This window comes from Centruroides vittatus, unplaced genomic scaffold, assembly GCF_030686945.1.
Source record: "Centruroides vittatus isolate TY-2023 unplaced genomic scaffold, ASM3068694v2 contig_1012, whole genome shotgun sequence".
In the NCBI taxonomy this organism is placed as follows: domain Eukaryota; kingdom Metazoa; phylum Arthropoda; class Arachnida; order Scorpiones; family Buthidae; genus Centruroides; species Centruroides vittatus.
In genome coordinates, this window is record NW_027120659.1 from 789,636 (window position 1) to 1,077,993 (window position 288,358).

At 30.0% G+C, this 288,358-nt stretch overlaps 9 protein-coding genes and 2 long non-coding RNA genes across 21 annotated transcripts in view; 6 read left to right on the plus strand and 5 right to left on the minus strand.

Annotated features, from left to right (window-relative positions):
* Positions 1-5,958: 5,958 nt before the first annotated feature.
* Positions 5,959-23,185, minus strand: Gmppb (GDP-mannose pyrophosphorylase B). The gene is made up of 8 exons (XM_067283677.1): positions 23,066-23,185; positions 22,867-22,997; positions 18,501-18,581; positions 18,235-18,426; positions 9,862-10,017; positions 7,072-7,278; positions 6,818-7,000; positions 5,959-6,336 (listed from the first exon to the last, which is right to left on the minus strand). Exons 2-8 carry the CDS (start codon positions 22,993-22,995, stop codon positions 6,205-6,207), a joined length of 1,080 nt encoding a protein of 359 aa, XP_067139778.1. The 5' UTR covers positions 22,996-22,997; positions 23,066-23,185; the 3' UTR covers positions 5,959-6,204.
* LOC136986253 (uncharacterized) lies at positions 14,110-185,662 on the plus strand. Its single transcript, XM_067283781.1, has 2 exons — positions 14,110-15,154; positions 185,405-185,662. The coding sequence occupies exons 1-2, from the start codon at positions 14,199-14,201 to the stop codon at positions 185,499-185,501; spliced, it is 1,053 nt and encodes a 350-aa protein (XP_067139882.1). The 5' UTR covers positions 14,110-14,198; the 3' UTR covers positions 185,502-185,662.
* LOC136983033 (uncharacterized) lies at positions 33,772-44,118 on the minus strand. Its single transcript, XR_010881972.1, has 2 exons — positions 43,993-44,118; positions 33,772-34,118 (listed from the first exon to the last, which is right to left on the minus strand). It is a non-coding gene; the product is annotated as an uncharacterized lncRNA (long non-coding RNA).
* LOC136986721 (uncharacterized) lies at positions 41,002-42,250 on the plus strand. Its single transcript, XM_067284348.1, has 5 exons — positions 41,002-41,183; positions 41,257-41,373; positions 41,456-41,616; positions 41,723-42,071; positions 42,173-42,250. Exons 1-5 carry the CDS (start codon positions 41,013-41,015, stop codon positions 42,248-42,250), a joined length of 876 nt encoding a protein of 291 aa, XP_067140449.1. The 5' UTR covers positions 41,002-41,012.
* On the minus strand, positions 47,793-52,177 carry LOC136983083 (uncharacterized). The gene is made up of 7 exons (XM_067279750.1): positions 52,078-52,177; positions 50,482-50,602; positions 49,401-49,534; positions 49,230-49,323; positions 48,957-49,141; positions 48,752-48,869; positions 47,793-48,665 (listed from the first exon to the last, which is right to left on the minus strand). The coding sequence occupies exons 1-7, from the start codon at positions 52,124-52,126 to the stop codon at positions 48,449-48,451; spliced, it is 918 nt and encodes a 305-aa protein (XP_067135851.1). The 5' UTR covers positions 52,127-52,177; the 3' UTR covers positions 47,793-48,448.
* Positions 60,832-68,778, plus strand: LOC136983169 (uncharacterized). Of its 2 annotated transcripts, XR_010881993.1 has the most exons (4): positions 60,832-60,934; positions 61,222-61,329; positions 68,127-68,251; positions 68,352-68,778. It is a non-coding gene; the product is annotated as an uncharacterized lncRNA (long non-coding RNA). The 2 variants fall into 2 exon arrangements; XR_010881999.1 differs by lacking the exon at positions 61,222-61,329.
* On the minus strand, positions 84,965-93,275 carry LOC136984276 (alpha-glucosidase-like). 2 transcript variants are annotated; one of them, XM_067281305.1, is made up of 10 exons: positions 92,764-93,275; positions 89,650-89,829; positions 86,883-87,025; positions 86,677-86,802; positions 86,484-86,606; positions 86,256-86,371; positions 85,983-86,178; positions 85,740-85,913; positions 85,547-85,669; positions 84,965-85,444 (listed from the first exon to the last, which is right to left on the minus strand). In XM_067281305.1, the coding sequence occupies exons 1-10, from the start codon at positions 93,191-93,193 to the stop codon at positions 85,076-85,078; spliced, it is 1,980 nt and encodes a 659-aa protein (XP_067137406.1). In that variant the 5' UTR covers positions 93,194-93,275; the 3' UTR covers positions 84,965-85,075. The 2 variants fall into 2 exon arrangements, with proteins under 2 accessions (XP_067137406.1, XP_067137333.1); XM_067281232.1 differs by having other exon boundaries at positions 86,484-86,602; positions 86,673-86,802.
* On the minus strand, positions 98,801-105,366 carry cold (coiled). The gene is made up of 4 exons (XM_067279971.1): positions 105,207-105,366; positions 102,347-102,466; positions 102,026-102,204; positions 98,801-99,374 (listed from the first exon to the last, which is right to left on the minus strand). Exons 1-4 carry the CDS (start codon positions 105,250-105,252, stop codon positions 99,294-99,296), a joined length of 426 nt encoding a protein of 141 aa, XP_067136072.1. The 5' UTR covers positions 105,253-105,366; the 3' UTR covers positions 98,801-99,293.
* Positions 115,800-145,645, plus strand: Tip60 (Histone acetyltransferase Tip60). 4 transcript variants are annotated; one of them, XM_067283501.1, is made up of 15 exons: positions 115,800-116,014; positions 126,422-126,479; positions 129,789-129,857; positions 129,943-130,082; positions 130,211-130,255; positions 130,346-130,387; positions 138,649-138,690; positions 139,800-139,883; positions 140,423-140,569; positions 141,787-141,873; positions 142,243-142,332; positions 142,853-142,993; positions 143,072-143,165; positions 143,249-143,411; positions 144,667-145,645. In XM_067283501.1, the coding sequence occupies exons 1-15, from the start codon at positions 115,946-115,948 to the stop codon at positions 144,881-144,883; spliced, it is 1,488 nt and encodes a 495-aa protein (XP_067139602.1). In that variant the 5' UTR covers positions 115,800-115,945; the 3' UTR covers positions 144,884-145,645. The 4 variants fall into 4 exon arrangements, with proteins under 4 accessions (XP_067139602.1, XP_067139673.1, XP_067139458.1 ...); XM_067283572.1 differs by having other exon boundaries at positions 141,790-141,873; XM_067283357.1 differs by having other exon boundaries at positions 115,801-116,014; positions 126,422-126,494.
* Positions 153,274-167,144, plus strand: LOC136985110 (uncharacterized). 2 transcript variants are annotated; one of them, XM_067282344.1, is made up of 2 exons: positions 153,274-153,406; positions 163,705-167,144. In XM_067282344.1, the coding sequence occupies exon 2, from the start codon at positions 163,741-163,743 to the stop codon at positions 166,882-166,884; it is 3,144 nt and encodes a 1,047-aa protein (XP_067138445.1). In that variant the 5' UTR covers positions 153,274-153,406; positions 163,705-163,740; the 3' UTR covers positions 166,885-167,144. The 2 variants fall into 2 exon arrangements, with proteins under 2 accessions (XP_067138445.1, XP_067138520.1); XM_067282419.1 differs by lacking the exon at positions 153,274-153,406 and adding an exon at positions 159,871-159,975.
* A 7,116-nt stretch (positions 185,663-192,778) lies between the features above and the next one.
* The window catches only part of LOC136984409 (supervillin-like), a 119,681-nt gene continuing 24,101 nt past the window's right edge, over positions 192,779-288,358 (plus strand). The window contains exons 1-14 of one of the 5 annotated variants that reach the window (XM_067281490.1): positions 192,779-192,982; positions 193,074-193,106; positions 202,430-203,151; positions 209,317-209,369; positions 214,283-214,431; positions 216,657-216,816; positions 229,609-229,751; positions 248,384-250,149; positions 261,795-261,959; positions 269,673-270,628; positions 270,729-271,176; positions 283,109-283,315; positions 285,667-285,787; positions 287,339-287,546. In XM_067281490.1, the coding sequence (XP_067137591.1) occupies positions 202,463-203,151; positions 209,317-209,369; positions 214,283-214,431; positions 216,657-216,816; positions 229,609-229,751; positions 248,384-250,149; positions 261,795-261,959; positions 269,673-270,628; positions 270,729-271,176; positions 283,109-283,315; positions 285,667-285,787; positions 287,339-287,546 (5,065 nt within the window). In that variant the 5' untranslated portion in view covers positions 192,779-192,982; positions 193,074-193,106; positions 202,430-202,462. Of the gene's footprint in view, positions 192,983-193,073; positions 193,107-193,136; positions 193,303-194,477; positions 194,994-202,429; positions 203,152-209,316; positions 209,370-214,282; positions 214,432-216,656; positions 216,817-229,608; positions 229,752-248,383; positions 250,150-261,794; positions 261,960-269,672; positions 270,629-270,728; positions 271,177-283,108; positions 283,316-285,666; positions 285,788-287,338; positions 287,547-288,358 lie in introns of those variants that run through there. The other 4 variants (XM_067281416.1, XM_067281650.1, XM_067281570.1 and 1 more) reach the window with 4 other exon arrangements.

Genomic DNA, 288,358 nt, shown 5'->3' on the forward strand with positions numbered 1-288,358 from the left:
CGGTAGAGGTGGATTTGGTGCTGTTGTAGCGAAACAGCTAAGAATCTGCATAAAATCCAGCTGCAATTAACAAACACACGAAGGAATAATCAGACAGAGGTTTCAGTGTAATAACGAAAGTTTAATTAATAAGCAAATAACCTTCTCTCTTCTTCAATGTAATCACCGTCTTGCTGGAAAAGGCATTGCATCCTGAACACCATGTTCTCTATGGCCGAACGTAACATGTCCGCAGAAATGTTCATCACAGTTCGAGAAATGTTATCCTTCAAAGTCATCAAGTTTGGGACACTACCAAGATAGACCTTGGACTTTAAGTAACCCCACAGAAAAAAGTAACATGGGGTTAGATCCGGAGTGCGAGGCGGCCATGCGAGTGGAAAAAAGCGACTGATGACCCTTTTTTCTGTGAAGTGCTGGTAGCTTTTTCGCTACAACAGCGCCAAATCCTCCTCTACCAGCGAATTTAGGTACTACTTTTTTCTTCACGGAATCTCTTTTCCATGTCATCCTTAGTCACTCTCCCAAATTTGGCAACAGTCTGGCTGTTAGATTGCTCTACAGATGTTTCTGAGTACCGTCAATTTAAAAGCAACACCCTGTATATATATTTTCCTCTATTTATTTTGTTTGTTTATCTATATTTTGTCCGTTTGGGCATTTTCCGTTAATTTTTATATTTATTCCGAACACATTTTATGTTCTATATTTAATGTTCTATTTTTTTTTGTAACCGAGGAAGATCGTTAAAAACGATTGAAAACGTTATTATTTTATTAAATTTTGCTGGATTGATAAAGGTGTAGTTTATTTAACTTATTCTACTTCCAGTACATAGTTTTATATACTTATAAATAACTACAGACTAATATGTAGAGCCTATATATGAAAACTGGTAAGACTGATAGCCACTTAGCCACTGATTATCCGTCCTTACATTATTATAATATATTAATATAAATTAATCAGTAGAATTGCCTTTGCTATTATTTAACTTAAAGATTACATTATAATTATAATCTAACTAAACATTTAAAGTTAATTATCTCTATCTCAAGTGTTAAACCGAACCAAAGTTAAGTTTACTACCTAAATGTGTAAGAAGTTTTACTGATTTATAGTGACCAGTCTAAATAATAAAAGCTTCTTAAGTATTTTTTAAAAATGTTTTATTTCATTGAAAAAACATAAGGATAGATAGATAGACAGATGATACTATTCCACCAAAAATACATCCACGCTGGATCCAGCTGGATTCAAAACACTGCTGGATTGCAATCCCTAGCCTCAACGTTATTAGAGGAATGTATGTACAGAGTGGTGTAATCAATCAGGGTAACCATTCAAAACCTCAAAAAAAATTTTTTCCCCCAGTTCATTTTTAACTCTTTACAAGAAGCCTTTAGGATCTTATAATTCACACACGATTAAAAAATAAACAATACTAAACAGTCCATTTCAGTTCTAATTTCTGTAAAACTTCATTGAAAAGCGTCTAGTGTAAAATTACTGTTATTAATTAATCTCCTATTTAATGGATCTGGATTCAGTGGACTTGTACAGATTTTTGGTTAATTTAAAATTTTGTCAACATGTCTTCATTATTTTCTGTAATTAATCCTAAAAAATTAATACAAAAGTCGAACAATGAATAGCTTTAACTAGAGTACCTAGATATCAGAGTAGCGACACACGAGTCATCGCCGCCATGTTCTGTCGAATGTCATGACGTGGTCTATGGGTTTACATTAAGAAATGACAATTTTTTTTAGTTTAATAAAGCATTTTATTCGTAAAAATGCTCTATTAAACTAAAAAAAATCGCCATTTCTTAATGTAAACCCATAGACCACGTGATGACATTCGACAGAACATGGCGGCAATGACTCGTGTATCGCTACTCTGATATCTAGGTACTCTAGCTTTAACAAATGACAGTCTTATACCCCGTTCGCACAGAGCTCTTCAATCTAGATTATGACCAAGGTTGGCGACTATGCCTTGGGGCGACCTCCCTTGACAGATTCAATCTCGACTGAAACGAGGTTCAATCGTGATTGAGTCAAGAGAGTTCTTGAAACTAGATCCAGTGATAAGAGAGATCCCACAATCCCACGCACGCAAGAAAATACAAGATGGAGGGGGAACACGTGTTGGGCTATCAACAGAGAAATAAAAAAGATACTGTATTTGGAGAGATGATGACATCTGTCTATTATTAGATAAATGTCAAGAAAAAGTACTGTATTTATTTCTAACCAAAACTTCCATTTTGTTTGTTGTTTTGTTGGTGTTCGTGACTTACCGCATAGTTATGTCAGTTTTATCATCACGTGTAATAGCCAGGTTGTTCTCAAGCAGACTGGCTGTGCAAACAGCATGACGTTCACAATCCAGATTGTAGGTAAATCAAGATCGAAATGAGTCGTGGATTGTGTGCAAACGTAGTATTAAGCAAAAACCAAGCTAATGAATAAATGTTGCATATCTTTACTTGGACAAAAGTGTCAATAAAAGTTGTGAAAAATAATTATTTTTTATTTTTGTCTTAAGAGGTAATAGAACTTAATTGGGCTACAATTTTCAAATTGCAGACCTATAAATTCCCACTGTATATCTGTCCTTCATTAATCTCGAGAACAGAGTTAGATGAAAATCCAGAACAGGTATGAAAATCTTAGGGCAAGAGGCCCAAATTAACTATATATGAACTTCCAGTCTAGACTGGAAGTTCATATATAGTTAATTGCATATATTGAAATCACATGACTTCCAGTCTAGACTGGAAGTCATGTGATTTCAATTCAAAAATTTTTTCCTGAACAGAGTTACATAGATGACCCTGTTGTTATCAGGAAAAGTATGAGATACAGGAGCAAGACACTACTAATTTGAGATTGAGAGCATATATTTTAAATTAAATAAATTAAAAATATAATTTAAAAATTTATTTTTTTTTAAATTTATATTACATCACGTTTTCTATTATTTATGAATTAGCGGTCACATAAGGTGGGAATTTTATTGAATTCGGATTAAAACTTTTATCTGTTCAACTCTGCTCCCCCAAGATTAAATTTTGAGTGCACTACTGCATTTCCTGATAAAACAGGCAATGCAGCAGCGCACCTGGATAAGCAAATGAATAGCAAAATCTGTTACAAATGTAATTGTCATTGACTTGCTTATTCAGGTGTATTAAAGCTACATTACCAGGAAACATGCCCATTGACACAACTTGGTTGCTTGGCAGTCCTGCTTTCGGCAGGACTTGCCAAGTAGTAATCTTGCTTCAAACAAAAATTTCTGAGTGTCTTTTGTTTCTAAATTTTTTCATAAAATGTCAGAAAAATGTTATGGTGAATGGAAAAAGAAAGCATAATTTAAAAGAAAGAATAAATATATATTTTTTTCATTTGTTAAAGCAACAAAACATTTAAAATTAATTATACCTCTAGGTTGGCTAGCTAGAGATGCTATAGATAGAACTCAACGTTCAGTTTGCCATTCAGAATTGAAAGCATACAGAAGTGAGCACTCAGAATTGTGAGCATATACAGAAGTAAAAAGAAAATCACTTCTATATATGCTCACAATTCTGAGTGCTCTCTCTGTATGGTCTCAATTCTCAATTCTAAATGCTCTTCTGTAATTCTGCGGCACAAAACTTCATCAAGAAAATGTAAGTAAGGTTATGCCACCTAAGGAGGAATGTTCACAAAGTGTTTTAATTGGGTATGGAATTGGTAAAGTTACTATTACCAGAAATTGATTTAAAATTACCATTATTTACTAATTGATTGATTCAGAACTGGCTCAATGAAGAGTGGCAACATGATGTTCCAACATTGTGCTGGGACACACTTGTTTGCAATGCTCTTCTCAAGATACTTTCTGATCAGACTGAATTGTTGCATTATTTAGGCACGCTTCATTCAATATCCACTATGGCTGTTCTTACAGTAGTGGGGCATGACCAATTTTGGCTGGGGCCTTCTGCTCTGTTATCTGATTTGAGTGATCTAAGAGGACACTCAAAAGATGAGGAATAAGTGTCCTGTTGGAGAGCACTACTTCCTCAAAGTAAAATGTAGTAAAGACTACAGGTCTGGAACAGTGGAGCATTATGTTATGTGTAAAAAGGGCAATTGTCTAGGGCCCCAAACAAATCTTTTACAAACTCATTACTATACTAAAAATATCAAAATTTTAATTTAGGCCACATCTGGGGACCTTAGATTCCTGATGTGGTACAGGTGCAGGGTGCACATAGGTCACGTTAAAAAACAAACAAGGATACTGGGAAAATCACCCCAAAATTCCCAAAACAAAAGTGTTTGAAGTCAATACTGTACATGGGGCTCCTAATTCAAATTTTCGTGGGGCCCCATGAATTTATAATGCATCACTGATCTGGAAAATCACAGCTCATTCTGTAGGAAGTGGTTCCATACTCAATTGTCACAGAAACATGCAGCCATTACTTACCACTTGAAATGGGTTTGGGTTTTAGGCCTCTGTGGGGTATGGATAAATTGGCAATATGGACACTGCTCAGAATCTCCAGACAACTCAGTTTGGTATGAGTATTACACTGGAAGATTGGTTGAAGAAGTGAGATCAGTGGGAATGAAGCCAGCTAGGAACTGCTTGGAAGAGGGTATCAAGATATTCAATTCACATATTAATCAGCCATGATTTCTTGTCTGATGTCTTGCTACCACAGCAATATACCAAGTCAATAGACTTCACTGATGAACAATAACACTGTGTTCTGACAGCCAGCCATATCTTGTGAATGAACATTTTATTAGCAGTTAATTTTCTTTCTTAAAAAATCATTTTTTGTTAGTACTTATTATGATTAAATTTTCATTAAAATTGATGAATATAGAACACTTTTGGTAACCTCTCTTCTAAGATTTCTGAGTGGTAGACTGACAAATTATATGGGTCAATAGACATTTCAGATCTTTCAGCTACAATGACCCCTTCTTAATGAACAAAACTATAGTCTACCATATAAACCAAATATGCTATTTCTTTACATTTACTAAATTAAAAACCAAAGCATTCATATTACACAAAAAATAATAATGAAAACAAACTAATTTAAAATCGTAGAAATGTTTAATTCTCTTCTGAATATTCAAAAATTGAAATTAAAACATGAATTTTTTGATTGACATGGCACATTATTGTTAGTACAAAATAAATATCTTTTGGAAAAGAATAAAACACTGATAACATATGAATATATTGAATATACGTTACATGCCATTTTCCTTATTTCAAAAATACAGTAAATAACAAAATGTAATATTTAAATAAACTATAATTACAGTTGTTTGTAAACAGAATGGCATTTCACTGTAATTTCTTGTATTTTGTATGACAAACTTTTGAATTATTTGTTAGTTATTTAGAAAATTGTTGTTGGTAATATATTAAAAATATTTTCTATATTATACAAAGCATCTTATTCAAACTTTCATACAAATAGTACATAATTACAGAAATTAAAAAAAAATTTTACTTTGTACTTACCTATTAATTTTATAAATTTTACGATCATCATCTTTTAAGTAGGAAAATCTGATTTACGAATTATATTCTGTACAACAATTAATTTTTATTTATGATTTTATGACTTATTTCTTCATTCATCTTAATATAAAACTGAAGTTTTAGATGTTAAAATTCCTTTCTAGATCAAAATGCAAAATGTAATATTAATTAAGAATTTAATGCCCGAAGCTTCTGTTGTTGTGTTTATATTCATTACTTTAAATCATTAGTAAATTGTTATGGAATAATTCTGTAGATGTTTTTCTCACCCAAAGCACATGATTTAAATGCAAGTCTAGAAAACAAAAAGTTAACAAATAATAACCATAAAAAAATAAACTACTTTCTACATATTAAAGTCATTGAATAACTCAGAAATATCAGAAAAAATTCACTAGAAATTTTACATCGTTTTTAATTGTAGTGCTTAACCAATCAATAATGAAAGATTACAAAGATGCATTTATAAAAGATAAGAATGCTTTAACATTTCAATCTGTTTTTTTTTAAATTAATGACTGATTTTGCAATCCAATTAAAGTGTTTAGCAAAAAATTTGGCAGTGTAATCCATACACCTTACAATTCATAATAGTATGTTTGGATGAAAAATGGGAACGTCACGGTAATTTACAGTTCACATAATTACTTGCGGCTCTGTTACGGATTCAGATATTGCCTTGTGTGGTAGCACCTTTCCTCCGTTCACATAAATTTCGTCCTTTACAATAACGTCTTCACCAAGAACGGATGTATTTTCCATCCTCACCTTTAAACAAAATAACTATATTACATCTGTATATTTGTCTAGTTAAATTTTTCTGCATAATGTCAAAAAAATGTGTTTTTCAAAATCTAACTTCAAAATAAAATACTGTATTTATTCTAATAATGATTAACATAAAAATTATTACAAATATATATTGGCTGCACGCAATGGTGAATTAAATCTTCATTTGGTAAAATAATTTGCAAAATTAAGAAAATTCCAGTAGGAACACTGACAATGCTGCAGAGACCAAACCACACCATAATTCTAAATTATAAATTTACATTATACTATTCCTTTTAAAATGTATTAAGAAAGTATCAAAGAATCTGTTTCCTTTCAATTACTTATAATTTATATTTTAAGATTAATTATATAAAATAAGTTATTTTGTTAATAAGTTAATAGTTGTTAATTATTTATAAAATAAGTTATTATTTTATAAATAATAAAAACAAAATACATTGAATTCAAGACTCACCCATTGCCCAACAACACATCTCCAGCCTATAATGCAGGATTCTAACCAGGAATGGGAACGAATGTGAGCTCCTTTTAATATTGTACATCTCTTGATACATACACCATCTTCAATGATTACATCAGGGCCGATTGTAACATTTGGACCTATCCTACAACTTTTACCAATTTTAGCACTGGGATCCTAACAAATATAACATTAGTTAGATTCTTAACAAGAGATAAAAAAATAAATGTAATTTACAAAATTCCTACCACTAAGACATTTCCAACGACTCCGGCATTTTGATATAAGGCCGCAGAATTCCACTGTTTTAATGCCGCTAGATAAAAGCACATTCCTGTTAAAAAGTCCTTTGGTTGTCCGACGTCCATCCAAAATCCTTGTAATTCCATTGCATATAATTCTCCATCTTGTGCCATGTATGGAAATACTTCTTTTTCAATGGAAGTGGGTCTTAACTGAAATTAAAAACTGAAATAGTCTTAACTTAATTAATATATATGTCCTTCTGATGTCATGATCAATGAAACCAAAATTTCCACTAATTGTAATCTTATTTATCTATCCTCTTAATTGTTACCAATTGGTTATTTATTTATTAGTGTAGGCAAGTTCCAATGATATGTACACATGCACACACACAGAGTGTAACTGAACTTGGTGGAAATATTTTAGGGACACATTCTAGGGTCACAAATAAGTCCTCTTTAAAGGATTTTTTCAAGATATGACCTACCAAAAAATTAGATTAGAAAGTAACTTTAAACATCCTGCCGTTTGTTCACATTGGTAACACAGAAATTTTAAATTTCTGTGTTACCAATACATACAAGCATTTTCATTTTAAGCGTTGAAAATTGTTTTTCTGAATATATGTTAACAGCGTGTATGAGTTGCTGGTTCATTGTATGCAATTAAACATCTACATCCGTAAAGAACATTTTGAACAATTCTTATAAATGATATTATTCTTTATAAAAATGACCGTATCTTAATGATAAATAATGCCTCCCCAAAAACAGTATCCCCAATTAAAACAGATACAAGAAAATGTAAAATTAAATAGCAATAATAAAGTAACATGCAAAAAAACTATAATGAAGAATAGTATACAAAACATATAAGTAAATACAGTCGAGTCCAAATAAGTCATCATAAGTATAATTCGGCACCGTTGACTTACATAGGCATTAATGTTAAAAATCTCTGGTTTACTCGACACCATTTAACTCTTCACCCCTGGATAAATTGACATGCAAAATACAAATATTAAAGTGGATAAGCCTTTATGTTTTTTATAGTAGGGCCTACTTGGATAGCAATTATTTACCTCAATCTGTTCATAGAACTATAAAAAAATATTACAAAGTTACTTTAAAAAGTTGACTACTGTAGTATTAGTACTCTAGCAGGAAATTTAAAAAGCCCTGTTTTTGGCAAACTGATCTTGAAACAAAGCAGATTTTGAAAAATGTTTATAGAGGATATCAGGATTATTTTTGACCATAGAATATATCTCCAAAATATTGGCACCAAGTTCAGTTATTATACTCTATATATATATATATATATATAGGTATATATATACATACATACATACATACATATACAGTCAACTCCGCATAGGTCGTGACCGAGGTAGTCAGTTTTCTGTGGTCCTGGCCAACTTACATAGACATTAATGTTAAAAAACTCTGATTTACTCAACACCGTTTAACTCGTCACTACTGGATAAGTCGACATACTTTTGCTGTCCCACACTCTGATGAGTCATCACCCCCTCCTGAAAAAATGAATTTACTCTGTACGTGTGGTGTGAACACATTTTTTTTTCAGGAGGGAGAGTCTATTTATTTATTAATATATTATTAATATATATATATACATATTAATAAAAATGCCTTAACATTTTATGTATTTTTATGTATAAAATAACAACAGATAAACAAAAAGAAAATACAGTCAAACCTGTTTTTATGCGCTCTTTTTATGTGCGATTTTTATTTGTGCGATTTTTTTAATGCGAATTTTTAATTTGTGCGGTATAGTTGGCGACTAGTCTCGTGCGATTCGGTCATGTCTTACGTTGACTTATTATAGCTAAATAAACTTATTATAGCATAAATGCACTTATTATAGTAATATTATTGCATGAATATGCGAAAAATGAAATAATTTACTTTTTAAGTCAACAAAACACCACCTGGACAAAAATATGTAAAACAGACGATAGACCAGACGATGCAGTCAAGTGCTGACATCTGTTGTCAATAAATTCTATTTCGTACGGTTTTGAGTTATTTTCTATGTGAGACTTTTTTTATGCGGTCCCTGTTGACCGCATAAAAAAATATTTTTTAATTGTGTCACGAAAACTATTATTTACAGCCATTCGTAAAGTTTCGTGAGATTTTTTTTAATGCGGTCCCTATCCCCCGCATAAAAACAGGTTTGACTGTATACAATCTACATCAATGTCACACCAGAATCCAATTTTGCATTTTCTCATGCTAGAGGCATTAAGAATACTTAGACGTTACTTGCCAACAACTGACAATTGCGAAGATGATGTTTTCAAGGCGTTCGTGATCGTTGAAAAAGAAAGTCGAGACAGTTAAGTGCTCAAAACAAACAGCACTAAACAAATTTTTCAGTTTTTCATCTACAGAGCAATTGTAAATGGAGGACACAATGTATTGTAAGCCTATACTACTGTATAATGCACTACTGTATTTTCCTAATTGTAGTTTTGTGGTTTTTTTTCCAACTTCGCTTTAGTCGTCACATCAGATAACTTGACACATTTCCATTTCCCCTTGGGGTGTCAACCTATGTGGAGTCAACTGTATATTCAGGCTATTAAGACGATAATTATTAATCAATTTGGAAGAAGGATGACCACCAGGCCACCATCTCTTATTAAAAATAATAATTATAAAATAAATAAATTTTTAATTATTTTATTTATTTGATCTCTGTTGTAATTATTTGGTTAGTTGTAATTATCTTACATTTATAATATAAAATTAAAAATCTCATACCTGTATTCGTTTTAGAACTGATGTGCTTAAAATGTACATTCCAGCATTTATTTTATTAGAAACAAATTCTGGAGGTTTCTCGACAAACATCTCAATTTTTCCTGTTTCATCATAAACTACTACACCATACTTAGAAGGTTCTTCTACCCTTGTTACCTATATATAAAAATAATACATTTAATACTCTTAGAATATTTCAAAATATTAGAAAACATTTTTTTTTTAATTGTTTTACCCATTGGTACTTTAATAGCTTAGTATTCTGTTTAAAGTTGCTCAAATCAAGCACAGAATTGCTGTAAAGAACTTATCATATATAAACATCCAGACAATTGATTAGAATAGACTGTATTAACTAAAAGAGTGGAGCATTTTGGACATTGTTGTCCCTCATCAATCCTTTCTTTAATAAACATCTGGTAAGATAAAATTATACTTAAAAATTCAATATTTTTATTCAATTCTTATCAGATGTTTGTTAAGGAAAGGATTGATGAGGGACAACATATCCAAAATGCTTCCTCCTTTAGTTAATACAGTCTATTTTAATAAAATGCCTGGATATTTCTGTATGATAAATTCTTTAAAGCAAATTTGTGTTTGATTTGAACAATTGTTTTACCCTGTTTATATTTTCCCACAGAAACAGATATATAAGTTTAATTAAAATTACAAAAGTGATGATAATTCGGCAAGAATAAAAGTTTTATGGCTAAGTAATTTCAAAAACATGTAACCAAGTTACACATAGATCACACAATTCATTACCCAAATTCATTTACAGATAGATAAAATCAATCATTTACATGCTCTTAATATATTTTTTTTTTACTGATAAAGTTATGAAACTAACTTCTGTTGCAAATTTAATCCTGAACACTATTATGAAATTTCCATAAAATGTTCCTAATTCATTTATACATATTGAAAATTTGATCAAAAACACAAAAGCTAAAATTCAAAACAAGGAAATTTACAATTAAATAAAGTTTAACTTTCTCATGACAGAAATTTTATGGTTTGTGATAATATGTTCAGTTAATCACAAATTGCAGTACCTCTAAACAACAATTTTGGTTAAAATCTGAAAAAATATCAAGTAACACAACACCTTAACAAATATTACCATTTAGTCAGTGGTAGAATATATTTAATAATAATAATAAAAGGCAACTATTTATTGTACCTATTGTTGCTTTCATCTATATATCCCATCTTGATTATATATATATATATATATATATATATATACAGTAGCCCCCCCCCTATAACACGGGTTCATATAACACGGTTTCCTATAACACGGCAAAAAAATTGCGATCCGGTTCGTATAACATGCTAAAAGAGACTCGTACAACACGGTAAAACGTCATCGCCGACTCGTGTCAAGACAGGATTGGTCGATTCTGGACCATTAGCGAACAAGCAGCCGAACTACTTGCCGCTGTCCAGCACCAGGCATATATACGAAGAGTTTAGGTGGGAAAGTATCGATAAATTTTTATACAGTTCTTGTGAAAAAACATTTACAGTATTATTCAACGGCCATAAAAATTATATTTCTATTAATGATGTCTCCAAAGTTCAGCGAATTCTTCGCAGAAAGAATAACTTATCAGGAAATGCATCCGCTGTTTGATGAGTCGCTCCGCTACAAAAACAAGCTTAGGCAATGGCGTCTTTGAACGGTGCACACTTGGTAAGTAGTCCTACAATTTTTTGTTTATAGCATAGTTTATATGGATTATTCCCAAAAAATTATACGTGATTTTGAAATGTTGAGTCAAATTATTCTAGAATCAATTAATTTTATGAAAGAAAACCTTTCAAACAGCCATAGCCCCTAAACTGCACACGTACTGGGCGTGCTGGGTTGTATTGGCTCATATATTTAAGGGACTCGTACAACACGAAACGTATCTACCGTGTTATAGGGGGAGGTACTGTATTATATAATTAAGATGATGATAATAATAATAATAATAATAACTCTCCGTGGTCACCACCTGGTCGTGGTGGGAGAGACCAGTAATTTTACTGATCCATAGGGCAATGCAGGCTGGAGCACAAGCTCCTGGTAGGGACACCCATGCCAGTAAGGTCTATGGGGAGAAATGAAGCTAAGAGTGACCACACCCACATTCTGTGGAGATATTTATTATGGTGATAACTAGATCAAAGTGTGATACCGGCTCGGACGTCGCCCGGGTTAACAAGGTCCGCGTTCGTGGGTTAGGCAGAGGCTCACGTTCGAAAAATAGGCCACAGTCTCCCTTGGTTACCGGTGGCGAAAGCAGCACCGGCCCAAGCATGGCTACTGCAATGCCCTCAACAGATGTGAGGAACCAACCCAGCCTTGGTGTTTCTGTGGCAATGCATCCACAGACCACAAAGGCTGGAAAACCACGCCAACGGATGAAATGGACAGTAGAAATGAACGAGTTTATCATCCGTACTTATTACACGATCACAAAACTTGAAACAAACATGACAGCATACAGACAACAACTACACCATAAATTCACACAACAATATCCTCACCTCACTGTCACTGAACAAAGGGTTGTTGATCAAAAAAGAACAATTATACACAACAACCTTATTCCACAAACAACACTTGAACTTATCAAACAACAGGTTGCTGATCAAATACATCAACAGACAGAAACATCTAACATTAATGAAGATCATGTAACCTGTCAGGATAATCCAGCAACAAGCATTGATAATAACACACATACAACAATTACCACTAATGATACTACAGACACTTCCTCGTCCATCACTGATAACATAGACATGGATTTAGTTAATACGCTCTCACTTATATTTCAGGAAACACTCACTAAATATACAGGCACAGATCCCACACAACGACCACGAATACCAAAAATCAACACGTCAAAGGAAGTAGGAAAAACACTAAATTATGTAAACACTCACTTAATACCACACTACATTCATTCAATTTCTACACTCGCAGACATTCATACATTAGTTTATGCTGGGGCAGTCACAGTAGTGACACACCATGGACTGAAAGTACAGTCACAGACAAATACACAGAAAACACAATACTATCACAAGCCTGCCTGGCAGAGAAGAATAGAAATACAAATAAATGACATTAGACAGCAATTAGGCAGGCTGACACAATACACTAAAAGCAACATAACACCCAAATTAAGGAAACAGCTCAAAAACATTTTCAAGAAAATAAAAACACATACAAAACATGAACATCACAACACACACATTACAGAATACATTGATACACTAAAACAAAAACTTGCTGCCAAAGCACGTAGACTCAAACGATACAAAACATGTACACTACGAAAACAACAAAATAAATTATTTACAAACAATGAAAAACTCTTTTACAGACAAATTAATAACAAAGCAAACACTGATACACAGCACAGTGGCACACCAACAGAAGAAGAACTCACAACATATTGGTCTTCTCTTTGGTCCAGTGCTGTCACGCATAATGCTGATGCAGGCTGGATCGAGGAGGAGAACAGAAACTTGCACAACATACCAACTATGCCCTGTGTTGAAATAAGCATACATGATTTCCAATACACTGTTAACAGAACACACAACTGGAAGACACCTGGTGTAGACAACATTCACAATTTCTGGTACAAAAAGTTTACATCACTGCACCAGGAACTAGCTAAACACCTAACACACATCATCATCAATCCACAAGACATGCCAAATTTTCTTACTCAGGGTATCACCTACATGAAACCTAAAAACAACAATACCACAGACCCCACACAATACAGACCAATTACATGTCTTCCAACACTCTACAAATTATTGACATCCTGTATTGCAAACAAAATATACAAACATGTTGAAGAACACGACATTCTAACAGAACAACAAAAAGGTTGCCGTAGAAATCACAAGGGATGCAAAGAACAGTTACTCATAGATTCAGTCATTCTACGGCAAGCACACAAACAACACAGAAACATACACATGGCATATATAGACTACAGAAAAGCATTCGACAGTGTTCCACACAGTTGGCTGCTACATATTCTACACATGTACAAAATACATCCATCACTCATTGCATTCTTTCAAAACACTATGCAGCACTGGAGAACAACACTACATCTCAGGGTTCATAACACTTCCATACAAACAAACCAAATTTTTATTAGGCGAGGAATTTTTCAAGGAGATTCCTTGAGTCCTCTCTGGTTCTGCTTAGCCCTGAACCCATTATCCAACATGTTAAACAACACGCAATATGGTTACAATATCAGACACGAAAAAACAATACAGTTTACACTGTCACATCTCATGTACTGTACATGGATGACATAAAACTTTATGCATCCACACAAAAACAACTTCATCAACTCCTACAAATCACACATTCATACACCAAGGACATACAAATGGAATTTGGCCTAGATAAATGCAAAACACTTCACATAGAAAAAGGAATCCTGAAGAAAGAAGATTTTGCACTTGGAAATGGAGACATTATTGAATCCATGGAAGAGGGCGAGTTCTACAAGTATTTAGGATTCCAACAGGCCAAACTAACAGAACATGCACAAATAAAGCAAAGATTAATTAAAGAATACCAAAGTAGGTTAAATGCTATTCTCAGAACACAGTTAAATGCAAAACACACAGTTAAAGCAATAAACACATATGTCATCCCAGTACTCACATATTCTTTTGGAGTTATACATTGGACTCACACAGATCTTGAGCAACTCCAAAGGAAAACAAGAACAACACTTACTAAGCATAAACAACATCATCCTAAATCCGCCACAGAAAGATTAACCCTTCCACGTAAAGATGGCGGACGTGGCCTGATTGACATAGTTAACCTTCACTACAAACAAATACAGTCGCTGCGAGAGTTTTTCTACAAAAAACAAGAAACATCACAATTACATAAAGCAGTAACTCTAGCAGACTCGAATAACACACCATTAAACTTACACTCACATCATATGGACACAACACAACATATAAAAAGCATAGACACCATTAAGCAATCGTGGGCTCGAAAGGCACTCCATGGCAGGCATCCTTATGATCTGGCCCATGATTTTGTTGACAAAACTGCGTCAAACAGCTGGTTAGCTCGGGGATGCCTCTTTGGGGAGACGGAAGGATTCATGATTGCCATACAGGATCAGGTCATAAATACTAAAAACTACAGAAAACACATACTCAAAGATGCAACACTCACAAATGACACATGCAGAAAATGTCACATCATGCCAGAAACTATACAACACATCACCTCTGGTTGCAAGCTCTTGGCACAGACAGATTATTTACACAGACATAACCAAGTAGCAAATATAATACACCAAGAGCTTGTAAAGAAACACAAATTAGTAGACATCCACGAGCCATACTACAAATACATTCCACAGACAGTATTGGAAAACAACACGCACAAAATGTACTACGACAGAGCCATAATCACAGATAAAACAATTTACCACAACAGACCAGACATCACACTCATTGACAAACACAATAAAATCACATACATTATAGACATATCCATTCCAAACACTCACAATATACAAAACGCATGCACTGAAAAAATTAGCAAGTACACAGAACTCGCCCAGGAAATAAGGCATCTGTGGAGGATGGATAGGGTGCTTATTGTACCTGTTGTTCTCTCCTCTACAGGTGTCATACCACACACACTACACAAAAGCCTGGGCACATTACAATTGAATAGAAACACATACATCACACTACAGAAGGCCACTATATTGAATACATGTCATATTGTGAGAAAATTCCTGAATACAGACACACACACTGATACACTTCTTTAATTTCTGTTTTGGTTACTATGCCTTGACTTTGGTCCGGCATAGTACACAGCCACCGGTGTTAACCGAGTATATCTCACTTAACCCAACATAATAATAATAATAATAATAATAATAAGTGCAGAGCCCAAACAGTTAAGAGTTGAAAGTTGAAATTTGGTACACAGGGTATGTCACAAGAACGTATACTAAGAAGGGATTTTTCGAAATTCCCCTCCACAGGGGAGAGGAAGAAGATTAAAGCTTACCCTGAAGAACTCTGCTTCCACTGTCTATTTTAGATGTGGATTTTTGCATTTTTGACTGCGTTTAATAGGGTATGTCATGAGAATGTACACTAAGAAGGAATTTTTTGAAATTCCCTGAGGGGAGAAGGAAAGAATTAAGGCTTATCCTAAAGAATTCAGCTTCTACTGTACTATTTTAAATGAAATCTTTTGTTTTTAACTGCAGTTTAGTAGGGTACCACATGGGGATGAAAGAAGTGTATTCCTTAATAAGGGAAGTGTTAATTAACAATGTAAGTGTTAAGAGAAAGCAGCGTGCAAGATTTACACGTGCAGATGTGGTTTTTGCGGGAAATCAAACATATTTTTAGATCCATCTAAAAATTCTCTAATTAGTCTGGAAACAGGGGGACCTAATTCTTGCATTCTGTGAAAATGAGTAAGATTGGCTATAATGTAATAATCTTAATCTTCGCTATCGTTACTTTTTGCCCAAGCAACGCCAGGCTTATCTGCTAGTTCCAAATACATACACAAAAGTCTAGAAACATTAAACCTTAATAAAAACACATGATACTACAGAAAGCAACAATACTGAAAACACGGCATTGTTAGAAAGTTTCTAGATGTGGACACACACCAATAACACAGAAGCTTAATGTGTTACATTTGTTTAGGTAACTATATCTTGACTTCAGTCTGGCATAGCACTTGGCACCTGTATTAGCTGAGTGTGACATTTGCCACATAATAATAAACAAAAAGAATTACCAAAAATAAAAGTTAAACTGATGACAAAGTTACAATCTGAGTTATAAAAAGTAGAAATTCTTACTATTTCATCAAAACTTTAAATTGATTTAAGATTTTCTTATTAATAACATTTCATACTTTAATGACAAAAATTAAAAAACAACACAAATCATTTTCACACAAACATCAAACTATTTTTTTAAATAATACAGTCAAACCTGTCTATAATGGAACCCTAAGGGACCGAACAACTCTTTCGTAGTAGACAGGTTTCCCCTATATACGGATTACCTACTATAGGTATCCCTTGATTAATGCAATTAATAAATTTCTCAATGTTACTGCACATATCAAAATTTCATTAATTAAATACAGTGGTACCTCGGTACTTGACTAAACAAATCCTCGCTATAACAAATTTTTGGTTAATAGCAAATATTTTAATTTTAACTTTAATTTTTTTCATTCATCTGTAAAAAAAAGCTTTCTAAGATAAAAATGAGTAACCAATTTAAAAATAAAATGAAACCTTAGAGCTGTCTACCTTCGTCTGACAAAATTATACTCAATTCTGTTTGTTTTTTTCGTACGTGAAAAAAACAAACTGCGTGGGAATCATCAGCATGTTTTACAACCATTTCAAGTGATGTGATGTTTCAACCATGCTAAGATTTGTTGCAAATTTACGAGTTGTTATTCATCAATCTTTGACAACTTCTTCCCACGATTTCTCTTCAACAGCTTTTGGGAGCCTATACATTTTGTATACTTTAGTTCAAAATTTTCTGAACAAAACTTTCAAAACTACATTTGACACATTAGGCATTTAGAAGCATCTTCCCTATACCCTATACGAGTATTTTTTACCATTTGTATAGTGTGATATCCTTTGCAAAACTTAAAAAGCATGCATAATACGCCCAATGTGCACTTTACATGCAGACATTTCAACTTAATTTTATTCAAACAAAATGATGTAAAAAAGTTTAAAATAAGCTTCAAAACAAAGAATACAATTTCACATCAGGAATAATGTGTTAAATTTCACAACTTATAATTAAATTACATATTTATGTTAAGTAAAAACAGCTGTTAATAAAAATATGCAAAAACTTTCCCAATAAAATTACTGGGATTACTGATTTTACTATTCTGTATTGGTTGTGTATTTTTTGACTTTTTTAATAATTTATACATACAAGGCTTGTAAACTTCTTGTTAAATTTATGTTAAATCGGATAAAGATAACGATTTTTCCGCTATACAGTCAGATTTTACTTTCCATTTCCGAACTGGACAGGTTCCGCTACATACAGGTTAATTTACATTACTTTTTGAAAAAAATTCAAGGGACTGAAGAAATTTTCCATTAATGACAGGTTTCTGCTACATACGGGTTTCATTGTAGACAGGTTTGACCATGTATTGTTCATGAAATAGATAATTAATTAAACAATAGAATTTCATAAATTTATTAATTTTATGATACACATTAAAAATTTTTAAAGTATTAATTGCTTTTTCAAAAATGTATATTAATAACTTACTACTAGTGTTCCTTCCTTTCCGTGATTTTTATGAAACCTCACCATTTCTTTAAATGGGAAGTCACATATAATGTCACTGTTCAAAACAAAAAATGGTTCATCATCAGTTGTTAATAATGTCCTGGCCAGAGCAAGAGGGCCTGCAGTTCCAAGAGGCTCCGTTTCGAGTGATATCGTAATTTCAATTCCTAACTGCATTTAATATAAAAAATACATATTTGAAGTTTTGTATTATTAATATATTAAATAAAAAAGTAATAACTTACCTTTTCTTCTTCTTTCTTAATTTCTTTCTCTAGTAATTCAGCCCTATAACTAACTGCTAAAATTACATGGGTGACCCCTGCCTGTAATGCATAAAAAAATGAGATTTTTTCAATTTGGAATTATTTAACAAAAAAAAACAATAATCATATTATCATTATGTCAAATAAAATGGCATGTAAAATACTTAATGCACTGTTAAGCCTATTGTGTGTTAACAAGCTGATTTTAGCAAATTATATCTCACAAAGGATCATTGGTTCCTTTTCACTTATCAGAGCTGATAACATCCCAATTACCTCATTTACAGCTGCTACTTTACCTAATATCCAGCATGGGATTTGGAGACCATCAAAATAGAGAGACAACCCTTTTGGATAGAGGTTTCGCCATCAGATGTAAATTATCGAACTCACTCCAATTTGAATTCTAGATAAGATCGAAATATGTAAGGCGCGAGGGTAAGAGCCATTCCAAAGTCCAGGAATCAGCCTCTCAGGAGAACAAATGTAAAATTAACTACACCAACATAAAAATAAGAAGGGAAAATTTATTGCAAAAACAATGCATGACATTATACCTAAATTTAGGTAAAACAAAGCCTATAATTAAAACTTAGCATATTTAGGTACTGTTAAAGTAAAACTCAACTGACGCAAGCAGAAAACAGGGAAACAACAGTCATGCCTTTCATCTTTTGCACTGAATGTTGTGAGGTTAATGACAATTAACTGATAAGTTTTTTTTATTCTAATTTGTTTCTTTCAGTGATTTTTAATCTACATTACTAAAAATTTAGAAGGGAAAAAAGTGGGGGAAAATAGACAAAATTCTGTTACAATGCTACTTGATATGGTAAACAACTACAGTGTCACATTTACATATTGTAGCTGTGTGGGTACAAAGAACATCTTGTCCAGTAGCTAATTTTTACAGTTGTTTGATAAACAAATAAAATAAAACAAAAAATATATAAAATATATTTATAATTTCAAATACAATAAAATTTCAAATAAAGAAAATGGTAGGTCTCACAGTTGTTTATAAAGACAGAAAATCAATGCTTCATCATAATAGAATAACACATTAGGTCATTTATTTATCACTGACTGACTACAGCTAAGGCATTGGTATAATTTCCCAAAATGTAGATCTTAATATTGTTTCAAATATGGATGTTCATTTTTGTTACTGTGTCATGACATTTGTTATTTGAAGAGCATATTATAACCATTGTTGTTTATGACTGCCTGTTTATTTGTAATTAAAAATAAATAAAATGTGAAAGATGAGTTATCAAACAGAAATGTAACACAACAATAACACTTGTAAAAGCCTTACTGTCCTTAATTCTAATATTATTGTTAATTGTCTACCAGAAATTATTACTACAGGTGATATAATAAAGAAATTTTGTTTTTTCCTGAACTAACTTTCATTACCCAATCTTTAAACACCAGTATAAAGTCCTATTAATAAGTAAAGTCCAAGTAGACAATTAACAATAACAACAATAATACCTTTAAGCTCAAAGGTTTTAAAATTTAAAAAGTAGAATAGGATCAATATTTAAACACTCTCAAAAGATGGACCAGTTGATTAAAAACAATATTCACTACTGCACACTACTTATACTTACTCCAGCAGTCTTAAAGTAGCTGAAAATGTTTGTGTTTTCACTAAAATTTCATGTGCTGGAGTAAGTATTAGTGGTGTGAAATGTTTTTAGGATCAATATGAAATAAATATTTGTATAGAAGCCATAAATTGTTTACTGGGCTGCAATTTGAAAAATCATAGACCTTCTCGAGTATGGAGTTAAATAGATAAAATCAGAAGCCAGACAAGGAAATATTAGGGACAGGAGGCTCCGATTAACTATATATGAACTTCTGATGCAAACCGGAAGACACGTTATTTCAATTCAAAACTTCCCCTGAAAACAGTTAATAGATGACTGGCATGACTCTATTGTTAAAGGAAAAGTATGATATACAGGGAGGGACAAGCCACTACTAATTTGAAATGGAGAGCATATATTTTAAATTAAATTAATTAAAAATATGATTAAAAATTGACGCCCGGCATTGTGACAATGTCACAATAAATAATTGCTCGTTAATTTCTATGTATTTCTTGAAGTGTTTTTAGATTTCCTTATTCAAAACAAGCTATTGTTAAAAAAATAATAATAAGATTTAAATGGACGTGGAGAAAGTGATGGAAGAAGGCAATGCAACTGTCAAGGGAGTTTGTTGCTGGAAGGACTTTCTATGATAAACTGGCACCTATTTGAGTATTAACAAGCAATTTTATTATGTAATATTTTTTCTTTTAAAACAGGGATAATCAATCTTTTTATACCTATTGCCCACTTTTGTATCTTTGTTGGTAGTAAAATTTTCTAACCACTCACCAGTCCAGTTCCACAGTAAGTTAATTTAGTGCAACTGCAAAGTTACTTGTAATTTTTGAGTGAAGGTTTAGCAAAAATATGTAGTTAAATTTATCTCTTTATTTATATTTTGCATATGTTTATAATACATAGAAATTTTTTTTGTCAGTGTGCCAAGTGTTTTTTTTTACATCAAACTGAAAAAAGTAGCTAAATCTGACAATGCCGACCCCACCACGAAACAAGCTCAACTCGAGTGATGGCCACTGTTACAGTACAACCCACTCCGTCAGTGAGTCATAGATGCGAGGTGATAATGAAAAGTAGCTTTGGCATTGGATAAAACCTCTACCAACCACCACAAAAGCTCAAATCATCCACTAGTGAGCAGTAGGGACCAGGTTGCCTACCACTGTTTTAAAATATCATATATAGCAAAGTACAGTAGAGTGTCGTTTATCCGAACCTGGTTATCCGAATGCTTTCCAGTCAGACTGTGTCGTGCTGAATCGAACTTTTTTGATACTAGATTTACTTCTAAAGTATAACTTTTATGTTTTTATATTTTTCAATATATTTATTTTGTTTGTACAAAATAAAGAAATAATTTTTAACGATACAATAGCCTCGATTATTATTAAAAAATTTTCATTAGGTTTAAAATCGACGAAAATTCAACACAAAGTGACACACAATGGAGAAAAATTTCAACATTGGATAGGTTAAAATATTTTTTCGTACATAATCGGTTATCCGAACAACCCCAGTCCCCAACTGATTCGGATAAGTGACTCTCTACTGTAGTCAAATATAAATAAAAACATATTTTTAAAATACAAAAAACACTCTATACATGTAAAAAATAAAATAAATAATGGTCATCTGAATATTTTTTTATACAATTAAAAATGAATAAAATTGGAAAGAATATTTGAAAATGTTTCCATGCTTGAATAAAGCTGTTTTAATTCCTATAATTAATTCTGTTTTATATCTATAATTGCACTTTACTTACGTATTATCCTGATATAAAACTTGTGTGCAAATGGTTTGTTTTGCACAACTGTTCTGTCAGTTGTGCAAAACAAACCATTTATTTATATAGCCACATTAACAGTTCCAAATTGCCCATTCCATAAATGATGTCCACACTGGAAGGGATGGAGGAGGTTACAACAAATCAGACAAAGTCGGACAAGGGGGAGGGGTTGAACTTCGGCGGACGTTTGTTTATTTCATTAAATTATACAGTTTATCACTTTATGCGTTTTATTATATTTATTTCAAAATTTTTTGTATGTTTCATTTGTACTTATTATATCAATCATTCATAAAGTGATAGGTCAAGTTTTCATAAAGGAGGGTCAAGTTTTCATAAAGGAGGGTCGAGTTTTGTTGAACATCCGAAGAGGAAAGGGAGTTATGGAAACTTGGACAAACTGGGTCAAGAGGGAAAGGAAAGTAAAAATTTCAAAAAAATTGTGAATGTAATTTATGGTCAACCTCTTAGGCACATAAGGTCTGTAGCTTATGCGTCCCAGTCCTGACCTACCAGTGACAGAGTGGATAAAACAACCAAATACCAGCAGCCAGTCACAAGTTCACACTTCGCCAAACGGGCTGGCCACGTGGAGTTTTCCTGGTTTTCTGAATATTAGTAATATCTAAATAGGAGCCAGTTTCCTACAAAAAACCTCCCGGGAGGTATTTCCTCCTTGGCAGATCGCCCACACATTGCATTGCCACAACTGAATAAAAACCCAAAAATTGGAAAAAATAACGCAAATTTTACTGTTGCAATTGTACATCGTAATTTATAAGCAATTTCACATCTGTAATTATATGCTATTACTTTATAATGTCATAAAGTTATGTGTAGGGACCTTCACATAGAGCTCTAGACTCCTGAGGGACTTAATCCATCACTACATACTAAACCATAATAACTGATGAAATATTAAGTATATGTTTACCTCCACCAATGCTTCTATCTGATGCATCATCATAGGTTTGTTACAGAATTCCACCAAAGGCTTTGGCCTGCTAAGAGTAAGTGGCCTAAGTCTTGTACCATAACCACCAACTAATATCAATGCCTTCATTGCTGTAATTACAAGAGTCGTTTATAAATATCACATTAAAAGTAATTTTAAAAAATTAAAGTAAACAAACTTTTTAAAAGATGTTCACTCGTGAGACTGACGACTCATCTCGACTTCGTGTATCAGGATCTGCCGCGTGGCGACATACTGCCCTCTGGTGTTAATCATTGGCAAGAACGTATTTGCCATTTTTAAATTTATTCTTTGCTACTTTTTAGCGCCATATAATTAGCAAAAATACTAAAAAAATTCCCATTGGCTCGATTTGTAATGAGAACAATCATTGGTTAGTTCGTATAAAAGAAAAAAAAATTTTAAATGAAAATTTTTCTTTATCTGTCGTGACTGAAATTACGTCATCTTATTTAATAAAAAATGTTTAATTTCTGTTTCTATAATTTACGAATTTAAATTAGATTTAATTATATATTAATTTTTATTCTTCGTAAAGTTATGACATTAATAAGTATAAATAAAAATAATTTTTAATAGGTTACAAAACGTATATTTAATCAGTGCCATCTATTAATTAAATCAGTAAAAATTCATACTTTAAACTTATTTTTTTAAAATTTTATTAAAAATTGAATCTAAAATTGACTTTCTAGATTTCAAGATTTTTGTTAAGCGTTTAATAAAACATAAATTTTGGCAATTTTTATAAACAGATCTCTCTTTTAAGGATTTAACTGATTTCTGAATTCGTCATAAAGCAAGCGCCATATTTTAAGTTCTTAACAATACAATTTAATTATATAATATTATATAGATGTGGCAAGAACAGAAAATATAACAGTTAAATACGACATTTTATATCATTATAATAAATTTATGAGTATTTCTTGCAATATTTTGAAACTTGCAATACTAGATACTATTATTGGTCTTCTCTTTGGTGCAGTGCTGTCACACACAATGCTGATGCAAGCTGGATCGAGGAGAAGAACAAAAACTTGCGAACATACTAACTGTGTCCTGTTCTGAAATAAACGTGCACGACATCCAATACTCTGTTAACAGAACACACGACTGTCGAAGACACATGGTATAGATAACGTTTACAACTTTACATCACTGCACCAGGAACTAGCTAAACACTTAACACACATAGGGTTGCCACCTATCCGGGTTTGACCCGGAGACTCCGGGATTCAGTGAGTTATCTCCGGGCTCCGGGGTTAATTAATATTTCTCTGGGTTGTGCAAGTTGAAATGAATATGTACAAAATTATATCAAACCGTCGCGTATATTTCTTTCCCCGTGTACCAAATTACTAGCGCGGTGGTCGTTGGCTTAAAGACATAACGTCTATAACTGGTATAGGCACAGTGCTGCTGCGTGCTATGTAGTGGTACTCTCTCTTGTGACTGTTCTGTCAAGAGATGTCTATTGAGAGTAACATGATATAGCCTACATAGGTGACAGTTTGATAATCAGTGTTCGTGTTGGTTGATGATTAACAGTATAGCTTCCTTTGGCCTTTAAAACCTTCCTAATGTGATCAGGCACAGAAATAATAATATTCCTGCAATCGTGCAATGTAATTTTGTTCCACTCGTCCCGTAGACGTTCTCATAATCGGTGGATACATTCAGGCGGAGGTGCATAGTCAGACAAATGACGTTTCAGAAGAGTTCAATGGGTTGAGATCAAACGATTGAAGCGGCCACTCAAGCAGGTTAATCTTTTGAGCTTGAAGCCATGATATTGCCCTCCTGGATGTATGTTCTGGTCCATTATCTTGATGATAAATCTCCTATCAATGTGGTAATAAACAGATTGTAACAAATAATTGTCAGGTATCTCAGTGTAAGTAACACTATCCATTCTATTAGGTATAGAGCACAACGTTCAAGGAGCAAATAGGCAATACAACCTCAGACTATAAGGCAACCAACATCAAATATTAATGTTTGTACTCCTCGCTTAGTTATATACTTCATCGATGTAGTCTATACCCATTTTCACCCATCTGAACCAATTTTCTATTAATGTTGCACAGTTTTGCACTTCAGTTTTTTCTTAAAGTTTTTTGAAGTGGTTTTAAGCATTGAGTCGACATGTTTCGGTAATGATAAAATATTCACTTTTATATTTATTTTATAGATATTTCTATTAATTTTATTAAGATCGGAACGATGTTAATCTAACTACACCTTGATCCAAAATGAAAATATTCCTATTCAAAGAAACCCATAATGCAATAATAATCGATCCAACAACAAAATTAAAATTAAATCTTTAAATTAAAACGACATCGATCTTCTTAAGTGATTCATTCAATTATTGATACAGAATAACGGCGTAAGTGAAAGCTACGCTAATAATTGTAAGCACTAAGTTTGAATTGACGTTAAACATATTCCATGCAGTAAATGTTGGCAAATCTTGCAAACACTTGACAGAGAATGTAAACGCCGTTAACTTAACACACTCTTCTCCAGTCGTAATGGATAGAGTGTAAACATCTCTACCGATTTTTCTCGCTGCTTCTGTGATTCTGGTACAAGAAAAGCAAATATCGGAAAACAGAACAAATGGAAAAATAGAATTGGTTAAGAATATAATGAATTGTAACGAATTATAAGAAGTATAATTTTTAATGAAAGCGTATAAGCTAAAGATAGTATTGCCCGCTATGACGGCTGTCCACTGAATTAACAGAAAAGAATATAATTTTTCCACTTTATGTATCAAATTCATTATTTTAAAGTATTGTTTCGAGATAGCCGATAACTGAAATGATAAAACATTGCCTGAAGAAATGCAATGAGAAACACTGATGAGTGCCGCTTCTATCTCGTTGCACATGGAGGAAAAGAATGCAAACAGCAAATTTTGTGGCGCCATCACAAACACAGCGTATATAATTTCTCCAACGTATAAAATTATATTCGATATGTTTTCTGGAAGTTCTATACCGAATATCCTATCTATTTTCCACTGAAGATTAAGCTCTTTTGTATATAAGCAAGGATATGCAAGAGAATATAATAATGAATTTAAAATAATTAATGAAATTTTTACAAAATTCCTTAGTCTCAAATTTGATTTTATAGTTGAAATATAGCTTAAACTTTTAATTTGAAGAAAAAATGTTTGTTTATTGTGATGAAAGGTATAAAGAGAAAATAAAGTAATTACACCGACTAAGGAGAAATGTAATGAACTAATAAACATTTTTAATTTCGAAGTTTCGAAGAAATATATAATTGAAAATAATAGAAAATAGATGTCATATATCGAACCCATTGCAAAAACAACAATGCTGTGGAAAGTGAATTTCTTCTGATTAAATTTCATTCCCCAGATAGCCATAACCTTCATTAAAGGAGCCCAGTTTTTCAAGTTTTCGGATTGCTTTTCTTCAGAATAGGGACGTACTTGTACATTTATCTCTTTTGACTTCAACATTTTTTATAGAAGTTCTTGAAATGCCGTAAAGTACCTATGTAAAAAACAGAGAGTTTGTTAATAAGAACAAAAGGAATAATCCAGCAACGAGTTGCGTAACTTTCCCAGCAAAAAGAAAAACAATCAATATTATGGTAATGCCATCTGTTATAAAAGATTTTATTTTAAAAACTTTTTATATTATTAATTATTATAAAATGGCAGAAAGCTTAATTTTGAGGATAGAGATAAGTTTTATAAAATTTGTAAATGCTAATAACGAGTAAAATTAAGTCCTACTCCACTCGAGATATGACCCATTACCTCTATCTCCCCACTCTATGATCAAAATAGATCATAGAGTGGGGAGATAGAGCATCAATAGCCTAATACGCAAACCAATTTGCAAAATTTTCGAAATTTTCGACAAAAGTCACAGGAACTATTATTAACCTTCAAAGTGGAAGAACAAAATTGTTCCTCCCAAACACTAACATCCATATATACAGGGGAAAAAAACCCCAAATCTTTTGCTTTTCTCCACGTTTCAAGGTCCTAAGAGTCCAAAAATGTAAAATTTTTTGAGAGGGGTCATTTTTTTCATGCTACCCTGTATCATTTCTGTTTTATATATAACAGCCAGGAAAGTAACAACTCCACAATTATATAATTTCTGCGAACAAGTTTTACAGTTATTAGGTTTAAATAACATAAAAACAAGCTTTTCCTAGAGTGCGTTAGGGAATATAACTTATCATCAGGAAGATGAACTCGAGTTCGTGATAGAAGCCATCTTCCTGATGAATACTGCATAAGTCCGCTACTCCATTGAGAAAATTTGCATAGCGGGTTTTTTTACATATAAAATCAATTAAAAACAAAAATTAATTCTAAAAGTCACCAAAAATGCCACAGTAGTTACTTCTGGTACTAATTATTTTTACAGATATGCCATTATATCAGATTTAATTCAATTTGGATTGTTAAATATTTCTCTACGTAGTGTTGAATGGGAATGATTTAATTGTAATCACCCTGTATATAAAATTTGTGAACCAGTGCTATGGAATCGGAGTAGGAAAGAGAAACTTTGAATTCCATTTTGGGTGCCATAATTTTTACTTAACGCAATAGTTTTTACATATCATATAGTTTTATTTGAAAATCTATTGTATTTTTTAGTAATTTGTATAATTTATTTCTTCACTATCTTTCAGTGTTTCTTTGTTCGTTGTTATTTCATTTAAACTTTACTGGAAGAGAAAACCGCAAAATGTAATTAATAGAATTGCTCCAGCTCATCATTTGTTGGTTAAGCTCTAGGGGCACGATTGTACCCATCGGTCCAAGATGAGTGGTATTTTTTCCATGAAAAATTCGTTATATCCATGTTTTGATTCTCGCCAAAAATTTTAACACAACTCTTTATAGAGAAATTTTAGATAAAAATATTCAGATACATAGTGGTATCTTTCTCATAAAAGGAATCTTAGTATGACATTTAAAAAACGGACAACTTGAAGTCGGACTATTTGTTTACCGATTCCACCCCACTGAATCTAACAGTAAATTTTAGTAATTTTCAAATATTAATTATAAAAGTATCGACTTAAATCTATTCTACTCACCTCTAAGAATGTTTTTGAGCATTGAATTTATATAATTTTCTGATATATAATATATATACATCATCACTAGAGTATAGATTAGTATTTATACGTTAATTATGACGTGTAATTCGCATTAATATTAATTTTATATTTTACTAACAAGTAAGACACACAAAATTTCCATTAACAAATTGCTTGTTATTCTAATACAAAATAGAGAATTCTCTATTCGGGTAAACTTGCAAGCCTAATGTATGGAAAATCGATCCAAAAAACGAAAAGTCAACATTTTCCAAATTAAAACTGCATCGATTTTCCTTTCAGAATTTTAATCTAATTAAACAGATAGATTATATTGTAAATTAAGCAATAATTATATTTGCATAAGCATACGTCATGAAAAAAGACGATAAAATTGCGTGACTTGAAGTTACTATGGAATGGATGAGAAGTAAACTTATTCAACAATTAATTTAAAAATTTTCATTTACGAAGCGAATAGAAGTTTTAATGATGTCTCTTATTGAATGCTGTACATTTAAACAGCATTCCTCTGGTGTTAGAACTAGCGAATTGAAGTAGAAATCACATTTTTTCTGGTATATACGTAACCTGCCAGGAATTATGAATAGGACAGGCTAGATTCTCCTAACATATCCATGTCTCGATGCATCTGTATTACAATATATTTTTTCATCATCGAGGTCCATCGTGTGAAGAACAGTATAAGGTTCATCTAATCGGTCACTAATCAGCAATTGGTTACTATAATTTTGATATATGTGGTTCTTTAGATGACTGTCGTGTGCAATTGGATTGCATACGACAAGTCATCCACGACGTTGCTATAAAACATTGATTGATTAATCGATATTATAATGCGAAATATCAGAATCGGTTCTAAAAAATTCTAAATCGGTTATAGTAAAAATTAGATTTTTCTAATTGCAGGGATATCTATACCTCAATAGAATATGGAATCTATATACTATGGACTACTCACTTGTCGTTCTTCGTATTAACTCATGCGCCGAACAAACGGGTTATTCGCATGGAATTTACTGGGTTTAGTTTGCATGTGTAACAGCTAAAAAGACACATTTTCCATAAAAGTCTTACCTGGAAACATTGTCCTTGGCAATGGCTCATTTTGTTGTCCCATCCTATCAAACCAATCAACCAACCATTTCAGACCTAGTCAATTAACAAGGTTGGATTTTGAAGTGCGTACAGTACTGCCGTTTAATGGATAAAATAGAATACCATAGATGCGGAAGTACAGTGTATTTTGTTTTATCGCGTGATGCATTTTAAAAGTACGTAAAAATACAAGAAATTATAAATTTGAGATCATTCATAAGTATTTTTTCCCATCGGTAACACAGATGGGTGATTTGCAAAGGGAGAGGACTTTCTACGGAAAATTGGCTTCTGTTTAGGTGTAAGACACGTGAAGAATCCCGAAAAACTCAACGTGGCTGGCCAATTAATGAGGAGCAAACCCACGACAAACTATCAATGTTTAGTGGTTATAAATCCGTTAGAATTAAACGTAAAAATTATAAATGCATATATTATGCATTTATAATTTTTATTTATAACGTAGTTATAACGTTTTAATAAGAAAAACGTTATATTCTTACCGTAGTTATGAGACTATTGATATGGTAATAATGAAATATTTCAAACAACATTTAATTTAGATACTAATCATAACTAATTTTTTAAAAAATAATTTAATATAATTTTTGCTCATTCTAAACATTTAAAATTGATGTGATTCAGATTAATTTTTTCCCGAAAATTAACTTATAAAACGCATCCAATACTTTAAATGGCGAATTAATCATCTTCCAAATTGAGATATTTTTGAAGTAAATTCGGGAGAGGAAGTTCAAAAATCCCTACAGGAAGTTTCCACATTTCCCTCAAGTGTCTTCTAATGACGCATCGACAAAGATGGCGGAGTTCTGACGGTTCCAAATATCTATCTCTCAAGTTCCGTATAATTCCTCGTTCACTCAAATCGTTGATGAACGAACTGCTTTCCGTAACACATACTAACTTCCCTGGCGAGTAATTAAAAAGGTTAAACGTTAAATCTCTTCTTTGTAGCTGAGGAATAACTCGAAGTAACAGTTTAACAATCAGTATCGATCTCTGAAGTTGTAGATCATTTATAATGTATTCTATGGGAAGAGATTTTATATTGCGCGACCATAAAATTGAAATAGTATATCGAAGATAAAGAGAAGGATTCGAATAGTATTTCCAGCTATCATAGGGTAAATCGTTATCCGATTCCAGTATGGATCCGTGTTGAAGTATCACTTGAAGTAACGTCGGCTTACTTCTCAACACGGCCGAAACCCACGGTGAAAGCGGAGAAAAAGAAGAGATGGGTATATCCGGGAATCTGATGCCATTAATGGTCCATTTACAGTTGTTTGCGTGACGAAGAAAATATATTATCTTGGCGTATTCGTTATGCTCTACGTTGCAGGGCGATGTTGAAATTGGCCAATCGTCAGTTTGAGGTTCTCCATTTGTAAAACTAATTACCTGGTTGTAGATGATTGAAAAGTGAGATTCGAGTTGGTATATTCGATAAAGGACTTGGCACACCAAGTCGCTATTTGATAACCACCAATAATAACACAATTTAGCGGCGCGATGTAACATACGGCGTTCTAATACCTCGCTGCAATGTCTTTCGTGTTTGAGTTCCTTCCAACGATCGTGTAAATTTAATATTGTTTTTACGTGAAGTTGACCGTCGTCTTGCTCCAAATTCAAAACGGAGATGATTTCTAGGCGTATTAAATGATCACGACGAAATAAAATGTTGGAGACGAGTGATTTCTTATTACATTTACAATTGTGTTGACCCATTGCGCCGATTTATTAAATAATATATCTTGTTAAAACAATTACTTCGTTGTTGTTATTACGTTAACAATGACTAGAAATTTTTTGAAACTCTTAAAACATTCTTAAATAAAATTAATTATTACATATAAATAATAAAAGATGCCATATTAATGTTTATAAATTAAGAACACGATTAAATATTTAAACTTCAGAAATACAAATCTGTGAATTCTTATGTTATCAGTGGCAAATTCATCACATTCCTTCTACTTTGTCAGTTACAAAGTGAACTTAGTAATTTATTTTCTCCCGAGAATATGAAAAATCCTTTATAGATACACTAGCAGGTAGGCCCGGCGTTGCTCGGGCAAAAGTAACGATAGCGAAGATTAAGATTATTACGTTATAGTCACAAAAGAAAGAGAGTAATTTCATCAACAAACTAAATATTTCTAAAGAAAGGTCGAATTTGAAAATCGAATGTTCTAATATTGTTCGATATCCACGACGTGTTCTGATTATATCGTTCGATTTTCATCGAATGTTCTAAAGAAGAAAAGTCGAGAAAAACCGAACTAATCTGTTTAAATTTCAAAATCGAATTTGTTCCAACATATTACTCTTTTTCTTTTTTTTTTCCAGCGCCCGTAAATCTTGCACGTCGCTTTCTCTTGTTCGCCATTGTTATTTAACACTTCCATTGTTACTTAACACTTTGGTACTTAAATTTGGCACCCTGTGTACCGAATTCAACTTTCAACTCCTAACCGTTTTCGCGAAAATTAAGATTATTACGTTATAGTCAACCTTACCCGTTTTCAGAATGCAAGAATTGGGACCCCTGTTTCCAGACTAATTAGAGAATTTTTATATGGGTCTAAAAATATGTTCGATTTCCCGCAAAAACGAAAAAACTGCATCTGCGTCTTGCACGTCGCTTTCTCTTAACACTTCCATTGTTGATGGAAGTGTTAAGCCTTAATCCTGTCCTTCTCCCCCGTGGGGAGGAATTTCGAGAAATCCCTTCTTAGCGTGCGTTCTCGTGACGTACTCTAACTTTGTACCAAATTTCAACTTTCAACTCCTAACCGTTGGGCTCTGCACTGATTATTATTATTATTATCATCATCTCGTCTCGATTATATATATATAGATTTTCCACGATTTTCCCCTAAACCAACAAAAACACCCGAATTTAAAATTTTGGTTCGCTCTCATTTTCTGTACATCAATTTAGACTTTTAATTATATAAATTAAAGTCTAAATTAGTATTATAATTAGATACTTCTATTTAAACTTGTACAGTAAAAGCTGAGTTTTCAGTAATTCCCATTTACACAGAGATAATAATTTTCCCTAATATAAAGTATATATAGAGAGGGAATTACCGGAAACTTTATATAACTTAAATATATGTCATGTTTTCGATTGGTACATTGTTTGCGTTATGGCATTTTTCTTTTTTTGCGGTTATTCGCAGGAAATTACGGCAATTGATACTTAATTAATAACTTTTTTATAATAAATTAATTCTTGCACAATAAGTATTTAGAATACTACTAAAAAAACAAAGCTGTCTACCTGGTGATTGATATGGATATCAATTAACCTCTAGCTTTTGTTTGAAAAAGATGATAATTGTGTAGAAACTGAAAATTAACGTACAAATTAAATTCTAAATTAATGAATATATATAAAGACTGGAACAAATTGAATTAAACCATTAACTATACTGTATTATACAACAATCAATTATTTATTGTGATATAGCCACAATGCCGAACTGCAATTTTTAATTAATTTAATTTAATATATGCTCTCCACCTCAAATTAGTAGTGGCTTGCCCCTGTACATCATACTTTTCCTGTTAGCAATGGAGTCGTGCTAGTCATCTAACTTCCTCCAGGAAAATATTTGAATTGAAATAACGTGATTTCCGGTCAAAACAGGTGAAGCTCGTATATATTCGGGGTCTCCTGCCCAAAACTTTCCATATTTGGTCTTGACTTTCATCTATCTATCTAACATTGTTCTGGAGAACTGAGAATTTATAGATCTACAATTTTTTCAAATTGCAGCCAAATTAACCTGAACTTCTACACTTTTACCCTTAATGTGGAACACACAGTGATTACATCACATCATTTCTGTATTAAATAGTCTGAAAAATTATAAGAATTTAGCCAAAAGGATGTGTTAAGTATATTATTTTGAGTGTTATGAGTTTGTTAATTTTTATTGACATGCAATAAAATAAGTTTTTAGCATTATTTGAATTTCCCTTTTTTCATTTTAACTTCATATTTAAAAGTTCTATTAGCAGGCACACTTTTATTGAGTTAACTGGAGTTATATCTGATACTAGAAGTTAGTCTGGTAGCCAGGAACAAATCATTGGGAGGCTAGAGGGGCAAGCTGAAAACATTACGACTGGTGTTTTTGTTTCTTTCATCCAGCACTAGACCTATTAGCTAGAGTTTAAGTGTAAAAAATAAATAACCATAGCTTAAGTTTACATGTTGAAAGCAAGAGCATATATTATATATATACTACATGTAGGCATTGCCAACTAAGCTAAGGGGGCTTAGCTTCCCATAGCTATGGGTATACTAGAAGTTGAATGAGGATAAGGAAGGAGTTGATCAGGAAAAATGATGAGGACAACTCATAGGATGAAGTAATTAATGGCAACATGGCAAATAAGCATAATATGATAATGGGGATGAAGAGGAAGAAAGTCTGTACAAAATGACACATACCATAGTTAAAGAAAAGTTTAATCAAGCAATATAAGATTGAAAACGAATGTCAAATAATGATCCTGATGTTGGAAAATTGAGAAATTGCAAATCAACTTCTTAAATATTAAAATGAAATAAAAACAACATTTACATTAAAGTATAAATAACAAATATAATTTAAATTTATTCTAAACTAACATCTATAATATCAACTCCACATTAGTACTGCTTATAAACTACATCTTGCAAAATGTTTGGACCTGGAACAGAGCAGTATCATATCCTTATCTATGATGATAACTGCTACAATTATTGATATACAGATAGCATTTTTAATCTTCTAATATAATTCTAAACTTTTCTCTAGAAACAATTAAGTGATTAGTCACTCATTCTTTCGTTTAGTTTTTAAAAATGAATTTTATTGATTTTGGCTAAATAGATTTTATTTTGCAATATATTTCTTCTTTTCTTCTAATTCTTTGTTAACTAAATCTTCTAAATCCTATAAAAATAAAAAAAATTAAATACATAAGATTTTATAATAAAATAAAATATCTTTCTATATCTACTATAAAGAGAAGAGCACAAATTACAGACATTATAGCAATTAATTAATATACATAATATAAAAAAATTAGTATCATCTATGCTACAAATTACTAATCATTATTTGATAAACATTTTAATTTATTAAAATCAATCATAGATATAAATGAAAAGTTTCCTAATTTTTTACTTTCACTCTGATAAAAGAAAATAAACCAATTTAGTCTGGAACATGTCAAGTGCATGAATGTGGAACAATCACAAACTAGCATACATATCATAAAGTCTATGTATGCTAGTTAGACATTGTCTATTTTTTTCTTTATTCTGCAGAAAATATATATGTAGAAAACCTGATATGCAAAAATATTGTAGTAATTTTAAACAAGAATAGATAATTAATAGCAATTAAATCATCATAAAATAACTATACATTTTTCCATAATCAATAAAACTTTGTATGTTCATTGTTTCAAACTTTGCATGTGAGGTATTTAAAATTACAAGTTAATACCTGTTGTTTTCAATTTTTCAAAATTCGGCTGATTTACTGCAATCAAAACATTATAATGACTTAAGCTAATATTTAGACGAAGCATGAAAATTTTTAAATGCAACAAAAAGTTTCCATTCAGTTAACATTTTCATCAATAATAATTCTTAAAATAAACAGTGAGACTGGGTGTAACAATTTATAAATGCGATATGGTGGTCCAGTTATCTCAATGAGTGCAGAAATTCGAAAAGTGGGAGAAAATAAACTAGTCAAGTTTAAGATAATACAGTATTACTTTTTATTATTCTTTATGTTTCCATTTTTCTAATTGGCATCATTTTCATTTAGTGATTGCAGCTTGACATTAAAATTTTTTGTGAATGTAGTGGTAGTTTTTATTTATATTCTTCTTTGCAAAGATAAAACTATGATGAATTTGTTATGGGTAGGGACAAGGTAACAAACTGTTATAAGTTCAAATTATACCTGAGTAAGCTTGGGTATAAAAAATTAAGTTTCATAATTATATCATTCATAAACCTAGAAGATACAACTCATATTTTTTTGCTTATTATATCCTGTATATCTGACAAAGAATGGGAGTTATATTTTTTGAATTTATTTAATTATTTCATTAATAATTTCATCTTATTGTTAATTTGGAAATATTAATGAATTTAATGTCAAAAATCTCAAAATGAAAAAGTCAAAAATAAATTTATTTTACACTTTTTATTTTGTTGTATTTTAAAAGAACTTTGGTATTGGCCAGCCACATCATAGTTTAAAAGTTGTAAAAATACATAAATCATTCTTTAAATAACTAAGAGATTATACATAATTTATTAAATTTTTAAAGTAATGAATTTAACTCTAAACATGAAGAAATTACCTTTCAAATTGATTAAATTAACATCTGTCTAAAGAATGAGATTAAAATAATTATTTACAGAATAATAATGGTTTTTAATTTAAAAGAAAAAAATTACCAATGTATAGACTATTTGTGACAAATATATTTATGTAAATTTCAAATAAATAATGTGCTAAGTTTTCACCTAAGAGCAACTTTTTTGATCTAGCATTTTCTTCTATTTAATATGTAAAACTGAAAATCAATTTTATATTGTAGTTGTTAGCTTCTTGCCTCTAATGAATTAAATAATCATCTCAAACATCACAACTGTAAGGTAGATTACATAGAATTTGTAACCAGATGGCTGTATGGACAGTTAGCAGTTTATGCCCATGTAACCTTTAGTTATTAAATGAAAATATTGCAGGTTATCTTTTGTAATTTTTTATGTATTAAGTTAATGTTAAATATGAGTTTTTTCAATCATTGTATCAGTACTTATGTAATAGTGGTTCTAGAGGGTCTAGTGAAAACCAAAGTGCATCCCACAAATAAAATTAGTCTTTTATTGATGCGATCCCAATTTTCTAATGCAATAAGTTTGATAAGACTTCTATACCTCCACCAATTGGCAATTTGAAATAATTATTTAATTTTATATTGTTTTTAATAGACCTATAAAAAATTTAGATCTGAATATAGTTTTCAGACTCAAATGTAAAATGTTTTCAAATTGTAGCTGAGTAATATAATAGTATTAATGGCTCTATGCAAGCTCTGAATGAGACAGTTGGGACCTTAACAGAGCTATACAGCATACCCAAGGTGCAAAAAAGTTAGATTAACCATACCTCTACAAGCAACCCTTTGCAAGATACAGCCCAAAAACCAGGTCATACAAAATCGTGAGTTATGTTGCTGCACTAAAGCTATTGCATTTAACTATTTAGTCCACACAACTACAGCCCTCTGTATGCCAGCTTCATGTAACCCACTTGACTGTTTGTAAAATACTTGATATTATATAGTTTTACGGGGTGTGGGAGCTTGCCTCCACCTGGGTGCCGAGATGTGAGTGATAGCAAGCCTCGAAGCACGTGACTACATGTAGAGAGCATGGAGAATAGGCAGTATACTGATACATGTTAAAAAACTGACCTTTAAAGGCAAATATCTCACGAAGAATTGCATGTACAGTTATGGTTCTTTTGACTTTTTTGCCTGTATAGGGGTATAGATTAAAAATAATAGCAATTGAAATATTACGTTTTATTTTAAAGAGAAAGATGACACTATGTTTTAAGAACACAATACCATGTTTCGACGCCATGTTTAAACGGAAGTTATGACTATTTACATCTTGGGTTGATGCTATTATTTCTTCTTACATGTATTAAGAGAATGTGCGTTATGTATAAAGTAGTCTCTGACAATGGCTGTAAAAAAACGTAAATGTGATATCAATTATACGACCAGACATACAGATACATCGTCAGTACCGCTTCCTTTCCCAACATGGCGTCGAAATGATGATAGCATGTACTGACACTACATTTTACCTTCTCACCATCTCTAATTATAAAAATATAATTTTTTCTATTGTAGTTATTAATATGCACATTGTAATTACGTAAAACTATTATATAAGTACTAAATTATTTACGTAGAGATCGAGAATATAAGTTACTTAAATCGTCCTTTAAGGACCACAAACAGAGACTAATTAGGTAAGAGTAAGGGGTTGGCGGGAAGGGGGGGAACCCCCCCAAATTGTAGACCCCCCCTGTGCGATCAAATAATGTCTAATGAACCACACCCCTACGGGCGACCCTTCGCGAGATATAGCCCCCCCAAAATCGGGCCGCGCGATGATCGCGGCGCGCGTCGCTCTGCTAACGCGCGTCGCACTGCAAACGCGCGTCGCTCTGCTAACTCGCGGCGAAGACTCGCTTTTAAGTATGTAGCACACACGACTAGCGTACGTCATTTCCGGTCACGTGACTTCGCTTTCGTACCTATGGTGTCTCGTACGAGGTACCAGTCACGTGACTCCTATATAACTTTTTAAAATATACATGTTTAGGTAAAATGGAATATACAAAATAGTTTATTTATAGTATAATTAACTTTTATATAATAATTTAATAAATAGTAAAAAGTGATGATTAATTTTAATTAAATAGTAATATTTTTCATGTAAGAAATGTTAATACTATTTATTTCCACTTCAGAATCTATCCTGATATGTCATCTATGCTAGTAATAAAAACTTCACTACCGACAGTAAATTAAAGAAATGTGATGGCAACGACCAAGACGATCTTCTCGAAATAGTTGTTGAACTATACTGTATATCAATAAGAGAAAAAACCACCATTTGTTTGACGATAGACGATAGAGTTTACAAGACGGGAAAAGACGATGTTTCTCATCCCTCTTTGGCTACACGTGACACGTGGCCGCAACAAATGTATATTAAAATCTAAACAAAAGTGCAATAAATTGCCTCGATCGTCGTCGAGCGCGACATTTGATATAAACAATATCAAGACTGTTTACTATTTTGTAGAAATTATTGTCAGTTAGATGCTAATTGATGGGTGAGAGCTGTCATCAGACAAACTTCCCGATTGCACGTGGTCCGTACTAGCTAGATCTAGACACTAGCCCGACTAACAGGTGCGCGTACAAATCATCGACAGTATGACAGTTCTCACTCCTCAAAAATGGTATAAAAGGGGCTCGCACCCAATTGTCGGGGCGGCGTCCGAACAAGCTGACAACGGCTGGTCAACACCATCAACTCCGTTCACTCTACGCATCTAGGCAAAGACGAACAGCGAGGTAAACTTAGATTTATTTACTTAAAACCTTTCTCTCTCTCCCCCTCCATTGACCGCGAGTTAGTTATATCTAATTCGGAAATTAAAAAGGGATTAGTTCCCTTAAATGCCTCGAATGCCGACATCTCTCCTCCAACGTCCTATTTTATATTTCTCTTTGTATGTTACCATTTAGTTAATGTTTTCATTAAATTTATTTGATAAATTAAGTGGGTGATTACTTGTATATCGCCGACACCTTATCGACTTATCCGCGGGTTAAGCTTTGATGCTTAACCCCCGATACTCACAGAAAGAAAGAATCGTTTATTAAAAAGAAACGAATAAAACTTTACAATATATGGAAATCGTATTTTAAAAATTGTAATAACAATAGAATATTTTAAAAAGTGTGTACATGATTTCTTTTAAATCTGTTTTTATGTAAAACTTAATTTGTATGTATTATTAAAAATCTTTATTTTTGGATTAAAAGAAAGTTGTTTGATGGTTAGTGGATTTTTCTTATTTATTTGTCAATCCATCACAAAGAACCAGCCGAAAAGAAAGGTGAGGAGCTGCTAATTCATTTTAAGATACTGTATATAAAATTAATATGGGTATGTGTTAGATAAAAGAGTATAGATTACGTTTATTACTGATCACATGTGATTTTGTTTGAGAGAACTAATCGTGCGTTCATTAAATTAATACTTTATTTTGATCAAAAGTTACTGGCGGGACATGAACATATATACATAGATAAATTCGAACTATCCGATCAATTTTCTCTCGCGCCAAAACAAGTTATTTTTACGCGGATTAAGCGATCATTCATAATTTTTTCGTTTTCATTTGTATTTAAAGAGTGATGTATAGGCCTATTGATATTTGTAATTGCGAAATAATTTTGGTAGCTTTTTTGCAACGCGAAGGATTGATTTCAGATATAGAAAAACGTGCGCAATGCAGAAACGAGTATAAGTTTGTGAAAAATAGACAAAATATTTTCCGTGTACAATTTGCATTAAATTTTATGGAAAAAAAGCCCAATATTTCGGACCTACCTAACCTAACCTATCCAATGGTCGGATGCCGAGCGGTCAAGGAGTGCATTTTTTTATTCCTTTGCGCCAGCGGCATATGTTTAAGTTTAAACATTCTTGCGGAACGCGTTCCTAAATTCCTGTCGGAGTGGGTGCCGACTACTGCTACAAGCGGCCATCTTTGCCGCTTGTAGCAGTAGTTTATGGTGGAAAGCAACATGGAGTTCTCCTTGCGCGGACAGTTTCGTTTCGGGGTCCATTACGTGGTTTTATGAATGAAAATTTAGAAGTTGTGAATGCGCAAGTTAGTAAACGCCGTGATGTAAGTATCTTCTCGAATTTTTTCGAATGGACCCGAAAATCTCCATGAAATTATTCGGGAGGTGGCCCTTCAGGATATGTCAGGTCCCGTTCCTCATCAACCCGATCGCCCCGTTGTGGGCATGGTCAAACTTATAATGGGCTTGCTAAAAGAGGCCCCTCTTAGTGCCCACGGGGCGGAAATAGTTAGAAAAAACCCTTATCCTTACCCAACGCAACTTACTAAGTCTCTTAAGTTCAAAATGAAGACTCTGAAGTTAAAAATGAGTCACCCAGCCCACAAATGACTCTCTTTGACAAGATAAAATTGACATCAATTGGAAATACATCTTAAAAAATTTCAGATATATTTTTTTCCTAATGTTAACTTTAAGAATTTCATTAGTAACTTATTTCATTAGCAAAAGTGCATAGATACAAAATAATTCATATTTATGTTTGGGCTACAAATAGTTCAATTCGGCTATTTTTAAAGCACAACTGTTACTTTATAATCCAGATCTGGCAACATTGTATATCAGTCCTTATCATTTCAAACATGCCTTTGAACATGATGCCAGAACAAATTTCGGAGAATCCCGTCGTGGATACCGAAGAGATTTTTAATCGATTAACTTGTTTTAATTTTGCAGCGTACTTCCCCAACGAACTTGCCGCCGAGAAATTTTGCCACATGGTGGGACTTGTGCCCCATCCGGACCTGACCGGCTTTGTACCGTCGTGTTCTAAGTGTGGAGGTAAAATTTCCTTGATTTCCTCCTGTACAAAAGTGCCGTACGCAAGTATCTGTTAGCTAATTCAATTTGTCGTATTTTTCAGGCGCGATGAGGAAAGAGCCGGCACCAGCGGAGAGGTTTGGATTTGTCTACCGCTGCGAAAAACTATCGCAAAGAAAAAAAATGCGTAGGCGGACAGGTGGCTTTGTCTGGCGGCCCATGTGCAGTGGTAGCCTCTCTTGTACAAAGAATACATTTTTTGAAGGCGCTCAGCTTTCTGCTCAAGAGGTATAATATCGTTGCAGTATGCCATATTTTGGATATATTATATTTTTCGTATTTCTTCTTTCTTTGTTCCTTTGTTCTTTTGTCTTTCGCCATTCTGGAATGATCCTGTTTAACCCTACCCTTGGGAGTTGATGACTCACATCTAAGACAATAGAAAGTAAGTAGCCGTAAGGGGTTTAACAGGGTCGGGGGAGAACACCCACAAAATCGGCGGTTTCACGTCACGTTACGTGTTTCTCTAATTCGATCGTAAAGATGATGTATGTTTTGAGATAATTTATTTTTTTTGTATTTAACAGGTGCTTATGATTATATTCTCATGGGTCCTGAAGCTGCCGGTCACCGACGCCGCCTCACAATGCGGCGTGTCACGTCAAACAGCGGTAGACTGGTATAACTTCTGCCGGGAAATTGCGGAGATTTTCGTCTCGAACAATCAAAATCACCAGCTTGGCGGTAAAGGCCTGCACGTCGAGGTGACGATCGATCCAAGTTTCTGACTTCGCCGATATACCGTCTATGTCTATATACATATGTTTTTCTTTTCAGATTGATGAAACTTTTACTAGAAGAAGAAAGTACAACCGCGGGCGCATAACCAAAGGCACCCAAATAACTATATTTGGTGCCTATTGTCGGGAAACGAAAGAAGTTATGTACTGGCATGTAAGTAGTAACGAAACATTATTTCCTGTTATTATTTACTTTTAGTGGAAGTTTTGTGTTATATTTTCTCGTATTCTTTCAGGTGGAGAACAAAAGCAGGCGCGTTCTTTGGAGCTACATGTCCAGATACATAGCTCCTGGTTCCATAGTGCTTTCCGACAGCGCGCCCCAATATCGCGGCTGTACGACGATGGGCTTCTCGGAACATAAGACCGTGAATCACAGCCAGCAGGGCCCCGGGAGGTAAGGAGGATGATACTGTGCTATGTGTTAAGTGAAAAAAAAAGAAATGAATGAGCGTTTTGAGAAGGATACCGAAAAGTGACATTTTTCTTTTTTCTTCTCGTAGATTCGTCAACAGCGAAGATTCTGAGGCCCACACTCAAAACATCGAGTGTAGACATCGCTGGCTGAAGAGGTCCATCAAGTCCCTCCGCACGGACAGGAGCTTGCAGAGTTACACGTGCAGCTACGTATACAGAACGCGGTTCCTGTCTAAGTTGCCAACAACAGCGGCAAAATTCCGGCAGTTTGTTGAGCATATCGCAGCCGTCTACCCAGGTCCCGGTCGCCAGGGTCTCCAACTCCTGACGATCGGTGTGCCCGCGGACCAAGATCTGCCGCCTGACGAGCCATATAGCGATATCCACGTGCCCGACAGCGACGAAGAGGAACAGCTGGAGGATGAAGACCGCCCAGTGAGTAGTGAAGCTTGTGTACCGAAGCTTGTGTAGTGAAGTGCGCGTGACCGAAGGATACTTCTTTGCGGATTTGAAACCTGGATTATGTGATTTTTCAGGCATCGGACGCAACCAACACCTTTGTCGTCGACCAGAAAGATCAAGCGGAAGCTGGGACCAGCGGCTGTGCATCGTAACCAAGATGTCGCCAGATAGCGAGAGGACAGCGCCTCCTCTTGCGGGAGACGCAGGGGAGGCGCTGTGAGGGTGAGTGTCTGTTTTCTTCTCTTTTTACATCGGCAGTTAAGCTTAGTTCATACTGAGCGTGATTCGTTGGCGAATGCGAAAAGCAGAGCGAATAACACGTCAGACATGACGTCGTTTCCGGCGAATTTTACCATTTCGTGAATCGCTTCGAAGTTCGGAACAGTTGAGGTTTTTCGTTAGCGAAAAAATTTCGCCACCACTCGTATTCCCGCTAGTTGTCACGTGGTTCTTGTTTTCAAGATGGCTACAGAAACTTCCTAAGCAATAGAGTAAATGTTGTAATTACGGAATTTTAATATTCCTCTCACCCAGCATCGTTTTCTTTTCGACGTATCTTTCTTTCTCAATAAATAAACAAACGTGGTTAACGACGGAATATCGGAAACGGCCATTTTGTTTTTCGACATGTTTTTGCTTGCTTGCAAATGATAGGCTGGGTAAAAATCGGGTACTTTTCGCATTGGCTTTCGATATTCGCTCAGTGTGAACTAAACTATAAGTCGGATTTGAAACTTGGATTATAAGTTTTCAGACAACATCGGGCGCCATCAGCACTTTCGTCAACGATCCCCAGGACCGGGCCGAGGCGGGAACCAGCGACCTCTCGATCACATCACGAAGAGGCTATGCGTCGCAAGCTAGCGAAAAGACGTCGCGGGATACGCAAGAGGAGTTGCTTTTGAAGGTTAGTGTAGAATCTGTTTTTTTCGCCTTTTACATCGGCAGTTAGAATGTGTGATTCTTTTCGGTTAGCAGCGCGCCAGTCAATTGACGTGATCTAACTTACGTGTATTGGGTTCATAATCAGTTCAGAGAGAATTACCCAAATGGGTAAGCCGGAAATGGTTAGTGAGTTTACGAGCGGTTACAGTCGCGCGCGATACTCAGCAGAGCGACGCGCGTCGCGACCTCGCGCGCGATACTCAGCAGAGCGACGCGCGTCGCGACCTCGCGCGCAACCCGATTTTGAGGGTAAATAAAAATGCGTATTATTTTCGTTAAAGTTGGTAAAGTTATTTATTAATAATTATCGACGTTATTAAAATATTAATATAGCAATAAATGGTTGGTACTCAAAACTAACGAATAAATTATTGCTTTAAGTAATCTTTATAACGGAAACTAAAATCGTATCAATATTTTAATTTATTTTATTATATTATATACTATAATTAATATTAATGATCGAAATATAGGACTTTACGGAATGTTTTGTTTAGTTTAGTTTAGTTACTTTAGATGTTTAGTTTAAGTCGTTCCGATCGCTTACTTTACTCACATCGGTCGCCTAAGTGGTATTAAAGGTGGCAACGAGGTTACTCTCGCTCGTTTATATTGATTTCGTTTCGATGATTAATTGGTAAGGAGAGGGCGAGAACCGACCCAAATTGTAGACCCCCTGTGCGATGAAACAAACAAATTTTTGGTATATGTAGGTGTCACGTGACCGGAAGTGACGTAGGTATAGCCCTCACCACCCGATCGGCCGATCGCGCGCGGCCCGATTTTGGGGGGGCTATATCTCGCGAAGGGTCGCCCGTAGGGGTGTGGTTCATTAGACATTATTTGATCGCACAGGGGGGGTCTACAATTTGGGGGGTTCCCCCCCTTCCCGAGAATATAAGTTACTTAAATCGTCCTTTAAGGACCACAAACAGAGACTAATTATTACCTCTAAAGGTTTATAAATTGAATGAACCACTTGTGCACCCGCAAGCATTGAAAGCAAACAAGTAATCCCGAATTTAAAGTATGACGACCAATAACTCATTCTCAGTTTAAAACGAAGCACATGTTTTACTTATCGGAAAATGTTGCCAACTCACCCATATAATATATTACCAGCAATCGAAACATTGAGATAAACCGGGAAACACAGAAATTACAAAATAAATTTTATAATTTCCGTGTTTATTTTAGAGCATTACACATATATACTTATATGCATGTAGGCTTACCGTATAAATAATATTTAGAGATGGGAAATCCAGTTCCTCCGCTGGGACCGAAACTGTTGGAACTGATCCGAGTGCGAAAGTGTTCCGGACTACTAACTGTTAAATAAAAATTTATTGATGTAATTATTTGTCTCTAAACTTTGCTCCCTTAGAAAAATTTTCTGTCGGACGCCCATGCTCGTAAGCAATGTAGGAACCATGCGTTTTAAATGTAAGTGTAACCAAAAAGGAGGCCGAGCAGTTCCGTTCCCTGAAACTGGGAGTTCGTGGGACGCGAATTCGCGCCTGGCCAGGACAGGCTGGCCACGTGGAGTTTTCTGGGTTTTCTCCACGTCTGTAACGCCTGAATAGGGGCCAGTTACCCTTAAAAAGACCTCCCGGAAGGAACTGTCTCGACAGTCGGTGTGGAACTGTTCCTTGTAGTTCCAGACCCGGAACTATTCACCTCTACTGTATACATAGTGAGTCGCGTAATCCGCAGTTTTCGTGCTGCCTCATGTTACATGAAAATCTTGCAGCAAAGCATCAGAATTTAATGAAAGGAGCAGGATTCTTAAATCAGAAAATGAAACCGGAGATGTTTACTTGTGTAATCTGCCGTGTTATATTATTTTCCTTTTTGGCTTGTTTGTTTCTTTAGTTAAGGCAATACAACACTTGGGCGATCTACTTAGAAAGATGCCTAACAGTTCCCTATTCAGGCGTTACAGACGTGGAGAAAACCCGGATAATTCCACGTGGTCAGCCCATCCTGGCCAGGCGCGAACTCACGACCGAACTCCCAGTGTTCAATGAACAGAACCGCTCGGCCACTGATGGGCCTCCTTTTTGGTTACACTTAAATTTAAAACGCAAGATTCTTATATTGCTTACGAGCATGGGCGTCCGACAGAAAATTTTTTAAGGAAGCAAGTTTGGAGACAGATAATTACATCAATAAATTTTTATTTAATTATTTAAATTGTGAGAGTTTATAAGTAGAATAGAGAATACAATATTGCTTCAATATAAAAAGTCAGACAAAGCATCTCATAGTCGAGAGTGTAAGGCTACGTATCTCGACCATTTTTACGATTAAAATTTGTGGAATTTTTTTTATTCAAATCCAAGGGAAGACAAATGCTTTGTTTGTCACCCTCTAGTTTGCGGGCTTACGGGTATCTTGCACCTTTTGTTGAGTGCTGATGCTTTTCCGCAAAGAAAAACGGGTATTAAGCTGATTTCATAACAAAACACTATAATTTAGTTGTATTTTATTATAAAAATAAAAAATATATATACATGTATATATAATTTGTTCCTTAATTAAATCAAAAAGTTACGGAGTTAATATTTTTATATATTTCAAAAGAAAATTTCATAGTTGACAAGGTTTGTATTGTTATAATGAAAATGAATAATGACATAGTAATTCAACATAATAAGTTTTTATTTTATGAACAAATTATTTAATTGCAAAATCTTTAATTTCTGAAGAAAGTATTGTCTGTAACGAAGTTTTTAAATCCTATTTCAGTTTTTATTTAGAATTAGGCGTAATTTTACTTTAACTACGTAACGCATAATTATATGCGTTTACTTGCTTTGCATATTGATTAAGCTTAAAATTTAAGAAATGGTGACTCCGCAACAGATGAGAGTTTTGTGTTTTGCAATTAGAAAAGTCGGAATTACTCGTCATTGCAGAAGTGCAGAAGATGCACAATTCTACAGCTGTGGAGCTTAGTAGCCGTAGAATTGTGACTGATGTGACAACGGATATGATGTAGAGAGTGTAGGAAGAATTTAATTATCGGTTGGATTTATATACTTTGATGAGAAAATGTAAAACATGGACGGTTTTCCAATGTTTTAATATATATTACAACGTTCTCGGATAATAGTTAACATAATTACAATAATTTAAAATGGTAGCATTCTTTTTGGAAGACACTGTAAAGATGAACAAATTCTAGACTAATTGATGCAACAATTCAATTTAGTAAATTATTCTTGAATTTCCGTATGATGCTAACATGTTAAAATTATAATCAATATTATTACGTTTATCCTCGAGGCCAACCAGGGTCCAAGTGGATAAAAACCCTAACATTGGCAGTTTTTTTAAGGTTCTCGCGCCTGACCAACGAGCTAGTCACGTGGAGTTTTCCGGGTTTTCTTCACCGGTCTTACACCTATTTTTCCATAGAAATCATTTGACAGATCGCGTTTGTTTCGCGCTTTCCTCGCTGTATATGGTCCTATTATGAATCTAGCACATTTTTTGGTTTTTCTCCACAATTAAACTATTTCAGTTGATAAATTTCATAAATATGAGATAAAAATAAATGATTTCTTATACAAAAGAAAGGTCAAAAGGCGATGATTCAAATTTCGTAACTGTAGAGTTTGATGGCAAGCTCTGATTTTCCTTGTTCTTTTCAATGCTATATTGTTACTTTATAATTAATAGCTCATGCTTAATTTTATTTATAGAAAGTATTAAACAATAGCGAGAAAAAAAAAAATATATAGAAAATTGTAATATCTTCAATGCTACTGATTACTCTAACGAATATTATAATATAAATAGAAATAGCTCTTTATGATAATACACTGAAAATGCATTCTAATATTTGTATCTAAATTACGATAGTTTTCGCTTAATAATACAATATTCCAAGATATTTTTTTCATTACTGTTGAATATTAATTATCTCTATTATAATTATTTTAATTTTGAATAAAAATTATAATCGTGACATGACATGAAATAAAATTGATAATATTTATACACGTTATATAATAATGTTGGGATTAAGAATTAAATCAATAGTGTTTTGTGCTCCTCGTCATTTAGGAGCACCAAGGCCTTAACGACTTTAGAATTAAGGCATATAAGTTATAACGACGGAGGCGTATTGTGGATTTGTAGTGCCTAGAGGCAATACATATAATTATGTTTGTTTTAACGGCATGCATTGCTTATTAAACAGAAAGATTTTTTAAAAATAATTTCAATATTTAATATTAGTATGCATTTAACTTTTTGTTGATAAGTTCTTGTAATTATTTACTATACATTAAGAGTATTAATAACACCACATTGCGCCTGGGGCATAAATTTTTCTGTCCCATTTTTCTTAACGCTTTTGTGTTGCAATTACAGAAATTTGATCAGAATTATAGGCCTGTTCTAGCCTATAATTTCTGATCAAATCTCTGTAATTCTGTAATCTTAGAATTCTTTGAATCTACTTTTTTAAAAAAGAAATCACGTGTTATTGTACTTTAATGGATATTAATTTATGAAAGTTTCGACTTGACTGAATTGAGAGTGTGACCTTGTTTGTCAAACTCAATAAACCCATTGAATCTTTTTTTTTAATATTCGGTTCATTTAGAAAGCCTTCACGCGTCACTAATGAAGTTTCTTTCTTTTTTCTTTAATAAATCTGATTGTGAATCCAATTTAAAAGTTAAAGACTTAATTATACTCCGGATTTTCGGCAAATTAACGTAAACAAACCATTAATTTTGGTCATAAATTTTAAAATTTATTTTTTTAAAAAAAAGAACATTTTTTAACATTGTAATTAACAACAAGACATTTAAAACAGAATATTTTAAAATTATAAAACATTTGTTATTGCTATGGACGGAAGTTATTTTCACTAACTCTAGTTATTGTACAACATAAATAAATAAAAAATCAGAAAAGTTCGAAATTTAATTTGTTAATTCAGTTAAAAGTGGCATAAGTACAAAGTTTCCGAAAATCCTTACATTTTTAATAAGTTAAAACGCATCATAAGTATTATAAATCGCGAATATTTCAATTTCTGACAAGTACAAACTTGTCAGAAATATTATATTGTTATACTGTATTTGTAATTTACAGATTAAGGTAACTGTAATTTTAAATGGTGCACAGAGTTTCTCATTTAAACACGTTCTTAAACAAAAAAGTAAGGAATTTTTCAACTCTAAAGTAGTTACGTCACAATATATATATATATATATATATATAAAATAATAATATAGGAAGCCAAAATCAAATACATTCTTTCCTCATATTTAGGAAACAGGCTAACAACTGGCATAACTCAGCTGTGCAGAAACCATGTATTTTACATGATCTCAATTACTCAATGATTGTAATTTTTCTCTAAAAATTGAAATTACAAACGTCTAATGAATCATTTGAGTAATAGAAGAGATCATGAGAAGTATAATTAAATGTATGCTATTGAACTTGTAGGCGCTGGAACATTTTATAGAGTCCGAACATTGTTTTTGTTCGAATCCGAAATACTCGTGTTTCAACGAATTAAATATTTCTAATTCTTCGGTTCCACAATAACGTTTACTTAAATCTGATACGCATTCTTTAAATAATTTCATCATACTAAAAATATTTTAAAAAGTAATAATTAGTTTATTAAATAATTTAAAATGTTTAATTAATTAACATTAACTTTGGCTTTTACTAACCAGCATTTTTCGTCCATGTAGCTAACATTATTACTGTTTTTGTCCGATCTAAATTTATCTTCAGCGTGTTTCTTGCACATTCTTGCTTCGTTTTTGACCCTTATTTCACAATTTTCATCTGAAATGTAGAAAAGTCAATATTAACCCTTTACAACGGGTTTAAAAATATAGTTTAATTATTAAATTATAATATATAGTTACAAACCTCTTTGATATTCGGATGATAACGGAGCGCTAGATATATAATTATCATCATGATCATCTCCGGAACAAAGCCAAGCTCTTTCTCTTCCTTTATCCAAAAGATATATTCCAAGAAGAGATTCGTCTTCAGGAGTACAACGAGATCTTACTACGAGGGTTGAACATTCACGAAATTGTCGATAGTTCCTAAAAAATTGTTTGTTTGTTTATTTATTTATTTAATTTTTATAACTTTTTAAAGTAATAAAATTTATAAATCGATATTAAAAATAACCTGCAAGATTCTCGATTGATGCTTCTGTTATCAGTAAGTGTAGACTCACAATGCTTTACTCCATCTTGCTGGTAGCAATCTAATCTCCACCAAACTAGAGGGAAATTTTTAATTATTTTCGATTTTAAATAAGAAAAACCAGCATAAAAAAATTACTGTAAGCTTACTTACTAGCATAACCATCGCATATGCTTCCCAGAAAACGCCATGTTTTATGAATTATAGAACTTTTACTCTGCCTTTCCGAAGGAGAAAGACAGAGAGACGTCTGTGTAACTAAACAATGCAATTTCCTGTAAAGATTTCTAAACAAAATAAAATTTAAATTAGAAATAATTTTCATAAATGAATAATACATAGTTTAAGAAAATATAAAAAGTTTTTTCTACCCTGTGGGCAGTGGCGTAGCGTGGGTGTCAGCCGCCCGGGGCCGAGGAAAATTTCGCCGCCCCCTTATTTAGGTATTTTTACAAGATATTATTATTTATTGTGAAATTTTGCCGCTCCCTGGAAGTGCCGCCCGGGGCGGGCCGTCCCTGCCGCCCCACTACGCTACGCCACTGCTTGTGGGCATTAAGACATGTAATGGGCTTGCTTGAGCCCCTCTTAAGAGGGGCTCAAGCAAGCCCATTACTCGGATAAGCCCACAATAGGGTAGTCCGAAGGTGTAGAATGAGGCTCGAATTTGCGGACCACCCAAAAATCAGGGGTTTTTGAATAGTCCAAATTCGATTTCGAGTCTCCAGAGGGGTGGGCAGCCATCTTAACCGCTCGGCCATCCGGCTGTATAACTATAAAAGTTTATAAATTAATGTTAAAAATCATAAAATATATCTAACCCCGAATTAATCTTTTTGAATGTAGTTATGATAATAGTGAGCCTGAAATAATTAAAAAACCGAGCCCCTAAATCATGGAATCTTAAAGTAGCAGGAAGAATATAAATTCTTAATATTTTCCTACTGTCATAAGGAGTTTTATAGTCGGTTTAATTACATTTATACGTCTATAAACCTACTTAAATCACGTCTCTAAAGGATAAAGTCAATGTTTAATAAGTAGAAGATGACCCGATTTTCTTCTACATCGATTACCATTTACGACATTTATGCGATTTTTAAGGAACTTTTTTTAAAAAATAAAATAGAACTAAAGTCAATATTTTCTGGAGAGGTCAATGATCATAGTAAAGTAACGTCCGAACGGGCTGGAAATCCAAAGAAATTGCTGCAGCAAACATAATAAAACGTACCTACAATACTCTCTCGTATCTCTTTGATAGCCCCCACCACTTTCTAAAATTTTGGTGATGGCCGTTTCGCATCTATTTAATTGATCGTCGTTGCATTGCTCCGCTTTAACTAGAAGCGTACCTGCAACAAGAGGAAAGTTATCATTAAAATTGAATAGTTTTACGTTTAATTATAATTTATAGTAAATAAAATAAGTAAAGAGAAAGTATTGCATTATCAATGTCAAACGTAGCACGAAATGAACATATCGTATTGTTTATGAACGTCTTAAAGGTGTGGCATATCAAAGTCATGTCTGCGACAAACGTCCTTTCGCTACTGTTTCTACTAAATATTTTTAAATTTATTTTTCCTATAACTTTCATTTATCAGTTAGAATTACAGAAACATTGCAATTGTATTTTGAACCGTTTTTCTTTTCTAGAAAGAAAGAAAATACAGTGATGAAATAGTTCCGGTACAAGATTACAATAGAAGGCCATTCATGACTGGAAGGGAGTTTTAATCAAGGGCAAAATTGGAATAACTTCATAAAAAAAAAAGTCCTTGAATGAATTTTTGGAACAGAACAACGAAAGTAAAATTAGAATTATGAAAGCGTTAGGAAAGACCTTTTTTTTAAAGTTAATTACGTGTTTATATTATTAAACATTAGTTTGCATTAACAGGCATTTTATTACAAAATGGTATTCCTTCGATTCTGATTAAAAATAGGGGGAGTTAAATATATACATGTATATATATATTTTAACTTGAGCGCGAAAACAAGTTTATATTATTACTTCACCAATACTTTATCACAGGGAAAGTCTTTAATTGTAATTAAAACAGGGAAAGTTTCTACTTATTCCTTTTTTTTTCAATCGATAAATTTTTGAAACGTTTTTTTAATAGAACCACGTGAAGTGCCCACTCTAAAATGGCCATCGGATGAATCTTACCTTAACTAATTGCAAGTAATGAGCATCAGTCAAATTCACTATTGAATGATTTAATATTTGCATTAATGTCAATGAAGATAATCATCGAGTAAACAACCTCCATACACAGTAACAGGGTGTCCTTGCAAATTACTTTCCCTTTCGTTTTCGCATTTGTATATACTTTACAAATTTTATTTCAAATACAAAAAATCAATTTAGTACAATACAAATGATCGCAAAATTATATTTTTAATATGAATATATAAAAATCTTGCGTGATATTATTACACGAGGTCGACTTTAATTATGGTATCGTGTAATTGAATTTAAGTCAATGGTATCAGTGGGATGTGCTACTTTAAATGATTCTTTTTTTAAAATTAAATTTGGCACGAAAGCCCTGAAAATTTTCATAAATAACCTTAATATAACTCACGATCATCCGAGCGAAGAGGTGAATAGAATAAATATTTAAACTTATTTAATTAAAAATATATTTTATTATCCAAATCCTTTACTAAAAAATTCTACACACAGCCAATTAGGAAAATCGTATTAAAATTCATTAATAAACTGTAAATTACGGCAAAATCTTTACGATTTTATTAATTATTTATATTAAAACGTTTAAATTATAAAAAATATAATTAATTAAATTAAAATTAAACTTACTCAGAGTAGAGGACACGAAGAGCAGGAGCACGAAGAGTTGCATGGTCATCGTTTGTTTGAGTTTGTGGTCCTCACTTCTCTTTTGACCGTACGATGACGTAACAAATGCGCACGCGTACTAGCTATTAAGTGGAATGGAGTTTTGCATCATTAACAATTGTCGAGAGCAAGTAAAGTTTTGGAATCATTAACTAGGCTGTACTTATCGATAAAACGATCTGCATTAAACATATAAAAAAAAAGGGGGGATACTCTCCTTATATTTTCTAATAATATAGAGAAAATACTTAATTTTAACAAGCATCTATCAGTGGGGAGTATCAAGACTTCAATTTTGAATGTCGGCGATAGGAAGACGTTGACATTGCTATTGACATAGCCTATATTTGCGAGTTTATAAATAACATCAACAGCAATTAAAAGAGAATAACGATCTCTAATTATTAATGTCTTATTTTTAAAAGAATATTTGTTTTTACTCTGTAGATGGAAATGCGTTTTAATGCACAAAAATGAAGGTACAAACACATTTATTACAGGATATATATATAAATATCCTTCACCAATTAGGAAAATGTAAGCAGTTGGAAGCCCGCAGAATCATACAATTTAACCTTTTTTTTTATTTTATTTTTTGGATAAGTTAGTAAAGAGGTCGCCATTTTAATTCCGAGAGCGAATCGATAGCAAAATGTCCAGTCAACGACCTATGATACTCTTCCGCAAACATCAATTAGCAGATTAAAAACGGTTGTAGATAATTAACTTACGATAACTGTTTGACGTAACAATAAAAACTACGTAACAAATTATTTTATGATGAAGTCTCGTGCATATTAAACACGTACAAAACTTCAAAAGTGTATGATTTTAAATGCTACGATTTTACCGAACAAGAAAAACCCTGTTTGTAGGATGTTTATGGAAGGATGTACGCGCTTTTCTATTAATTTTCGACACAATATAAAACATTAAAACTGTGGCCGGATGCCGAAAAATATTGCAACAACTTTCTATTGTCTCTTTTTTATTTTTAATTATACAAAATGGCTCATGCCGCAGTTAAGTATAAACCACAAAATGCGTCCCACATTTTGCGTTTTGACAACATGGGAACGGAAATGATGTCATCAATTTCCGGAAGATTGTGACATATTTGAAGTTTCCAATTATATTAAAGTAACTAATTACGTTTGGGTAATTTTTATTATCAAACATCTCAGATAAGGTGTGTTAATATTCCTATCGTTATTCACTGCACAAATTTTATTACCACCGAGTAGAAGCGGCACTAAATTATTTTTTAAATAGAAATAAATAATGTATAAATATACATCAATTTTAATCGGTTTTATACCGATATTTTGTTCAGTTAACGTCTTTAAACAGACTGAAGGAAATTCATTAGTTGAGAGATCGATGATTTATAAGGAAGTAAAAATAAGCTTATATTTAATTTAATTCAAGAAATAATCGTAAATATGAAAGAATAATGAATAAATAACTTTCAAAACTTTTTATTTAATTTAAAAAAATAATATATTTGATCAATGAAAAAAACAAAGAAGGTAAGAAAGTGAGGCTATTTGAAACCAGCTTCTCAAACTGTAGCTTACGGGCGAGTCATTTAAAATTGCATTTTTCCTCCTTGCATCCATCATTATGTCAAAAGTAACGATTAAGTTTTATTCGTTGCTCTAAAAAATCGTAATTTATATCGAATTCGGTATTTTAATAAATTTACAATGAGCAAAATTCTCATTTCCGTATAAGTATAACTTCGATTTATAAATTTTAAGATTCCGTCATTGTTCTGATGTATAATCGGTTGTTTTATGTCGAGAAATTTGAGAAATTCGATAAATTGAGAATACGGTCCACCACAGAAAGTCTCGGGTTCGGTTTCAAACTGAATTTTTAAATATTTTCTTCCTAATAAAATAATAAAAATTAATCTAGAATTCGTTGTATTATACGCAGAGAAAGAACAGTTAGCTCGTCATTAAAAACTGTAATTTCGATTTAGTCAATATAATGATTTCTGATCGATAGAACGAGTAGTTAAACTCCTCTTTTCTTCCAACAACGTATAAAAAATCCATACTTCCATTAGCGCACCGTTACTATATAATTTAGCTATAAAATAATTTATTGCTGGACTTAAGCCTTGCTGTTGCCTTAATCTATAACATAACAAGCCATTTTTCTATATAAATAATGATACATATAAAAATGTGTGGCCCTAACTGTAAACTCATAAAGAGAGGCCCTTAAACTATATACTCATAATGCAATGCCATAGACTCATAAAGCGAGGCCCTAAGCTATAAACTCATAAATTATTAATCAAAAATATAATTACTTAACCATATTAAGGCGTAGGAGGTATAAATTAACATGTAAAGCAGCTCGCTCAGAAAATACCTTTATTATTGAAATACGAAATATTTTTATTATAGATCATGACAAATGAGTCACTTTTAAAATCATTAAATGATCATTAAAGAGATAAAGTTGACACGAAAGTCGTGACTCGACTTTGATAACGAGAATTTTTGAATGATATTCTTTTTCGGAGAAACTCTGCCTTGTACTGTACACATTTAAGCATAATATATTAAATTTTATAATATTTTTATTTGTAAGTGTATAAACATACATTCCAATTAAATATTATGTGAACATAATTCTTTCCTCTGTCGCTTGCATGTTTGCAACAGGGAGAAAAACTTAATTAATTAATTATGGTTAAAATTAATCAATCATTAATAGAAACCGAAAATTTGTAGAAATGTTTTCTCATAAAATCCAAATTTATTAATTTGAATAGGCTGTTCTGTAATTACAGGGGAGGGAAAAAAAAGGGAAGATAGAAGGGAACAAGAAACAAATGTAACGCTCCACCCTCTCTAAAAGTCATAAAAATCAATATAATAAAATCAATAAAAGAAAAAAACAAATGTTTTATCATTTATCAAAAGAAACTTTAATTTATATAATTTACTATCATATTTTAAAATAAAAACCGTTAAATTTTGGAAAGCTTTCTATGTACAGTACACTGTACTCAATCCCTAAGTATCCTGTACCCACCCTTCCATAAACATTTTTAATGTTTTCATCTCTTGGCTTTAAAACATTTTTCGTGTTTTTAAACTCTTTCCACCCTGCGGACACACAAGAGGGCCTTTATTCTATATCCATCATGGAGACCACTGAGTGATGAAGGATAGGCCCAACATATTCGGTAGAAAATTCCTGGAGATTGGCCATTTGGATTCGATTCTGGGTCCTCCAGAGCCTGCCTCTCTGGAGGACCGGAGTGATCTGCAAGATGGCACCCCATTGGCAGATCGTCCATATGTTGCGTTGCCTTATTACATCAAGTCAAACCGAATACTTAATATAACCTATAAATCCGATATTGATGAATCTATAAATGTAAACGATATGAAGTTATCAGTGTCAAAGTTTATAGACCGTGAAGAGTTACGTGAAAAATTTAATGAGATGATACATAAAACTGTATTTTATTCGTGTACTTAAATTTTATATAAACACGTACAAAAATCGACGAATTATTTATTTATTTTAATTATGTACAGTACGTTAAATATTAATATTTAATTGCGAAATCATAATATAATTAAGAAAAATTTTATATAAATATTATGCGAACAAGTTAAGATTATTATTCTAAAATATATTTCAGTTCAGTTAATTCATAAACATAAACGAACCTCTAATAACGGCCACCTTTAAACAACGTCCATTTTTTGTATATAATACATTATATAGGCCTACACAGTAGGCCTACATATAGTTTAATTTAGTAGGCCTTTTGCTAATATAGTTTAATTTCGCGTACAACAAGTAAAAATACAGCATTAAAATATCTATATCTGGATTAACTGTCCTGAAGTCAATGAATATTCGTGTTAATATCCATTTAATTTTCGGGTCAAATGGTCTTTGCGTTAGTAAATTACATTCATCCTAAAAACAATGGTCAAATGAAACAATGAATCGAATTTCTTAAAACTATTTAATGAACATTTTGAATGATTTGATTTTAATCCAAGTTGAATAAAGTAAAAATCAACTAGCAGAGATATTTATCCTCGACACTAGAACCCCAGAGATGCATGAGGGACTTTATTCCTTTCCGAAAGACATAAATGCATATCTGGCCTTTTATATGAAACGGTAAATTTGAAACTTCTCTGTTTCTGAGACCCAGAAAATGATCCTGTGGGCACGTTGTATGCGTGTATTTGTAGAACTAATGTATAAAACTGGAAATAAAATTTTATTTATACTATCTCGTTGATAGTCTGGATACAATACAATTATATAAAGAGATAAGCATCTAAAGGACACTGAAAATGACACAATGCAACCTTGTTGACGTTTTAAAGGATAAATGCCAAACGCAAATTCATTAATACAAAAAAATGATGATGTATATCATCGAAAATAGAGGTATTATATATTATGAAACTCAGAAATACATTATTTTTATTATCAAAAATTATGCAATATTCATAGTAAAACACGAAAGAGCATTAAAGTGTAGAACTGTATTTGAGAGCTTGATCATTTTATATTAAAGAAACAGCATTTCCAATGATGCAGGATGCACAGATTGAGCGTATTCTATATTTATATATTTTTCCACACTTCTTTCTTATTATTAATAAGAATGAAAAATTTTATTATTTTTACATGGTTTGCATAAAGTAAGAGATGTTAAGTCATAAATTACATTTGAGGATAGCCATTATTTTCCTCTGGAAAGATGCCATTGAGTAAAAATGAATTAGTGGTATACCAATTGTTAAAACAACAAAAAATTGTTAATGTAATTTTAGCATGGATCCCGATTTTACTGTGGTAAATGAGCTTGTGTGTTCCCAGTACCCTGTCAAGAATTTTGAAAATATGGACGCTGCTCAAAGATTCGGGGAACCAAGGCACGTGCTTCTGTCGTTTTTCGAAGAACATTACTCAATTACCTTAAAAATACTTTAGTTACCTAATCGAAGTCGATACGCCTTATTTATTTTTATTTTAATGTAGTAAAACTGATTGCTTTGGTATCTAAACACCCTATTGGATACGCACGTGGGTGTTTCTGTACTCAGTAAACTGTGAGCAGGATTATTAATGCCGGACATGTTGGCTAAGAGGAGCAACTATATTCTAGCAATCTATGGGCGCGCGTTGCCTGGTGAAGGGAGACTTAATACAGTTAAATAAGCAAACCAATGACAAAGTCCGTTTCAAATAAAATGGACTGTCATTGGCTGGCTTATCCAGTTGTATTAAAGCCGCTTCACCATGCAATGCGCCATTTTATGGTAGAAATCTGTATATTTATTTAAATATAAACTGTTAAATACATAGTTTCGTGTATATTAGAATATATATATTTGAAAAATAATAAAAACTGACAAAATTAAGAAATTTTTAGAATGTAAAAATTTACTTACAGGCTTATGTATACATAATAGTCTTTTTAAATGTATATAATCTATTCAGAAGTTCTTTCGCGTATTATTTAGCTTATGAAATTTTTTAAATATATTATGTGATTGTGTACAAGTTGCCAAAGATTTAATATATTTAAAAAATGTTTTATTTTAAACCTTTAAAAATATTTATTTTATTGTCAATAGATGGCGCCACTCAAATTACAGACTGCATTGTGCCATCTGTTGACGACTTTAAATATATATTTCTAATTCGTGATTTATCTTCCATTTTTTGTGACGGAATTTCAAATGAGCAATTTAATTGCTTTTACATATAATAAATGTGTTTTAATAAATGAAAAGTTTAATAAAAATATTATCCAACCATATGCTATAACAATACAGAGATACTTGTGATACTAGTAAAGCAAACTTACAAGTTTTCCCCTAAATTTAGGAGAAAATCAGCAGGATAGGGGAAATTTAGGGAAAATACTGTTTAGAACGGAATGCAGCACTGTTAAGAAGGAACAAATTCAAGTTATTTTAATGGAGAGAACTTGCAATCAACAAGAAGTCACCAGTATAAACAGGCTGTGTTCAGACTTCCCGCCAATTAACAGTGTGTTTAACAAGTTGCCAAAGAGTTTAACAGTCTGTTAAACTCTTTGGCAACTTCTCAATGACTGGGTTCCCACCATCAAAATAACTTGAATTCATTCCTCCTTACTAAGTGCCATGCTTAACCTGTAAAAGAATAATCAAAGAGCACAACTCCTAAGGTTTTGAAGTTATGGGACACCCGGTGTACTTCAATGTTATTAAACCTGAAAGTCTACCCTGTGTGCAGGTGCTTCCAGGGTAGACTTTCAGGGCCGTCATTAAATAACGTGATTTCTCACCACTTATTATCAGAACGTCAATAGTTTCATATTGTGTACAGTCAGTTTTTGTGCCACATTTAACAAGTTTTTATCGTTGCATTAATTAATTAACCACCTCGTCATGTACGATTTTCTACATACTCGTACATTATCACAACACAATTGTAATTGGTCCCAAATGAAATGACGATTCAGAAATTTATTTATTTATTTATTTTAAAATACAATAAGAAGTGTCACTACACAATTGATTTCCTCCCCAATTCAATAAAAAGAAAAACACTCTTAAAAACAATAATAAAACAAAAAATATACAGTACTTATAACAAACAAATAATAATATAATTTTTTAAAATATAATTATTAAAACAAAAAGAAATTATAAAAATACAAACGAAGAAAAACCTTTATTCAGGTTTCCGACATATTTATATACAAACGAGCAATTATTTGTTACGACATCGTCACAATGCTCTCCACCTCAAATTAGTAGTGACTTGCCCCTGTACATCATACTTTTCCTTTAACAATAGAGTCGTGCGGGTCATCTATTAACTGCATTCGGAGAGAAAGATTTGTATTGAAATAACGTGACTTTCGGTTAACATCGGAAGTTCTTATATAGTTAATCGGGGCCATCTGGTCCTACAGTTTCCACATCTGGTCTTGGATTTCATCCATCTTACTCTGTTTTCGTGATTAAAGAAAGACAAATGGACAGACGACAGTGGGAATTTTTAGGTCTACAATTTTTTCAAACTGTAGTTCAATAACTTACTAAATTTATACTTTACGATATACAAAGTTATATAACTATTCTTACATATATAATTTGTATACATCGAAATATTTTTTAAAGACTAATATTTTTTGGCTTTTTCAGTTACTTAGATCACACAAGTAACTCTTATTGATATATACTTTATTACTGGATTGCAGATATGCATTTCGGGTCTTAAATTCGCCTCTGACTCCATCCCAGGGAGAGACAAGTGTCCCATTTGGCTTCCTCTTTCATGCAAATGATGTTATGAGTTGTTATATTGCAAAACATAAGGGGCCGTCTATAAATTACGAAAGGCGAGTTTGGTCATTCTAGACCCCCACTCACTCCTGTGTAAGAAACCGTAATATTTTCTTTGATCCCCCTTCCCTATCTTACGTAATATTTAGGCATGATTTTATATATTTTAGCAAAAAAAATTTTTTTATAAAACCCTAAAAACCTTAAGTCCAAAATATATAATTATTAATTAGTTAATTAATATGTACTATTATTTATAAAAGACTTTATGTGAACAAATTTAAAAATATAAAAATTTAATGAATTCGAATAAACAATTTATTTTAAGAACATTATTTTTTAATTATTGACAATCTTTTTGTTATTATTATCATTAATCAACGTAATAATATTCATTTTTATATTAATTTTAATTTTCACAAAAGGACGCAAAAAGGTCGGTCCTGTCCCTCTCTACCCGACTGCCCTATTGTGGGCCTGGCCGAACTCATAATGGGCTTGCTAAAATGATTCTCTCCTAGTGTCCATAGGGTGGAAAGAGTTAAAAAAAAAGGTACTCCGTACTTAAAAAATTACAATTTATTTTATTAATATTTTTATATTTATTAAATTGAATATCTTATTCTTGAAATGCCTCGAATCTCATATAAATTGTTATTAGGTATTATTACACTCAAAGTAAGGTACACTCCAAAATACCTTAAGTAATTTATGGACGGCCCCTAAAGGAAAAGAAGTGACAATTGCTTAAAGTAGGTGCGCTTTGCAAGTAGCAAAGAAAAATTCTAGTAAGTTGATAAAAATTATATAGCAATTATTTAACATGACGGAATTTTCATCCTAAAATAAGATTCGTTTTTAGAGTCTTAAACTTAGCTTCACGGGTGGCCTGTCTGCCGGACATAGTACATTCGCATTCCTATAATTCAAAGACCATCACACACCTTCAAAACAAAAACCGAACTAGTGGGAGGATCTATAAGAATGAGGAACAAACAGTCGTCTTTGTGCTGGCTTATAATGCGCACCCAAATCTTAAAGTTCAAATAAGATGAGCATTAAAATATAGAAAATAAATACTAACACGTATTTTACTACAAATTATTTTCATCGTGTGCCAGCTAGGTGATTTTATTACGTTTATCCGAATACTGTACATTTTCTTTTAAGCGAAGTTTTAAGTTTTACCTTTAACAAATAATTTTCCAAATCCGAGATAAACGAATTTGTTAGAAAAAAATTTTCTTTCAAAATGCAATTAGAATATTTGAAATATTACACCTATCGACGTAGAACTTATGGCGTAACACGTGACGCAATTGTTGTAACGTTCCACGATTCGAATTCGTTCCATTGCGTATCTCCGGCGCCATCTTGGAATAGAAAGTTTTTCCGGCAATTGCGAGTTATTTTTCGCTCCATTTCGACATTTTTCGAACAAGTTGAATTACGTAAACCCGAATGACGGAAATTATGTAAATTTTTTGATTTATAAGAGATCAAAATTGAATAATTCTCGATAGAATATTAAATGTAAAAGTCTCTTTTTGATCGAAATTTTAATTGAAAGTATTTAAGGTTGTTTCCATTTAGCATCGATTTAATTTATCAGATTGTAAATAATATTCGCACGGATATTGTCTTATATTCTTTTCAATGCGACAATTATGTCCTCTATTAGAAAATTATTTTAAAGAGTCAATTAGTTAATCAAATCTTGATCTTTTCTATTCTAAATAATTAAATTCTTAAATTATTCTAGGAAGAAGTTTCATTATCAAATGTTTTAATCCATTTTCCAAAGAGACGTGGAATCATTTTAGAAACTTCTTGTGCCCAAAACGTTAACAAGGCGCAAAACAATAGGAACGTAAGGCATTTTAATTTTCATCTTAATTTGTGATAAATTATGCAGTAAATAATGGTATAAAGTTTAGAATCGTTATTGTTGAGTCTATGAGTTTATTATTGTAGAACGAAGCTCGAAAAGTAACGTTATTCGTTCACACATTCAAAATAATGCGAATTACAATTTTAATTAGAAAAAATAATTTATTGGTAAAAACCGGAATTTTACAATTTATGTATTATCTTTCAATGATACAGATTTTGTAAATTAAAAAATAAGTTTAACAAACCACAAAAACAGTTTATTGGAAACTTAAATTCATAAGATTTCCTCCAGTAAAACCTTCTATCCATAGCATATACAAATGGGATGAGAATAAGATTTTCTTCCATGTCTTATAAAATTTTGGTAAAATATTTGGAATAAATTAGTCCTTCAAATTATATTTATTTCATATCAAGATAAATTATAAATATTTCAGAAAAACATTACATTAAAAAGGAAATTTGTTCTAAAATTATCAATGAGAATTTAAAATTTCTATCTATTGATGACAAGATTTATTAAAAAAAAAAAATTAATTTTTAGCTTGTTATTACAATTAGTCAAATAGTTTATATACTTAAACAGTTTCACATATAAAAATATTTAATATTGATAAATTCCAAATCAACCTTCCTTCCTTTATCAAGTCCATACTAAATTTATTACTACTTTTTGAAAAGTCAGCAATAATAATAATAATAATAATTTGATAATTATGTTTCTTTATTATACTGATTTTATACACCTTTCCATTCCTTGTATAATGTCAATTTTAATATATTATATTGAGAAATCTATTATTATTATTTATGTTGGGTTAAGTGAGATATACTCAGTTAACACCGGTGGCTGTGTACTATGCCGGACCAAAGTCAAGGCATAGTAACCAAAACAGAAATTAAAGAAGTGTATCAGTGCGTGTGTCTGTATTCAGGAATTTTCTCACAATATGACATGTATTCAATATAGTGGCCTTCTGTAGTGTGATGTATGTGTTTCTATTCAATTCTAATGTGCCCAGGCTTTTGTGTAGTGTGTGTGGTATGACACCTGTAGAGGAGAGAACAACAGGTACAATAAGCACCCTATCCATCCTCCACAGATGCCTTATTTCCTGGGCGAGTTCTGTGTACTTGCTAATTTTTTCAGTGCATGTGTTTTGTACATTGTGAGTGTTTGGAATGGATATGTCTATAATGTATGTGATTTTATTGTGTTTGTCAATGAGTGTAATGTCTGGTCTGTTGTGGTAAATTGTTTTATCTGTGATTATGGCTCTGTCGTAGTACATTTTGTGCGTGTTGTTTTCCAATACTGTCTGTGGAATGTATTTGTAGTATGGTTTGTGGATGTCTACTAATTTGTGTTTCTTTGCAAGCTCTTGGTGTATTATATTTGCTACTTGATTATGTCTGTGTAAATAATCTGTCTGTGCCAAGAGCTTGCAACCAGAGGTGATGTGTTGTATAGTTTCTGGCATGATGTGACATTTTCTGCATGTGTCATTTGTGAGTGTTGCATCTTTGAGTATGTGTTTTCTGTAGTTTTTAGTATTTATGACCTGATCCTGTATGGCAATCATGAATCCTTCCGTCTCCCCAAAGAGGCATCCCCGAGCTAACCAGCTGTTTGACGCAGTTTTGTCAACAAAATCCTGGGCCAGATCGTAAGGATGCCTGCCATGGAGTGCCTTTCGAGCCCACGATTGCTTAATGGTGTCTATGCTTTTTATATGTTGTGTTGTGTCCATATGATGTGAGTGTAAGTTTAATGGTGTGTTATTTGAGTCTGCTAGAGTTACTGCTTTATGTAATTGTGATGTTTCTTGTTTTTTGTAGAAAAACTCTCGCAGCGACTGTATTTGTTTGTAGTGAAGGTTAACTATGTCAATCAGGCCACGTCCGCCATCTTTACGTGGAAGGGTTAATCTTTCTGTGGCGGATTTAGGATGATGTTGTTTATGCTTAGTAAGTGTTGTTCTTGTTTTCCTTTGGAGTTGCTCAAGATCTGTGTGAGTCCAATGTATAACTCCAAAAGAATATGTGAGTACTGGGATGACATATGTGTTTATTGCTTTAACTGTGTGTTTTGCATTTAAACTTGTGTTCTGAGAATAGCATTTAGCCTACTTTGGTATTCTTTAATTAATCTTTGCTTTATTTGTGTATGTTCTGTTAGTTTGGCCTGTTGGAATCCTAAATACTTGTAGAACTCGCCCTCTTCCATGGATTCAATAATGTCTCCATTTCCAAGTGCAAAATCTTCTTTCTTCAGGATTCCTTTTTCTATGTGAACTGTTTTGCATTTATCTAGGCCAAATTCCATTTGTATGTCCATGGTGTATGAATGTGTGATTTGTAGGAGTTGATGAAGTTGTTTTTGTGTGGATGCATAAAGTTTTATGTCATCCATGTACATGAGATGTGACAGTGTAAACTGTGTTGTTTTTTCGTGTCTGATATTGTAACCATATTGCGTGTTGTTTAACATGTTGGATAATGGGTTCAGGGCTAAGCAGAACCAGAGAGGACTCAAGGAATCTCCTTGAAAAATTCCTCGCCTAATAAAAATTTGGTTTGTTTGTATGGAAGTGTTACTAACCCTGAGATGTAGTGTTGTTCTCCAGTGCTGCATAGTGTTTTGAAAGAATGCAATGAGTGATGGATGTATTTTGTACATGTGTAGAATATGTAGCAGCCAACTGTGTGGAACACTGTCGAATGCTTTTCTGTAGTCTATATATGCCATGTGTATGTTTCTGTGTTGTTTGTGTGCTTGCCGTAGAATGACTGAATCTATGAGTAACTGTTCTTTGCATCCCTTGTGATTTCTACGGCAACCTTTTTGTTGTTCTGTTAGAATGTCGTGTTCTTCAATATGTTTGTATATTTTGTTTGCGATACAGGATGTCAATAATTTGTAGAGTGTTGGAAGACATGTAATTGGTCTGTATTGTGTGGGGTCTGTGGTATTGTTGTTTTTAGGTTTCATGTAGGTGATGCCCTGAGTAAGAAAATTTGGCATGTCTTGTGGATTGACGATGATGTGTGTTAGGTGTTTAGCTAGTTCCTGGTGCAGTGATGTAAACTTTTTGTACCAGAAATTGTGAATGTTGTCTACACCAGGTGTCTTCCAGTTGTGTGTTCTGTTAACAGTGTATTGGAAATCATGTATGTTTATCTCAGCACAGGGCATAGTTGGTATGTTGTGCAAGTTTCTGTTCTCCTCCTCGATCCAGCCTGCATCAGCATTATGCGTGACAGCACTGGACCAAAGAGAAGACCAATATGTTGTGAGTTCTTCTTCTGTTGGTGTGCCACTGTGCTGTGTATCAGTGTTTGCTTTGTTATTAATTTGTCTGTAAAAGAGTTTTTCATTGTTTGTAAATAATTTATTTTGTTGTTTTCGTAGTGTACATGTTTTGTATCGTTTGAGTCTACGTGCTTTGGCAGCAAGTTTTTGTTTTAGTGTATCAATGTATTCTGTAATGTGTGTGTTGTGATGTTCATGTTTTGTGTGTGTTTTTATTTTCTTGAAAATGTTTTTGAGCTGTTTCCTTAATTTGGGTGTTATGTTGCTTTTAGTGTATTGTGTCAGCCTGCCTAATTGCTGTCTAATGTCATTTATTTGTATTTCTATTCTTCTCTGCCAGGCAGGCTTGTGATAGTATTGTGTTTTCTGTGTATTTGTCTGTGACTGTACTTTCAGTCCATGGTGTGTCACTACTGTGACTGCCCCAGCATAAACTAATGTATGAATGTCTGCGAGTGTAGAAATTGAATGAATGTAGTGTGGTAGTAAGTGAGTGTTTACATAATTTAGTGTTTTTCCTACTTCCTTTGACGTGTTGATTTTTGGTATTCGTGGTCGTTGTGTGGGATCTGTGCCTGTATATTTAGTGAGTGTTTCCTGAAATATAAGTGAGAGCGTATTAACTAAATCTATGTCTATGTTATCAGTGATGGACGAGGAAGTGTCTGTAGTATCATTAGTGGTAATTGTTGTATGTGTGTTATTATCAATGCTTGTTGCTGGATTATCCTGACAGGTTACATGATCTTCATTAATGTTAGATGTTTCTGTCTGTTGATGTATTTGATCAGCAACCTGTTGTTTGATAAGTTCAAGTGTTGTTTGTGAGATAAGGTTGTTGTGTATAATTGTTCTTTTTTGATCAACAACCCTTTGTTCGGTGACAGTGAGATGAGGATACTGTTGTGTGAATCTATGGTATAGTTGTTGTCTGTATGCTGTCATGTTTGTTTCGAGTTTTGTGATCGTGTAGTAAGTACGGATGATAAACTCGTTCATTTCTACCGTCCATTTCATCCGTTGGCGTGGTTTTCCAGCCTTTGTGGTCTGTGGATGCATTGCCACAGAAACACCAAGGCTGGGTTGGTTCCTCACATCTGTTGAGGGCATTGCAGTAGCCATGCTTGGGCCGGTGCTGCTTTCGCCACCGGTAACCAAGGGAGACTGTGGCCTATTTTTCGAACGTGAGCCTCTGCCTAACTCACGAACGCGGACCTTGTTAACCCGGGCGACGTCCGAGCCGGTATCACATTTAGATCTGGTTACTACCATGATATGTATCTCCACAGAATGTGGGTGTGTGGTCACTCTTAGCTTCATTTCTCCCCATAGACCTTACTGGCATGGGTGTCCCTACCAGGAGCTTGTGCTCCAGCCTGCATTGCCCTATGGATCAGTAAAATTACTGGGCTCTCCCACCACGACCAGGTGGTGACCACGGGAGAGTTATTATTATTATGTTGGGTTAAGTGAGATATACTCGGTTAACACCGGTGGCTGTGTACTAAGCCGGACCAGAGTCAAGGCATAGTAACCAAAACAGAAATTAAAGAAATGTATCAGTGTGTGTGTCTGTATTCAGGAATTTTCTCACAATATGACATGTATTCAATATAGTGGCCTTCTGTAGTGTGATGTATGTGTTTCTATTCAATTCTAATGTGCCCAGGCTTTTGTGTAGTGTGTGTGGTATGACACCTGTAGAGGAGAGAACAACAGGTACAATAAGCACCCTATCCATCCTCCACAGATGCCTTATTTCCTGGGCGAGTTCTGTGTACTTGCTAATTTTTTCAGTGCATGTGTTTTGTATATTGTGAGTGTTTGGAATGGATATGTCTATAATGTATGTGATTTTATTGTGTTTGTCAATGAGTGTAATGTCTGGTCTGTTGTGGTAAATTGTTTTATCTGTGATTATGGCTCTGCCGTAGTACATTTTGTGCGTGTTGTTTTCCAATACTGTCTGTGGAATGTATTTGTAGTATGGTTCGTGGATGTCTACTAATTTGTGTTTCTTTGCAAGCTCTTGGTGTATTATATTTGCTACTTGATTATGTCTGTGTAAATAATCTGTCTGTGCCAAGAGCTTGCAACCAGAGGTGATGTGTTGTATAGTTTCTGGCATAATGTGACATTTTCTGCATGTGTCATTTGTGAGTGTTGTATCTTTGAGTATGTGTTTTCTGTAGTTTTTAGTATTTATGACCTGATCCTGTATGGCAATCATGAATCCTTCCGTCTCCCCAAAGAGGCATCCCCGAGCTAACCAGCTGTTTGACGCAGTTTTGTCAACAAAATCCTGGGCCAGGTCGTAAGGATGCCTGCCATGGAGTGCCTTTCGAGCCCACGATTGCTTAATGGTGTCTATGCCTTTTATATGTTGTGTTGTGTCCATATGATGTGAGTGTAAGTTTAATGGTGTGTTATTTGAATCTGCTAGAGTTACTGCTTTATGTAATTGTGATGTTTCTTGTTTCTTGTAGAAAAACTCTCGCAGCGACTGTATTTGTTTGTAGTGAAGGTTTATTATTATTATTATTATTATTATTATTATTATACATAATGATTATATGTGATGTATTATAACATTTTGTGTGATTGTATAGTAAATATATTTGAATATTATCTTGTATTATTGTGATGAAAAACAATTTCTTCCCATTTTAAGAACTAATCCATTTTATATACACAAATAAAGCTTTAACCTATCAAGATTTCACTTGACTAAATATTTTTATTTGTGAAATGATGTTTGTACAAAGGCATATCAATTTAAGTTTGCTGTTGATTATGCAATTTACAATTGTAAAAGTCCAAATGAATTTGTTGACTACAAATATATACTGACCACAAATCTAATTTAATACATTTGTGTACCCATTCTAATTATAATGTAGTTTGAAAGAAAAATTGAAGTTAATCGACAAAAATTACTAATTTATTACAGTTCGTACATTTATCAAAATAATTAATAAACAAAACTAATTTTTGTAATATTTCCTTATTGAGTATTATTTTCAATTGAGGCAATTTAACACGATTGCTCATTCTTAAAGCATACGACTTAACAACATGCAATACTCAAATCTGCAGCTTTACACAAATCAAATCACACCACTGCACTTAATTTACTTGCATTAACATCCAGAATGTCAATTATATAAACAGAAGTTCTATCTAAGCTATAATTAACTCTTACTTTTGCTTAATACAATGGTAAATTTTAGAAAATGTAACAATTTTAAATAAACCATTTCTTTTAAAGAAATTGTTTTATTTCTCTTAGCAAATGGTTTAATTTTTATTAATATGTATATAAACTGATGAAAATGAAGCTTAACTAGAATTTTAACTTTTGTTCTTTTACTTTCATATTAAAAATAGCTAGTTTTTTCAACTCTTCTATGTAACTGGAATACATTGATGATTCTGACTTTTTATTTTTTATTGTTTAATAGCTTTAACTGATTGTGAGAAGTTATAGCCGGGAGTTATGTGACATCGTGTAGGCTTCTGACGTACCACTAGAGCAGCTACGTATCACCTATGTATGAAAATTACTTTGTGGATAATCGACTCAATGGTAAGTGGCTGGAAGTGATTACATTTATTTTAAATCATTACTACATTTATTCATATTTTAGAATCTACAATTTTAAATAATGCTTTTTTTAATTGTTCAGGTTATCTGCTCCACAGATAAAAAGTTTTTAATATTTCTACTCTACGATACCTGTAACTGATGATGGGGATGGTCCTTTAGCGAATGTTGATATTGAACTTTGTCACTGCAATCCTTTAACAAACATTTCCATTATGGAAAAAAGCACACATCATTTTCTTCCATAAATGGTCAGTGGTCTTTTGCATTCCTAGGACCATTTTAATTTAAAGTTTTTGTAAAAACTTCCATTCAGAGTTTGATTTAGTCTTGATTTTTATTTTGGACTAATCATCCCTATGTTAATTAAACACAATAAAATTAGATTTAAATTTTCTTTATCATATTTAATGTAATAGAGATCACTGTAAAAACAGACTATTAATTATGAATTATTGTAACATTTATATTTTAGATAAATAAAGAATCATTCTGTTTAAATTTTCATACTATATTTCACTATATCTGTACTTGTAATTTATAATATTTGTAATTTAATGTGATTGTAATTGCTATGACAACAAACTATTTAAATTTATTTTTTATTGCATTTTTTGGAATCCTTCCTTTTTTGTTATTGTTCAATATGGTATAAAAAATATTTTTTGGATTTGTTGTACTTGTTTAAAATGAAACAATATAGTTTTAAAGAAAATTAAAAGTGTATTTGAGAGAACGTGCTTAATTTTTACTGTTAAATATACAGATAACTCCTCATTATAGAAAACACTGATATAATAAAATTTTAGTATAGCAAAATCTTTGAACTTCCAGGTAAGACTTGGCTTGAGAACTGTCAATATAAATTCCAGAGAACCAAAGGTTTATTCACTATACTAAACATTCCAGTATATCAAAACACTGAGATGGGCTAGATGAAAATAATTATGAAATTCCATAGACAACTGCACAAAAGGAGGCATGTCTAGAAGATGCCTTAAATCAAGGCTAGTGTGGTGGGTGGCCTGGATTCTTCATTACCCATATTAGAATATTCTAAAAGTGCCCAGAACAGCAAAAGTAAAAACCTATAAAAGTGGATGGCACCAGTGATAGGAATGTCACTACCATTGGATGACTACTAGGGATGATACTAAGAAGTTACAAGGAGGAAGCAAATAAGTTTTATATTCAATGAATCCTTATACTACTTTAGTATCAAATTGGTAATATACTTTACTACACTGTAGTTATGGTCCATCAGACAGTGAAAGTAATATTGTCAGATAATAAAATATGCCAAAGAGGAAAAAATGCAGCCAATTTTCATTGAAAAGCTGCTTTCCTATAAGAAATTGATTCTCAGTAAAAAAGTTGTTGTTGCAAGATGCTTCAGCTAAGAAATGATTTCACACTACACTACAATACATTCCTTCATCCCTTTTAACCTAAGAATGATGTGATAGAGATGAAGAATGATTGCTTGCTGATATCTGCCGCACATGACAGGTATGGAGAATTTGAGACCCTTAATCATTGCAAAATCAACAAAAACATATTGTGGGCTTTGTTCTATGTGACCATACACTGCAAACTGCCAAGGCTGGATGATGCAAAGCATTTTTAATAAACAGTTGAATGAACTGGATTAAAAGATGAAACATAAGAAGTAAAGAATCCAGCTGTCAGATGACAACTGCTTGATTTGGGTCCATCTGGAAAACATGCAAGTTGAGTGCTTTGTACTGCTGCTCTACAGCTGATCTTGGAATAATCCACACTGTACAGGCTAAATACTGAAGCAGACCTAAGGATCATTTTTTGCAACATTGATAACTATGTCTAGAGAAAGATCAATGTACAGCAAGCTGTTGACAAGACTGCTGCAGCATGAGCACATGTCAAACCATCAACAAGACAGATTGAGTGGCAAAAACATGGCATGATTTCACATAACCTGTCACACACTTACTTGGCTGAAGGAAATGAAGCAGAATCAGAAATTGACATGGTCAGGTAAGAAGTTGTCAAGAGGAATAACAAGTGAATTTTGTCATCAATTATGTTATATACTGTAGATCAAAACAAGAACTGTAATAATATAAAGTCTCTACTACAAACAAGTTGATTATCTATCACACATTTTCTGTAAGGCAAGACAAAATCAGGAGTGGAAATGAGAGATTTGAATAATGTCAAGAAAGAGCAGGCAAGTCGTCCATTGTTTTAATAAGTTGGTCAACACTATGGAAATATGTAAGGAATCTATCATATCAATAGAGAAGTGCAACAAGTGCAAATGGTCAGAAATTTAAAGACGACCCTATACAGACAGACAATGCAAAATTTGGTGAGGGAAAATACCAAAAGATAATACCATTGATCCACTAACAAGTGCTTGCAGTAATCAGGCCTTTCTTGTGAAAAAGGACAATTTCAATAAGTAGATAAACAGATGGTCAGTTAATGATTTGGAATTTGATTTAATTTGAAAAGACTTTAATATACATGCAAATAAAGCTAAAAAGCTAAATTTACAACTGGAAATAAGGCCTAGATAAGTTTCTTGGATATGGTAAGTTATCATAAAACTACCTGCATTTCAGTTTGGAGTTTACTGAAAATCACCTTATACTTTTCTGTCTTGCTATAGTCTTCCAATATAGAACTTTTTTATTAGTTGTCATTCTTCCTATCATATTTCTTTATCACTGGGTAACCCCTGAAAGTACAGTTCAATACAGTATGTAAAACATCTTTATTTGTAACAAGATATTAATTAATAACTTTCTATAAGGTTCTGAGAAAAGTCCAACTTTCCAGATACATCAACTCTGATCCAGTATTAAAAATATTCTCGAAATCATTTATTTTTCAAATAATGCAAATTTCTAAGTTTCTGTCCAATCAGATATTTGTCTATCAAACACACTATCTTCTTATCAGCATTAAGAATCACAGTTTCAGATATAGTCTAGTGGATATATTTAGAACCATTAAAATCTTTATCAGCATCTTTATTGTATAACGGTTGGTTTGTATTGGTGCTATGACACATGATAAGAACTAAATTATTAGAACACAATATGCAGGCACAATAAACTTCAAGTTGGTCATTTTAATCCAAAATTATAATTGCCAAATGTGTTTGAAGCTTGTGTGTGGAAAATTAAAATTATTATTTTCAGAAAGTTTGAACAAAATATAAGTTTAGCTGATTTTTGTATTCAAAATTTCAGGATGTTTCAAGGTTTTATGCATAACATATGAAAGTACTATGATCTTATATTTTACAGTTATATTAAGGAATTTTGTTTTTAAAATGCCAAAACATAAATGAATAAGTATTCTTTTGGCCATCAAGCAAAAGAGAATTATAAATTCCAATGGTTTTTTATATTCTCATTTGGCCAAAAAGCACAAGATTCAGTAAAAACAATTTTTAAACCTCAATCAGAAATATTACTTATTAACATAACATTATTTCCAGGATTATAATGGATAAGATTCAGAAAAATTATCATAAAATAGAAACTGCAGTCTTAAAATGAAGTATATAGTGAAATTTAATAATTGGTATGCAGTATAACTTTCTTTGAGGACAAAAATTACACGCTATGTGTTTAAGTCAACTACTGGTTAATGTCAACACTTACAGACAGTCCCACCAGGTAGCGATGCCAATGTGAGTCTATAATAATATATCATCATATTTGTCAAATACACTAAGTTAATGTTTTCTTTTAAAAAATCTTAATATGTAAATATGTAAATCTTATTACTTTTGATAACTTGAAAGAATCATAAAACAAAATAAAAAAATTGAAATAAGTTAATGACAGTGGCATATTATAACTTCACGAGGCCCAGGTGAATTTGAATTTGTGGGCCCCACATACAGTACAGTGTTGACTTCAGACATTTTTCTTTGGGAGAATTTTTTGAGAAAAATATTTTCTTGTAAAAGATTGATTTGGGGCCACCTGTCAGTGGAGGCCCCAGGCAATTGCCTTTTTTTCCCATAGGATAACATGCCACTGGTTAACAAAAATATTTTTGTATGTTTTTATTGTTAGATATACTATTAGATACTGTGATATAGATATACTATTTTGTGTATAACATTGCTATTGCAAATTTAATTTTATTCATTATATAAGTTTATACAATACATAAGACTTAATTCTATGCATAGAAACTTAAATGATGCATTAATGCAAAATACTCTCATATATTCAAAATTAATTTAATTACAATGAAAATTTTAATTGCCAAGTTACTTTCATGCTACTCTAAATACATATTTATTTAACAATTTATTTTTATTACAATTTCCACATAACCACACACGACACACTAAATATAGCATAATGGCACCAGTAGTTGACTGTTTTGGACTTTGATATTTTTTATTATAATACATAGTAGCACAGAAAGCAAAATTCATACAAAAAAATATATTGTTCTATGCATATCTTGAAAACAATAACATTTTTTATTAGATCTTTGTTTACATTACAAAAAAATTAATTCGGTGACAGAGGCCGTTCACCCAGTCGTCGACCAACGGGTCACGACAGATTACCTTTGTCGAGAGCCCGACAAACCTGGCAACCACGAAAGAATAAGCAAGCTCAATAATAGGCATTTTGTAAAAAATACACACCCAAATCTCAGAGTCCTCGTTATCTCCCAAAGACTCGACATTGCCTCACCACTCACTTGACTATCACAAGGAGCATTTCACAATAATTTTTTCTATCGCCGAAAGCGAGGCAAACCATTATTCTTTCATATCATTAAGAAAGGAATCGTCTTACGACGCTTCCGGGAGGGGAACAGCTCGCCTAAACGCGATCAGACAGACTAATTATGCACAGATTTCGGCTTACACTGTCGACTACCAGAGCGGTCTGCAGCAAAATAGCCACATCTAATACTTTATGAGCATTTTTTGTCTATTGTAACGAAAACGTTGATTTCATATACCATTTTAGGATAATATTCCTAGTTTTTCCAATCATTTAGCATTGCCGGAAGCAAGTTTTAAAGGGTCTAGGTAAATATGTCTAGGAGCAATCCCTTGTAATGTTTCAAAGATGTTTCTAGGATTCATTATTACTCAGACAATTCCCCCGTTTTTATACAGGAGATTTATCTGTCATAATCAGGGAACTATTACTGAGTTATTAAGGAAACAATTTAACATGTGATTTTGGGTATTATTTTGATGTCATATGCATTCATAAAATCATCATTTTTCTAGAAAGTTTACAATATTTTTAGATAATGCTTGTTTAACACCAAAGTTATCTCGGTTGAAATTTTTTTAACCAATTAATTTCTAGCCTTTCTCTCAGCTTAATATTTCAATTTATGAGAAACTGAATGGACATAACTCCTCCAAAAGCTAATTACTGGCATAAATTTACGTCATAACACAAACTTACCACGTTGTTATTTTGACAATTTTCTGTCGAACAACTATAAAGCCCCCACTGGTTGCCAACTCCGACTACAACGATGACAAAAATCTCCGACGATATCACCAAAACCACACCAACTATTATTCCTCTCTTATTATTTCGTTCTAGATTTCCATTCTAAATTTAAAATTTATAAATTTACCGAGTAATAATTCGTATTTAAGATTAAAGTTTTATTCTATAATATTTTATTTATTAGTGTGATATTGCTAATACTATATATTAATTCTCTTTTGAACCGCCCGTTACAAAGAGTGCACGCTTATAATCCATTCAGTTAAAAAGCATTTCAGAACTTATTCTAACTTACATTTTTGGGGAGCGTTTAGGCTTTTCTCGTCTTATGTTTAAACATACTGCGGCAGTTAATTGTATAATTAATGTAGTCGCAAAATTTTAAAATATATACGTATACTTAAATTCAATATTAAAATTTTAATTAATATATTGTTTATATTAAACACGAGAAAACAGTTGAATAACAACGAACACATTCTATACAGAAAATATTACAATTTAGTTAATATTAAACAAAAACATTAATAAAATCGCTAATTCAGTTTTATATCTTTAATTTAATGTACAGTACATAATTAATAAATAACGATGTGCAATATTTTATTGTTATCTTACATTGAATAATATAATATTAACTATATTATTTATCATATATGAATTACTTATATTTTATAATTTATCACTATAAAGAATTACACATTTTTGATAGGCAGCATAATACAATAATGTTGTCAAATCAAAATTACCTTTTTGGCAAAAGGGCCACAAATACAGAAATAACTTCAAACATACAAAAAAAATTTTTACAAACACTGTAACAACACATTTGCGAAAATTTACAATTCTAACCCATACAAAAAAGTGACGAACAAGTAATATTTAATATACCGATAAATAATAGGTTCCACGGACGTGACACTTTCCCGACGTCCCAAGACAGCGACATTTAACATTTTGGAGGGCCGACGCGGCTTTGATGCCCGTCTGGCGGGTCAGAGGTGGGTTCCACGGACGTGACACTTTCCGACGTCCCAAGACAGCGACATTTAACATTTGGAGTAGAAATATTTAATATGTGATCGGACTTTGAATTTTTACAGTATCGCCAAGGTTGTAAACGGCCAGCGACAAGTAAGAGGCGGGTTTACTTCAGACAGGACATTTTACTTTTAACATTTAGAGTTAAAGTATTTCGGACATTTAAATATTAATAAACTGATTAATTAAATTAGTTTTTTGCAAATTTATGATTAATTTTTTATTAGAACCTCATGAACTGTAAATTTCGTTATTTATATTTACATTTATAGAAAGAGTTTTTTGTTCTGAATGTTTGAAGACGATTGACACTATCAAATCGATTATAAGTAACAAATTGTTTATTTGTTCGCGTAAATTCGAATTATAACTATAATTACTATAACGACATTAGTGTTTCGAATTTTTATGTTTATCATTTTCTATTTATAATATTATTAAAGGGTTAATCTAGTGGCGTGCCGTGACATTTGATGATAGAGAAGCTGTTTCTGTAAGAAGCCGACTTCCAGGGGCAATCAGTTAATTGCGCGTCAGTAATGGTCTAGGGTCCATTCGTACATGGGTGGTGGCTGTAGAGACAAAGACGACAAGTAACTGACAAAAATTGCTTATTTTAACATGTACAAGATATACACTATGTACAAAATAGTTTGCTTTAGGACAATCAGCCATTCAGACCGTCCTTAGCGTCGATGTGGTTTTTCGATGGTCGATCGAAGGTGGCCTCCGGGACAGTGGCGTTGACTAGTCTGTAAGGCACGGGGAGACTTCGTCCGTTGGCGTCGGGAGAGACGGTCTAAGTCCGAAGTGGCACGGGTTAGAGGTTGGCACAATAGACGAGAAATTGTTTTTTTTTTTTTGCTCGTTGACACACGGCGTTTTGGTTATTCGGAACGTTAACCGAGTGTCAGGTGTCCTCGATTGTCGGAGATTATATCAATCTCCGTTCTTTCTTTCATCCATTTCAATTGGTCGTTCTCCCTCAATCACGCTTCCCGTGTGGTTGGTCCCTGGTTACTAAACGTAACGAGACTCTTACCTGGAGAGTGAGAAAAGTCAAAATCGAAGACGATTTCGATCTTCCACCGATCATAGGACGACTTCCTTCCGCGATTTATGGTTTCTGCCTGGCAGTTTGATATTAACAATGGGTGTCCGACTACAAACGACTTTTTCCTGTGTTTTTTAAACTAATACATTTATTTTTAAATTAACCGTTTTTTCGCGTCTTTCGTGACGGGTCCGGTACATGACATTTCCATAAAACTTTTAAACAAATACTGGAAATGACAAAAATAAACAATTTATGTATTTTAGTTCTAAAATACAAATAATACAAATTGATATGATACAATGATAGAAAAACTTTTTTAAATTTTTTATAAACTAACTCTATTCGGCGATTTTTTTTGCAAAGTCGTAATTACTTTATCGTAAAAGTCGCTGGTCGTCGACTCCATCAGCGTATTTAAAAGCACTTTTTATATCGAAAGCAACGCTAGCGACGACAATCTTTCTTCTGACCGAGTGTTCTTGGCCAATGTATGAATTCGCTCCGTGGTCGAACAACTGCGCTCAAGAGACCCACCGGTAGATGGTACCGTAAAAATTAATGATATTAAATCATATAATTCTTTTAGTACGTCTTTGTTCGGATCGACATTAATTATAATATGTTTTATGTTTAAGAGTCACTTGTCAATATAGTCCGGACACGAATATAAATATTGCGATTCGCTACGTAATTTAGATAAATCAAAAAATTTCCCATAAAATTTACTTAATTTAAAGAATTAAAACACGCTCGGAAAATTCTTAATAACTTTAATATTATGAAAAACATCTAAAAGTGATAAAAATTGCAAAGATTTTGTCTGAAAATCTGTCAATATAATTATAATTTTCTTTTAATTATACTGTAATTAAATATAACTTTGCAAAAAACGTACATAAAAATAACATTGAATGCTCTACTTTTTAAGTCTTAAACAATTCACTTAGTCAGATAGCTCCCTGCCATTCCGCGCTTCAGGGATGGAATCGTTGGAAGCGTTACACGCTGTGTAGTCCACCGCTAAACCGGCTGAGGTTGGTGCTCTGTAAAGCGCATGCTCCAATGCCCTCTGGCTACTTTATTCCATTCAGTTATTCTCGCTTTGAAAGCTGTCTCGGAAGCGCTTCCATTCCGCCACTGACATTCGAATATACAATAGCAATCTTATCGTTTTTTTCACACGTAATATAGAATTTTTTAATAAGATACGTAATGCAGTTAAAATAAAATATTAATTTTAATTAATTCAAAGTACGTTAAAATATGAAAATTTATATTTTAGAAAATACAAGGGAAGGTCATTGGAAGGTGGATGCGGCGCTTCCACCGCTTCCAATGACGGCACGCCACTGGATTAATCTGTGGATCTATATATTGTATCTATGGATTAATTTCTGTCTACTTTCGATTGCTGCAAGGTCTGTATAAGAAGGTCAGGACACGCGTGACCTACTTCTTGAGCCGCCATTTTGGGGTATTTTGAGTCGCATGTTTTAAGCAAACATGTACGAGCAGTCAGTTTTATACGACATTAATTAAACTAAAATTGCATAAATCCAGTGATTTCCAGTCAAAATTATAATAATAATTTCGGATGATTATGCATCTCCAATTTTATGTAACTTTTCGATCAAATAGTTTAAAAGAAACAATCATCCACATCACTTCCTGTTGTGAATGAAACTAATTAAATAGGTGCTAAAACTGATGCAATTACGTATATAAGCACTTGGTAAAGTAATGCAATAACATAAGTTATCCAAAATTTTATTTTAAAGCATTTACCAATACAATATTAATGCATTAAAAAATAAATACTAGACTAACGTTTAATTAACGAACATTTTTGGCTTTACAAAGGCTTAAACGTCATATTTTCCTAATTATATAAAATTTAATCAAAAAGGATAATATTAAACACAATTTGATGATATTTTTAACAGAGCTTATCTGAGACATAACTTCTTTCTCTGTAAACACACAAATACAAATATAATAAAATACCATGTTCGGAAGTCAGCAGAAGTACGCATAAATGAGTTTTTGCTTCCATACAGTTTTTTTACATTCAAAGTACTGTTCGTATCTCTGGCAAAAATATGTAATCTCACTGACAGGAAAGTTGAGATTAACAGTTCTAACTGAGATTCTTCGAAATGAAGCTGAACAACAAATAATTTAATGTGAGCTCACGTATACAGTACATCTCAAAGACATACCTATAGAAAAATACATAATATACACTACTCTCACATAGTTTATAATGTTCAGTTGGCTGCCACTTATCCCATCTGCAGTTCTGCACCCATTTCGCTTTCCTCTGCTTATCTGCAGGAAATCTAAACAATCGAAGGTCGGTAGACTTACTTTTACAATTAGGTGCCACAGAATAACCCATTGTTTAACGTTCTGAGTACGTATATACGTAATAATAATCGACTCACGCAGGGACCACGTATGGTGATCTCTATCGATATGTCCCAGCATGGCCGCTGCCGCATAGAATTACGGGAACGTGTCCTGACCTTCTTATACAGACCTTGTTGTTAGCAAGTTTATAAATTTTTATGTGGGTTTGCCGACAGGGTACCGACTATGTCAAGAAGGTCGAGTGGTCGCGAAGGGTCGTATGTGGGCGATCGTCACTGAGACAGACTCTACGGTTACAAGAAACCGTTTATTTGACACGAAAGAAGCTTACAAGATTTCCGCGATCTTGGAAGTTCTAGGTCGGCAGCAGTCTCTGGGTCTTCCTCTCCTTTCCGATATAGTCCCATTTTGAAGTAGTGTCCCTGGGTCGCGAATGGCCTGTTCCCTCGACGACTCCGCGACTCCAGGACGATGCGGTCGACTTCCGTTGATGGAAAGATGTCGATCCGAGGTCGGGAGACAGAGACGAAGATGGGCACCAGACACACACACAACAATAGATCCGTCACTTGGAACTTTCGGGAGAAGAAGCCCTCGCGTCCTTGAATTCTCAGGTTTTATCTGTTTTCCTCCGATTCCGCTTTCCGATTGGTCTCTTCTCGTCACCTGATGACAATTCGAAACCTTTCGGGGGCGCGGGAGAGGTCAAAATCGAAGTTTAATTCGATTCCCACTCGGAGATAGACGATCTACGTTTCCCCATTGTTCTATTGTTTAAAAGTTCGCGTCGTTTTCTTTAAGAAAAACTATTTCTACCTTCTATTTTTTTTCCTCTAAAAAAATAATCTTTTTCTAAAAAGAAATGATTTTAACGCAAATTTCAGTGAGGTTCGGACCTATCCAGAGCCTCACATTTACAAATAAATGTAACATAAAATACAGGCACAAAAATGGATGGAAGACAAAGTATTACACTACTGAGTATCAGTATGTCATACATGTTTCTTTTCTGTGTTATTTGTTTACAAACTATCGATATAAATCATTAACAGCAATATTACGTTATTTCAGCTGATTAAAGTACACTTAAACTATCTAAATGGATGAACAAAAGAACAAAAACAATTTGGCCAGTATAAAGAACAAAATTAAATCATTTGTCATGCAGATCAGACCAACAGTTTTCTAAAAGTGATGGTATGAAGTTCGAATGGGATTTCTTGAGAGTAGATATTGTCATATGAAATAATAAACAAAAATGTATCTAAAAATTAATAAACGTCAACTACATTTTAGAATGCAAAAGAATAATAGTCAAATAATATCAAATTTGACAAATTATTCTTTATTCATTCATTGAAATAATGTAAGTGCACTTTTAAAAGGCACTAATTCAATGAATTTTGGATAATATAAGCTGCAAAAGTGAAAAAATAATGTAACAATCTACAAATTTGAGAACACTCATTTGTCTTTAATTTTAAAATATTATCAAAATATGGTTTATTACAAATATTTCTTTAAAATTTTCAAATATATGAATTAGTCAAAAAATAAATAATTACACAAACATGGTGATTAAAATTTGTTTATGGAATATAAAAATACTTTTTCAAGAGAATAGTAGCAAAAGCAGTTTATTTTTTGTTTTTTTTTTTTAAAGGAATAAAAAAATTTCATTTCATATTGATGATGTTATAAATGTATAGTTATAAAATAGTGTATTCAAATTATGAAATGATAATAGTGTGATTCATAATAATTGGATTAAAATTTTTTCTATGACAAAATGAAGACTTTTCACAAACACAAAAACACAAAACAATACTGTTTTTATTCTGATGATTATTATAAAAAAAACCAACAATCAATATAAGATTGCTGTAAAATGAGTATATACCTTTGGCTCTATGATAAAGACAAAAATATCACATATATCAATGTATAATTAGAAAGATTACTTATCTGGAAGCCTTGCTGAATTAAAATTATAAAATTTAAAGCAATATATATTTAATTTGGCAGCTTTCAAATGGAAATAATGCACAAATAATGGAATGCATGAAATTTTGGCATCTACAGGTCAGTATCATACCAAGCTGTAATCTGATGATTTGCATCTTGTTGCTGTTGATGCTGAAGTCCAGGATCTAAACCTTCAAAATCAAGATTGTCGAGATCCATTGGGCCGTAAGCTCCTCCACCAACGGGACAAACATTTCCTATATCAATGCCTTGGATGGAATCAATTGGACCATTAGATTCATATCCTAAATAAATAAAATGAATAAAATTAACGTTTGTCATGTATTAAAATAAAGATCTTTAATTTTGTTTTTCTGACAATTAAACTAATTTATTAATCTATTTCTTTATTTCCAGCAGTGTAGATTATAGAATCAGTTCAATTCTGTCTGTTATGATTGGGCCTAATTTGCAATGGAGTCAGCCTAACAGTGAACAAAGCCTAAAATGTCTGGGCCACAAAATGTATCTAAAATTTCCAAAAATCAATAGTTGTTTTTGAATCAAATTTTTCAAAACACACATACTTTTGCCTCACTCATCTGACTAGCTGCATGAATAGTGGATGAAAATATTCAATTTCATTGAAAAAATGGATTCATACAGGATTTGTAGTGTTCTCACGTTATATTAATTTAGATTAGCAGACATATTTCTAATTATAAATAGTTTCATTATAAAAAACATGACACAGTCTTGCAATGAAACAATGGCAGCTGATAAATAATACACTAACCATTGCAATAGTTTTACGCTGTTTTGTTAAACATAATAAGCAATTTCAAAAACTTTATTTTGTTAATAATCAAATATTTCATAAATATATATACAATAATTTGTACAGAAAGTTAAAACATAACGGCTGTAAATTGTTATTTCATGTGGAGAATAAAATGTATAATCATAAAATTATTAAATAACATTATGGATTAAATATAAAAATTAAAAATTTAACTTCCATTTAAAATATTTATAAAACAAGTTTATCGTCATTCTTTTCCGAGTAGCATTTTGTATGCGCTCATATATGCATGCACAAACATAAGTTTATACAAAAATGTGCGCGTAACAATATTGAAAGTCTTTTGGGCATAAATTCGTGAAGTACACTAATTGCCTTATTAGTCTATGTAAGGCATTTTTTTAAAATTTTGCATCAAAGAAATAAAAGTAAAATTTTTTAAAACTAATTTCAAACAAATTACTATGAAGTTACATATTGCAAAAAATATTAAATGATTACGGTTAAAACTATGATTTATGAAATACTTTATGATCTAATATTAAAATAAATGTAAATTTAATTTTAATATAATAAATAATATAAAAAGAATAAAATGTAATGTAAAACATGCAATTAAAATTTTTTAGTGGAGATCATTACCATCATTTATTTTATACAAAAACTGTTTTACTAAATAATTTAAACGTTTCTTTTTTATATAAAAAACAGCTGATTATTTTCTTATAAAAGCCAGTTTTTAAAAGCACTCTTTATGTCTTCACACTAATTTCAAAGAGGTTTAATAATGAATTTTTAACACACTTTAGCCAATTACATAATATAAATAGGAAATCTGTTTATAAACACCATTCCATGAGTTATGCATATTCAGTCATTGATATAATTTTGATCTTAGTGAGAGAAAATTCATTAAAATTGGTGACAGTTAACACAGAATTACCAAATTCATTTGTGACGTGTCCTACACAAATATCCCATGGACAGCGACATACTCTCAATTTTTGGAGGGCCGACGTGGCTATGATGCCCGTTGGCGGGTCAGAGGTGGGTTCCACGGACGTGACACGAGACAAGAGAAAATTTGGAGTACCGGAGTTCTGTAGTGCGGTCAGGCGGGAGAGTGGAGGTTCAAATTAACTGCATAGTATAAAACACACCATAGAAGGCAAAATTTGGAGTGTAGGAGCGGTGTAGTTGTTTGGTTGGAGGGTGGAGAATGAAACTAACCAATTTATGTTATAATAAATTTTATTTATTATTCAATTTTAAAATGATGTGTATGTTCAATTAACCAATAAAAATATATTCCGTCTCATCTGCTCTTACGATTTGTTGTATAATGTTAGGCCAAATAATTTATATTTTATTATAACCTCACATATATTGAATGAATTTTTTGTAAAGAAATGTATTCAAAAATCAATATGTAAAAAGTATATTTCAAATACTGTATTTATGTTTTGATTAAAATTTATATATTTTTGAAAATATTTTTATCTTTTATTTAAATATATTTTCGGTGATTCGCTATTAACTTGTCTATGTTTTACCATAGCAAGAGGTACAGAAAGGAAGTTTCATCATAAACTTTAGCAAATTTTAACGTTTTTTTAAATAGTTGTGGCTTGCTAATGGAACTTTGCGTTTAATATTTTTGTGTACACACGTTTATTTAAATAAGTATCAATTGTAATATGGCAGAAAAGACTTATAACCTTTAATTGCAGTGTTAAAGATTATATAGAATACATAAGATCTAGAGGAAAAAAGTTACGATTCAAAAAAAATTTTATGCTTTAATTTTATACACATATATGTGAAATCTATATTTTTAAAGTAAATAAAATTAAATATATATATTTTTTTTTTCAATTTTTAAAAATATAATTACCAGTTAAATAACAAAACAGATACAACAGGAACAGATTTTAGATGTTAGTTTAATGTTACAACTTGAAAGTTGCTAGTATAGAAAGTTGTCACTTCCTATACTAGCATCTCATTGATAGGTTCTTGGAAACTGCCGCAACATTAAGTGAAACAACATATAATAAAACCAATTTTATGACAGACAAAATGCTCTTAGCAATTTGTATAACCGAAAACATCGTCTGCCATCATGTGTATCCGCAGAGGGGGCTAACGGAGCATCTGCCCCTCCCTGGAATCGAATAAAAACTTCCTCTAATTATAATCGAGATACGTACGTAACCTTACACCCTCGACAATGGGACGCTTTGATCTTTTCTATTGGTGAAATACTGTGTTCTATAATCTACCTAAAGAACCCCTCCAAAAATTAAAAAGTTACCGATATATTTGTCTCCACGCCTTTCTTTCCTAGGAAAATTTTCTGCGGACGCCCATGTCTGATACAATGTTTGTAGATATAAATAAACAGATCTTAAATTGTTTGGTTTTAAGTGCAAATATTCTTCTGGACGAAAATATCACGTACATACAAACTGGATTCTGCGCCAATTTTAGCTGCATTGTTTTGGGGAATTATTGTACTTTCACTTTCTCAGCTTTTAATGTGCTGTACTGTACATAACGCGGGAACAAAGTATTGTAATCGTGTCAATTTGACCCCCCCAGTTTTTTTTGCAATATCTTCGCGTTTTGAGACCTCCCCAACCCAAATCTCAAAGGGGAGAAATTCCCCGGATGTGGGTGTTGAGTACAGTAAATCCTCTACTTACGAACTTAATCCGTTCGTAGCGGTCGTTCGCAAGTCTAAAAGTTCGTAACTCGAAAAGACGATGTTTGGCGCAAAAATTCAAATACAACGTTGTTTTTACAATTACAAATGTACTGTACATATGTATGTACTGTAAATGTTTTTTAACGTAAAACTTCAAAAGTAAACTTGACTGTACATAAAAAAAAACCAACTGCACTTTAATAGTAAACAAATTGACACACTACAGTCCGAACTCAACTAAGATCCTCTCACGCTCATGTTAACCCGCCATCTGTCGGCTTTGTTCGTAACTTCGAAAGTTCGTAAGTAGAGGACTGCTTCTATTTCGTTTAACATCTAAGAAACGAAATTTGCCAAAAAGAACTTTTTTACTGTCTTTAAGGGACGTTCAACTGTTAAATTTTCGTGGTTAATCGTCGTGTACTGTTAAGGGCAAATTAATCATCTATTTTACAACCTCCTGACAGATGAGTTGCTGTATTGTACTGTACGTTTTCGTATTCCATCACTCAAAACACTTGTGCAGTGAATGAAATAAACTATTTTTGAAATTTTCTTCTCTTCGTCTGCATTAAACTTTACAGAACACCTCTTACGTTAAAGTTCGACCTGTCACGAAACAAATGTAGTTTGAAACTTAGATGATATTACGTCAATTCAATCAGCTCACCCACCAGTTATCCATTTCCAGATCGCAATCATTATGTAAAATAACCAACTAGTTCACTCTTTGGCTCAATAGTTAAGATGAAAAATCATCCTACGTCTTAATAAGTGTACTGTACATCCTGAAGCACTTGGAAATGTAACTATTACACAGAAGACCACAATTGTGTTTCATTTGTTGTTATTGACCAACAGATGAGCAAGAATTATCTCTAATATTAAAGCAATACCAATAAATGATATTTTAGAAGAATTAAATGTTTTGAATCAAAATGTAATTAGTTTGGGAATAACTAAAGCAGGCTTTCCGTACCTTTGGTATCTGCCGATTGCCAAAATAATTACCAATTTGTCCTCTTTGATTTGGCACGACATACCAACAAGGTGTGGGAAACAGCAAAACTCAGAATATTAGTCACGAGTAAATTATCTATACTTCTTGATATTTGCCAAGCATTTGGCAAATACTGGATGTGTGGAGCCAGCTTAACACTTAATAATAATAATGCTTATCCACAGTTATTACTATTATTATTAAGAATTCAAAATTAAAACATTTATATGTTATGATAATAAATTGAAAACATTATTCAATGCTTCTAAATAATCTTTTATTAAAATAATATTTAAAAAGAAAATAAAATGTTTACAAAATTAAAATAAGAAGTTGAGAAATACGTGCTGAGGAATCTTGGAATCAATTATCAAATTTGGGTACGAACGACAGAACGACTGATTCCTTTGATCCTAACGTCACATCTTTTAGTTTTATCTTCGAATGACCAGATTCTGCCAAACGTCCAGTCAGATTTTTACTCCTAACTTCGACATTTGCAGAATCAGGTAGATTTTCGTGACTATTAGTAAAATCTATAGTGGAAGAATTATTTCCCATATTGATTACTATTAAATAGCCGGGCGATCCTTTCCTTATTCTTAACATACAGAACATATTTGGTTTTTCTGACAGATAGTACACTTTACCAAACCTAATTGCAGGCTGAGATCGCAGTTTTACTAATTCACGGAAGACATTAAGATGAGATCGAGAAGTTTGTAATTCATTCTGAAAAAAAAAGTGATATGTTTTATATTTTATACAAAACATCTCATTAGATTAAAAACATTTAGCTTAAAAAACAGATTTTAACGTCTTTTCAAGCAATACCTCTACATTAACTGTTTCAAAATCGTCTTGTATTGGTAACCAAAGATTGGTGGAATTACTAAAACCGGCTGAGGTGCTATTATTCCACTGCATGGGTGTGCGACAAACATCACGAGGCTTATCCTAAATTTTAAAAAAGTTAAGTGACAAAAATATTTAAACAATTTTACAGATGTAAGTTTTCAAAACATACTGGATTTACAACATCCTTCAATTCTGTGGGCAATATTCTGGCATTTAACATTCCCAATTCATCTCCATAATAAATTATTGGTGTCCCACGATTTAATAATGTTGCCATGAAGATTCCATCTAAAACTTCTTCTCCTACTCTGCTTGCCAAACGGTCAACGTCGTGATTTCCAAGCTATACAAAATTAATCAATTCAAATCTAGTAATATACATTATTTTTATGTTAATATAAAATATACTTACCACCCAATTTGGCCATGCCCAATCTGGCAAAGATGAAGTCCAATACTCGAGATGCTCAAGTAAATCTTTGGCTGTTGACTCTTTAGTCAATTCTAACAATTTAAAGTTGAAAGGAATATTTGATAAAGGCTTATCTTCTTCTCCATAATACAACAGAGTGTTATTAAGTGTATCAAAAGCTTCTGTCATCAATATTCTAACACATACAAAATTGAACTTAATCTTTGATTTCTTTAAAATAAAACTATAATATATAAATCAAATCTTTATTACTTTTTATTTCCTGTAGTCTGTGTGTAATTATCCAAGATTTCCCTCCATTCTGCAAGGATAATAAATATCTCAGGCTGACTTTTTGTATAAATATGATCCAAATAGTCATATTTGTCCTAAAGAATAAATTTCATATTAAATTTATGAGTAAATAAATTACTATTAAAAAATTATGTAATACACAATATTATTGATTAACAATTAAAAAAATTAATTTTCAAATATTACTTTTGAAACTGTGGCATTTTCGTTAACTGGTTCATCCAGCAGTTCTTCACTTTCGAAAAGATGAGGTATAGCATCAATCCTGAAACCATCTACTCCTTTGTCTAACCAAAATTTCAATACTTGCTACAAAAATGAAAAAGTTTGGTTTTATATTTTCATCTTCAATTTGTTTTTTTAGCTACTAAAAACTTGCCTCTAGTTCTTCTTTAACTAAGGGATTACGAAGATTTAAATCTGGCTGCTGTTCTGAAAACTGATGAAAATAATATTGACCTCGTTCCTCATTGAAAGTCCAAGCTGAACCACCAAAAACACTAAGCTACAGATATAATAAATAAATTGTTGTTAGCTAATATTTCATAAATTATTTTTAAATAATTAAATACATTATTTATTTACCCAATTATTAGGTGGACCACTAGTTCTGTTACCAGCCCAAATATAATAATCTTTATATACAGAATTTCCTTTAACACTTTCCTTAAACCATGGATGTTGATCACTTGAATGATTTGGTATAAAATCCATAATGACTTTCATATCTAAAATTCATAAAAATAAAGTTGTTAATATAGTTGAATTTCAACAATCTGTAATAGATATAAAACACTATATTATAAAACTATGCATGAAAAACATGATTTTAATGATAATCAACTTCTTAAATTTGAAAAAAACTATGCCAAAATTCCAAAATTTAAGATACATTAAAAATTTAGTTTTCTTCAAATAAAAAAATTAAGTTAATGTGTGACTTTTTACATTAAAAAGAAAATTTCAATTTAAATTACTCTTGAATAATTTGTAAAGTAACATCATCTCAACCAGAAGAGCTAGTTTCAGTGTGCATAACCAAGAAATGTTAACCAAAGTTAAAATCCATTAAAAAAAAAAACTATTATTTAAACAAACAAAACATAGATTTTACTTAAAATTCGTAACAAACCAAATTTTTCAAAAATTATAATCTATCATTTTCTGAAGAACAAATTTCAGAAAAGCACAATAAAAATATGGACAAAATATTGATAAAATAATATTTCCTAGTAACTTAGTTTCTGAAAAATAAAAAGTTCTTCAATTAAGATAAATATTCAAATTAATTTTAAGACTTCAAATATTGGAAAATTTCTCTTAAAACGAATAGTTCTATTTTAAAAAGATCTAATTTTAAAAACGTTCTGGCAACATTTTACAAGGTTAACTGTTGAAAAACTTGGATAATGTTATTCCCAATTTAACCAAATTTCTTAAAAAGGACAGAAAAGCTTTTAATATATCATCCTTAATTTGAAATTTTCAAAATCTAACATTGCTTGTTAAAATATTGTCATATGTTATAAAAATTGAATCATACAAGGTATTGCAAAAGTTTGTGAGACCTGATCTTATAATGGAGTCTAAATTCAAAAATATCTATCTATTCAACAATGATCTGAGTTAGTATTCCCAAACTTTTTCTGCATATTGCCTTTCTGTTCAAAAACTCATTCTCAGCACACCTACTCAAATCTTCAGAAGTTTTTAAAACATCAGGTTTTAGAACTCGTACTACAGAAAACAAATTCAAAACAATAATAATTAACTGCATACTTCATATTTAAGTAAAAAATAGTTTTTGAATGATGAACTTAGATCTCTGTGATATCAGTTCAAAAAATTCCATTTACCAAGAATCATTAACAACAAATTTAATAATTCATTATTAGTAAAAAATTAATGCAAAGAAATAGGCAATACATTTTTCAATCCCTCATCTAAAGTCAATCTTTAGTTGAATGTAGTGATCAATTTCTTTGTGTAAGAAAAATTGGATGACCACACTAAAAATACATTCTATCAAACACAGTTACAGAAAACACATTAAATCAAATCCTTAATTAACATGCTTTCAGTTAACATGTTTTTGTTTTAATGCAGATAATTAATTATAAATCAATTTTTCTGTTTACACATCACTTTTTTTGGTATAACACAGTTCTGGAGAAGGTCATTATTAAGCTTTCTATAAAAGTTCTCATCTTTCACTATTTTTAAGGAATGTACTGTATCTTGTAATACACAATTGAGAAATGTGTGTACAACATTTAATTTTCAACATTTTCATTTATATTTATTGATCAATATAAATTCATTCAATACTTTATGACAAAAATCTAGAAAATCTAGCAAGAAGTTGCTTAATAAACTTTCCCAGAAACATTTAGTGGTACCATCTGTTCTAATATTTTATTTGAAAACTTGTTATATTTTTAACTATTATAAAATGGCAAAAAGCTTAATTTTGAGAGTAGGAATGGGTTTTATAAAAAATTGTAAATGCTAATAATGAGTAAACTTGTTATTATGTCCAACCCTACTGGACCCTTTTATTTCCCCATCCCCTCTATGTTTGATCCCCAAAATTTAATAGCATTAATTCCCCTAATAAACAAACCTCCCTGCAAAATTTCAGAAATTTTCAACAAAAAGCACAGGCATTATTAAGCTTCAAACTTGGTGAACAAAATCTTGCCCCCCCCACACACTAACATCCATACATACAGGAAAAAAACCCCTCCAAACTTTTTTTGCATTTCCTGATGTTTCACAACATGTCCTGAACCAAAAATGTAAAAATCTTGGGGATCCTTTTTTGACTGATTGCCATACTTTCCCTCTTATATATAACAGAGAAAAAGTATGGCAATCAGTCAATAAATGTAATTAGATAGTTGTGTGAACCAATAAATAAAAACAAAAATGACAGAAAAAAAATCTGTGTATCATTTATGACCTAACTGTATTTTAATTTTTAGAGACTGAATGTTGTTAATTTTCTGATAGGTTATATAAATTAAATGCCAACTCTAAAATATTTTTTTTTTTTAAATTTCAATATAATTTTCTAAAAAAAATGTAAAAACAATCAATTAGTTGTAAATTGCTAGTGTCATCTTTAAGTGAAAATTAAAAAGAATACCAAACTTAAATGTTATGTACTGTACATCTAAAATGCATAAAAAAAATTTACTTTATACATATGTATATAAGCATGATAATGTATTAAAAATGTAATAATTTTAAAAGCTATAAAGCTTTTAAAATTAATTTTTTTTTCTATTTGTAGTTAAGCAACAATTTATAACAGTAATTAAATTTTTAAAATTTTAACTAAAAGAAATACCTTTCTTTTTTAATTTAGACATCAGCATTTCAAAATCTTCCATAGTTCCAAATTTTGGTTCTATATCTGTGTAATTACTTATATCATATCCATTATCTTTCATAGGAGACTGATATATAGGACTTAAAAGTAAAGAATCGATATCAAGTTTGCCAAAATAGTCCAATTTGGATGTTAAACCTGAAAATTTTTTATACATATCATTAATAGAACAAATGAATAAATTATAAAACAATAAACAAAAAATTATTTTAACATAATTTAATAATGTAAAAATAAAAAAACAATTTATGTAAAAAATTCTACAGCACACTTAATATCTATCTTACATATCTATGTTTATATAATAATTCTTACATTACAGTAATTAAAAAAGATTAATTCAAATTGAGAAAATTTTGCATATGAAACAAAAAAAAAATAATTCAAAATATCATTCTTATAGGTAAATCTTATTGAAAACAGATAAAATATCAGGTTACATAACAAATCAAAATGAACTTAATTCTAAAAACACAATAAACATATCTAAATCAGTTATCAACAATAAGATTAACATGGGCATATTTTCAACATTTCAGCGATAGATTGGTCACCACGTGTCGACAGCTGTACATGTATATTGAATAACTCAAATGATCATCTCACTGCCGTCTGTTCAGGCAAAAGCCACTATCTTTGCCATGCAACAGTTTTGATGACCGGCCCATCATCAAAACTGTTGCATGACACAATTCACACATGCAACTGTTTACTGCTAGCCTGAAGAAACTACTACAGCTGATACATCACCTAACTTCCAGCAGCATGAATTTCTCTCACCAAGTAGTACACATTTTCAAGACTTGATTATATCAGATGTATTTATTTTTATGCAAATAAATCTTTGTAAACAAAGAACATACTTTTTACTTACCTCTAAGAAGATGACATTTTTAGCTGACATAATTTCTCTCATTCATTTTACTCCTTTATAAAGAATCTTCGAAGATAACCAAAAAAATAAAATGCTACATTGAACATCCAAAAGTAGTTAACAAAATTGTGCATTACGATCCTTAATTTCTTTACGTAACTGGTTTTTATTTTGTCAACTTTCTATAATAGGATAAACCAAACGAATCCTGTTTCTGCTAGTGTGGCGGAGTTCATAAACAAATATTCAGACTACCACAAATTTAAAATATGCACGCTGACATTTTCCTTTTTTAAAATGTCACACTAAGATTTGTTTCATAAGAAAGATACCACTAGATATTTGAATACTTTTACCTAAAACTTTCTCTATAAAAAAAGTTGTACTAAAGTTTATGGTGAGAATCAAAAAACGGATATAACAAATTTACCTTGAAAAAACTTTTGAGTACATAAAAGAAACCATACAACTTAATCAGACAAACAAATTCCCCTTTTATTAACTAATAAAAGGAAAATTCATTCAAAAATTGATTTAAATGTAGTCATTTTGAAAAAAAATTAAATACAATAAAATGCTAAAAATAATGATTCATAAATTACACAATAAATTGGCACACAAAATAGTTTTTCCCACCCTGTTTACTACAGAAATATTTCATTTCATACAAATGGAGGATGAGAGTATCTTCATTTAGATTAATAAAAGTTGTTTTCTGAAAATATGCATAAAATTTTGGTATGAAATGGCCCTTATAGATGAATATCTTTTTTAATATCTAAATTTATCAAAGCATCCGTTTTCCAAGAAACTTTTTTCGATTCGAAAGTTTTTTTTTCACATTTCACCAACAGTAAAATTCAAGGTCAGAGTCCCGTAGTCAGAAGAATTGTACCAACTTCGACTCCACCCAAAAACATTCAACTCTTCAATACTGGTTTCTACATCATGTAATAACAGGAAGTATCACTTCCTCTTCAAAATCTATTTTTGTATCAATAATTATTTAATGAACCAAATCCAAATTAATGAGGTCAGTTCGGGTCACCCGAAGTCATCGACAATGGTGACCGTGTCTGCTTTCTGTGACAGACGAGCATCACTGGACATCAAAGTGAACAACCATTACCTGTCCATGTGAGTTTAGCAACATCAATGATACCTTGCCATCAGTTTAATCTAATAACTTTAAAAAAAGTTATAAGTTTAAATCACTATAAAAAAACATCCTTCAAAACAAAAAAAATATTTATCATATTACTTTAAAAGATATTTCAACACATTATTAATTTATTAAGAATTGAAATTCCTTAATTATATTTAAGAAAAAAGTTTATCCCTTAAATTCTAGTAGTGTCTTTCCTTTTTTTCAGTTTGAATTTTCTACAAAGAGCAATCTTAAACACAAGCATTGTTATTGCTCTTTCCAGATAACTTTTTTGTTATAATTTAAAACCACCAAATTTTAATCAATCATACAAAAATAAAAAGTACCAAACACCATCAGAAGTCTAACTAAAATTAATTGATCAATAAGTAGTAGTCACAGAATTGAAAGGAAATCTAACTTTATCACTCACAACCGGAATTACCACAAAAAAACTAACAATAATTTTAAGTTTTTTTACCGAAACATTAGAAGTTTTGAATAAAGAATCACCAATTTTGGCATCAAGTCCACAATATCAAATTTCTCCCCCCTTTTTAGTTGTTTCCAAGGACTACTATTTGCAATTGGTATTTGCCGATAAATAAGAAACAAGGAGAACATTCAAGGAAAAAATGTAACCTGGAACAGAAAGGTCATCAACTTCAGAGAAAGACTATGGTGAGGAGGACTTTGAAACGAAGATGATGTAATAGTAGCAGAGATTGCTAAACTACGAGATTATGTACAATCTTTTACACACAGTGCTCCAATTTTTTAATAAATATAACAGTAGAGCAAACATTAAAGTTCCATAATTTAGTCGTAATTCGAAACCCAATAATTAATTATGCACCATTTTAAAACAGGATATATAATCTGTAATCCGATACATAATGCAACTAATTTATTGCAATTTGGGGCAATAAAAATTTGAATTTTTTGCCCCAAATTATGTATCAGATTACAAATTTCGCCTCATATGTATATACACATACAATACACACATCATATACATATATAGTGATTTAGATTGAAATTAAGCAGTTACCCTTGAGATCTCCCATTCCATCGCCGTCTCCGTCTTTAAACGAAGGAACGTAGACGTGATAGAAAACGGATTTCTGCCACCATTCTAGTTGAGGTGGAGGAGCGCATCTGGGAGCCAAGACGATGATGACGATTGCCCCAATTAACATACCCAACCAGCAAACCCAGAAGAGGATAAAAAGAATCATTCTTGCACGGACCCAGGCGGGTTCGTTCGCATATTTCATTAATTCTTCCTTTCCCATTCCGACATTCAAATGGATATTCTCGATGTCGATCTTGGCGTCGCCATTTTTATCCGGGAAGTCTTTGTTCACGTATTTTACCTTCGGAGTGTCATTGGGGGTCAACTGTTCCTTAACCGCTTCTTCTTCGTTCAGTTCGACTTCCGTATCTCCCATCGAATTTATTTTATTCTTATCTTCTTCCATTTTATCTTCCTCGCAAGATTTCGCGTCCTATCTAATCTATGCCACGCAGCTAACTTCCTCGTCTGGTCAGTAGTCTCGCGGATGATGCAATGCTCTACGTGATTGGATCGTATCCAGCCGCATTGCGAGGCTACTGTACTACGCCGCAGCCATTATTATTTTTTAAAATAATATTTTAAGCAGTTGATGGCTTTAAAGTATTTTTGTAAGTTAAATTTTTTATAAGCGATAAATAAAATATTATATAAAAATTATACCTTGCGTGAAAATTTTATTATTATTATTATTATTTTCTTTTCTAACTCGCGGATAACTGGACCTGTGGGTTTGGCAAAAAGTCTTTTTTCGTGCCCACCGACAGGGGCGGACTGGCCATGTGGAAAATGTGGAAAATTCCACACGGGCCGTTTTTCTAAATATATACTGTACATAATATACCGTTGGGGCGACCGGGTGGTGAGGGACGGGGCCCGACATATCCAAACGGACCACCCCCCGAAAAATTCCTGGGGATTTTCGACCCGTTCGGATTCGATCCCGGGTCCCCCAGAGCGGTAGGCTGCCACCTTGACCGCTCGGCCATCCGGCCGTCGGACCTGTGGGTTTGGCAAAAAGTCTTTTTTCGTGCCCACCGACAGGGGCGGACTGGCCATGTGGAAAATGTGGAAAATTCCACACGGGCCGTATACAATTTGGCCGTATACAATTTGGGCCGTTTTTCTAAATATATACTGTACATAATATACCGTTTTGTTCGGTTTTATTTTTAAAAAAAATTCATTTATTTTTTTTCGTTAAGTAAGATAAATTTCAATTTTTAGGTGTAATATAGATATATGTGTAGGCCTTTATCGTTTTACCCGGCCCTATCAGAGGCCGAAGTTAAATTAGTCCGGCCGACCCGAGTCCAACACTACATTGGCCGACTCGGCCCAAACAAAGCATCCTAAGAGAAAAATAATCAAAACAGACAAAGTTGGTCATTTGTTTACGTTGCTAGAAACTATTCACTACCCCTATGAATCTTTGGAAGCACGAGTTACTGGTTTTTCACCCTGCCACCAAAACGTTGATTGTAATCATAACAGATTTAATAGCCAATTATATCATTTCGTTTATTTTAGATAAGTAAAAATGTTATTCAATAATAATTTCTCTATATTCCAAACGATTTAATTAAAAATAATCTATTTTTTAGGTTCGGCTAACTAATTTTTAGTTTGCCATTCACCCACAATGGCGTTGATTGTAGATGGGCAACCTGCGGCGTCGAACATAATATTACAAAACAATATAACGCTATATAAAATAAAAATTTAAAATACTGACATCTAGTCGTTTGTAATCGCACTAAATACCAAGAGCCCGCTTCGTACATATATTCGACGCAACTAGAGTTGGTCCTTGGGTTGGTTAATTTTTGCGTCTTTAAGGGATGATAGAATTGTGTACAAATGCACATATACTTTCGTAGACTGTCCATACGCGCTCGACCCCTTTTCAAGACTAAGTGAAGTCCAAGGGAGTATACGTATGTACTGTACAGTACTGTACATTCGTAAACGATTCTATCATCCTTTAACTAAAGACGCAAAAATAAACCAACCCGAGGGCCAACCCTAATTGAAAAGACTATCTGGTATTTTAACCCGACTTCACTGGACACTTCGTATAGAGCTGTAAAGTGTCACTACAGTTTAATCCAGAAGCAACTCAATATTATTTCAGAATTGCAACATTTTAAATCGTCATGGAATATTTTAAAGGAAAATGTCAGTGAAACTTTTATAAAATTAAACGAAAATGAACATTCTACTGATGATCAACTAGAAAACGATAAAGATTCGATTTCATCCTCTTCCTGCAAAGCTTGCAAAAATTGTCCTATTTGTTGTTATAATATATTATTCGGATATAACGTGTTAATATTATTGCTCAACAAAGCAAACTTCTAAATAAAAAATTAATGTTCTAGACTTGTGCTTATTGCAATTTTTGTCAATGTTGTATTTTGAATATCATTTAAATATAAATAGAAAAAAGTCATTTTTTTTTATTTATGGGCTGGGCCGGTAATGATCTTTTCCACACAGAAATTTTAAGGCCAGTCCACCCCTGCCCACCGAGTGTTCTTGCAGTGGATCACATTCACTGTACGACAATGGCGAAGAACGAGCCTCAACACATCCGCATGAAAATTTCTGAGATCGAGATCCTAATTCCTTGACCTTTCGGCCATCCGGCCGGCGACTTCTCCACTTTTCTTTCTAAACTCTTTCCGCCCTGTGGGCACTAAGAGCGCCTCTTATAGCAAGCCCATTATGTGTTCGGCAAGGCCCACAATGGGGCGGCCGGGTGATGAGGAACGAGGATCGACATATACCAACGGGCACACCACCGAAAAATTCCTAGGGATATCTCAACTCTTCAGGATTCGATCCTGGTTCACCCAGACCGGTAGGCTGCCATCTTGACCGCTCGGCCATCCGGCCGTCCGACTTTATCACTTGTGTGAGCATTAAGAGAACCTTTTTATATACCCAATATGGGTTCAACCAGGCCCACGAACAACGAGGGCTCCACATATCCGAGATAGACCGCTGATGAAAAATTCCTTAAATGCTGGTTGCTTGGTTGGTCGATCCTGGATCCGCCGGATCAACAGGCAGAAATGTTAACAACCTCGGACATCTGGCCTGTTGTTTTCATGTTACTCGCAATACTTGTGTAACAATTCATATATACAATTTCACCCGTTCTTTAAACAATATGTGTTTATAAACATTGCAGTTTTTTATCTAATCAAATGATTGATTTCGAAGTTACTCTTATTTTGACTATCTTATCATCGTCATAGACAACGCATATAACCTTTTTACGCAATAGTACTGAATGGATTTTTTTAAAGTTATGCATATCATGTTAAATCTGCAATATTAAAGAATTAAATTTATGCAAGAATCATAAAGTAATAATTACGTGGCATATTTTCATTATTCTTTGAAATTCTATATAAATTCCAAACTAATACATATACAGTATATATTTTTAAAAAGCAAGGAGGCGCATTTCAAATAATATATACAGAACAAATAAAAATTAATTTATGTATTGCAAAAAAATTAGATAATGGTCATAAATTATCGTTTAAAATATATTATGAATATTGTTCTCAATTAGTTATTAAATCCTATACACAATTATGGCTGTGAAAAGGCAAGGGCAGAAGGACACTTATCCAGGGCGCCAAAATTCCAAACCTGTTACAAGGGCAAACTAATACATTTATAGAAAACTGTCACACACGAATATGAACAGTTGTATTATAAAATGTAATATGCATTATATCAATAAAAAGTGGTATTTTGTGATTTTTACTTTGTAACAAACTAAAGAAAGATTTATGCAAAAGGCGGATGACTGGATGGTCAAGCGGTCAAGGGGACGGCCTACCGCTCTGGACAACTCGGGATCGAATACTGACGGGTCGAAAAATTCCCAGAAAATTTGCGGAATGGTCCATTTGGACATGTCAGGCCCCGTCCCTCACCATCTGGCTGCACCGTTCCTCTCTTAATGAGCTTGCATAAAGAGCCCTCTTGGCGCCTCCAGGGCAAAAAGAGTTAATGTATGTATATATTAAGGAAGTTTAAATTATAATGTTTAGCAGTTAATTATGGTAATCCATAATTAACTTCTGCACATAAGATGCAGCAAATTAAAATTAATCGAATTCTTTCACTTAATTTTTATTTGAAGTAGCATTGGCGTAATTTGAAATTGATTCCCGAAAGTTTCATCATGTTACTAAAACAAGAATGCGAAACGAAGAGACAATTAAAAAACAAAAAAAAAAAAGCTTATGTTAACGTTTCGAAGCGCAAAACTTATCTTCATCAAAGAGAAACTCCCAAGAAAAAGAGTTGACTTTCGTTTCGGGTGCCACAGTTTTTACTTGGCGCAATATTTTTTACATCTCGGACGTTTTTCTTTGAAAATCACTTTTTTTTTTTTTTTTTTACTAATTTTACTGCTTTTCTATTGGTTGAGAGTTATTTGTGACTATTTATTATTTATTTTTGATATAAGAGCAAATTATGTTATATATCTATAACATAATTTGTTCTTAATTAAATTAGTCAATAGAAAAACAACGAAAACAAAATCCAGCAACGAGAGTTGTGTAACTTTCCCATCTGTTATATATACATAACAAGGAAAAGTATTGGAATCGTATCAAATTTTACCCTCCGAGTTTTTTGCAGATCTCCGCATTTTGACTTCCCGAACCCCAAAAAATTCCGCGGATACGTATGAATGCATGTGTGCATGCGTTGGCGTCTATTTCCTCTGATATCTCAGGATGGGTGAAAATTAAGAAACAAAGTTTGGCACGGTAGCTTGTGTATAAGGGGCATTGACGCTATTAAATTTTGATGAAAGGTCGAGATAGAGGGTGGTCACGTGTCATATCTCGCGTGGTATTGGGTTTAATGATTTTACTTGTTGACATTTACAGATCTTTATAAAACTCATCTCTACCCTCAAAATTATGTCCTTTGCTATTTTATAATTAAAAATATATCGTTTTTACAACAAAATCTCATAATAGATGGCGCTACATATAATCTTATTTATTATGATTAATAATTAAAAAGTGATTTTTAAAATAAAATCTCATAATAGCAGGGAAAGTTACGCAACTCGTTGCTAATTATTTTGATTTTTTTGGATTCAGGGAGTCTCAAAATGTCTCCGTGATTTGCAAAATTCTCGGAGGATCAAACTTGACACGATTCCCATACTTTCCCTTGTTATATATACAAAACAGCCGGAAAAGTAAAAATAAAACCGAGATCATAATTTAACTGAAAAGAACATTTATCGTGATATCATCACAATGCCAGGCTGCAATTTTTAAGTTATTTCATTTCAAAAAAGAGAATGGTTGGAGTCAGACTGTTTACAGACTCCACCACAACTAATTTGAACAGGCTTGGAGTAAAAATAATACAGAAATCTATTGATCTATTAATGTAAATATTTTTCATTGTTGCTTGAATTTGACAGTAATTCTTGGATGTTTTGCAAAAGAGGATTTTTTTTTAGAAGTCAAAATGGAGGACATCTCCAAAAGGAAGATATATCGTTAATTTGGATGTTATATTCCTTTTGAATATTTATTTGACAAAAAACTAAAATAAAAAACTATAGTTATCAGAAATAAAAATTATATTCTATTCCGTGAAGGAATATACTTTTCAGTTATAAATTGATCTTTAAAACACAAACTAGTCTGTTCATGTAACTTCATGCATGAAACAAAGAAACAAAACAGTCACCTTGTGACTGTATGCTACAAAATGTATCTTTCCATGTTACCTCATTGGAGAAGCAACAGCAGTGTCCTAAATAAAAGTATCAACATGCTTTAATTATTATAAATTTAGTCCCAAAGACAACTGTTAGCCAAGAGTACTGCTTTTGCAAACTGTTTCTTATGGAAACATGCATGAAGTTATAGCAAACATGCTACAGTTCATCAGTTATAAAGAATAATACACATCTATTTACGATTTCAATCATATACTTTAATTGAAAATGTAATATTACATAGAAAATGTGTGTAATAGTAATCATAAAAAATATAATATAATATTTATGAAATAGATATTTTGACAAATAATGACAAAGTGTTCTATTTTAATTAAAGTAGACAATAACAATACAGTATATATATTTCAGATCTATATTACCAGTGAAAGACAAAAATGTTTTTCTCGATATTATTATTTCTGTAATATTTAAAAAAATAGTTTTTAATGCAAATTAACTTAGAGATTCAATGAATTACAATAAATCTGAATATATATATATATATATTACATAAAGGAAACAAAAGGAAAAACATTAAAAATTTAATTTAATTATTAAATTATGTGCATCTTGATTATGACAAAAATATTTTGAAAACTTAAAAATGGAATGTTATATGAAATGATCTTCGGACAAATCACAAGTTCATAATAAGCATATCTTAATATTTTTTGTGGACGGATTTATCATTTACAAAATATTTATATGAAAAAAATTCTATACTTCATAGAAATTTTATGATCCAAGTGAAGATAATCATGCAACTTGAAATCAAAATATTTGACTGCAAATGACTTCCTGACAGCTGTAATAAAACATTATTAAATACATTTATATATATTTAATTAAAATCCATAAAAAATTTCAAGTATATAGCAACTGTTTTTCTTCTTAATGTTGTTTAAAATATCAATCAATATGTATAATTAGGTTAATTTTAAAATTTGTCAATATTGAATTAAAAACAAAGTGGGTAATTATAAATTTTTTAAGAATTGAATTTGATACCATAAACAGAACCACTTTCTGATGATACTTAATAATACTTTTTCTGCAAAACCATAGATTTACTAATAGAATAATGTCTTTTTAAAAAATAGGCAAAATTTGACAAAAACAACTTTCATTAGCTTTTATATATTTATACAGTAAGTTCTCTTTTTACATGATGTACAGTATGCATTTTGGAAAATCATATGTAAAAAGGAAGATTTTATACTCAAATATATGTAATTTTAGGAAAGCATATTCTATGACCTTCAAAAATGGTAAAAATATTTATCATTAATATTTATTCTCTCATTACAAGGTACCTTTTAAACAATTACACAGTAAAATCTGTCTAAAATAAACTGCAAGAAACTGAATCTTGCTTAAGGCAGAAAATTTTTTGTTTCAATAATTTCCATATACAGCTAACACCCGTATAACACAGCACTTCTATAGCACGGATTCACCCTAACACAGTTTGAGAATTGGGACCATCCCCGTATAACACGGTACTTTTATAGCACAGATTCATTCTGACAAGGTTCGAAACTTGGGTAAAACCCTCATACAACATGAAATGTAATAAATTTTTACATACAGTACTTAAGTACCAATAGTTCACGAAAATTATTATTTTTGTGAACTATTAGTACTTAAGTACGTAAATTTTCTTTTCCTGCTTCTGTCAATACACATGGTCCTTCTCGATACTTGTTTCAATGTTGCCAGAACTCGATGCTTCTTCTTTTAATGTTGCCAGATGTTTTTTCCTTATTCCATACTTGCTTTATTCTTCATAAGTGCTTAGCACCATATAAGGAAATTTATAAAGATTCCTTATAACTAAAAGCAAGCAATCTAAAATTACATACTTTTTGCAAAAGGTAAAGACAGATCTGAAGATAATGCAGAAAAATGCTCAGAGGATAAGGATAACTTGCCAAAAAGAAAACACCCACAGTTAAAAGTGCTTAGTGATGACAAAGAAAACATTGTTTAACATGTATCACTTAAGAAAATTTTAATAAAGATATTTATCTTAATTATGAAAATATAATAGCATGTTTTTTAATTTTTGGAACCTAACCCGCCTTTTCGTACTAGTTCTTTGTTTTGTATAACACGGATTTGCATAACATGGCAATTTTTTGGAATGTAACTCCTGTGTTATACGGGGGGTTACCTGCAGTTATACACAAATGTGCATCTATACAAGATAAAATTTAATACAGAAACAGAACAGTTAGTTTCATGGTTAAAATTAATCTGTACAATGGAATACATTTAGTTTTGAGATGCTCTGCTAATCATTATCATCATCTATGTGATACAGATTAGCTAAAAGAAAATTCCTGAAAACATTGTGTAATTCAGTTGCATATAGCATGAAAACATCCAGATGATCCTTGAAAGTCATCTCAAGGAAATGTCTTAAAAAGAGTTTTTGTCGTCAAAATTGACAGCTTGCTGATAAGGCTGAAAAACAAGATGGATTTACAGAGTTACAAATTGGATGACTAGAATAATACAGTAATAAAAATGTCTATGAAAGAGCCTTAATTGAATTCCACCAAGGTTTAATTTGAAATAAAACTTTTGGACTAACATTTTCGATCTACATATGGAGATTGAAAACAGTCCAAAAGTTTTATTTCAAAATAAATCTCCAAATTTCGTTTCTGCTAACTAAATTTGGTCCAGATGTTGAGGCCACCTTAATGTTATTAATAGCTGTGATAGTTGTATTATAGACAATAGAGTCTCCATATTTATTACAAAACTGAGGTTATATCATCATCCACACAATGTTAATGAATATAATATTTCATTGTAAGTAATCTTAATATTCTCATAGAAGATAAATTGCAGCATATAATTTTGAAATTGTGTAAAGAGAGAACTTGCTGTATATGAAACTATTTACATATTCCACAAAATTACTTCAATACTAATTTTATAATTAATTCAAAAATACTCTTTTTCATGTCATAAATTTAGATAAGTCAACTGGCCTAAAATCTTAACATATTTATAGACAGCATATGTGTAGATATAAATGAAAAGCAATACTCAGATTACATACTCAGATTACAGATTACAATAGCAAGAAGTATAAAAGTGAAAAACCCTTTTCATATTCATGTTAATTTCTCCTATCAACTTTGTTTCAACTATCTTGTTACAGTTCTAGCTAATGCTAATAAAAACATAAATTTTCTCTTTAGTCATTGTTTGTTTTTGTTAATCTTTTCACAAAAAAAAAAAAAAAAAAAAAAAAGAGCAAATTTTAGCTCAACAAATACAAAAAATGATAGCAAACACAGAACTGTAAATATGTGAAGTCCATAAATGGAAAATGTATTAATATGAAGTTTTCTACTGGATTATTTTTACTTTAAAAGCATTGTTCAGTAAGATTTATATTTTAAAAAGAGTAATTTTAAAATTTATTAATAGTATACTTACAGTAACATAGTAATTACATCTATCACCATGGCAGCATTCTGCACATTCCCAATCATTATACCAGATCCTGTCACAAAGAGAACTCTTTGATTTAATTAAAGTTGCACATGACTTATTGTTTGCACATGATTTAGAAATGTAAAATTGTTTCTCTCCACTAGGAGCCCAATATGGAGTACCTGAAAAATGTTTACATTAAGATGTTGTACTTCATAAATCATAAACAATGCTTTTTATTTCAGAAATTTTATTAAACAATATAACATTTTATTTATTATGCTGTTTTTTACATTTGAACAAACTGTATTTAAATGTACTCACTTCCCCATTTAATTTCTGATAAACATCTATCTTGATCAACATCACAAGTTCTGGTTGTTTTAATGCATTTATCATGATTAGAGTCTTGATTTTCACAAACATAGCATTCCAGAGAATATGCTAAAAAACAAAAAATATTATATAATTTAAAATTAATCTTATTTTTAATGCATTTTTAACAAAATGATTTTCAAATTGCTGAAAATAAAATTTATCTTTACATTATATATTAAATTATTTTACAAAATTGCTCTTGAATAATAGTTTCATAATACAGTAGAATCTACTTATTGTAATCACTTTTGGCTCAGTTGTTGGTTGGTTATCATCACTACAACATTAATAACAACATTAAATCATTTCTAATTAGAAATTCTGACATTTAATGTTACAACTAAAAAATATATGAGTTGAAGATTTATTAATTATTATTATTATTATTATTATTAATTAATAGTAATTCAACCAACATTTACTGCAGCAAGAAATGCAAGCAATTTATACTATTGTACTGTGAGCAAATAATGACTAAAGTGATTAAATCAATTTCTAAACAGAGATCAGAGACATTAGATCATGTTGAGAAATTGCTTTTTTTTGGATAACTGAAAAACAGTGTGCTAGAGACAACATATCAGAAGCAATTATTTACGATTATTACTGTAATAACTATAAAAATCTATAATAAAATTTATTTTTTTATTAATGTGCTCAGTGTTTCAATTATTTTACAACCCCATTAATATACCATATCAAGAGGAGTTTTTTTTTACACGAGAACGGATTAATCATTTTTACATGACTTCTTATGAGAAAGGTTGGTTTGGTATACGTCCTATTCGGTATAAGTCTAAACATCAGGAACTGATTAAGGTCGTATACTGAGGTTCCACTGTATATAAAAGTTTTATGTGGCAAATATAAAAGGACAGAATTGCAGTTGTGAATGAACAAAACTGTTGGGGCTTTAACAGAGCCATAGAGCATGCCCATATGAGCAAAAAAGTCAAAGAAACCGTACCTCTCATGTGACCCTTTCATGAGATATTGCCCCCCCGAAATCAGCCTATTGTGAAGTCCCAAAAATGGGTTGAAATTAAATATTTATATTAGAAAATTTTTAAAACAAAACTAGAAAAACAACCATTGTTAAAACCGACTGAAGATCGGATCAGTTGTGCTAGTCATATGAAACAGAGACAAAAAAATATATAAATATTATTAATGTAAAACATGATGCAATAAATGTAAATGAGCGTCCTCCAGTAGAGATGGGCCTTTGACAAGGCACTTATATACAAGCAATTAGAACATAGAAAAATTTTGGAAAAGGGGAAAGATCAATTATAAAAGGGAATATCGCATCAGGTCATTAAAATTTTAAGATGTTATATGTAGACTAGACAACAATAAAATAACATGAACGCAAGTTCAAAGTCCCATCAACACCTTCCGTCCAGAGTTAGCGGGTGGTGTCAGGTAAATTCCCTAAAGTGAACCTTCTTGGGACTCGAACGGGTCTCGTCTTTTGCTTAGGGACAATCGTGGAACCAATCAGAATGGACAAAAAGGGAAAATGGAGATTGATAATGCCGATCTTGAAAGACATGACAGAGGACTCTCCAAGAAGTTTCGGAAGCAAGAAGACTTGTGTCAATGCACGGAGTTTTCCATACTGATGCCCATCCAGAGAGCCATGTCACTGACACCAACCGACCATTCTCCAAACTTGCCGCTGCCCCAAAGCCCACCATCAAGGAACTATAGAGAAAACCATCTTCAAGGCTTCAAACGTTCGAACATTTATTTGTTGAAAGAAACTTTGTGCATAGTGTAAGTTATTTCATGTTAAAATAAACGGTTTTTTGTAAGATACTTGTCATCTGTGTCTCCTCTGCCACACCCACACACGAACAACCCTAGATCATCCTGACGTGGGATTAACGATTCCCCAAAAGTTGGAGAACTTACACTGGTGTCCAAGAAGTGGGATTTTAAGTCCCAAATCTCCACCAGGTTGGTGAACTTACACTACTTTAAGGGAGCAATCAGGAGTCACACTGTACACTCTGCTAAGACTATCTCATTTAACTATTCAGCCCAGGTAACTGTGCTGCCTTGGAGTAGCCCATTTGACTCTTCTTGGAGTGTACCACAAAGTACATAATGTTATAGTTTTAGAAAGTTTGGGCGCTCACCCCCACCCGGGCCGAGGTGCAAGCAATAACGAGCACATAGTTACATCGAAGGCACCAGTCCCCATACCACAACTTGCTTACCAAACATGATATCCGCAAGCAAGACCGGAGACCGGCACTGCCCACCATTGGATTTCCACATTTGGAGGAGAATGTCTCTCAAAAGGCCACACACTGGGCGTTTCTTAATTCTTTACCAATAAATGTCATTAGAATATCCGATCACCATGCTGGGACGTCTGTTAAACAAGCAATTGGCTCAGGAGAGCATAGTGTGTCTGGAAGTAGGCTGTTTTTAGGTTTTGGTAATGTGGCATTTACCAAAGGGTTACATAAAGAGATATGTAGGAGCAAAAAATCATATCTCTCTATGTAATATAGATATATGATTTTTTGCTCCTACAGGCATGCTCTACAGCTGTGTTGTGTCATTCACATTTGCAAACTTATCACATAAATGACATAATATTATATTATAATAACGTTTTATGAAACGTTAGGTAAATAATGTCATTTGTTATCAGTTTCCTTACAGTCAATGCGAGTCAGTTTTGTATCTGTGATAATTTTATTGGTTGTATAAATATTTAAAAGGTGGAAAATTCAACTGAAAATTTATATAAATAATTTGAACGAAAATCAAAAATAAAACTGGTATTTACCTGATGACATAAATCCGATAAATATAAAAACGCTTACAGCTATCATTGTTATTTAATTACTTATGAATTATATAATAATAAAATGAAACTATTTTAAATAAAATTATCAAATTTGTTCTTAAACTTCATAACAAAAAAAAGGACAACACCCGATATAAACTAGAAAAGCGCCATCTATCGGTTTTACATTTTAAAGTTGCCAGATATGACGCGTTAAAAAAAATATGGAAATGATATTTAATGGATTTTTTGAAGTGTCATATGAATCAATAAAGTTTTCATAAAGTCATTATTTATTCCGTTCGAAAGGCATGAAATATTAATATATAATAATGACTTGTAATGTGCCTCTGATTTTGATACTTATTCCTAGATTTTACGTATTCATAAATAAAAAACTTTGTCACATTATTTTAAAACTTTAGATTGGACACGTGATAATAGAAAATTGTCAAAAGACGACAAGTTATTGGATTATGAATTGATCCTTTAATTCTTCGGTAATTCAACCGACATCACCTGACAAATTTAGATTGTGTAGGCTCAATTCGGCTAGAAATTTATTTCGAAATATTGATATAAAAACATAAATTCGTGGATTTACGAGATTGTTTCTGGGCTCGTAATTGTTTGAGAGAAATATTAATATCTGAAAACAATCGCAAAATAAAGACTCGATTACATAAATTGTTTTCATTTGAATGTTTCCAGAAAATTCATAAAATACTGTGTAAGTGTTTTATTATTATTAAAATCACTTAAAACAATGAATATTTTTTAAATTAAAAAATACAATACATCAAAATTCATGACTTAAAAGTCAATCAGTGGTCGAATAGATAGAACTACTGAACACGGAGTTGGTCGTGGGTTCGCGCGTCGCTTTTCTTTTCCGTTTGTAACACCTGAACAGAATGCCAAAATCCCATAGAAAGTCCTCCCGGAAGGCATTCCTCTTCGGCAGATCGCCCATGTATCGCGTTGCCGTATACAAATAATCCAATCTGGATTATTGTGACTTAATAGGTCTTCGAAAACCATCGTTCTTGTATCCATGAGTGGCCGGAAGGCCGAGGCAGTTAAAGATTCCACTTAGATTTTCAATTATAGCGACGGTTTCTATGAAAACAATAGCGAGGTCGAGGCCAAAGTTTTAAACGCAAAAACGTGTACGTCGGACGTTCGGCGTCACTTTCCTGTAAGCCTAGAAGTCTGACAATGACGTTTGGAAAGTCGGTGGAATCATGCTCGACATTCCAAACGCCATTGTCAAACTTCTAGGCTTACATGAAAGTGACGCCGAACGTCCGACGTACATGTTCTCGCATTTAAAACTTTGGTCTCGCTAATCTCACTCTAGCAGCTCGTCGTGCCTCTAAAGGAAATTCCATGGCTTCGAATATTTGCCATTGTCACTAATACTCACCGCATTCGATAGTCAATAAAGTGATAAGATATATCTAATGTTAGAACAATAGAATCCCGTGCTGAAAAGTGTGACAGTATATTTTTAATTGGACAATATATTAGCGTTTCCAATTGCCTTTTGCATAGCCGCCAACGCTACGTTGGCGGCTATGCAAAAATGCCTTTGATGTAATAAAGTTCTATTCTTAGCCGTCATCACTCATCGCTGCTGCTGGAAACTTTTTAGTGGAATCAAAGCTTAAGGTGTTAGCCTACTACTATGGGTCGAATTCGGACAAGCAACCTCAAGAAATTTTTCATGGGTATTTTTTTTTTCGGTTATGTCAGGCACAGTTCCTCGTCACCCGGTCCTCCCGTTGTGGACCTGCCGAACCCAAGATGGGTATTAAAAAAATGACCTTCTTATTGCTCACAGGGTAGATAGAGCTAAACTGCGGCAACGAGTTGCTTAACTTTACCGGCAACATTTAAAATGCATGTGGCGCCATCTGTTATGATCTTTTATTAAAAATATTTTTATATTTTTAATTATTATAAAATGACAAAAAGCTTATTTTTGAGAGTAGTGACGGATTTTATAAAATTATAAATGCTAATAACGAGTAAAATTGTCATTAAGTATAATAATTACAGAACCTAGAGAATGTGGTTTTGGGACGTGACTTAAGATATATAGAACTTTCAAACTGGTTTCTCTTGTATCAAAAAGCAGATGATCTTATATATCTACAAGTATCACATTTCGAGACAAAATTTAAATGGCAATTTTTCATAATTTAATCAGAAATCTTAAGCTTTTGTTAAAACTCTTGTACATTTGATGAATCAAAGAAAATGTTAACGTTGGAGAGTGGGCAATTTCTAATAACCTGGCAAGAACTTGAGATCTTTAGTATTGGTCATAAATCCATGTTTGCAAAACTATGCATTAAATGTTATTTCATCCCAAAAAATGGAGATTTTCAGCCACTGTAATTAATAGAATGAAGCAAGCAATGAACCTTTAACTCTGGATAAAGTTGGAGAAATGCTAGCCAATTTTATCAAACAGCCTTACCTACTGTTAAAAGCAGCCAGATGGCCGAGACATTTCGGGAATAGCCTACTGCTCTGAGGACTGGGTATCCAGGCTGAGTGCTCCAGAAAATTTTTGTCCCCATTGTGGGACAGGGTGGGCGTAGTAAAAAAGCTCTTTTATATGTTAATAAATAGTTATTAACATATAAAAGAGTAATATACACACATACATACATAAAAATAGTTATATAATCTCTCTATTCACCGGAACTTGTAATAATAAAAAAAAGAAACCCTTCTAAACTCTTCTTTTTTTTTATAAAAATAGTTATTTTCATAAATTTAGTTAAACTGTTTATGAAATTATTTATTCATGCAGTCTGAAGGGTTTTATTGCTATTAGTATTGAGTTCTAACAAATTTATTTCTGTTTGTCATAAATTTATTAAAATAATTTGAATTCATTATAATAATTATAAATTAAAACATATACTTTTATTAAAATTCAATTTTTATTTTTTTTCTTTATCCAGCAATTTTTGTGAAATTAGATTTACTTGAGGACTTTTGTGATTCTAATGGCAGTTCTGCTGTTTGTAATTTCATTTTTTTCGAATGATGATCATTACATTTTCTGCTTTCAAGATGAATATTTTTGTTCTTATAAGAACTAGATGATGAAGTTTTGTTCTTACTTTGTTTATTTGTAATCAAACTTGAACTATGGACAGTATTTAGCATCATTGTATTCAAAAATCTCTTGTTTGTCTTTGGCTTTGTTGGTTTTGCCCAACCAATTGCTCCTACCATCTCTGCTCTTACTGCTGCTCTTTTTGAATCTCGAAGTAGTTCTTCTCGAGCAAGTTCTTCCAGATCCTTTTCGTCCATTTTAAGATTTTATAATTATTATTTTCATAAATAACTCCTAAAAGAAAAAAAAGTATACAATTTTTTGAGTCAATAAATATTTATTTGGTTTCCAATTTAATAATTAACTTAAACTTTAACTACTTTTGAATTATTTGTATATTAAATATGCTACATAAACATTTAAAACTGATTCAAAACTAATAAATTCGGTCATCTTGTAGAAGAGCATTTTGAAATTTTTTTAAATTTAAATTTATAGCCTAATTTTTATACAGTATATAAATCATTACAACATTTATTACTACATTAATTAACTGTAATCAACACAAACTTTCCAACTTGACAGAATGCCTTTTTCAACAGTGTTCTCATTTCAATCTCAAATTTCTACCTTTCTTATTACCAGTTTTAAATCTGACCATTGTGCAATTCAAATTATTCTTAACAAAATTCATGCCTTTACCCCATATAATGTTTGTACTATTTCCAATTGGTCAACAGTTCGAAGGTCTTCATTGTCTAAATATTTCAGTTTTCTTGATTGGTCATTTCTTCTGGATCCTTAAATTAATGTTAAACAAAAAACACTAAATATTTATAATTATTTCTTTCACTCTATTAGCAAGTTCTTAAATTATAAAAAAATATATCTTAACAGTCAAAATGGCATACAAGAACACTAAAGAAAATGCACAATCATATTCAATCTTTATGGTATAGTAGGAAAGAAAACACTCAGTCTACATTTTATAATGTTACTTTAAAGCAGTAGTACAAAGAATATAAATTAAGTTATCTAAATTATTCCCAGAAAATTGTTACCAATTTTGCTTTTGATCTTAAAATGTTCTGGCTGTTTGTTCCTAAATTCTATAAAAATACACCCAAAAGTCATAACAGCATTACCAATAGTGATATGTAAGTCTATAATCAAACTAAATCATGTTTTTTCCATATAACACCCTTTAAACCTTTGTGTCCTGGGTTAAACAATAAAAATCTATCAGGTCACACCTCTTCTCAAGTTATATTCTCTTACACAATTCTCCTTGATGTCATAAAATCCATAAATACTTTCATCTATTGTCATAATAATATTCCTACTATTTTGTATAAAAAGATAGCACCTATTTCTACCTTTGTGTTTCTTCATTTATTTCCCTTGATCCTTGAGTCTAGATTTATACCTACACAATGGTCAATGTCCGTCGTTTCTGTTACCTAAAAAAAAAAACCTAATTCTTTCCGTCTAATATAAATGATTTCAGCCACGCTAAAAATTTTTGAAACATGCCCATATAGGTTTAGACAATTTCTCAACCACTAGTAATTTACTAGAAATTCAACATGTAATATTGAAAAACTTTGAACTGAAACTTCCAACATATGTAGTCCATATTGATATTTCTAAAGCTTTTGACTCTGTAGCTCCAAATATTCTTCTGGATAAACTATCAACTGAATTTAATATAAATAGCATTATTTTAACATAGCTTAATAATTATTTTTTTTACTTTGCACTTATAAAATTAAAATATCTGATTTTTATTTCAGTCAATTTTCTCCTCTAATAGGCATTCCACAAAGATTTATACTCAGCAATATATTTTTTATAGCTTATATTAACAAACCTCTCTTTAGCATCACTACCCTCTTTTATAAATGCATATGCTGATGACATAAAAATAGCTATTAGTTGCGAACAAACACTACAAAAACATATCAATCACATAAACAAGTCATTTAAATTGCTAAACATTTTATAAACTCTAGCAAAATAAAAATTATTATTTTTAGCCTTGTTAGAAACTCTCCCAGTAATAATTTATTTTTTTAATAACCAATGTCTAGACATTGTTAACCACTCAGCAGTGAGGGACGTATATATACCTCAAGGGCGATCATGTGGCAGTGGTGAGGGACGTATATATCCACTAAATTCTTTCAGCGGTATTGCCAAAAACTACTGCAAAAAAAATTCACATAAAAATGAATTATGTAACAATAAAAAAAGACTTTTCTTTACTAGACATAACTGTTTACAAATACTTTTCTGAAACGGAAATGAGAAAAATTGCATGAAAAAATACTTTAAAAATTTTCCAAGTATAGTCTCCACTACTAAGGGATAGAACCATACCTGACTCTCCCACTGCTGAAAGGTTAATAGTGTTTGCAATCTCAGGGTCATATTCGATAACAGACTTTCTTTTACCCTACATATAGAAAATCTAATCAAAAAGATATCCATCTGTTGTGGAATGCTTTGGTGAAATTTTAAAGCATTTCAAATAAAAATATACTCTGCTATTTTTTCACTAAATTCCAATCTTTAATTGATTATGCATTATCTACATGGGCCTTAGCTCCTGCATCAACATTAAATAAACTTAATTTAGAGCTAAACAAAATTTTTTTTACCCTCAACAAACTATCGCATCTGCCATCTACAAATTTTTCTGATGTGTGAATCCATCTCAGCCTTCCTAACTTATTTCAATGTATAGATTATTTTGATCATATCTATACATACAAATATTTTAATAGTCTTCTTCCAGCCCATTATACCTTCATCCACATTACTATGTTTAACAGTAAATTATTAACTTGCATTCATACACCCTAATGCCACCTAAATGTAACGATCTTTCTTCTACTGCTATCAAAAAAAACTGTTACTGAAATCAAAGACAAATTGTTCCTTGACTTCTATAAATTCAAAGCCATTTGGAAAAACATACCTTACTCCAAATAATATATATATATATATTTTTTTATTTTGTTATTGTTTTGTTACTTGCACATTGTTTTCTCATTCTAGATCAGTGGTTCTAACCTTTCTGAGGCAGCGGAACACCATTCATATACTTTTCATTACATGGAGCATTAGCATCAACATATTCAAAAATTGATAAGCAATTTCATGTTCACTATTCTTGGAAAACAATAAAGCAATAAACTAATAAACTTAAATATATTGAATAAAATAAAAAACATGGAATTGTCTACAAATATAACAATGGGAATAAATTTGAATAAAAACTAAAATCTTTTCTTTCGTAGAACACTCAAGGTAGGATTGCAGAACACTGGTTAAGAACCACTGTTCTAGATTTACAGTGCATTTTTAATTAATTAGGATTGTTGTAATGGGGGTTGGCAAATATTGTCCATGAGACACCACCAAATTTAATGCAATAAATAAATAATTAAATAAAATTAATTACAAATAACTGCTAAAAGCTGGTTAACATTAAATATATTAGTCTCAAAAATCAAAAAACTTGTCAATATGGTAAAAACTCACATTATGAATTAATCTATGACATGATAAAAATCACATATTTAATGTTATTTTTTACAGATTATGAGTAGTTAATTTTTTTATTATTGAAAAGTACCCCATTTTTTTATTACTGGAAAATTACCACTAAAAACTTATTATATTAGCAAGATTGAGGCCGAAGTCTTAAACACAAAAACGTGTATGTTGAACATTCAGTGCTACTTTCCTGTAAGCCTAGAAGTTTGACAATGGCATTTGGAATGTCAAGCGTGATTCCACTGATTTTCCAAACACCATTGTCAAACTTCTAGGCTTACAGGAAATGCTGAACATCTGACGTACACGTTTTCACATTTAAAACTTTGGCCTCAACCTTGCTATTATCTTTTTTAGAGGTCAGTTTTAATATTTTGATAAACATTTTCAACTATTGCATATATCTATCTTTAGATCAAGTATAGAATAAAAAATTTCAGATTGAAAAAATTCAACCCAAAATTTTTTGTTCAGCATCTTGAATCTTTTGTCTGACATCTAGAAAAGATAATATTATGCAATTTTTCAACTGAGTTGATTTGACATAAGAATCTAATACAATGATAAACTGTAAATTAAATATTGAAACACATTCAGTAGTAGTAAAATTTAAGAATTGAGGACACTGAAGTAAATTGGTACATTTATACAGGTTTTGTGGAAATGATTCAATGTTATAAACTTAAATGTCTAACTTGCAAAGTAATACAGTAGAGCATCAATTATCCGACTTAATTGGGGACTGGGGTTGGTCGGATAACTGAAAAGTATGAAAAAATACATTATTAGTATAGTGTATTAGACCTGGTTTAAATACTAGTCTCCCTTTCATGGTCGAGCCAGTGCTGCCAGCTAAAACATGCAAAAATTTAACAAAAATAATATTAAAGTAGCCAAGACATAACCAAATATTGTAGCGCCACATCACTAGCGGACATTTGAATTTGCCAACTAGAACGCGGTCGGTTAATCGGGGGTCGGATAATCGATGCTCTACTGTAATTGTAAGTAGGAAATTGTAAATTATATATTATAGATGGATGTTTTGGAAACCTTTCACTTGAATTAAAACAACTTCTTACAGAAATACTGGAATTCACACTTGAGAACCTTAGGAGTCTAGTAACAACAACACTTTAATGGAAAACTAACATTTTCAACCATACACTGGTCTTCTTTAGGTTTCTTTAAGATTCCAACATGGAATGCATAGAACAACATGTTTAGAAATTATTTTTAAAAACCTATGGAATGCATAGAACATGTTCAAAAATTATTTTTAAAATATATGGAACAAGCTAAGCATGTGTAGACAACTTTTAACCATATATGTTACAATGGCAATAGAAATATATCTATATCATAAACAATGAATAATAAAATATAAATAGAAAAGGTTGCTAATTGCTAGTGTCATTTGTTTTTCTCATAACAGTACAGTACCTGCATGCATAGGAAACATTGATGGCATCATTTGAATTAATACAGTTGCCAATGAAGCCAGCTTTGTAAATTTCCAATGCCTCAAAGTTCCAAAAATATTCAATTTGACAATTTGGATTCATAGAGGTCAGCCCTTATGTTGGGGTCTGTGGTGTAGGTGGATAGGGCGGTGGTATCCTGTTGTTAGTGATATCATATCTTTGCTCCTGTATCTTTTGCTTAGGGAGCATTTTGTGGACCTGATATATACTAAATCACTTTGAAATCTGTTGTCTCTGAGGGAAATCATGTAGACACCTGAGGCCCACTTTTGTCAGTCCTGTCTTTGCCGTTGTACAATAGCCCATATACTGTGTTGGATCTCCTATAGGCAATCTTTGTGCCCACACGGGCAGCAATTTCTTTATAGATGGAGCTTAGATATTGGTTTTATTCCACTACTGAGCGTGATTGGTTATTGTTGTGGTCCTGGGTTTCGTTGGGTGTTACCTGTGTGTTGGATATATTGTGCGCGGCTAGTTGGTTGGAGTATGTGCGCAATAAGTTACATATCAGGCCTTTACCATAACTGTGCCTTACAGCTCTGTTCTCAAGGTGCTTCAACTCTGCCACAGTTTCCTCCCATCTGGTGTGGTGCATGTATGCCCTACTCGTTAGCACATGGAAGGCTATGATCTTATAAGAGAAAGGGTCAGCAGAGTTTGCCGGGATATATAATGGTATGTGCTACATACCATTTATCCCATGAAATGTTCCTTTGGTCTTGAGACTATAGAAGATTTTCTTGTGCTTTCCATCATCTGACCCTATCTTTTCTAGCAGTTTTATACCAGATGGGAGTTCAATTAAGAGGTTCCCCCTGCCATCATACTCCAATCAAATTGTGTGGTGGTAAACATCCTATGTAAACAAACTGATGATCTATTGTTTTGTTTACTCCACAGCACCTCCAACAACTGAAACATGGCTATCCACATGTCAAATTTTAATTTCTTTATATTTTATAAAATTATGCTTTGGAACAGTGTTGTCCCAAGCACACACTTGTCCTTCTTTGCTGTTGTTTTGCAAATTATTAACTGTCATGATTTCCTCTCATTGTTTGAATTGACTTTCTAGATGATAAATATTACTTGTTCTACGTCATGGTTTTAATAATTAGTTATTCCAATTGCCACTATAATTATTTTTAGTTTTACCAATATAAATAATAAAGTAAGAACTGAAAAGGAACATAGAACTCGAAATGCATATATGTAATAAATTATAGAAAATAAATCTACTTTTTCCATCAGAAGGATGTATGATATTCCTGTATGATTTGTTCTCAATAGCAACTTCATGCTAACTTCCAAAGAACATACAATTAAATTCTTTTCTTTTCATTTTCTGGGATTGCACATAGAGCTCAGGGCCCACATACCTTACACTGGTTGCAGTAGATCCTGTTCTCCAATCAGACAGTAAATAAAGACTTTTACTGCAGCATTTTAAGTCAATTGAGTTGCACGAGGACATTTATCACAATACTCAGAGAAAGGCATTTCAATACAATTGGCACGAGCTAGTCTGAATCACAAGTGCTTAGAAATTTTCAAAACAATGACTTACAAGAAACATTTGAGGTTTGATAGAAGCAGTGGCATCACCATTATAAATCTAGGAGGCACTGCATTGAAAGAGAGGATGGCCAGATTTAAATTAGTTAAGTATTAAAATCTTTACAGATCAATCCAGTTTCTTTTTGTTTGTTTGTTTCGTTAAGTTATGGCAACACAACACTTGAGCAATCTGCCTACCAGGAGGTCTTTTTAAGGGTAACAGGCCCCTATTCAGGCATTACAAACTTCAAGAAAACCCGAAAAACTTCACACGGCCAGCTTGTCCCAGCGAGGCTTGAACCCACAACTGAAGTCCCAGTGTTTGAGGAATGGAACCGCTTGGTCACTAGTGGGCTAAGGTTTCTTTTTGACTGCATTCTGTATTCTTATTAGAATACTTGAAAATTTGACTTAATGTAAGATTGTTATTTAATTAGTATTTCTACTTTAATATTTGGATCATTCTTTGTTTATAAAATTAAGTATTTGGTAGATGATAACCATAGATAATTTATTTATATATAAATGATCTAATGTAAGTCCTTCCAAATACTTTATTTGCAGCTTACTTTAACAGCTAAAAATTCAGAATTTATCCCTAAAATAATAAAATATAAAATAATTATTTATAGAAAATTTAAAGTAAATAAAAGCTTACTTTGTATATTAATATAACACAGAAACTCAGTGATTACATCCTATTTTCTCCACATCAATAAAAACTTAGCGTAAATATAGAAACTTGTAGTATACTATCAATATATATAATATATCATTGATGTCATATAAGAGAAATCATGCCTAAAAATACTGTATATTAATCAATCCAAGACATTTATCTTTCGAAGATCAGTACGCATCACCAAAAGTACTAGACGATTCTCATTATCGTCACCAGGTGGCAATTTTTATATACGTAATTTGAAAATATCGATAACTAAAAATAATTATACGTTATCGGTGCTTGAAAAACAATATAAAACGATAATTAATAATAAATTATTGATTTTATTTCGATAATTATGCATTAGCGATGGGTATAATAACAGCCAATCAGAATGGGACAGGTTTCATTTGTTAACATGACGGAGGATAACAACGATCGAACGAGCTCCGACGAGCCTACGGTATGTGGCGAAAAATACGTCAAATTTCTATTATTAAATGTGTTATTTAGAAGTTTTTACAAATGTTGATTTTGTGTTTGTAGCTATAAGCGCTTTAAAGATTATTTTATATGCGGTTTTTGCACTAACAAAAGATAGGATTTGAACTTTTCAAGATGGCGACCACTCGCCAGATGTCGCTCCGAATACTACTTCCGTTCTATGCTGCTTTGATTTCACCGGCGGCAAGTTTAATGTCGTGTTATGTCATTCGGCCTACGTAATCACCGCTGTAATATATTCAAGAGGTTTAAGATAAAAACATACTTTTAATCGTTAATTTGGCAGTCTGGTTATCGTAAAATACGCCCATATATTGTAAACATCATCCAGCATTCTTCAGTTTTACATATATATATTTATTTAAAACACTTAATTAATTTATAAGAAATAAAATGAAATGAACATATTAACGTTGTTTATCATTTGTCGTTATGCCTTAAGTTTTAAATGATTATTTTAGAAAGTCAATTCAAACGTTATCGAATTTGTGTAGAATTCTCAATTGATTAGAAACTGAATTCCACAATTTGATCGTATAATAATTTATAACATTTTATATACGGTACAGTCATAAGCAAAGCTATTTTTTGGACGATACGTCATACTGGCAGTCACCGACTAGAAAGCAATTGAAGAGATCTGTTCGTTAAAGATATAACAGATACACGTTTTGAGATATACAAAAAAAGCCCTGCTACGTCTAAAATATTTGTCATCAGATTTTTCTAGGTGGCTCACAGGCATGATACATTCCTATTGTATCAACACCCTTTATGCCTGTATAGACGATGAATCTCTCGTAGCTCAAAACCAGCCATTTGTGGAATTCTATTCCTCTTGAAATGACCTCTAATTGTTCAAGTTTGGTCACCATATGTGTAATTGTTTTTTAGAAAAAGAGCAGTGCTTTTAAGTATGAAATTCAACTGCAAGCAATAATTAGGCTGCAATTTGAAAAAAATGTAAATTCCCACTGTTGTCTGTCCATTCGTTTGGCTTGCCTTAATCTCGAGAACAGAGTTAGTTAGATGTAAGACAAGACCGGATATGGAAACCTTAGGGGCAGGAGCCCCCAATTAACTATATAAGAACTTCCAATGCCAACTGGAAGTCATTATTTCAATCCAAAAATTTTCTCCCGAAAGGTGTTAGATGACTGGCACAACTGTACTGTTAAAGGAAAAGTATGATGTATAGGGGCAAGTCATTACTAATTTGAAATGGGGAGAATATATTTTAAATTAAAAATATGATTAAAAATTGCAGCCTAGCATTGTGATGATGTCACAATAAATAATTGCTCGTTGCTAATATATTCTAGTTTGACAAGAATTGTCTTTTCTGTATATCGTTGCTGTCATTAGTTTCCACAAACATTGTTCTCTGCCGTTCCTAAAACCTCGGCTAATCTTGTGTTCTATATATATAGTCAATGCTACTTAATTGGGACTAATCCATTTTGTCCCAATTAAGTGGCTGCCCCAATTGGTTAAACGAACTAATAATAAATTCTAAAATAAAATATGTAATACGTAGGTAAAAAAATAATAATCAGGGACTTATTTTAATGCTTTATTAAACCAAAATACAGAAAATATTTGTACTATGAATTGTGCAGAAAAAATAATACATGATAAATTTTGCAATTTCAAATTTTAATTATGTAAAAATGCATCGAGCATAGTCTGTCTTTTGCTTCTGAAATTTTGCAGTTCTACAAAATCAGCACATACTGTATATTTAGTGCAGATGTAGGGCTTCCTTCATTACCTTCCTGCATAAAATAACACTGCAACCTGACTATAAATTTTTTTGCCTCAATTACTCAGAAGCACAGTGGGTCATCATCCTCATCATTGCTTTCTTCGTCAAATTTTTGACATTTGGATTTAATGACTAAGAATTGCATTCTGAAAGATTTCATTTTCATCATAACATGGTAAATTGTCATTTATTGTTGAAAATTCTTTATTATTCATGCTAGGAACTTGCAGTATGCCTTCATTTTCCTCACTGCTCAAAATTTCAGAAACCTCCAAAGGTTTTAAACTGTGAACAGCAAAGCAGTTTTGTATTGTGTTGCTTTTTCTAGCTTGCCAACTGTCAGCAACAACTGTATTGCTTGCAAAATGGAAATTTTTGCACTGATCTCTCTGGCTGTTGAACTTGTTAATAGGTTTTGATCAATAAATTTCAGTATGTAATTAACCAACTTTTCTCGATACAATGTCTTTAAATTTTTTATTACCCCATGTCCATTGGTTGCATAAGGATGTTGTATTAGGAGGAAGAAATTCCAGCCTTATATGTTTTAGATTATCTAAATGGGGGTGTGCAGCACAATTATTGAGAAGCAACAAAATTTTCCTTTACTGACGTTGTAATTCTACACTCCAACTCGTAAGCCAATTCCAAAAACTTTCAAAAGTCATCCATGCATTAGTATTGGCATGGTACTCTATTGGTAAACACTATTCTTAAGTCAAACTAGTTGGTCTCAACAGGTGCTGATCAACCTATTTTCAGAAATGAAATGGACTATGTCATTGGCATGCTTATCCAGCTGCTTTACCAGGGCTGTATTCATTAATGTAAAATACTAAGCCAGAATTCTGAGCAGTTTAGTGAGCTGAGCTAACAATGTTCTAAGTATCATGAATGAATGATTATTCTTTGTCAGACAGCTAGGATCTTTAAATGCTCCAGCATCCTCTTTACTTATTAAAATAGTAACTTCTTAATCTTAAAAAATGAACTTATTTAATCTGGCACAAGTGCCCATTACAGTCATATGCATAAAATTCTTCAAACCAAAACTAAAGATAGGTGGTGTAACATCACTAAACACAGTAAGTCTACTAAAAATAGTCTGAGTAAACAAGAATTCTTACAGTGGGTGGAGTTGGAATTACTGTCTAACATTGTAACTGCATTACTGAACACATCCCAGGCAATGTACCCTTTGTTTGTAAGCAATTTACCTGTTTAGTGGAAAACTCGCAAGCTCTAGTAGAATAATCAAATTCTGATGTAATATATAATGTAAAATTTGATTTTTGAATAAATTCAGTATAGTAAAGAGAAATAATCTTGATATACCTAAAATCATGATATTTAAATCATTATTACATCCTTATATTCTGTTTTAATAATGATTCAAATAAATACCATAGACAAATATATAACAGAATTATATCCTTTATTCTACTTCTTTGTACTTTGCATCTTAATAAAAAATTTTTTATTTTTTATATATGCCCACATGTAGAATTCCATAATTCAAACTGACCATTTTTGGTCTCCAAATTTGAGATTTATAGAATTTACTCCATATGATGTTACTGATATTCAGACTTCAGATGTTAATATAAATATGATAGCAAGTATATTTGATTTTATCAAACAGTAGTGATGAAAATATAGGTCATTACAGTGCAATTGATATTTTTATTGTTAAATATAAAAAAATTATTGTTTTTCACTGATCTGAAAAAGTTAATATCATTAATTAATAATCTACCATTTTTATAAAGGTATATTCTGCATGTACACATGTTTTTTTTAAAATTGAAGTTACTTTGATAAACTTTGATCCAGACATGATTTACAAGTTCAGTTTGAATGAAAATCTTCATATTTAGAATATTACACCTTATCTAAACACAACAATAAAACAAAAAATAATAAAAATCTGTTCTTAATAAGACATCTTAGAGAGATGCAATATTGATATTTCTGTTTCACAGATATGTTTTCACTGTTCATGATGATTTTTTTCATTTTAATTATGTTTTAAAAGTTCATATAAATGGACAGCAGAAATTATTGAATAATTTTAAAACTAGTTTTTTTTAATATTAAAAACATAAATGTAATGTAAATGTTACACTTGGGAAAACATTCAAATAGAATAAATCTGTATTGTCGGTTTGCAATCAAAACCTCATACCTGCATTTCTAAAATTTTACAGGAGAGCTAAAAAGACATCGTTTCAAGGGAGAAAAATTTTGAGTAGTAGGTTGCGAGTTTTGACAATGTCAGAGTGTGTGCTTAAAAGGTACACGCCACTTATGAGGTTTTGGCAATGTATGGAAATTGACTTTTCAACACATTAAAGCAAAAATGTGGTTTTGACTCATTATTGGAGATACAAGGTTTTGATCACCAATTGACAATATATAAGAATTTTGTATTCCCAAGAAAAAGTACAGTCGACACCCGGATAACTCGTCACTGTGGGTTAGTTAGTCAGCTTTCTGTGGTCCCGGCCGACTTACACAGGCAATGATGTTATTAACATTAAAAAACTCGGTTTACTCGACATAGTTTAACTCGTCACCACATGTCGAGTAAACCGAGTTTTTTAACGTTAATAACATCATTGCCTGTGTAAGTCGGCCGGGACCACAGAAAATTGACTATGTAACCAACAAGTGACGAGTTATCCGGGTGTTGACTTATGCGGAGTCAACTGTATTTATATTCCATTCTGATTTGTGTTTTAGTTCCTGAGGATGATATGATTATAATACCTTGAAAATGTTTAAGCAATATGAGTTAAACAAACTTGTGTTACATTTTTGTTTTTAACACCAGTAAACTGCACTTTTAAAACTAATGATTTTTTTCCCTAATAAGTTGTATTATTTTGCAATACAAATATTTCCAGATTAATAATAAATAAGCACTAGACAATCTATATTTGTTTTCTGTGTTTACTATACATGAAATTTTAAATAATAATAATAGAATATTTGATGATAATTATTTGTATATGTACAGAATGATGATAAGATAATTTAGCTAGATGTTTTATCATTTAAATTTTTAGTATAAATAAGTCAGGAATTGACAGATATTTCACAAAATGATCTATACTAACCTTTTATTAAAATCAGTCTGGCTAGTAAATATTGTAAATTAATTTTAAAGATTTCATTTTTAATTCAAATTTTAGAGAAGATTTACAATGCTAAATATCTTTGATGTTGATATTTAACACATTTGTGAATATCTAGACTATTTATATAATTTAAAAATATAAATTACATTTAATGTCATTTACAAATACAGTGAAGTGTTGAAAATCTGGACATCAAAAATCTGAATTTAACTGTGGAAAAAGGGATATTAATACCCTTTTGATGGTAAAATTTGTTGATGTTCTAACATTCAAAATTTGTAATTTTTTAATTTTGAAGTTTAAATATAATGATTCGGTAAATTATATGTACAATCTTTGTAATTATTCCTACATTCCTTGTGAAATAGTGAAAACCTAAACTTAATCTACAATGTATTTGGAATTTACAGTACTTAAAATGCTAATTTACACATGTATATTTGATAATCTGGATGAGGTTTCACCCCAGTTATTCCAGATTTTCACTGCTTTACTGTATTTCAATATATCTAAAGTGTAATATTTTAGAGTTAGAAACTATAACATTTTTGTGCACCATACACTCATGGTTCACAAACATTTATGGGTTATTGAGCATTAGTACTGGAAGATGATGTGATAAGAATTGCATTCTATCTGTCTGAAAGTTCCTTGGATTATTCTTGTACATCAAAACAAGAATGGAAGCTAAACTAAAATATATTATCACAGCTTAAATATTTTTTATAATAGCTTGATATAATGTTTATGCTTTGCCAACCTGAAAGTATAAATAACATCAAGTTAATAGTTAATAACATCAAAGAATAAGTAACGCCAAGTTAGAAAAACAATACAAATGCCATGAAATAAGTAATGATTAGCAGCTTTATTTTCGTACTCATATCCATAGACAATGGCTTTTTTTATTAATGTTGCATTATGGTCTCATCTTGAATGAATTAGGCTCGTTCAAATGAAAATGAGCCAAGAGTGTATTAGTAAGTTATTTTTATTGCATCTTAAAAATAATCACCACAGCTGTTAGGCATTTATTCAATTGTGATACCGGATGGTTGATTCCTTGTGCATAGAACTCGCAGAGTTGCTGTCAGAACCATTCATGAGCATCATTCTGCACTTCTTTGTCCAATTTGAAACTGATATCCCACAAAAGCTTGAGCTTTTCAAAAATGTGAGTCACAGGAGGACAAATTTCGGCTGGATGCTGGAGCAAATGTTCCCAGGGAAGGCCCATGCAAATATCTTTCTGAACAGCATCAAACTTATTGTTACCCACTGCATGCAAATTTTCTATTAGTGCAGATAATCCCATAAAATGGTGTGCACACTCCCAACACTGAGTCCAACTTTTTCAGCAATTGCTTCCACCATTAATCTGCTGTTTATCCAAATAAGTCTTTATATAAACATCAGTGATTGCATGAATTGCTTGCCCTGGCCTCAGATCATCATGCAAGGATAAACATCTCCCTCTTGGAACCACTTACTCTATTCTTTAACACATAACAAAGACAGGCAGTTTCTGTACACATTATTCGTGCAATGATGAATTTCTGTACTTTCAATACTCTGCAGTTAAAAAACAAATTACTGCTCATTGCTTGTTTTTAGTTCCTTCCATTATTGCTGTTTGGATGAAAAACTATCACAATGTCCTAACAAAAGGCAGACTGCTACTCTTGACATGTGGATTTGATGCTACTTATCTACATAATCATATCACAGTATAACCAACTACATTTCCTGCCAAAAATATTACAGTTTAATAATTCTGCTGTTTCCTATATCCTTTTGCTCATTTTCATTTGAGTAACCCTTATATTTTAAGCATTTAAAAAGAATTTAAATTGCTTGCTCTAGCAGCAAAACTCCTCTGAATGGATATGATTGTTGAGCAGCATAGCCCAAATTGTATATGTATTGATACCAATTGGTATATTTGTAGTGATTGTTGATTGTGATTTTAGACTGTGAATGAAAGGTGTCAATCAATTTTAAGTGATGCTTTTATTTCAAATAAGAAGACAAAAAAATGGCAAAAAAAGTCTTAGAATAAAGGAAATATAAATACAAATTATATTTATGAATCATCTGAACTGATGTAACTAAAAGGTAGTATTCAACCAAAAAAAAATCTGTTAATGATGTGTAATGCACTTTATGGTCCACTTTCAATGAGTGCTGATTATCATTTTAGACTAAAAATTTAAAACACATTTTTATTTTGGATAAGTGAAAACAGTTTATACTTCATGAATGTCATAAATGCAAGATGTTTTGAAAAAGAAAAGTATTGATGATGATATAAGAAAATTTTGATTAGAAGAAGAAAATTAAATTTTAAACATGCTTGAGTTTTGTTATTGTTACCTTATTTATTTTGCTTTTCAAAAGCATTAATAGCATTAAATTAGATGACCATTACAGCTAATGTTACTGTGATATTGAAAATTCTGTTGAATATGGTTACATCAGTTGATATTTTCAATACTAATATATTTATTTCTTACAGTTAGAATGCTTCTAATTATATCATTCATATTTTTCATGTTAAAAATCAATGCCAACTTATAAGTTTTTTCAAAGTCACTTATCAGTATAAGATTTACAATAAAAGTTTCCTGCAAATTTTCCTGTAAACCATGTTCTGTGTATGTTGCGTTTGATATACTATAGGAAAATCAATATCTATGAATTGATTAATTTTTTTGAAATCAAATTGATTTCCAATGGATTTACAGGTTCAATGACCTGAGTTTTAGTTTAAAAATTATAATATATATATTATAATTTAAATATATATATATATATATATATACATACATATATGTATACATATGGAAAGTATTGGAAATTCATAAAACAACTGCTTCATTAAAAATATTATTGATCCAATTTAATGAACTTTGTCAGGTTTGCTATTGAAAAAATTCAAGCTATTTACATACAATTTAATAAAATAAATTTTGCTGCCGTACAAGTTTGTGTGTAGTTGATTGTACTGGGAATTAATTATTTATTCTAATTTATTTTTATTTAAAATTTAGATGAAAAACAGATTTCTTTTTCAAAGAAAATTATAAAAATCCAAAATGGAAATTTTAAGTTGTAAAATAAGATGTAAAAAATTATAATTGCAATTGAGCTATAAAGCTGTTTTTAACATCTATTTTGTACTCAGGATTTTTAAACATTACTTTAGAACCAAACTGATATAAAACAAGAAACAAATAATATACATCTATTATATATTAGGAAAGCTGTATAAATGTACTTTTAACATACTATCTTCTCCCAGGCATCTTATCTGTAATGTATGACAAAGTAAATAAACCTTTCTTAAGTTAACAGAGAAACATTTTATGTTCTATAAGATATTTATTGTTTAAACTAGAAAAACTTTATAATCCAGCTGGAACTTTAGAGAAAAAAATGTTTTCAACCATTTTAAATGGTCATTGTCAAGTTTGAGATTATGTATGGGTAGGAATTGTGTATCTATATCATTACCTCATGTCAGTTTTGAACCTGACAATAACCATTCAAGACAGTTGAAAGCATTTGTTCTCCAAAAGTTTCTACTGGATTGTTAGTTTTTGTGGTTTAAGTTATATTTATCCAGTTGGAGAAATTACTGATTTATCATCAAAAAATTAGAAAACTTTTTCATTATTGCAAACATCTACTCAACAAATAGAAATTATTTCCATCATCAAAAATTCAATTCTTTTCATAACAAGTTTAACAAAATTAAAGAAATTTAATATAACGATAACTGTTACAATCATCTTTAACTTTCTATCCTAATGACAAACATTATAACAATTTTTATCTTCTAATTTTAGATGCATTACCTGTAGAATAACAAGAAAAATAAGCTGTTTTGAAATTAGTTTTGTTTTGATTTAATATTTTCAAAACTTTTAATTTTAATTAGCTTTAGAGGAAAATAAGAATAAGCTTCTACATATGCTTCATTAATTTTTTTTTCATTCAGAACAAGATAAAACTGAAGGATATAATGCTTTTTTCCTCAAAGTTTTTCCATCCTCAGGGTTTAAGAAGAGAAATTTTTAAAATTATATAAAAATATTATATGAACACACAATAATTGTATAATTAAATTTAATAAAAATATATAGTATTACTTAATAGCTTTAATTTTCAATTTTATTTATTTATATAATTAACTTTTAACAAGAATTTGTTTATTTAAAACAAAATTAATACAAGTATACTTCTATGAATCGCATACAGGGAGTTCTCAAATCTTGCTTATTTGAAATATACGATTTTAAAATAACACAATGAAAAATCAGCATATTTCATTTAAAATACATTCGTGATTCAAAATTCAAGTTAGTTTCTTTGGCTATTAATATTTATGTAGGACACATCATTTGCTCAATACTGATCATTTGAGAGTTAGTTGCAATGAAGATCTTGAAGAGTAGCAGTAAATCAAGAGGATACTTGAAATTCAACTGTTGTCTTGATATAACAGCATCAAGGATCCATGCAGCTTACTGGGGAAACATCACTATGAATTATTTTAAAATCTTTTTTTTGCATATTATGGAGAAAAAATGGCCTCTAATAAAAGGTCAACTTCAATTTTGTTCCTGGGGTGTGTGAAAGGATGTAATGAAGACATTTTTAGTTTTTTCTATTTTTTAAGTATTTATCTATTGTTTTAAAGATTTCAAGTTTTGTATTTGATCTGAAGCTTCATAATTTTTTATGGTAGTATGAGTTGGGACATCTTTCTTCATCCTCCATCTCCATTGGCTAGTTCCACTATGGGTTAGTTCTGTCAATAGTGGATGAATTGTAACTAATCAAATAGCTTTATTATATTGGATCAATCTTTTTGTGATACAAATGTCATAGAGATTATAAACAGTAATATTTTTCATTATGTAATTATGATAAAACTTGAAAGAAAGATATATTTGACATAAATGCAGTTCTATCTGTTACTTTTTTCTGCAAATAAAATAGTAATTGTTGATATAAACAAATTTTTGAAACAAATGCAAAGTATCATTACATTGCCAATGTTGATACTAAAAGTGAATTGACAAGACTGAAAAAGTGTAAAAATTAATCTGCTGAAGTTATGCAGTGCTTAGAGGTTATGATAAAAAAAGTTAATTTTGAAAACAGCTAATTTCTTTTATAGTAAAATGTAGGCCTCTTAGTCATATACTATAAAAATATGGCTGTAAATATCTGTTTTCTATATTTATACTCAAAACAAATTAATAAATTACTATGTTCATCAAAGTAGTTTAGTTACAATCCATTTATTACATTAATATTTTATTTGTGATAATTATATCTTTTTTTTATATTTTGCTTTGCTCTGTCGATTAAAATATTTTAAAAATTATTAGTTTTAATCTTCCTGAATCATCTATCTGATGATGATAAAAATTTTCATACTTTTTTTTTTCAGATTCCTGTGGCTGAAGGATGTCGGATGCCTGTTAAGATGAGAAATACTGAAGACTGGCGTGAGTACAAATATTGTAAGCTTTGTGTTCTGTCAATGAATTTGTATATTTGTATATTTGTAATCCAATAGTCTAACAATATTATTAAATATTTTAAATACAGTGGAATCAAAACCTCACTTAATGAGCATAATTCGTTCCAGAATTGTACTCTTAATGCAAAACAGTCATTAAGTGAAACAATTTTTCCCACATAAATTAATGTAAAATACAATAATACGTTCTATGCTGAAAAAAATACTCTAATATTTTATGTAAAGGTTTTGACAAGACTGATGTTTAATATGTTGTTGTATAATTTTCTTTGAATAAACATTATATAATATACATTGTTAAGGAGCATGAATCATCATCATTTTTTCTAGTGCAGAATGAACCAACCTGGAATGCAAATTTGATTTGCAGAAACAAAAAAAAGTCACAGATAATATGTCTGATAAACATGCCAAATGATATGCCAAGTTCTTGGGCTATGTAAAAACTATAATTAAATATTAGAAATTAATTAATTTGACTAGACGTAGGCAGTTATGCTTCCCTCTCGTATTTAATGTAATAATTATAAATAATTAATTTTTAATTTAGATGTTTCTAAAATTTAATTTGGAATTGGTCATTAAATTTAATATGAGATGGCAGCATAACTGCCTACCTCTAGTCAAATTAATTAATTTCTAATCTTTAATTGTAGCCCAAGAATTTGGCATGTTTATTATATAACAGGATATGGTTGTTGTTGTTTATTAGTAATGTGTGTAAACACAAGTTTGAAAAAATGTGTGATCACAAGTGACACTAAGATGCTAGCAGAACAAGTGCTAAACACAGACTGATGGAGCATGCGCACAATCTGGAACATCCCCTCTCCTGGTCACTCATTATGCGAAACATCGCTCATTAAGCAAGTCAAATTTTTACGATTTGTTTTGCTTGTTGTGCGAAACACTTGTTATGTGAGGTGCTCATTAAGTGAGGTTCCACTGTAATTTATTTAGTATTACTTAAATCATTATCTGTTTTTGAATATACAGGGTGTTTTTTTGAATGTCTCTAATTTTAAACTAATCTGTAAAATACTCATTTTTATGTACATTTGCACGAAAGGACCACTGCTGCTGTTGCATTAGTGATGATCTGGACCTTCACTATTACATGGTTTAGACTGCTGTAACCCCATTTCTTGGTCTGCCCAATTATCTGGTATCATCCTTGAGGTTCTTTGTGGAAATATCAAGGATTATGGATGCCATTAACTGCATGACTTCTAACATGCTGGCTCAGACATGGAGTAAAATCAAATACAGACTAGATTTACATCAGAAACATATGTGGAAATGTACTGATTTAATGTAATAACTAACTTTTTCAGATGAATTTTCTATTATCATTGATTACTGTACTCTCATGATTCTCTTCTCAAAATTAATCCAAAAATTAGATATCTGTTACAGAACACCCTGTATTTCATTTTTGGCTTTGTCTGTAATCTTATCTTAATGTATTTAAAGTTTTCAAAAATCCAATAATTTACTTTGTTTCCTTTTTTTTGCAATATATATTCTAAAAAAAGGATTTTTGTTTTTAAATAATCTGGTTATTGTATACAAATATATTAAATAATAATTCTAATTGCCACAAATTACATATATACACAAATATTGTAGTACTCAATTATTATTCAGATTAATATATTTGTTTGGTTACCATAATTAACTAATATATAAGACAAGTTAAAAGGCCCAATGAAGGCATTGGGGCATACTAAATTAAACAAATAACAATACAAATAAAAATAATAATATACTGAGTATTATACTGTAAAAATATAAAATAATTTATATTGTTAATTTAAATTAATTTAAATAATAGCTAGGGATGCCCCTGTCACGGTATGCTGTTTTTGGCATACAGTGACAGAAAGACACTGCCCATTTTTTCAGCTTTATATAGTAGATAATTTGCTATTTTTAAATATCTACAAAAATTTCTAGAATTACTGATTTGCTATTTTGAATCATTGATTCTTTTCATAGAGAAATGTTATCTTCAAAATATCAGAAAATAATCCTTTGACAATATTGTTACTAAGAATGTTCTTGGCTTATTACAGTTGTCTTTATTTGTGTGGATTAAGCATGGATCAGCATAATGGATGAAATTTTATATATATTTTACTCATTATCTCATAAATAAATTATAAAATAATCAGCAGTATATTGAAATTTTTGTAGAATGTGTTTTAATGTGTAGTTTATATTCTGATAGTTAGGATAGTATTACCTGAAGATTTTAACATATTTAGAAAATACACTAAAAGTTTATATATCTATATGTGACTATCTGTAAATATGATCATATTTTTAATAAATTTTTTATATATACATATAAATAAACTAATTCTGGTTCTTCTATAATATGTTAAAATCTAACTTACATAATATAAAAATTATTAAAGATTTCATCATTTAATAGTATAATAGAATAAATAATAAAAAATTTTTATAATTTTTTGTAATAAAAAAGAAGCACAGAATAAATTAGAAAAATAGCAATAAATAAGTAATTGTGAATGCACAAAGATGTCATAACCCAGGATTATCTTCATTTGAAGCTATAGACGGCTTGCAAGAATATAATTTTTTGAGTCTATATTTTTTTTATCCTTTTCACAGACCATCTCGGAAGTAACAGTAAATTAGCTTGAACATATTTAAAAAATCTTAAAACATCATAAATAGATTATTAAAAAGTTAAAAATGATTAGAATGCCGACCTTTAACTTTAGGATCTGGTGCTTTCACAATAAAAACAATGATCCATTTTGATCATTTTTAACTTTGTGTTAATTTTTTAATAATTTATTTATGATGATTTAAGATTTTTTATGTCTTCAAGCTAATTTACTGTTACTTCCGAGATGGTCTGTGAAAAGGATAAAAAGAAATAGACTCAAAAAATTATATTTTTGTAAGTCTTCTATAGCTTCAAAGTAATTGAATGTTCATGGGACATTGAACAACGAAAATTATATTTAAAAAATATTTTATAATATAACAATTTGCATTGGATAAATGTATTAACAGTTCAGTGCATATCAAAAACAGTTAATTAGTTATTATTATTACATTTTTATTTTTAGAAATTTTGATTTTCTACTTTCTCAAAATGTAACAAAATTTTAAAATTAAGATGATTTATAATATAATTTATTTAAATCAGTCAGTACTTTGATTAAATTCAAATTATATTAGTTTATAAGTATTTATCATTTTATATACGGAAAATTTATAAATTTGATTTAAATTACAGCTCTGGCAGAAGTACTCAGTATTAAAACTACAAAAGATGGTGAATTATATTATATACATTATATTGACTGTAAGTAATGTAATATTATATATTAGATTATTAATTATGCCATTTTATTTTGAGGATAACAGTTTTTCATCTAAATTTTTTTCAGTCAATAAGAGATTAGATGAATGGGTAACAAAAGACAGATTAGATCTGAAAAAAATTCAACTTCCGAAAAAAGAAACAAAGACTCCCGTTAAAGATGGGAAAACTGAATCCAGACCATCGTCTCCTGAAAGAGAACTTGTCGTAAGTGTAATTTAATTTTAAAAAATTTATATTTATTAATTAATTGTAAAGTACTTAGATAATTGTAGATTTTATAACATCTAAAAGTTGAATATTAAACAATTCTGTTAAACTAACTTTGTTTACAGCCTCCTCGCACTCCTTCTTCTATATATACAGAGCAGCCAGTTGTAGTATGTATCCGTTTTTATTGTTTAAAATGTATTATAAAAATTAAATCAATTTGAATATGTTATATTAATATCAACTCTTTAAAATTTCAGAATAACAGATCACCATCAGTGTTGTATGTAGATCAGAATGTGGTAGGTGTCAGTAATAAAAATTATTTATATAATTAAATGATAAACAGTGAAAAACTAAATTTTGTTAAAAAATTTTTTTTATTATTTTATTTGTTAAATTATACAATTAATGAAAAATTGAATATAAATTATTGTACTTGCAATATAAAGATTCAATTTAATTATGTGCTGGACATATTAAAGCCATATATCAGTTATGGTAACCTGTGTGACAATTTCAAAGTACGTGGTACGATCCAAAAGTTCGGGGAATGCAGTAATCTACGACAACAAAAGCATGTATTTGAAGTTACAGCGTATGAAATGGATTCTACCAAACCACCTCTACGTGTTCAGGTTAATTTCACCCATGTCATGTGATTAAACTGCGAGCGCTGCTATTTTTTTCCGGAGATAGTTACCTTTGTCCTGCGACGTAATCAAAATGGAGTTTCAAGAACAACCTCCAACATTTTGACTTCACCGTGACCTTTCACCGTAGAATCACCGTACACCTTTCTTAGCAATTTTAAAATCTCCGTAGGTGTTTTACCTAAACACTGACAAAATTTAATGTTGGAGGTTGTTCTTGAAACTCCACTTTGATTACGTCGCAGGACAAAGGTAACTATCTCCGGAAAAAAATAACAGCACTCGCGGTTTAATCACATGACATGGGTGAAATTAACCTGAACACGTAGAGGTGGTTTGGTAGAATCCATTTCATACGCTGTAACTTCAAATACATGCTTTTGTTGTCGTAGATTACTGCATTCCACTTTTGGATCGTACCACATATGTGCATTGAATGCTTACAAAATACAGGTATACCTCAAGTTACGCCATTTCGAGTTACATCATTCTCGATTATACGTCGTTTATCAAAAAAGTATATGGAAAAATAAAAATCAAGTTTAAGTCATTTTATTTGACTTTACATCCGTCTTCCACAAATATTGAAGTCATAATATCACTAGAAAAGTGTTAAAAGTGCACAAAATCATATTAAAATATGTACATTTACAGTTAATGTTAATATAATCATCATAAATCCTAAAGAACGAAACATGAAAACATTGTATTTCTGTGTTGTCGTCTTATTTAGCTGTCTTTAAGGCCACGAACACACATGCGTAAAATTGTGTGGCAGAAAACTGAATCAGAAATCAGCTTTCAGTTCAGTTTCTGCTTTACGCTTTTATGCCAGAACACACATACGTAAAAATTCTGACCGAATAGGAAACACCACTGCCACCAACAGTGCTAATTTTATTAATTTTTTCTTGTCATATATCTATTCCTTTGTACCTTCCATTTTTTTCCACTTCCTCTGCTATAATATAGAAAATTTAAATTAATACACTTGTATTCCGAATTCAAATAAAGAATGTGCGTGTAATCTAAATACTAAGCCTATAAATCAATTCTACTAGACCTACCTGTTGTTTGAAATTTTGCACCTATAGCCATCCATAAACGTTGTTTAAATATAGTGGCTTTATACATGACACTGATGTGGTGGAATGGATTCAATAAACTCCTCTATTTCATTTATTTTTTGTTTTTTCGAGACTGTCACAATTGTAGGGTTAACCCTCATTGCCGCCATTGTTAGAATAAAAAGCACGTGTCTACTTTGACGTCACAGAAAAGACTTCTCTTTATTGGAGGAATTTTGGCGTAAAAAGTAGAGACACGTTCTACTCTATTTTCAGTTCTGTTTCAGCCAAAATTTTAGAAAAATTTTTATGCTTTCTGTTTTACGCTAGATTTTACGCCGAATTTTATGCATGTGTGTTCCTGGCCTAAGTGCTTATTATTGGCGTTTTCCACCGTAGTTTCGACTTACGTTGTAACTACACAAGTAAATTCGACTTACGTCGTTTTTCGGCTTATGTCGCCTCTCCTGGAACCAATTACTGACATAAGGCAAGGTATACCTGTATTAGGTTTTTATAAATTATAAAAAAAATATTTAATAGATTTCAAAACTTTGCATATGTACTAGTAATGTGAAAGCAGAGTCCTAATGCTGCTGGAAAAGTTTTAAAGGCCACAAACTATAAACCTCAAATAGAAAAATTATCATCAACAGATTTTCCCATTAAATGAAATATTTTTGTTTCCATTATAATCACATTATTGTTTTCTTTTCACTTGTGTATAGTTTATTGTTCTTTTTCTGATCTAGATTAAAATGAAGTAAAATTTGTAAGCATGTTTTTAATTACTCAAAGTAAATATTTGAGTAATTAAAAAAATTAATTAACTTGGAGACTGTAGAACTTCATATCCACTTTACAGATAGTTCCTATGATATTTTCATTATCAGTAAATTATGTAATTTTTAATTTTTTAAAATATAGCATATATAAACTGTCTTTTTGTTTGGTTAAATCTGATTAAAAAAAAAAAATCTTACTAAAGTTAAAAATCCATAGAATATAAAATACCATTTGATCTAATATATGAATTATCAATTTTGTTTAAAGATTTTAAACAGTTTATATTCTCTGAGAATATATAAATTTAATCATATAAGTATATTTTTGTGGTTCTAATCTGATTTGAACATAGAATGTGTTTTAAATTTTATCATTGAACTATGAATAGTTTAGTATTTTAATTAAACATATCAACACATATGACATGCCATATTATACTACTATATTACAGTTTTTCATATGTAAAATAGTAAGTATAACTGAATTTATTAAGTATAGAATTGATATAAATCAATTTATACCAAAAAGTCAGATTTGAAGACAAGAAAATGAGAGAAAGGAAGAGTGATTTTGTTCTGAAGTTTATTATTTCAGAAAAAATTTAAAAACTTTTTTTTGCTTTCAAAGAACTTATAAAAAAATTTGAAATTTTTATTTTATTATTAAACTTAGCACAGAAAAGTTATAAACATGTTTTTAGACATTGAAGTTTAAATAATTTAATTTGTATTGCTGAATTTACATTATATTGTTTTTCAGTATTCAACTATAAACATTTTACTGTAAATTATTCTGTTTTCTATAAAAAAGTTTTTCACTGATCTACAGTTTAGTACAATGATTTTCCAGTGTGAAAGCTCAACTTTGAAATTGTTACACATGTATTTTCTGTATTTCATAATATGAAATTTGATAGATCTGCAGAAATAATGTAGCTATCTTTAATGATGTACTATTGTAGAAAATTATCATCAAATACTAAAAACTGATAATTTTCAACATTAATTAATTGTTACACATATCCCATTAAAGTTTTCCAATATTATTTAATTATAAGCATAACAAGATAATTATATTGGTGAATCTTTTTATGGTTTATCATAAAAAGGCATTAATTGGTAGTATTCAACTTGTTTGGTTTAAATTAAAATTTCATACATACTTACATATAAATAAAACAGTAAATACTTTTCTAGTAATGGTAAAATAATTTATGGAATAAGTTTTTTGTTTTAAAATGCTATTATTAGGTTGTTGCAAATGAAATGGCTGATTTTTTACTTCTAACTTTGAATATTTTATTTAATTTAAAACTTACATATTCAATTAAAATTGTCTCCACCAACATTAATATACTTTTCCCAATGCAGTAGAAATACATTAACACCAATTTGATTAAAATCACAAGATTGAGAAGGCAAAAGTCATTAAAGGTACTTTTTATTGTGTCTTCTTCCTCAGAGACTTTTCTTGCCAAAAACTGTCCAAATGTATAAAAAAAGTGATAGTCAGTTGGCAAAAAGTGTGGAGAATGAGTTTGGGTCATAATCCTGAAAGACACAATTCCTCATGTTGAAATCCTGAAATGCCTAAAACCTCAATTTTTAATGAAAAATTTGTTGTCTCTGTATGAGTGCATGCAGAATGGATTTCTGCATACCCTAAACAACATAGAAGCATGGCACAGAAGATGGGAAAATTTAGTAGAGAATGCTCACATTGGTGAATATTGAATCATTGAAGAATTTCAAATAGTGCAATGTTACATAGAAAATGAATATGAACATATTCTCTGAGGAGAACCATTCCCTAAAAGGGGGAAAAAAAGCAGATATTCATTACTGACTTCAAAATATAGTTAATGATTGTGAAAGCTGGCCAGCTCTTATGGATTACCTCCATGCGATATGTTTTTTCTTATGTTGATATTTTTATTTTCTTTCCCTCTATTTAAAATTTTCAGCACTGACTTTTATAATTCATAATTCTATATATTTGATTTTAGCTACTATGTATTAATGTAATAATAGTCTACAGTACTGTGCAAATTAATGTGAACACATCAAAATTAACACAATTTCGCTTTTTTTTTCACAGTTGGCAACATGTTTATGTCAATGTAGCGGCTATTTTGTTTTACCAATCTGACAGTCAGTGAGTAATAAGACATACCAAGCTACAGACGCATTACATTTTGTTATTTTTTTTTTGAATTATTGCGTTTTTGGTGAAGTTAAGCTGAACTGAGGCTTTATTAGCTTTTTTTTTAAGATGGATATTATTTCCAAAAAGTGCACTAAGATTGTTACTTTGAGTGAACACACATCAATGACTCAAAGAGATATTGCCAAGGAGTGAGATGTGACTTTAGGAGCTGTAAACAAGATTTTGAAGTAAAAAAGGGACACTGGGATGATTGAGGTGAACAGAAAAGGGAAATGTGGAAAGAAAAGAAAGACAACAGCAAGGAATGAAGCTTTTTTAATAAGGGAAAGTAAATTAAACCCTAGGAAAAAACGATATGATTGGACAAAAAAATATGTGATCTGGACTGTTGTAGATTGGAGGAAAGTGTTGTTTTCAGATGAGAGCCATTTTTGGTACAATAATGGCGATCTTGTTACGTTAGAAAAAGTGACAACGAAAAACTTATGGCAGCTCATATTGATCAAACAGTTAAACATCTGTTAAAGATGTTCTGGGGCTGCTTTTCTTATAAAGGTACCGAATACCTTGTGCCTGTCGAAGGCATGATGAACTCGTAAAAATACAGACTTGTCAGAACAAAGATTGGAAGTTGAACTAAAAAAAGTTGATGCCAATGATCAAGCAGTATTTCAACAAGACTCGGCTCCTTGTCATGTTTCCAAGGTCATGATTAAATATTTCAAAGACAAAAAGATATCATACTTTGAATGGCCAGGAAATTCACCAGATCTTAATCCGATTGAAAATTGTGGGCTGTAGTAAAAGAGTAAAAGCTAGACTTTGTAAAATAGATTGCACATCAAACACAAAACTGATTGAGGCTGTGGTTTCAAGACCAGCAAATAACAGAAAACTGTAAAAAACTTATTGATTCCATGCCAAAACATGTTTAAGAAGTTATTAAAGCCAAGGGAGGACATATTTCATATTAAAATAATTTAAATTGTATTCATTTTTTGATTCTATTTATCTTTAACCAATGTTTTTTTTTTTCAAATTTTCACCTGTGTTCACATTAATTTGCACAATACTGTATAAGTAAATATAATGTACACATTGATTATTACTGTTGTTAAATATTTTATCATGTAAAAGGGACTATGAAGTGCTCTGTCACATGTTTATGTTACTCAAATAAATTTTGTCTAAAAATTAAAATGTTTTTTAAAGGTTTATTATTATTATTATTTTTCCCAGGATTATATTTTCAGGATTTTGACTTTTTGGGATTTCTGCATTTAGGATTGTGTTTTTTGGGATTATGATGATCACCACTGGAGATTAAGGTGGATGGGGAAGAATTACATTTGAATACTTTTGAAGTCAAGAACTGCAGACCTCCAAATGATGCTCCTTACCTCTCTGAGTTCATTTGGTATTCATTTGTCTAGCTTGACTTTCCCTAACATGTTTAGATGTCAAGAAATGGTTGAATAATGTCCAGTATGTTCAACTTTTCCGCAATTTCCCGGACAGTCAGCTGATGTTCTGATTCAATGATGTTCTTCAATTTGATTTTTGAGATTTGTATTTCCAGAATGAAATTTTTTGAACCAATGCCTAGTCTCCTGCTCACTCACAGAACCTCTAACAATAGTTTTATTGGTATTTTGGGTTGCTTCAGCTGCACCATGTCTCTTATACTTGTAAAAGAAAAGTATTCAATTTCCTTTTTTCCATGCCATCAAAAAAAGTACTCTTAAACATATGGAAACATATGGAACTCACAATATAAATGAGATTACATTTTTAAATTTGCATATTATGTGTGTGCTCTTCCAGTTACAAACGTACAGCAATGTTCACATGGAAAAAAGTTGAACTTCAAGGCTAGAAAGTTTAAACTTTAAAAAAATTGTTATTTCATTTGCAATGACCCAATATTTCAAATCAACTTATTTCAGAAGATATTCCAGCTCTTTTTTCTTCTTTTTAAGATAACTTATTAGGCTCATTACAGGAATTTTTAATGTTGCAAATTGCTTAATAAAATTCTATAATAGTTTTGAGAACGTAAATGTTTTATATAAATTCTTAATACAGTTTACTTAGTTTTAAATCAGGAACATTATTATAAACATTCTTATAATAAAAATGTATGTATTATAAAATTTATTCTGGTTGTACAGGGTGGTTGGAAAGTAACTAGGCACCGAGAAATCACTGTAATTTCTATATTTCTAATGCAAAGATGATGAAAATTTTTTTGACAAGTACTTTATTAAATGGATATATGGATGTATACTTAAAATTCAATGTAAGTACTCTATCATCCATCAACAACAAAGTTTTTCTCAGAGCATGATGCAGATGAATGGCTACTTCTCTGTACATCTGCAACTGAACCTGTCATTTTAGCTTTCAGTGACAATTCTTGATTGTTTCTGAATGGATTGTGACATGACATCCCTTCACAATATACCATCATCTCTGCACATCAACCACTGATTTCCACACTTCATGGCATGCAGCTATCTACACTTGCTACTGAACAGATAAGCAATTGGCTTCCTTCTTTACTGCTGTGAGTGCAGTCTCTCCTGGTCACTGCCACATCAGTGATGGAGGAATTATAAAATTCCATTGGTTGATGTACATGCATGCACAAATTTATTACGATTGCATTGTGATTGCACAAAAATTATAGCAATTTATCAATGTCTAATTACTTTCCAACCATTGTGTATAAATATAAATTATTATAAATATCTTCTTGTCAGATGTGGTATTTTAGATCTTATATAATCTTCTTCTTTATCTTTGCCTTTTCCCATGTTTATATGGGTTGGCATTTGCTTCTCTAATATGTTCCTTCCATTTCTTCCTGTCTAAATCTTATATAATAAATATCTTAATAAATTTATACTTTTTTGCTTTTAGTTTTTATTAGCTATTTTTTCTTTATTAAATTTTCAAGAAATAAGATGCATTTACATTGGCATGCCTGACAAAAAGTTTTGGCGGTCTTTAGATTTTCAGGAATTCTTATTCCCATTTTACATTTAATTATTGCTAACATCTTATTATAACATCTTAAATAATATGGGTGTATTTATTTTATATTCAGTGAAAAAATAGCTAAAATGGAGCCTTTAAATCACTTTTGATATTTGTCTCTGCTACCACTTGCATTGATACAGTGTATGCATTGATTGATAAAAGGTTTAATATCATCGGTTAACATTCTAACTTCTCAATAGTGACACTTGGTTCAAAATAAGATCATAAAATGTAATTTAAAATTAGGTGCGTCCAACAACTTTATGCTGAAGTTTGGGAGTCCTGACTTCCTAGACACTCGCAGGCATGCTTGTGTGCATTATAAATCTATTTAAGACGACAGCAGGAAGGCTAGGCAGTTAAGGTATCAGACTTACTGCTCTGAGGGATTGAATCTAAGTGAGTGCCCCTGGAATATTTCAGGTGGTAGTCTGTCTAGGATAATTAGGCTCATCCCTCACCAATCCGCACGGGCCTAGTCAAACTTATGATGGCTATGACTAAAAGGATCCTCTTAGTGTCCACATGACAGAAAGAATCAAAAATCAATTGACTCTCAATTAGAATATTTTAAAACTTAAATATTTAAGAATCAATTGAATTCCTAGAAAAAATATAGTTTTTTGTAAACATTTATTTGGTTACATGAAACATGTTTTAGATAAATATTTTCATATTTTGATTTTAAGTGTCTTAAATATTATGATAAAAACACTGAATAATTTGAAAGATTTTTTTTATCATATGTGCAGATTATTGTTTTTGAATGAAAGGAAATTAAACTGATTGTATTGCATAATATACTGTATAACATAGTTTTTATTTAAAAAATGTTAATTCATATTTCAGACAAATCGACCAACTTCAATGCTTTTGTTGGAACAGAATATGGTGAGTTCATATTTAAGATGATTTCTGCTTTGAATTTAAATTTATTCAAAATATTCAAAACTAATACATTTTCAACATATACTTTAGAGATGATAAATTTAAATTTTTCATGGAGCCATAACAAAATAAATATTATACTACAACATAATTTATCATTTTGTTATGGTTTAATATTTATCTTTGTTTCAGTTCAGATCAGGAGAAAAAAAGTCATATATAATTTAATTTGATTGATAAAATATTCAAAATCAGAAAACAATGACTTAAGATAATTCTTGTATTGATTATTTTCGAATAATTTTTCAGATTTTTATTTTTTAAATGTGAAATATTTATGGATACAAATTGTAAAATTATTGTTTTTCTGTATGTGAGAAAATAAAATAATTTGATTGGTGTATCAACAGTGTTTCAGCACCATAAGTAACCTCTCTGGATGTTCTCCTGGTAGTTATCTATATTAGAATGTTCAATATATATTAAAATTAAATAAAAAGAAGTGTTTTTATATTGCATACATCCAGTTTAAGAGAGTGTTTGTGTCAAAAGAACATTTAAATATTTTAAATAATTACCATTATTCTAATTTTTAAATATTAATAGTTTTTATTTAATAAAATGTATGAAAAATGCAGTATAAAATGAATATAATGCTTTTGAATGATAATATATACAGTAGAGCATCGATTATCCGATCCCCGATTAACTAACTTATCGGTTAACCGACCGCGTTCTAGTCGGCAAATTCAAATGTCCGCTAGTGATGTGGCGCTACAATATTTGGTTATGTCTTTGTTATTTTAATATTATTTTTGTTAAATTTTTGCATGTTTTAGCTGGCAGCACTGGCTCGACCATGAAAGGGAGGCTAGTATTTAAACCAGGTCTAATACACTATACTAATAATGTATTTTTTCATACTTTTCGGTTATCCGACTTTTCAGTTATCCGACCAACCGCAGTCCCCAATTGAGTCGGATAATCGATGCTCTACTGTATTTGTATTTATTTATTTGAAGTAGCATGTATATATATTGTGTGTTTAAATAATGGAAAAATTTTATATATTTAAATTTTTTATTATTAATAATCAATTATTTCTTTTGTAGAATGGGAGTGCTCCTCCTAAAAAATCAACAGGAGGTGGAGGTGGTGGTGGTGGTCGCAAAAGAAAATTTGCCTCTTTAGATGAGGTATATATCTATTTAAAAATGAATTTCATTTGAAATAACTAAATATTGCATTTTTATATATAAATACATTAATTTTTTTATCAAAATAATACCAAAATTTGTTAAATATGAGGAACTGCTTAATTTGACTTGTTTTACTTAAATAAAACAAATATTCCAAACATTTCCATGTCTACAGACCTCTCTGAGGCAAAATAATACTGATATAAAATAACATAAAACTTTATGCCAGCTGTAAGAAGCCAGATACTCACAGCCTGACTAATATGACACAGATTGATATGACTAAAATAATAGATATACATATCAATGCATTACATGCCAAAAACATAATGACCATTATACACAGAATTAAATAAACAAACTTACAAAATCAGAATAAGCAGAAAAGTTATATAACAAAATATTATAATGATAATATATCAAACTATGTATTACTTTACAGTCAGATTTAAATAATATATATATATATATATGTATGTATGCATATTTTTAATGTTGAAAAATTTTTAAATGCCTTTTAAAAATATTTTATATAGGATTCACAAGAAAATACTCCAAGTCCCCGTATAACAGGGAGTTTGGTAGCTCATCATGATGATCTCATCACTCGAATGAAAAACATTGAAATGTTAGAATTAGGTAAACATAGAATTAGGCCATGGTATTTTTCACCCTATCCACAGGTTAGTTTTTTCTCTAACTTTTATATTATTTTTTAAGATATATTTTATTATTTTCATTCTTAATATAAGAATTTTCTAATAAGCCTTCTCAAATGACATTTTTTTGATACTACTTTTATTGATATATTGTTGTTTTTAACAGCAGTGTGTCAGTAAAATTATGTTTTAAAACAAAGTATTATCAAATAAATGGTATAATATTATGAATTACAAAGATGCTTTTAAAGATTGGTTTAAAATTTCTAGCTAAAAGCTGAATAAACAAATTGCTGACATCAATGAATTATACACTATGAACTCATGAATAGTATAACACTAGATGAGATACTGGTATATGTCTATAATCATCCTTAATGGAATAAAGTTGTAATAAAAAGTAACACAAATTTAAATATTCAACAAATTGGAAGGAACATAATTTATAACACAAATCCGCTACATTATTTATGTTGATATTTATAGAAAACAAACATTTTGAGGAATTAATATATAGAATAATAAATATAAATATACATTATTCAAATTACATTTTAATCCAGTAGAGAACAAAATTCAATGATGAACTAACATTTCAACTTTATTCAAAGGCCATCATCATCTTGGTTTAAAAGATGGAACATATAGTTTGTCATTGAATTTTTGTTCTCTACTGAATTAAAGTGTAGTTTGATGTTTTTATTATTAACAACAACCAGTATTTAAAGTGTGGTTTACATTATACATTATTTTTTAATTAAAATAAATATGTGCTTGATTGTTAAGGGATTTTCATAATCTTCAAAATTTATCTTATGAATAAAAAAACATTGTTTTTGAATGAATTTCATCTGAAAGATGTTTATGATATTTGAGTAAATGTAATAATGAATAAATAAATTTTGAAATGTGTATTATAAAAAATTACACGACATTTGTTAATCAAACAACCATCTAGGAATGGTTTGAACCTGATGCAGAACCCAGAAGGGGTTTGAAAATGTTTGTTTTTCGTTGTTTCATTATCACACTGTAATTGGTTCCGTGTACGTTATTAACAATATTTGGTGTGATGAGTAGTTATTTAAAAAATAAAGATTTGCTAGGCATAAATTTTTCAATTCTATTAAATTGATATCAGTATTTGAGAAATGAAAATGATAAAAGTTATATCATTTGTATGTAAAAATTATTAATTTTATTTTGTTTCGATGAGTATAACATTTAATATATCTTTTAAGCAGGAACTAGTGTCACTGCCTTGTATTTATTTATGTGAATTTTGTCTTAAATACATGAAGTCAAGAAAATGCTTACAAAGGCATATGGTGAGTAAAATATCTGTAGTATTGCATAAGAATTATTTCATTTGTGTACACAAACTTTTAAAAATGCAAATAAATAAGCTCTAATAAATTTTTAAAAAGTTATTAAAATTTATATTAAGATAAATTTGTTGTTTATTAATATAAAAATATCAATATTCTTTGATATAATCTTAAAAGATGTAACAAGCCTCACAAAAAAAACATATTATTTTAATAAAAGCTATAGTAAATTGATCTAATAAAAATCTATAGCTAATATACCTTTAACTTATAACTTAATATTTCATTAAAATAAATGAAATATTATTAGTTATAATTATACTTTCAATAAAATCAAATTTTAATATTTTAAAAATTATTTATTTTTAGGCTAAGTGTAATTTAAGACATCCACCTGGAAATGAAATATATAGGAAGGGAACAATTTCTTTCTTTGAAATTGATGGACGAAAAAATAAAGTAAGATTGCTAATTAAATCATTTACATTTTTTTTGCTGTTCATTCACTCATAATCCTTCTCCATGTTATTTAATTACGAATTTCAATTTTAAAAATAAGCATACTGGTATTCAAGTGTGCAACAACTTGAAACAATGTCTGTAGTAAATAAAAAGAACCATTATTTAAAAAAAAAATTAATTTCCACAGAAAAGGAAATTTTTTACAATAAATTGAAGATACAAAAACTCTTAAGAGATGACAAATTGCTTGTGTAAAGCTTTCTTTTTGTTTTCTTAACTGCTAATAATTGTTTAAAATGTCTTTTTATTTATAATTAATGAAGTATATTTTTTATTTTAATATAATTTCACAGACTAGAGTATATTCCCTTAGAGAATAAGACTCTCTAATGTGTGTGTTTTTCAATTTTAATACTTGAAGTGAGATTTTCAACCTACATTTTTATTAAATTTTGATGATGATATATTTGATGATAAATTAAAACAATATAATGTTTAAAAATATTTAATCTTACAGGTTTATGCTCAAAACCTTTGTCTTCTAGCCAAATGCTTTTTAGATCATAAAACATTATATTATGATACAGATCCATTTCTCTTTTATGTGATGACTGAATGTGATAATAGAGGTTTCCATATTGTCGGTTATTTCTCTAAGGTAAGTTAATTTACTAATTAAACACATTTTAGTAATGTAATTGAAGTATTTTATTCATGTTGATTTTTTTTAATAAAGGAGAAAGAATCAACTGAAGATTATAATGTAGCCTGCATTCTGACACTCCCACCTTATCAAAGGAAAGGATATGGAAAATTGTTAATTGAATTTAGTAAGAAATTTAGTTTCTTAATATTAAGTTAAGAACATTGTTTGGTTAATTAAACAATACACTTATAAAATGTACAATTTTAGGTTATGAGTTATCTAAATTTGAAGGTAAAACAGGTTCTCCAGAGAAACCTTTATCCGATCTAGGATTATTATCATATAGGAGTTATTGGTCTGAAACGATATTGGAAATAATGGTGAATTTGAAGCCGGGGGAAGGTGGTGAACGTCCTCAAATCACTATAAAGTGAGTATATACCATTATAGTAATAATACAGTTTTTTAGCATGAAATTTGCTATGTAATAAAGAATGATATATAAGAGCAATTCTTGATCTTTTGTCTTTCGTGGACCTACATTTAAATATGTCTGGAAGTTGCAGACTGTTAGAAGATTCAAATTGAAATTAAAACCATTTATTTTGACAAGTCAGAATTTTATATTAAAATAAATAAATAAATAAATAAATAAATATATATATATATATATATATATATGATATATATGACTGCCTTTAGTTCAAAAGTATGCCATTATTATGTTTATCTATTTATTATCTGATTATTTTTCTAGTTTTAAGTTGCTTTCAAGCCTCCAGAGTCTTTTCGACCATTGAGGTCTGCAGACAACAAATTAAGCATTGACAGTATTTAATACTTAAAAAATTTTAGTAAAAAAGTACATTTCATTATTATTCTAAGTTAATACTAATCTTGTTCTTAAGTTTGGAGAAATTACAAGTAAATAAAAAGGCTGTACTATAGATTACCACCTATGGAATTTCGGGACTTTAAGTATATATTTGAACTCGGGACAGAGACGAGTTCAACAGTACTATACTTTTGGAACGGAGATAAAAAATAAGAAAGTCATCATACTTTAAGTTATCATACTTTTTTAATGATATCATGCAGACGGCATCGTAGTTGCCAGTACTGCAATCTTGTGGTAAAGTCTGCAAACCATGATGTCAGACTACGGTCATCTCCCGGAGGGATAGGTTAGGTTTGTTGGACAAGCCGCGATAGTGGTGCGTAGTACTAGCCGACCGCGAGCGATAGCAAGCACGTCAGCGGCTGAGGGGCCTTCGGCCCCGAGCGTGTGCGTAAAGAACTTAACTCAAATTGCAGACAATCGGTATGCTCGTGGATCAACATCTGCCTCTGTTCAAGGCATGTATGAACAACTTGCCGGACTGCCTGTTAAACACGCGATAGGCTTAGCGGCGAGAGCAATGTGACTCAACTCCCAATCATTGCGCGATCACCAATAAAAGTATGATAACTTTATTTTTCGTCTCTGGTCCAAAAGTAGGGTATCATTGAACTCATCTTGGTCCCCTCAGTTCAGACATGTATTCAAAGTTCCGAAATTCCATAGGTGTAATCTATAGTATCCCCAAAAAAAGTTTAATATAAAATAATTTTTCTTTTGAAATTCAGAAATAAAATTAAATAAAATTTTATATTTCAATATTATTATGCTTTTATTCTTTTTACAGTGAAACGTCAGAATTAACTAGCATTAAAAAAGAGGATGTTATATCAACTCTTCAGTACCTGAATCTCATAAATTACTATAAAGGTCAATACATCATCACCTTAACCAAAGATGTAATAGAAGCATATCAACGTGCTGCGGCAAAGAGAATCGTTCGGATCGATCCAAAATGTCTACACTGGACTCCTAAAGATTGGTCAAAAAGAGGAAAATGGTGAAAATAATATAATTAGTGCACAAAAGTTCTTTGCATCATTTGATCTCATTTTCATCATAAACTAAAATCTTCAGGTTCTTTGTTGCAAAGTGACTAATTTGCAGAATTAGTTGACATTACATTCTGTGTATAAATGCCAAAATCATTTATAGTAAGTGAGGACTTCTTCATCTGTAAATAGTTTCCGAATTCTGTAAAGTTTCATCTTTTTGGTTTCCATCATTCCGACCGAGTACGATCAAGACAGAAATCATTTTCTGACGTCACTTCTCGCATATTTAAAAATGGCACATACGAAGAGGCTGAAGAATATGGTTCTTTGAAATCAGAATGTCGTAACTTTGTCTTAAAATGTTAACTCTTGCTATATGAATTTTGACTCGAATGAATGAATTAAAAATGTGTAATAAAGGAATTTTTTTTATAGAAGAATTGTATTTATAAATAGAAGCTTAAGCATGACAAAACAGTTTTGTCGTCAGACGATTATATATACATTAAGGGATTCCTACCTCACGATTGTCAGATCAGTTCAAATCCACTCGTCGGCAAGATGGCCATTCAACATCAATCTACCAATATAGGGATCTGGATTCAAATCCAGTTCAGACTAGGTAGTTTGGATCAAGGCATCAGTCTCCATCTCGTGCCGACTCGCATATTTGATCTGCCCGTAATGAGTAAAATTGTGAACAGCCTTGTAGATTTTAACATTATGGTGTTTTATGCTGTTGCCAGTTAATTAAATCTAATTCAAATCCTCGTTATTTTTATTGGATTTTAGGAGGTATTTGTCATCCTTCTTATTGCATAGGATCTATTACGATTTCGGTTTACCCGAATCCTATAAAATGGAACATGTTTTGTTGTGTGTTGATATCTGAAAAGAGAGATTCAAAACTTTTAAATAATCCTTAAAAGTTATTTTTCTTATTAAATTTTTATTGATCAATTCTCTTTGAAATATTATTTACTTTATCTACTGAGTTTTCTAATGTAAGTAACATCTATTTTGTAATTATAGTTAAAATTTTACATAATTAGAGGTTCAAATTATCAGATTAAATTCTAGAAATGGCATCATTAATTTATTCACATATGCATAAACAATTTACTAACAAAAAGTAAAGACGAATCACTAAGTAAATCATTGTTTTTTAAATAAAATCTTTTATAATTCAGATAATTTAAATAAGATTGAAGTCAAAGAAAGTATATTTACTATTATAAATATATTCAAAAAATTTAAAACAATGGAATCGGTAGTATTTCTAAAAACTTTTTAAATTCTAAAAATAAGTAAGATTATTTCTAGATTAAAAACAAGTAAAACTACTCTTTCTTATCCGACTTCGAGTGATTTATGCTAGCAGACAAGCGGATAACGAAAAAATACTATACTTTAGCTGCCAATAACTTGATGATTATTAAGTTTACAAATCCCAAATGCATTTCGCTTACCAAACCTCATCAGCGGACAAATGAACTTCAACACAGCTGTTCCTTTTATGCTGGGTGATTCCCCCCCCAGCATCCATCAACGTTCATATCAGTATTCTGATTTATCACATTTTTGCATATTCAACGATACAAAAATGTTCTATTATTCTTCTCTTAAGACAACTTTTAACTTTATATAATATTTTACAATTATATTTGTTACAGTGTAGGTACCATGGTGATTCCTGACTTTTTAGCCGAATTGCAGCTTCGTGTCTCTAACTTCCTGTTTCTCCTATGTAAAGTTTTAGTTGTGGACAAGTAAAAGATAATTTATAGACTACACCCGCAACATCGAGCTGGTCCTTTAACATATCCTGATCCTCGTTATTTATTACATTAATTGCTTTCATCAACTTATTTTATTGTTTCACCACTACACATATAGAAATTTTTTTTTTTAAATCGGTTTATATTGTTCAAATAAATTATTTACATAAGGGAATTTAACACAAATATTCATTATTTGATTTTTAACATTATATCTATGATTTATAAAAGATTCATACCACTTACATAGTATGTTCTTTGGGTAATCATTTAATAAGTATTTTATAAAGAGTTGGCTTGTTTCTTTTTCTATATCGTCTTGTAACGAAGTTCTATTTAATATTTTCCTTAGTTCCATTATAAGAAAAAGTAGTTTTACTTTTTTTAATCTAGAAATAATCTTACTTATATTTACTACCGTTATTCTCTTCTATATTATTATTTTATTCATTTCTAAGATAAAATCAAGTTTGATATTCCATTGTGCGAAATATAACGAAAGTTAAAGGAGCTTTCACACCTCATGCATTTACAAAATAATGAAACACGTACACGAACGTAAACTAACACCTTGTTTTCTTTGCTGGGAAGTGTAGTGAAAAGAATGAAATATTCATGAAATGGATCAAGGAAAATTAGAATTATCTTGCTTCTGTTTGACTTGATGTTTCTTTTTATTTTTAATGCAACTCTTAAGCTTTCCTTTTGACAAATGTATACGAGTATATATATACACAAATACAGCTATATACCGGTATTATATAAGTATATAATGAAAGCTAGACGATTTCTAAAATTAAAATCTTTCGCCAGCGGATGTCACGTTACTTAGTTGAGATGGCTAATCATTGTAAAAGTTTTTAAATAAATGCTTGCTTATTTATTTATTTTTCACTGATTAAGCGTTGTATTCGTTTTATTCAGAACATGTTATTTTCTTTCTAATATTAAAGTTTTTGAGAATCTTTTTATCCTGCGAGCACTCCAGGCTTTGTGGAACCCGATATACGTGTTTAACCTTATAAAATATGAAGCGACCCGAACTCGAACCAGAACCTCCAGCAATAAGCTGATGCTCTTTTGAGATTCGCGACGCTATCGGAATTCTTTATAAACTTATGATTTATAATTTAACAATATGCCGATTTCTCTATGCAAGGCTAATCATAAAATAACTTAATTTTCGCCAATTTTATCTGAATAATTGATTTTTTAAAAAGTTTTAACTAAAGAAACAGTTTAAATATTGACACACCAAAAATTAATAATGGTAAATTAAGTAGTCGTGGAGTTCTATTCCAAACTACTAGCTTATGGGATCGGCCAGGCCCCACAATGTGATGAGTATCGGGGCCCGACACATTCCAAAAGGGATTTTCCTATCCGTCCGGATTCGATCCCGGATTCCCCAGAACAATAGGTCTCCCACCTAAAGGTGACTCTCGTATAACGCTAATTAAGTTCCAGAGAAATGTCGGGTTAAGTAACTTCTCCACACTTATTACCTAATTAAATGCCTTTTTCAAAAACGAAACTGAAAAATAAAATTATAAGTAGTGTGCACACAAAATGCCAAAGGGAATTTACGTGTATAAAATTTCGTAATTGTTAGTACAGAAGATTATTTTTATATTTTTCTAACAAGATTGCCACGAAAAATAAAAATCATTCATCATTACAGAGGAAAGCTTTCATCAGTTAAGGGGAAATTGCACAATATACAAAAAGGTAAACAGATGATTTCGTCTTATATCGAAATCATTTCGTATCACTGCAATTACGAGGGTTACCTGTATTTTTAAAAACAAATATAAAATTTACAAACATTTTACAAACATACAATTTACAAACATACATCGGGCGAAAAGTCTTGAATGCTATTAAAATAAGTTCTGGAAGAATAAATTACGAGGCAGAAGAATTGAAATTTAAAACTTAACAAAGGCACAGTACAATCTCGATAAGATGGAAGCCACTAGATCGAGGTGTTCGGTAATCTGACACTAGTCGACTCTCGGGAATTAACGATGTGTTGTCAAGTCTTAGACAAGTTCAGAATCCATTTTTTTTTTTTTTTTTAATACTAAATTTGAACACTTTCTTTGGTCACGATATTAAAGACTATTAGGCTCGTCATCTTATAACACAATACTGCATAAATATAAAATTCAGATCCCGAAATTTTCCACTAAATTTAGTGAAAATCCACCAACTTGTCAACATTGATTAACGGCAAATATTTTATTTTCGTTTGTTTAAACTATCGAATGCATTTTACTTCTAATAATCTGACACTGTTCCGGTCTCGTATATGTCGGATTACCGAGATTATACTGTAGTAACAGTATCTTACAAGCAAATTAAGAACTTGTACGAGATCAGCAAGCTTAACTACATGTAAATGTTTAAAAAAACAGTAATTTTTTTTAATTTCGTAAGTATTTTCATGTTATGCAGTAGTAAAAATTTAGTGTATCATTCGTAAAAGTGTCAGTTATGAAGCGACTGATTGTGTAATTTATCATTATTTTTTAATATTTGAACGTTTCTATTAAAGCGCCTAAATTTTCTTCGGCTCGGGAAAAATCTCCAGCTTTCCCTCGGGATGGCTCTGGTTCCTCATCACCAGACTGCCCCATTGTGGACAAAAAGACACGAAAATTAGCGGGGAGAATGTCTTCCAATAACAGAAAAAATGGTGTTATATTTTTACATTTAATCTGTATTCTTTTGTAATTCCCTGTATGTATACTATATTTTTATTGATATGCATTACAGGTAATGTTTAATTAATATGATACGCCATCTATTGTATATCCTAGTACTGAAAAATATTTTAATAACATAAAATGAATCATTTTAGAATTATGATAAACATAAATTTTCGAAATAATGCAATACCGAAAACGAAAATAACTTACAAAACTAAACAAAACTAAACCTGATATTTATTAAATTAATAATTAAATGATATAGCCGGACTCTTATCGGGCTATAATATGGCTAATAATTGATTATCCATATTATAGCGATAGAGCTCGATAAGAATCTGGCTTTATCGTTTGAAAGTTATTTACATTTTATTTACTTATTTCATTTCAATTCTATTTACTTCATCAATATTTACTTTTGTTATCGAACATTATTCTGAAATCTATAGCAATTCCTATTTTAGTTGACTTTGGTTCGAGTTTTGCCTATTTACAACTGATAATTCAGTTGCAATTTATATTACAGAGCCGTTTAAGTATGACATCAACAAAAATATGCTTTTATTTTATTCCCCCTCCCCACGATCACCAGTCATTAATTAAGGTATCCCCTCTCCCTACTTATGTCATCAGTCCAGAAGTTAAAACCATTCACAATTAGCGTACGAGTTGGCTTTCACCAGATGGTCCCAAGTTCGATTTCCGTTCTCCTTTGCCTGTGATTTCTATTTTGTTTATATCTGGTTACGTAGCAATGTCTGTTGAAGTCTCGGATATGTCGGGTCCCGGCCAAACTCACGATGAATGTGGAAAAATGGCAATCTTAATGCCACAGCGTGCTAAATGTTAAAAGAGTAATATTAATAATACTATTATTATTTTGAATAGAGAAGAAACATTTTAAATATTTTATAAATGCAGAATTGGATTAGATTGATGGGGTAAGGTTACACAATATATCAGCGATCTGTGCCTCCCGGATGGACTTTCTATAGGAAACTGGACCCTATTTAAGTGTTAGACATGTGGACTAAACCTGAAAAATTCCATAAGACACGAACCCCGACCAGTGTTCATTTAAAAAAAAAAAGTAAAAATTCTATTGCCTTTCCCATATTTCAGAAATTCCAGCAATTATTAATATTTTATGTTTATAGAATATCTGTGTCTATTCTCTAAATAATGGCCATTGTAATAAAAATAATTAATAAATAGGCGCCAAAGTATTATATTTTAATTTATATTATTTCTCGTCTTTCGAAGAAATAAAAATCTAAATACACTATTGTTAAAAATACAAGAGGGAATTTTATTAAAACATTGAAATTAATAATAAAATAAACTATAATATATAATGTAGTATAATACCCCCGCTTTACGACTGGTATATTTATATATAAAATGTATTTTTCTCTTGACTTCTCGCAAAACTCTATTTCCAAGTTTTCTTTTGCTATTTTCACGAAACCCTATTTCTCTTGACAGTTCTCATAAAGCCCTCATAACACAGGGCTTATAATAGGTCATGCAGGAAAAACGACGGCTCGCTATACGTAATTTTCAACTAGGTCGTAAAACGAGGGATTACGATTAATATAATATTATCTCTACTTTAACACAGAATAATAAATAATATATATATATTTTAATTCAATATAGGCTAAAAGTCATTTTTAAAAATTTTACTTAATAATTTATGATTTATTCATAAATAATTTAAAAGAAAAAAAAAAAAACAATTTATACTCGTACCGCCTATCCGTGAAATAACAATGTTAAAACATTGTCTTAAAAAGTGGCACATGATTCAGTTGTTATTTTAATGACTATAATGACCTTCGTTCTGAATAATAATATATATTTTTTCTTTTATATCTTAGAGAATGGTGCAAAAATCAGACTTAAAAGTACTTGAGATTATGACCTTCTTATGTTATAAACATACATCACCTGCTACTTCAATGTAAGCGGTTATGAGGTCTTTCGGAAGATATAATCAGACGAAGCATATTTATCATAATAATTGAGTATTATCTTCCATCTTTATTAATTTTTTAAAAAAGAATTATTCAATGAAATATTAATATTAATTTTCAAACCAGAAAAGGAGGGGGGAGGTTTAATGAATTTACACGAAAAACATTTAAACAAATAAATTATTTATCACTTAATGCAACATTCTTATAATCAGATTTGATTTTGAAGCCAGTTAATTAATTCTTATTAATGAATAAATAATATAGATTAAGTATAATTTCCTTTTATGTTTTATGCAGTTGACCTTTAAATGAATAAATCATAGTCGTTTAATACGTGTGACAAGTCGACAGACAACGGACAATGGTGATTTCGTTATCACGTGATTGTTTCTTATTAAATATACAGAAAAAAATGACTGAAAAAATTTAAAATAAAAATGATTATCTTAAAGAGATAATTATAATTAATATAATTAATTATATTAAAAGTTTGTGTGTAAAGAAATTAATGTGCTTTTATATTAAGAAATTTATAAATATATTTAAATAAAATATATATAAAGTTAAATAGCAAAATGTTAAAAATAGTAATTTTGTTTTAATAATAAAAATAAATAAAATAATTTTATTACTGTATTTAAAATCCTTAATTCTAATTAGAATTTATATTATGTTAATAATTAGGATTTAAATTAATTCTTTTTTGGTACAAGAATAATTCTAATTAAATATAATTAATTTGAATTATTGAAGTAAAGAATTGTAAGCAACTTAAAATAAATCACATAATTATTTATATTAAATTTATAAATCATTAATTTGTAATTTTTTAAATTTATTTCGACTTTTTTCCATTTTTCTCACCATTATTTTACTTTATTTTAAACTTTGTTCTAATTGTTATATATGGAAATAGAACTCGATGCAAAGATAATGCATTAAGAGTGGAGAAAACAATAAAACAATGGATGTTTTAGTGCTTCCTTTAATATCTTGTAAATATAAAATCAGTACACTTCTCTGCTGGATTTTCTTAAGAAGATAATAACTTAGCTCAACAAATAAGAAGGGCAATTGATGTTTGTTTTACTTTAACTTTATTTATTTATGTCTTGTGAGTTAAATAAATTATCTAAACCCAAATTAAATTTATATTTTCCGCCGGAATAATCGCCTCAAATGCTTGCTAATGCTAGGAAATTAATGTTTTATTATAATTGAATCGATTTTTATATTAATCTAACTAATTGAAATTTGAATTTTAAGCAACTTTATACTGTAATTTTAACCTTGAAAATTGTATCTAAGATTTAAAATTAAATTTTAATTCATTTTTATTTTTTAAATTAAATATTAATTATTTGCATTATAAATTCCAGCTCCTCAACAGGTTTTCCAGGTAATAAAATGACTAATATATTCCCAGTAGTTAGGAGATGTCAATTTTATTATTATCCGGAACTAACGTATAAACTGAAATAAATGTTACAGCTGTTGGTTGCATTTTATATCATAACAATAGCAAATCATGCCATAGGATTTTAGAGGCGGAAGAATCCATTTGCAACGACCCATAACATGGCCGCGAGAAAAGAAAGAGTAGAATTAAACAAGTTTCTATTTAAAAAAAAAAACAACAACAATAAAAACTTAACTTAAAAATTAGCTTTGATTAATCTTTATGGGGCAACAGTTATATATATATTTTTTCTTTTTTTATCGTTTATAATTAATTTTATTATATCATAATTGAACGTTTCGTGATTTTATTATTATATAAGTCTACAGTGGAGTTAATTGTGTAGCTGTGAAAGGTAAGTTATATATTAATTATTTTTTTCTTTATTTTTACAAAATGGCGGCTACTCGCCATCTACCGGATATTTTTCTAATATTACTGTATTATTCCGCTAGAGGGCATTCGCCCCGGGCATCTTTCTCGCTAACCCACTTCGGCGATCCGCGCAGTTGAATTAGTTGAGCCACTTCGTTCGCCGGATTGATAGCTGGTGATTGAGTCTAAACCAAAGCGTTGCACCGAAACCAATTGCACCGAAACCAATGGTAAGTTTTCTAAAATATAAAATACTATATTTTAGAAATTTAATTAGGCGCAATTTTTTTAATTGTTCCGTATGTACTGTATATATATATATATATATATTGTTTTTACACATGCGTTTTGTATCAGTTTTAAAAGTAAGATATACGTTTTTATAGGAGAAATATTGATATATTTTCGAGCTTTTGTTCTAAGGAATGTAATTTTGTTTAAAATAAACAAACATGTAAAGTATACGCGATTGTCTCGTCTTGTCATGTTTATTTTTCTCGCTTATGGGTTTTGCGTTTTGCGGCTGCTGTTATTAACAGTTGCATTTGCAGAAGGCAAACCTACTGTATATTAATTTATAAAGTTTCCTCTCTACCATTTTGTAGTCGGAGGATACGTACAGTACATGGCCTTGAAAATACACGTGGTCAATGGGATGGCGTAAGACACACCTTCCATGGACAGTGACTGTGTTGTCCTTGAAATAAACGGTCCACTGTACAACTGAAACGTCGTTAATAATCTCTGTGTGGTCTTTTATAGCCCTATATGATATATGCCATAATAAAATTTGAATTTCCGATTAATATCTCCAACAGAATTTTTTTTTTTTTTTTATCGTTATTAAAATACCGATGCTCTCGTTAGAAACATTCGTGAATATTTTAAACGATTATCGGAAATAAGTAGGCTATGGCGTCGAAATATAATTGAGTTTAAAGGTCCACGAGGCCTCTGATTGAACTGTACTCCACCTGTTGTAGGTGGTTCACAGTTAAAGTGTAACCATAAAGTACGAATCGTTAACCATCTGTTGGAGATGATTCACCGGTTATCTGAGTTTGTTAAGTTGTCGCCTTGTTTATACAAGCTAATCCAAATAAAGTGTTTAATTTTCTGTAAATAAAACATTGGATTCGCTGTAGAAAAAAGAGACTGTCCTTATTTTCATACTCGACATTCATTCTTAACCTCTTTTAGTGTTTAAAAATGGCCAATTTTACAAACATTCCTACTTTATTTCTTTTTCTATTACAAATAAGCAGCACAAAAGGAGAAAAGTTGCCATAAAAATATAGCCTATAATTATGTTTATTATTATTATTTTTCTTGCGTAGAAGAGTTTATAAAGTAGATGAAGAGATATTTATTTAATAGGATTAAAGTGCATTCTATATATTGGCCAATTTCTTATGTTCATACGACCTTCAAAAAGTGCATAGAAAGCTTACATTTGTAAGAATTCATTTTTAAACATTTATGTCCTTTGCTGATGTTGCTATATTTATCAGTAGACTTCTTTCGAATGGGTTACTAAAATTAAAAATTAAATATCATAATGTTATTATATTATATGCCATGCTATATCTACAACGATTGTATATTATTATGGCATCTTTAAAGATCGAAGTGGAGCGATAATAATCACTAAAGTTCTACTTATAACCAGAGAATAAACAATTTTAGTGTATAAAGTAACATTAAAAATTTGGGAAGATGAAAAATATCTTAAAATATGTAAGATTTTTTGGCTGGCCCTTAAAATATTTAAGGGTAAAGATCGGAATTTGTTAGTGTATAATTTAAGGGTGATATGGAAAACTTTAAAAATTCAAAATCTATTTTTAGTAACAGAAATATTGCTTGATGTATTTAAACTTTCATAAATATAATTATAAAATTAATTTATTTTAATAAAATAAGTTAACATTTAAAGTAAAAAAAAACGTGGTTTGATGAAATTAGTTTTCACGTCGCAAAACTAATTATGTAATAACATTGACAAGGTGTATTTGGAGAATTTAATGATTTGCTAATTTGTTATTTGTGTTTTACTTTTTTTAAAGTAAAATATTTATTTATTGGTACGAAATGACAATTTGGATAGAAAGATGGCTTGTTGCTTTTAAGTGATGCCATCTGTCAGATTTTCCCTCTGCACCTTACGTCATGTGTCGTCATTTCCGGTGTCAACACCCCTTAAAATATAGCGTCTGGTTTCTTCATCGCGGGGGTTGATTTAAGAACTTTCAGAAATCAATTCGAATCCCTGCGAGATGCGAGTTTTATTATAATTTTATGTGATTTAATTTTGTCGAGCGTAGATTAAGAAGAGGAAAAAAACACACACACGATGCTCTTTCATTATAGCTCCGTTATTATGTAGTGAAAGTAAGATGCAACAGATAATAGTGAATTAAAGTTTTATGGCCGCTACTAACAAAATAAAATTATTTCGTGTTGAATTTTTACAGAGATAAATGTGAGTAATAACGAAGTAGATTGCTACATGAATTTTTTTCTTCTGGTAAGAAAGTCCCCCGAGTCTATTTTGGCAGAGATTCAAGACGAAAATAGAACTTCTTAATACAAAGACACGACTTTTATCATTTTGTAGTAAAACAAGCCAATTGGATATATTTACTACCGCATGTAATTTTTCACCCATAGAGACTCTCTGTTAACCAAACACTTTTTTTATATTATTATTTTTCTTTGTTCCGGTAATTAAGACGATTGTTTAGTCTGGTTTATGCCTTTGTGATATTTGTTAAAAGAGAATGATTGAACGGATGAAAACTAAATAATAACTTTTTAAAAGCGGATATATTTTTATTTAAGATCTCGAAGAACAACCTCAATCAGAAATTTAGACTTAAATTCACTCAATAATTTGGAGATAAATATGAGTTCCAGTACGCGAAAGCCATTCCATTTTAGTGGAACTCGTATTATATGGCCGTAAATTATCGAAAATTGAGTGAATTTAAGTAGATCCAACGAGTTCCATAGGCGAAACCCAAGGGCAATTGCCTGTGGCTCCCATCAACGGGGGTCCCCAAATCATTCTTTAATAAGAAAAAATTTCACGAAGAAAAATATCTGAAGTTAACATTGTACACGGGGCCCCCTAATTCAAATTCGCCCGGGCCCCGTGAAGCTATAACGCGCCACCGAGCCGAAAGCCATTATATTTTAGGTGTTTATTATGAAAAATACAGCATAATTATGAATGAGAAGTGTTCTTTTTTCTTATTTAAAGATAATTATGCAGTAACCGTCTAATTTATTATTATTTTTTCCTTATAAATCAATGTAAGTATAGTGTTTATTGCAAGCATAGGATTTCAATTTCCGACAAAGGCGACATAGTTCTAGTAAGACGATACTTATTACTTCTATATTCCAGAGCGCAAAGTCTTTGCTGATATTGAAATGTTCTTTCTGTATCTGAATCGCAGGGGTTCATTGCTATTTTCATCTCTGAGTTCACCAGTCGACTATCTTCCACAGGAAAATAAAAAAAGGCAAAATTGCTTAAAGTATTTTTTTTTTTGTTTCATTAAACGGTTTTAGTGTCAACTCGGTTAAATAACCCTAGCTCTTAGAAGCATTTTTAATAAAGGAATTAAAAAATGAACCGTATAAAAACAGAATAGAAACTGTATACCAGAGGAAGGATGCTGTTTGTTCGTTTAAAACGCTATACATTCATCTGATCTAAAGGTATTTCCTCATTTCAGTCCCCACCCTTTTCTTTCCAAGCATCAAATAGCGGGAAGTCCGGAATAAATAAATAAAAATAACACCGAATATTTACGAATCCAGCGTAAAGAACAATATAAAAAAATTTTTTTTTACTAAAATTTTAATAATTTGACCATTTAAATTTTCAGTGTCGCTCGTTTCTTTGTTTCAAAATTTGTAAAAGAAAAATAGGGGGAAGCCATTATTTTACTCGTTAATTACCTCATTACTTAATTAATTTATGCACGATCAATGAGTTATTAAATAGGACGTTGTTAAGGTCTATTAATTATCTCGTTTATTTAATAATCGTCATTTGTTAATGAATGTCAAGATCAATTTAGATAAGCCGTTTCTTTTAAAATTTTGGGAAAAAATTAAAGTTTTTTTAAAATTTTAATTATAGCTCACGTAATAAGACAACGATTTACTTAAACACTATCCGCTCCCGATACACGCACACGAAAGTAATTTCTTCGAGTGAGTACAGAATTGCATTGTAAGTGCATCAGTTCCGAAAATATATTTGCCTTTCCCGTGTAGAGTTCAATCTCCCTAGTTTCCGGCGTGTCCACATGCAGATTATATCGCTCCAACATATAATTAGAAGAATAGAAAGACTCCTGTTGAACTCGCTGACATATTTTGATCCATTAACCACATAATTAAGAGGTTAAAGGCTTTCTTTTTCTGTTTAAACTAACCTTCTTACACGTTGATAAATTGCAAGTTCAAACATAATTTTTAATTACGGCGATTTGTAAAATAAATAAATACGAGCCGTGAAAACTGCTTTTCTTGTTTAATTAAAATGTATTGTAGTAATGTTATTTTAGTGTAAATATTTATATAAAATGTAGAAATCAACAGTTAGGCATTCAGGGAGTCATTTGGCCCGAAGGTGTATTTGATTCTCATAAAACTTTTTGACCTTATTTTGACAATACGATTACAAAAGAACTGTCCGATTTAATTATTTTAAATGATATGGTTACAGAGTACTCAATCATTTCTAAATACTTTCTTAAGTTGGATTCTGCTTCTTCCATAATTACTGATCGTAACCTATTGAGAAACAAAGTCAAGCATGTCGTGGGTTAAATACGCAATAAAAACTAATTAAAATTATATTATTCGCCAAGTATTTAGTTATTAAATTGTTTCCTGAAGTCTTACGAAGGTTTAGGAATGTAAAATAATCCGTAGATCTGCTGTAAAGTAAATTTATATCATATAAAATGACGTCAAGCGTATAAGAAAGAATACGACCTCTCAATCAAAAGTAATAATATCTTAACAATTTTGATATATATCATCCGGAATAAAAGACTTTCGACCAATTTTATAAAATATAAGTTTGAATAATTCTTATACGCAACGTATCTTATGTTTTTGGTAATGTTATAAAGGTCTACCTTAAGTAGATTTCGACATCAACGTCCTATAAAAATGTCGACCTGTCTGGTTGACATTATAAATTATTACGTAACCGTATTTAAAAGTAAACAAGCAAATTAACTTAAAATACCTTTTATATACAGACAAAAAAGACAGATTTAAAGATTTCTTTTACCTTTTGAAGCTGTCTTCTACCTTTAAAGATATAATTTAGAGCTATTTTATACATAAAGAAAAAGAGAATTTTGAAGAAACTTTAAAGCTTCCTTATTTTAAAACAGATTATATTACTTAAAAATTTAAAAGATCATATTTAAAATTAATATAACTTTAACCGGTTGTTATTTTCAGACTCGAGATATTTGATATTGATTTAATAAATAAGAAAAAAAAAAAAAAAAACTGAAGAGATCTTTCGATAGTTGAATGCTCTGCATAACTGGTATTGAGAGTGACCGGGTCGTTTCAAAGAGGTTCAGTAGGTCATCCCAATGATTCCTTTGGTTACGGATTAAATAAAATGTCAGTAACACCGAACGAATTGTTCTTTTTTCCGACATTGTTGCAGGGTTTTTAAGAGACGGTGAAAGCAGTATTATGTCCGTAATGATCTTTATAACCAATTTTGTTTCATTTTCTTTTACGATTTCTTCCTTCTCGAGATTTGTTTGGACAAAATCACCGTAACAGCTCATCTTCCCTCCGGTTATAAATTCAAATTTTGCAATTATTTTAAAATTATAATATCGAGGAAGCGGTAGATTGCTGCCCACTTTTTTGTTGAATAAATAAAAAACAAAAAAAAACAACTGCAAAGAATTTCAATTCGTCGAATACACAAACAAGCCCTTGTATCATTTATTCTGATTGGTTAATAACTGTAGTTTTGTCCTACTTTTCTCGTTTGAATTTTATTTTTCCTGTAGCGGCAGTAATACAAATAGTTAACGATGGATGGAGGTATGTTTTATTATTCTTTTCTGCCTAATAATATTAAATATAGTATATTAACTTTGAACAAATATTTGAAATATTTTACTATTTAACTAAGATACTCTTAACCTCTTTTTTGGTTTGGATCGTTGGCTTTAATTCAACTGTGCGGTATTTACAAACTGTTTCGTCTTCCTCGTCGTGTCGGGTTAAAGGAAAATATATAATGAAAAATCCGTATAATTTTTTTTTTAAACGAGTTTAAAATGTATTATTTCGCCCGTAAAATAATTTATAAGTAAATATTTTAATAGGATTTTTATTTTTAAAATTTTGTTTACTCCTGTCAGTATCGAAATTTGGCAATGGTGTCATTGCCAAAATGGTCGAGACTATTTACTCTTGTAAAAATCGCCTTACAGCTTGAGAATATCATTTTAAAAGTTATAAATATTCTAGAAAGAGCTTTTTCAATCTTTAAAATAAGATTTAAAGGCGCTTTAGTTAAACGTGTAGCTGTACGAAACACACGCATCCCTTGTTTCTATTACTTCCCTTAACCAACTTTTAAACTGTTCGTGGAACGCATGGCCACGTGCCGTCTGATGACGTCAGCAGTGTGTTTCTGAATTTAGAACCTTCGTAACGGAGACTTAAAAACTCTTTTTTTCATACAGATAACTTGTATCCAGATAGAATAAATATGACGTCGGCAAAATTTGTAAGTGCGAAGTTTGTGTACGCATTTCGCGAAGGATGCTGATTTAATTACGTTAAATAAGACTTTATATAGATTTATTATAGGAATTTCGAATGATTATATGCGTGTCGTATTCATTGGGCGATATAAGACAGATTTTGTATTAACAACAGCTGTGACTCGCTAGTCGACGAGGCCTTGAGGTTTTGATTTGTGTACTCAAGTAGCTGTTCCTTTTTGTATATATAAACTGATTTCCTGCTCCTTTTAAGAAATTAGATATTATATATTTGTTTAAAATTTTATGCACGTGTTTTCTATAAATTATTATATAACTCCGCATATAAAAAGTTAACAAGATACAGATGAAATTAATTCGTATAGATTGGCTAAATGTTAAAAGGTTAAATATAACTGACTTAATAAACACGTCGAAGATTTTTAACGTTAAAATATTTTAAAAAATATATATTATTTATAATAAACTTTAAAAAATTATATAGAATTTGAGTCAATAGCGGTAGTTAAATTACAGTCTGTACATTGTACATATACTGAATATATTGTATGAAGCAATAATTTTTATTGCGTAAGCTAATTTTATCCTTTTTAAAAATATCCTAATCTATAAACGATATAACAACAACCTATATATATTTTTTTCTTGTTCCTAAAATATAGTTTAATTTATAATATTTGAAGGATTTATAATAACAATAATGATTATCATTTTGGTATATTTATATAAGCGGTACGAAGAAAACACTTATCGTGTGAATTAAGATACAAATTAGTATTTACATCCTTGGTAAATCACGTGATTTACCCCTGACCTGATAAACTGCTTCACCATTCTTATGTCTTCCGACAGCCTAAGGCAAAATTTACTCCCATAAAAAGATATCGGTCAGTGATGCAAACATCTTATAATAGTGTTAAAAGATTTTGGCCTAAATCCTTTTTTTTTCTGTTTTTTCTGTTTAAATTATACGCTTCGAAGAGTCTGGACATTGACATTTGAATACGTAAGAGTGCTTTGGTACGCACCGATCTTACTTCGTCGCGGTTTCATTGCGATATTTTTATTTATTTATCAAATCTGTCTAAGAAATAAATAAATAAATAAATAAATTACTGTCCGGTAACTTTTCTAGGGTTCCATATATATTTTATAAAATTGCGAAATCTCATTGAACCGTTATATTTTATCGAAATATTTTGACAATTTCATTATTCGACCTCATACATCACATTCTTTAGAGCGTATCTCTTCTCCTGTCGGTGTTTTTCGGCGACAGTCTCTTGTCATGCACCGACGAGTGCGACCCCAAACAGGAAGAAACTGTATTATATCGAGCAAACGCGTGCAGATACGTGTTGCCTTGGTTACGGATCAGACGTGCTATTGATGAGATCAACCACGTGACTAGATCCATGCTCCTCTTTTTTTTTCTTTCTTTTATAAGTAAGTAAAGAATTGAATTGAATTGACGTTTTATATTAGCGATAACAGTATCGTTATGGGTGATATTGTAAAATAATTTAACTCAATTTCTTGTATTCACTTTTTAAATTGGATTAACGTTCGATAGAGTGTAATTTAAATGGATCTTTCGGTCATTTATTTCTTAACTCGGCAGATGTTTACCAACTCTTATATTTATCTCCCGAAGTCATTGATTGATGTTACCAATTCTCACAACTTCAGAGAACAAGCAGAGTCTGTCGAAAGGTCATTTTTTAAAGGTTAAAAGAGCGTTTTCAATAGCATTTTAATGAATGCTTGAACTTGATAAATGAGACGATGATCGCAATACATAAACAGTTAATAACACAAGGAAGTTATATGATAGGTCACAATTCATCATTATGTCTTAATAAACGAATTAAATATTAATTTTCTTTAGTCATTTAAGTTATTGAAGTAGAGGTTAAGGCTATACAGAGTAAGACTCATACGAGTGATGTCACTTGCCACGAATGATCATTAAATTTTAATGCCTCTTCTATCCATTAAATTGATATTTCATCGTTTATTAAAACATACAAGTATTAAACTTCCTTCCTGAATTCTTTAATATAGTTTAATCCCATTGAGTCAAAGGTTCTGGAGATTTTTATCACCAGAGACTCCAAGGACCCCCCTGTGGAGTCGCGAAACCGGGCCTCAAATAAATTTAGCAGATATAAATGTCACCCCAACACAAAAACTATAACTCTGTCATTGTCATCCGGTATAAACGATGGTCTTAATTAGTTGTCGATAGTTAAAGAAGAATGGTTAAATATTTAGATAATTCGTGGTTAAGATCCATGAGAGCGTATACTGGTTTTAAATTTTCAGTTTTCCTTCTCAACCCTCATATTCTATTTGTAGATTTTCTGTATCACATCAACGACAGTCGTGAACTTTCAATATAGGACGTACCCGAGGGTCCTATATTGGGAAACGAAATCCGATATTTCAAGTCCTTCTCTCTCTATCTGATTTACTGGTAAACACAATTTACTTGTTTTATTCAACAAAATGAAAACGATCGACGAAAAGTTTCTAAAAACTGAGGGAGGAAGCGTAATTTTCTGGATTAAAATACGTTCAAAATTCATTTCGATTTCTTTCATAAAGTGAACGAGAAGTCGTCCATCTGTGTTGAAGGTCTTTAAATATTATAAACAATCAATTTTTTAGATAAATTATTTACGTTTTATGAAGTGCGAAGGTTCGAAGTGCTTGTATATTTCTTCCGTTTTGTTTTTTTTTAATTAAGACCTTTGCGTTGTCAAGTTATAAAATTACTTCCGGTGTAAGTAACGCGACCCCCGAAAAATTTGGAAACATTTTATTTGTAACGGAAATAATTTTAAAATTATTTAGCAAAAAATAAATTAAAAATCATTGACGAAAATGGAGATCCATTAATCATTTTGACAAGATTTTTATTATAAAAATTTAACCAGTGTAATTCTTCTAACGAATATTTCTAAACTACATCTAATTAAATTATATGTGTTAAGTTATGTGAAATAGCAACAGGCAAGTTATAATTTCTCTGTTGAGTTGACAGTTAGGCTTACATCTGCCAAACGAATTTGAGGCCCGTCTACAAGAATCTGGAGGGGGTCCTTGGAGTCTTGAAGATAAAATCTGCAAAAAAATACTTTTTTTTTCAATAGGATTACACCAAGCGTTGACTATGACAATTTTCAAAATGGCGAGTTAATTATGCTGAAATCTATGAATTTATTATGAAATCTTCTTCATTATTGTTTTGTTGAATACAATAAAATACTACTTAGGTTATTTTTAATTTCTAATTAGGTCTTTGTATTCTTCGTTGCGGAAGAATGCGATTAAAAATCAAAGTTTTGATATAAAAATTCTGGAATGTAGGTCTGTAATATTATCAAAATGCCAATCGAATATTATTAAACTATTCGAATTATTTGGTTATTTTGATCGTAGAATTCATTCTCCTGGTTAATATAGAACATTTAATGTACAGAAAACTTCTCGAAATTATTGTATAGAATTAAATTTCTAGAATAACTTTATCCATTTCAATTTTTGATGATGATGAAGTCTATTAAATGACAAGGAAGTGCAATAGTTGTAATGGTTTTTTGATATAAATATGGCTTATTTATGTATATAGATGTGAATTTTTAATGTAAAATCGTACATATTATCTTAATGAAATAATAATAATAATAATAATATTGAATTAATATGTCTAATTTTTCAATTTTCAGGTGTTTTAATTTTAGAATTCTACTAGTTGATAGCGTATGATGGAAAGAAATGAGTTCCATAATTCAAGACTGTCTCATCAGAAGAAGGCAGAAGCTAAAAAGAAATCTCGTAGTTTACCTTCCCAAAATAAAACTAAAGGCATTAAAATGGATCCTTCGGCAATATTTGCTGCATATAAGAGGGAAGAACAAAAACTAGGAGATTTTTCGCTAAGTTCGGATACGTCTTGTTCTTCATTGGAATTTCTGAAACCGAATGAAATCGACTCAAAGAAATTAGGCAATGATTCTTCTAGTAGCACAGAGAAAAGAAATCATTCATTGGATAGCCTTACTAGAAAAGAACGGATGGAAGCTTTAAAAGCCAGAGTGGAAGCAGAAAGATTGAAGTATGGTGAAAGTTCCTCAGATGATGAAAAAGATCAGGTTAAAAGACTTTCCAGATATCACAGCGATGAAGCGATTCATCGCACGTCTCGAGATCCAAACAGATCACGTCCAGGTCGGACGGAAAGATACATGAAAAGAAGATCTCAAGACGAGTCTTCGTTAAAAAACTTTAATAAAGGTAAACCTCCTGCTGGACGGTCGGGAAAATCTGGTCAAGAATCTCATTCGCCAGTTCCTATTAAAACTAAGTCCATACCTCAAGAAATTCCCGTAACGCATGTTTCCAATGTAATTATGACGCCTCTTAATGTAACAACGGTAATTACTCGAAATGATTCAAATCCCAGTCAACCTTCTCCCAACGATTCGGGTGTTAGCACTCAATCAGTTGCATCGAGTCCTAGTATTGGTCGAGCTCCGAGTCCTTCGAAACGATGGCAAGAGACAAGATTATGTGCTAAAATCGAGCCAGGGTCGAAAATGCGATTTCGAAATTTCAGTTCCAGTGACAGATCACGATCGTCGTCTGATGTTAGAAGTGAAAAATGTGCATTTTCTTCAGTTTCGACATCACCAGTTCCCAGAATTTATCCGGAGTTTGTACATCGATGTAGAAGACTATCGACTGGTGATGCGGAAAACTGTACCGGTAATGGAAGAGCTATGGCAATTCTTAGACCGAAATTTCCAGATTGTTGCTGTCACGCTGAACGAGTGTGTTGCTCTGTTCCTTTTCGATTTGTTCCACACTGTACAAATTCACATACCAACTGCAATAGGAAACCTATTCTTTATAGTTACACTGATCAAGCACCAAAATATTCTGTCAATTCTTCGAGTCATGTGAAGAAAATGGTTTCGAAAATCCAAAAGAATAATGAAGAAAAAGCAAAATCAAATCACACAATAGATGAATACGTATCAAAGCCAATGGAATCTAATGCATCTCAGCCATGTGAAACTAAAATACCATCGTGTCCTATTCATTTTACTAAATCGCGAGCGCTTCATACACTTCCTAATAGAATGAATAATGTTGACTATCAGTCTGCTATTCCTCGACTTTGCTCATCTGGTCACAAGCAAAAGTCTCCACCTTCTCCAAATTGCAGACCGCTTTCAATGGTGATAGACACTTTAGACTATTTAACTAATCCCAAAAATTATACTAATGTCTCCCCGGAAACACAAACACAAAATGCAGATAAACCAATTCCTCCAGTCCCTCCTATCAGAAAATATCACTGGAACTCTACTATGAATCTGAATGCGAGATCGAAACTGGAAGATATTATGAAGAGAACAAGAAGCAGTTTGACTAGTCCAGAAAGTGATTACAGGCCCGATTCGAGTGAAAACGCAATAAGCAAAAGTCCTCACCTCTCTAAAACGAATAATAAAGGTTCAGAAAATTTGGATCAAGCTCTTAAAGAGTTGGAGGAAATTTATAAAAGTTTACAACTGAATGATGATGATCTTGCTGATAGAGCGGAGCGCCGTGATCTTCCAACAAAACACCAAGAGAAATATTCCTCTGTTCAAACGCGCAATTCTACTTCTCGCGATGATGCACGATGCGTTGATGAGAATCTTCAGAAGAGGCCAATTTCTAGAAGTTACGATTGTCTGCTAGTATGCAACAGACCGGTCCAAATGCGTGCTCCTCCTCTGAGAAGGGCAGGAATAGCGGACAAAGTGACCGATGACTTTGCATATCGAAGATTTCAAAGAGCTGTTTCTCAGAACAAACAGCCTAAATCCGAAAATGCTCAAAGTTATCTTTTATGTTCCTCGGTTTTCACCCCTTCTTTAAACGTTAACGAGTACTTCAAAGATTTGACAGCTAAATCTCAACCGGATGTCGAAAAAGATGATCTTTCGTATCGAAATTACACGCAGTCAACTGGTGCTAAAGTACAGAATAGTCAACCACCTTTTGGTATACCTTTGGGACCCGTGGTTAAGTCTTCATCGACTAGCTACTTACAAGCCAGTCCAAAAGAAGATACTAGGCCTATTTATCGTCACCAAGAAACTCCAGACGTGGTAAGAGACGATATGGCCTACAGGAATTTACGCAAAGATATTTCAAAGATGTTCACTCGACAGAACAAAAAATATCGCGCCGTTCGTTCCCTCTCAGCTAACATATCTCAATTAGTCAATCAGCACCAAGCTCTGGAAACAGCGAAAGATCTCAGCAAAGCTCAAAGTATGAACGACATCATAACAGCTCTAGAAAAACAATCTAGTGAATGGAAAAATCTCAGTCGTTTAGTTTCTCCGGAGCAAGTAAAATCTCCAGAATCTAGCAGTACAGACGACAGTACACCGCGTTGTTTCAACAATAATGTCGTTTCTGGAACATCCGACGGATTCACTTTATCAGAATCATCTACAGAATGTAGAAGTCCCAAAAAAGAATTTAGAGAAAAACGAACGCAACCCGAAGGTTCCGAAAATTCTAAAAATGTCGTTGATCGCGAACCGCTCTTTAAGAATAAATCAGTTTTAGTGGATTGTTGTCGCCTTGTATCTGCTGCTCGCGATGCTCGTAAACATAAATCGCTATCCGTATATCAACCCTCCGTATCTTCACCACCTCCGCTCAGATACCAAGATGTTTGGTCGGATACCGACGTCAAGATGAAACGTCGAACTATTGCTCTCGATGAAAATCAACTGGATGCCCTCCTCACGTCTCTATCGAGGGATACAAAATCTAAACCCGCAGAGGAATTACCACTGACCAACAATTCCAATTACGTGGACGTACGTATAACCGCGTAGTCAAAGAACTTTCGTTAACCAATTCATGTGCCAGTTTGTAAAAATAGTAATTTTTTAGATGATTTTTTTTTTCTTATTACCTCAGTCGCTGATGAATACAACCAAGAAATGCGATCAGAAGAATCGCCTAAACCAAAGAATATTTTAACAAAAAAATTTTAATTATAATGTTATAAAATCAAAATCGCTCAATGTTTAGTTTATTCTTTAGAGATAATTTGTATTTTGTTCATTTAAAATATTAAACAAATTTCATTTTTTGTGGCTTTTACTTATTATTATTAAAGAAATAATACATTAGTTAATAAATGCGCGATAGAATAAGTTTCGGAAAGAATTGTTTTCAGTCGTATGAAACTGTCTTCCATGTTTCATTTATTTATAGAATACAGAAAGTATATACTGTACTACATGAAACTTCCATTCCATTTATTCAGTTGAAAGGTATACATTTCGGGAACATTTTCCTCGAACGAAATATTATTTATACAAAACTATTACATAAAATTAAAACTTCGATCGATATTACATTTGTACATCGCTTCCTTCTCGATTGACAAGAAAAAAAATGAACAAAGAAACTATACTAGGTAGCACACAATAAAGAAACTGTCTCATACAAGGCGTTCGGTTTTCCATTAACAGATAACATGTGCCATTAGTTTATTATTTATTATGTAGATACGTTAGGAAAACTTTATAGAAATAAATTAGTGTCGTGACATTTTCATTTTTAACATTGTGTCCCCTTAATGTCCACAGGAGTGGATATTAAGAGGACACTGTTCATCGTGAGTTTGGCTAGACCCACAACTTTTTTTAACTCTTTGTGGCTACTAAGAAGGCTTTAAAAAAAAATCAAACTCATTATGGGGTAGACCAGGCCCACGTATGAAGCACAAGGTGGTGAGGGACGACACATCCAGGATAGACTCCTTAGAACCGAGCATAAAATTGCTATTGGAAACACTCTTCTTGATGAAAAAAAGTGTACTCCTATCCCTCGTTTTACACGGTACTTTTTTTACACGTTTTCGCTTTTACACGGTTTAAAAAATAAATGTAGAAAATAAACTGGCTATGATCAAAAGGAACAATTTTTAACTCTAATCTACATCTATATTCCAATCCACCTTAATTATATGTTATAGTTGATATTTAGGATACTAGGTGACAGTTTTATTTCAATCCGTCAAATACTAACCGATAAACCGATATAGGGTACTCCCCCATAAGCACGAAGTTGCATTCATTGCACATAGTTTTAAACCAGAAAATTTTAATTTTTCGTATTCATAAGTAACAAACGATTACATTATTTTTAATTACATTTTTTACATTACATTACATTACACAATTACATTACATTTTTATGAATCTTTCAGATTTTATTTTTTGTTCCTTTGTACTTTGTATTTAATTAATAAAAGAATATATATTTTTTTGCCTTTCAATATTTTTGTTTGATTTATGTACCTTTAAAAAATTGAAAAAAATTCATAATTAATAAACAACGAAATTATGCGTTTTTTGCATACTTTTCGATTTACACGGTTTTACATTCAAAAAGATACAAATTCGATTTACACGTTTTTCTCAGGAACCTATCTTCCGTGTAAATCGAAGGATAGGTGTATTTTTATTTTCTATTTACAAAGGATACGCGTTTCGGGTATTCCTGGGGTTTTTCCGATTCCATCCAGGATCTTTCTTACACAGATGTAGGCTGACGCCTTGACCGCTTGGAATTATAATTTATAATTTAAGAGTAAAATGTGAAATAGCACGTAAAAATAGACGAAAGTGTCAATTAATCGTAAAATAAAGTTATACTTCATATTTACAATATAAATGATGGATACGCTTTCATAGAAAAACACAAGTTTGATATTTAATAGGTCGCGCCATCTTTCGGTCAATAATAAAATTAATTGAAATGAAGAAATTTTTTATGGCTATTCCCACTTTTTAAAAATGATTTTGCTCAATAGAATAGGCTAATGATTCAAATTTGGTATCAGATTTACGTTGCGTAACACATGACTCATACGAAATTGTGAAACGTCTTTTGTTACTTACTTGTTACGTGATTTATTTTGACAATATATTTCCTCGAACATTCTTTCGTGTTTTTTTTTTTTTAAATATAATATCTTATACGCAAATTTTCCATCTTTATTAATAGCTTTCCTAAATAAGTTTTTAAATCGATTTAGCCTTTTTAAATAGTTTGCTAGTCACTAGTAAAGGCTAAAAGGGCAACTAATAAAGACTAAATTTTAAGCCAACCAAAGTGTCGCAATGAAACGTAGTGTGAGTCATAATACAGTATACGTTTGTATGATTTATTTCAAAGTTTTAAAAATTTTTGGGGCCTTCGAGACAGGCAAAACTGGGAGATTTTTCTCGGGTCCATAAAAAATTAAAAACCCCGTAATAATTAATTCCTATTGGTATAAAATATAAAAAGGGTAAGACTAAAAGGGCCCGCTCTAACACCGGGCCCCTTACAAGCTCTCGACGGCCCTGCAAATGAATAGATGAACTTCATAGGGAAGATATGTAAGTCAAGAAATAGACTATAAATAGAATTTTCTTGTTAAAGTGTATTGCATAGTTTCGAACAATTGCAAAATCTACTATTTAACTATTAATTCAAATGATTAGGAATAAAAAAGCAAAAGAATCCCAAATTTTATTTTTGAAAAATTATCAAAGAATCCGATAAATCAAATATTTGTCGCATTTCTTCATTCTCATTTAATCTTTTGAAGCAGATGTTCATCTAGACTGCTACTTTCTTTCGAATCAATTTAAATTAATTAATTATTAAAAATATATATGTTACAGTAAAAACCCGTTTTTAGTTAAAACGCGTTTTAACTAGTTGAAACTATTTTCGAAGTTAAGACAATGACGAAAATATACACATTTTCAAGTCTATGTTTAATCCATTTTCACCAACCACAGAAGTAACAGCTAAAAACACATGAAGAAAAACTTCACGAAAAGACAAACAGCAAGTAGAAAATTCACATGGTTAAAACGATATCAACGTCAGCCTTTCTATGGAGGATCTGACGTTTTTACATTAAAAACAGAAGTATAATCTTCTTACCATACCATCAAGTCCTTAACATATTTATAACTGGTCTGGCCCTCTAGTGGTGGTTCCGAGTATTCCAATTTCATTTACATATTGTTACATAACTCTGGATATCTATTTCGAAGTTAAGACAATGACGAAAATATACACTAGTTGAACTATTGACTAGTTGAAACTAGTTTTTAATGGATGTCATTGTTAAAACTAGAATTTACTGCTAGTCAAAAATGAATTTGAGTTAAAACTAGTTTTAACTAGACAAAACTGGTTTTAACAAAATGGGTTAGTAAAAACTGTTTCGACCAAAGTCATTCAGCTAACACGTTCCTATAGTGCAGGGATGGCCAACTTTTGTGTACATAAGATCTACTTTTTATCTTATAAATGTGTCGCGATCGACTTGTCGTAGGCGTAGTCTAAGTGGCGAGGGGGGTGTGAAATACATACTATGTTTTTACACTGTGCTTCAGTACGAAGTGCACTCCCGCGAGCTATGGGTAGATAAGGAAAATATATGATATGTCGGGCCCCGTCCCTCACCACCCGGTCGCCCCATTGTGGGCCTGGCCGAACCCATAATGGGCCTTCTAAAAAAAAGAGGCCCTCTTAGTGCCCACAGGGCGGAAAGAGTTAAAAAAGGAAAATATATGTTCAAAACTATTTTTTATTTTTTAAATCACTTATTAAGTTTTCAAGATATAAGCTCATAAAGAAAATAAATTTTCAGACCCAACTTTTGATATTTGCAGTTACGAGTTCATTCCGTACAGGCGGCACCTAAAAAAATCGATTTTTCCACACTTTTAAGATAGATTTTTATTAACTTAAAATATAATTTAATTTTTTTAAATCAATTACAATGTATAAATTGTGGTACTATTTGTTCCTAAACTTGAAAAAATTGAAATAAAACTGCACAGTACGGCTGATAATTTGATTATAAGATTTTACTTTCGCGATTTTTTTTTTGGGCGAGGAAAATTTATCATGGAAGAATGATATAAGATTTTTAGACTTATTTTTTGCTAATCTATCAATAGCTCGCGGGAGTGCTCTTTGTACTGAAACACCCTGTATATCTACCTACGTAAAAAACAACGTAATTATTTAACGGGCCAAAAAACTCACGTCCAGGGGAATTAAAACAACACGAGTAATTATTAACAATATTTATTAATTCAAATTAGCTACTGATAAAGACAGATTTAGAATTTATTTTATTACGTTACATTAATGGGAGGACTGAGTTTTCACGTCTCTTACCAAGGAAACATAATTAGGTGTATATCCTGACAAAGATAATAATAATGATTCTTCAGTATGGGAATCAGTCAGGACAGAATGTTTAGTCTTCGTTAACTTTAAGTATGAAAATGCCAGTTCACACAGGTATGTAGTTCTGAAACAGGAATAAATATATTTGCTACATTTGGTGATACTGGGATATTTTTCCTCAATTGACGTATTTCCAAAAATCCAAAAATATAGAGGTCTGTTGCTGAAAACGCTCACTTATCAAGTAAATAGATAGGTAAGACAAGCCATAATTTAATTTAAAACATAAAGAACAGGTACTTACATTTTAAACAAATGAAAAATTGAAACTCAACGTTGTCACCGTGGATAAATAATATTGATTAATAATAATAATATTGTTAATACTAAAGAAAAGAAGCTATCGCATGACGGTATCAAATATTCAAGCTAAATAGCTGTGTTTTCTACGAGTCCAGTGATAACTGCATGCATATTGTTGCTTTTGCGCGTTACGTTGACGAGTTGCGTTTAGTTACAAGTGTAACACATTAAGTCAAGACATCGCGAGCGATCGACCAAAATTGGCATCGTGATCGACCGGTCGATCGCGATCGACTTGTTGGCCACCCCTGCTATAGTGTATGATGAATTTCGTATCGCTTTAACCCTTTTCCTCCGACATCTTGTTTACGTTTATTTTGCGATCCTTCCTAAGGCAACATAGGTCAGTCAGGCAATATTATTTTAAAAGTTCACCAAAAATCAAATTATCATTATATCTATATGAAAAAAATCACTTACATTTATTAATATCTTTAGTTTTAACTAATGTTAAAAGTTAAAACAAGTTTTATCTAAAATCAGAACATGTACAGCAGTAAATTCTAGTTTTAACTAGACAAAATGGGTTTTAACAATGACATCCAGTAAAAACTAGTTTCAACTAGTTAAAACGCGTTTTAACTAAAAACGGGTTTTTACTGTAACATATATAAGTGTATTAGAAAATACTCCAATAAAAGCATACAGAATTTATAAGTTAAATAATAATTAAAATAGGTTAGATAAAAATGTTTCACATAATCTTTTAGAAATATTAAATACGTAATGGTTAGTTAGCCTGTAATTTTTAAGGAAACCTATATTCAATTTTGGTGGATAAAGGTCGAGTAGTGGGGAGATACAGGAGGGTCGTTTACCATATCTCGAGAGAAATCAGACTTAATGAAGATTTTACTAGTTATTAGCATTTGCAATTTTTTTATGTTATGAAACTCATCTCTACCCTCATATTTAAGTTTTTTCTCCATTTTATACTAATAATAGAAAGTTTTTAAAATAAAATATCAAAACAGATGGCGCCATACGTAGTTTTATCTGTTGCTGGAAAAGTCACGCAACTCGTTGGATTTTTCAAAAAGAACTCCCAAGTTGATCTGGCAATACGTAGAGTAGCAATGTCTGTTACAAAACGAACCACCTTTCTGCTCTTCAAAGGGAAGTGAATGCATCTGTTGGTAAAAATGCTGGCATTTAGAATACATATTACATAGTCTATATATCTGTATTTAAATGCCAGCACTTTTTACCAACATCTCCAGATGGAACCTGAAAATATTTTCAGGTTTTTTCTGGTGATCGTGCCAATAGTACTGTAATCCATCAGGACTACTTGAGTAAAATTTATTTTTGTCACTAAATACTACAGATTTCTATTCTTCCCTCCACGACATGTGTTCTTACGCCCAAACTACTCATGCTGACATTTTATCCTTAAACTTTGGTATATTTGTTTACGGCAACGCACCACGTGGGCGATCCTCCGAGGGGGCGATGCCTCCCGAGAGGACTTTCTACGGGAAACTGTCTCCAGTTTAGGTATTACAAACGTGAAGAAAACTTGGAAAACTCCTCGTGATCAGCGTTGGCCAGGCGCGAACCCACACCAACTACCACTGTTCAGTGATTTTATCTACTCGGGATGGTGGAGTGGTAAACTTTGGCTTCGAAAACAACAGTTGAGCTTTTCTTTTAACATATTCTACACGTTTACTGTCTACCACTTTCAAAACAGCCAAACAGTATACTGGGATACCTTAACATCATTTTTGTAGATGCAACCTGCCTTATTGAAGCATTGCCGGATGCAATTTTCCTCAGAATTATTCTCTTGTTTGAAAGTAAGCATCTTAGGCTTGCCAGATGAATTTCATATGCCGTAATTTTCTCTTAAATTTAAGTAACTGTAAATAATTTGCTTGATCTATTCAGCTTCTTACAATTTCAGTCATAGATAAGCCTGGTTCAACAAACGCTGTGGTTTTTTCTTTTCTTATTTTTATTGAAGGTTGATGAAATATGCCGAATAAATGGAAAAAGTCGTCTGCGGTTTGAAAAATCTAGTGAGCGTGAGCAAATAATACTGCTTGACATCAGTTACTACAGTAACAGTTAAACAATTTTAAAACTTCTACTTTCATAAAGTGTTCATTGTTGTGTTTCTAAATTTTAATGCCATTTGGCAGGGTGGCTGAGCTGTTTAAGGTGGCTGTCTACAGCGCTGGAGGACCTGGGTTCGAATCTGGACGGGTTGAAAAACCCCAAGAATTTTTCGGGGGCTAGTCCGTCGGCTATGCTGAACCTCATCCCTCACTGCCCGGCCGCCCCCATAATGGGATTACTAAGTAAAAGGTCTTCTTAGTGGTCACAACGCGAAAAGAGTTTTAAAAAAATCCAGTAGTCCAAAAAATATTTTACAAATATTGGTTGCCATTAAACTTCTACCGCAAAGAAATATTGCCTTATTTCTATGTAAGATTCGCCGACTTTAAAGGGGATACAATTAATCCCGCGTCACTGACACCAGTGTAAGATTTGGACTGGTGTAGACTGGGCTTAAATATCCCGCGTCAGGATGAGCTTAAGGGAACCCGTGTATGTGGGCGGTTGCGAAGGAGGCAAATGATGACAAGTGTTTACATGTGGAAAACCGTTTATTTGGACGAATACATGCTTACATCGGTTAGGTTGTTCCAAATCTCGGCGATCTTCAGAATGTGAGAGTTCGGCAGGTAGATCTATCCAGTCCCGGGCGGACGAGAAAAGCTGTTGGACGATGGCGATGGTGACGGGCGGTGACACACTTAAAGTTCCGAGTGACGACACTACACACACTGTCTTAATCCACAAGAGGCATGTCCGTCATTCCGAAAAACTCTTCTGACCAGGGCCGGATTTACATAAGGGCATTTGGGACCTGTGCCCAGGGCCCCCACAAAATAGGGGCCTCCACAAAACTAAAAAAAATTATGTTTAAACATAATTTTTTTTCTATTACCGCGACAGCCTAGTGTGGCCTAATCATGAGGGCAACAGGCAGAGAAAACCAAACCCGGGAAAAAACCTATGAAACATCGGAAAATTTCGGGAAAAAATTTCACATAGGTATTTTTCAGTTAAATTAAAATAATTAGTTTTACACAATAGAATATATGTATGTTTACAATAACCTTATTTTTAAATGAAATTTACAACTTCCTAGTTCAAATCTAATTGAAAGTGCAGTATTTTGTGTAAATTTTCTAAATCATCAAATTTGCCTACTCTTAAAGGGGGGCCCCACCGAATTTGTGCCCAGGGCTCCTGGATTGGTAAATCCGGCCCTGCTTCTGACCTTGAAGTCCCAGTTTTTATACGTTTTTCTCGTGTACTATCCACCTTGCGGATTGGTTCCTCGTCCCTTTCCTCGTTTCCCGATTGGTCTCCCTTTTGTTTTCAAGCGCAAAACGAGACCATGTCGGGTCGCGGGAAAGGTCCGATTCGAGGTGTCTATTTGACACCCTTTATCGACTATGCTCCAAGATTGTTGATAGAACCACAACACCTGCACTCATATTTTAATCCGTTGTTTGCAATTGATGTCATTCTGGAATTCTAACGATCACGCGATATTTTTCTATCTCTCCAATTTTTCCCTTTTTCTGAAATTGTTTTCCTAAGTTCAATTTTTTTCTTTGAATACTTGTGTCAAACTTATACCTCTTTATGAGTGCGTGTGTCAGAGTTTGGATTAAACTTGGATTAAACATTAACAGGTCGTTTAACAAGCGTTGACGTCATCCCGAGACTCGTTGTTTACATTTTTTGTTACGTTGTTTTGATTAAGAGTTTTTTCCCTCTCTCTCTTATGTAATTTATCATTATTTTTTTCACAACAGAATTCTGCATTTTTGCGACTTCGGACCTCGTCTGGGTCCTTACATCTATACGGCAACTCACAGCGAAGCAAATCGGCATATCAGTTATATCGCTCATTTTATTTTTTGACATGAGTGATTAAATGATGGACAACTACGTTATTATAAGAATATTATTACTAATGCAATTACTATAATAATTGATAATTCATGTAGACTTGAATCAAATTGGATCTCAGATTCTTTGTGTGCTACATTATGGTAGCATGCTATCTGTTATAAAAAATTGTACAAAATTGAACCATGTTTTTTTAAAACAATTTCAATCGAGCAAAGTAAATAAAGAGAATATAACGTGACTTTCGGTCCAGATCGGAATTTTATATACAGTACAGTAAATCGAGATCTCCATCCTCTAAGCTTTCTATATTTGGTCGGGACTGTAGTGGTTTCTTGCTCTTGTATAATCATACTTCTGATAACAATCGAGTCATGACGGTCATCTGACTCTGTAGGAGAGAAAATTTTGAATTGAAATTACATCTAGGCCGGAAGTTCGTATATAATTAATTGGGCCTCCGACCCCTAAGCTTTCCGTATCTGATGTCGATTTTCATCTATCTAACTTCGTTCTCGAGATTAATTAACGAAGGACAGACATGCAGAACGGACAGTCCGACATGTGGAAATGTGCAGTATACGTCTGCAATTTCAAAATTGCAGCCCAATTTAAGCGAAACGTATTAAATATTTTTAATAATATAAAAATATATATTCTGTGTAATTCTTTAGACATGAAAATGATCTTTTTTAAATGTAGGTATGAATTATATTTTTCAATTCAATTTCCACTTTTTTATTAAATTCCAATTATTATTTCTAAATATTTATATTAGATTAGATTTGCTAATTGTTTATTGAAAAAGTATAAACTTATTTTTAAAAATTACAGTTGGAAATTAGAATATAAATAATTGTCCGATGCGAATTTTGATAATTTAAAATAAATAAATAATAAATTTATCATTTACTGATTATTACTCTCCCGGTTCTGTTATGCATAACAGAGGGAAAGTATGGCAATCCCCAAGATTTTTACACTTTTGGACTCGGGACACCTTGAAACGTCGAAAAATGCAAAGAAAAAAATCCGTTTTTTTTTTTTAAATGTATAGATGTTTGTATGTGGGAGTACGAGTTTGTTCATCCACTTTTAAGCTTAATAACTTCTGTGCCTTTAATCAAAAATTTCTGAAATTTTGTAAGGCGATTTGTGTATTGGGGAGATTAATGCTATTAAATGTTGGCGGTTAAGGATCAAGGAGATGGAGAAATAAAAGGGCTTCGTGTGTTATATCTCAAGTAAAGTCGGACTTGTTGTTTGTTATGGCAACGCAACACTTGAGCGATCTGCCTAAGAGGGATGCCTTTCGGGAGGTCTTTTAAAGGAGACTGGCCCCTATTTAGGCGTTACGAACACGGAGAAAACTCGGAAAACTCCACTTGGCCAGCCCGTCCGAGCGAGCGAACCCACGACCGAACTCCCAGTGTTCAGGGAACGGAACCGCTTGGCTACTGATGGGCAAAGTCGGACTTAATGACGATTTTACACGTTATTAACATTTAAAACTTTTTTTATAAAACTCATTTCCGAGCTCAAAATTAAGATTTTTGCAATTTTATAATAATTAAAATTATAAAAAGTTTTTAAAATAAAATATCATAACAGATGGCGCACCAAATGATGCCGAGAAAGTTAAGCAACTTGTTACCGGATTTTTATATACAGAAATCATTAAAAATTCTGTATTTTTTTTTCGTCTGATTTATTTCTCTTTACATTTAAATAATAATTTATAAAATGAAAATTGAAAATCTAAATTTTATAAAATGATTAAAATTTTTTCTGTAGAAGGCGCCATTGTTCTGTTAAAACAAGCGCGAAAATTCATTTCCCGGAAAAAAATGTTGGAAGTATACTGTGTGTTAATATCATAAATACAGGAACGTTATAGACGAAAAGGAATGTGGTTTAATCAAAACAGTAAATGTAGAACGAAAAACCAAGTTTTAATTAACTGGTGTTTGTTTCTTTTAGAAGAATAAAGGTTAGAAGTTAGAAGTTACTTTTAGATAACATGTGTACACAGGTAAAGGTAAAATTGCAGTTCTGAATTCGAACATTAGTACAGAAAATACATTAAATATATAGGCAAAGTTTTTAAAATATCATAACAGATGGCACACGAAATGTAAAGTCCTATTTTATGTTTTTTACTTTATATATACTGTAATTAGTTCAAAAAAATGGTTAATGTTACCTATGGTAGCAAACATGACGGCTCGTCTCTGAAACAGTGGGGACACACATTCTAACCTAACCTAACCTATTCAAATAAATTACCATAATTATTGCCAACCAAATTATTAGAATAGGTTAGGTTAGGTGAGAACGTGCGTCCCCACTTTTTCAGAGATGAGCCGTCATGTTTGCTACCGTAGGTAACATTAACCAAAAAAATATGTGGGTTTATATCTTTAACAATTGCAGATCTACATTATTAATAAATACTGTATTTCCTTGGTTCTAAAACATTTTTATCCATTTTTATTTGTCTAGAATAGAAATGTCTTTCATTTACAGCTCAAAATAACGATTGCAACAATTTCTCAAGTAAACCAACTGGTATATCAACATTGGCATAGCCAGGGTTTTGTTATGGGGAGGCCTAGTAGAGGCCAGCCTGACACAAAATTGAATTATTTCAAATTATTGTTCATTAAAATGGAATTTCCATAGGAATTGACAATAACTTAACACACATATAATATGAAACTTCCTTTAATCATATGTTCTCGTAACATTAATATCAAACTCTAACAAAAATTAACCAATCAATTATATTTTTTACCATTCTTTAATATAGTGTACCGTCTTTAATCTAGATCTAGACTTTCAGTGGGTACACTATACCCAATTAAATTAGCTTCAGCTTTCTATTTCTTTTTGCAAATTGGCTCAACACTTTTTCGGCTGTAATTTTCTGGGGAGGGGCACCAGGTTAACTGGGGGGAGGGCGGGCCTACCCATGCTCTTTCTTGGCTATGTCCATGTGTATCAATAATAAACTTTCAGGTATACTGCTCAACAGTCACATCAATTCAAATGAGTTTACTGGTAACAGAATTTAATTTTAACTTTTTTTTTTTTTTAACATTTAAAATGCTTTCAAGATGACATTATGATCTTCCATATATACTTACATATGCAGAAGAGCATGGAAATGAAGCTGCCAAAAAGTACCTATTTAGTTACATTTATAATATTTTTTTCAATTTGTCAGTACTTAAAAAACTTAATAAAATTAGTTATTTAAATATTTATTTCCATAGAAAATTCAGTTTCAAAATGTTGTATATTAAAGAAAAATAATATCTCAGAAAAATGCCATAAGACAAAACTATCTGTGTACGACACAGTTTCTAAACTTATATTGACATGGTTCTGAGAGTTGGGTGAGAAATAAAGGAATTGAGCAAAAATTAGAAGCAGCAGAAATGAGAGTTTTTAGAAAAATTAATGGTGTTACTGTAATAGATGTATACAGTGGCAAAATCATATTAAAAATAAAGATACAAGGAAAAACTTAAGATGACAAATATTCAGTCGAGAGTAAGCGAGGCTAATCCGACATGGTTTGGCCATTTGGAAAGAAAGGGAGAAAACCAACTGGCCAAAGAGGTATTTGAAGCTAAAATCAAAGAGAAAAAAATCGAAGGGAGGACCTAGATGAAGGTGGATTGATAGTGTTAAGCAGATGTTAGAGGAAAGTAATTTAACTTTAATCCAGGCTAAAAATTTGTCTGTTGATAGGAGAGTTTGGAAAAAAGTAGTGGATGGTAGTATAAAAGTTTGATTTTTTCACAATGTTGACCTGTACATCCTCTGGATATCAGCAGGAATGGATGATGATGTTATCTTCTCATAACAAGTACAAAAAAATATCATAAATTTCAAAAGTCAAAATACAATTTACAAAGCATGTAAATTTTGATTTTATGTTTACAGCAACTAAATTATTGTATCAAACTGCACTGAAAAATCTCCAATCTTCTCTATAGTATTTTATTTTTACTGTCACAAACCTGGTAAGATACTGATAATGTTATGACAGATTATAGCACGTACATAATATATTTCAGACGTGTCTTAAAAAAAATCAGTGTAAATGCTTGGGAAATATCCTGGATGAACACTTCCAATATGTTTATTTGGCTCAGGAACTATTATACAGTATACACCAGTTGTGGGCCAACTCCAGTCCTGAGTGTATGCAGTCCGGCCTGTAATCAATTTAAAAACATATTAGTAAATGGCCTGCAGAATAATTTATAATCATATATTTAGGTTTATTGAACTTTTTATTATTCACTAGTTTTCTTATACGTTGCTCAATATATAAGTTTTTTGTTTCCTGTCATTTTTTCAATCATTTTTGTCATTTTTTTCAATCAACTGGTTGATTGTGATTGACTTATTGATCGGGCCAATTATAAATTGTAAAAGCCTAGAAAATTGTTGCCCTAGTATGTCACCACATTTTGTTAGGCCTGCCGTTTAAAAAAATCATCTATTGCTGATCTATAATATATATTATTGTTAAATAGGCCCTATGTATATTTATTTTTTCTTTTGAAAATTACTTGAAAAATTAATTTATGAAAAAATTGATGATTTAGCATTATTAAATATATACTACAACTACTAAAAATTAATATAGTTTTAGGCAGTTTCTTTTTAGTTTTTTAATTCATATTTCAGTATCCAAGATCCCACTAAAACAATTTTCTTAATATAATTCCATCACAGTTTGGTATTACAGATTTATTCAAAGTTCATTTGTGAAAAATTTCAAAATTATGCTATTAGAAATAGAATGCAGACTGATATACTATTTGATATTTTGCTGTAAGTAAGTTTATTGTAATAGGGTTTAACTTATTACAATATTATATTTTGCTATATATAAATATATTTATAATAAGTTTAAATAATGTAATTTTAGGTAATAATTAGTAATATTATTTAAATTTTTAAAATTTAGAAATTTAGAAAAGCATATTCATATAAATTTTGCTTATTTTCAGGTTAAACTTAAATTTTTAATCAAATTCAACATATAAAAAGACAGGTAACAAGGATATGTAGGATCATAATGCATGCACAGTATGTAGAATTATAACTTCAGGCATTAATAAAAGATGTTGATAGAACATATTTTATCAATTATCTCTAACAAATGTAATTAGTTCAGTAACAATAAAATATCTGTATTCAAATTTCAATGAAACTGAAAATAATTATTTAGAAATATGCTAATATATCCAGAGTCTCTAATTTAAGTTCAGTTATACTATATGTAATATGAGAATTATTAAATATCAATCATCAAAATTAGGATATAGATTTACTTGTAGTAAAAAAGTAAGTATAACAAACTTTAATACTGTTGTTATTAATTGTAGAAAATACTTGTTAATTTAATTGCTGAAAACTTACTTTGGGTATTTTAAAAATTAAACTTTGTCTTATTTGTAGATAAGCTGTTATATAAAATGCATTGCATGTAGGAATTAGTGAACATACTGCAATAGATAATAGTTTTTATATGGCAGTCTATTTACAGTAACAACAATGATTAAGTATTTAGAAAATAAACAAATTGTAATGAAAAACTTTATAGTTGATGTTGATAGGCTCATTTATATACAAGAAAATAGAAGTAGGAATTTAATATCTGAATAGGAATGGATTTTTAAAGATAATGTATATGCAGGAATACAAAGGAAAGTTTTTAGTTAGAATATCAAATAGAAAGATGTTTTGTTCATTAGTTGAAGTCTGTAAAAAAAAAAAAAAACAATTATTATTACAGCTAGAAAATTTTGGAGCTTAGAAAAAGTATATTTTACTATACAATATATCATTTGTATTATTGTTTTCTATATTATTATTATATCATTTTCTACATAACATATTTTGTGTCTCCTTTCAATACATATGAACTATTGAATGTCATTGGATAAGAATAATGTTAAAAGTCATAATTCAAAAATGATTGCTCAGTATTTAGTGAACATACTGACATGTACTTTCAGTATTTGAGAAATATTTTAAGAACAAACAAGGAAATGTTAATGATTTTGATGTTAGATTTAAGATATTTTTGGAACATATCAAGCAAATGTATCCAAGAATGAAAGATACAAGAAAACTTTTTCCAATATCAAATGAAAGATGCATCAAGATTAGAAAATTACATTTGTTTAATACAGATTGTGAAGATAATGTAAAATTGGAAATTAATGCAGTAGTAAATAAGAAACTAGAAATAATTAATGAAAGTAGTAGTCAGAAAATAATACATTTAATAGTAATGAAATATTGTAGGAATTATTTTAGTAGAGCTACTGTTGGACAGTGTATTAAAGCTAGTAAGAGTAGTATCAACAAATTTTCAAGAATATAGCATACAGATTAGATCAATAATTACATCACTGAAAAATGGACAGAATCATGTTTTTGATGTATTCAAACTTTAAATATTGTAGATTATTCTATTCATAAAATATTTCATTTTTTGTTCTTAGATGAAGTCTCTGTTGAGATTTTAGATGATGGTGATTTTTTTAATCAGTTGGTACCAGTCATTCTGTTCAGAGATAGTTTACACATTGAGTTAGGTAGACTTTATTATATTCTGAAGTACTCCAACCAATTCCGAATTATTGGGCTAGGAAACTGCTGTAGCAATATTAATAATTTAAGATAATTTGGAACTAGAGTTAGGCATTAGGTGCCATCTTTTGCATCTCTTATTTAAATTATTTAATTAAAATTCTAATTATTAAATTTACCTAGAGATGGTGCCTAACGCCTAACTCTAGTTCCAAATTATCTTAAATTATTAATATTGCTATAGCCGTTTTCTAGCCCAATAATTCGGCATTGGTTGGAGTCTTTATGTTTAATGGGTTAGTTGTTGTTTATTTATTCTGAAGTACAAAAATGTATGGAGATTAATAGAACAAAATCAAATGCTGAGGGTTTTGGATCATATGATATATGGAATAACAGCAGAATACACATGGAGGCAAACAATTTTATTATTAAAAACATGTATATATTTGCAATAGAATAAAAGCCAATTCCAGGAATAAGTCATTACCATGTCTTGTGCCAATGTTAATAAAGACATGTTCAAAAATGGATTTGTTAGTTATATCTATTGTAATTAAAATAGAAATGTGTTGGCATCATGCTTTGTAAGAACTGCCCCTGGTGATGATTAAAGGCATATTTATATATGAGATAATTCTTTTTATTTTCAAGATGTTAGGAATTTGTGTCTGTTGCTAGTCAAACAATCACAGTTTTTGTAAATGCTTTCCTTCATTTGAAAGAAAAAGTAGGAGAAATTGCTGCAAGCTGTGAAAAAATGGCTATTGGTTTTTGGCAACAGCATATGAAATAGGATTGTTATAGTAATAACAATCCTACTTCATATGCTGTTGCCTTTATTCAAGAATTCTTGTTAAGAAAACTTTTCTGTGGTACCATATCCTCCATTTGCACCAACTCTTACTCCCTGTGATTTTTTTTTATTCTCAAAGTTCAAAATGAAACTTAAAAGACAAAAAATTTGAAGACATTAAATCATCTGCACTAATATGAGAATAAGAGAACTTTAGTTGAAGACAGACTTATTGCATTGTTTTTGAAAGAACATTAGGCCAAATGCATATCACCTAGAAAAGATTACTTTGAGTGGAACATTATAATATGTATGGTACAAGATTCTTTGAAATAAAAATCTTAATGTTAGAACTTTTGATCAGCCCTCATATAAAGTTTCCTTTTATTCAAGAAAAACTAATTGAAAATAACTCAGAATTTTTCAGCTTTTTATTAAAACTTAATTGTTATAATCAAGTGTTAGATCATTATATGATAAGCCCATTCTTATTGAGATTTGCATATGTTTTACTGTAATAAAATACAATAGAAACATCTATATTCAGTGAATATATAGTAATTAATTTATCTATAGAAACAATAAAACTTGTCCTAAATTGTAACGAATCTCAATAGTTATAACCTGAAGAAGACTGAGTTACACGGTCAAAAATGTTTGTTTTCAATTAACTATCACTGGTTTTTCAAAGGTGGTTGTGAGTGAATTATACACTTCACCAGTATTTATACAAGTGGATGATTAATCTTGTCCTTTATTTCATCAATAGATTATATAAATTGAAAGTTTAAAAGAATCTTGAGTTAGTTAGCAATCTTGACATTTAGTGACAAAACATTTACTGAAAATTTACATTTTTGCAAAATGCATCCATAAAGATGCATTTTGCAAAAATGATATAATAGGAAATTTTCATCATATTATGCCATACAGTGCTAGATTTCTTGACAAAATTTGCAATTTGTTTTTAAATAATGGTAATTACTAGTGTAATTAGCAATGCACCTGTTTAGTAAACAGATGTGCGTACTTAGAAGACACATTGCATGGAATAAATTTTTAAAATTCATCAGGAAGAATTTAACTAATTATACATTAATATATGATTATTCATTACATAAACACAAAAATTTAATCTTTAAACATTCTTATATAGTATTTTGAAAAGTATTTTTGTTCAAAATATTTCAATAAATCCAGTAAAACTTTAATATAGAGTATGATTGATTGAATCTTGTTGCTTCATGATATTTCCAGATCTAAATTAATTAAATTCTAATTAAACTTGATAAAACGTGGCAAACACTATTTACTTTTATCTCAAAATTACACTAGTAATTCAAAAAGTATTGTGGAATTATAACAAAAAATCTGATATCATTTCCTTTATGCTAAGATGCTAAAAATACTTTGAGCTATTGTATGTTTAATACATAATTATTTAAATGTAAAAAGTTAATTTAAGACCATTAAAATACTGTTACTAAATCAAATGCTTGTTTAAAAATACAGATGTTAAATGAACTAATATCTGCAGACATTTCTCTCAATAGTATGGTAGTAGACAAAATTATACTTCAGCTGCAGTTGCTTATATCAGTGTTCCGCAACTGGTGTGCCATCACAAGGTGAAAAGTGTGACGTAAACTTTTACATATTCTATTAATTTCAAGTTCTATTTATATATTTTTTATCACAGTTGCTGTGTTTCTTATGCTTGTATTTCATTCTCTGCCATAGCACTGATGAAATAAGATGATGTTAAAGCAATAAACACATATCTCATCCCACGGTCCCAGTAGTCACTTATTCTTTTGAAGTTATACATTGGACTCACACAGATCTTGAGCAACTCCAAATGAAAACAAGAACAACACTTACTAAGCATAAACATCATCCTAAATCCACCATAGAAAGATTAACCCTTCCATGTAAAGATGGTGGATGTGACCTGATCGACATAGTTAATATAGAGTGTGATTGATTGAATCTTGTTGCTTCATGATATTTCCAGACACCTCCACTACAAACAAATACAGACACTGCGAGGATTTTTCTACAAAAAACGAGAAAACTTCACAGTGACATAAAGCAGTAACTCTAGCAGACTCAAATAATACACCGTTAAATTTACATTCACGACATATGGACACAACACAACATATAAATAGCATAGACACCATTAAGCAATCATGGGTGTGAAAGGCACTCCGTGGCAGACATCCTCATGACCTGGCAAGGATTTTGTTGACAAAACTGACAAATAGCTGGTTAGCTTGGGGATGCCTCTTTGGGGAGACGGAAGTATTCTTGGTGGCCATACAGGATCAGGTCATAAATACTAAAAACTACAGAAAACACACTCAAAGATACAACAATCACAAATGGCACGTGCAGAAAATCATGCCAGAAACCATACACATCACTTCTGGTTGCAAGCTCTTGGCACAGACAGATAATTTACATAGACATAATCAAGTAGCAAATACATCAAGAGCTTGCAAAGAAACACAAAATATTTAGACAACCATGAACCATACTAAAAATACATTCAACAGACAGTATTGGAAAACAACATGTACGAAATGTACTATGACAGAGCCATAATCACATAAAACAATTTACCACAACAGACCAGACATCACACTCATTGATAAAAACAATAAAATCACATACATTATAGACCTCTCATCTGTTCCAAATACTCACAATGTACAAAACACCATGCACTGAAAAAATTGGCAAGTACACAGAACTCGCCCAGGAAATAAGGCATCTATGGAGGATGGATAGGGTGCTTATTGTGCTGTACAGTACCTGTCATTCTCTCCTTTACAGGTGTCATACCACACATACTACACAAAAGCCTGGGAACATTAAAATTGAATGGAAACACATACATCACACTGCAGAAGGCAACTATATTGAATACATATCATATTGTTAGGAAATTCCTGAATACAGACACACACTGATACGCTTATTTTTGTCTTGTTTTGAAGTTACTCTGGTCCAGCATAGTACACAGCCATTAGTGTCAATTGAGTATAACTCACAAAACCCAACATAATAATAGGTTTATGGCATTATGAAATTCTATCAATAGTATCATATCATATACGTTTTTGAGGGGAATAACATTTTGGTGTGCCGCAAGTAGAAAAAGGTTGTGGAACACTGGCTTAGATAATGCTCCGCTGTAATGAAAAATTTCTCTGACTAATATCATTTTAAGTATAAGTAAGATGATTAAAATTATATATAAAGCTTGAAATATTTCTAATATTATATTCTCAGGTAATGCAAAATACAGTATTATCATTTTGAATGTTTTCATCTATTACAGTAAGCTATAAGTTTTACATTAAAACTTTTTTCTGTAATTAATAGTTCTCAAAACAGCAATTTATTTCTCATTACTTTGTTAAATGAAGAGAGACATTCTAATGCTTCTTCTGAGCACATGAAACTTATTTGTGCCTACTGTTGCTAGTTCGAACATGACCAATGGGCTGATCATGCGGAGTTTTCTGGATTTTCACGATTCTTAACGCCTAAATAAGAGCCAATTTCCAATTAGAAAGTCCATATGGGAGCTACTCCTCTTGGCAGATCACCCAAGTTTCTCTAAATATTAAATAATTCTGACAGTAGTAAAAACAACCTAATATTGATTTCATTTTGATGCAGAGTGAATGCTTTGCATATATGGATATTACGACTATCAGAAAAGCAAAATAAAATTGTATAAAGATATATGGCCTGCAACTGAAATGATCTTTACAATTATGAAATTATTTTCCATGCTTTGCTGCAATGCTGTAAATTACTATTTCATTTTAATATTACTACTAATGATGATAATGCAAATAACGCCATGTAGCCCGATGGGCGTTAAGGATGGCTTTTTCATCAAGTCCACCATGAGTTCGGCTTCAGTTTTATTTTATTTATTTATTAGCGAGGTTGAGGCCAAAGTTTTAAACGCGAAAACGTGTACGTCGGACATTGAGCGCCGCTTTCCTGTAAGCCTAGGAGTTTGACAATGGCGTTTGGAAAGTCAGTGGAATCATGCTCGACGTTCCAAACGCCATTGTCAAACTCCTAGGCTTACAGGAAAGCGGCGCTGAACGTCCGACGTACACGTTTTCGCGTTTAAAATTTCGGCCTCAACCTCGCTATTATTACTTACAGATGATCCCGGCGTTGATCGTTGAAAAAATAACAACGAACATTAAGATTATTAGATTTTTGCTTACTTCTAACCCTTCTATTGTAAGTACGCCGATTAGAGGGGCGAATTTTACTCCCTCGTCAGGATAGTCTAGGGCCCTCGCGTATGTGGGTGGCGGTTTCAGGAGGCAGTGAATAGCAATGTTCTCACATAAAACCGTTTATTTTTTCTGAAGGTTATGCTTACATCTTAATGCTATAACTCCAACAGAAAGAAGTTTCGACGTCTCTGTTCATTTCTCATTCCTTTTTTAATTGGTTGGGCTTTTCCTTCCTCGCTCCCCGATTGGTCTCTTACCTGTTTCCAGGTGGAAATTGAGACGACTTTAGGTCGCGAGAAAGGTCTGGCTTGGATGGTTTATTCGACACCATCCGTCGCGATTTACCGATAAATAAGACACCCGCGCTCATATTTTACCTCTTCGTTTCCTTTTTGCGTTTTAAGTTTAAACAATTCCCTTTTTCATTTCTTTCGATCTTTGATTCATCTCCTTTTCTCTATTGTATATGAACGACGATATCAAAGTCCGGTGTCACCGGCTCGACACTTGCATTATTTTTATTTTCTCGTTGTTTTATAATTTATTAAAATAAACTTTTCTTTTTAAATACGAACTATTTCCAGGGCCTCACTATTATATTATATTTTAGTATTTGATACATATAATTACCATTGTTATCTTACGTAAGGATTTACAACACCAAATGCCTAATGTCACACGTTTTTAAAATTATTTAAATTGTGTAAAGGGGGAGAGGGGATCGAATCCAGACGGGTCGAAAAAGCCCCAGGAATTTTTCGAGGGTGGTCCATTTGGATATGTCAGGCCCCATCTCTCAACTACCCGGTGGCCAATTGTTGACCAAGGCCGAATCCATAATGGGCTTGCTTATTATTTTTTAAATTTTTGCCAATAGGTTGCGCTACGTGTAAATCATCAAATCTAATGTAGATATAAATTAATTGACTTACAGAAATACAATCGCTATTTTGGTAAAATGAACGATATTATCTAAGTTAGGGGTATTTAAACGTAACTGCCGAGATTCGTTGCAATTGGTCGAACGGTCCAGGAGCGTATAGCGAACAAACAAAAAAACATTTTCATTTATATATGTAGATAGATTATTGCTTCTAAATGATACAGGTTTGCAACAAATTTTACTTGCCAAATTGATTGAAATACTTCTGATGGGTGTAGTCTGTGGAAAATTTTATGAGCAAAACTTGATAAAATTTTCACACATTAAGCCACAAAGCCACGTCAAGGCGACACCCATTTTGTGGTAGTTTTTTTCATTTCTAGAAACATAACATTTCCATTGTTATTCTGTCAAACAATCAGGGAATAAAACTGGATAATCGTTGCTATTCGATTAATTCACTAAACTGAAATCGATGGTAAAAAATCCAATTAGTATGTTATTTTAATCAAATGTTTTGGGGGGAAATTCTCATAAAAATTTGTAAATTTAAAATAAATATAGCAACGAGTAAAAGATTACCTAAAAAATGCAAATATAACTAATTGTAGATCAAAGCGTCTCTCGTTGTCAAACAGAACATCAATGTATACCCCGAAGGCTTTTCAACACCCAAATGAAGACGATCTCTCAGCGGTCATGTCTTCTACAGAAGAAAAAAACCCTGTTACCAACGTTACATTGTTTTTAAAGCGAAATATGAAAACTAACTTGCGGATAGAGTACATGTGTATACCATATAAAAGCCGTTGGGTCTTCAATGGAAAGTGTGTTAATAAGGTAACCAACTTTTTTACAATGAAAAGGAGGACACACACAAATTGAAAGAAAAAATATTGTAAATAAAAGAAACATTTTATTCATTGCAACAATAATACACTATAATAATCTCTACTGCATGCGTATGTGCTTGTGAAACACAAGCACATACGCATGCAGTAGAGATTAGAAGTTTCGGTAAGAAGTAAACAAAGCTATTTGCGTGCAGCGCACTCTCTCAAGGTCTCCTATGCAGAGCACATGCGTTTCATAATCGCATTTTGCTGCACTGTACCGAGCCTTTATGAACCCTCATGTCAAATACGAACACATCACATCACATTACATGCAACGGATCGGCTCGGCATCAATCAAATATGGAAATTTACAGATTAGTCTTCAAATATCGAAAAGGAGGACATGTAGGAGGACACTTTTCGAGGGAGGACAGAACTTTCAAAAGAAGGACTGTCCTCCCTAAAGGAGGACGGTTGGTCACCTTAGTGTTAATCACGTTCTACATTTTCAATGTAGGACTTGTAGTTAAACTTCCAAGTAAAAACATTAATACTGGCCGCAGCTCAACACAACACTAACGCAGAGTACAGTTAGACTCCAGAATGGATACGTGTTTCTAGCACTTTTATACATACCGGTACATGAAAGGTCGCGTTTCTTTATGCAGCGATAGTGTAGAGAAATGACGTCACGAGCAGTGTTGGCCAATTAGAAACCAGTTCCGGTGTGTTCACTGTAAAGCGCTTCTCGAGCGCTGCATAAAGAAATGCGACCTTATTAATAATGTTGGTTTGTAAACTGCTAGGATAGGAACATTCTACTGTCGTAGTCAAAAGATGTTTTGATACGACAGTTGCTGGATTTTTTACTTTCGTTACGTCTATAACGGCAGGTCGAGAGTGACTGATAAGAGAGGCCTACCAGTGGCCGAGCGGTCTTCGTTTTCGCTCTTTGAGTGGACTAGACCCTGAACACTGGGAGTTCGGTCGTAGGTTCGCGCCACGCTTGGATGGGCTGGCAGCGTAGAGTTTTCCGGGTTTTCTCCAATTCGATGATGCCTGAATAGGGGCCAGTTTTCCATATCCCATAAAAAGTCTTCCCGGGAGGTATTCTTTCCCCGCGCGCGTATTGGCCAGTCTATAAGGGGGCCGACTCTTCGGTCCCCTAGCGATCAAAAACAGGCTATTCGGAGTATAGTGCCTACTTGTGCCGTCCATTCCATATTAACACCCCATCGAAAGAAAGAAAGACTGATAAGAGAAGTTATCTTATCTCAAGAATTATCAAGTGGTTATCGGAATCGAAAACGAAACGTATAGAATAGTATTTTCATAGTTGACTAAACGTCAATCCGTGTTTGGATAGAAACTGGTTTCTGTCGTATTCGTTAGTTTAAGTTACAACTCAGAATACGCCTTCTGATCTAGGCTATGGGAGGAATGTTTACAGATGCGAGTTGGAGGCAAATCTGTTCTGCGCTGCGAAAACAGGCGATAAATTTGTGATGGAAGTTGGTGTTCGATCCCGTTCTAAGTAGGGTGGGTGTCTCTATGAGGCAAGTAGCTCTAAGCGAAAAACCCGAGCCAAATGATAGCATCACAGAAACAGATTTGTCCCGACTATCATTAGGGAATAAATCTCATTATGAGGAAAGATATCACGACTTCAATAATCGTCTTAAATTGAAGAAGGTCGTAGTAATTGAACCCAAACTTGTAGATAATCGTCGGGTAGACGAGTGAAAGTAACTTCTATGGGTAGTTTAGTGTGACTTGGTATCTTTGCTCAGAGCCTTGGTCTACAGTCATTGACGCCATCGACTGTCAACGGGTGGGTGAGTGCAGTTTTTGTGTGTTTACTCCCGCCCTCCTTCAGGAACATACGCTTTAACTGAGAGATGGGGGTAACGGAAATCGTTGGACCCGTTGGAAGGTTCGCTAACGGACGCGATACTTATCAGAACTAACTGAACATTGGAATCCCGAGGAATGCCAACTGTGAAGTTTCTCTCCCTATCTCTTTGCCACTTTCGTGTATGAATCAAGGATTGTGCCCTTGCCGCATTTATATCTGGCTGGACTCTATTTTCTGACCTTTAATAGGTTATACCGCTAAATGTATTATAAAAAATAAGCTTAAAAAATTTCATGGCAGTACAGTATACAGAAATGTATAGTCGTGCACGATATCGCAAAGACTTCCGGATATCGAAAACATTCATTAATTATTGTCAAGAAATTTTAAATTACAGTAAATTTTTTTAAAAAGTTTGACCAAATAAGTTGGTCACAGTTTTTAGAAAAAAGTCCGAGATAGCTGGAGTTTATTGTAGGGTTTTCAAGAAGAAAAATCTATTATTTTTCTTCTTTCACTCGCTTCCTTTTTTCTTGTATTCAATATATACAGCGACGTCCCAAGAGTTTTTGACGCTCTTTAACTGATACTGGCTATGGTGCCCCAAAATTTTGCTCCCTATATGACTGTCTAGTATGCCAATAAACCGCGACGGTCTTGAATATATATAATATTTCATTGCATTTCAATTGTTTTCGTACATCATTATTCCAATCTTTTCTTTGTTTACAGAAATAATAAAAAATGTACGAAAATAATTTGAATGTTATGAAATATTACGTACCGTATATTTATGTGAGGTTAGCCGACTGGGGGGTTGTCTCGATAGCCAAGCGATCGACACAGTCGTGTGGGAATGGAAAGACTCACCAAGGCAAGTTTTCCATCCTAAAACCATTTAATAAAAATAGAAGTTTCTTACAACTTTCTTCAAAGCTTGGACAAAACTCAACTCAGGGAGCGAACAAAAAGTTTTTTTTTTTTTCCACTTTCTTTTTGGTTGAGTGTCCAATGTTCGGTTTGAAGTTCTCTCGGTCCCTCGACGACGTACGTTTCGGTGGACGGCCACGGGGGTGCGGCACAGTTTCGAATCGAAAGTTCGGGAGAAGGATGAATCTAGGAGAAACATGATGTCTCCAGGAGCGGTGGTTAGTTTCGGACGTCGACTAGTTGGTCGATGTTGGTCCACACGGTGGCAAATCTTGATGCCGAGCACCAACAACCGGAAACCAAGAACTCGAATTTCCTTGAAACGCGCAGTTTTATAAATTTTTCATCCAAAGTCGCCTCTCTATTGGTCTCTCATCGTCATCTGGTGACAATTCGAAACCCGATGGAGGACGCGGGAGAGGTCAACGTCGCGACTAAATACGACTCCTCTCCAGCCGCGTTTTCCTCGACTTTAGTTTTTTTTCCTATTGTTTAAATAGTTTACAAAAAAAACTTCCATTGTTCAATCGAGATATTCAATTCCTCCCATCCTTGTCCGAAAAGGAGATTTTTAATTTCTCGATTGATACCCCACATTCGGACCTTCCAGTCGATCCCTGTTCGGGTCCTCACATTTAACGTGATGTTAAATGGGAATTATAAAGTATTGGACTGAAGAAATGAGTCAAAAAATAAAAGAATACATATTGTTGAGTGTGGCCTCCAAGGAAAAAAAACTATTACATAAGTTTTAGTAAACATACAAAAGTAATAGTTTTTTCGAAATGGGAATCGAACCCTTCCTTCCAGTACCACGAAACGCTTTCATACTGCCATTCATAAAAACGTAATTTTAACTTCTAAAATATTAATTTAAAAATATTTAAGAAGCAAATTTTAAAATCGATATTAATCAGCTTTTATTAATAAATTAGAAAATAATTAAAATTTTTTAATTATAGAAATCACGATAGATACACGGTTATTCAAACATATCAGCCCTCTGGTGGTATAAAGATGAAATGAATCTTGTTGTTTACCATGTGTTGGAAGACGTTAAAGTCAGTGATGGATATTTATTGACGGTTGATATTAAAAGTAAATAATTATAGAAAGAAGAAGAAGCAAAGATCATTATAAATAAATACGATTAAGTTAAATATGGAATAGAATGACCAAAAAGAATTCGTACATCATTTTTATAAAGATCGCATTCTGTGTAATAGGTATGGCTTATTCACCTGTTTTATTTTATTTTTATAAATTTTTTTTTAAATGTAAAACTTTAAACTCTTTCCTTCTTTGAACACAACATAGGCGTGTCTTTCCCTTCCGAAAATTCTTCGTCAGGTAGGTGGTTGTCAGGGTCATTTTTAAACCTTCGCCTTCGTTTTATACACACAGAAATTCATCTGTTACGTTAATATGCTTGTGTATTACATAAAAGAGGCGTAAACAATTACGTTTGTATGGACAAAATAGGATTTTTTTTCAAAATGTTTTGAAATTGACGATGATAACATTCATTGTGTAATCAAGATTGTGTGTAAGCTTATATTTTTATACCATTTTTTAAAATTTATATTAGTGTAAATGATCTTGATTTTTTGTTCAATACGAAATTTCATTTAAAGAGCTTAAATATTTTATAATTTTATTCATAAATAAAGTGCTGTAATTGTGTACGAACTGCTCATTTTAATTGTCATTAATGTTACTGTACTTCATCAGGTTATTGTTATACAATATATAAATGTCTCAAGTATTTATAAAAAGAAATAATTAATTTTAATAAATGTTTAGTCTATCTGTAGTAGTGGTGACTATTTTTAATGACATAATTTATCTTATGATAAACAAAGTTAAAATCAAAACACTTTATTAAACTTAGATTATTAAAATAACTCATTTCTTTATGAAATTATTAAAGTTAAATGTCATTTAACACTTAATTAAAATTATAAATTTAGTTGAATGTCTTAATTAAATATAATCTTATATATAGGTTAATATATAAATTTAATATTAATCAAATAATTGTTATAAGTAAGTAAAAATCTACCATTATTTTTATAATTTGAAAAATAGAAAGATCTTTTAGAGATTGTTGTTTAGTTTGTCTTCTATTTTTATAACATTTTGAAAATCGACTGAAATTAAATAAGATTATTTTTGGCATTCTGGAAAAATCTGTTAAATTCTAAAAAAGAAACATGTTTCGTAAATAATATCAAAACAAAAACTAAAATATAAATTTTCTATTAATAAGCATTGCTGTTATTTATTTCGTACTGTTATAAATAATGTTTGCTAAACGCATAAAATAAGGATTTTAAAATGAGAATATAATTATTCTCATAATTCATTCATTCATTTGTTTTTTTTTTTTAAATAAAATCTTCAGATACACATCGACGATTGTATCAAGTCTGATGATCACGATTCTTTGTGAAAAAAAAAAGAAAAATGCTGCGATGTGGAACGTACTTGTAAGCAAGCATAGCAACAGGAAGTGGGCATTCGTTTGATAACAATGCTACATTTTGCCAAGGAAATTGGCCATGCACATTTTATCTCATCCCATTCAATAGTTTAGTTAAATCAGTTTTTTGCTTCAGTAAAAATAAATAATCCATTAATTTACATTTAAAACGACACACATACGTAATAACATACCCACACCTGGAAAGATGTGTCATGTTGTATTTTCGTTACAAATTCATATAAAGAAAGCATAGACATCTTTTCTTGTAATCGGGTCATATGTTTGATACGGGTTGTCCTCATTGTTTTTGGAATTCACGTGACCGAAAGCTTAACGTGTTTGATAGCTAGCGTAAGTTTTCGAATTTTAAAACGTACATTTTAATCATTAAATGAGTAGCCGGTAATTTGGTAAATTTTCGTGTAAATTCGATCAAAATTTCAAACTTATAAAACGGATATCGCGTCTATCATATTTTAGTATGCCAATTATGGTTTAGCGCAAGTCAGCACGTGGATAAAGTAAAAACATCTCGAGCGCTTTCACAGTCAATTCCCGTACTATTCTTGGATGTATTTTTATTCCCGTACAGACAAGCACGTTGGTGTCCTGTAAAACCATGTCAGACGTGGCATAGTTTTTCACGGTTTCTTCTTTTTCCAGTGCATAGTAAGTTTTATACGGTTACATCGATAAAAATTGAGGTGACGTGCCGAACACTTATCCGTAACAATTGGGAAGTTATCGAGTAGGTACGTTTGAAGAATTATAAAATAACTCGTGAACTATTTATCGTGAGGAAGTGTAACTGACGTGCCTCACCCCATATGCGGTCTTGTATTGTAAACATTCTAATTAGGAAAGCCGACGGCTATTTAAATTATCACGTGGTTGATAATTGCAACGCGTTTAACTGATTGTTTAATTAGAAAAAAAAAGTGACCGAATGCGTAACCTAACTTTAATGTTATTCAGTGACACATTTAATGTTTTTAGGTTTCTGAAATGATTAAAATTGCATTAAACTTTTGGAATGGGCGTTATGCATACTGCAACTTCCTGCCTTCTTTTCTTATCAATTACCAGGGTGTTTAATGGCAATTAAAAATTGTTTAGATGCATGACTCTTATTGTTAATTTTCTAATTAGACTTAAAGTCAATACCCTTTCAATTGCATTTAAAATATTTTGTTTAGATAATGTATTTAAGTTCAAAATTTATATGTGTTTATTTAAAGAAACTTTTGGTTACTGTTGTTATTATTGTTTTTTTTAATGATTAAAATGCAGTTAAACTAGTAATCTGATAATTTATCTTTTAAAATAATACAAGTTTATATTTATTATTTCAATACATTTAGTATTTTAAGCTTTTATGAACCATTATATAAACTGGGACATAGAAATTATCTTGTAGGGATAATATATTATTGAATGATTTTCCTAATATAAAACCAAAAATAAATATATCAAGTACTTAAGAATTTTTTGGTGCTAAAAATAATTCTAAATTTTAGATAGTAAAATGATAACTAGAGTAATCTAAATAGATTAGATTTAAATGTTTTAAAATATTTTGTTTAAATATCTAAAGTTTGTGTGCGCTAAATGAAAAACTCAGGAGTTTTGATGGCGATTATAAATTCGTATAACAAGTTAATGGAAAAAGTTGCTAAATTCATTTCTCATCTGAAATTATCAATTTAATATTGTAATAGATAAGAAAAATGAGATTACACTTTAAAAATGAAGTTCAGAAGTCTGCATTAGTCATTATTGATAAAATGAAAATTTATCCAAAATGATCTGGAAAGAAAATATGACATTATCATTTTAGAAAAATATTTATTTCTTCAGTTACATATTCAACTTAGTAACAAAATCTGAAAGTTGGAAAATAAATATTATCGATTTTTGTTTAATTTAAAAAATTATAAACTAAAGTTTTGTATTGTTTAAACATTGTAAGTGAAATGTAACATAAAGCTATCTAATCAAAATGTATTTGCTATAGATATTACATTTATTTGTCATTCCAGTGATTCTGATAAAAAAAAAAAATTTTTAACTGTAAAGTTTTCTATAGAATGGATGATAAGTTAAGGAAATGAACTTTAGTAATTAGAGCATATGATTTTTCTTAATTTTTCATATATTTGTTTTATTGTTAAATATATTTATAAAAACTAGATTAGTATTTGATGATAATTAAACAATATGTTTTCTCTATCACAGAAATTCAATCAATTATTATACATTTTAAACATTTTATTTATAATTAATTTCACATTTAGTTATATGAACTATGATATTTGCTGAAGTTTTTACTCTTAAGGATTTGTGATGATTTGTTTCTATTACTTGAGTCATTACATTTAAAGATTATTATAACATTTGTTTATAATTAATTCTCTATTATCAAGTATAAGCTGGATATTCAAATTTTCTGTTTATCTGAGTGATGCACTTAATGCAATTAAAGTAGTCCATTAGCCAGCTGGAATATTGAATTGTATTGGTGTCATGTTAACAAAATAAGAAATGATAAATGTCAAATATGTGTTAAGTTTAGAATACTTCCTAGAATTATATACAGCATTCTGAATTTTTTTAATATAATTTTAATTATATCAACTAATAGGAAATACACCACTTGTTATAATTTTATGGATAGATGCTTCTAATGAAGTTTTTAATTTTGATTTTAAATTCAGTATGCCTTGAAAATGGATAAAATAGTTTAAAGCGATTGTTTGATAAATGAATTTTATATAAAGATCTTAAGTAAGCTAATTTTTGAATTTAACTGTGACAGTTTATTTCATCTTCACAAACCAAATGAAGTAATTAGCTTTTTATGTTAATAAACTAAATTATTTAAATTCTAAAACTATTGTAAATGTCCATAAAAATAACCTTTTATGTAGATCATAAAAAGAACTACTGTAATTGCATGATATTTAATTTAAAGGAGTAAATTTCCATATATCTGGATAAAATTTAGTAGAACAATGCAGAAATTTTCTATAAGAATATAAAAGAATGACTTTTTTAAGTAAAAATGTTTATTATGTCTTCAGCTTTTATATTTTTAATATGATTAACAATTTTTCAGTTTTAAATGTTTAATTAGAATTTTAAAAACTATTTTATTAACTTAGAAAAGTTTTGAAGATTTCTATTTTGCTAAAGTATTTTGCATATTATTCTTGAATTATGAAAGTAATCAAAAGCTTATGAAATTGTTGCATGACACATCAAAATAAATATACAAAGAAATAAAACTATTGCACTCTATTATCAAGATTTTTGATTATCAAATTTAACACCAGTTATGAATAATGTCATTTCTGTAGAATAACATGTAAATAAAGATTTTTAGTTGCTTATATAGTTTTAATGGTATTTCCTGTATGAGTAAAACAGGATGTTTTATAAAAAGAAACATTTTTATTGCAAAAGTCTAACTTCTGTATATTGAAGAAGCAGTTTATTATTATAATCTGCAATTGTTATGTTAAAGAAAATCAAATTGCATTTTTATGCTGAATTGCTTAAAACTCAGTTCGATTGCAGACAGAAAGGGGTTAATTTCAGATTGACTTAACAAAGCCAATTATTTATAAATGCTTCTTAATATTACATAAATTATGTAGTTTTTTGAATTTTGAGAGCAATTCTTGGAAGTAGATGTATTTTTATTTCAAATTGACAATTATTCGATAACTTTGAAACAAAGTTTGAAGCAATTACTTGGACAAGTAATAGGTTACAAAGAGCAAAAGAGTAATGATGTACTATACAGAAAAAGTAAAACTTATCATTTTGTCCTTACCATGTATTGAACTTTTACTATGAATTATTTAGACCTATAATTTTTAGACTCATCTTTTAATATATTTAGGTATTTTCAAATGAAAACTCTAATGTCTCAAAAAATAAATAAATAAATAAATAAATAAAACTGTAGTGGTTTCCTTTCATTTAATAAATAATAAATTTTTGGCAATATGTAAATTCTATGGTTCTAACAAAAATAGTGATATTTTAAAAGTGAAAATATTTAGGAAGAGTTAAAGATATATATATATATATATATATATTTTGCATTTGAACACTGTTTACATAGTAATTATTCATTATTTTCCAATTAAATATTTATACTGTTTGTTTTAATTTTAACATATAGTAGTTCATCCATAAAGCTTTGAGATAAATTAAAACATTAGAACATAACTTATTATTATAATATGTTAAGTGTAATATGTTAAGTTTAATATTAAAATGTTAAGTGACAGATTAATTATTAATTAATCTGTCACTTAACATTTTAATAATTTAATTAAACTGTATTCTTATTTATCTTCTTTGATATAACATACATTTGTTATTCAGTATCTTATCTGTACAATATTTTTAGAGAAATTCTGTAAAAATGTTTTGTGTGGTGAACAAAGATTAAATTGATTCATTTGAAGATGAAATGTAAATGCTTCAAAAACATTTATTTAGTGTTAAATTAACACTTCTTTAATTAATTAATTCTTTTTTACTTATTTTTGAGATATTATATATCCTACAGAGTCAGAGTAATTCTTTAAAAACATGAAAACTTTAATGCCAAATGTTTGTTTATATATGAAAGCTCTAACTAGAACTTATAATACAATTAGTTTAAAATCAGATCTTAGTAATCTGGGACAAAATGACTAGAAAAATTAACATTTGAACAAATTGAACAGATTATTGTATATTAAAACTATTCTGTTGTTAAAGCAACAACTTCAGAAATAATTTCTTAATTAAATAAAAATAAAAATTTGTAATTCTTTACTGCTATTTATATTATTAAATTTAGATATAAAATGTTAAAACTGTTTCAGAAATTTTAGATAATATATGATATTAATATTTTATCAAGATTTTGTTTAGTAATATAAAAAATCAATGGTGTGTGGTGACATTTGATGATGATGGTTTTTGATAGAATCATTGGAAGTATTATACAATATCTTGGTGTGTGAGCTAAACCGTGAGAGGTTGGCGCTCTGTTAAGCACATGCGCGAATGCATGTAATCTGGCTGTTTTACACGATTCAGATATGTTCCGTATTTGACAATACAGCGCTTCCATTGGGAATATGCATATACAAATTTATATTTGAATATACAATAACAATCTTACCATTTTTTTTCACATGTGGTATAGAAATAAGATACATAATGCAGTTATAATAAAGTATTAATTTTTAATTAATTCAAAGTATGATAAAATATGAAAATAATTGCACAATATGTATTTATATTTTAGAAAATATGGGGAAAGTGGTGCTTCCGTAGCTTTCGTGGACACAACTGTAAAAAATTAGTAATAAATAATTAGTCCTTTAAATGTATGTAAAGTTTAATAATCAATAAAACAAACTGATGGCTATTGGATATCTAATGTTAGAACTCCGTTTCATATAACAAATTAATGATTGACACTGCACTTGACTGAGAGTAATGTAATCTGAACATCTGATACATTTGTAAATAAAAATATATTAAATTTAAAAAATTAAATTAAAATACCAGTAAATTTATAATGTTAAGTTATCTGGCAATATTTGGTTATAGAAAACTAAGAATATTTGTCTTATATGTTATGATATTAAAATAAATGAAAATTGTATTTTAAATTAGTAAACCATTATTATGGAATATTCAAAGTTATCGTTTAAAAAATTAGTGATGAAAACAGATGTTTATGACTTGTTTATCATAATATTTATACTTTTGTATAGATTAAGCAGGTATATATTCCACGTAGGGGAAAAAACACTTTATCAGTATTAGGCCGTAGATAAAATAGTGATATCAATGGTGGAAATTTACAGATTTTGTTTTATCATGTATTGAAAAACTGGCAATTTGATTCCTAATTCAGATTTTCAGTAGATTGTAAACAGAATGACAGGTAACTGGTAAGGAAAATTTATAAATTTTAACTTTAGATTTTAATTAAACTACATAAATCAAATTTTAATTTTATTTGCATGTAAAGTATTTTTTCTTTTATTTATAATCTATTTGTTTTTTCATTTATGTTTAGTGTAATTATTCACTTTTTATAATAAATTAATATGTAATATTGTCAGTGAAGTGAAAACTTTACCGTAATTATTTTTTTATTCTCTGAAAAGGTTTTTATAAAATTGTTTTCTTACAAGATATTTTAATTTCTTGATTACCTGTTAGTTTAAAAAATTTTACACATTTAATAATATAATTATAATATAACATAATAAATAAATATTATATGAGTTTTTGAATATAATTATAGATTACCAATTTTTTTTAAATATTTCAATGTGTCTAAACATTCAGCTCTTGTCTTGTAAACAGAATACTTTTATAATATTTATTATGTATGACATAAGAATTTTTCAGATTATGTTTAAAAAAAATTTTTGTCACAGTCAAGTGATGCTTCATAGTAATAATGACAGAAACAGAACAAGAAGAATTACTTTCTTATTAGGGAAAATTTGCATCTTAAATGTAAAGAAATTATGTTTCTATTGGAAATTTTTTAAATGTAAATCTGATGTGTCAAAAATGCTGAACAGTTTTCAAATGTAAAATTTTAGTGTTTTATTAGTCAAATTACATCTAAACAACTTTTATAGGCTATAGCCTATAAAAGTTGTTTAGATGTAATTTGAGTTCTTTTTTTATTAATTGAAAACAACTTGCAGAAAAAATTTCCAATTAATATTTAAACTAGTCATAGATATTTCTAAATCCAAAGTGTAGAGTGAATTACATAGTTTCAAAAGCAATTGATGCAAGTTTTGTTGCACTGATACTTGATGATATGGTTTATCATTCTGTATTTGGATGAAATTCTATAATTTCAAAATAAAAGTAAAGTGAAAATCATGATTATTAAAACATTCTTTTTATAAATTTGAAATTTATTGGACTGAAAATGTTAACGTTCTTCTAACTTCACCCTCTGTTGAAGATGTGTTGATTAATTTAGCAGATTAACTAAAGTGGCTATTTAATCCTTACCTGAAATTTATCCTGTCAGTTCTTTTTTCTGATGATTATATTGTTTTCCTTTATTTGTTAATTCATAAGTAATAGTAAAATATTCAGTAATAAATATAAAATGTAAAGTAATAATAAAATAGTGCAGATAGAACCTGACAAATTTAGATTGACTTTACATAAAAGCATTCAGCTGTTAAATGCTTTCGTGTGAATGCAGTCAGCATGAATCTAAACAACTTCAGTTTGGTTTTCATTTATTATTAAATTTTTGAATTGTTTTTGAGTCATTTATAAATTAAATTTATATGTGCTTTCTTTATGTGGTGTTTACTTTTAGAGAACAATTTCTAATATATGTTCAATGTAGCAATAAATTTATGAGAGTATTCAGAAAGTAAGCTCCAATTGATCACAAAAGATACAAAAAAATAACCATTTTGCATATTCTTTTATTGCCAAAAGTTTACATACATATTTATATAATTTTCAAAATAATCAAGCTCTGAAATCGAAGCATGTACTTTTCAAATGTATTAAAACAAAGATTATTTTGTGAGTTGAAAATTTTTTTTTGACTCAAAGTGGGATTCATTTATAAAATTTCGATTTCAAGATGATTTTTAGAAAAGAAAACAGTACAAATGACTTCGATTAGACATAAATACCAATAAACCAGCAAAAATATAAAAAATAAAATGAAAACAAATGTTTTCTTCTGTTTGTTTTCATTTTATTTTTGCTGGTTTATTGGTATTTACATCTAGTTGAGGTTATTTATATTAATTTATATCAGTAGTTTTATAGATTCTAGAAAACTGTACTACTTTAATCAATAGGATAAGATATGTTTTGTTATCCCTTAAAATTTTAAATTTAACTTGTAAATGTACTGTTCATAAATTAATCATATCATTGTATTGCATTATATATTTAACATTGTATTCAGTATCATTGTATATAAATGCATTATATAGCCCAATAGTGAATCCACGTTATCATTTCATTATTAATAGCTTAAGGGATTTATTTAAAAACACTTAATTGGAAAACAATTTAAAATTAAATTTTATAATTCTTTAGAAGCATTAATGCAAAATGAAATTTTAAAAAATTTAATTAATATGCTAAAATTTCTATTACATTTCAGGTTTTTTAACTGAGATTCATTTAGTGTCAGGCCATGACAGAAGCAACAAAATCCTCTTTATCTGCTAAAACAATCAACAGTAAAACCGAAAAAAAATATAAGGGTAATGAAACAAGCACAAATCAGGATTTAATATTATGTTCGAGCCCTCAGAGAAAAATTCTTAATCAAAATAGATCTTCAAGTCCTGTTGTTAATTTGCATAGAGTTTTTAGTGCACTTACACCTTCTAATAAATCTCCTAAGGAAACAGATGGAGTTATTAAAGCAAGAGCCAGAACTTGTGAATCTAGATCACCTGTTCATAAAGTACAGGAAGAAAAGAAAGTATCTTGTAGTGAAAATTCTACTCAATCTCAGAGAAAAGATAAAGACATAAATAGTAGGTTAATTGTAAGATGTGGAAGAAATGTTATGTGTAAAGATTTTTTACCTTCTGAAATGAAATGTGAGAGAACTGATTCTCCAAAGCGTTCGCTTAAAGATTCAACATATGCTAGTAATGAATCGTTTAAAGTAGGTGGAATGTCTGATGGAAGTAAACACAGTGAAAAAGATTCTCCTCAGTTTAATTTGCATTCGCCCAAACGATCTGCAACTAATAGAACATCATTTAGAAGAAATATTTTACGAGATTCATCAGGTTCAGAAGAAATAAACCATGCCTCTTCTACAAAAATTGAAAGTGGAACACATTATATTCGATCTACTAAAGCTTCCAGGTAATATATTATTTATTTTCATAAGATGAATATTTTATTATTATGTTTACTGAATTAATAAAATTAAATATAAAATAATAATATGCATTGTACAATTTAACTCGTTAATGAAAACATTAAAATAAATTTTATATTCATATATAATAGAATTATTTTAACTTAGTAAATTTTTGAATCTTATATCGTATAGAAAAAAATATAATTTCATCTATCAGAGTTCTTAATGCAAAATTTCTTATCACCTTTTTGTATTTTTATTTGAAAGATGGCAAGAAAGTACAAAGAATATATAAATTGTTTAAAGTCAGAATGCAAAGTACCCACATTTGGATAATGATAAAGAAAATATTGTCAGATGCATGTCAGAAGGTTGTCTGTCAATTTTGAACAATTTTACAGAAAACCAGAAGAAAGTTTGAGACTGTAAAAATTCAATTTTTGCTATGTTGATCTGATTTTTTCAACAGTAATTTCTCTTCATAGGAGGTTCTCATTGAAAATCTTGTTTTTGTAACTACACTTACTTGTCAGTTAGAAGAAAACGGACAAACAACCATATGGCATGGAACCAATGATGGACTTTTACAAAACTTATTAATGTATGCTTATTGAGGAACACTTTTTGGTTTGTGACAGTTTTACAATAAGCCAATGTTGATTGATACAACTTAAAGAAACACAATAATCATTTAGTGTTAATTTTTTAAGGAGAGAATTATTTCATTATAATAACAAAACAAAAATAAATAAATAAAATTGAAATTATTGTACTTAGCATTTTCTATCATTTTTTTTTTTATTCTTTTCATTTAATTATTTTCACGATATGAGTGAATGAGAATGATATAAAAATTTTACATTATAAATTTTTATATTATTAATTCTTGTATTATTATTTTACATAAATATTTTACATTATTCTCATTTATATATGATATTTAAGTCCTTCATGATAGGGATTTGAAGATACTTTCATAATATTTAAAATACCTTTCTGCTAAGCAATTGTTATTACATTCCAGTTGCAATTTGAAGAAATAAAAACAAAATGTAGTCTGATATAATTTTTTAAAATTAAGATTCTAAAATTTTAATTTTGTCAAATTAAATTTTTTCTTTTCTGTGAGAAAATTATTTGTTGAGAAACTAATATAAAAATATGATAATAGAATGTATGAATTAAAAAAAATTAATTTTTATTTTTAAAATAAGTTATTTGTGTATTGGGTGATCATAATTAAAGTTGTCCTATTTGCCAATTGATACCAAAATTTGTGTACATGCTATTCAAAGGATGTGGAAAAGAATTTTGCAAAGAAAAATTTTAGTTCCAAAATTGACTGTTACAAGATAGCACTGTAAAACAAAACAACAGAAACATGATGAAAAAGCATTTATTTGTTCATATGGAGACATACTAGTATGTGCTGTAAAGATTGTTTAGTTATACAGGAAATGTTCAATATGTTTCTCATCATTTAGGGTAAAATTTGAAGACAATGCACAGTGTGTTTGAAGACTGACTGCAACTGTTACCTCGTGATGCTTTGCATATGCAATGCAATACTGTTCTTTAAGTCCGCCAATGTTGTAACATTATCACAATAAACAATATTCTTTAATGGTCCAATAGCTAGAAATCACATAGATTTAGAACTGGAGAACTTGGTGGTCAGATGGTCAGAAACTGATGACTAATCATCTGGTCATCAGTGAAATGTTGGTGCAACAGTTGCTGCATGTTTCTTTTTTTGCTGCAGGACCATTTTACCGTATAGATAGAGTGACCATCCTGCCTCCAATTTTCAGGGTCAGTTTCCATTTTTGACCTTCTGTCCTTGCCTGGCAAGGAATCCTTGGAATGAATCTTGTCCTTGTTTGTCCCCATTTTTTGTTTCCTTGTGATTACTGTAATATTATTGTCACTGTCATCCTAGTTTTTCTACTGCTAGTTTTTTGCCAGAGGATGTGTCCAATATCTTAGGTGTTTCCTGGTAATTTTTTTTTAATGAAGTAATCAATTTTTTGAAGAAATCCCAAAAAGGAGTCAAATTTTAAAATGAAAATGAACAATTATATATTGTGATATTGTCACAATGCCAGGCTGCAATTTTTCATCACAGTGTTCTCATTTTTAGTAGTGTCTTGCCTCAGTACATCATACCTTTCCTGTTAGCAATAGAGTTGTGCAAGCCATCTATCTAACTCTTTTTTAGAGGAAAATTTTGAGTTGAAATAACATGACTTCTGGTCCAAAGAGGAAGTTTGTTTATAGTTAATCAGGGCCTACTGCCCATAAACTTTCCATATCTGATCTGAACTTTCATCTATCTAACTCTGTTTTTGAGATTAAGGAAGGACAGTAGACAGAAGACAACAGTGGGAATTTATAAGTCTAACAATTTTTACAAATTGTAGGTCAACAAAAAATAAACCAGCAATGAGTTTTATATTTTTAACTATTATAAAATGGCAAAAAGCTTAATTTTTGAGGGTAGGGATGGCTTTCATAAAAAATTATAAATGCTAGTAATGAGTAAAATTGTCATTAAAACCAACCATACTTGGAGATACACATGAACTTCCCTTTATCTCCCCACCCTTTTGACCTTTAACCATCAAAATTTAATACCATCAATCCCCCTAATAAACAAACCTCCCAGCACAATTTTAGAAATTTTCAACAAAAAGCACAGGAGTTATTAAGCTTCAAAGGGGGTGAACAAAATCATGCCCCCCACACACACATTAACATCTATACATACAGAAATTACCCCCAGTTTTTTTTGTATTTCTTGACATTTCAGGGTTTCCTGATTCCAAAAATGTAAAACTGTGGGGTAATTTTTTGATCGATCATCATACTTCCCTCTTTTATATACAGTAGAGTCCCGCTAGTCCGAACACTGCTATTTAGAATGTCTGCCTAATCCAAACATGTTTCAGTCGGTGGAGAGGAAATTTTTTAGTTTGAAAAAATACATTTTTTGTATTTTCCAATTGAATTTAAATGGTATTAATGGTACAAAAAGATTTAGAATTCCACAACAAAAAAAAATATATTTTATTGTAGTACTATACTAATACTGTACAAAATTAATAAGTCAGTGTTTGACATGGCCTATTAAAACTATTAACAGCAGATCTATACTGTACTTACACACAAAAACAGAAACCAAAGTCATTGATGGAGTTGTATGTATATAAACCAGACCTGTTTTACTGCTTGCTTCTGCATTATTTCAATTATTTGGCTAATCTGAACAGGGCTCAGTCCCAATTAGTTCGGACTAGCGGGACTCTACATGTATAACAGCAGGAAAGTGATATAGCTAGAAATCATCAAAAGTAAATAACTATAAACTTTATTGGAGGAGAGCTGTTTGATTGAAGTAAATGAGCTCAATCAAAATTAAAATGTTAGGTCTCAGTCATGCATATGCAGTACTCATTTGACAGTACTTATACATGTAGGTTGGTACTGTGCACCCTAAAAGGTAACAATTGACATGTGTCCCTGGATTTGCTGAAAAAAATCTGGTTACCCTGCTATAGAAGACAATTTTGAAACTAAAATTTTTTTTCATAATCCTTTTCCTCATCGTTTGAATAGTGTGTACAGGGCAGATCTACATAAGGACTAATAGGGCTTAAGCCCTGGGCCCACAAAAATTGAATTATTATCATCAATTTTTAATACTTTTTCATTACTATATGATAAGTGCTCATTGTTAAAAAATAGTTAATGTTACTATAAATTATTATTATAATATTATTATTTGTATTAACAAAAAATGGGACCCCATTGGACTTCGATAAGCCCTATGCCCCAAAAAACCTAGATCTGCCCCTGAGTGTGTACACAAACTCTGGTTTTGATTGGCTTATTGATTGAAGCTACAAAGTCATAATTAAAGTTGTCTTCTGAATAGGACAATTTTAATTATGATCTCTCTATGCATAATGATGATTTTACTGAATATCTAATGTTTTATGGAGTGTGGTTTAAAGGCTAAGTACTATTTTAACTTTTATATTATTCTCTAAATATTTACTGGTATATGTAACATAATGTTTTTACCTCTGAAGCAATCAATTTAATAAGTATTTTTATATATTGTGGATTATATATAATCATCTGTTTCTCATGTATGAAAAAAAGATCCATGGTATAAAAAAGTAAGCACTTTTATATACTGCAGGCTTATGATAAAAAGTAAAAGAGAAATGAATCTGTCATACTTGAAGAGTTTTAGTGTTAGTATATGCATTAAAGATTGATTAAAAAATACAATGGAAGAAAATGATATGAGAAGCCTTTTCCATCTTCATCTCCAGGATATATTCCAGGTATTCAGCAGAAAGAGAGTTGAATGAACTCTAGAACTGGTTAATGCAGGCATCAAAGAAAAGTGTGACATTCACTGAGGCATGGTAGCTGTTACCATGAATTTTAAATCAATACTTTGACTTGGGATGTAGGGCTGTTCAGAGGGGAAAGCTGGAAATTTTTACCTGGATCTGTAGAAAACTTAGGGGCAATACCTCCTGTAAAATTAATGCTATTTTTACTAACAGAAAATGAAATCTTTAAAATTACTGCTTATTAATAAAAAAACAATTTACATATTTCACTATCTCAAAAAAAGATGGCTAAATGGACTCATTTTTCTTCCTAGAAATATGAATGCAAAGTTCTGCATTGATATCCTGGATAATTCATAGTCCCTGTAGTTTTAAAGCATTTCTAACATAACATCTCATCAAGGTTGTCAAGAGCTTCTATGCAGGACTGGATTCTTATTTCTAGGCATACTGACCAAGAGATCTAGTCATGCTGTAAAAAAAGCTCACATTATGATAGCACTACCTTCAAACTTCACTGTTGGAATAATGAGACTATTAGGGAATATTTTCTGGTATCATTCATATCTTAAACATATTCGACTGGAGGAGTATACAGTATGACTTTTCATTCCATAAAATTAATTTCTATTGCTTCAGAGTCCAATATCTATGCCAATTTATATCATATATTGGTTTTGTTTAAGAGTATGGGTAACTGCCCTGTTGTGAAAGTTTATAACATGAAGCTCTCAACAAATGGCAGATACCCTAATGACTTTTGGATAACAGTTTTTATATCTGAAGTGAGGTGTTGTATGGTTCCATTATTCAATATCTCCATCAGTTTCAGCAGCATATGACAACTGATGATTGCATATTCTATTTCTTCAATATATTATCAATTGTGGATTTGGGAATTTTAATTTACTAGCAAAATAAATATGGTATGATTGACTTGAACTTTATTAAGTCAAATCTCTAGGTCGAATTTTATTTTTGTCACATAAATTCAATGCATTTTGTGTGTGTATAAGTCAAAACAATCATGAGAGCACTTTCATTAATTTGAAAACTTAATATCACAATGAATTTAGCATGTCTTAATTTTGTATGCTTTTGTTTTATTTTCAATAAATTATATATATGAAGATACAAAGATACATGCAAAGTTACTTGATTTGTTTTATTTTTCGCTATATTTATATTTTTCGTAAGAATTTAAATAGGTGCAAATATTTATTAATTTTGTGTTAATTAGAACATTTTTATACTGTACTTTTAATTTATGTTTATTACATTTAATATTCATTTTTATTTAATACTTACGTAATTTTTATTCAAGTTTGTTTTATATTATTTAAATAAAAAATATTATTTTATAATGTGTTTTACTAAAGTTAAATAATGGAATTATCAGAAATTTATTTTCAATGAAATTATCACATAAATGAATTAAAACCTCTGTGACCTATATCATACAACATTTTTTTTAAACACATTTTCTGGTTTGCTTGATTAATCGAGCAATTCTGAACAGAAACATGATTTTCTGTTATTTAGTACTTTTTGTCAAGATTCCTTTGATTTTATTCTAAGACGTAATTTGAAACAGAAGTGGAAGTTTATAATGGCAGTTATTTAACTTAATAGTAAGACATTAGGTGTCGAAAACAAGATATTGGATGAACTCAGTAAAATTATTATTATGATAGATATCTATTATTATTCTACTTGTCAAAGGTATTATTTAATTATATCTAAAATCATTCTAATTTAATTAGAAGTTTATAAAACTAATTATCCAATGTTTAATTTCAGATTAAGGGCAATGGCAAATAATTCTCTTTTAGAAACAAGCCCTTCTAAATCAGGTGAGACAGTTTTTTCATTTTAGAATGATTGATTTAATTTAAAACAATGAAAATTATGATTTAATTAAAATTATATTTTTCAAAGAATGCTAATTCATTAATAATATATATTTAATTTTTTATTCTGTTTTTTTAATTTTAATTTTTGGTATTCAGTATAGATACTGTAAGTAGTATTCAAATATTATAATGTATTGTCAGCAAAAATAATTGTGTGAACTATCATCATCATCACTCTTGAACAACTTATTAAAATCGAAGACGTAAAAATTAAACAAATGAGATGACAAGGGATTAATCACCCTATAACACCAGAAAAATTAAAATTATTTACAAAAATTATAAAGTAAATGAGTTTATTATTATTTATGTTCTTTTATCATTTTAAAATATTAATTTAATTCCTTAAAAGTTATATGTAAAAACTATCAAACATAATTAAAACTGTTGTTAAAAATATAAAATTGAAGCCTTGATGATGATTTTTGAGTTATTTTTTAATCTTATTTTTAAAACTTATTGATGATTATTATTATTAATCATTCTTAAATTTAAAAGCTATCTGAAACAGTTTTGAAATTAGCAGTTAAAAAAGAATAATTAAATTAATTGATAAAAGTGAATGAAAATAAATGAATTTTAATAAGAATGCATTACATTTATAAATAAAAGTTACTACTGGCAATTTAAATTCTTGTCTTTTATTAATAGAATTTCTTTTAATTAATAGCTATAGGCTAAATGTCTTGCTAAAGTAAGAAAGAGTTAAACAAGTCCGCATCATTAATTTATCGCAATTTACGATAATTCCAATTAGTATTTTTTATATAATTACAGTTCATCTGTCATCAGATTACAAGAGTTTAGAAATTCTAGGAAATAGAAATAACAAGAAATAGTTTAGGTTTAACCTTATTTCAAAATTATGATCAAATTATATTACAACATTCTTTAGTTTACTGAGATCTGCAAATAAAAAAGCAATGTATTTATTTATAAAATTGCAAATTTTAACAAAAGTAGAAAAATAAAAATTATTAAAAAAATTAATTCATTTTAAGAATCACCTTTAAGTCTTTAGATTTCCAGTACAGTTTGAATATAATAGATGAATGAATGTTTTCGATTCTTCCTCCAGAATCTGCTTCAGGTTCACATCATTCCAAATGTGGAATGTCAAGAATTTTGAACATATGTGAATAAAAATTGCTTGAATCAGTAATGAATTGATAATAAATATTTGAATGAATGTACTCCAAGACTGTATTTTAATGCTGTGAGAAACCCATGAGGGAATAAAATATTATTGATACGTACAGTCTTCATAGGCGATTCTGGATGAAGAATCAAAAACGTTTCTTCATCTATTATATTCGAACTGTACCGGAAATCTGAAGGCTTAGAGATGATACTTATTTGTACTGGTATTTTCTCTAGAAAATGGTAATTCATTTTAATTAATTTATACAAATATATAATGGTTATATAAGTAGAATATAATTATAGGTATATATCAATATATATATATTATTTGCATGTTTAATTTTGAAATTTTAGAATTGAAATAAATGGAAATAAAAAGCTTCTTTCTAATTTTAATTTTTAGATTATTCAGTAATTTAATTTACAAACTTCATAACTTTCTTTATATGTTAAAACTTTGTCAGTTAAGATTTATTTCATAATAATATATGTTGCATCTAGGTTTTGGTCAAATAATACTTTATAGCACATAATCAGTTGCTGGTTTCTTATGAAATAAAATAGAAAATTCCCATTTTTCAGAAAAACTAGTTGATGTTGGTATTTTATTATTGTTCATTGCATTTTGTCTAAGCTGCTCAATGATCACATCAGTTCAAATGAGCTTTGCTGGTGACAAAAATTTAATTTAAACTTCTAAAAACTTTTTTTAATGTTTAAAGTTTTTTAAAGATGACATTGTGATGCAATGTTAAAATGAACAGTTATTGTGTATGAGAAGAGCATGGAAACAGTTGAAAACATTATCTGTTTCATGGTATTTGTATTATTTTTCTAACTTGTTTGTTATTTAACAAAGCTTAATAAAATTGTTTATTTTAAAATTTTTTTCTACCATAAAAAATTGTAAAATTTGATTTCAAACTCATGATACATCGTAGAATCAAGAAAATATAGCATGTTTATGGAAGATAAATATTATAGGTTTAACAAATTTTATTATATATTAATATACAAAAAACTTAAACAAACACCTTAATGTTCGCTGAGAAATTTATTAATTTAACTAACGTTTTCGGCTTATTCAATAAGCCATCTTCAGGTTTTTAACTTTCGAACAAAAAGCAATATCGTTCTATTAAAAGAATACCATAGTTTGAAAAAATTCAAATCATTAGTAACGGTCAAAAAATAAAACAAAGAGGATGAACATGGTAATAAAAATAAATAAATATACATAAATAAATAAAAATGGTAATATAAATAAATAAGTATACAAAAATATATAAAAACAAAAAAAGAAAAAAAGAAAAAAAAGGAAGAACGTGGTAATATAAATAAATATACAATAAAATACAACAAATGTAAGGTAAAAACGTTTTACTCGTGCCCATATATACTCATTATACTCGTTTTACTCGTTGTTTTATTTTTTGACCGTTACTAATGATTTGAATTTTTTCAAACTATGGTATTCTTTTAATAGAACGATATTGCTTTTTGTTCGAAAGTTAAAAACCTGAAGATGGCTTATTGAATAAGCCGAAAACGTTAGTTAAATTAATAAATTTCTCAGCGAACATTAAGGTGTTTGTTTAAGTTTTTTGTATATTGAATTCTGCTGGGTACGAGTGTGGTTTATATATTAATTTAAAACGTGTTTATTTTGAATGAATTCTATATATTACTAGATATTTTCATAAATAAGCCTTAGGATCAATTATAGAAATTTAATTAATTCAGTATAAAATACAGATGACAGAAACAAGCCGTTGAAACATATTAATAAAAATTAAATCATTCACCATCAGAAGAATCATATTTATCAATTTCTTTATTGTTACATTCCAATGTATATAGACATTATTTTCATCCTCTTCACTATTTTCTGATTCTCAAGAGCCTTGATTAATTTTGAACAGTCACAGAAATGAACTTTAAAATAATTCTCCAGTTTGTTTTCTCTATCACGTCACTATAAATTCTTTGATGATGCAATTCTCCCACTTGTGACTTTAAATGATACGTGAATAATGATTAAACTATTCTCTAAACTATAACAACTATTTTAAAGATTCTTACTGTAGCCTAAAAATAATCCAGTTGGTTGGCTTAAACTGTTGATTTTGAAAATAGTGTTAAACTGATTATAGAATTTCAGCTTTAATTAAATTGTATCTATTACAGTTCTTTTATGGTTTTGTTGACATTATTTTTTATTTTTCTTTAGTTTTTCAGAGCTTGTATCTTTACTTGAGTTTTATTTTTTTTTCCATTTTACTTTTTCAACTGTTATGTATACATAACAAAAGTATTGTGTCAAATTTGACTCTCCAAGTTTTTTTTGCAAATCTCCATGTACTGAGACCTGAACCCAAAAAAGTCAAAAAACAGCAAAATAATTGGTATGTATTGGTGTCAATTTCATTTAATATCTCAGGATGAGGTAATGAAACAAAATTTGGCATGATAGCTTGTGTATAAAAGACATTGATGCTATTAAATTTTGGTGGCGAAAGGTTGAGGTAGTGAGGAGATAGAGGAGTGTCATGTGTCATCTCTTGAGTGGGGTCGGACTTAATGACGATATACATTATTAGCATTAACAGTTTTTATGAAACTGATCATTACTCTCAAAAATAAGCTTTTTGCCATTCAATAATAATTAAAAATATAGAAAGTTTTTATAATAAAAATTTCATAATAGACTCCACCACACACAATTTTATTTATTATATTGTAATTGAAAATATAAAAGTTATTTTCTGAATAAAATCTCATGACAGCCAGGAAAGTTACACAACTTGTTGCTAGATTTTTTTGTTATAGTATTTGTCTGTAAACCCTTTTCATTTAGTGCAGTCTTAGCTTGTATTTAAGGATATAGTGAAACAGAAAAATTCTTTGTTTTTATGATCAGTGATTTGACAGTCTGGATGAGCCATTCAACAGTCATCAATAATTATCTGCCATGGAAAAATGAGCAGGGTTTATAGAATCTTCTAATAGAGTCTACTTATAACAAATGTAAAAATCCTTTCTTTTAACTCAGCAAGTTATCTTTTAATAAACAAAAGCTAATGCTTTTGGCCATTTTCAATGGCCGAAAGCCTATAAGTTTTTATTTAATCAGTTAGTTTGTGTATTATAACGGCTTTTATTTTTAGCATTGGAAATAGGTTTCTTGTTCTAAAACAAGAAAACTAAAACAAAGCTAGGTTACACAATTCGCAACAAATAATAACAACAAAATAACTCACAGAATATTCTAAGAAATAATGGCCATTTACATGATTATTACACTTCTTCATCCTCAAGTACTGTCCTTGAGTAGTACAATCTTCAAAAATGGGATAACTGCCCATTTTTATCATAACAATTTGCTAATCTGTTATCTGCAAAGGACATTTGCATTCTTTGTCTTTCACTTCAGATGAAGTTGCTATCTCAAAACTTGTCTATTGAAATTGTGGCATTGAAAATAAGTATAATATTCAAGATTATGCTCATAGGACTTTTAAATGTATTATATATGGAAATATCCAGTAAAGTAGTTTAAAAAACTGTTAACATTTGGTGGAGTTGCCATTAATGATTCTGTTGGAAATTAACTTACATAAAATTGAAATGACTGTGTTTCTATTTTTACATGTATTGGTATTAAGATATTCAATCGTATATTAAAAGAAAGTTATATTTTTATTTCTCAGATTTTCTTAATAAGCAAACATCATCTCCTGCAAAGCAATCCATATATTCTGATAGTGGAATAGCACTGCCATCAAAATATTCTCTAAATGATTCATCAGTTGCAGTCATTGATATGAATGATAATGTTTCTAATAAATCAAGTCACAAAGTAAGATATTTATTTATTAACTTTAATTTTTTGAATATATGCAACATCCATGATCTGAATTTTTATTTTAGAGAAAACATAGAGTTAATTGGAGCTGAATTTTTATCTTTTTTTTTAATAAGAAAAATTGTTTATGCTGAATTGTTAAGCTATTTAACTAGGATATTTAAAACAATTTTTATATTCATAATAGGTTTTCCTAATAATAAGGATCAAAACCACTTAATGACAAAATTTTATTGGCTGTCGAAAAAAATTTTATTTATTTCAGAAGCCAATCTAATTAACTCTGTACTGTAATGTTAATCTGCCAGCACACACTACGATTGTAATGCTGCAGTGTGCACTGATTAGTGTTTTGTAGATAACAATAAATTATTTAATATTATCTCATCACAAAAAGTAAAAGAAATTAGTTAGTTACAGTCCAACTTTCACAGAACTAAGTATACTTGTGGAATATTGAATGATTGTTTTAATTTTGGTGACAATTGTTTTTAGAAAAAAGAAAAGTTATACCTGTTATATCAAGATGGATAAAACTAAAAATAATTTTTTTTATTCCATCTATTAAACATGATTCTTACAAAAATTTAAGAAGAAATTGACATGGTGGGACCTCAAATACAGATGACAAAGAAGACATCATTTATGCTGCTGAATGATCAATTTAAACAAAATAATAAATAACAACCATTGTAACAGTAACAGAACAGTTATTAAAGATTTTTCGCAAAAATGAATAATAAAAAATGTACACTAATATGAAGATTGAATTTGATGTTGTTATGTTTTTCACTTGCCAAATTGATTAACTCCCTCAATCACACCAAAATCGTAATAATAATAATGATTATAGTATATCTATGCTATCTTATACATTTTATATGTCGTTAAATAAAAGCTACATGTAGCATAGTACATTCTACAACATTTATTTGAATTTATATTTTACAAAGAATTAAAAAAAAAAAACATATATTACTTTGTTGCTTTTCTTCACTTTTTGTTTTATGGAGTTAATCGATTTGTCAAGTGAGTGGCACATATAAAAATGAGTGAGAAGTTCATTTGTTTAAAGGATTATTATATCTATCTATAATCAACTAATAGCTAGGCTATAGGCTAGGCCCCTAGGATAACAGTTATTATTGTACACAGCTTTCATAATTTAAAATACAGTAAAACTTCTCCAGATGACCAGCCCTTTAAGTCAATCACCCCTTTAGATTACTAGATTTTTCTTAGATCAACTTTTATTTCATAGGTCCAATTGTTTTTAACTCTTCTTAAGCCAACCATCCTTTTATCTGACCAGTGATCAACTCCACTCATAATTCTTTTGTGTAAAATACCCTCTTTGAGACAACCAGTTTCATTATCCAGATGAGATAATGAAATCAGAATATGGTACAGTACATCAAAACATACAGTGTACAATGTTGAGCTTGTTGCACTACTGCAGTGTAAAGTTTGTCTTAATATCCTCAAGGAAGTTATCCCATGCTTTATTTTTATGTTCTGTTTATTCTTATTAAACTAAATCAAACTATTAACATATCATATGATATGTTAATAAATTTTCTTGCAGTATGGTATTAATCAATACATAGTGTTTTTTTTAAAAATAATCTTTACTATATCACCTGTATAGTAACCTGTGTAGTGTTACAGTAAAATATTACATATACTATGTAGTACTGCTGTACTGTACATAGTACTAGCAAGTAGATGGAGTACATGATACTCCATCTACTTGCTTTGACAAGACCATCCCTTGAAATAACAGTTTTCGTAAGTTTTGGAGGTCATCTTCAAGTGATTTTATTGTATATGTATATTTTTAACTTTGTTTATAAGGTGCTCCAGAAAAATTTTACATCTTTTCACATTGTGCTACAAATTAAAAAAGATTGAGAACCATTGCTTTAGTCATATTTCAATGATTTATATATCTGTATTCAAACAACTTATAAGTAAAGCAGTTAAATTTTATTCTTATATTTTAGTTTGATTTGATGTGAATAAATCTATGTATTAAAAGAATTATTTTTTTTTATTCTTTTGTTAATCATTTTCAGTAATTTTAAGTATTTGTACATTTTTCATATATTTTATTTTGTCAACACCTTATTGTTCTGTATTTGAATTGTATGTTTAGTTATTTAAATTAAAATAATAGAAATATAGATTAGATATGATTCTTTAAAATTTTTTCAAAATAGAAAATTTCTTCTTCCCTTGTTCAACAAAAAAGTGCCTATAACAACAACAACTCTGAAACAAAACATGATATTCTTAAAGATAAAAGTTCAAAAAGAAAATCAAATCTCAATCGAGCAATTATTATAGAAGAACCTAGATTAGTGCCTTTTGATTCACAAGGTAAGAGAATTTAATAAAATATTAAAACTCTTGAAATATTTTTTTTCTTTTGTGAAAGAAAGGAGAAACACAAATGCTAAGATTATAGAAGTTAAAGCTTTTTATTTAATTAAACATTTTTTGGACTTAGCTTCCAGATCTTCTTAGCATTTGTTTCTCTCCTGATATTACATGGAGTCAACAATTTCTGAAACTTGTGAAATGTATAATGATGCATTAATGAAGAGGAGGTTTATATAATTAATCTTTAGAAATAATATTTGTGATAAATGAGAAATTTTATATCTAATAATTCAAGCTCAAGTGCATTTTTGGCATTGATTACATTAACATATTTAGATAATATACAGTAAACCCCTGCTAACTTGGACAAATTTTTTCTAAATAGTAATTAAAAATTTCTTGACAGTAGAAAAATTGTGATTGAGTGTTTTTAGTATCTGGAAGTCTTTGCAATACCAAGTGTTATATTTCTGTAGTTGGTAAGTTACTAAAGGTTGTACCTTGTGTATACTGTGCTGTCATGAAATTTTTTAGCACATTTCTTGTAATAATAAATTCAACAGTATAATCTGAGCTTATTAAAACTTTTATATAGAGTTGATGATGATAAATTACTGTACTTTATATCCACATTCTTATTTTTCATGTTGGAGAAAACACCTACTAATTCAGACTTTTATAAACCTGAACAATCTTCACCCTTCTTAGTTAAAGTTAGCAGCGGTTTTATTGTATATTATATATACATCTCTGTCCCTATAACTTAGTGGTGTAACCTTCTTTCATTTCAGTAGTAATAACGGGAGAATTCCAATATATCTTTTTCATCTAACCATTGTCAGTTGTTGTATTTAAAATTATAGAGTCTAAAGTATGTCTGTAAAATTGTGGCTAGATTTAACACTATTATATCATTTCAAAAAAGCATGATAGAGACATTAAGACAGAAGATATACTAAAGAAAAACTTTGTTTTATACATACTGCTTTTTTTGATGATATCTGATATGAAGATAAAAACACTCTAATCTTGAAATTCATCCAGCAGACTGATGAAAGTCTAGAAAAACAAATGTTTTTGGTCTACATCTAATACCTGCTTCATGTTAGTTTGTGAAGAAATGGAATACCAAAGACTGTGAAGTTATAAAATGGAACATGCAGAAGAACTCGAGAAAATTTGAATATAAAATCAAGGATTGACCAGTATGATGCTCCCTAGTGTAGATGTTGTAAAGTGGTTTTATAATGACTTGTCAAATAAGGTGTGCTATGCTTGTGAAATCTGCTTCTCTTCTTTAAAGTTTACACACTGGCCTTGCCTGTCTGCTTTAAAAATTTCAAGCATTTTCAGTACCTTGAGTTTGTCTGTATTTACTGCTGTTCTAATCAATGTAGTTTGTTGTAAATTAAATTAGAATCATGGCAAACATGGATTAACTCAATGTATTGGAGATGCTTGAAATTTTTAAAGCAGACATACAAGGCAGTGTATACAAGGGCAGTGTATAAACTTTAAGGAAGAGAAGTGGAAAGTAATCAAGCAAGGAATCATCCAAAATGGGCAGAAGCAAAGCTTTTAAAATGCACAATTGATAACCATAAACTAAGAACCATGGAGGAATTTGAAATATTTGTTACAACACTTGAAGCTGCATTAACAGTAAAGAATCTATATCTGTATCCAAGGCATGTCAAAGTATATTGGATAACACCTTAAAAAATAGCAACAACCAATAATACATGCAATAATAGCAATTTACATCTCTCCAAATAATATAATTTTTTAGTTTTTCAGTTATTATTTATTAGAGGCATTTTAATAATTTTAGTTATGATTATTCCTTTAATTTGTTAAAACTATATTAATCTCTACATAAATTTAGTATATTTTAATTCAAAGACAATCATGTCAAAGAAAAATGGTGTTATTCCAAACTTTAAAACTGCTATAGAAGTTCGATATAGAATTCTGCTTAAGCTGATGCAGGCCACTGAAAGTAGTTGAAAATGTTTGTTTTAATCAGTGAATTACTGGAAAGTGAGAGGAAGATGTGAATTTTAGCATTTAATGTTCTTTTTCCTACACTGGCAGAAAATAAAATCCCAACACCAAGCAAAAATTAGTTTAGAGGAATGAAATTCAGGAAAGCATTTGTCTAACAACATTGTAACATATTTATTTGATTGAATTTTTAAGGTCACAGGCTAAAGTATGTGCGAGAAGATCCATCTCAAATGTGAAATGCTGGTACATTAATAACTGCTTAGTCGCCACGATTTTGAATGCAAGCATGCACACGTGCATGCATTGTGTCGTAAAAGTGCTGTATGTCATTTTGTGGGATGTAGTTCCATGCCTGTTGCATTTGGTCCGTCAAATCAGCAACTGTTAATGCTAGTTGTGGGTGATGCTGAATTCGTCATTCAGTAATGTCCCATACATGCTCGATGGGAGAAAGATCTGGTGATCTCGCAGGCCAAGGCAACATGTTGACACTCTGTAGAGCACATTGGGTGACAGCAGCAGTATGAGGATGAGTGTTATCCTGTTGGAAAACACCCCCTTAAATATTACTCATGAATGGCAGTATAACCAGTTCAATCCACCAGTCTGACATACAAATTTGCTGTCAAGGTGCTTGGGATAATGACAAGAGTGCTCCTGCTGTCGTAGGAAACCATTCCCCAGATCATAACTCCTGGTGTAGGTCCAGTGTGTCTATGCTGCAGACAGCTTGGTTCCAAGTGCTCACCTGGCATCCTTCTAATCAACATAATATGGCCATCACGGCACCAAGAGAGAAACGGCTCTCATCTGAGAACACAACAGATCTCCACTCTGCCCTTTAATGAGCTCTTGCTTGACACCACTGAAGTTGCAGATGGCAGTGATTTGGAGTTGGTGGAATGAATGCCACAGGGCATCTGGCTCGGAACTGTCCCTCAAGTAATCGATTTGTTACAATCCGCTGGTTCACTCTGGTGCCAAGAGAAGCTCTAATTTCTGCTGCAGATGAATTACGATGCGCCACAGCCATGCAGCAATACAGTGGTCTTTCATCTCAGTAGTGGCCCATATGCGGCCAGACCCAAGTGTTCTTGAGACAGTACCTTCCTGTGACCACAGCTGCGAACAATTATGCACAGTGGATACATCCCTGCCAAGTCTTCTGCAATAGCACAGAAAGAAAATCCACCTTCTTGTAGCCCTATTACACAGCCTCATTCAAACTTGGTAAACTGCTGATACTGCCTTTGTCTCCTTAAAGGCATTCTTGACTCAAACCTTAACTCACAACGTTCAATCTGGACAATAAATAACGCTCAACGAGTTTATATCTCATATTTATAGCAAACGTGATTTGCATGTTCATATTGGTTCTATTCGCACCACTCTTCTTTGTCTAGCACAAAATTTGAATAGATGTCATTTTTCAGATATGAAAACATGCCTACCAAATTTCATTTATCTAGCACAACTGTTTCTTGATGTTGGGATTTTATTTTCCACCAGTGTATATACATATTTTTTATTATTTTATTTGCATTAAACTTAGAAAATCGTATTTAATGTGAAAAATATTATTAAATAATATTTTTCACATTAAATTTTGTTTTTAATTTTGGATATTATTCTGTAATAATTGCATAGCTAGGGTTGCCAGGTCTTATGTTTTTTCCACAAGCTTTGTTTTTTCATACATTTTACAGCTTAGTTTTTCTTTTGCCTGTAAGACTATTTCTTCCTTTTTTTTCTGTTGCATTCATACACATTAGAAGATTTCATTTTAAAACTCTCAGAATATTGTAATTAGAACTAGAATATTCGAAAATGCAGTTGATATACAGAATGAACCAAAAGTAGGTGGACAATAGGTGGAATAAGGTTTGTGTTAGGGTATGCACCATTGTTATAGTATACTATAACAATGGCGCATATTTAACTTGGTTATAGCTTAGTTGAAAAATTACATCAGAGATGCATTTCAAGAAATGAATACATGAAAATACTTCTGCAAAAATGTTTGTCGAAGTGTGAAATGGTGAAATGTAAACTTCAAAGCTGTATAAATTGTGATGGACAGCAGTTTGAGCACCTGTATTGATAAAATTGTGTTGTATTGTACAGGGTGTTTTTTTTTTTAAACTGATGGTACTCAGAGACATCTGTAGAGCAATCTAACAGCCGGACTGTCGCCAAATTTGGGAGAGTGACTAAGGATGACATGGGAAAGAGATTCCGCAAAGAAAAAAGTAGTACCCAAATTCACCGGTAGGGGTGAATTTGGCGCTGTTGCAGCAAAACAGCAAGAAATAACAGAGCAAATGTCAACCATGTAGCATGGTCAATTGATTTTAATTCTTGCAGGCGGCTTATCTTGTATGGATAGAACTTGAGAACTTTTTACAGAACTTGTCATATTGTCAAAGGCACCATTTCTAATTGTCATGCCACTCCCAGGCACTGCTACTACCAGCAACAGTCCCCTGTGAATTTTCAATGAGTGCAGTTGCAACATCACTAACTGTCTGTGCAGACACCAGTTTCCGTCCTCTACCAGGCCGAACTGCTAACAATCCTGTCTCTTCAAATTTCTTTATCAAGTCTTTCAATGCATTACAGTAGTGAACCGAAAATCGGAATCAATTGGGGACTGGGGTTGTTCAGATTAGGGATTTGTTCCGATTACGAATTATGTACGAAAAAATATATTAACCTGTCCGATGTTCAAATTTTTCTCCATTGCGTGTCGCTTCGAGTTGAATTTTTCTCCGTTGTGTGTCACTTCGTGTTGAATTTTCGTCGATTTTAAGCCTAACGAAAATTTTTATAATAATAATCGAGGCTATCGTATCGTAAAAAATTATTTCTGCATTTTGTACAAACAAAATAAATATATTGAAGAATATAAAAACATGAAAATTATACTTTAGAAGTAAATTTAGTATCAAAAACATTCGATTCAGCACGACACAGTCCGACTGAAAATCGTGCCGATTACCGGCGATTCCGATTACCGGCGATTCCGATTACCAGGGTTCCGATTTACGAGTCTCTACTGTAATTGATAGAAGACCTCTGTGCAAGTTGTTACGGGTTCTAAACTCACGAAGAGCGCACGGTGTGCTCGATTGGTTAAGATGATAAAGTTTCACAAGCAATGCACGTTGAGATAATGAAAGATGCATGTTGAACTCTGCTGACATCCGGAATGCACTTCGGACTTTTGTCCTTGTCTTTTAAACTCAAATTAGGTGGTGCTGCTGTTGATTATGTCATTGTGAATTTGCATTTTGAGGTGTTATCAGCGTGTTATACAAATTCTTAGCTGTTTTGTTGCAACAGTGCCAAATTCACCCCTATGGTGAATTTGGGTACTACTTTTTTTTTTTGCAGAATCTCTCCCATGTTGTCCTTAGTCACTCTTCCAAATTTGGCGATAGTCCGGCTGTTAGATTGCTCTACAGATGTCTGAGTACCATCAGTTTAAAAAAAGACACCCTGTATTAGTAAATATAATTGTATATGCAATATCAATAAATGTTATCATTTACTGTCCACCTACTTTTGGTTCACCCTGTATATTAAAACTGTAAGAATTTGTTAACGTTGATGAACTGTATGAGGAATTTTGTGAGTGTAGGGGCGTTTTATTAGTGTGTTTGAATTATGAAGGCAGTGATGTTGATAAGTGGCTGTACTTTTTCTTTTAAAGTTTCTAATGAAATTGTTTCAAACATAAATAAAATTATAGGATTTTTACTAAGTATTCCAGGCTCTAATATCTTTGTAGAAAGGGTCTTTCAGTAATGAAGAAAAAATGGACAGATGTTAGAAACAAAAGCCATCTGGAGCTGATCAAAGCAGAACTACAGATTGTACACAATTTCCTTTTCACTTGTAAGGAATTTTATCTATTTGCAAGACAGGATGAAAAATTATTAAGAGCAACTAAATCACAAGAGAAATATTAGAAGTAAATAGCATGTAAGTCAATGTAAGCAATGTAATAAAATGTTTAATCTGTGGTAGAAAATTTTTTTTTTTTCTGAAAAAACCTGGCAACCCTCTGCATGGCTTAAAATGTTGTTTATAAAATCAAAGAAACTAAATGAATTTAAATTGTTTTTATTTTTGTCTAATTACCTAAAAGACAGGTTAGATACCATATAATTCTTATTTTATTCTCATTGGAAATTTATTTTTTTTCTGATTATTTCTAAAAACTAATGAATATGTATTTTAGTTGTATTGGGATAACATATATTTATTTAATAATGTTTTTCATTAATATATTTAAAAAAATTTATGCTTATTCTTCAGTTGGTATTTACTTTGAATATTTGTTACAGTATAAAAATGCCAAGTTATGTAATTATCAATTTGTTAGCTACATCAACTTGCTTAACTGATTAATCAGTAATTTTTAGATGTGTTAAATATAACCATTGGTCTTGGTTGTTTGTCATGCAAGATTTGAACACAATATGATAATTTCATGTTGGACAGTATCCAATATGTAGTTGGAGTAAATCTGGAAAATAATAGCAAAAGATAGAAATATTTATTTAAATGCAGATGACTTTCATATGTAAAGGTTTATTACATTTCATAATTTTGAAACTATGTTTGTTATTTTATTTTTCTGAACTATAAAAAGACAGACTCCGACAGACAGTAAAAATTTCTTTATTATTATAAGATATTGACATACCATACGAGTAAATTCATATATGTCTTAAACTATTATATTTTCCTTGAATGATTCACACTTGATTTTTAATCTTGAGCCATTAAAGTCATGTAATGATAGAGAATATATGTATTTAACATCCAACAATACACATATTCTCATAAAACATAACATAACTTCTAACATAATAAATTCTTAGTAGACTAAAATGCTTTATGTATTGTAATATGAACAGAAGTTGAATTAATTGTCAATGTTTTCACCCCAGACTACCACAGGAAAAATGGTTTTGTTTTTTTAAATGGAAATAGAAAAAAATTTATTTATCTCTTCAGATAATATTTCTGAGAAGTTAAATAAATGTTTTATTTAATATGGAAATATTTTATTTTACTTGACAATTTTTTTCAGTTACTACAACAAATGATGATGACTAACAAATACTACAATTAATCAAACTATTGCAAATTTCTGTAACATTACTAATAGTTACATATCATGTCTGATTAAACTTTAATAAATACCATGTATAATTTATCATTAATTAGTTAATTAAACTAATAATTAATATATGAAAAATAACTTTTAATTTGAAAATTTGTTTAAAAAATTTTATTTAAAATGTTTTCTTCAACATATAAAACTATCAATACAATAAATTTATAGAATTTGGATGTTGTGAACAAATATAAATTAATATATGACAAAGTACAATATGACAAAATTTTTATGTTAAAATTACAAGATTCTTGAATGGAATTGGATTCTGTTCGAATATCTTGTAATCGAAGAAACCTAAAATAAATTAGGTGAAAACACTTATAATATAGAAAGCTTGAAAAGTCGTTCTGTACGTTATATATTAATTTATATCATCAATACAAAATTTAAAAAATGTTTCTACTGTTAACTAAGAAACTAATATTTTAGTTATTTTATTATTAATATTTGACATTTATTGTAGCAGTCAAACAATGGTAAGATGGATGAAATGTTGAGTATATTAAAAGTAAAGATAGAAATAATTATATTTTATTGAGAAGATAAATTTCTAAAGCTATACAAATAACTGTAAAAAAAGAAAAGGGAAAATTATATGTATAATTCAATAAAGAAAATTTTGATGATCTATTAAAATAATAGACTTACTACCATTGAATTTTCAGTCTTGGTATGATTTATATCAAAATTATTTGTTTGCTAACTGACGGAGTTGCCACTAACATTACGATAATATTTTGAAAGAAGGAACATGGCAAATTGATTATTATTTTTACTCTATGAAGATATGGGAATAAACTATTATAGCTAAAACAGTCAAATTACATTGGAATTAAAACATCTAGGGACTGACGATGAACCAGTGACTTATGTATTGATTTCAAGGTACTTACGTTAAATGTTTATAAAATATTAGATTTTTATAAATTATTAAAAAAAAATTTGATAGATCTCAAAACTTTGCATATGTGAAAAAGGGTCCCAAAGCTGTTGTGAAAAGTCCTGAAGGTTACAAATTATGAAGCTTGGATAGAAAAATTATCATCAAAAAATAAAATATTTATTTTGTTATAATCACATTATTATTATTTTTTTCACTTATAGAGTTTATTTATTTATTTATTTTTTTGATATAGATTAAAAAGTTAAATAAAGTAAAATTTGTAAGCATGTTTTTGTTATTTTGTTTAATTACTCAAATTAAATATTTGACTAATGATTTGGAATTACTAAATTTCAAATTCAGTTTTAACCCATCTTCAGGAAAAGGTTTGCCATTTTTGACCTAGGATAAAAAACAAATTTCATATAAAGGTATAGACTGGTAGGTCAGTATATGTTTAGTAATTCTATATTTTTTCAATAATTATTAAGATAATTATATTCTTAATAAAATATAAGAGATACTTGGAACTGAAAATATAAGAGAACTTAGAACTGTTATGTTTAACAGTTTTAAATTATTTTCAACAGAATTTTTAACATCATATTAACTAAAATTCTGTTTGTTGAATTATGTCGTGCTTGGTGACAGGCACATTTTTATTGTCCGAGCATAATCGCAACTAACCTGTATTTTGCAGTTTAATTGTATTCCGAAAATAGAATAATGTCTTACTTAATTGTATATAGTTTTATTTTTATGCTAGCTGTGACCGTTCTCAGATGATTGAGATAATTAAGATAATAAGGAAATATCAAAAAGAAAAGTATTCATGAAAATAAAAAAAACCGAAAATTTTTTGGATTAAGAAATTTTATATTTAGATGATATAATAAGCATAAAATTTAATTAAATTTTTCTTTGTGTTTATTCCCTGCCTTCTTGATTTGAATTGTTCTTTCATGAGTCTTGAAAGCTTTCTTTTATGTACTTTATCTTTTCCCATTCTTTCAATCTTCTCCAGTATTTTGTCCAATGTGCTCTTTCTTTGAGGCAGGGTGGTTGTTTTCCAAGAGTGGGTTTCCATATAATTTGCCAATGTTATTTTGAATGGAGTCAACCCCATTATTCATATTCTTATTTGTTTTCTTATCCAAAAGACTTATTTCTCCCCTTTGGAGAATCTCCTAAAAGTGAGAAAATCTTTGGGATGGCTATGGCTTAGTTTTCTTTATTTTTCACTGGGAGAATCATTCATCTTGCTATTTTTTCTGCAAAACGAAAGTAGCAGAGGCAGAATTATGCTTCTTTTGTTCTGCAGAAAAAGTAGCAAGATGAATGATTTTCCCAGTGACAGATGAATTTAATAAAACTGTAATATAGCAGAAAAGCAAATAAAATTTTAAGAACTGGGCAGGTACTTTCATTCTTTAAGTAATACAAAAAGAAAAGGAAAACAGGATATTTTATTTCTTAAAGCCTTTTTTTTTTTATTTAACACTGTGTTGTTAATTTTTTTATGCTATAGTAATATAATATATAGACTCCAAGAAATTAACGAAACTGTTAATGTAAGCTTCATTTCCTTTAAAAATAGGAGCTGATTCATTCATTTGGATTCTCTTAATGGTATGTTTTGCTTAAAATTTCTTCCAGGAAGATTGAAAAATTAGAAGAATAATTTGAATGCTTGAAGTTAAGGATTAGATTATATCCTGAATTTGCTTAAAATATCTCAGGTTTTTCTTAGTTTTAACAAAAAGTTGAGAATGACTTTTTGGAATCAAATTTTGTTGATCTTAGCATTTTCGAGTTCTTTAATGTTCTCTCTTAAAAGATAAACACTTTAAAATTATTTAATTATTAAAATATCTTCTTGATGATTCAAACTTTTAGTTTTTATTTTTCCACTTATATGAAGTTAGTGCATTATGTTATGTTGTTCTGAAATGAAGTGAGAGAAATTCTGATAAGGTAATGAAAAATTTGTTTTAGTGAAAGTTTTATTATGTCTAAATTTGATTTTTAAATGATTTTATATTGGTTGTTTATTAAACTGTTTACTGTTTAATACATTAAAATTTACATTCCTATATTTGAAAAAAGTAGTGGAAAATTTTTAATTCATTATGAGGTTAAAATTTGATAGGATATAATATTAATAAATGATATTAGTTATTTTTTGATTAATAAAAAAAGACATATTTTTGTTAGTAAATGTTCAGTAGATTTATTTTCTTATTTTTAATAATTGCAATTTCCAGAACTAAAGTTGATAATGTAATTATTTAAAATATTATTATAAAACATAAATTTTAATCATTTCAAATTATAATGCTTTTATGTAAGACAGTAACTACAGTAGCAATTATGGAAGTTTCATCACTCATAAAATCCTACAAAATGTATTTATTTGTTTAAGTTATAGTGTTATTTTGCTGCAGATCTACAAAAAAACCTTAAAGATTACATTTTCCATGACATTATAAACATTGGAATGCTTTTTTTATTTTACTGTTTATTTAAAGTCTACTGTAACAATGTTTCTGGTGATTGTATTATCTATTGGTATGAAAACCCATGTGAATGTGGTAAAACTTTAATAAGCAAAGTGGAACATTTTTGATAGTTAACACCACATAAAAAGTCTGTAATTATTGTTTTGAAAGCCAAAGGTTTATCTTCTTGTAAAATAGTGCAGTGTGCATTATCATAAATTCAACAATTATAAATTTGAATTACAAAGGAGATGTAAACATGGCAACATTGATAGAAATGCTAGATCAAGAGGTAAACATGTTAGTATACTGTGTGAGGATACGATGCTGAATCGTAGTCTGTAAGAATGTACTGCCAATTCTAAACTGAAAGTAAAGTGGAAGAGCAGACAGGCGTAAAAGTGAATGCATGAACTATGCAATGTTGTCTGTGCAATGTGGATTTAAAAGCTCACTGTCCATGTAAGAAGTCATTGCTGATGAGTAAAATGCACAGACAGCAGCTTATCTGGGCTAAACAGCATTGTGGACTGGAGCATTAATATGTGGAATTCTGTTATTTTCAGCTGAATCTAAATCTAATTTGCATGGATTTGACAGCAAACACTACACAAGGCATAGAGAAAACAAGGCCTATAATAGAGATTACTTAATACGGACAGTAAAGTTTCTTGCAAGTCAAATGGTGGGGATACATATCTAATAAAGATGTCAGCAGATTGCACTTTATAAATGGGTCTGTGAATCCAGATGCTATAAAACATCTTGTCTACCAAGCTAATTCCAACAATCAGATATTGTGTTACAAAATTATTCCTTATCTCCCAGGATGATTTTGCACCATGTCCACCAAGCCAAGATGATATCTGTCTTTTCTCTATGGTTTTTTAGCATTATTGAAACTTAAACTGACACACAAATTGCTGTTTAGACAAAATATTCAGTATTGTGTTATGAAACTAGGAATGTAATAATAAAATAAATATCTTCAAGAATGCCTGCCTTTTAAAATTTGCATAATTTTTTATTAATATACATTACTTTTGTACAATATACTTAACAGAATTTAATTCTTTAATAAATGTTTAATCACACTTGTTATAACTAATTCAGTATTAAGTTTATCTGCCAAAATACAATTAAATTATAATTTAGAATAGCCAAAAATCTCTTGTTGATATTTTAAGAGTTTTATTTATAATTAATTAATCGTGCATAAACAAGTTAACTTTACGAAGTAAATCTGTTTAAGTGTTTTTAGAACATTTAAACTGATTTACTGATTTTAAAATTGAGTAAGCAATGTTTCTAAAATTATAATAAGCATTTGTTTATAGATAAGAGAAAAAAATTATTAAAATAATAATGTTTTTTACAAATCAAGCACTCACTGGTCAAATGATTAAGAAGTTTGTTATTTTTAAAGTCTTCAAAAGTAAACTATCTTAAATTAGTAAATTTTATTACTAATAAATATTATATCGAGGAGTTTTCATGAATTGTTTGGCCCAGATCCAGTTTCTATGTTAGTCTGAACTTATAAATAGCATTCATGTCAACTGTCTGAAAGTTGCAAGCATATAAAGTTTACTGGAAGCCTTCATTTTGCTGAGAGAAAACTTGGCAAAGTGTTTCAGTTTCTGTTGCCATGTGTAAGCAAATGTTGTTCTAGTATGTTTTCTCCTGCTTGGTATAGTTTGCTGAATATACAATTTTGAATTCATTCTCTTCTGTAGTATGAATATAGATTATTTCTGAATATTTATTCCATACAGAAGTTTATTTTTGTTTTCCAGTAAGTACAATTGTCTAATTAATATAAAATTTAAAATTGTTTTGTTTAAATATGAAAAGTTAAACAATTGTTCCTATAAGAATTAATTAAACACTTAATTATTATATAGTTTTTAAAATCTCACAATTAGAATTAGTTTTTTAAAGTTATAAGTTCTTTATTCATTTTAATTTTGTTTATTATAAAATTAAATCTAATTGAATATTATTAATTATTATTTATGAACTATGTTTATTTTATTAGGAAAAAGTATTTTATACTATCAACATCCTCTGATTATTTAAAATTTTTTAAATTAAACATTTTAATCTTGTAAGAAAACTAACTAAAAGTTCAAAAATAATTTAATAGAAATGAATATAAATAGATTTTTGTTTAAATTTATTTTAACTTTATTAATTTTCATATTTTTAAGGTGATTTAAATACAAAAAAGCAACAAAATTATATTGAAGATGATATTCAAAAAGCAAGATTAGAACAAAGGAAATCTCCTTCTACTACAGTTTATCAATCTCAACAGTTTGGGCAATTCTCCAAATTAACTAATAATAATAAGGTAATTTTTAAATACTAAGATATATTTAATTGATAAAAATTTTAAAAGTATTTTTATAAATTAAGTAGTATTGCTGAAAGATACAACTAAAAGATTCATCAAATGTATCGGGTATATTACAGATGAGAAACGTTAAACATTTAACAAAATGTCTTAACCAAAAATTCTAAGTGAAAAATGAAATGTTGATTATTTAGATTTTGAAGATGATTAAAACAAATTTCTAATTAATTTTTTATCATTTTTAACTTCTAAATAGATAATTGCTCATTAATTATAGAAAATGAATTAAAAAGTTTCGGTTTCAATTTATTTGTTAATTAAACAAAGAAAATAATAATAAGAAAGAAAATGAAATATATTAAATATTATATATATAAAATTTTTATTATATAATTGTAAATATGATCAAAAATTTATATTTATATCAATATATAAACAATATATGTAGCTAAATAATTTATATTAAATACATTTGAAATTTTTAGTTGTATTAGTTTATATCACAATACTGTGAAAAAATTATTAGAGAAGATTTTATTGGGCAAAACATTTTTATACAGTTTAGTAAATGGAGTAGGTTATTTAGTTACATTTAACATTAGCATCAATATTTTCTTTTATAAATAAATTGAAAGACAGTGTTATGTATATAATACACAAATATTATGTCATTCAGTTGAGAATACGTAAGACTGTGTCTTGCTTCTTATAATATCCAGAAATCATACACTTAAATTTCATAGAGTAAACTTGATATAATATAGATTAAATAATATATTCAAATTAAGTTGACTGCATCGTATTACATTATCTTAATAAGGTACGGTACAATATGCCAAAAATTATATAATTGAGCTGTATATAGGTTATTGAATGCACTTCATATTATTAACTGTACTTATTTTGCAACATTGGTCAAGTAGTGTATTACATAAAAAAATCTCACGAAACTTCACGAATGGCTGTAAATAATAGTTTTCGCAACACAATTTTAAAAATAATTTTTTTATGCGGTCAACAGGGACCGCATAAAAAAAAGTCTCACATAGAAAATAACTCAAAACCGTACGAAATAGAATTTATTGACAACAGATGTCAGCACTTGACTGCATCGTCTGGTCTATCGTCTGTTTTACATATTTTTGTCCAGGTGGTGTTTTGTTGACTTAAAAAGTAAATTATTTCATTTTTCGCATATTCATGCAATATTATTACTATAATAAGTGCATTTATGCTATAATAAGTTTATTTAGCTATAATAAGTCAACGTGAGACATGACGAATCGCACGAGACTAGTCGCCAACTATACCGCACAAATTAAAAATTCGCATTAAAAAAATCGCACAAATAAAAATCGCACATAAACAATATGCCAAAAATTATATAATTGAGCTGTATATAGGTTATTGAATGCACTTCATATTATTAACTGTACTTATTTTGCAACATTGGTCAAGTAGTGTATTACAACATAAGTCAGTCGACTGTTGAAATCTTAGGTTTCTGCCTACTCAATATTTTTTAAAATAGAACTTTTTATATTATGACTGAATTCATATTAAATTTTTAGTATAGAATCTTGAAAATATCAGCATGAAAAATTAGATTTATTTAATTGTATTAGTTCTGTGTAAAAATTTTCAAATAAATCTTTTTTGAATTGAAGTTAGTTACACAATTATATATAACATTTCTATCAGATACAAAATGAGTAATAAACAGTATAGTATGATCATAGATGCTGGAAATATTCACAAATTTGAATAATGTAATATAATATACTTGTAATTTTATATTTCTTTCATAAAATATATTGAAATATTAACTAGGTAGTTGTGAAGTATTAAATAAGGACTATTAAAAATTTTGATTTTTATTCAAAACTTGCACATTACAAAAGCACTAATGATAGAAAATGATAGAGTTAATTAGAAGTTTTAAGATTGACAGTTTAAAATAAACAGTTAAAGTTCTGGAGTAAGTTAACTTCCATATTAGGCCTTTTGTTTTGATTTTCAGTTTGATTTCCATAAAATATGTAATTATTTGGATTTAAATGTAGAATATTTTAAAAAATTAATGAGAATAGAAGTGCTATTTAATAAGTAATGATAGGCTAATCTGTCATATTCTTTATAAAATTTTATATTCTTTTAAAAATTTTTATTGAATTAATAATAAACTAAAACTTATAAATGATAAAATTTAAAAGATTAAAATATGAAAATGTAATGTTTATATATTTTTAAATAATTTTTTTAATTCAATATGTTTTTTTATTTATGAGCAAATGTTAGAATTACGTATATTTTTATTATTCTTGACAAGTATTTTTAAAATGCTTTTAATACCAAAAAATTTCTCCAACATTCAGATTGATAACTAAATTTGTAAATTTGCAAGTGAAATATCTAAATTTTAATTTTTCAGTTTAGATTTCATTTGAACGTATTTTAACAAGGATATATAAACTTCTGCCTCAGAAAAATTTTATAGACATAAAAGAAATGAAAAAAGTTATTTGATTTACATTTGTATGTGAAAATATACATATATATATTTAAATTAAACAATTAAAACATTAGAAATATAGATATAAATGAGATAAATTTATAGTAATAAAAATATCCATAATTATGAGATAGATAAAGTAATTTTCATAATATTTAATAGTTTTATTCAGAGGTTATATTTATAACTACAATTCAGATAATTGCTTCTTATAAGTTTATTTTTTTTGTGTGAAAAATGTTTATGGAAGGATTTGTCTGGATTAAATAAAAGTTTAAAATAAAATCAGATTTTCTTAGAAGTGACAGAAAATAAGTTGTGAAACTAAAATAAACATCTTTTTAATTAGTACATTAAATATTGAAATTAATTTAAAAAACTATCTTTAGGTGATGTAATTACAGTACTTTAATCAAATTTTAAGTATATTAACACATTGTGTAAGATTGAAATTGGATATGTTACAGTCAAAACCCGTTTTTAGTTAGAATGCGTTTTAACTAGTTGAAACTAGTTTATACTGGATGTCTTTGTTAAAACCCGTTTTGTCTAGTTAAAACTAGTTTTAACTCAAATTCATTTTTGACTAGCAGTAAATTCTAGTTTTAACTAGACAAAATGGGTTTTGTCTAGTTAATTTACTGCTGTACATGTTTTGATTTTAGATAAAAACTGGTTTTAACTTTTAACATTAGTTAAAACTAATTTTAGCTACATAAATATGTTTGGGGGAAATAAAGTTATGTATAGTGATTTGGGGGAAGATGCCTAACATTTTGCTTATGAAGGAATTATAGCGATAATTTGGGCTTTGGAGGCCTCTAACGAAAATATTATATTCTTGAGCATGTTTTTCAAATAAAACTTTGGAGTATATGAAAAATAATTGTATATTGTGTTTGCAATGATGACTTTTTTACTGTCTGGCATTTTAGGCATCTCATTCCAAGTATCCGGGTGAGATGCCAAATGCCATTAGGGTAAGATGATAAATATAATTGCATAAAATTAATTTTTGAATATCTTAATCAAATTTAATTTATTGCATATGTAGTACAAAGTACTTCATAGTAAGTATAACAGCGCAGTATAAGTATTGTTAAGTTTCTGCCCATTTTAATGTGCTCTATAGCTAGCTGAAAGCTTTTTTCAGTCCAAAAACCTTTTTGAGAAGTCCCTATATAATTTCTATGCATATCCTGCAATAAAACGAGAAAACAAAAATTTATTAACAATAGGCATATTGGAATTCAATTAACAAAAAATTGGCACGTTACCCCATGAAAAATGTGGCATCTTTTCCATTTGTCTGGGTAAGGTGCCTAGTGGAGTCACGTGTTCTAGCATGTCCAATCGAGATCGGCGGTAGCTCACAATGGAAACTTTAGAACCTTAACTCACACATTAATTGTTTTTAGCATTTTTTAATAAATTTTATTTTAACTTTTAGTTTTAAAATGATTCTAGAAACATTTCACAACAAAAACTTCGTTCTTATCTTGCTTTTATTCTTCTCAGATGTAGAAAATGAGGTAATGGTAGCCAACTACAGCTTTCCGCACTCAATATTGGCCCAACGATTCATCATACAAACACATGACAATATCTGACGTCACCATTTGAAAATATCAAAAAGTAGGCATCTTCCCCCACTTACCATCTTACCCCGAATCACTCTATATGTTAGTCAAAACCTGTTTTTAGTTAGAATGCATTTTAACTAGTTGAAACTAGTTTATACTGGATGTCTTTGTTAAAACCCGTTTTGTCTAGTTAAAACTAGAATTTACTGCTAGTCAAAAATGAATTTGAGTTAAAACTAGTTTCAACTAGACAAAACGGGTTTTAACAAAGACATCCAGTATAAACTAGTTTCAACTAGTTAAAACGCATTCTAACTAAAAATGGGTTTTGACTGTAACAGATATAAGAAATAGATTCTGAAAAAATGGTTTAGAAAATATAGTTTATCTCCATATTTTTCTTAAGTTCTGTTGAAATTATCTTGATAAAAATGAATACAATTTAATAATTAAAATTTAAAGTTTTCCCAAAACTCAGCCAATTCAGGATAATTTCAACATAACGGGATATACGATACACATCATACTTTGATTGTTTAGTCTATCCATTTAAATAATAAAGATATAAATTTAGAGTTTCACTGATTTGAAAAATGATTTTAGATTTCTAAATATTTCTTAATGTTTATAAATTTAAAATCATTTTTTTTTAAATTGGCTTTTTTTAAAATAATTAAAACAAAATTATTTTAATAAATTGAATATAATTCTAACCAAATTTGATGGCTGAGGCAGTAAAAGTGTCAGCCTTCTTCTCTGGAAAGCCAGTCAGCCTGTCATTCTGGTGATCCAGGATGACAAGCTGAATATTCCCTGAAAAATTTGAAGTTCCCAACCTGAGAAATTTTTCAGGGAATATTTTTTTCAGGGTAGTTCTATCTCTCACCACCCTACTTGCTTCATTTGTAGGCCAGACTGAATTCATAATAGGTATAAAAAGAGCCACAGGATGGAAAAAATAAAAAACTAAAAAAAATTCTAAACTAAAATTAAATCTATTTCATGCCTGTTAAATTAAAATACTAAATATTCATTTGAAATGTAGAAATTTAAAATGATTGTGTACCAAAAATTAATATGTTTTTATAACAAATTAATGAATAAAATAGCTTATAGTTTTAATTATATAGTTAGAAAAATTAAAACTACAATTGTATATAATGAAGAATTTATTGGAACTTTAATTATAACAATAAAAATTAAAATAATTTAATGGATTATAATGAAAATTTAATCAACTGTAAGAAAACTACACTTTCAACATAAATAAGAGGAAGTTATCTAATTAGCCATATAAAAAATTAATAAAATAAGAACAATATCACATTACAAAATCGCAATTCTGATTTTTACCACATAATTTAAAATGAATGAAATTATTCCAAATATTTATTGAGTTTTAATTTTAATATTATTTTAATTGTATTAATTAATTTCAGTATTTTGAATTATAAATTTGATTTTATGCAGTTTGATTTATGATTTTTAATTAAAAAATTAAATCATCTTAAAATTAATTGTAGTTATTATTAAAAAAGTAAACATTGTTTACTCTAACAATAAATTTCAAAAAAAGATATTTTGTTTTTATAAAAATTGTTATACAAGTCTCATATATTGAAATTTGATTTACATTGAAGTGCATTAAAATTCTTAGATTTACTGAAATTAAATTTAGAAGAAAAATATTTTGTTATGCTAAGATTTTAAATTTATAACTTTTAAAATATTTTCAGTTATAAATTTTAATTAAACACACTCAAATAACCTTGAAGAAACAGCAAAAATTTAATAACTAAAACGTTTTCGGACATTTTTAATGACCTCCTTTAAGTAGAATACATAATGGATTGCCACAATGGTAGTTTGGATAATAATAATGTAGAATACAAATTATAATTTTACCATCTAAACGTATGGTAAAATTAAGATGTCATAAATTGAACATGAAGTGCCAACATATACAGTATTCAGAAGCATTTCATATTTATAAAGCAATGTGTATGGGATATTCTATCAATTACAAGGACGTTAACACACTGTCGGCAGCTTGGAGGTCTCTTTTTGTATACCCTCTACTTTATTCATGTGAAGTCTTGCAACAGTTACAGCATGGACTGTTTACATTTGATTTAAGTTATTGGTTCATTGTTTAATGATATTTTGTATTTAATTAGTGTTAATGTTTCATAGTGTATTTATCAATTTATTTTTATGTGTTCCTTTATTTTATTTCATTTTATTTATGTGTAATCATTTTTGAATTTTTTTTGAATATTTTTGAACTTATATGTTTGTTTTATAATATCTTAATGTTCAGATGGTAAAATTTGAATTTGTATTATAGAATATTATTATCTGAACTATCATTGTGGCAATCCATTATGTATTCTACTTGAAGAAGGTTGTTAAAAATGTCTGAAAATGTTTTAGTTATTAAAATTTTGCTGTTTCTTCAAGGTTATTTGAGTGTGTTTATTACCTTTTACAGCATCTCTGATTTAGTTTTAAATTTTAATTAATTATAATTAGTAGAAGTTTGCACAGATATATTTCTGTTATGCAGTGAAAGTTTTTTGAATATTATTTTTGAAGTAGATTAAAAAACAAGCATTTTTTACAGTTTAAAAATAACATCGGTTCTAAATTTGCACCATAACTTCTTGGTATATACTAAATTAAAAATGCTTCCAATCAAACTATATTTCTGTTGTTAACATTTGATTCATTTCTTAAAAATTAATTTATTAATAAATGTGTTTATTTTACATTTTATAATGTTACATGAATACAATGTACAATTGAAAAGTTTTAGTAGTATTTATTACAAAAGCATCATATCCCAATAAAATTCTCTACTCTAATAATTTGATATTGAGAAATTTTAATTCTTCAAAAATTTATATTTAAATTAAAATATATTTATCTTATAAATAAAATCTTTTAATTATTATTTTTTAAATAATTTATCAAAATTAAATTAAGACTCTTCTATTAAGATTTCTTTTATCTTTAATGAAATGGAATTCATAAAGCGTAATTAATATTGAAAGTTTTATTGACCATCATTTATCAATCATTTTGGATAATTTGAATATTTGGAATTAATTTTATTTATTCAAAAAATGAATCAGTAAATTTATTTAAATTTAGAATTTGTTTTAGAATGAATCATTAATAAGCTATCGTTCAAAAATTTATAAATGTAAACTGATAAATGAGCTTTAGTTAATTATTTTTAAGGTGATTATAAAATTCTTTTTACATTTAAAAGTTGCTGTAAAATTTTGTGCTGTTTTTTGATTTTTTTGCTATATTGCGATTGATATTCTCGGAAATTTTTTCTAAAGCATGAATTATAAATCTATAAATTTTTTATCAATCAAATTTCAAAGTTAATAATTTACAAAATAAATTAGAAAAGAAAAACTTAATTTTATAAATAATATTTGTTGTTTTTTTTTTGCCATGAAATTACATGAAACTTGGCACCATTAGGTTCAGTTAACAAAAAGTGCTTAATTAAGATGCACCATGATCAACTTGCACCATTTGAAATTATTTATTCCAAAATGTTTTCAGCTTCAGTTTGGGCCAGCCTGAACTGAGGGCAAAATTGTTTAAGAGTAAATAATTTTGAATAATAAAAGTACAAATTGAAACAGGGTAGGATAATCTTTGTATAAAAAATAATAAGCATAATATGTTAAATGATATGACAGTTTCATATTTGAACATAGATTGAGATACAATTGAGATACATTGTTGAAAATTTTGTATTTGATATATAAATTATTTATATATACAAATACAAATATAATTAAATACAAATTTTATGCATAAATTTTTTATAAATGATGGTTATATTTGATATAAGAAATGCTTAGCATTTCAAATATCAAATCATTTATCATTGCCCGAATTGTTTAAAATTAGTAAAAAAAACATTAAACTGAAATACTATTATTACATTTGTATTATTCAACAAATTGTGTTTGCAAATAACGTTGCAAAACTTCCATTATTTTAGATTTTGTTGAAATAAAGACAAATATGGAAATGTCTTTCTATTACATATAAATAACATCCCAAAGCCCGAGTAGTAAATAACTCAACACCAAACGATCGCCTAAATATCGGGCTATAACTTGGCTAGTTTAAATGATTAGAATAAAGCAATTTGACACTAGAGGTAGACGTTAGGTGCCATCTCTTAAGAAAATTAATAATTATAATTAAATAAATAAATTATTAAATAAATAAGGAATCTTCTGGAATAAAAGAACTGGCCCGGGGCGGGGCTTGAACCCGCAACCTCCGCTTGCCGTGTGGTGCACTTGCCAGTTATGCCACCCGGACCCCGAGCAAGCCTTCGCTTCCAGAAGTATATAATTTAGATATAACCTTACAGGTTAAATACGACGCAGACTGGGGACGACTTCTACGCCCACGACCAACTCCACAACGGCACTCAGCCTGCTATCGCTTTACCCGGCGAGGTATATATATATATATATATATATATATATACACCTCCCAACATCCCAAAGCTATAGCCCAATATTTAGGCGATCATTTGGTGTTGAGTCTTTCTATTACATTTCACGATTACGTTTTAATACTAAATTATTGTGTTTTGGTTTACCTTGTCATTTTTGAACTTTGCTATATATCTATCAATGATCACTCTAATTGTCTGAAGCAATTATAAAGATTTAATTCAAGTAAAATTTGAATTAACTTTTTATAACTGTTTAAAAAATTTCCTGTGATATCAGTTGCAATTAAAAACTTTTCCATATAAATTTTTCATGTAATTATTTTTTAAACTACTGTAATTTAATATTTATATAAATGTAAATTCATATAAGTTTTTCACTTAAGTATTTTTAAAAACGATTGTAATGTTTAAAAATACAAATATGAGAATTTTTCTGTTTATAACAGAATTTCACAAACATTTTAAAAATAATCAAATACAAAAGGAATTTTATTTATTATACAAATTTATTTTTTAAAGCTAAATAAAGATACTAGAATGAGTGATTTTAAATGTGAAAAGATTTTATTTTCAATATAATTAATTTGAATAATTGATTATAAAATAAACAAATGTTTATGCAAATAATTAACAATATTGTTTGAATAAAATCAAAAGTCATTATATTTGTTATTCATGTTAGTAATTAATGATTATGAAAAGATGAAAAACAAATCCTATTTAAAAATTGAAATCTGTATATTTTCATTTAAATATTAATAGAATAAAATACTTAAACTAGTGATTTGAATTAGGTAATATTCTGTATAGAGAAAGTATGGACATAATTGCCTAAATGGATTGAAATTAATGTTTACATAATTAGCATCTTTACTAATTTTAAATTATAAATATTACTTATTTTTAGTTTTTAATCCCATTATAATTTTTATTAGTAAATCTGTCTATATGAATCCATAAGATATAAGCAATTGGTGCTACAAATAAACTTTAACCTTGAGTGTTTGCTTCATTATGATGCAGCTCTCTTATACAAATATATTTAGACATTTTATTCTGTTTGCTTTACTATGGCTATTGGATCCAAATACAAACCACTTTAAAAACAAATTTAAAATTGATGATGATGATGCTAATAGATGTTGTCCTAGATCCTGAAATAAATCAAGATAATGATTTAAAAATTTTACCAGAATGCTATCTTCACAAAGGTTCTTTGGAAAACTTGCAAATATCAAATAGGAAGACCCATTGAAAAGTTGAGTTAAGTTCCTGCAGGTTGAGTGAATATGGCCGAGCTAAAGCATGTTTGTATCTCAGGAACATTTAATTTTTGCAGATGATACAATAAATAAATACAGTCAAACTTCTATATAACGAAGTCACTAAATTCTGAAAAAAATTCACTGTAGGTAAATTTCGTTATACAGAAATTACACTTTTTGGTAAATAAAGTGTTATTTTAACATAATTTTTTCATTATTTTACATAATTTAAATTAATATAAATGTAATATACAGTAAGAACATAATGTAAATGTAGTTTTAATTTAAACTTCTTGCAACACATTAACTTTTTTAGTAATGCTTAAACACTATTTTAACAGTTCTTCAAATTCTAATTGGATGACTTATTAAATAAAATCTCACTAACCTCAAAAATTACTCCAGCAGTTGTCAAAATTATCACCTTTCTAATGTTTTCGACATTCATTAATTGTAAATTGTTTATCTGTCAATGATTGCATTTGGATCCCCCTTCTTTACAACCAGTAGCCATGTAGGGAGCAGATTACATGATGGTTTTAAAAGCTAACGACCAGCATTTCACACCCGGGCTATGGTTTACAGATTCATACCTGGAATTGAACCAAAATTTGAACTCTACCCAAAAGGAGTAATTGACTTTTAATGATCAATGGTCCTTACAAATGAAAAAAAATCATTATACAGAAATTTAACTTTGTTATTAATTAAGCAGTTTTATGTATATTTTTGGCTACCAGTGTACAATGTAAAAATTCATTATACAGAGAAATTTGCTATATAGAAGTTCGTAATATAGAAGTTTGGCTGTAATACTAAATGTTTATTTTATTCATATGTTTAATTTTATTGAAAACATTAGTCTTGCATTCTAAGATGGTTGTGGCAGCGTTACAACATTTTGGAAAAACTGAGTAATGTTGCTTAATGGAATTTTTTTATTCATGTTCTTAAAGAGTCTCATAGCTCAGGCTACAAGATGTACTTCAGCATATGAGAGCCAGGATACTTTCAAAGCTCACTTAAACTTGAGATTACACTCAGGAGTAGGATCTAATTCTTGCAACTCTTTGCAGAAGTTATCAATAGTGCTAGTGCTAGTGCTAGTGCTAGTGCTAGTGCTGTATATTTTTGAAAGCTTGGAAGCTTTAGTATTTTTTTTTTTTGTTCATCATAATCCTCTTTGCTGTTGTGCAAATTTTATATAACTATAAAGTATAAAGGAAAAAACACTGGAGTGAAACTAAATTAAATTGAACAACTGAAGTGCCTTTGACCGGTGTGCTGCTTCTCTCTCTCTCAAGGACAAGGCCAGAGCATCTACGTTCCTAAGTTACTTATTCTTCACCTTCAAGAGTATCCGCACACCATTACCAATCCAGCAGATCTTGTCAATATACTCAAACGGTTATCAACACCTCCTAAATTTATAACCGTTCTAGACTTCAAATCTTATAGAGGGGTCTAGTATATTTTTCAAAAGTTTTAAACTCAAAACCAAGTTCAAATGTCGATTAAAAATTTTTATATAACTGAAAAAGTTTTAAATTTGATAAGATCTGATAAAACAAGTATCTATTATAATCTGTTTATCAAAAGATCGATTATAAGTAGTAGCACTTTTAAATCTGTTTTCCTTTGGAAATCTCTCATAGCATACTTGTATGAATAAGTTCAATTTAATAGATGCTGTTTTTGATATGGAAGATAGATAAGTACAGTAATACCCTGAACTTACGTGATAGGTGGTACCGAGCGATTACCACATAAGTCGAATTCATGTAAGTCGGGGTATAATTTCACATATAAATACATACAAATTATTTAATTGGGGCTGGAGACTAAAGAAAACAATAATTTAGAAAAAAATGTTTAATAAAATCTTATATAATACATATGTATAACAATAAAAGAGAAACGTTTACTGGACTGTAAAACAAACGTACTACACCTTTTAAGTATTCAGTAGGAAGTTTTATTAGAATAAAAACGTTTTCGGCTGCATTAATCAGCCTTCGTCAGTTAACGAATATCAAAAACGAACAAAATTTGAAATTACAAAAAAACGGCGTTTGAAATTTACAAACAACCGCGCTTGCACATTGACGGGTTTAAGCCCCGTTTTCCGTATCAAAAACGAACAAAATTCGAAAATTGAATAACTTGCGCGTAATTTACAAACGCAATCCAACGATTTACCATTTACTGAGAAACGACAAGAGGAGAGATCGCTCCAGTGAGTTAACAGGGGTATATTTTATACCGATAAAAGATCATCGTTTTAACACCGACATTGTATACGTAGGCGCCACTTTACGTAACCTCAAACAAAGAATAAAAGAGCATAAATACTCAATAACCTGTGGCAGTGACAGCACGGTCCTAGCGACCTTTGCTAGGCAACAAGATATAACGGTGCATTGGGATAAGGCCTCCATTGTCAGAGCCACTCGATCCAGGCAGGCTATCAAATACTTGGAAAAAATGGAAATACATAAGGCGCACTTATCTACGCTTTGCATCAACCACCGGGATGCGGACGGCCTATCATCGGCCTGGAAATCTCTTGTCGACTAGCATCACGTTTTGACACGGAAAACGGGGCTTAAACCCGTCAATGTGCAGGCGCGGTTTTTTGTAAAATTTCGAACGCCGTTTTGTAATTTTCGAATTTTGTTCGTTTTTGATACACGTTTTTGATACGAAAAACGGGGCTTAAACCCGTCAATGTGCAAGCGCGGTTGTTTGTAAATTTCGAACGCCGTTTTTTTGTAATTTCGAATTTTGTTCGTTTTTGATATTCGTTAACTGACGAAGGCTGATTAATGCGGCCGAAAACGTTTTTATTCTAATAAAACTTCCTACTGGATACTTAAAAGGTGTAGTACATTTGTTATGTATAACAAATTATATTATTAAAATCGTAAGCCAAACTTATTTTGATGTAGAAGGCTTCATAAAATCTAACAAATTCGTCTGACGGTTCAAAGATTTTTTTTTCAAATTTCCACGTAACGTGCTAATAATTGTTTTATTTTTCGTTTTGTAGAAGAAATGCACTCTTTGTTGGAGTCTGTATTTTCTAAAATTTGTAACCACTTTTCAATTGAACTGAGGCCTTTTGTCAAGTTTTCGCAGCTTTGAGAATTTTTTCTTTACTTTTTATAATTGTTCTGACCATCGATTCGGGTAGATCAAACTTCTTTGCCAATTCACAAATTTTCATTTTTGTATCAAATCATTAATAATGTTATCTTTACATTCCAAAGATAAAGTTTTTCTTTTCTTGTTTGATGCAGAATAATCAGTTCTACTTCGTTTGGATGACATAGTAGAGTCTCTCGAGTCTCTGTAGATATAACAAACACAGAAATAAATAACACAAAATAAATTGTAGCTATGCGTCGATTCCGTGCAACACATGTAAGCAGAACAATAGTGTGGGGGGGTGAGTAATCAAGAGTTGTGTGGCGCTCAAATAAAAGACGAATCGACGAGATTTGAAAATCGCGTAACTCCGGGTTCGTGTAAGTTGGGGTAGCGTAAGTCGAGGTATTACTGTAGTTAATTATTAATCCAGAAATATATCGTAACTTTAGAGAACTAAAAAATGTATTTTTCAAAACCCAATGCATTAGGTTTTGAAAAATATGTTTTTAGACAAAGTTCAATGTAGACAAAGATACAAACAAAAAGAAATCAATGGAAAGATTAAATTGTTATTCTTTGTTAAGTCAAAACTGCAGTTTTTTATTTACAATGCATTTCTGAATTAATCAATGTTAAAACCCAATCCATAATAGTGAGATTTTTAGTTAATTATTATTTTAAAGCATTTATAAATACATAATTAAATTTATCTAAGTTTTTAAGATTTAAATATGAATCATAACATCAAATATAATAAAAGAAATACACTAAATAAAAAATGACAAAGAATAACAATTTAATCTTTTCATTGATTTCTTTTTTTTGTATCTTTGTCTACATTGGACTTTGTCTATTAATAGGACTTATTACACTGGTGTAGTTTCCATTTAGCAAATAGAGGAAACCTTATTCAGAAAAATCAAAACAAAATGTTCTGAATAAGGTTTCCTCTATTTGCTAAATGGAAACTACACCAGTGTAATAAGTCCTATTAATAGACAAAGTCCAATGTAGACAAAGATACAAAAAAGAAATCAATAAAGTAAGGACATAGAAGCAAAAAAGAATTAATTTTTTCATTATTTCAGTTGGTATAAGATCACAGTGAAAAATTTGCTGGCATAGCATTAGAGATGTCCATACTTTCTGTATACATTTTTTTTTTTTCTAGTTTATTTTAATATTGTTCATCATCTGTCAGATGAACTTATAATAGATAAATGTAAGAGAGAATAAGATAATTGTGATATATAATATAATCTTTATGCATAAAGAAGAAAAAGTTTCCAGGATCTGAACTTTGTTTTTGTTTCAAAATTCACTGTGCTAATAACTGAGTTATGATAACAATTATGAACATTTTTTCCAAGACTGTATTCTATTGTTAAATCTATTTCTTGCTATATGAATTACTTATCTATTGTTTTAAGTTCTATATTTTGCAAATTTTGTATTTTGATACTGATCATATCACAGTATTGAATTTTCACATTGCAGCTTTTCATATAAGAGAATTTTGACAAAATATATTTATTTATATTTTAATATTGCAAAAAACTATCAAACTGTAAAAAAAAGGAGATTAAGAAAACAGTAAATCAAAATATTATTGAGTTGACATCCAAACAAGCATGTGATTAGTTGATCCTTTATGAAAAATCCTTAACAAATGTGAATTCTTCTTCCTTGAAGTATCTAAGAAAATGAATTGCAGTAAATTGGAAAATGATTATGTAAACTAATTGAATAAATTCTTGAATATAAAAATTAATAATAAAAAAAATGCATAAAAAATAAGAATTGATATTAGAAAAGCTTCATTTCTGATGTAAATTTAAACAGTATATTTCATACAAACATTAGAAATAATAATTATTGTCACAGTAACTATACATTACTTTTACATATTTGGAATAATGACTAAAAATAATGTATTTATAGAAATAACAAGAACTACTTTAAGAGGTAATGAAATGAGAATAATAAAATATAGGCATCTGCTTAATGTCAATGATCTGTTCCTAAAAATTAGATGTTCTGTGTCTTACTGAAAGCTATTTTCCATTATTTTAAGTAGGAAAAATTGTGTGTTTATACTGTCCATTTAAATAACCAAACAATTTACTAAAAAATAATTAAAACATAGTTTGTTTTATATATATATGTGCATTTTACTATCATATGATGTATATGATGTAAAATTCTTTAAACTTTGCTTCCTAATCTCAAACAATTAATATATTTGTTAACAAATAGCTGTTTTGTATATAGTAAAGTGTATAATCTGCATGCATGCCAAATAACACATAGTAGGTTTGTTAGAAAAATAAATGCAGACAAACATTTACAGTAAAAAAAAAAAGGTATTAATTACAACATATTTTAAAAAAATGTCACTTACACTTCTGTAAAATGATTGAATAATATTAATGATGTCATGTAAGCATGTTTAGACTTTCTGTTATAGGAGAAGTTGGTATGATGCTGTGATGCCCTTCCAGTGCCAGTAACATCTGAGAGAGACATTCCATTTGTTGACACTTGGCATGCTTTTCAAAACATTTACATGTGATTTTGATGTTTTAGCAATTGTATTTGGAATGCAACTTGAAGCTTTTTTTATATATCATTTTGTTAAAAATAATATATTAAGATTTTAGTAGGTAATTTTCCTACATAAACTTTGACTGAAAAACATTATATTGAAGATATGTATTTTATGAAAATTTGAGTATTAAAAACCAAGAGAGGTTCTATCAGGAAACACTAAACAGAAGATACTCTGTAGGATGTGCATGTATATTTTTGTTATATCCTGCAAAGATTTCTCTTAACGTATAGAAAATAGTAAAAAGCAAGTTGACAAAATTTAAATATTTTAAATTAAAGCTATGATAGTATGCATATATATATATTTTAAAAACTATGTTAAATATTGATGAATGCAGACACAATAATAATTGTACTTAAAAAGAAATTTGTCCTTTGATAAAGTAATGGATATTTTGACTTTTTAAAGTTGTTGTTCAATAACTATATCAATGGATCTGAGGCTGAAACTTTAGTATCTCAAAAGCATTCATTCTTTGAATTTCTTTATCAGTATGATTTATTATCGTGTGTATTTATTAATCAATTGGAAAAATACCAGACTTTTTATGTTTTTATTTAATTATACTTTTATAATGACTGAATAAACTTTGTTTAAAATTATTGGATTGTTTAAATGGACACAGATGATCCTTATTTTCAAGAAATGGAGTGAATTACAATGAAAACTGATACAAAAATGAAACAAATTATGTGTAATAATGACTTATCTGTGCTATCATGATTGTAGTTCTTTTTCTGACCTTCATTGGTTCGTAGTTTTGATATAAAATATTCATTATACTTATGGATTATTAAAGAACATCGAGTGCGTTTATGCATTCTTTTACAGCTGAATAATATAAAACTATGAAGAGATTTTTAATGCCATTTTTTTATATGATAAAACATTTTTTGATTTATTCCTTTCAAAAAATGATCAAATATCAGAAACCGATGATCATTAATTTAGCCGAAATCATTGTAATAGTGATATTTATTGCATCAATTCTAATGATATCAGTTTAAGAAAAAATGTATGCTACTATTAGAAAAGTAGGTTTGCAATTAGAATGTGGTTATGTTACTAATACACAGTAAGATAAAAAGATTGTACATAATGAATTCATCCTGAAACTCTTGATTGAGTAATAGTAATTTTTGAGAAGGCAAAACTAATCCAACAGAAGTTATTTTGGATTTTATCACAACAAAATATTGAAATCATAAAGTACATGCTAGAAATCGTAAGCTTAAGAAGTTAAAGAAACAGCATATAACTGCAAAAAAATTTATAAATTTTTTGTTCTTTACTCATTGATCAATGGAATTGTTAATTAATATGAACTCTGAAGTTGATCAAAAATTTTGTGTAGCAGTTAAAAAAAATAAGAATATTTCAAAATCAAATCATCGTCCTTTACAACAATTTGCCTAACCTCGTGTTTCATGAATGATTAATGATCTTCTGTACAGTTTGGATAAAAAGATACATTTTTATTCTATAATTATTATATGTTCAATTTACTTTGATATGATTTACAGAATAAAATTTTAAAAGAAAACAAGATTTTATTTGCTAATGAGATAGTAATGTTGTAAGAACTTTCTCATGATCAGATCAGTGGCGTAGCGTAGTGGGGCGGCAGGGGCGGCCCTCCCGGGTGGCAAAATTTCACAATAAATAATAATAATATCTTGTAAAAATTTGAACCTGTACAATACACAATAATGATGAAGTTCTTTAGAATTACTGTATATTTTAGTCTTTTAAATTGAGATACCTAAATAAGAGGGTGGCGAAATTTTCTTCCACCCGGGCGGCTGACACCCAGGCTATGCACTGGATCAGATATGAAGTTAGTTGAATATTAATTAAAAGTTATTTAGAACAATTCAAATAATTAAATTTCAAATGATATTTTTAATTATTATTCTATTTTAAGCTCTGTATTATCTTTTAATGTATTTTTGATAATATATAATTTTTTCAGTGTATTTTGATAGTGAATATTTAAAGTATTTTTAAAATTATATATTATTACTAATTGTTTTTATTTTAAATTATGAATAATTTACTGTTATGAAATTTACAAGTAAATATTAAGATGCATTTTCATATAGTTTGGAATTGAACAAAATCCAAAGTGAAATAAATGTGGATAGTTAAATTATCAAATTAAAATTAGTTGAGAATTTTTTTTGGCTGTCTCTGGTATGACCACGAGAATTTATTTATGGCTGTCTATGGTATGGCTGGTATACTTTTTATCAGAAACATAGATAATTTTATATGTAAATTTTAATAAAAGAACAAAATGACATTCATTATCATCAGGATTTTATATGCTTTTATTTGTATGAAAATGTATCTTTATTATCAATTTCATTAAGGTTTGTGATTTCCATGGTTCACATACAATTACATTGATTATAAAAATTATGGCATGTATGATAATATATACCATATTTTATAATAGTTATGCATTCTATATGAATTCCTTTTCAGTTCAAAAATATATGTTTGGTATACATTAATATCATTTTATAATAATTTGTACATAAATTTACTTAGTTGAGAGAAAATTTTTGAATTGATTTTTAAATATAATAATAATAATTTTATAAAATTTTATTTCAATAAATTATATTAAAATTTTTTCACTTACTTCTTTATGAAATTTTATTTTTCTACACTTTCTCAATTTAATTATATATACAAATTATTGCAAAAAATTTAACATACTAATGCTAAGATATTTAAATTACTAAACTGACCTTTTGGTGATGGACTTTTCTTCTTTCCCCTTTTATTTTTGATAATTTTTCTTATTTGGAATCTTAAATAATAAAAGTTGTGTTCAAATAGATATTATTAAGTTTTTATAATTATTTTTGTATTTAATCTTTAACTAAAACAGAGTTGAAATAATTAAAAGATTTTATTATATAATTGTGATCTTATCTGATGTTTAAGTTAAAATTTTAGTGTTAAGATATTTATTTTATCTATCTGTCTATCACAAAAGTGTGATAGCAGGTTTAATAGGAAAACTGATGACTACAGACAATCACCTGAACATCAAAAACAGAAGTCTTCTCAGAATGTACGATCTGCCAAAACACTTCATCAACCTCAGGAAACAACTCAAAGAATTTCTCCACCTAAAGAAAAAATCTTGAATAATCTCCATGAACTGGACTCCACTTCATTATCATCAAGTAAAATAAAAATCGAGAACTGTCAAACAACTTCAATGAAAAACAAAATACAAAAAGATTTTAATGCATTATCATCGTCATATAAAATACCTAGAAAAATTGAACCTAAGGATGATTTTATGTATGATCAAACTAGTTACGGGAAAAATTCGGATGGTGATAAAACATTATTAGATTTTCATTCAAAGACGCAAGAGTTACTTAATTCAATTTTAGAATGTAAAAGACAGATTGAAGAGAGTAGTAATTCTATTTTTAAAACAACTAGTGATCATGATGTGACGCACGAAAATGCAAGTGTGCAATCAGCAGTTGATAAACACGAGGAAAGTAATCATTCCAAAAACATAGATTATGAATCCCCTGCTATTTATTCAGTTTCAGTAAAGTTGTCCAATCCAGTGTATACTACTACAAGTATCTGGAATTCTGTAGGAATGGACTCTTCTAGTGATAAAAATAACCTTCATGAGGAAATTACTAACTCCATTATAGTTCCTGAAAAATCGAATGTGCAAAATAATATATCAGAAGATACTAAGAAATTTTCTAATTCTGATTATTTTAAATCTGATATTTTAATTTCAAATGACCAGAAAATTGAAAAACAACAGATCAGACCACGTACTAAAAGTTTAGAACACATTAAATACAGTTCACTATCCTTTGATCTTGAAATGAAACCACCACCATCAATTTTAAAGAGAAAATCAATTGATGAGCAAGAAACAGAGTCAGTCTTAAAATCAGTTCTTGAAGATAATGAAATGATAAGAAAACCACATTCAATATTGAAGAAACGAGTTAATTCTGACGAAAAAGAATATTACATGCAAGCTTCAGAACTTCATTCCATTCTGAAAAAAGCAAGTATTGAAGATGGCAGAGCACGTAGTAGCAGCAGTCCAGAAATTCATCCAATTCTAAAGCATAGAAGTTTTGATGATGGCACTAATAATGGACCAAGACCAATTTTGAAAAAAAAGAGCAGTATTGAAGATATTCAGTTTGATACATTTAAATCAGAACCAAGACCTATTTTGAAAAAGAAATATAGTTTAGATGATGATTTGGAGGAACGACCAAGACCAATTTTAAAGAGTCGGCGCAAAAGTCATGATGAGAGAAACTTGCAAGACATCGATTTAAGCGTACGATCAATTTTACGAAGAACATCGGCCGAAGATATTTTTAAGACGAGTACTCAACCATTTAATGATTCTGCGTCAAATGAATTGTCAGTTTACAAAGCAGCAAATCACTCAGATGAAGTTGTAAATGACTCTTTATCTGTAGAAGATACAGTTAAAAATGATTCTCATACTCCTAGTGAATTATCAAAAAATACAGGTTCAGCATTGAAATCCAAATTAAATATACAATTTCCATCATCATCTTCATCCGTTTTGAGAAAGCATTATATTAAACCAATACTTACACATGATGGAAGTTCATTGAATGATAAAATTGGTTCAACTGATTTATTTATTAAAGAACAGTCATTGGAAGAAAATAATATTTCTGGATTAACAAATGATAAAATTATAAAGAAAACTACGTCATCTGATACTAGGTAAGTAATTCTTATAAAAATTATAATTTATTTTATTATATAAATTTTATTGTTTCAAAAATAGATTGTTTTGAAAATTTTTAAAATCATTCATAGTATTTTAATTATAATCATGTAGAATTATTTTTGAGATTGAATATTATAAAAATGAACTTTATTATTATTAATGTTCAACTTAATACACAGAAAAGAATGTTAATGACATTAAAAATTTTGATGTTCATCACCAGAAGGTCAAATTTTCTAATTTAATTAATTAATTTAGATACATTTTTAAAACTTTTCTAACCTTTTTACACAAAATATAATATATATATAATTTTTTTTAAACAAAATTATGATGATTAATGAAAATAAATGTTTTGACAATCAATAATTTTTGATTTAAATATTAATACTTTTATAAATATTCAATGTGTATAGTAAAAGTCAATGTCTTATAGTAAAAGTTTAAAGCAAAATTAATTTTTATATTAATTTTAAATATTTTTATTAGTTTGATACAGTTAGGTTTTTCTTTTCAATTTATAATTGGAAAATAACTTAACCATGCAAAAAGAGTAAAGTTGGAATTACTGTAACAATTTTATATACTGTAATTTTAAATTAATAATCAAATGAACTACGAAAACTGCTGGATTTTTCCAGTGTAATATTTATACTGTTCATAGCAACATTGAAAGAATGTAATTTCTATCAAATAAATAACACAGATTGATTTGCAAGATTCTGTCTGTCCATTAATTATGTGGACAGTTTACGGGGATGAGGGGGTCATGAAAAATACATCATTGGACATGATGCTGAGGGAGGGGGTTGAGGCATTGTCTACATGAACATTTTGAGTGATAGTAGCATATGAATTTGTTTTTATAAGTCGTCTTACTAATTATGTGAATAAACTCCTAACCAGAAAAAAGATACACATGAAAATTTCACACACAGAAAATCCTATGTCATATAAAAACACAAAAAATGCACATATGGAAAGTTACTTGCACTGAAAAACACCCACACAGAAAAATATATAGAAAATTGCTCATATTTACAATATTATAAAATAATAAAATTTAAATTATGAATATATTGAAAGTGGTGCTCAAAGATGCAGTATTCTTATTTATATAAATTATATGTTTTTAAAAGAATAAATTAAAGAACTATAATAAATTGGAAGTCCTGTTTGCCTCTTGTATATGGGATGACAATTATGGCCATTCATTGTTAGTTGTTGTTTGGTGTAGTTTGTCTCTGCTCTCTGCAGTACTCCTATCTTTATGGATAAAATTTTTTATTGTTAAATAATTGCTTTTATTATTAGGGTTAAGTAATCCTTTGTGACTACAAAGGATTACTTAACCCTTGGTGTATCATAATAAATTTGTTAAAATACAAGTAAAGGGAATTGAGCTATGAAACTGATTTTTAATCTATTTCATCTTGTTAAACTAAGTTGTATTAATAATTTTAAAAGTTATGTTAGGAGTTTAATATTTTAATAACAAAATATATAAATAAAAATAAGTATTTGAAGAATTTTAAGCCATATAGTTGTTTAAAAAGCTATATATACTAGCTATGTAATCTATATATAACTTAATTTAAAAATTACTTCATACTGACATTAAAAAGTTTGGCAAATTGTAAATTAAATAAATTTAAAGTATTTATAAATAGTATTTAAATCCTGCATATTTTCTCTTCAGAAAAAACACAAATAAAAAAGTTTTGTGAACCATTTTCATTAATATTTAAAGGACCTGGTTGGGGGTCCTGCCTGATTCTATAGAATCATAGCATTCTAGAACTAATGGGGATGGAGATTCATGGGGTCACCAACATTTAATAACTATTTTATTCAAGAATATTTATTTTGTTTATATTGTAGTGATTCATGGTGAGGCAATATGTTTCACAACGGACCGATACAAAATAAACGAATCAGATTATACTTTTAACAAGATATGATTTTTTCACCAGAAAAGAACAAAACAGGTTCTTTGCGGATCCCAACTTCACGAAGTAAAATGTCGTACAAGCGTTCTATCCCTCAGTATGCAACAAAGGATGCGTTTGAAACGGAACCCGACAAAGTTTGACGCGTGAAGACCTTAAAACTAAGCTTATCCTACTTATAACTAGTTTATATTACATATAAAAATATAAATACGCGAATAATATGGCCGACGGCCACAATATTATTGTTTTTCTTATGAATAAACTTCGTCGATAAAAAAATTGTTACTTTTATCTCCTGTATTTTCCATTGCAAACATTTACACTCAAGCATTAAAGCCCTCTTCATATACAGGCCAGCCACTTTTGCATAGCAATGAATTAATATACTTATAACATAGCAAAATTATTATTTAATTATAGTCAATAAAATCACAACACAAATTCTTATTTATGAATATGAAATATTTTAATTATAAGATATTAATAACAATTGAAAATATAGGTAACATAAATGGGAGATGAATGATTATCTACAATTATAAACATGTATGGTACTTGAAATTGTGTTTGCATTTTCAACTTGACATGAAAATTACTTTGTGTTTTTCAATGAGGCAGTTTTCTTCTGTGCATATATAACAATGGTTTCTGTGAACAATTTTTGTGTAGGCTTTTTTCATGTGTATTTTTTTCATACAGTCAAATCAACTATCAGTTAAAAAAGTTTTGCAAGTATTTTCTAATTCATGTCTTCAATGTAAAAGGTGTCCATGAACTAGTGTACACATAATTAAAGAGGAGGGAATTTACCAAAACAATCACTTACACAACAGGGAGGGAGTGGGTCAAAAGTGGTTCAAACACTGTACATGCAATTAGTGGACAGCTCAACTATCAATCAGATTAACTTAACAAACAGAAACTTCGAATACTTCCCAAAGTTGATATTAGTTGACAGTTGCTTTTTTTAACTTTAATTATTTGACCATTAAATTTAAAGAAATAATATTTATTAATATATGAAAATATATAAAAATATTGACATTTCTCTTTTGATATTTTTTTTATCTAAGTTTGTTGAAATATATTCAATTTAGTTTTTTACAATTAAAAATAACAGAAAACTTTTGAAGCCTCTGTTTTTTTAAAAAAAAATTAAAACATCAGGAGTATTTATTTAGGTTTCTCTAATTTGTTTGTTAAAAAGTTAACATTATTTAATAAGTATTATAAAAAATTTAATGTGAAAAAAATATCAGGAAACTATAATTCAGTTTATATTTATATCATCCATTGAAATTATTCAAGAAAACTTTTTGATGTGTTTAAACAAATGAATCATGCTTCAATTTGTGTTTTACAAATATTTATTCCTAAAAATAGTACAAAGTGTTAGTCTGATTGTGATACATTCAAAAAACAATGCAAAGCTAGAGATTATGTACTGTAATCTAAAGATCTAATTTAAAGTAAATTGTCATCTGCACTTGGTGAAAATAGGAATTAGAGAAAATTATTATTATTGAGAAGGTAGGAAAAAGAAACTTGATAAAACCATATTGAAACTGTTTGGATAATCAATTTCTAATCAGTTAGACTAATTAAATTGTCTGATTGAAATTTGACTACACTCAAACCTGTTTTTGTGCGGTCTTTTTTTGTGCGATTTGTTTTTGTGTGATTTTTTGTGTGCGGTATATGAATTTCAATCAAATTGGTATACTGCACAAAAATAATTGCACAAAACACATTGCACATATAAAAAATCGCACAAAAAAAGACCACACAAAAACAGGTTTGAGTGTATATCTTTTTTAATATTGTTTCTATGATCATTATAATAACAAGAGGCAATCTACCATTTTACACAAAGAAACTGATTAGAAATGAAATTATCTATTTTTATTGTACATTTTTAAAATAATTTTTTAGAATTAAATTTAAAATATATTTAATTTTAAATTTAAGAAAAAGAAATTTTTTTATTTTTGACAAAATATTTATTTATTATTAATTACAATATATTTCTGTATATAAGTCAACCTCAAGATTTTCAGTTTAAAATTCTGGTTGAGATCTACATCTGCCATATAAATTAACTTTCAAGCATATATAGTAAGCTATTGATGCAATAGAACTGAAAATGGATACTTTCTGTATACAGTAGTTTATGATAAAACTATATAACAAGACTCCACCACTTTTACTGAAACAGTAAACATAATACATATAGTACAACATAATGAATACTATATAATGCTATTGAAATGGCACTACATAGTCTTCATTTATGCTAAGTTTTTGTTATATTAATTTCTTTATTAAATTAATGTAATAAAAATGATCACAAAGTTTAATTAGAAATATTGGTAGCAGTATGTTGGCATTATGGTATGTGGTATGTAATGATTTTTAGGACTGCTATTTCATTTATTTATGTCTCAGCAGTAAAAGCTTGATTTTATATCCATCATTCAAATAGATTAGTTTTGAAGATACTTTTTTCAAATTTAAAAAGTCAATTCATACTTTGGCAAATGCAATAGATTTTATACTAATTCATAAATTTATTAAGTAAGTGTGATTTTTTCTAAATTAATTAATTAAATTAATTTAGATTAATTTATCATCGTCATGGAAATTTGTAATCATTTATTAATTATTTATATATGTCATATGTTTGTTCCAATCAATCTCTTTGCTTCTATTTATTTTCACACTTTCCATATTTTCTTATTAACTTATAGTATTGAAAATAATATAGCTATAGTTCCACATTTCATCTATAATAAAATATTCTTATAATATAAAGTACTAAAATATATTTAAGATTTGAATCACTATCAATTAGATTTTCTTTGACTTTTTAATAGCACGCTAATTTAAAAAACACACTTAGTCACTATTAAATAGATGTGTCAAGTTGTTGGCATCCTGGAACATATATTTAGAGAATGAATTTGTGAAAGATTTAAATGAATCGTATATATGTTATATATGTATGTAATACAAATATAACCTTAAAATACGAATGTTACTAATTGTAGACTTCAAATATATAAAGCATAAAATTTTGACTGAAAAATAAATACAAATAAGATTTAAAAAATAGATAAAAAATTATATATTTCTGTTAGGAATTTTTATCTTTACAAAAATATAATGAAAATTCTAAAATATTTAATTATAAATAACAAGGATTAATACATGAATATAAACTTATATATATTGTTATGTTAAAACTGATATTAACACATTTAAATAGTGAATGCTAAATTGAGTTTGCAATAAAGTTTGTTGTTGTTCTGAAAATAGTATAATTTAAAAACCTAAAAATATATGGTGATTAAACATCTTGTTGCTTAAGAGATAGATGTAATAATGTGTATTCATGACTTTTAGCAATACTTATCATTCATTTATTATGATTTTATGCAATTTCTCAGCTAGTTTTTCTGGGCTTACAGGTCAACCTTTTTTGTGTTTTTACAAAGCCAAATAATGTTGGAGTGTAATTATTACTTTAGGATTTTATCCTTAGTTTTGATAGTGTTCTTTTATCCTTTTATATTTTTTTTCTGTCTATTGAAGCTTTTCTGTCAGTTATATCTTGGTCTTGAATTTCCTTTAGCTTGTTTCAGATATGTTTCCTAAGGCTTCAACATAACTATCTTGTTTTTGCTTTTATTTTCCAAATTTTCTTCCATTTTGTTGAAACTATGAAAGCAATAATAATAATTTTGGCAAGTAACTGGAAGAGACATTGATGTTAACCAATATTGTTTAATACACTATGCATATATTTTAGATTAGAAAAAACAGTTGGTGGTAAAACTGTTAAGTGGGTTTTTGTTAAAAGGAGTGATATAGACTAAACTGCAGGATTTCTGCTGGGGCATCAAAAACTGAGAATATTAACTAATAGCATCAACCCCATTTACCATTAACTAATAAGAGTCCACTGTATATATACTAATTAATTACATTAGTATGAAATTTTGTATTAAAAGTAGTTGGTATCTCTGTTATGTAAGAAATTTAATAATCAGAAATAAGATTAAATTTATAAATAATATAGAATTCTCTGGAGAAAAAAGATATAGTCAAACCTTGTTATAATGCTATCAGTTCATGCAAAGTAGATTGGTGGTCCCATGGACTAAGGATAGGCATTTTAATGTTAAAAAATATTGATTAATATATAATCAATATCATGGGTCATGGTTCAGTGAATTCAATAACAATTACATTGTATCATTTGCACAACTACATCATGACCAGTGATGTGTTTTTCAACTTGAATGCTGGTCACAACACTTATGCATCACTATTATTGTCATCATTTGCAATACAGATATACACATTCAGCATTTAATCTTGGGGAGCCAAGTTAAACAGATAAAAACACTTTTGGTAAAATTCCCACATTATGTGACTGCTAATTCATAAATAGTGTAGAAATAGAACATATGACACAATATAAATAAATAAATAAATAAAGACACATTAATTAGGAAAATATTTTTGAAAAACTTTTTAATATTTCTTTCCTTTTTCTTTGGAGGATGTCAAGGCCTCTTGGTGCACCCAGAGGGTGGATCAACACAACTATACTGTATATCAGTGGTTCCCAACCAGTGGTCCGCGGACCACCAGTGGACCGCAAGAGTTAAAATATGGTCCGCAAAAGATTTAAAACTTTTATTCATTTTAAATTATTTCCACATTGATACAAACTGAATTTAATTTTTACTAAAAATGTTATGTTTTCTATTATAATAGTACTGTTAAAGCATGTTACTCTTGAGTTTAACGATTACTTATGTTAAAAGTTTTGATTAAAGTTTATTTTTAGATTGACAGTTTATTTTTCTTAAACCTTGTGGACCCTGCTAACAACAATGAAATCAAAGTGGTCCCTGGTCAAAAAAAGGTTGGGAACCGCTGCTGTATATCAAGCCAATGGTGCTCACTTCAATTTGAAAAATTACACTTTCTCTTATAGTTGGCACTTTTCATTCTGTGACAAATCTTAACAATTTGTTAAGACAGTTGACACATGCATTGGAAAACAAAAATTGATAGGATTAGGAATTTGTAGTTTTATGAAATAGTTTTTATACTTAATTGCTTTAATAATGAAAATAAGAAAACAACTGAATTATAATATTAAATATTGTAATTTGTAATTTAAAATTAAAAACAAATTGTTTCTATTGAAATCCAAGTAGACAAGTTATTTTTAAATTTGCAAAGTTTTATGTGTATACTGCTCCTGGATTCAGTTCAGTGGTTAGGTTAGTCTGTTATACTCTTATATTCTTATACTCTTATATGTAGAGCATTCTTGGTTCCATCTACCAAAATATGTGTTAACAAAGAGATGTGAACTATATCAGATGCAGTCTGAAGAGCAGGATATTTGCCAGCAAAATTTAAGTATCTCCTTAATTGTGTCAAAAATTCGATATATCCTCAGACATTCCTTTCCAATAAATAACATTTTATATGATTATTAAACTCTGCATTTCTGCTTATTAGAATCTAAAAAATTATTTTTACTCACATAATTAAGCATTTTTGGACTTTTGTCTATCTTCAGAATCCAATCCAATTATATTCTATTCAAATATTTTTCTGCCTTTTCAGAATAATTCAACATCAAGCTAAAGATGTGCTTGCTCTCTTCTAATGCCAAATCATTAAACTATAAAACATTTACTTCTTCAAAAACTGGTTGCATGGAATGAAAACACAAATATATCCAAAATCAGTAAAAGGAAAAAGTATTGGCTGATACAAAAGTTTTTATTCCTTTCTAACAAACATCATCAGTTTTACCATAACAAATACTGAACAGAATTATGCTAAGCAATCAAACACATTAAAATTTAAAGATTTGAAGTGGTTTGAATTGTTCACATGCACATTGGTATGGTGTTAACAATATAAACATAGAAATTTAAAAATTATAACTTTAAACTTAATATGTATAAAATTAAAAATTACAGCTTTAAACAAAATGCTGTAGGCAAGTAGTACAATAAAATGTAAGCCATAGGCAAGTTCATAAACAGCCTTGCAAATTTCAACAGCCTCTAAGTATCCGATAAATGGAATTCGGGAAAACATTATTTAAGCGGCATTGCGAAAGGAATTCAAACTTTCCCTTTGCTTTGTATAGCTTGATAACAATTCTTCTATATATCTTGGCCGGCGTAGCCATGAAGTGCAATAATTAAACCAGTACTGGAAAGATAAACTATTAAAAAACTATATATCTTGGCCTGGCTACGCCGGCCAAGATATATAGAAGAATTGTTATCAAGCTATACAAAGCAAAGGGAAAGTTTGAATTCCTTTCGCAATGCCGCTTAAATAATGTTTTCCCGAATTCCATTTATCGGATATACGACGGCATTTTTACTTTGGAATTATTTTTGAATTTTAAATATTTGTATTGCTTGTGTTCTATTTTTTCTGCATTCTTTTTTGTTTAAGTTCATTGTAACTGATGATGGCTGTTTAAAACAGTCGAAAACGTTATTATTAAATAGTTTTTATTGCTGGAAACATTACGGTTTTTTGTTTTTTAATAGTTTATCTTTCCAGTACTGGTTTAATTATTGCACTTCATGGCTACGCCGGCCAAGATATATAGAAGAATTGTTATCAAGCTATACAAAGCAAAGGGAAAGTTTGAATTCCTTTCGCAATGCCGCTTAAATAATGTTTTCCCGAATTCCATTTATCGGATATGCGACGGCATTTTTACTTTGGAATTATGCCTCTAAATATCTCAAATGTTTGGGATCCAAGGTCTAATGTAGTAGATGCACACTTTTAAAATCCACTCATGCATACTCTTTGGATGTTGATGCCCAGTGCCGTAACTAGGGCGGTGCCAGCGGTGCCCATGCACAGGGCGTAGACCCTGGGGGGGGATATGACCTGGACCAAGTTTTGGGGCATAGTTACAGATCCTTGCACCGGGCGCATAAAAGTCTAGTTACGGCACTGGTGATGCCACTAGAGTGGTATTGGAGAGCTTCTTACTAACCTTATGTTCATGTTCCTTTAGTTGGTCCAAGGCTGTTAGGAACTGGACAGCAGTCAATTTTAAAGAGAATGTTGTACATCGTGATGGGCATGCTATGAACATGTATTTATTATTGTACTCCTTGCTTACAAGCAATTTCAGTTCAAAGGTGTAATTTTTAAATTTCTGTTTAGATTTGTAACATTGTATCAATGCACATGTGCACAATTTGAATCACTTCACATCTTTATGTTTAAATGTGTTTGATTGCTTAACACTGTTTTGTATGGTATTCATTATGATATACATGATGATGATTGTTAGAAATGGATGAGAACATTTGCATCAGTAAATATTTTTTATTCCTTTTACTGGTTTTTGGTATTTTTGTGTGTGTTTTCATTAAACTGTTTTTATTTTTTTTATTTTGTCAACATTCTTCTAGCTTTTCTCTTTTTTTTTTTTTTTTTTACTCCTTTATCACTAACCTCCCTGTTACCAACAATTATCAACATCTCTCAAATTAATCATTTCATTTTTAAACTTTGTTTACATGAAAGTCTTCTCTCACTGGAACTGGACAATGTATCAACATAAAAACATCCTCCAAAGCTTCAGATAAATCCAGCAACACAACTTAAAAGCTCTACCAGCACTCCCTAATGAAGGAGATGAGTGACCATCAATATAACATCAACAACAGGAAGAGTTTCACCACCTTATCTGTATATGCCTCAACCAACAATGTGAAAATATTATTATACCAAGCTTTCTTATTAAGAACTATTCTATAGGGAGAAAAGATGAGAAATTTTAAAGCCTTGGCGATTTTAAGGCTAATAGTAAGAATAATTATATTAACAACAAACATGAGAAGCAAGTATCACAGGCCTGGCGAGTGATTGACAATACTATTCTATTAAACAGTTTTCCAATCAAATAGCATACCTGTGTGGTACATTTTAATTTTTTATACTTGAATTCTGCCTTCTTCTTTCAAACATTGTATTTTAGAATGACTTCTAACTGACAAAGATCTTAGGAGTAGACTGAAAACATTCATAAAGCTTTTTAAGTTGTGTTGTTGAACTTATCTGAGGCCATGACAGATGTTTTTATGTTTGTTTACATGGCAGAAAAATGTTTTATATAGGTGCAATGAGAAAAAATTTAGAAATGCAGATAAAAGAAGGTAAGGAAGATTACTGAGAAATGCAATGCTGAATAGTAAAAACACTCCTAAAAAATCTTAAAAATGACATTTATTGGTTAATGCAACTTTTAGAGTGTTTTTACTGTAAGGAAGATATAAGGAAAGCTAATAAGAACACAATGCTTAGCTTAGTGGCTTATGATAAAGATGTGAACATAGACTTTGGAGACAAAAATCATAATGTTGGTTCAAGATGATAGGAATTTATAGATGATGGAAAAGTTTAAAATATGTAGTGATTAATGTGAGAGATTGATAATTTATTGGGAGGTGAGTGGTAAAGGAGTAAAAAACAAAAAAAGATGGAATAATGATTGACATAAAGTAAAAGAAAATATAGTTAAATGATTTGGCATTGGAAGAGAATATGTGCATTGTTAGCTTGATGTTGAAGTATTCTAAAAATGCAGAAAAATGTTTGAATAGAATATAATGGATTGGATTCTGAAGATGTACAGAAGTCCAAATGTGCTTAATTGTGTCAGTTGAAATACCATATTTTTTAAACTCCAATAAATAGAAACGTAGAGTTTATTGATAGATAGATTCAGTAAATGATATAAGATTGTTTTTTTACTAATTAAGATTAAGATGAAATAAAGTTTGTTAAACTAAAAAATGTTTTAGATGTTCTAAAAAATAAATTTCATATTAAATAATTGAAGTGCCTGATCTTATTTCCAAATTTTTAACATATCAGTTTATTGTACAACACTTGTTCAAACTGTTAATGGATTTTCAAACACATACAAATAAAAATAAAACTTTACTAACGATTTAAATATCAAAACGATAATTTCTAATTTTTATTTGATAATGTATTAATTTAAACTATAAAAGCGAAGCAGAATGGTTTTAACTTTTCCATATATAGTGAATAATTTTATTAAGTTTTTGATAAATATTTAGTTATCTTTTTCCTTAACTATAACGGAAAATAATACTTTTTTCAAAAATAATTATTTATTGTTAAAAAATAAATTTAAATATAAAAGGAATTTGTTTTTTTCACATTAAAAATTACAGCTAAGTTTGGACATAATCTTTTGGATTAAATAAATTTTTAGTATCTATAAATGTACCAGTACATAAGATTTTAATGTTTAAATGTTAAACATATTATCCATATATGATATTAAAAAAAAGGATTTTTATAAGAGAAAGTATTTGTTAATTGCTTAAATCATAACAATCAAATACAATATATCAATTGTAAGACATTAGAATAAAGTAAAAGATTTCAATTAGCTTTATTAAAGCTAATTTAAATCTTTTAGCTTTCTTATATAGCTTTCTTACAGGATATTTAATAAATATCCTGTAAGAAAGCTATATCCATTTATATTGAATGTATTAAAACAAAATAGTATAAAGAAATTTTGATAAATATGAATGAATTCTAATCTACAACATTTTTTTTTTTTTTTTTTAAAGTTTAAAAGAAGACCAAGTTAAGCCTTTGCAAAGTATGCAATCCACAGAGAAAACTAAAATATCAAGCAATGAAATCTCTGCCTGGAGAGCACGATTTGATCGGCGAAATGTTGCGCGTTATCACACTCAACCAGTAACATCAGGAGAAATTAATGAGACAGACAGGTATAGTGTTAATTTTGAATTTTAATTAATAATTGATTCAGTCGATGAAATAATTTGAGCAAAATATTATTATTTAAAAAACTTTAATTTATAAAATTCAGAAAGAATATACAGTAAGACCCTGCTTAATGTGGGGAATGTGTTCCTAGATGACAAAGCGCTAAGTGAAACAGTGTTAAACGAGGTAATTTTAACATAGAGTAAATAGGGATAGGGGAACATGCAACCAAAAATAAACAAATTTTACTATAATTTTAACTTATTTTTATATTAAAATGCATAATATATGTTAAAATTAAATAACACACAAACATATGCACACAGAAATGTAAAGTTCATTTTTTATGATGAAGGCTTTGGCTCTTCTGAAATTTTTGTTTTTTGCGATAAAGTTGTGTAGTTTCATTTGTTGCTTTTTTCTTTCCTTAAGCAAATGTTGATGGCAGAAGATCGCATCCAAAATGCCTCTTTCAAAATCTGGATCATTGCTACAATTTGATCAACGATTTCGGTTATCGTTATCAAACTTTTACTAAGGAAATCTGTAGAGAAATTCTTTGGGTTCTTCATTTTCAGAATCTCTATTTTCCAGTTTTATATAAATTCCTTGTTCTGCCAGTTCTTGAAGGCCATCATTGGTAAGGCTCTCACCCGAAACCTGCAGTAACTCCTCAATATCGTCTACATCTCCTAGTCCTGTTGTATTGATTAGGTTGACAATTTGGTCAACATAACGATAGTGATAGGCTTTTCTCTTTGAGAATTCTTGGATACCTTCAGCCATAACTTCTTCCGCATTCTGTTCGTGCATTTATCAGTTGATTCTTGCAAAGTGAAGTCGACATTGCCTATGGCATCCATAATTTTATTTTTTTTTCAAAATTGCACCAAACAAACAGGTTTAAGGAAAGTACAGTGCTACAACAAATTGCCAACTTTTGCTGATTGGTTCATATTATATACGGATCAATGAAATACCATGATAATTTGAATCGGCGTAAATTTTGAGTGTTTTTGTTAGGCATTGAGCAGACCGTGTTATATCGAATCAGCGTTAAGCGGGGTCTTACTGTATTATATTGATACATCAACATGTTAGTAGTGTATATTATTTTTTAAATTTAGTATTTATTTATTAGTGCTCTAATTCTGATATTTAGGTATTTTGATTGTCAAATTGTGTTATTTAATAAATATTAAATTTAACTGTTTAACTAATTTGGTATGAGTAAGCATATTGTCATTTGCTGATAATTTAGATTAATCTAAATTATAGCCATATTATAGCCTGAATATTTAGATGATTGTTGAATAATCTAATTAAAATTTTAGACGAAATGTGAAAATAATGCTCTAGAGTAATCTATAGGATTTGAATCCTGCAATTTTCTTCAGTGTTGATTGAACAGCAATCATGGATTCAGATTCTGTTCCAGACAAGAGTTACCATATTTCCATAGATATAATAGCATGATTTTATAGATGGGACAATAGCACTCTCCATACATCTTCAGGATGTTCACCATATAAAATAGTTACCTATTTTTGTATATATTTGTTTTATTATTTACAGATTTTTTGAGCTAATATTGTATTTTTATTTTTTATTTATATTGTTTATTTTTTATCATTTATCCTTCATATATTTTATTTTTATTTACCTTATGTATTTTTTTATTATTCATCTACGTATTTATTTTAATTTTATTTTATTCTATTACTTTAAATTTTAATTTAAACCAACTGGCATTCCATGTTTGTAAAATTAACTGTTACATTCTATTTTTCCTAAGTTTGATTTTGTATTCTACCTGAGGTTGGTCTTTAAAAATGTTTTGAAATTAGTTGCAGCAATCCCTTTTTATACATGGCTGCAAGTTTTAACTAATGCAGCTTTAACAGCTGTCTTTACTTGACATACATATGTTTTTCTCAGCATATAAGGTGTTAATGAATTTGCTGTTTTCGTTTAGTTATTAACCGAAAATTTGTTCTAATGGGTGGTGATTGTTTAGTTGACCACCAAGGTACTACTTATTTGATTAATGTGATTTTGATATATGCAATAGCATTGAGAGATTGATTAACTGTGTTAATTAAGGGATACTTATGTTTTTATCATTCCAAATTCATGCTAGTTCTTGACATATTACTCTGATAGATCTGCTAAAAGCAGCTAAATGAACATGTCTACTAACTTTCTCATCTGGGTGCAAAAACCCTTGGTTGCCTCTGGGACTTCTGACAAGAGGACTATTATTTTTTTTTATTTAACAAATATAAAATATAATTACGACTATACAAAGTTGAAGACTTTGTCTTGTGTTTAATCCGCCGTTCGCACCATCAGCAATCCTTTTAAATTTCACAAACTCCTGGAGGCGACCTTTCCTTAGAGGCTTCAATCTCCGTAAAAGAATGTAAAACAGGTAAAAAGCGTCCTCTAGTGCTATTGCCACAGTTAAATTATTACATTTTAAAGTAAACAATTAAATACGTAACATGGCCGGCGTTTATTTACATTTAACAAATATAAAATATAATTACGACTATACAAAGTTGAAGACTTTGTCTTGTCTTTAATCCGCCGTTCGCACCATCAGCAATCCTTTTAAATTTCACAAACTCCTGGAGGCGACCTTTCCTTAGAGGCTTCAATCTCCTAAAAGAATGCTACGAACGGCGGATTAAAGACAAGACAAAGTCTTCAACTTTGTATAGTCGTAATTATATTTTATATTTGTTAAATGTAAATAAACGCCGGCCATGTTATGTATTTAATTGTTTACTATTATTTTTGCATAACAATGCTACACCTCATATAGCTTAAAAATCCCAGTAGAGAATTCAAGATCTCAAAAAGCCTTTAAGGCAAACATTCGAGAGATCTTGAACATTTGCCCTACACCTTAGATCTTGAACCTTGGACAAGATCATAGCCCCAGGTGCTTATATAAGACACTTCAGACAATGATCTTACTTAAGTGAATCTGACCTGTTCAATTTGTTAAAGAAAAAACATTGATAATAAATGTTTCTCTGATAATAAAGAATTAAGAATGAGATGCAGACATGATTGAGAAAACAGACAAATGAATTCTGTGTTGCAAGTTTCAGGAAAAACAATAGAACAAGTGTATTAATGTTGAATGTAGTTAGGATAAATGGTTCAGTTATTGGTCACTTAAGGAAATCTCTGTCATAACAAAGATTAAATTAGGAAATACTGATGAATTTTTTTAATAGCTTTTTTTTTTTACTGTCAACATCTAGAAAATACAAATGCCAATCATGTGCTTCATTTTATGAAAATGCAAAATTTATAGTTATTAGCTACATGCAATTGGCTAAAAACCTGTGGACTTTTTTGCTGTATATTGACAGCAGAACCTTGTATTAATACTACTAGGCAATATTTCAGAATAACTTTTATAGAAATTGTATTAAAGAGGTTTAAATTCAAAATGGCCAGTATCTGTACTGTTTACCCTATGTTGAGAAATGTTTTGTCCATGTTTGTACCTCACTTGCACCACATTTCACAACTATTTGTGATTTATTTATTTTTTATCTTTTTTTTTTTTGTATATTTGTTGTTGAATTTAAAAATTTGGGAATTTCCAAGTTAGTATAATAGTTGACGAAATAGTTGGTTTGTTACTGAATATGTAATACCTGATATAATATTTATGAATCATCACAATTTCTCTTGTAAGTCTATAATTATGAATTTTGATCATACTTATAAATATATAATTGAACAAGGATAATAGATAAGTAAATTTTGAATTAAATTTAAGTTGTTCTAATAATAATTATAATTCAGAATTTTTAAAAATTAAATTTAATGTTGTTTGACAAATAAGGTGAAATTTCTTAATATATTTATTTATGTCTGATTAATTACTTTATCATAATTATTATTTTGAAATATAATCTGCTTATTATAATAATGTTGATACTTGTCTATCCTGATGATGATGATTGACTGATAATATCAAACAGTTTAAGTAAATAAGACAGCAATAATTAATAGAAATTCTAATTTTATTGGCTCATGACATGAAAAGGACATGTTAAAACAATTAAAAAAGAATGTATAACTTGAGTATTCATTAAGTATTCATCCAGTGTTGTTTGGCTGTTGGTTTTTTCTAGTACTGCCTTTAGCAATGGCTAGTATATAATCAAAGTAAGAAATGGCAGTAGTATTGTATTGAGCAAATAATGACTAAAACAATTAAAGTTTAATGCTTGAGTGCTAATGATTGCACACTAGTAGCCATATGTTGATGTGGCTAATAATGTGCATCATTAGACTGATAGCATAAATAGGCATTTTTAGTTTGTTTTTTTTTTATATGAAGGTAATTTAAATATAACCAAACATTAATCATAATAAGAAGTTTTGTAAATATATTTTAATTTACATGTTTTGGGCATGCTAATTCTAATCCATTATTGGCTGTTTTTAGCTGAGATTGTAATTAAGGAATCAGAGAAAAATATTTTTCACAAGCCAGTTGCTATTTCAGAACCACTTATATGGTATAGGATAGTTTGTAATGTAATTATTGGCACTGAAGGAAGCTACATCTCTTCCTTGTAATCATTTCTGGCTGTTGGATTACTTCCTGATGAAAACTTAATTTAATTCAGTTCTATAATGTAAATAGCAGGTTTATTTTGTAGAGAATATTGTCAACAGTATACTACGTGTATGAGATAGAGAGAAGACTCGACTCTTGCATTCTTACAAGAAAAAAATGAATCAATAACTTGTTTCCCCATGTATGTTGTCCTGAGGTCCTTAACTTCGATTTCTCTTTAACACTAGGTCATGTGGATTGAGCTGTATGCCAGTTGATCTATTTATTTGGTGGATGTGGGCATCTCAGTAGTTTTAATCTAATTTCACTTATATCAGAGATATTTTTAAGCTGGAATGCACCAGTAACTCATACCAACAGATAACATAAAAAGTACTGATATCCAGTGAATGATACCAGCAGTTACACAGTAAAAACAATTTTAAAAGTTCAGTCATCATATATGTATACCAGCAATATTTGTTATAGAAAAAGAACACTGCTTACATCAATAATGTATTCTTGCACATTAAATTTTCTTCAGATATAGATAGTCTACCTTCATTTCATTATCATTTCTTGATTTATTTGATAACTGTTCAGATCAAAGTTAAATTTAAATTTGAAATTTATTATATAAATAACATGCTTCCTGTTTTTCCTAATAAGGAAGCATACCAGTTTGGCTTGTTTACTAATGTTACTTTTTTCTGCATTTAAGGAAAGCATATAATTATTGTGTTACAAAAGAGGCATTAAATTACAAAGAATGCAATGTTACATAGCAATTACTCTTTACAAAATTCAATCACCCAAATAATGAAATTAAAATATTATTACTTCCTTATAAATTAATATCCTTTATAAATAGGTTAAAGTTTTTTCTATTCCTTATCATTTGCAGGTTATTTGGCATAAATTATAAAGTTAGCTAAACAAATATCAGCAATGGGATCGGTTATTGTATATTTAAAAAACAATAATCTTTAAAAAATTGTAAAAATTTCTTAAAAAAAAACGAGTTTCTAAAATTAACTTCTTTTCTATCCGACTTCGAAAGAGCTAAGAACTGAGATGGACACCGTGGAAATTAATAAATACTTCTTACTTTATTATTCACCATTCGTGCGTTATCATTCAAAATTTTGGGTATTTGAATGATAACGCACGAATGGTGAATAATAAAGTAAGAAGTATTTATTAATTTCCCACGGTGTCCATCTCAGTTCTTAGCTCTTTCGAAGTCGGATAGAAAGAGTTAATTTTAGAAACTCGTTTTATTTTTAAGAAATTTTTACAATTTTTTAAAGATTATTGTTTTTATTAAAGTTAGCTAAGTTTATAACTTATTAGTTGATAGATCTCTTTGTTGCTATTTTTAAGTTAAGCTGTATATTAATGATACAGGTCAGTGAGATTTGAATGAAAAATTTGATATATATTATGCTTTTTAAAGAAGAAAATGACTAGCACTTTATTTTACATTGGAGTAACAGAGAGAAATTTTGGAACACAAAAAAAAAAACAATCACAATCTTGAAAAACCTTAATTAAATTGATTGTAGATGATAATTTATTACCAAACTGAAATATTGATAAAATTTATAAAGCTTTAGTTTTATCAAATTTGGAGTAAATTTTATAAAATGTTAGCATTGTCTCAATTTTATCTCTTTTCCCAATTTACTTCATTATGCTAAACTTCTTTTCTGTAAATAAGATGATTTTTATGATGTGAATTCATTCAGTTAATTTTCTAATTTCATTTAATTTCTTAAATCAATTCATTTTTTAATTTCATATTAAATTATATTTCCTTATATACAAAATATCAGTTTTTTTATGAAATTAGAGAATGAAAATAATAAACAAGGTATACTGTATTAAAATAGTTTATGTAGAATTACATCTATGCATTATTTTGTGAGATTTTAAAAAAATTTAATACCTAACTGTTTTTGAATATTTACAAAACAAGCCTGATTAGAAAAATTCAAGGTAAACGCTATTCTCAATGTTTCTCAACGGTATCTTAAAAAATTTTTTCAGTGAAAGCATTTTGTTGTTTTCACTTTTAATGGAATTTCATAGATAAGGTTTTTCAATTATAATTTCTGAATGCCGTATTTGATTTCAAATCTGATTGTATCATTGGATAAAGCATTAAAAAACCCTTTAAAATGATGTTTTACAAATTATAAGTTATCATTTTAAATTTTAAAGTTTAGAACTGTTTTTGATCTATAAAATTGAAAAAATTAAATTAGCAAAAAAGCATGCAAAAAATTAGTTTTTAGATATATTAGTACAATGAAAGTTTCAAACTTCTGTATCTGTTAAGACCAGAGATATAAGATTAGCATTAGCATGGCTTTTCTGAGACATCCTTTTTATCAGTGGCATAGCAAACATAACTGATGCCCGACACTTTATTGGCGCCCTCCCTCCCCCCTCCAGAAACACATATAGTTTGTCTTGGAGACCATTTGGGCACTCCTCTGTGAGTGGTGCCCAGTGCATGATATACCCCCTTGCACCCCCCTCGCTATGCCACTGCTTTTTATTCTGCTAAAAAATTTCAAATTTACAAAGTATTAATAGCTTTTTGTAGAAAGTCATTAATAAAATATTTTGTATACAAATTACATGTAAAAACTTCAATTCTAAGTAATGCGATGATTTATTTTTTACAGAAAATTATTTACATAATAATAATAAATTAATAGTAAATTAAAAAATATTCATTAATATTTTAATGTAGTAACTAAATTATAATTAAATATGCATAAATATTGTAGTAAAATAAATTTGACTATATATTAAAATACTAATTACTAATTTTTTTAACATTATTTTAAAATATTTATTTAAAACATAAGACCATTTTTTTTCTTTTATCTGATAAATTAAACTTGATTTCATCAAGCAATTCAGCAAAAAAATCTATAATATTATATTCACAACATTTTATCTGATAATTTTATAAAAAGATTTTAATTAATGTTTAATAATAATCAATCATTTTTAAATAAATAAGTAATTTTAAAAAAATTCAGTAATCTGTAAAATGTAAAAGTGGATCAAGTAGTAATTAATTAAATTAAATTTTTTATTTTGTTTATAGTTTAGAGTCAGTTCAGGCATTTCGCTCCCTTATATTGAAGAAAACATCATTCAATATTTTCAAAGAGTTGGAGACAGAATTGCCTTCAAAGTCAGAAACAAAACATTCAAAGACCGAATATCCGCAGCATTATAGACCAGATAAACAGAAAAATCGACGACAAGGAGACAGATACCGAACACTGCCCATTTCTCTAGAAAAAATCAGTGAAGTTGAGAAAATAGAACCTCTTCCAGTATCGAGCCAAAAATCTAAAGTAACAATTACCGAAGAGTCAAAAATTAAAGAGAGTACCAGTGGTGATGAATTATCCCAAATGAGCGTTGCTGCTAAGAAATCTTTATTCCAAAAATTAGAGACTGAACAGAAACCATCAAGCATTCGGAGTCGAATCGATTTAAGAAGAAGAGCACCACGATCTCAGACTCAGCCTATAACTGAAGAAGAATTACATCAAGCTACCAAAATGGTCGAAGACGAATGTTCAAGGAGAAATAGTGAAGAAATAGAACCATTAACAGTGGCAAAGGTTATAGAACCCGAACCACCAAAACAACCCGAACCACCAAAACAACCAGCTTCTGATTCTGAAGATGATCCTTCAAAGTTAAGTTTAGCCGATAAAATGAAATTATTTAGTCAGAAAGTTACGGGAGAAATGTTAAAACCGGGGCCTCCACCTCGGAGAAATAGATCTCTTGCTAGATTTAAAACACAACCTATAACTTTTGAAGAGATTGACAAAGCAGCAGCATTATCATCTCCAGATGGTGCAGTGGAAAGTAAATCTACTATTGAATCAAGTAATACATCAGTTCACGAAGTTTTACAGAGGCAAGGCGTGAGAATGTTACCCTGCATTTCCCAGTTAAAAGCAGTTCTCGAAAGCCGTCATCAAATGAATAAAATCGAAGACGACGGCGAAGACGAGGAGGACGACGACGCAAAGCAGAAAGGTTTCATTTAGTTACTTTTTATAATAATATTAATTTACTAATTTAACGTAACGATTAATTTTATAATTTGCTAAATTTATTAAATTAATACATTTTTTAGGAATTTTGAAGACAACAAAAGATTCATACTCTTCAGATATTAAAGGTATTCTCAAGCACGAAGGTCCACAATTAGCAGATTCAAAAGAATTAAGCAAAGAATTAAAAGGAATCCTCAAAACAATAGAGGATAGTCACGGAGAAGACAAACCTTTACGAAGCGTCTTAAAACGAGCAGAAAAAGAAGAATCTGATTTAAAACCAATTTTAAAATCAGAAGCTAGTTCAGAAAGCGAGGATAGCGATTCGTCTCTATCCTCGTCCGAAGACGACATCGACGAAGGAGGAAAAATTAATAAATACAAAGGACCAAAAACAGTTTTAACTGGCGGGCAGAGTCACTTGGTTATTAATCCAATTTCCAGGCAGGAGCCCAGCCCTTCAAGAAAGATTGCAAATCCTGCTGTTCAAAGGAGATTGAATGCTGCATTAAGGAAAAAAGAAGAAAAGTAAGTTGTATTGAAAATTTCTTATCAAATTCTATTAAATTTTAAAAACATTCAATGAAAATATATTTATTAAGTATTGTTTTCTCGAAATATAACTTTATTATATAAAAATCTAATAGCTCATTTTCAACAAAGTACAGAGAATTGTTTGGAAATATAAATGAACGGTGCCTTATATTCTTACAGAGCAGCTGGCCTGTAGACTCACATTACATCCATAAGAAAGGCAAGGAAGTCGTGACCAGTAATGTTCTCATTTTCCTTGACCTGTTGAAACATTAAAATTTTTAACTATCGGAATGAGTTAAAATGTCGGAAATTACTCATCTTTTCGAAGATATTTAGGAAAAATAAATAAAAGTTAATTTTCTCTTGATTAACAAAATAAAACGTTAATAATATAATATAATATAAATTTGTCGTCATCTGTGATATCTGGAAAATTGCCAAGAATAAATTGAATTGGATGATGGCGACGGCATGCGTTCGTCGTAAGTACATAAAAACAAAATGTTTGTGTTTTTAATGATTCTAATAATATATTTTATGATACTTAAGTAGTCGATCAAATAACGTATTTATGTAAGAGATCGTGCTATTCGATACTGCGATAAACCTATGTCAACAGGAAAGAAATTAGCGACGATCATTTCAAAATTAGTTTTTTTTTTTTTATAACTGTTACAATAAAATTATCAGCAAAGGATTTATGTTTTCCGTTCGTAAGTTTTCCGTATTATTTTTTAAACTTTATTTTATATATTAATATGAAGAAGTGAATGATTGTAAATGCGACTGATTGTTAAAGCACACCTTTTTGGATTAATTATTACCTTTAAGGATGATTTAAGCTGAGAAATTGATGAAAGAATCGATCCAAAGAATTTAATTGCATTAAGAATGAACTTTTCCAGATAAATTTGGATTGATTTCTAGTTTTAATCATAAATTTTATTTACACAGAATTTTCAATTAAAGTAATTCGAATCGTTTATTCAACAAGTTTTATTTAGAAAATTATTTCACAACCCACGTTGCTATGAAAGTTAATTCATACGCTGAAGTATATGTATCGATCGGCTTTACGTTTATGGTTTCTGAAACACCTCACAATTGAATCAGCGATTTCACGTCGAGCATTTTATTTTCTGCAGAAACCAAACAAAAATTTTGCCCATTTCTAACGCATTACACGCAGAACCGACGTTTTGAAACCTTTAATAAAGTGATAAAAACTTAAAAAAAGAAAAAAAAACATGAGAGGCGGTAAAGGTTTATGAATGCCACTTTGTTTTACTGAAACAGATATTAATCATGCCACTAACACGACTAATAACCTTCGGTAATTAAAACCTTTTTACGAGTGACCTCAGTGTTGTGTAGTGTTTTTTTTTTTTTTTTTTTTAATTATTTAAAAATAAAGCGTTAGTTTTAGGTGAAATACCATCGAAGATGATCAAATTTGGCCATTTAATTTGAATATTTTTTTGTTTATTTTAACGTTAAACTCCCTCGGAAAGGAATAGGAATTTCCCAACTGCCCACATATAGGGCCTACTCCGTCAAAACCAGTTAGTTCGGGTATTTACCAGTTTTAGAATAGCAAAATGGTTAAAACTTTTAGACATAATTTTATATTAAAATATATATATATAATAATAATTCAGATTGTTGTAGGTTTTTCTATAATAAAATGTTAATAATTTTACCATATTCTTGATACCCCGAGGAAGAAGGAATGCCTTTTAAAAGATGTCTCGAGTGTTTAATTAAAATAAATCGAGTGAAATTAATTTAATTAGTTATAATTTCATTCCGTACGTGTTATATATATATATATATATATATATATATAATTAAAAATTAATCAATCATTACATTAAACGTTAAAAATAGTATTTTTACAGCCGCAAAATTAAATGACGTCTATTTAACGCGGTTAAAATTAGTCGTTTTCCGCTTAAAACGTCACCATTTTAAAACGTTTTAACGTTTATTATTTTTCACACGAATAGTTTCAGAATTTCCACGTTTATTAATTATGAAATTTCGGTAATTAGTAGCCGTAGTCAAAGAAGTAATTGAAGTCAGATTTTTACGCGATGAGGCAATTAGTTGTAAGAAGGAAAGGAACAAAAAAAGAAAAAACAAAAAACAAGAAGTGGAAGCTCGATTCTGAGAATGTATTCTGGTAGGAGACTCCGTATTTTGTAAATGGTGATAGGATGTAGACAACAGGGCAGGTCACGTGACCGAACGAGTAGCGAGTGATAAGCTTTATCTGCCAGAGGCAGGGAAGGAGGTGCGCACGCGTTCTTCGAAGATGATCGAATTTAGAAGTGAATGGGGAAATAACTGTCAACCAACGATATGTTTTTGAGTGCTAGGTATGTAACTTTTTCTTGTCATCGAGCCAAACAACCATTATCGATGTATACAGTTATATTATCAGCGTATGACTCATTTGACCAAGTGTTTTGTTCTATGGCGTGCGTGCAAGAACTGTTGGCTACAATTTTTCCTGTTAATTTTTTTTTTTAATTTTTTTTTTTAGATTTTTATTATGTGTATATTAATGTAAAGTTAGCCGACGGGAAATGCGATATGCAAGTGGTTGCAGCTGTGTGTTATTGTTTTAAAATGTTCGAAGGAAACGCATTAAAAAAAATTCACAGCCAGAAATGCAAGCGTTATCAATTCGAATTTTACAGTTTAAAAGAAAAAAAAAAATAGTTTTAATTCTGATTCAGAATTAATTTTTTTTTTGTTAGAAAATTTATCTTGTTTTTGATGGTTTTAATTATTTTTCTAGTGTTAATGGTAAACAGATTAGATTTTTTACTTAATATTTTTACATCGATTTTGTTTTTCTGTTTGAAATGGAAACAATTTCGAATGCCCAGAGTTATAATAATATATTTTCATCATTTTCCTCTTATGTTTTCAATTGTTAAATATTTGCATTTCACTAGAACTGTTTGTTATCAGCATCAGCCCTTGTGTAAACATCTGTTAACAGATGTAGAAAGATTTATATTTTTATATTTTGGACTTTTAAATTCTTTACCAAATAAATTTTATCAAAGTTTACAATGTTTTTATCAAAAACATTTCAAGTTTAAAGTACTTTTACAATTTAGTTTGATTATTTTGTGATAGTTCATTCCTGTAAAATAATATAACTTAAATGATTATTTTTCTTAATACTAGATCATTTTTCTGCATTTGCACCATTAAACCTGAAATCAATTTTAAGAAATAATAAAACTGTACAAACTTCCTAATCGGTAATTGCGTATTTTTGTTTTTAAATTTACAGGAATTTGCTTTAGTGATTAATTTGAAGTACATATAGTTGTAAAAGTTCTATTAATTTAACAGAGTTTTAAGTTTGCGACACATTAGATACTTTAGATTATTTTGATAATACAGAAATACAAAAAAAGTAAATGCATAATTTTATCTTCGATATTTGATATATCGTGATAGATTTTTATTAATTATAAATGGTAAATTATAGTTTTAATTTAGATTTTAACCTATTTGAATTGTCGTTATCAAAGGAAAAAAAAATGAAATTCCGTTAGAAAGAATGAATTTTTAAAATTATGATTATATTTTATATACATTAAGTAGATAAAGATGCAAAATATCATTATTAAAATAAAATATTCCAAAAACTAACCAAACATTTCCTTAAGACTTTGATGATAATTTTAAAGAAAAATAAAAAGATTAGGTTTTTGCGGTGTAATGATATCGTAAATTTTCCGTTATCTACGAATCAATGTTTATTGATTACTTTTATGTAAATAAAAGGGTGTGTGGAAATGTAACTATGTCGACGAATCCAAAATATTATTTAAAACTGACGAGCGTAGGAACGTGCACGTCTAAGTATAAAGATATGCATGTGCAGTGACTGTTGCAAGATAATATTGACATTTTTTCGTGTAATTTTTCGTCGATGTAAGTTTCAAAAATATGATTAATTATTTAGAAATTGCAAATTTAGAATATGGCGAAGAAATAGAGTAAATTTAATAGTTTAGTAAAATTACAATGTATAATTTAAAAAATTTTCTTAGTTTGTTTTTCCCTCCCATTTAGATCATTACTTTTTACCATCTGTTCGGTTCGGAAATAGAAACGGTTTAATTAGAAGTCATATGGTAATAAAGTTAATACTTTATCTTCAATACTTAGTATTCATTGTGTGTCCTATGAAAGTTGCTTCACAAGCTGATAAGCACATTCATTACTCACACTGTTTGTTTTTTATTTCCGTCGATATTACTTATAATTTCAAAAATATAAGGAAAACAAAGCGTATGATGATGCTAACATACTATTTTACATTATCATGTATTGCTTGGTAATTATTCTGGCAAGCTTTTTGAGAATGTTGTGGAAATAGTGATTAATTGCAAAATGAAAGTACTTACTAGTTTATGATGCAACAATAGATTTTTAACTGATGATAATTTAAGTATCTTCTAGCAGAAGTATTTTATCAAATGTTTTCAGCTGTCTAGGCAGCCATTGATAAATAAAATATTTCTACTAGATGAGATTGAATTGTTATCATTTATTCAATTGACTAGTTAACAAGATTACTTAAATTCAAATCATTAAAAATTTATTATAAGTATTAAATAAGTATATTAGTAATGCTTTGTTTTTACTAAAATTTAAGTTGGAAAAATTCTGCAAAAATTTTGAACATATTCATTCATCTTTAAGAGTTTTAAACTGATTCAAAATTGAACTTTTGTTTTAAATCATTGTAATGATTAAAAAAATTAAGATCTATTTTGTAAATCATAACAGAGAATTAATAAACTGAAATCTGGAAAGAACTTTTATACTGTAGTTTTGGATTCCATTACAGTATAAATTTTAACAAAATTGTTTTTATTTTTATACCAATAAATAACAAGGAACAAGTTTCCAATTGGTATATATTAAAAAAACAAAAGCTCAACCAGTTTAATGAAATAGAAATTCATAAATGAAAGAGAACACTTACTATGAAGGAGACAGTTCTCTGGTATTCAGTAATGTAAGATTTTTGAAACTATTTGTACTCCTTCTTAATCTCCGAGTCTTTGAAGTTCTTACTATTCTAGTTCAAAGAATAATAGTTCTGAATTTCATTTGAGATATTGACTTTTAAGAACTTTGTAAAATTTAAAAAGTTATTAAAAGTCATTAAGTTTGATGGAATGGCCGTACTGCCCGACAAATGCACCTAAATGGAGCCGAAAACATTTGTGCGCTTATTGAATTGTGCGCTGAAGCAAGTACTGAGGTTTTATTTAACTTATTGACTATTGTTCTATTTTTGGGAGTTCATATTCTTCTCAGATAGCTGTATAATAATTTAAAAAAACATTTAAAAATATAGATATGAACATTGTTAAAGTTTGAAGCTGAGAATTAGAGTAGCAGCAGAGGTTTGTAGAAGTCTCACATAGCAAAATATAAGTGAGATGATGGAACTTCCTAGATTTTTGGATCTATATTTTGCATAATTTAAATATTTATTAATTAAAGTTTAAGAACTTTTACATAATATAATCTATTTTTTAATTGAATTTTTATGAAATTAATAAATGTTCTTATAATTAGAAATTTAAAATACTTGAATCTGAAAAAAGAACATGGAACAAACCAATCCTATGGTATTTAAATGAAGTAAATATGCTTTTTAATTTATAAGTTAGAAAGTAGAGTAATTTATTATATTAGGATTGTCATTTAGACAAGTTCTATATTAATATTATTGGCATATAATATTTATTGGAGATGATAAAAATATTCATAAAAGCTTCAATTTTTGAAAATTCTGGTTTTAATCTTGTGATTAAGAATTAAAAAAAAAATTGTTTTATGGTTTGTATATTGAAGATTTATACAAGAATCTCAAAATTACTTTTTTCTTGTATGCTCCAATAAGAAAGAAAAATTTAAGTAAAAAAAAAATAACAGTTTATTCAGATATATCTAAGAGTTATGCTAGCTTTCCACTTACTGCACTTGTGTCACCATCACACAATGATTCATAGAGTGACGATTTGGAAGGTGGAAGGTAATTTGCAATGAATTATGGAAACTTTTTTTAAATGGTGGCAAAACTTTTAACTTAAAACAAAGTTTTATATTTTTCAATTTAATTTTTGAAAAATTCAGTATTTGCTATATTTTGCACCTTTTCTAAATTTCCACATTATGCTGTATATAGTGCTAAGGATGATAGGTAAAACTATAATGTCACATACACTTGGAATTATGGATGCTACATACCGATTGGCTGCGACAGAATCACCACACAAAAATATACTCTGTCTTCAAAGTACTCGAAGGCAATTTTACTGTACATGAGCAGTGACAAAGTGATTGAATCACCCGAAAATTGCACTAAGTAGCCAGAATTAGAAACTGCCATATGTTAACCTATTATTATCATATTCTGAACTTATTTTTCAAATGATGAACAACATTTCCAAAAATTTCTAAACAAGAAATATGCAAGATAATAATTATTGGACTGTAGTTTTCAAATTGCAGATCTGTAGATTCTCACTGTGTCTGTCTCTCCATCTGTCCATCCTTAATCTTGAGAATGGAGTTAGATAGATGAAAATTGAGACTAGATATGGAATGCTTAGGGGCTGGAGGCTTGATTAACTATATACTAAATTTCAGTCTGGATCAGAAGTCATGTGATTCTTTAAATTAAAATACAATTAAAAATTGCAGCATGGCATTGTGATGATATTAAAATAATTTTTCAATTTTTTAAGTTACCTTGTAAACTAGTAGAGTCCCAATTAACAGAGACCATTTATCTGAAGTGAATTGTGGAAGAATATTTTGTCTTTGTGAATCTTGAACAGTTGATGCACAGTATTCAAAGAGGGTTCTAAAAAATGTTTAAAAGAATTTAATTTGATGACTTTTCACAACAATTTTAAAAAAGATTAAAGGAATTTTAATTATAATTGTGGCATTATGTTTACTTTAATAAACAGAGTAAATGAAATTAGAACTGTTTTATCATATAATTTAAGTCATTATGTTCAGTCAGTAGATCTAACCAAGTGTGTCATTTGCAGCAATGCATTTATATTAATGCATCCAAATTTAGCTTATTCTACTAAACATTCTATGTTATCCAGGTTTTTAACTCTCTAAAATACCTTTATGGTTTAAATTACCGTAGATAATCAAGAATACTGTATTTGCAACACTTTTGTGTACATGTTTATATACATTAGCACATAAGTTAACTTTTTACTGTGTAGATATCTAGACAGTATTGCAAAAAACTTATTTTTAAGTAAAAACAAAATTGATTTTGTGGAGAAAATAGCCATTGAATTATAAAATGACTATCATTTCCATAGTTTTTGATTATCTTATGTTTTGTTTTTAGATCCTTTTAATAATCAAAATATTTTTGATGAAATTTGATTGCTGTGCCATAAAAATTTTATGTAGTTTTTTCTCCCCCTCATCCAAATCATTTATTTTAAAATTCATAAACTTAAGTATTACATGTTAAAAAATGAAAGTAAGATCATGCATTGTTAAATTTTTAACTTATGTGAAAAGAAAAACTTAAATTAATTTTTTTAGTGTTTTATCAGTTACTCTGAAGTTTTTTCAAAATACTTGGTCATAATTACAGATTTGAATTTTAGTTGTAATAAAATAAAATTTTTTCATAATATAATAATTATGAAATTTATTAAAAAGTTAACAAGATATCACTTATTTTGTTTGTACAAAATATCCTAAAAATATTTCATAAAAGTGTAAATGTTCTTTGCAAACTTTTGCTTTTGTAAAGTATAGATGTTAGATGATGGTTGTTGAAAAACCTCTATATTAAACTCGTTTCAGTTTACTTTCTTTCTTACTTTGAATAAATTGAAACCAAAACTTGTGCTTAAATCATCGAAAATTATAATCTTTTTACAAGACAGTGACAACTGTATATAAACTCAAAGTAAAAGTATGAAATTTCAGCTTATTTGTTTAGTGCCATGGCAGCCAAACCACAGTTTTCTAGATCCGTATTGCAGCTCCCATATATTGAATTCTTAACTGACATATATATATATACACATACATACATACACACACTAGATAGATTATATGCAGAATATCGTTTCAATGTAGAATGTGGCTGTCACATATTTCTGATATGCAGTGTATGGCTTCTATTGAGACAAGGTTTGACCACTCCTGTTTAGTGTATTCAGATTACAAGCATAATGAAATGTGAAATAAAGAAGTACTCATTGTGAATTAGTTTGTATTATTACTTTTATTTTGAATTTATATATTGTTGATACTATTTTCTAACTAGATTACCTTAAATAGTTTTTAAAATTCAATAGTAGCAGACATTTGCATTTTTTAAAAAATTTTCTTATATTTTCAAGTTATGAAATTAAGTGATACAGTATATTTCATTTTTCTCAATCATTTCATTTATATACAGTTGGACTTGAACGGTTTGGAAATATACAAGATGGAATATAAGGTTACATAATGAATGCCAATACTTACAGTAATAAAATGCCATTCTAATAAATATATGTGCAAAATGTGTTAAATTGTATTTTATTTATTATGTTCTAATAGTGTTGTGAAGTTAAATTCTTGTTTGTAATAGTTAAAAGAAAATATGAAAATGAATATTCAGAACACAATAACTAGCCTAATATGATATTTTAATCAAATAATATGATAAAAAGTGATTTTATAAGTAATTAAATACAGTGAAAATCAAATATAACATTCCTAAGTCATTATAAATCGGTTTTTAAAAATAATTTAACAATAACAGGCATGTAAAAGAAATTTTCTCTTAATCAATGTGTTCATTTTAAGAGAGATCACTTAAAGGATTAAAAAAAAAATTATAATACACCTATCCCTCGTTTTACACATTTTTGCTTTTACACGGTTTAAAAAATAAATGTAGAAAATAAACTGGCTATGATCAAAAGGAACAATTTTTAACTTTAATCTACATCTATATTCCAATCCACCTTAATTATATGTTATAGTTGGTATTTAGGATACTAGGTGACAGTTTTATTTCAATCCGTCAAATAGTAACCGATAAACTGATATAGGGTACTCCCCCATACGCACGAAGTTGCATTTATTGCACATAGTTTTAAACCAGAAAATTTTAATTTTTCATATTCATAAGTAACAAACGATTACATTATTTTTAATTACATTATTTACATTACATTACACAATTACATTACATTTTTATGAATCTTTCAGATTTTATTTTTTGTTCCTTTGTACTTTGTATTTAATTAATAAAAGAATATATTTTTTTTGCCTTTCAATATTTTTGTTTGATTTATGTACCTTTAAAAAATTGAAAAAAATTCATAATTAATAAACAACGAAATTATGTGTTTTTTGCATACTTTTCGATTTACACGGTTTTACATTCAAAAAGATACAAATTCGATTTACACATTTTTCTCGGGAACCTATCTTCCGTGTAAATCGAAGGATAGGTGTAAAGATATAATGTAAAATGAAATTAACAAATGTTTATATTATTGCAATTTACAACATAATTTTCTTTTATAATACTAACTGATAGCCTGTGAAAGATATTGTACTATTAAAAATGTCAAAAAATTTTAAATTTTGTTTCCTGACATTTATATATTTACATTATATACATATATTTGCTATACCTGGTGGTGATAAATTATACAGCTTATAATAAGTATTCAGTATATGGCAAAAATTTATTGTCAGATATTAAAAATATAGTTTAAGAGCTGATGTGTACTTTTTGTAATGTGATTGTGTGGCCACCACCATCAAGTCTATAGCTTTTAAATGTAACTGCATGCAGAAAGTGACATCACTTGATAGCAGGGCAACTTTTGGGTTGCTCAGGCGACAACTTTAGGGGCAAATTACACCTGTTCCTGGAGCTGTATAGAGAGGTTTCAAGGTCGCATGTCAAGTGATAAAACACACGTTTGCTCCGCCCATTCGCCATTTTTGTGGTAGTTTTCGCTCGCTTAGCTTGCACGTAGTCTGTTATTCGACGTCTTTTTTTAGTTTAAACGTACAAAAATACTGCAGTTCTATTATCATGGATTAAGTTAAAAAAGATTCTTTTCTTGCAAGCTATTCTAGCAGTCTAACAGGACGAGATGCAGCTCTGTACGAAGAGAAAATTTCGTTATGTCAAGGCGATCCATACGAAGCCAGTTTATCAGACTTCGTCGTATATCAAGAGTTGTGGCCGAAAGTAGAATTTGGTGACATTATAAACTATTTGGTTTTTACAACAAATTTCTACACCCTGTCACAAATGAAAGCTTATAAATCTTTAGAGGCCCATAACTATTTAACAAGTGGCTGGGTTTCTCCTGATATAAAAGTAAAAGTAATTAATAACAGCGAAGTAATATTGCTTGGAAAGATATGTTTTCTTTTGTTTGTTTAAACTCGTGTTTTTACGTATTTCTTAAGTAAGAATTTTTGTCTGAAAGTAAAAGTCTAATTAAAAACAGCCGTGGAAATTTTTTAATTCAAATTGTTCAGTACCTTTATTTTCTAGTTGAAACTAGCATATAATAAGTCTACTTGCTTTTCGTTTTAACGTGTAATGTTTATAAGTTTGCACTAGCTAAAGCCTGAAATTACGTTAGTTATTCGTTTATAAATGCATTATACCTAACTAAATTAATATAAGCAAATCAGTAAACTCTTTTAGGTTTTAAAATATAACTTAGTGTTTATTAACGTAAATATTGAAATGAAATGTTTCTGACAAACTCTTGTATTGATATTCACTTTATTCGTAACGAAATTTTTCCGGTTAATTCTCGAGAGCCATGCAGTTTGCCTTCGTCGTGAAAGCTCCTCAGTTTGAGATCCTTGATGACAAATAATGCCGGGAATTTTAAAAAATGATGTTCCTTTGTTCTTGAGTGAACTAGCATTACACCCAATTACACAACAAATCACCATAGTGATATTCGCGACGAAAAAAAACAACACAAGAACTCCAGTTAAAACGCACGTGAACACACACAAAACGTAAACAAGTCACAAACAGTCACAAAGATGGCGCTGGACAATTGCGCATGCTCATGACGTCACTCGTGATGTCGACATGAAACCTCTCTATTGGAAAAATTATTGCTATAAGAAAGAAATGGTATGGTTTCTCAAAAAAATAAATGAGTAAGCTTAAAAAATAAACATAATTATAGTGTTTTTAACTTATATACTTTAGAGTTAAAGCAAGTCTCTCTTCAGGTGGAATTGATAATTGCATATTTGTTTTTTGATAAGTTATGGCAGGTTTGAAAATTGGTAATTCATCAAAACTCTTAACACTCATAAAGAAATATCCAAAGATTTTTTGGGGATATGGATGCAGTTCATCAAACATTAGGTGAAATTTTCCTTTAAACCGTCTTTGCTCCAAATTGAATGGACGAGTAGTGCTTTGTTTTTTGTTGTTGTTGATTTCTTCTATGTTTTATGAAGAAGTATACAGCATACACCACAGCAGCCTTATGAAATCTATACTGATGAATGCTGAAATCAAATAAGTTTTCAGAGTAACAGTCACTGTGTTTGCACTGAAGTAAGTAGTCTGCAATGACAAGATGATGAGAGTGACTTAACAGTCAATGCACAATTATACACGATATTGTTCTTTTTAGAATTTTATATTATAAAGCATAAATGTTTTAGCAATAAGGTTGAGCTTTTATTATAAATTATAGTTAAAAGATTTTATATTCAAATGTTTTATAACAAATATTAAACAAAGCTAGAATTAGAATTGAATTTAAAATAATATTTACATCTTATTTATTTTTAATAACAGACTTTTAATGGATATTTTTTGTAGGAAAAGTGTGCACGAATTGAGAAGTCACAATGTTATTTCATCAAATACATCAACTACTCAAGTTGAAATTGAAAGTACAGTAACTGTGAAATCTCATTCTGCAACTGAAACTGAATTTATACCTCCACAAAGGAGCTTTACTCAACCTTTAACATCCCTTGAAAAAGAAGGAGTTGTGAAAAGCTCCGGTGGAAGTATAGCAGAAAGGTATTTTAATATTTTTTAATGCAAACACTAGTTTAATGAAATATTTGATATAGTTCTATTAAATACTTTTATCTTTATAGGCCAAATGATTTGCTAGATTACATCAGTCTACTATTATAATAATTAAATCTTAGGTAATTTAAGCAGGCCTTGGTGGAGGCCAAAAATGTTAGTTGGTTTTCTGTTGTTTACAACACTGTAAAAGGTTTTTTGTCTGTGACTTTGTGTTACTCACTACAGTGTTAATAGTAGAAGATGTTTATTGTGTTAGGTAATTTTGCCAAGATATTAGGTGCCATCTCTTGATAAAGTTAATAATTATGAATAAATTAATATTCAATATTTAATTTAGAAAGTTTGGAAGGAAAGAATCAGTCCAGAGTGAGACTTGAACATGCAATCCCTGCTTATCTTGTTCATATATATATTAATTATTAATAATTCTGGAGGCAAAGATTGGATGTAGGTCTGGGTAGCATAACTGGCAACATGTTTGCAGAGTAAATGGGAGTTGCAGGTTTGAGTTCCACTCCAGACTGATTTTCTTCCAGAACTTTCTAAATTAAATATTAATTTATTCATAATTATTAAATTTATTAAGAGATAGCACCTAATGCCTAATTACTTAAGATTCAATTATGAAATAGTAGCCATAAAATATCCTTATATAATCCAGCAGATTGTTTTGCTTTAGTGAAAATCAGGTTATTGGATGTTTTTATTTGTATTTACCCATATATTCAGTGATTCTGTTTTAATAATATAATATTAAATGAAATACAAAATATATTATATTTAATTAAATTTATATTATAATACAATTTTTAAAATTTTTGATGTAAAACTTTTGTGAGAGTAAAAACATTATCATTTATTTCAAAATAAATTTATGATGACAGATAAATATACATGAGTGGTTTTTTTTAACCTCCAATAGACCATAAAACAAAGACAAGTGTAAATAACAAAATGAATTTATTAACAAAAGTTAGGTACAAACATAGTTACTTTTCGACATAATCACCGTGAAGATGGAGACATTTGTCTATCTGTGGATGAGCTTTGAAATCCCCTCTTCATAGAATGTTGCTGCCAGTGACTTGAGATAGGTTGTTAATGTAGTTTTGAAAATTGTCATTAGTCTCAAACTTCTGCCCTCCTAGCCACTTTTTCTGTTCAGGAAAGAAGTGGAAGTCACTCCTGGCTGTATGATGGGTGTTTAAAAGTTCCAAGCTAGGTGGAAGTCTGAAAGGTGAAAGTCTTCACACGTTTGATGTGTGAAGACTCACCTTTCAGACTTCCACCTCTTTCCAGAACTGAAAACTTGGCTAGTGGGGCAGAGGTTTGAGACTAATGACGATCTTCAAAACAATGTTAAGGCCCATCTCAATCACTTGTGGCAACATTCTATGAAGAGGGGATTTCAAAGCTTGTGCAAAGATAGACAATTGCCTCAATTTCCACAGTGATTGTGTCGAAAAGTAACTATGTTTGTACCTAAATTTTGGTAATAAATTCGTTTTGTTATTTACATTTGTCTTTGTTTTACAGACCATCAGAGGTTGAAAAAAAAAAAAACTGCCCTTGTAAATATATATACATAACTCATATTTAATGTACATGATGTGATGATGTTAAATTTGTCATAATAAAATGACTTTGTAATAAAGTTTTAAATAGCCATACGTACCAAATATTAAAAGAAAAAGATAACATACACTGTCTGTCAGTGTCACGTAAAAATAATTTATTTTACGAGTTCTTTCGACAGTATATAACTGTCAAAAGTACTTGCAAAATCAATCATTTTTATGTAATGCCGACAGACGGTATATGTTATCTTTTTCTGTAAAATGACTTACCATATTACTTCTTTAAAGTTCATTAGCCATTTCTTGTGAAATGTAAGAAGTAAAATACTATGGAATTTTATTTTATTTAATCAGAACATAAAAATGATATTAATCTAGCTGACCAGATGGCTGATATGGTTAAGAATCAACTTAATGCTTTGGGGGATTTGGGATCAATTCTGGGCAGTCAAAAAATCCTAGGAATTTTTTGGGGTGGATATGTTAGGCCCTGTCTCTCACCACCTGGCCATTTTATTGTGGACTAGCCAAATCAATGATGGCTTGAAAAAAGGTCCCTCTTAGTATCTACAGAATGGAAAGAGTAAAAAATAATCATATTAATTAGGACATGAATACATTGTAATTTCACATTAATAATATTTGAATATTTTACTAAATTGTCATATTGATAATTTTATAATCTATAACTATACAGTATAATTGTATATATAATTGTGGATGATGTATATTTTATTTTTTTATTGCAATTTACTTCAGACTTGCTGCTCTTCATAGAAGTGGAGAGGAACAGTGGCGTAAAAGATTGACTTCATTAAAAACAGATAATCCAGAAGAGGAAATTAATACATCACCAATTCAAGCATCAAAGCAGTCATCAGTAAGAGTTTTTTTTTTTACACTTTATAAGTATTTTTCAAATTTTCTGTTTCTTCTAAGAACTTATAAATGGTAAAATTGATTAAAATGATTCTGATTACTTGATGCCATAATAAATACATAAAGTATTAAAAAATGCTTACTTCAAGAAACTAAAAATTTATTTCTTCAGAGAAATGTTTTTATTCTTTTAAAGAACAGCTTTTCAGCTCTGCATTTAGAGCATATTTCAAGTCTTTGACAGATTTAATCAAACAGGTTAAAAATAGTTCTAAGTACCATTTATTCTATTATTCAAAGTTTCACAAAGTTCTTGCTTCTTGTTACTTAATTTGATTAAAAGTCCCTCTTACACTGGATTCTTGTAAAAATATTTCTTGAAAACAAAAATCCAGGATGAAATATATTGTAAAATAATTTGAAGACCAAATACAATTTTAATCAATTTACATATTAACAAACAGAGAAAAACCTCAAAAGAAAGGTCAACTTTGCTCATGTTAATTGTGTTTTTGTGGTTGTAAAGGATGTGTGAAGACATCAAATTTTTAGTTGTATTTAGTCTTCAAATTTTTTAAAAATATATTAGTAAAAGTTTCGCTTTTATAAAATTTGTTTTATTTTAATATACAATTAAGAAAAATGAAACAAAAATCATAATCTAAATACAACTGGGAAAGAAAAAATTGATTATGATTGAATACAACAATATAATAATCACAATTATATTTTAAATTTATCATTAACAGTTAAAGATTTAATAGTACAATAATCTAATGATATATGAATAACATTGTACATCTATACATTGAGCCCTTTGTGAATCACTTATTGGTGTAATATATATAATATACATTTCTGCAGCATTCAAATTTGAATTCAGTTCTTCCTTAGAACAATCCATTAATTGTATATTTTTAGTTTTCTTCATTGTTGTTCAGTAAAATTGGTAATAATTTTAGAAGAATATAATGGTAAGAAAGAGAGATTATTATTTTTAATCATTTGATAAATCTTAACAAAGTATATTACATTTTTCAGTGTACTTTAGTTAATTTTGAGCCAGGTCATAGTATCAGAAGTAACTGATCATCTTGAAACTCAAAAAATATTATAAAATTATTTCTTGAATACAGCAGTGATAGAATTTACTTGATAATATTATCTACGTTGGATAGTGTTCTTTACCACAAGTTATATATATCAAATTTTGCCAGATAATGCTTGCCCAAATTCAAAAATTAATAAAATTTGGTAAGTGAGAGTTGCATTGCTGCAGTGGAGAAGAGAACTTAAAATTATACAGACATTTGGGTAAATTATTAGGAGATGATAGTCTTTGCAAACTTTTGATTAAAAATTTTTATAGTTTAATCTTCTATAATAATTAATAAAAACAAGAAATATATATTAAAAACATTTTAACTGTAATTTTTTCCATATTAAATAAACTGAAATTTCAGTTTTGTTAATAATTACTTTTTATATTAGATAAACATTATTATATTTAATTATATATTTTAATTTATTAATTATTTCTTTTATTTAAAAGAATTCGCAGAATCAACGCTCATCTATTATTGCTGATCGTCTATCACTTCTTGAAGTTGCTCAAGATCAATGGCGTACCAGAGTAGAAGAAAAGGATGCCACCAAATTTACAGTTGCTGGAAAAATGGGTCAAAATGCTCCTCAGCAAAGCCCATTATTAGACAGAGAAAGAAGACATCCTAAGCCTGTTAAATTTAGAAGCAAAACATGTATGTAGTATCGTTTCATTTTATTTTATTAATATTACAAAATATGAATAATTCCAATATACGTCAAGACAACAAATCTGCCATTTCATAAAGAATTATGTTCACTGAAAACTTACATGTATTTTAAGTTCAGAATTAATTTATTTGTTGTCATAATTATTATTTTCTTTATTTTCAAGTAATTTGGTGATGATATTAGAAATCTGTTTTAATATAGATTTAACTCCAATCTGCTTATTTTAACAAAATTATTTAATAATTTATGCATTTTATGCAATTTATTAATTAAGTAAAATACTTTGCATAACTTTTTATTTAATTTATATTTTTTAAACTCTTATTAGTAATTCAAAAATTTCTGATATTTTCTATCAGTCTTGATTCCTTTAACTACTTACTTTTTAGCAAATATGTATCTCTCCTCTGAATTACTGGATAAAGACTACAACATTCAGTCTGCATATCACTTATTAGACACTTCATATAGAATTTGTTTTTATAATATTTAAAATTTGACAATATAAAGTTTTGTTCTCATTCATTACAACAAAATATGTATAGTAAAACCTTGTTAATCTGGACCCTAATAAGTCTGATTTCACTTAATCCAGACAACTGTGCACATCATAACTATCTCACATGTTACACTAGCAAGTTGGTACACACACATTATAAAATATATTTTTAAAATTTTAATTTAAAAATGATGGTAATTTTTAAATTATATAATTGTCTTAGCATCTTTTATCATACACTCAGGCTTAGAAAATTTTATGTATATTGTATGTATAGAATGTATGTATACAACACAT

Bases quoted from the DNA above. Each gene is read 5' to 3' on its own strand.
- Gmppb (XM_067283677.1), bottom strand. From the start codon at position 22,995: ATGAAGGCATTGATATTAGTTGGTGGTTATGGTACAAGACTTAGGCCA. The intron at 18,427-18,500 runs GTAAGTTATTAC...TATTAAATGCAG, and splicing joins TTAAGAAAGAAGAAGAAAAG to TTAGGAATTGAAATTACGAT. The intron at 7,001-7,071 runs GTAGGAATTTTG...TATATTTGTTAG, and splicing joins TCGTTGGAAATGTCTTAGTG to GATCCCAGTGCTAAAATTGG.
- LOC136986721 (XM_067284348.1), top strand. From the start codon at position 41,013: ATGATTATATTCTCATGGGTCCTGAAGCTGCCGGTCACCGACGCCGCC. The intron at 41,617-41,722 runs GTAAGGAGGATG...TTCTTCTCGTAG, and splicing joins AGCCAGCAGGGCCCCGGGAG to ATTCGTCAACAGCGAAGATT. The intron at 42,072-42,172 runs GTGAGTAGTGAA...GTGATTTTTCAG, and splicing joins TGGAGGATGAAGACCGCCCA to GCATCGGACGCAACCAACAC.
- LOC136986253 (XM_067283781.1), top strand. From the start codon at position 14,199: ATGGATGACATAAAACTTTATGCATCCACACAAAAACAACTTCATCAA. The intron at 15,155-185,404 runs CTCTGGTTGCAA...CATACACATCAC, and splicing joins GAAACTATACAACACATCAC to TTCTGGTTGCAAGCTCTTGG.
- LOC136985110 (XM_067282344.1), top strand. From the start codon at position 163,741: ATGATGGAAAGAAATGAGTTCCATAATTCAAGACTGTCTCATCAGAAG.
- cold (XM_067279971.1), bottom strand. From the start codon at position 105,252: ATGATAGCTGTAAGCGTTTTTATATTTATCGGATTTATGTCATCAG. The intron at 102,205-102,346 runs GTGAGTACATTT...AACATTTTTCAG, and splicing joins ATCAGAAATTAAATGGGGAA to GTACTCCATATTGGGCTCCT. The intron at 99,375-102,025 runs GTAAGTATACTA...GTTTTATTACAG, and splicing joins GATGTAATTACTATGTTACT to CTGTCAGGAAGTCATTTGCA.
- LOC136984276 (XM_067281305.1), bottom strand. From the start codon at position 93,193: ATGGAAGAAGATAAGAATAAAATAAATTCGATGGGAGATACGGAAGTC. The intron at 86,607-86,676 runs GCAAGTTTTTAG...TCATTTTTGTAG, and splicing joins TAGTTAAAGAAGAACTAGAG to CAAGTATTGAAATTTTGGTT. The intron at 86,372-86,483 runs GTAATATTTGAA...TTTATTCTTTAG, and splicing joins AAAATGCCACAGTTTCAAAA to GACAAATATGACTATTTGGA.
- Tip60 (XM_067283357.1), top strand. From the start codon at position 115,946: ATGGGACAGGTTTCATTTGTTAACATGACGGAGGATAACAACGATCGA. The intron at 142,333-142,852 runs GTAAGATTGCTA...TTAATCTTACAG, and splicing joins TTGATGGACGAAAAAATAAA to GTTTATGCTCAAAACCTTTG. The intron at 142,994-143,071 runs GTAAGTTAATTT...TTTTTAATAAAG, and splicing joins TTGTCGGTTATTTCTCTAAG to GAGAAAGAATCAACTGAAGA.
- LOC136983083 (XM_067279750.1), bottom strand. From the start codon at position 52,126: ATGACCATGCAACTCTTCGTGCTCCTGCTCTTCGTGTCCTCTACTCTG. The intron at 49,142-49,229 runs GTTATTTTTAAT...ACAATTTTTTAG, and splicing joins ATCAATCGAGAATCTTGCAG to GAACTATCGACAATTTCGTG. The intron at 48,666-48,751 runs GTTAGTAAAAGC...AAATATTTTTAG, and splicing joins TACATGGACGAAAAATGCTG to TATGATGAAATTATTTAAAG.